This window comes from Chrysemys picta, chromosome 6, assembly GCF_011386835.1.
Source record: "Chrysemys picta bellii isolate R12L10 chromosome 6, ASM1138683v2, whole genome shotgun sequence".
Lineage (NCBI taxonomy): Eukaryota > Metazoa > Chordata > Testudines > Emydidae > Chrysemys > Chrysemys picta.
Genome location: NC_088796.1, coordinates 117,846,603 through 118,134,960, shown reverse-complemented (window position 1 = coordinate 118,134,960; position 288,358 = coordinate 117,846,603). Strand labels below are relative to the sequence as shown.

Here is a 288,358-nt window from a genome sequence, read left to right as displayed (position 1 = left end):
AATGGCCAGAGAAGGGCTGTGGGATTCTCTCCAGAAATGGTGCATTCTGACGGAATGAGCATTCCGCTGAGATTTCCCACTGGGTGCCCCTAATTGGTTTTATTTTCTGCTTTGGGCTGGGAACTGAACTCTGCTTGCACTCCTAGATCCCTCCAGATGTGATGCCTCCGGGTCATTGCTGAAGCAAATTGGCAGGGCCGTGTTGGGAAGCTTCCTTGGCTGCTGCCGGTGCTGTACTTGTTACAGGGGTAGGAAAGTTCAGGAGTCCAGCGCTGGCTTCTCTCACAAGCACTAGATGCAAGTCAGCAGCCCACCGTTTACCCAGAAATTCTGGGAAAATATTGGAAGAAATTTGAGGGGAACCAGAACCAAACCTCCGGCCTTCAGGGATTTGCTCCCAGATCTAAATGTCACATTTGGCCACTAATTTTATACAAGCGGCCAGATCCAAACACCCCCAGATGTGCTGGTGTTCGGAAAACACTGCCTGGCTCACAGGAAGAGCCCATCTGTAGATGAGATGTACACTGTCCCAGCAGATTCACAGAGACAGGATTGGGGCAAGTCCTGGCCCAGCAGCACACAGCCAGCACTGTGCGCCATGGAGGACTGTGGACTTTTCTCCTGGCACTGGAGCCACTCCTCAGCCACTAGTGCGTTATTAGGGTTGCAGTCGCTGCCGCTGTGCCCCTCTAACCCCACTTCCATCTGTCGGGCTGTCCAGTATGGCCAGGAAGTCACAGAGCCATTGGTCACATCCCCCTCCCTTCCCTGGCTCAGCCCCCTCTCACCCTAAACCGAACCCCTGCACTGGGAACACAGGGATCCTCTGTGGAGCAATCCGCTGCATAGACTTCTGGGATCCTGCCTCTCCCCTGTGCAGAGGAACCAGAACAGTGGCATGAAACCCAGGCACAGTGGGATGAAGGACAGTGTTTGCCTCTTAGCATTCGCATGGTGCTTTACATCTCCCGAGCACCATCCAATCAACTGACTCGCCCTCCTCTTCTGTCTTTTTAGACCCCTGACAGGAGTGAGAGGCTCTAGCTTCGCTCCATTGGCAGCAACAGCGCAACACCAGTGTAAAGCTGGAGTAAGGCCGTGCTGAATCACGCCCTCCATTTCCCAGGACATACTAGAAGGTTCGAGGGAAAGGGAGTCTCTTCGGGGGCTCTCTCATGTTATTAGCTACTCATTCTATGCTAATAGCTGGTGGGTCAAGCCTCTCATTAGACTCTGCCTGATTAAAACAGTTGCTGAGCAACAAATGAGCATGGCTGCAACACAGCACCTATCCACAGGGAGCCAATTAGAACAACAGTTGTGTGTGTGTGTGTATGGGGGGAATGCTTAATTCTCCATCATGTGACATTAGCCTGCTGTCTTCCTAGCAGGCATCACCAGATTCATCCTCCTCCCACGGGCAGTGATCCTCCCTGACAGGTCACAGAGAGCAGCTTTCAAGGCAGCGTCCGTATGTTTTTCACTGGAAAGACACTGAATCATCTGAACAAGTCCCGACACTGATTTTAACATAAGCCTACATCACTTGCTCGCTCAGTTGTTTATAATGCTGTGAAGATGTCTCTTTTGCTTTTCCTTGTATGGAAATCAGGAGCAACATCATCCCCCTGTGTGAAAGCAGAAGATGGCAAGAAAATCCCTAGTGTTTCAAAATACATTCTGCAGCTACCCTTGTCAGTGCTAGAGAAGCTGGAAATCCCTGACCCTGCATGGAAAGGGGAGATCGGGTGTCAGGGATCTTGATTAATAAAGGGTCAGTGAGCTGTGTAAACTAGATTTATACTTCTTTGCATCACTGAAGTGATGGGTGATTCTGCTCCCACCTGTTTGCAACTCATTTTGGGCCAGATTCTGATACGCCAAGTATGTTGAGTAGCCCCTCCCATCACAAGCAGGCCCCGTGAAGCTAATAGGGCTATTTGCAGAGTGAGAATAAGAATCAGAATAGGCCCATTGGCAAACCAGACTCCATCAGCATTTTAATTTCCACGGGATGACATGAGATAAAGCATTCTCCAAAGAATTCCCTGTTGAAATCCCCAGAGACCATTGTTTTCATCATCCCTGTGCTAGCAGTGCGGGTGAATCCATTTTCTTGAGTATTCACTGAACAGTCAAATCCTGTCCTCAGGCTTGTGCATACTGAAAAAGTGGAGCCCCAAACAAATATCCTGGCCTCCTCTGGGCAGACCTCAGTCCTAGCTATACTAGACAATTGCTGACAGTCCCACCAGCGAGTCTCTCAGCAGCAGCCCCGGCATGGACGCTTAGCCTGAAAAAGACATGTTTTGTTCCTGACCTCTGTGCAGTGGAGTACAGGAAACAGACCAGACAGGCAACCTAATCAGTAACTAGCGCACAGTGGGATAGTAGTGGAAAGACTCTCATCACCCCCTTTTATCTACATGTAAGGGGACTGTTGCCCCCTTACTAACATTCAGTGGGGGTGTTTGGGTTGCTAGCTCCCAGCACTAAAAGGGGAAGGGTCGATGGCAAATCAGGAGCCTGAGACTGACTGTCCCCGGGAACAATGGGGAGAGGCCAATGCTCCAGATCAGCCTGATTGACAGGGCGGGCAGGCTAATCAGAGAGTCAGGAGGCCGGGGGGGTCCCGTCCTCCGTGTGAACTGGAATGGCCTGAGACAGACAGAGTGGGGCCGAGCTAAGGAGAGAGCAGGGGCCCGAGCCGAGCTGCTGGGAGCAGAGCTGCAGCCCCAAAGCCAGAGCACAGCCCAGAGAGAGCAGAGCTGTAGCAACCAGAGCCAGAGGGGCCAGACAAGCAGCCAGGAAGCAGGTCAGAGCTGGGAGCAGAGTCACAGAAGCAGCCTGCAGAGCAGAGCTGTGCTGGGGGCAAAGTTGCAGCCACAGAGCCAGAGACGCAGCCCAGGGAGAGCAGATCCTGTGCTGGGAGCAGAGGTGCAGCCGCAGAGCCAGAGACGCAGCCCAGGGAGAGCAGATCCTGTGCTGGGAGCAGAGCTGCAGCCACAGAGCCAGAGACGCAGCCCAGGGAGAGCAGATCCTGTGCTGGGAGCAGAGCTGCAGCCACAGAGCCAGAGACGCAGCCCGGGGAGAGCAGATCCTGTGCTGGGAGCAGAGCTGCAGCCACAGAGCCAGGTGTGGTGAGCAAGTGGGGCCAGCCAAGGGGGAACCTGGGCAAAGGGCCCAGCACAGAAAGACACCCCCAGACAAGGGCCCTTGCAGGCCAGACCGGGAGGGGGACCTTAACCCTACGGGGGGCTGACGCTGGGAAGAAGGGTCCCACCACTCAAAGCCCGGAGGTGTGTGGCCACCACCATTGCAAGTGTCCAACCCGCAGCGTCGCTGCAGCACGGCCTAGGCCTGAGAAGGAGGCCTGGGACCTACAAGAAGCAGACTGTGACCTGCCCTGACATTCCAGAGACACTGGTTGTGATGTTCCCTGCCACAGAGCGGGGTGATGTGTTTTCCTTTAACCTTTCCCATTTTTCCTTGTTCTTTTCTTTAGATTAATTGTTAATTAAACAACTTGTATTTGCTTTAAATTGTATGGAATAATCAGTGGGTCAGGGAGGTGCCCAGTGTAAAGAGAGTACCCCGGAGTGGGGACACCCTAGCCCCTGTCCTAGGTGACCACAGCAGGGTTGGGGGTCGAGCCCCCCAGGAATCCTGGGCCCAGCCTTGTTGGGGTTACGAGGACTCAGCCAGACAGGAGAGTGGAAGGGGAGCCCTCAAGGGCAGGGAGGCCTCTGGGTAAAGGAAGTGGGAGCGGGGACTCAGATCCTTTCGCTTGCCCACCTCACCGGGGTAGTGCAGAAGTCAGGAAATTTCCCCACAATAGCGGGACCATTCCCCCGCTTACATAATTGGCGTCACGAACAGGATCCTATCCACAGGGTTCATCCCATTGGTTTTCTGGTTAAGTTCTAGTAGCATGGTCCGGGCCTAGTTGAGCACCCTACCATGGCTGGAATTGAAGAACTACGAACCCAGTTTGCTGAACTTCAGCGCAGATTATCAGACCAAGCAGAGGCATTACAGCAAGCTAGAACTGAACAGAGAGAAGCCTTATCGCTGGCCAAGGCAGTAATAGAGCAACAGACAGCAGAAGCTAAGAAACCCCCTACTATTTATGTCCCACGGGAGCGGAAGGTCACGGAGTTTGGTGGCTTCCCGACTAGACCAGGAGACATTACAGTAGAGGAGTGGGTCAAGTCTGTGAAGGCGGCTCTGCGTGTGCTAAGAGTACCTGAAGAAGATCATGTGGACTTCATAGAGGAGCACCTCAAGGGCCAGGCCAAGGCCACAGTAAAGTTCATGGCAGTGGCAGACAAAAAAAATGTGGAAAAGATATTTGAACTCCTCCTAGAAGTGTATGGGGACAAGGTACCTATTGGAACCCGACTAAAGGAGTTCTTTGAGAGAAAGCAGGAGCCCGGTGAAACTATCCGGGCATATGCATATGACCTCCAGGAGAAAATGAGCAAAGTGGAGCGGCGAGACCCTCAGCGAGTTCCAGACCCAGATACGGTTCTGAAAGAGCAGTTAGTGCTGGGGCTCCAGGATGATTCCCTCCGCCGTGAAATGAAAAGGAGGTTTAAGGAAGAGCCCAGTAAGAAGTTCCATGAACTCATGCAGGCTGCTATTATGTGGTCAGAAGAAGAGGAAGTTCCTGTGGCAGAGACAGCAAAGACTAACCCCCGTACACGAAGTGGCGGCCTTGTGAATGCAGCTGCTGGGGAAAAGGCCGTGCCCCAAACACAGCTAACATTGGAAAACTTGAGTGAAGCTGTCCAAAAACTGGCGGTCCAGCAGGGGGAGATGCTGAAAGTAATGACTGAGGTGATGAAAGGAAAACCTCCCACTAATATGCCAAGATATCCAAGGGCCCCAGGATCCCGAAGATCTCCACTGAAGGATGAGCTGGGAAGATACATTTGTTACACTTGTGAAAGGCCAGGACATACTAGCCGAGAATGTCCACTGAGAAGGAGAACAGAGTCCCAGGCACTCGAAACCAATGGGGCACCAGGAGCAAGTGGTCCCTCTACAGTAGAAGGCCAAGCAGTGGCAGAAGAATTCCTAGGCCTGTCCTTTGTGGAAAATCCCTCTGCATACAGTGTTGAGAGGAACATGGGCAGTGCCAGCATATCCAGCGATTTCTGTAAGCGAGCATTTGGAGATTGTCTAACTGCTGAAGTATGTATAGCAGGGGTGAAGACCAGATGTTTGTTAGATACTGGCTCAGAAGTCACCACCATTACTGAGTCGCATTTTCAAAAATATCTGAAGGACAAGGACCTGACCATGCACAGCACACGGTTTGTACGTCTAACAGCTGTTAATGGACTGGCAATCCCAGTGGTGGGGTGCCTTGAAGCAGACATAGAGTATATGGGCCAGACACTGCCAGGAAAATGCATCTTCATCCTGAAAGACAAAGCCTCAAAAGGGAGCCATATAGGAGAAGGAGTCCCAGGGATTCTAGGGATGAACATCATTAGTGAGCTGAAGGAGCTACTGCTGCCAGGAGAAGGAACCAGGAAGATGAACTGTCACGAGCACTCTATGAAGAATGCTGTGCTGAGTAAAGTACTGGCCCGAGAGGAGAGGCAGAGTCTTTCCCTGGGCCCCACAAGGCATATGGGAAATGGTAAAGTGGGCAGAGAACGGAAGACCATTATTCCTCCTTGGAGAGGGAAGATCCTTGACGAACACAGCTGTGTACCAGGAAATGAGCTGCAGGTGATGAAGGAGAAGGGAGGACGAGTTACCTTTCTTCAAGAAAGATGTAATGGGAGACTGCAAGTTCCAGTTCAAGCGGCACGTCAAGGGCTGATTCCTGCATATGTGGCTAACATAAGGGCGTTGCCAGAGAAGCATCAAGAAGTCTTTTCTAAGAATGAGATGACCAATTATGATGACCAGGTCAAAGGTCACCATGATAGGCTGAAGACAGCCTGGAAAGTTGCTCTCAGAACAACTAAAGACAGAGCCCAAAGTAGGAAAGGGACTTATGATAGCAAGTCCAGTGGGGCTCTCATCAGATCTGGTGACTGTGTACCACTTCGTAGCCGTAGACGCCGGAGATGTAATAAAATACAGGACAAATGGAAGCCAAATCCCCCCACTGTGATCACCCACAACAATCCCGAACTGCCAGTGTACGCTAACCAGCCTGAACGAGGAGGTCCTGGGATAGTAGTACATAGGGACCAGTTGAAACATTGCACTCTTAGTCCAGACAGGGACCATAGGAGGCGTAGATCAGTACGCCCTAAGGAGGCTGAAACCAATTGGGAAATGGTTCTAGTCCCACAAGCCGAATACAGAGGGGGACAGAGTGGGGCAAACCCAAACCCTAACAAGAATGGCCAAATCCTTCAAACTGACCCAGTATTACCCAAGGATAGGAAAATAAAAAATATGGGTAACGAACCGCCAGTCTTAAAAAGGTCCCAGAGGGCTAATAAGGGCGTACTTCCTGTTAAATTTAAAAATAATTATGTTATTGGTTCTATGTAATGTTTTAATAAATATTGTTATGTATGGTATTAAAAAGTAAATGTGAAATGTTAAATGCTAAATGTTCTTTTAATAATTGCTAATGGGTTGTTAATATACAATGATATGGGTATATGTTGTTACCATGGGGCCTGGATGTACCGATGTAAATATTGTAAATGTGGCAGTATTTTAGCAAGGGGGAATGTAAGGGGACTGTTGCCCCCTTACTAACATTCAGTGGGGGTGTTTGGGTTGCTAGCTCCCAGCACTAAAAGGGGAAGGGTCGATGGCAAATCAGGAGCCTGAGACTGACTGTCCCCGGGAACAATGGGGAGAGGCCAATGCTCCAGATCAGCCTGATTGACAGGGCGGGCAGGCTAATCAGAGAGTCAGGAGGCCGGGGGGGTCCCGTCCTCCGTGTGAACTGGAATGGCCTGAGACAGACAGAGTGGGGCCGAGCTAAGGAGAGAGCAGGGGCCCGAGCCGAGCTGCTGGGAGCAGAGCTGCAGCCCCAAAGCCAGAGCACAGCCCAGAGAGAGCAGAGCTGTAGCAACCAGAGCCAGAGGGGCCAGACAAGCAGCCAGGAAGCAGGTCAGAGCTGGGAGCAGAGTCACAGAAGCAGCCTGCAGAGCAGAGCTGTGCTGGGGGCAAAGTTGCAGCCACAGAGCCAGAGACGCAGCCCAGGGAGAGCAGATCCTGTGCTGGGAGCAGAGGTGCAGCCGCAGAGCCAGAGACGCAGCCCAGGGAGAGCAGATCCTGTGCTGGGAGCAGAGCTGCAGCCACAGAGCCAGAGACGCAGCCCAGGGAGAGCAGATCCTGTGCTGGGAGCAGAGCTGCAGCCACAGAGCCAGAGACGCAGCCCGGGGAGAGCAGATCCTGTGCTGGGAGCAGAGCTGCAGCCACAGAGCCAGGTGTGGTGAGCAAGTGGGGCCAGCCAAGGGGGAACCTGGGCAAAGGGCCCAGCACAGAAAGACACCCCCAGACAAGGGCCCTTGCAGGCCAGACCGGGAGGGGGACCTTAACCCTACGGGGGGCTGACGCTGGGAAGAAGGGTCCCACCACTCAAAGCCCGGAGGTGTGTGGCCACCACCATTGCAAGTGTCCAACCCGCAGCGTCGCTGCAGCACGGCCTAGGCCTGAGAAGGAGGCCTGGGACCTACAAGAAGCAGACTGTGACCTGCCCTGACATTCCAGAGACACTGGTTGTGATGTTCCCTGCCACAGAGCGGGGTGATGTGTTTTCCTTTAACCTTTCCCATTTTTCCTTGTTCTTTTCTTTAGATTAATTGTTAATTAAACAACTTGTATTTGCTTTAAATTGTATGGAATAATCAGTGGGTCAGGGAGGTGCCCAGTGTAAAGAAAGTACCCCGGAGTGGGAACACCCTAGCCCCTGTCCTAGGTGACCACAGCAGGGTTGGGGGTCGAGCCCCCCAGAAATCCTGGGCCCAGCCTTGTTGGGGTTACGAGGACTCAGCCAAACAGGAGAGTGGAAGGGGAGCCCTCAAGGGCAGGGAGGCCTCTGGGTAAAGGAAGTGGGAGCGGGGACTCAGATCCTTTCGCTTGCCCACCTCACCGGGGTAGTGCAGAAGTCAGGAAATTTCCCCACAATAGCGGGACCATTCCCCCGCTTACATACAGAACAAATACAGCACGGGCAGTGGCAGTGGCAGCTTCTAAACTCTGACTCACCGATGGCCCTCAGCCCTGAGCCTGAGAGATCACTTCTGGGGTTGGAGGGCAGAGCAGAGAAACAGAGAGGAGGGAGAAGCCCTATTAAATCATCCTGTCCATTTCCCTGGCAGTGCAGGACTCCTTTACAGGGAGGTATTGCAATATCCTACAGTAATGCCCTGCAGTGCACTATGGTCATCATGCATTGTTTAGAGGCCATCATTGGAGAAAATGAAGTAAAGGAAGAGTTGTTCACTCTAGTACATTTCCCAGTGTTTTGTTGAGACGAGTATTAAAAGACCAAAGTGACGGGGCTTCTATAATTGCCCTTGGTGGAGACTATTCAACAGTTCGATAGACCTCACTGTCCCATGGTTGTTCAATATAAGTTTTCCCCTAATCCCGCGCCATCAGTCTTTGGGCATGTCTACACAGCAGCCGAGTGGTGTGATTCCCAACTCCTGCAGACGCCAGCTCTCGTCGAGCTAGCCCCTAAACACAGTAGTGTGGCCATGGCGGCATGAGCAGCAGCTTGGGCTAGCTGCCTGAGTACTTGCCTAGGGTCTCCGCCAGGCTCAGACCTGGGGCAGCTAGCCCCTCCCGCTAGCCACCCCCAGTACACTAGTTTGAGTAGAGAGGGAATGTGTATGTCTACGTGAGCTTGGAATCACACCTCCCAACTGCTGTGTAGACATATCCCTCGTCCATTCCCTGTGTAGTTCCATCTCCGTGCTGAATCAGAGAGACAACAACGGTGCCAATGCAGTGATGGTCTTTGTGAAGGCTGGCAAGGAAAAGTTGGTCCAAGTGCAGAAAAAGCAGATTCACAAGGGCTCAAGCCACCTTTTCATGCACTGGCACAGTGATGTTTTTGTGCTTCACAGTTGCGATACTCCTGACACACAGCAGCAATGCAGCAGGGTTGGAGGCTCCTTTGTCTGCCCGCTGAGCCCCAACTAATATCACAGCTGCATGCTCATCTGGGAGGGTTTTGCAAGGTGCTCGCCTGCTCACTGGGAACTGGACTGAGACTCTCAGCTCCTTTCATGTAGGGCACCAGCACATGGGACTAAATATCAGTGACTGATCCCTTGGCTGAGATTTGAACTGGTGACCTGCATTCCTCTGTTTGTTTTCATCTCTCACAGGAGGGCAAGGTGCAAAAGAGTGAAGGGTTTTCTTTTCCAAGAGTTTATGCTTCTCAGTCCTCAGTCTCATAACTGTTTACATCATTGCTTTTTAAACATTACCACAGCTTGCAGCAAAACCACCAATGGGGCCTGATTTTGATTCATTAAGATGTTTCCACGCCAGGGTGTCACTTTAAGAGCTTTGCTAAAAGCCTGTTGTCTCTAATGGATGGAAACATTCTCCATCTAACTTTGTTGCTGATTTCCGGTATTAGACATTTTCACTGTAGGTTATTATGACCCCTTGGGTTCCTGGAGTCCTTAATGCACTTTCCAATTGTTCTAAGTGATAAGAGCGCTACACAGATAAAACTAAGAGATCGATACAAGTGAGGGCCAAGTTCTTGCAATCAAATCTGTGTGAGAGGCTCTCTGAACCAGTCTGTTGACTTCAGTGGGACTCTGCACAGGCACAGGGGTCTGCCTCTGCGGATCCTTTTGCAGAATCAGGGCATAGGATCAGAACAATTATATAGCACTGAAATGTAAATGTCACTAGAATAATATTACTGGCTAAGACTTCATTTTCTGCGTTCTTGGTAAGCTCTGGTTAATGAATCCTCACAGCACCACAGAGAGATAGGTAAGTATAATTGTCCCTGTTTGCCAGAGAGAGGGGGTCCATGTCCCAGCTGGAAGTAGAACTCAGGAGTTCATAGATTTTAAGGCCAAAAGGCACCATAATGATTATCTAGTCTGACCTCCTGCACAGCACAGGCCATACAATTCCACCCTGCATCAGGTCCACAACTTCCTGGCTCCCAGGTCTGCGCCTCATTCTCTCTCTCTCTCTTGCTCTCTCATTCAGTGCTATAAGCTACAGCGTGCAGAAGGGTGTGTGCAAAGGTGCACCGCTCCTGACGGCATTGTGTCTGCAGGAGGTGTAGTACCTCTCCTCGGGGGGTGCACACAGCAATGGCGGCTGCTTCTACACTCTTTTACCTTCTCACACCATCCCAGCTCCGCTGGTCCGGATAGCAGGTGGGAGGTTCTACCTTTGTCCCACGATCCCTTATGGGATTTCTAGCACGGCTGTAGGCCCTCGACTCCCCTAGTCCTTGCTTGCACCGCGGGAACACAAGGCCTGAGACTGTGCTTTTCCCCCATGCAGGGGCACAAGGGAAGTCAGGTTCATTCTGCACTCTTTCCCCATGTGTCACCCATGCAGAACTAGGCACAATCTAGCCCTAAGTGTTCAGAGGAAGAGAACTCCCCATGAATTCAGGTGGGAGACAGGTAACGCTGGTTCAAATTCAGAAATGGAGAGGACCCGGGAAGAGGGTGAGGATAGCAGCAGGTCTAGCCACACTGCCCAAGTGTGATGGGGCATATTTTGAAGGAGCTCCTATCTTTTTACTTCCAGAAATCAAGGCTGTGCCTTTTCTCCCTATAAAATTACTTGAAGGCTCAGAGCATGTGTTTTATGTCCAAAGGACAATATAGGTGTCCCCTCCCATGGATGTAGATCATATATCCAGAATGCAATGGAGTGGCGAGTGCCTTCCTTTCTAATTCAACACTGGCCCTTTCTGCAAAGAAAAGTCAAAGGGACACTCAATGGACTAGAGTTTCAGCCACACAGGTGTAAATCTTGAGTAACTCCATTGACCTCAATAGAGTTGTTCTGGATTTAAATCAGACTCTGACCTTGTGGGTTTTTTCCCATGCAATGTCAATTCCCGTACCCCATTCTGGGAGTGGCACAGGATGGCAATACTGTACTCACACGAATGACAGGATCGGTTGCTTTGCAAGGTCCGCACCATTTTGCCGAAAAGTCAACGACGACGAGTTTGGAGCCTGCGGCCTTCAAAAAATCATCAAATTCACTCTGAAATGAACACATTTGCGTGAAAAGGAAGAGCTGCTGCATAGGCAGTGGATAAAGTTTTAACAACCTGAAGATTGTTGGCAAATGCACGACAAACAAACTATTTGCTCTACTGGACTCTTCTAATGTTTAACGAGAGAACTACACTTCAGCCCTGATTAACTTTCATTTGTGTTAAATTAAACAGCACAAATATATAAATACGGGACGCATCACAACAACACACTCCATAAGATGGTCATGGTAATCATCATAGAAACTCCTTTGTTTTCACAGACCATGGTGCAATGATGCAAGCTCTGCTAATATCGATTGCAAACCATTATAAAAATTGGATGTTAAAAAGTCCCCCTCATAGCAATGACATCAGCGTTCCGATAGTAACTAGTACACTCCAAAGACGAAAAAGCAGAGGGAGACTGCAAAAGAGGAAAAAGATGAATGAAATAAGGCACATACAGCATGAAAATAAAAAGACATGATGGTCTTGTAAAGGCAAAATCATCTGGTGGCCATCTTGGATCCTCTTAAGGACAACTAGGCGTCCATCTTTGTGAGCCTTCTTGCTCCTTCCCCACCCTAGTTTGGCGCCCTTTTCCTGGTTTCGGCGGGAATAAGGGAGCTGTCAATCATATAATCTGCCCAGTGACTGGAAGTCTATATAAGACTGTGTTCTGATCAGATCGGGGCTGCCCGTCTAAGTGGCAAAGTGCAGAGCAGACAATCAAGGGTAGGCCATTCACCCCACATGGGTTATTCTGATTAGGGAATTTCTCACTTGCACACACTCACTACATCATCTAGGAGATTCGCATACTACACCCACGACGACGCAGGTAAAGGGTATAGGGAGGGTAGGACTCATCAGTTCACCTGAAGAAGCTTGATCATCCCTGCTTCGGGTCTCCATTTCTATCCAGGGGATCCGGTGACCTGCTGTGCTGCGCCAGACTAAGAGGGAAAAGGCCGCTAGAGATGGTAATGTGATCTTGTGAGTCTACTTGTACTGTTCCCTATTGTTACAGCCTGTCTTGTTGGTTATTTTGCCCTGTTTATTTTACCTTTGGGGTCCTTGCCATATTCTTCCCTTAAATAAAACCTCGTTGTACCTTGATTTGTGAAGTCTTTTATACAAACCTCCGGTGATAGATACGGGTAGGGGACGAACCTAGGACCAAAATATCTGGGCCACTTTTACTTTAGTCTCCTGTTTCGGTCAACAGTCTGGGGTATTGCCAAGCTTTCATTGCCACATGTCTGGGAAAATCTGTGTAACTCATTCACAGCTCTTCCCTGTATACATAATGTCATGGCAATAAAGGCTTTATAGGTTTCCATAACCTCAACCAAGGAAAGAACCATATTCTCTGCTAGGGCAAACTGGTGCACTTCCAAAGATTCCAACTCAGCTGTGCCAATTTACATTGGCAGAGAATTTGACTCCAAATCAATATGAATAACGACGCATTACATTTTGCATTTCCGAAGCACTATAGGAACATCAACTGATTCAGTCCCACAACACTCGCACAGTAAGATGAATCAAGCATTTTTATTCCCTGGAAATTTGGACAGAACATTTAAGTGCTTTGATGAAGATCATGCAACACATCAGTGGCAGAAATAGGATGAGAACCTAGAAGAGCCTTGTCCCGTGCCTCAAGCTGTTGGACCTTACTGCCTCCCAATTACCAGTGGTCACAAAAAGATCATTTATTAAAGGGCTGGGTCATACGCCCATTTAAGTTGGTGTTATTTGCCATGCAAACTACAAATGGACAAACAAAATGGGATTGAACAGCAATACGCAAGTAAAGGTTGTTTTGGGGGACTATCTGAATTAAAAACGGTTACTCACCTCTCGGAGCTGTTGTTCTTTGAGATGTGTTGGTCATGTCCATTCCAATTAGGTGTGCGCGTGCCGCGGGCACAGTCGTCGGAAAGTTTTTCCCCTAGCAGCACTCATCGGGTTGGCTGTGGAGCCCCCTGGAGTGGCGCCTTCATGGCGCTCAATATATGACCCTGCCGGCCCAGCGCCGCCTCAGTTCCTTCTTGCCAGTTACTCCGACAGAGGGGAAGGCGGGTGGGTTTGGAATGGACATGAGCAACACATCTCAAAGAACAACAGTTATGAGAGGTGAGTAACCGTTTTTTCTTCTTCTTCGCGTGATTGCTCATATAAATTCCAATTAGGTGACTCCCAAGCCTTACCTAGGCGGTGGGGTTGGAGTTATGGAATTGCTGATTGGAGCACTGCTCTGCCGAAAGCCCCATCATCTCGGGAGTGCTGGACGACAGTGTAGTGTGAAGTGAAGGTATGCACCGAGGACCAAGTTGCTGCCCTGCAGATTTCTTGGATTGGGTCCTGGGCCAAGAACACTGCTGACGAGGCCTGGGCCCTCGTGGAGTGTGCCGTAATAGCCGGGGCTGGTACTTTGGCCAGCTCATAGCATATGTGGATGCATGAAGTGATCTAGGAGGATATTCTTTGAGATGAGACCGGGAGGCCTTTTATCCGGTCTGCCACCGCTATGAACAACTGGTTCGATTTTCTGAACGGCTTAGTGAGCTCAATGTAGAAAGCTAGTGCTCGCCGAACACGGAGGGAGTGCAGCCTCTGCTCCCGGTTACTGGCATGAGACTTAGGGTAAAAGACGGGCAGGAAAATGTCCTGGCTGATGTGGAAGTGTGACACCACCTTGGGGAGAAAGGCTGGGTGCAGCCTGAGTTGTACCTTATCCTTGCGGAAAACAGTGTAAGGTGGGTCAGAGGTGAGGGCCTTTAGCTCAGACAGTAATGACCAGGAAAGCTACCTTCCAAGACAGATACAGGAGAGAACAAGTTGCCAGTGGTTCAAATGGGGACCCCATGAGCCCGGAGAGGATCAGGTTAAGGTCCCACTCAGGGACAGGCTGTCAGATCTGGGGATGCAGGCAGTCCAGACCTCTGAGGAAGTGACCAACCATAGGGTTGGTGAAGACGGATCAACCAGATGCTCCTGGGTGGAAGGCCAAGATAGCAACAAGTTTGAACCCCCCTGGAGGACGCCACCAGGCCTTGCTGTTTCAGGTGTAGGAGGTACTCCAAGATGAGAGGTATAGGTGCCTGGAGGGGGCGTGTACGATGCTGGTCACACCAGCTCGAGAATCTCTTCCACTTTGCCAGATACGTGGCTCTAGTAGAGGGCTTCCAGCGGCTGAGAAGGACCTCCCTTACATGTTCCGAGCACAGAAGTTCCATGGGGTTCAGCCATGAAGCTTCCAAGCTGTGAGGTGGAGGGACCGCAGGTCGGGGTGATGGAGACGACCATGGTCCTGAGTGAGTAAGTCAGGGAGGAGAGGTAACATAACCAGTGCATCCACCGACAGCTCCAGTAGTGTAGTGCACCAGTGCTGTTGAGGCCACGCTGGAGCTATCAGAATTACTTTTGCTCACTCCCTGCGGACCTTGAGCAGGACCTTGTGCACGAGAGGGAACAGGGGGAAGGCGTAGAGCAGATGACCTCTCCAGGGTAGCAGGAATGTGTCTGTGAGCGAGCCGGGCTGTGACCCTGGAAGGAGCAGAACGTTGGGCACTTCCTGTTGCGTCGGGTGGCAACTAGGTCGACCTGGGGAAATCCCCACCTTTGGAAAACGAGATGTATGACATCCGGCCGAATGGATCACTTGTGTGTGCAGAAGGACCTGCTGAGGTGGTCCACCAGCGTGTTCTCAACTCCTGGTAGATAGGATGCTTCCAGGTAAATGGAGAGGGCTGTGCAGAACTCCCACAGCCGGAGGGCTTCCCGACATAGGGGAGAGGAATGGGCTCCACCCTGCTTTTTGATGTAAAACATGGCGGTGGTGTTGTCCATTAGAACTGCTACACACTGGCCTTGTCGTTGGGCCTGGAAAGCCTGGCAGGCTAGGCACACCACCTTCAGCTCCTTGATGTTGATATGTAGGGAGATCTCATCCTGCAACCACAGGCCCTGTGTCTGGAGGTCCCCCAGATGCGCACCCCATCCCAGAGCCGATGCACCCGTAACCAGGGACAAGGAAGGTTGAGGGTTATGGAAGGGGACTCCTTCGCACACTTCTTGAGAGTTGAGCACCAGTGGAGGGATGTGAGGACTTGCCTCGGCACTGTGACCACTGAATTCAAGCTGTTACACTCTGGGCAGTAGGCCGAGACGACCCATGCCTGGAAAGGTCTAAGCCGGAGCGTGGCGTCCTGGGTCATGTAAGTGCAAGCAGCCATGTGGCCGAGGGGACTCAGGCACCCCCTTTCTGATGTGGTTGGGAATTGCTGGAGGCTTTGAATTACATCCGTGATGGCTTGGAATCGGGTCTCTTGTGCCTGAACCGAGTCTAACACTGTCTCAATGAATTCTATTCTTTGCGTCAGTTCCAAGGCCGACTTCCCCATGTTGAGGAGGAGACCCAGTCGCTCGAATGTGCACCTGACCAAACAGATTTGGGACTGCACCTTCCCCCTGGTGAGGCCCCTGAGCAGCCAGTCGTCGAGGTGGGGTATACTTGCACCTGCTGTCGATGGAGGAAAGGAGCCACTACTGACATGCATTTGGTGAACACTCGGGGGGCTGTTGAGAGGCTGAATGGTAGGGCAGTGAATTGGTAATGCTTGTGGTTGACCACGAAGCGTAGGAAGCGCCAGTGTACAGGATGAATTGATATAAGGAAGTACGCATCCTTCATGTTGAGGGCAGCATACCAGTCTCCCGGATCCAGGGAGAGGATAATGGTGACCAAGGAGACCATGTGGAACTTCAGCTTTACCATGAATTTGTTGAGTCTGCGCAGATCTAAAAGAGTCTGAGACCCCCCTTGACCTTGGGGATTAGGAAGTATCAGGAGTAGAATCCCTTACCCCTTAGCTCCTGAGGAACCTCGTCCACTGCTCCCATGGCGAGCAGCGCCTGCACCTCCTGGATAAGGAGTTGCTCATGAGAGGGGTCCCTGAAGAGGGAAGGGGGGTGGGAGGGTAGGAGCAGAACTCGAGAGAATATCCCACCTCCACCGTGCGGAGGACCCAGTGGTCCGAAGTTATTTGGGACCAAGCACGGTAGAAATGGGACAGACAATTAAAAAAAAAGAGGAAGGATCCAGAATCGAGGCTGGTGCACCGTCCTCGGGTGCCCCTTCAAAAGGCCTGCTTGGAACCTGATGATGGTTTAGTCGGGCCCTGACCCTGGCCAGAAGTGGGGTTGGAAGGCTTCCTTCTGCCATTCCTGCCCCTTCTCCTGTAGAAGTCCTGCCTTGGCTGAGGAGGGTAGGAGTGCTGCTGCTGTTGTTGGAGCTTGAAATGCTTACATTGGGTTGCTGGGGTGCGCATACCCAAGGTTTTCATAGTAGCCCTTGAGTCTTTTAGGCTATGTAGCCAAGAGTCAGTCTGCTCCGCAAACAGGCCCGCCCCATCAAAAGGCAGGTCCTGCATCGTCTGTTGAACCTCGGGTGAAAGGCCTGAGGCCTGCAGCCATGAGCTACGCCCCATGGCGATACCAGAGGACAAGGTACGCACCACCAAGTCTGCAGCATCCAGTGAGGCCTGTAAAGAGGTCTGTGCCACCACCTTGCCCTCGTCCTCTATCGCTCCAACTCCTCTCTGGACTCTGTTGGAACCAGCTCCTTGAATCTGAGCATCGAGTTCCAGGAGTTGAAGCTATACTGGCTCAGAGTAGCCTGCTGACTGGCACTCCTGAGTTGTAGCCCCCCCCGTCGAGTACACCTTACACCCAAACAAGTCCAGGCGCTTGGTGTCCTTGGACTTAGGTGCTGGGGCTTGCTGCCCCTGCCTCTCCTTCTCGTTCACTGCCACAACCACCAATGAACAAGGCTGCGGCTGCATGAAGAGGTATTCGTACCCCTTCGATGGGATGAAGTATTTCTTCTCAACACCCTTGGCGGTGTGAGGGATGGTGGCTGGGGTCTGCCAGATGGTCTTGGCATTGGCCTGTATGGTCTTAATGAGGGGCAGAGCCACCCTCAAAGGACCTTCCGGGACCAAGATGTCGACCATTGGGTCCTCCGACTCCACCACCTCCTTGACCTGCAGACTCATGTTGCACGCCACCCTGTGAAGGAGGTCCTGGTGGGCATGGCTGTCTATGGGGGGCAGTCCGGAGACAGAAGTGCCCACAACAGCCTTGTCTGGAGAGGAGGGCGAGGAGGCTAATGGGGGAACAGGGTCCTCCTGTCCCTCCTGCTTGTCAGGGACCTCCCGTCCTGTCTCGGTGGCTGGATCAGGTGGACCAGGGTCCTGCTCAGGAACTGGAGTTGGAGTTGGAGTTGGTTCTGTGGGGGGGCACGGGCACTGCACCACCTTGGCACCCCGAGGGGTTGGTGCGACTGGCAGAAGCCTCCGGCACCTGGGGTTCAGAGGTGGCCAATCAGGAGCCTTTAGATTGAGCACCCTGTGCTTGGTGGTACGCCCACGGGGTCCAAAATGGCCACTGCGCAAGCCCCGGCCCTGCCCCCATCTCAGAGCTTCCATGGCCTGACTGGTGCCAACCCCGCTCTGAGTAACTAGATCCCGCCTCTGAGTCCGAAGACCGGAATCGGTACCGCGAAGGCCAGGTCGGTGCCGAGCGGAGCTGATCTTGCGAGCATTGCCGCGCTGGGGAGCGCTGTCGTGATACTGGAGAGCGGTGCCGCGAGGCTGGAGAGTGGTGCCACGACTTGGAGCTGCGCGGGCTCGCTGAGAGGCACCGGGACCTGTCGCGCGACGGGGATCGATGCACGGATCGGCGTTGTGAGTGGGAGCACTGGCGCGACCTGGAGCCGTGCTGTGAGTATGACTGGTGCCATGATTGCGAGCGGTGCTGGGACTCCAAGCGGTGCCGAGGGACAGAGCATCGCCGGTTTGCCTTGAGACAGTGACACACGATGTGGTCCCAGAGGCTTGGTACGAAGGGTGGGTGACCTCGGCACTGTCATGGTGATGAGGTTCCTCGTGGCCTCAAAGGTGTCCGGGGTGGATGGCAGGTCCACCTCCTCGATGACCTGGGCCGGGGAGTCCAACGGCACCGGACTCGATGGTCCGCTTTGCGGGGCTGAAGTCGACGGTGCCGTCTCCGCAGACTTCGGTGCTGGGTGCTCCTCACGAGGACGCGCCCCATTGGCTGGCTCCAGAGGAGCGGGCCTCTGGGATGGAGAGTTGCTCCTCTCTTGCTTCCAGTGCTGCTTCTGTGCTGGGGAGCGGGAGCAGTGCCAGGACGATCGCGTCATTTTCGGCGCCGAGGAGCGTCGGTGCTGCGGATCTCTGCCAGAGTCCTTACGCGCTGCTGCTTCCTCCACTGTCGCCGGGGTGCTACGCACCAATGAACTTGGTGCCGGGTCTTGCCATGCCGGTGGAGGCTGAGGTCTAAAGTGCCGCCTCCATAAGGAGCTGCTTGAGGCAAAAGTCTTGCTCCTTTTTGGTTCTGGGGCGAAATCCCTTACAAATCCTGCACCGGTCGGCTTGGTGAGCCTCCCCCAGACACTTCAAACAAGTGTCGTGGGGGTCTTGACATGGGCTTGCTGCAGGACTTGCTGGGCTTGAACCCCTGGGACTTGGGCATGAGAGCCCCCCAAGAAAACGTGGTCGGGATGGAGGATAAACCCCCCAGCCCAACTGCTAACTACAGAGAATGCAAACAAACCAAACTAGAGAAATGTGGTAAAACTTGCAGAGCAAGATGCCACAGTTCCAACGACTGTCACTGGTGGTAAGAAAGAACTGAGGAGGCGCTGGGTCAGCAGGGTCATATATTGAGTGCCATGAAGGCGCCACTCCAGGGGGCTCCACAGCCAACCCAATGGGTTCTGCTAGGGGAAAAACTTTCCAACGACTCTGCACGTGGTGCGTGCACAACTAATTGGAATCGATATGAGCAATCACTCGAAGAAGGATCTGTAATTCTGCTTGGGCTGAAAGAAATTGTGACCTCTATTGGAAGTCCATTTAGTTTTGTTTAGAAAAAACACGTGGTGTTAAGCTGTTTCTTTCCATTTCACCTCTTTGGAATGTACTAATAAACTTGCAAGCCATTGGTTAATCCTCTATGAGCTCACAAAGGACCCTATAGGCAACTAATGGCTTGATCCAGCTACCATTAAAATGAATGGGAGTCTTTCCATTGCCTTAAATGGGAGTTGGCTCAAGTCATTAAGACACTACTTCTTATTTAAGGGCTCGCTTCAGCTCCCACTGAAACTGGCTAAAAAACTCCCATGGGCTAAGTGGGAGCAGGATTATACAATGCTTTGTTTGAAGGATGCCATATGAACATGCATGGGGGCTTTTGTTATATTTATTTTCTCAGTCCTCCTCTTTTTCAGGAGGACTTCTACTCCTCTCCATGAACCAGCTGCAGCCATACAGGTTAGATGCAGAATAAGCAACCTATCAGATTAGCTGTAGATATTCTATGTTATTATGGAGCTGTGTAAAGGTACATGATGTTTGACAAAGACATAGGGCCAAATTATGCTCTCATTTACTCTGGATTTACACAAGTATAACCCTATTGGAGTTATTCTGGATTTACATCAGTGCAACAAAGCAGAATATGTCTCATGTACCCAATTTGCTACAAACAGAGATGAAACAACAGCCTAGCAATTCAAACACAAATTGATTGGGGACATCGTTGGTGTGGAGATCAAACTGAGAACGGATCAGAAAAGAAATGGGTTTTGTGAGTGGTATCTTCCCGTAATTCCCGCAATGCTCTCCCACCAGTCCAGAGATTTGCAGTATAATCACCCAACACTGACCAGAAAATCAGGCTGACCTGTTGCCCTGAGGAGAAAGGTTTTGCCTGCTGAAAGCCATGGCTAAGTAGTGATATTTCTTTATTTGTTATGGGTTTTTTTAGCGCTAATGAAAGCTCTGGAGAATTTTGACCTTGAGACCACCACAATACCTCCCATCACTTGTCCCACATGGTTCAATTCTCTCTACTCCTATTCAACATTTAGACACAGCCCCTAGATCGGGATGGGCAAACTACAGCCCGTGGGCCGGATCCACCCCGCAAGCCGTTTTAAGCCAGCCAGTGAGCTCCCACTGGGGAGCGGGGTCTGGGGCTAGCTCAGCTCTGGTGCTCCATCCAGGGCGCAGGGTCGGGGGCCGCACCACGCGGCTCCCGGAAGCTGCGGCATGGCCCTGCTCCGGTTCCTACGTGCTCCAATGGCCCCCTCCAGGGCTCCAATGGGAGCTGCAGGGGCGGTGCCTGTGGATGGGGCAGTGTGCAGAGCCGCCTGGCCACGGCTCTGCATAGGCGCCAGAGAAGGGACATGCCGCTGCTTCCGGGAGCCGCTTGAGGTAAGCACTGCTCGGAGCCTGCACCCCTGAGCCTCGCCGCACGCCCCAGACCCCTGCCCCAGCCCTGATCCCCCTCCCACCCTCCAAACCCCTCAATCCCAGCCCGGAGCACCCTCCTGCACCCCAAACCCCTCATCCCTAGCCCCACCCCAGAGCCCACACCCCCAGCTGGAGCTTGCACCCCTTCCTGCACCCCAACCGCCTGCCCTGCCCATAGCCCCCCCGCACCCTGAACTCCTCATTTCTGGCTCCACCTCAGAGCCTGCACCCCCAACCAGAGCCCTCACCCCTCCTGCACCCCCACCCCAATTTTGTGAGCATTCATGGCCCGCCATACACTTTCTATTCCCAGATGTGGCCCTTGGGCCAAAAAGTTTGCCCAGCCCTGCTCGAGATGAACTGGTCAGATGACATAGACTCAAGTGCCAGCAATGTGCAGAGGACATGCAGCTCTACTTATTCTTCACCACATATGGTCATACCACTACCACCAAGATTGCCCAGTGCTTGGAGTAGATCAGCCCATGCATGAAGAACAGTGGGTTGAAGCTGAACCTGAGCAAGACACTGGTGGGCAGGGGAAAGCATTTTGAAGAGTTCACAGCTGCAATTCAGTCTCCTCTGGTTGAAGGCATACACTGAAAATTGGTCAAGTCAGTCTGAGTTTAGGGGCGCTGCTGGATTCCACGCTGATGCTAAGCTCTAACATAGTAGCATCCACTAGTAATGCCTTCTACTGCCCCCGTTTGGCGAGGAGACTCCGTAACATCATGGCACATGATGAGGTGACCTCAGTTATCCATGCCTTTGTCACCTTTCAGCAGGACTATAGCAGTGCAATACACCTGGGCATGAAGCCTTCAGTAGCTTAGGAAATGCCGACTAGTTCAGAACTACAATGCTTCTCCTCAGCAACACAGACCACCATGCGTACATCAAACCTGTCTTCTGCTTGCTACACCGGCTCCCCATAGAAGATAGAATCAAGTTCAAGTTCTTGGTCCTTATCTTCAAGGCACGCAATGGCTGGGGCCCAGTGTATCTAAAAGATTAACTAAAGCTCCAGGGTGAAGACCGTAGTCGTCAACTCTGTTCCTCTGGCCCAATGGAACTCACAACAATAAGAGTAAAGTTCATCCATGCAGGAGTTTGAGCTTTCTTAGGGGCTGGTCCTAGACTGTGGAGCGAACTCCCCTAGGAACTACGGGCCATCACAAACCTCACCACCTTCCGCTCCAAGTGCAAGGAGCACTTCTTCGACTTGCCCTCTCTAACATGAACTCATAGCAACATGTATATTAACCAGAAAACCAAAAAACCCTACGAAAACAAAACACTCTACTGCACACACAATTCTCCCCCTGGGGAGAGGATGAGATAACAGACCACATGTGAGAGTTGTTAGTCACAATGCTTGATGCCTGTCTGGGAGGCACTCAGTTACTACAGAGCATGGTATAAGAACCTATATAGAATAGAATAGAATAACCGTGCTTTCAGAGAACAGGCAGTACTTGTCCTTTATGCTACTTCAGCTATGTGCCTTGACCCAGAGGTGGAGTCCTTCCTCTCAGGACTGAAGGGTTATTTCTACTCTTCTCCTTTCTTGAGATTATCCACCCAGTGGTGGTTTGTGTGGGGTGGACACTTGTCCACTAGAAACTGAACTTAACCCACCCAAGATAGTGCTATTCCAGGGAAAAATAAATGGCCAGGCCAACTGCTGGTGGAAACTGGCATAGCTTCATAGAAGCAAATGGAGCAACACTGATTCACATCAGCTGAGGATCCGGCCCAAAGTGTTTTAAAAAGAAGTGCTTTCTACAGCACTTTGCCTTCCTCTTTAAGCCCTTAGGTACTTGCCTTATTTTGTATAGTCTGCAGCATAACGCATGGAAGTGCCTGGGAACCACCACAGAAAACACGCTTCAGGTTCCTGCTAGCATCTTCTCCCTTCCCTGCCCCACACAAGGTTGGGCAGCTCTGGCCATGATGCTAGGGAGGCTTTGTGACATAGTGAAATGAGTCATCTGAGCTAGGAACAATTTTTATTAACTTATTATTTCATTTCCCCAGGGGGAGGAGCAGGGATCTTATATTACTTGTTTCATCAGGGAGCGTTGTTTGCCTTCTGCCATGTTGATTGTTGTGTTGGGAACAGCTTTCCACTTCCCCAAGGCCCGTTCCTCTGTTTCCTTCAGATTCTCTTTAAAGCATTCTTCTGCCAGGAACCCTTCATTCTTTCCTTATTCTCCTCACTCTGCTTTCCTGTTGACCCACACCTTTGTCTTGTCTACACTAGAAGGCCTTTGGAGCAGAGAACATGTCTTTCTTATAGGGTTTGATTCTGATCTTACATGTGCTGGAGTGAAGCTAGAGCTTTTGAAAAAATTGCTGGGCTGCCCGGGCGAGGGAACCAGGAAGCTGCCGGGGAGAGGGGATCTGCCGCCAGCTGCTGCCCGCCCCACTGCTCCGCTCCCTCCAGCCCCCGGGAGAAGCGAGCAGCGCCCGCCCGCCCCCCCTTCCCCCGCGCCCGCCCCCCCTCACCGAGCCCCTCCGAGTGGGGGCGCAGCATGGCCTCTGCGTGGCCGGAGAAGCCGGGGGGGGGGGGCGCGGAGCGGCCAGAGGAAGAGCCAAGGGCGGGGGGGCGCCTTTTTTATGGTTGCTCCCATTGCACTGAGAAGCTGGCTACGCCACTGAGCACAAATATTTGGTAAGTAACAAGATAAAAAGAAAACATTAGACTCACATGGGGATGGGGGACGGGGAGAGAGAGAGAGAACAAGTCTTGTGGGTGGCCTCTACTGAGCATAGTATAATCATGGCTCAAACGTGGCGTCCCTGGACCTGCTCCAAAGGCCACTGAGTCAATGGAAAAACTTCCATTTACTTTACTGGAATTTAGATCAGGCTCTTGGTGTGCATAAAACTCCTATTGCCTTATGTGCTAGTTACATGTGTGAGGCAAGACCAGGCCCTGAGCTTGGTTTTGATGCTACAGGTGCCTTTTACTAAGCATTTCAATGGAACCAGAAAGGGACCTGAGCCAGTGCCAGAGATCATTTCTAATCAGTAGTGATACAATCTTCTAAAAGATCAGCTATCTGGATAACAGCCTATGCATTGCTTGCTTCCAGGCATCTCCTTTTCCCTGACTGGACAAACTTTATTTTCATCTAAATCTTTTCTTATGCTCCACCCAAACAATAGCTCAGTATCAATAGATGAAAAATGATGCTAGCTGATAAAAATGAGCCTGTATTAGTCACAGGGACAGAGCTGAACTGCAGAGATGTGAAGCCAGATCTTGCCCTCACTCACATCAGTTTTACGTGGTTGGAACTCCTCGGACCTCAGTGGAGTCACTCCTGACTTACCGAGAGCAAAGTCAACTCCATGTACATAGATAATGAGAGAGAATGCCATGTGTTTGTTTTCAAAGCTAGAACTTCTTGGACTCTCAGGGCTATGATGAATGTAAAGAGAGTAGAGCGAGGGACTTTTACATAGAAAACTCTTGGGCTAATTCTTCTCTTCACGCGTTCCCAACAAATTCAATGATAGCTACCCACAAACAGCCATGGGAAGAATTTGACCCTTAGAATTTACACTGGGCAATTCAGCTTGCTCCACAAAGGTTCCTCACCCCTGACTCACATCCACAATAAACCAAATAACCACTTCTCTAACTTCAGCTAATCTGAAACGGAAAGACACAGTCTCTCTCTGCAGGAAGCTTTGATTAGTACCAGATGTATTCGGGATCTAGCCAACTTAATCACCAACTAATTAAACTGTCTCAGATGGATCCATGTAGAATTCCTGGAACTTTCATTTCTGCCAGCAGGGACAGCCCAGGCCTACCAGGGTTTTTGGTAACAGTCTTTCTTGGTCACATTTATTAATTCACACAGTGAAATATACCAGAGATAAGCCTAGTGAAAAATGTGGAAATGAGCTTTCTCAAAGCTTGGGGCTGTTCAGATCTGCAGGTTCAGTTCAGATTTAATCTAATTATACATACGATCATGAATATAAGAATAATATGCTATATGTCTATGCTGCCCCCCCACCTCAAAGTTTCCACAAATATTCATTTGAATTTAAAATGAATTGGTTTCATGCCCCGTTTGTATTTAATTTCTCTAAATATTGAGGCAACAGAGTTCTACTCACACAAACAGAAGAGGCCAACAGGAGTTTCTGAGGAAGTGAAGGAGCTAGTCCCTAGATACAGATCTACTTACCCAGCTGTGATGGGCAGTGATAGACCAGTTATTGCAACCTACAAGGGATGTGTCATGATCTATTTCCTGCCCAAAGATATAGACTTCCCGTGAATGAGGTGCAAATTGACAGCTGTGTTGGAGAAAAGGTTTTAGATCTTGCAGGGCAGCTATCGATCCCGCATAGCATCAGAGAGACTGAAGAGTACTTGGACAGCCAGATTTGGGCAGCACCACCACAGATCCAGGCAGAGAAGGAACTGATTTCAAGGGAACAAAAGAGAATAGAAATCAGAGAAGGATTGGCAGTCTGTGACAGAGCAAAGAAAGAGAAGCAGGAGACATTCAACACACCAAAAGCAGAGGACATGGGACAGTCTGTGATGACCAGAGGAAGGGGGACCAGGAGAAATGCAATGCATGCAGAAGTACCTAATTGTTTTCAGGGACTCAGTGCAGTACCTGCAGAGGAAGTCTTGGGAGATTCAACTGGAAGGAAGGAATAGTGATCTCCACAAGACATACCTGGGGATGGATGATCAGCCCAAACCTGAAAAATGTCAACCATGTCTAAAAGAAGGCAACAGACCAGCCAGAGAAGACAGAGAATCATCATCAGGTACTTGATATTAAGAAGAATGAACAAAACCATTCTGCAGTGGACAAAAGGATAGCAACACAGTGTGCTGTCCTCCAGGAGTGAAGACAACACACATCACTGAAAGACCGGATGGAATTCCAAAGACTGCAGGGAGGGGTCCATTGCTAGCAATAAATATTGGCACAAATGTCACTGCCTCTGAAGAGATTGCACAACTCATCCAAAGCTTCAGGGATCTTGGAAAGGAGCTGAAGGAGAGGAAAGTTGGGGTGACCTTCTCAAAGATCTTTCCTGTCCTATGAGTCACAGAAGATAGAGAAGATACTGGAGGTAAACCAGAGAGTGATGTAGAGTGTTTTGGTGTCAGTGAACACTGGGCCACCTTATATAGGGAAAGGAGGGTTTATGAATTCAACCCCATCCATCTCTGTAGTAGAAGAACCAATCTTCTGAGTGATAGACTTGCTAGAGAAGTCAGGAGGGCTTTAAACTTTTAAACTAGCATCTAAAGGAGAGATTGCTAAGGGGGCAAATGCATACATATACTCAAACATAAAACTCAGACAGAAGGTAGCTTGAATATAAAGAATCAAGGCAAGATATGTAAGGAGAAGAAATTCTTCAATTGCCTTTATACCAATTCTAGAAGCCTGGGAAGTAAACAAAAGGAATTAGAAATGCATTTATGAAAATAAGTTTGATAAAACTGGTATTACTGAAAATCTTCTAGGATGATTCACATGAATGGAACGTTAAAATCACAGAATATGCCCTATTTAGGAAAGACAGAGTGTGCAGAAGGGGAGAGGGTAGCACAGTACATCTAAGGTACCATTACCTGTCTTAGAATTGCTGACACTTCAGAAGGACAAGACCTGGAATGCTTACGGATTAATGTGCTAACTGATAAATCACAAGATGGGGTACTGCTGGGACTCAGCTATAGACCACCAAATCAGACAAAAGACCAGGATGAGCAGCTCCTTACGCATCTAGCTTTAATGGGTAAAAAGTGAAATTGCATTACCCTGGGCATTTTAATCTGGGGATGTATGCTGGAGGTGTCATGCTGCCACCGGTGGAATTTCTAAAACTTCCTAACAGAAAAATTGCAATGAACTCAGGGTAATTCTATAATAAACTTCCTTTTGATGGACAAGGATGAATTGATCATTGACCTAAAATATGATGATTACCCAGGTGCAAGTGATCATAACCTGATTTCATTTGTTATGTGCAAACAGTTTATCAGCCTGACCAGTAACATAAATATTTGGTACTTTAAACAGGCCAGTTTCCTCATGCTGAAAAGAAGTCATGAACAAAACGGAGTGAATGGAAATATGTAGACATAAAAAGTCAATGCTAATTGGGAATTATTCAAAATGCTTTATTAGATTCCACCTCTCCTGCCCCCAAACTCACAATCATGTAAGAAGGAATCTTTATTTTAAAAAGCCATCCTGGTTAAGAGGGGAAGTGAAAGTAGCAATTAAAAACAATATATAAGAAATGGAAACATGGGGACATTGATAGGAAGTGCAGACAACTGATAAGGGAAGCTAAATACATTAATAAAAAAATCTATAGCTAGTAGGCATAAGGACAATAAGAAAGAATTATTTAAATATGCCAGGAACAAATTAATTCCTAACAATGGTATGGGTCTGATTCTAGATAAGGATGGTAAAATTGCCAATTGTGATTTAGAAATGACCGAAGTATTCACTACATACTTCTGTTCTCTATTTAGAAAGAAGCTGGATGATGTAATTCATATCTTAGAGAGATAAGGAAATATTTTCTATTCCAGCAGTAACATGGGAAGATGTTAAACAGCAACTACAGAAGTTAAGCAGGGATATATCAAGTCAGAAGACGGAGGTGATATTACCTCTGTCTACAGCATCAGTGTGACATTTCCTTCTGGAGTTGTCTGGACTGGTGATCTGTTAGGTCACTCCAATCCTTGACTCTGGGAGCCAGCCTTACGCCGCTCTGCTGTGAGAACCCCCACCCCTGGGCTGTTCACACACAGCCTCTGGCATGTAAGCTGCTCCCAGCTACTTGCAAGCGAATGACACTAGCCAATATCTCTGGTCCCAGATACAACCCTAGGAACCTCTGTCTTGCAGTGTCCAGTTATGCCCGCTGGATGCTGCAAGCTTATATGAGTTTGTCAATTTAACAACTAAACTGATATGGACCAGACTGGTTATCCCCAGGGGAGTCTCTGACACGCTTCAAACCAAATGCACTGCTTCAAGTAGAATAGATTTATTAACTAGATTTTAAGTGATTATAAGTCAAAGCATAACAAGTCAGATTTGGTCTAATGAAATAAAAGCAAAACACATTCTAAGCTGATCTTAACACTTTCAATGCCCTTACAAACTTAGATGCTTCTCACCACAGGCTGGCTGGTTGCTCTTCAGCCAGGCTCTCCGCTTTGATCAGCGCTTCAGTCGCTTGGTGGTGGTGTCTGTAGATGTAGCTGGAAGAGAGAGGAAGAGCATGGTAAATGTCTCTCCCTTTTATCATGTCCTTTCTTCCCTCTTGGCTTTGCCCCCCCTCCCCATCCCACCTTCAGAGTCAGGTGAGCATTACCTCATCGCAGTTCCAAACTGACCAAAGGAAGGGGGTGACTCCCTTGAGAGTCCAACAGATTCTTTGTTGCTGTCTAGGCCAGTGTCCTTTGTTCCTGTGAGGCTGGGCTGGGTTTGTCCCATACATGCCCTGATGAGGTGTGAACTGCCTCTCAGCTCTTGGAGAGTTTTTGCCTGGGCTTATTTTAAGCCATGAGGATACATTTTCAGCCTCATAAATGTATACATGAAATTATAACCTATAACCTTACTGTAACAACAATGCTCATGCATCATGAGTCTTCCGAAGACACCCAACATGACAAACTTTGCAATGGATACCACACAATCATTTTACAAGGATGAACATGAGGGTGATGCGTGTTCCCCAGAGGTACACAGCATCACAATCACTAAGCCCGTTACTGGAATGCTGAGTCCAATTTTGGTGTCCACACATCAGAAGCAATGTTGAAACATTGGAAAGGGTTCATAAAAGAGCTACAAGAATGACTTGAGGTCTGGAAAACATGACTGACTTACGAAGGATGATTTGAGGTTTGGAAAACATGAAAAAGTGAGAGACTTAAAAACTCAGTCCATTTAGTTTATCCAAGAGTAGGTTAAGAGGAGACTAGATCATGTTCTACAAGTACCTACATGGGGAAGAGATTTTTAATCTAGATAGCAGAAAAAGACACAATGAAATCCAATGGTTGGAAACTGAAGCTAGACAAATTCAGACTAGAAATAAGGTGCAATTTTTTAACAATGAGGGTAGTTAACCATTGGAATGACTAACCTAGAGACATGCTAAATTCTCTATCACTTGGAGTCTTTAAATGAAGACTGGATATCTTCTGAAAGATCTGCTGTAGCTCACATAGAAGTTACTGGAAATTAGCGAGTGATGTTCTGGGACCTATTATGACATTGCACTCCATATGCTTTATGAAAATATGCTTGGAATGTGAATATAATGTAACTGGAATATGCTTTATGCATACAAATCTTATAATCTACTGCATTTGTTCATCCTATTTGTATGTATGTATCATTCTTGTATCTAAAACTAGAAATATGAAGTTAACTCTGAGGTCCTATTGTAATTATGCAAAGTGTGGGCCATTAATGGTGGTTTAGAATCTTCATGGCACCCTTTAACTAGGATAATTGGCTGTATATGGTTTATTTACCTGCAAGCCTTCTTGTGGACATGGGGGCCAGCCTGTGGGTAATGAAAAATGAGGTCTTACAGTGACATGTGACCATGTCACCTGAACTGGAAACCATCTTTAGCCTGGTGCTTTTCCATTTAGAAGGAAGGGGGGGAACCCAGAGGGAGACAAAGGATTCCCGCCTTGTGCCAAAGCTATAAAAGGGGCTGGAACAGAACAAAGGGGGCTGCAGTCATGAGAAATCCCCCTTGTTACCACCTGAGCTGGAACTAACAAGGACTGTACCAGGGGAAAGGATTGGGCCCAGACTAAGAAGGAGTCTAGTCTGTGAAAGAAGTTTATTGGAACATCTCTGAGGGTGAGATTTACCTGTATTCAGTTTCTTAATGTATTAGGCTTAGACTTGCGTGTTTTTGCTTTATTTTACTTGGTGACTTACTTTGTTCTGTCTGTTATTACTTGAAACCACTTAAATCTTATGTTTTATACTTAATAAAATCACTTTTGTTTATTATTAAACCCAGAGTAAGTGATTAATACTTGGGGGAGCAAACAGCTGTGCATATCTCTCTATCAGTGTTATAGCGGGTGAACAATTTTTGAGTTTATCCTGTATAAGCTTTATACAGAGTAAAATGGATTTATTTGGGGTTTGGATCCCATTGGGAGCTGGGTATCTGGGTGCTGGAGACAGGAGTACCTGCTGAGTGGTTTTCAGTTAAAGCCTGCAGCTTTGGGGATGCGGTTCAGGCCCTGGGTCTGTGTTCAGGCTACCACAGAGTAGTGTGTTTGGCTCAATAAGGAAGGGTTCTGGAGTCCCAAGCTGGCAGGGAAAACAGGCTCAGAGGTCGTTTCAGCACATCAGGTGACAGTCTCAAGGGGGTCTCTGTGATCGAATCCATCACACCTATTTCATGCAGCAGGTCAGACTAGATGATTCTGGGCTGCAAATCTTTTAATCTATGGACCTGCTCATGGAAAGGAAATGTTAAACTCGTACACATGAGATAGTACATTTTACATGGGCTGAAATGCATTGTATTATTAGAGAGAGACACCTGGTGAACAAACCCTCTAAGCAGAGCCCTGACACAGGGACAATTCAGAGAAACAGGCCAGGAACTGATCATGCCTTTCACAGCCAGGTCTGCACATGCTCATGCAATTGCTGCATCAGTGGGTGTGGTGACAGGAATTCAATTACAGAGCAGGAAATACAATTGATGTATATAGGATGAGACACCGCTTATTAACAGAGATGGAGGGCAGGGCCCCTGAAGCCTCACCACTACAACCCTGACCCAAAAGGGAAGAGATTTATCCCCCAAGTTGGGCCCCCGCAAGGCTGCTCCATTGATCTGCAGAAATGGAAGAATGGGACAGGATCCGAAGAAGTCATCATCCGGGTCAGCAGATAGAGAGTTAATCTGTGGGCGCTTCCCACCTCTGTCAGTAGCCAGTCTCCTCAAGTCTGAGCACCCTCAGGATTAAGTTGGGCTGGCATGGAATCCCACCCAAAGGAGCAAATGGCAAACATTTTGCTTGCTTCTGCATTCAAGAAGGAAACGATTGGCCCTGTGGTAAGATGATGTCCCTGCCATTTCTAAAGCAGCGCGTAAAATCATATGACAGTTGTACAAATACTCTTTTAATGACCTAACTGCTTTTATCACGGCTTCAGCAATTACATTCATTACATTGAAAAGGTCTGCTGCATTGTACGTACTTGACTGAAATATTTATAACTGCACCCACTGATGGTGTAAAAGGCAAGGCTATGTTTCACAGAGGTGTCGAAGGGAACAAAAATACACTGCTTGGAAACTGGGACTTTTCCAGCTGACAATAGCAAGCTCATTGCTGTCATGCCCATCGCTAGAGCAGATGAAGGCACTGTAATCAGGTCTGTATTCTCAATGACAGTCGTCACCCCCTGGCTACATTGTGGCTGGCCCTGCCCTACCCTCAACCCTCATTGCACAACTGCAGAATCTAGGCTTTAATTTAAAAGCCAAACGATATTTCCAAACCTCATGGTTGTGGCGAAATGTGAACCGATGCAGTGATGTCCCCCCGAGTCTGCAAACAAAATAACTGAGAGACCTGCCCTGCTGGTCGTAATTCTAAAGCCTAATGAAGATGCTTTAAAAGGCAACTTTATTTCACCGCTGATCATGTTAGCAGGGCGAGATGTCGAAGGGGATGGGAGTGAAACCCACAGGAGGGAACTGAGAGTTGCTACAGGAATGGAAATATAGAGGGGAGAAAAGGAGGAAAATCACAAAGACAGGAAGGAGGAAGAAACAGAGAAAGCAGGATAATAAAGGAAGAAAAGCAAAGGGCAGTGATGGGCCTCAAGGGGAGAGGGCTTTCCCACAGACTGACAGTGGATGAGACAACAGCAAATAACAGCGTTGGGCCTAAATGGATTTGTAGAAGCTGAGCACCTGCAGCTCCTGAGGACTTTGGCTGGAGCTGTGGTCCTCAACATCACAAAATCAGACCCTTCCAAGTTAAATTATTACACACATTTGTGCAAATCTCCCACTGGAGATCTGCTCTGGGCTGAGAGGACTATGTACAGTTCAACCCACAGTTCACAGTTGAGCAGAATTTAGCCCCTTCCACAGAATGAGTTTGACACTCCTGTCCGATACAATCTGTATATTCCCAGCATAAAGCCCTCCTGAGAAGGCTGATGCACATGGCTAATGCAACATCCTCCCTCGGGAAGCTGTAGCTTATGCTGGCAGGCTGCAAGGACTAACACTGTTTTATGAATGGCAATATAATGGTTGATTTTAAGTAGAATTTGGCAGGGTGGGAAGGTGAATGGAATTTTGGACTTCAGTCAGTTCTGGGCACTAAGGAAGTAGGTGGCGTCATACATTGTTCCACATCAAGCTCCAAGTCTCAGGGGCAAGTAATTATTTTGACAGGTGAATAAAACCTCATTAGTCTGGAATTATCATCAGCAACGTGGTGAAGGGCAGGCGAGTTATTTCTGGGTACATTTTCATGACGATTTTTCCAAGACTGTGCTAAAATTGCATTGGATTGCAATGTCTCAACCCACCCCCCGTCCCCCGCCTATTTTCCCAGGAAAAACCGCCTGTGCTTTGTGCTGTAATAACAATTAGGCTGTGGTGATCCAGGAGCTCTGATCAGTCCTATCAGACTTAGCACATTTAACACACAAGCTACCCAAGTGGAGAACAAGGCCCCTGGTTGAACCTATATCATGTGTTTCTTCTTCGAGTGCTTGCTCATATCCATTCCATTAGGTGTGTGCGCGCCGCGTGCACGATCGTCGGAAGATTTTTACCCTAGCAACCCGGCGGGTCGGCTGTGGAGCCCCCTAGAGTGGCGCCTTCATGGCGCTGAATATATACCCCAGCCGACCCGGCGCCCCCTCAGTTCCTTCTTACCGCCCCTGACGGTCGTTGGAACTGTGGAGCGCTGCTTAGCTGTTCTCCACTCTCCCTAGCTTAGTTCGTTATTCGCAGTTATAGTTATAGTTATAGTCCTAGTGTTTATAGTTAAATAGTTCAATAGTTTTAAGAGTTGTCTAGTTGTTATAATAGTTCAGGGGATTAAGGGGGTCGTCTCCCCCTTTCTCCCCCGGCCGCGGGCCGGGCTCATGCCCAAAGCTCCCGGCTTCAAGCTGTGCGCCTCCTGCGCTAAGCCTATGCCCACGAGCGACCCGCACGATTCCTGTCTGAAGTGCCTGGGAGAGTCCCATCAAACAGATAAGTGCAAGATCTGTAAGGCCTTCAGACCAAGGACCAAGAAGGAGCGGGACTTTCGGCTCCGGCAACTCCTGATGGAGGCGGCACTTAGTCCGGACGCTCCATCTACAAGTCAGGCCCCGGCACCTAGCGCCTCGGTGCGCAGTGCCCCGGCGGCACCGGCCATGACGACCACGCGAGTGGCGTCAGATGAGCCTTCCCGGCACCGGACCTCGTCGGCACCGAAAGCACAGCAAGTGCCTCGGCGCCGGTCATTATCCCCAGGGCATAAGAAAGCCCATAAGACGGGGACCTCCGTGCCGAAGACGCTGGCTCCCCCAGTGCCGGGGGTAGAGCCGCGTACGCCGGTGGAGCACCGGAAACAGGTGCCTCCAGCACCGTCGACTCCGGCGCCGAGGCCGTTGAGTCCGGTGCAGACGGCGTCTCCACCGAGGCAGGCGGTGATACAGTGCCTCCCGTCGACGCCAGAGACCTTCGCGGCGGCGAGAGACTTAATAGCTCTCACGGAGCCGGCACCGCCTCAACCACCGGCACCGACGGCACCGTTGACTCGCCCGGTCCAGTCGAGGGGGAAACCTGCCTTGATGCGCCCTCCATCACAAGGGCTGGAACCTCGGCACCGATCCAGGTCCCGAAGCAGGTCCCCACGCCGCTCGCAGTCCCGGCACCGAATATCGTCTCGGCACCGGTCGTACTCGCGGCCAAGATCTTCTTCGCGGCGCCGCTCTACGTCTCGGCACCGCTATGATCGTCAGCACCGATCAACGTCGAGACGTAGTTCTCGGCACCGCTACGGTCGCCGCTCGACGTCGAGAGGCCGCTCCCGGTACCGGGCATACTCCAGGTCCTCGTCGAGGTCCAGATCCGACTCCCGGCACCGACGAGGTCATCGGCACCGGTCGCGGTCCCGGCACCGATCGCCGGCACCGCGTGGAGATAGATCATCTCCAGACCGGCACCGTGCGGCACCGCAGCCCACGGGAATCGTCTCGACGCTCTCGGCACCGCCATGGCCATCGAGATCGGGGTCTCGCTCCTCGGAGGACCTCTCGAGATCGGCATACCCCCCTCAAGGGCAAGCCGAGGAACAGGGCTTGGGCCATTGGCAGAACATAACAGAGGACCATTCTCATGGCCCTTCTCACTGGTCGTTTTGGACCCCGTGGGCGTACCATCAGGCGCAAGGGGCTCCAGTTGCTTCGACCTCTCGCTCCGGTCACTCTGTTAGAAGGGCCCCGGAGTCCACCATCTCTCGGCCTCCGCCAGGGGGCATGGAGGCTTCCGTGTCCGCACCACCTGACGCCCTGGACTCAAGCGCAGGTGATGCTCCGGCCCAGGAGCAGGGAGCCCAGGACCCTCCCTTGGATCCTGTCCCACCGGAGGCATCTTCCTCTTCCTCTCCGGATGAGGCAGTGGCGGGCACATCGTGCACAGGTCCACCTCCAATAGATCTTCGGGCTCACCAAGATCTTCTGCGTCGGATGGCCCGTAATATGGACCTGCAGGCGGAGGAGATAGTGGAGGTGCACGACCCCATCGTGAATATCCTCGGAGCGGATGCCCCATCGAGGGTGGCGTTACCCCTGATCCGCACGATACAAGCCAATGTATCTACGATATGGCAGACTCCTGCCTCTATCCCACCCACAGCGAGAGGGGTGGAAAGGAAATACTTTGTTCCGTCTAAAGACTACGGGTACTTGTATACCCACCCCCAGCCGTGTTCACTGGTGGTGGCATCAGTGAACGCAAGGGAGCGCCACGGTCAGCAGGCCGCAGCGCCCAAATCGAAGGAGGCTAAGCGCCTCGATTTATTCGGCCGTAAAGTTTACTCAGCCGGAGGGTTGCAACTTAGAGCGGCTAATCAACAGGCGCTCTTGAGCCGCTATAGCTTTAACTCCTGGAACTCTATGGGGAAGTTCAAGGAGTTGGTTCCCCAAGAGTCCAGGGAGGAGTTTGGAGCCCTGGTGGAGGAGGGTAAGAAGGTGGCTCGGACCTCCTTACAGGCCTCCTTAGACATAGCGGACTCTGCTGCGAGAACCCTGGCCTCAGGTATCGCTATGCGGAGGATCTCCTGGCTCCAGGTTTCGGGTCTGCCTCAGGAACTGCAGCAAACCCTGCAGGATCTGCCCTTTGAAGGACAAGGGCTGTTTTCAGAAAAGACGGACTCTCGCCTGCAGAGCCTCAAGGACTCCAGGACGATCATGCGTTCCTTGGGGATGCATGTTGTGGGCCCTCAGCGCAGGCCATTTAGACCGCAGCCTCAGCGCTTCTACCCCCCCCCGCCTCGTCAGAGACAGGACTCGACCCGGAGGCGAGGGCGAGGTGGTAGAAGAAGGTGGACCGGCCCTCAACCTGGTCAGAACCAGGGGCCACCTAGACCACCTTCAGGCCCCAGGCAGAACTTTTGAAGGTGCGGTCGAGGACGGCGCCCCAGTCATCCCACAGGATCCAGCCCCATCCTTTCGGGATCGCCTTTCCCATTTCCACCGGACCTGGTCCCTTATAACTTCGGACCGTTGGGTCCTTCGCACGGTGGACAGGGGATATGCTATCCAGTTTTCTTCAATCCCCCCCTCCTCCCCCCCTTCCCCGTCCCTCTTCAGGGACCCTTCTCACGAGCAACTTCTTATACAGGAAGTTTCCACGCTCCTTGCTATGGGGGCCATAGAGGAGGTTCCAGTGGAGTTAAGGGGCAGGGGATTCTATTCCCGTTACTTCCTCATTCCCAAGTCCCAAGGAGGTCTGCGACCCATCTTGGACTTGCGCGGACTCAACAAATTCGTAGTAAAGTTGAAGTTCCGCATGGTCTCTTTGGGGGCCATTATCCCTTCCCTCGATCCTGGAGACTGGTTCGCCGCCCTCGACATGAAAGATGCATACTTTCACTTCCTGCGGTTCGTGGTAAGCAAGGTGCACTACCAATTTGCAGTCCTTCCCTTTGGCCTATCCTCGGCCCCAAGGGTGTTCACGAAATGTATGGCTGTCGTGGCAGCGTACCTTCGTCGGCAAGGGATACAGGTGTTCCCGTACCTAGACGACTGGCTGGTACGCGGTCGCACCAAAGAACAAGTTCGAGATCACGTCCACATAATAGTGCACACATTCAACAAGTTGGGTATCCTACTCAACAAGGACAAATCCACTCTAGAACCTACCCAGAGAATAGAATTCATCGGCGCGGTTCTAGACTCCAGATGTGCACAAGCCATCCTGCCAGACAATCGCTTTTGCACCATCACGAGCCTCATTCAAGGACTCAAGGCCTTCCCAACTACCACGGTGAGGTCGTGCCTCACCCTGCTGGGTCACATGGCTTCCTGCACGTACGTAACCAGGCATGCCAGACTTCGGCTTCGCCCACTCCAGACCTGGGTGTCATCAAGATACCGCCCACATCGGGACAGCCTGAACATGGTGGTCACGGTCCCGAACTCGGTCCTGACCTCCCTCACATGGTGGCTAGACCACAAGGTGGTTTCCGAGGGGATGCCGTTTCACGCCCCACAACCCTCTCTACACCTGGTCACAGACGCTTCATCCCTGGGTTGGGGCGCCCATCTCAACGAACACCATACCCAGGGCCTGTGGACTGCACCCCAGATAGCCCTGCACATCAATGTTCGGGAACTGATGGCGGTGCGCCTGGCGTGCCAGGCATTTCTCAATCTCCTACGTGGCCGCTGTGTGTTAGTTCTCATCGACAACACCACCGCCATGTTTTACATCAACAAGCAAGGAGGAGCACGTTCGTCAATGCTATGCCAAGAGGCCATTCGCCTGTGGGACTTCTGCATCGCCCACTCAATCCATCTCACGGCATCGTTCCTCCCTGGAGTCCAGAACACTCTGGCGGACCGACTCAGCAGGTCCTTTCAAACACACGAGTGGTCTATCCGTCCGGACATCATACATTCCGTTTTCCAGAAGTGGGGGTTTCCCCAGATAGACCTGTTTGCATCTCGAGACAACAGGAAGTGCCACGTGTTCTGCTCCCTGCAAGGTCGAGCTCCGGGCTCCCTCTCGGACGCGTTTCTCCTTCCCTGGAAGGACCACCTGTTTTATGCCTTCCCTCCGTTTCCTCTGGTCCACAAGGTACTGCTCAAATTGCGCAGAGACCAGGCACAGGTGATTCTGATCGCCCCAGCGTGGCCGAGACAACATTGGTACACCACGCTGTTGGAGCTCTCGGTTCAGACACCGATCCCGCTTCCATTATGCCCGGACCTCATCTCTCAGGACCACGGCCGCCTGCGTCACCCCGACCTGCAATCACTCCACCTCACGGCGTGGCTGCTCCATGGTTCACCCAGGCAGAGCAGCAGTGCTCGCACTCTGTCCAACAGATTCTGCTGAGCAGTAGGAAGCCCTCAACACGGACCACATACTTGGCCAAGTGGAAGCGGTTCTCCTGTTGGTGCGAACAACGAGCCACGTCCCCGTTGCAGGCACCTATTCCTCTCATTTTGGAATATCTCCTCTCCCTAAAACAGCAAGGGTTGGCGATATCTTCAATTAGAGTTCACCTGGCCGCTATATCGGCCTTTCACCCAGGGGAACTCGCATCCTCGGTATTCTCTAACCCGATGGTCGTTAGATTCCTCAAGGGCTTAGACCGGACGTACCCACAACAACGTCAGCCCGTTCCGACGTGGGACCTCAACCTGGTTCTCTCCAAGCTCACAGGTCCTCCATTCGAGCCACTGGCCACCTGTTCACTTCTGTACCTGTCCTGGAAGACAGCCTTCCTCGTAGCCATCACCTCAGCAAGGCGCGTTTCTGAACTCAGGGCGCTTACATCCGAGCCCCCTTACACGGTTTTCCATAAGGATAAAGTGCAGCTTCGTCCACATCCTGCCTTTCTCCCTAAAGTGGTTTCTCCATTTCATATCAACCAGGATATATTTCTCCCGGTTTTTCACCCTAAACCACATGCTACTCGCCAGGATCAACGTTTGCATTCCCTGGACGTGCGAAGGGCCCTGGCCTTCTATATTGACCGCACAAAGCACTTTAGAAAGACGACGCAACTCTTCGTTGCAGTGGCCGACCGAATGAAAGGCTCACCGGTCTCCTCACAACGCCTATCCTCCTGGATTACGTCTTGCATCCGGACTTGCTACGACCTGGCAGGTGTCTCAGCACCACACCTCACCGCTCACTCCACGAGGGCCCAAGCTTCCTCGACGGCTTTCCTGGCGCAAGTTCCGATCCAGGACATCTGTAGAGCGGCGGTTTGGTCATCAGTCCACACGTTTACAGCTCACTATGCACTAGTGCAGCAGTCCAGGGACGATGCTGCCTTCGGATCAGCGGTTTTGCACACAGCAATGTCTCACTCCGACCCCACCACCTAAGTTGGGCTTGGGAGTCACCTAATGGAATGGATATGAGCAAGCACTCGAAGAAGAAAAGACGGTTACTCACCGTTGTAACTGTTGTTCTTCGAGATGTGTTGCTCATATCCATTCCAAACCCGCCCCCCGTCCCCACTGTCGGAGTAGCCGGCAAGAAGGAACTGAGGGGGCGCCGGGTCGGCTGGGGTATATATTCAGCGCCATGAAGGCGCCACTCTAGGGGGCTCCACAGCCGACCCGCCGGGTTGCTAGGGTAAAAATCTTCCGATGATCGTGCACGCGGCGCGCACACACCTAATGGAATGGATATGAGCAACACATCTCGAAGAACAACAGTTACAACGGTGAGTAACCGTCTTTTCCTCTTCGGCAGTTATTTAGTCTTATGCACATTTTTATACTTAAGAAAAGTACTTGGTGCCTATCTAATAGCACCTTTCATCCCTGGATCTCAAACTGCTTCACATGGTCTCCATTTAAACAGGCTCAGAAAGGTGAAGCATCCTCTCTTATTATTACTCACCATGTGTATGACTGTAGTGCCTGGGAGCCCCAATTGTGGACTATGGCCCCATGGTGCCAGGTGCTGCACAAACCCAGAACAAATCTGTCAGTGATACGGTTGAAACTAGAGTTGGGTGAATTCTGCAAAAGCATTCTGTGAATTTCTGATTTTTTTAAACGAATTTGGTTTGAGGCAGGCACATGCCTCCTTTTATGGTCACTTCTGAGCAATCTAGTTTTATTGCCATGAAGGTTTGCAGAAAGTGAACCTTGGAGTCCTGTGAATGAGTAGCCAGAGGAAATCAAATTGGAAATGCATATTGTGCCAGCATTGCAGCATCTCCCATCCAGTCAGAGCATATAAACAATGCCATGTGCTCTGTGTGACCCATCACAAGTAAACAACACAGCTTGTCTAGTGGATACTTGCAGATAATCAATCTGCAGGGCCACCCCAAAATTCACAGAATAATGTTGACCAACAAGTAAATCTCAGGAAACCCCAGTCTGCTCCTGGATATTCTGAGCGCAGAAAGAGAAGCTAAATTCATTGAAAAAAATGATTTGTTAGAAATTACTCACTCAGCTGCACCAGAAACGGTCATAGCAACAACTATATTCAAACGTGATTGTTGCTGGTAGGTTTCTCCCTGGTCAGTTTATGTTTGGCCCCAACATTGAACTTTCTTTTTTCCTTGTATATTAAGAGAACAGGGCTGAGATTTTCAGTTCACCTAGAGGATTTAGACTAACAATTCCCATTTAAATGATTGGGGTTTGGTATCTAATGCTCCTAGCCGGCTTTGAAAATCACAGCACACTTCTTTGTCTCTCCTGCAGGGGCAAATTTCCTCCCATTGTCACTGATGCAGTCCTTGGGCTTTGATTTCTTCCACACGAGGATCAAGAAGTGCTTCACAGGCATTCACAAATTAAATCAGACAGCATCCTTGTCAGACAGGGATAGACTATCCCCACTTACCCTGAGGGGCTGGGCACAGCGAGTCACACACTTGTTGCCTTCCAGCTGGGTGAGCGTAGTTCTCTGTATCTGAAACTGAATGCGAACACTGCACAGGCTCTGGTGTAGTCCCTCCACCCCCACCAGGGCTCAGGGCTCTGTGAGCACATCAAGCTTGTGCCCCCACATCTCTACTGGCTCCCAGTCAGCTTCCGCTACCAGTTTAAGGCCTTAGTGTTAATCTTCAAAGCAATTCATGGATCTACATGAAAGACGGAGAGTCAATCTATGGACCACTGACAGTCTGCTTCTCTGGGACAATGCAGGTCACAAAGCTGAGGATGAAACATGATTGTAGCTTGGAAATAAGTTATTGACTATTGCTTGGAAAAGAGCAATGCGAAAAGGGAGAATGCAATGGGTCTGGTGCAGTGCGATCATGGATGAATTGTCTCCATTGCTGAGAAAGGTAAGATGGAAGAGAATACAACATCCTATCAGCCATTCCATAGCTATTCTGAGCAATCACATATTAGTGTTGCTACACCCACAGTCTGGAATATTCCTCCCATTCCCTGCAACTTGGGGTCCAGATCCCCTTCTTACTCCTGATTCCTTTCTCTTCCTCCCCTTTTGTCTTTCTACCCACAATGCCCATAAACTCCTGTGTTCCTCTCTACCTCTGCTCCCTCCTTATAGGAGTGCTCAGTTGCTGTGCATAGGTAGATAGTCACATCAGTTCTTACCAGCTCTTACTCTCTGCTGGTATTTCCCCCACCTCCAGCCTAACTTCTGGAGGTTTCCCAGCTCCCCATCCAGGATTCCTGGCTAGAGGCAGGAGTCATAAAAGGCAATCAGAAGCGGTTCTCTAAATACATTAGCAGCAAGAGAAAGCCTAAGGAAAGCATAGGTCCTCTACCAAGGGGGAAAGGAGAGCTGGTGTCTGATGAACTCAAGAAAGTGTGAGGTGTTTAAAGCCTATTTTGCTACCGTCTTCGCTAAAAAGGTTAATAATGATGACCAGATACTCACCACAATATTAACAACAAGAGGGAAGGAACAGGTTAAAGAATTTAGATAAGTTAGATGTATTCAAGTTAGCAGGGCCTGATGAAATTCATCCTAGAGTATTTAAGGACCTAGCTAAAGCAATTTCAGACCGATTAGTGATTATCTTTGAGAACTCGTGGAGGACAGGAGAGGTTCCAGAAGACTGGAGAAGGGAAAATATAGTGCCTGTCTTTAAAAAGGGGAACAAGGAGGACCCAGGGAAGTATAGACCAATCAGCTTAACTTTGATACCTGGAGAGATACTGGAACAAATGATTAAACAATCAATTTGTGAGCATCTAGAGGATAATAGTGTTATAAGCGAATAGCCAGCATGGAGTTGTCAAAAACAAATCATGCCAAACCAACCTAATTTCCTTCTTTGACAGGGTTACTGGCCTAATGGATGGGGGGAGGGGGAGAAGCAGCAGTAGATGGGATATATCTTGATTTTAATAAGGCTTTTGACATACTTCCACATGATATTCTCATTACCAAATTAGGGAAATGTGGTCTAGATTAAATTACTATAAGGTGGGTGCAAACTGGTTGAAAGGTTGTACTCAAAGAGTATCCATCAATGGTTCACTGTCAAACTAGGAAGGGTGTAGCGACTGGGGTCCCACAGGAGTCAGTCTACTAGTCAATATTTTCATTAATGACTTGGATAAGGCAGTGGAAAGTATGCTTATAAAATGTATGGATGATACCACGCTGGGAGAGGCAGCAAGCATTTTGGAGGATGGGATTAGAATTCAAAATGCCCTTGACAAACTGGAGAAGTGGTCTGAAATCAACAAGATGAAATTTTAAAAAGGGCAAGTGCTTCATTTAGGAAGGAAAAATCAAATGCATAACTATAAAATGGGGAATAACTGGCTAGTTGGTAGTACTGCTGAAAAGGGTCTGGGGGTTATAGCAGATCACAAATTTAACATAAGTCAACATAGTGATGTAGATGTGAAAAAAGCTAATATGATCCTGGGGTGCATTAACATGAGCATTATATGTCAGAGACAGGAGGGAATTGTCCCACTCTACTCGGCACTGGTGAGACCTCAGCTGGAGAACTGTGTCCACAATTTAGGAAAGATGTGGACAAATTGGAGAGAGTCCAGATGAGAGCAACAAAAATGATAAAAGGCTTAGAAAACCTGACCTATGAGGAAAGGCTGAAAGAATTGAGCATGTTTAGTCTAGAGACGAGATGACAACATCTTCAAATATGTAAAAGGCATTATAAAGACGGAGACCAATTGTTCTATATGACCATCGACAGTAGGACAAGATGTAACTGGGTTAGTTTGCAGCAAGGGAGATTTATGCTGGTTATTAGGAAAAACTTTCCAACTATATGGATAGTAAAGCACTGGATAGGTTACCGAGGCAGGTTGTGTAATCCCCGCCATCAGAGGTTTTTAAGAACAGGTTAGACAACATCTGTTAGGGATGGTCTAGATGTACCTGCCTCAGTGTAGGCAGCTGGACTAGATGTCCTTTTGATGTCCCTTCCAGCCCGACATTTCTATGGTTCTATGAAACTGCCCCATTATACAAACACATTTCACAAGCCTTTCTTGAGCCCTGTGGAACCAAAGTGTATATTTAAGGCGTAAGAAAGAGAAGGCAGCATGTTTTGGGAGTGATTAGCTATAGAATGCCTCAGGCCTGGTGCATGTTCTCTTTTGTCCTTCCCATTTTATTTAGGGGTCAGCTGTATGCCAAGGAGAGATCCACTTTTGGTGTGAGTCATTCAAAAGAAATAGTTTCCCTGAATTGTCAGGATGTCACTTGAGCTATTGCTATAGACAGCACTAAATTCATCCACTGGCATTTCAATGGGAACTCGTATGTCTGAGAAACACACAGAAGACTCATTAGATGACTAATGAGCAATTAAGAAACTGTATTGATAGGGGAAAAAACCCTTTTAAAATAAAGTTTCTTGCTTTTTAATGCAAACAAGTAAATAAATAAATGCCCCCTCCCCCCAGAGCTGGATCCAATTGTGCGCCCACTGAAATCACTTGCAATCTTCCCTCCCCCCATTGATTCCAATAGGATGATTGGACCCTCTGTCATCATCTTACTTGCCACCCCCGGTGATCAAGGCTCAGGCAACAGTAGCGCATCAATGAAATAAAACTGCTGGTGAACAATATAGTGAAGCAGCCTGGGGAGATGGGGGAGTCTGGGGCCCTCTCTCTTTGGCAGAGACTGCCACCAGGGGAGCTGTCTGGGGACCTGCTTTTCCTACTGGCCTTGGAGATGACCCCAGCGAATGGAACATGCTGGTCTTCCCCCGCTCAGAGAGAGCACTGCCATAGATGAACAGGGCTCATCAGAGTCTATGCTCATCCATGTAAAAAATTCCGCAGACCGGTGCCCATTTATCTCTGAACATTTCTCTCATCTGCCCGTTTGTGAGCTGTTCCAGAAACAGATGGGCTTCTATTAATATGGCCTCAACAGACAGCGTGGGAGCAGTTTGTTGCCTATTGATGTAAATTGCTCTTTATTTTCTCGGGCAAAACAAGTCAAAACAAAGAAAGGTCAGGTCTGAGAATGTCCGCTCCCCTCTCTGGCATTGTCCTAGGATGTAGGGAGGAAGAGGAAAAAAAATTGAAATAGACTAAGGAGAAGGGAAAATATTGCATGGGACTTTTAAAGAGATGTGTGAGAATGTGATGGTGACAAAGCTTAGTTAGAAAAAAGCTAGGAGAGAGACAATGGGGAAGCGTTTTAAAGGCAGGCAAATCAATGGGTGTCACTGCCTGGAGGGGAGGGAGAAGGCAGCGCATAGAACCACAGTGAAAATGCTACTTGTACCCAGCAGCAAGAACCAGCAGAGGAGCATACACTGTCTCAACCCGCCCGCCCCGCCTATTTTCCCAGGGAAAACCACCTGTGCTTTGTGCTGTAATAACAATTAGGCTGCGGTGAGCCAGGAGCTCTGATCAGTGCTGTCAGACTTAGCACGTTTAAGCTATAGGGGAACGATTGAGCATGGTTCTCGGAAGAGTCAAAAGTCACTAGACAGTCTGATGAGGAAGGACGTTGGTTGGCTGAAGCCCTGGGACCCAGGCAAGCTAGTTGTATCACCTGCCTCTGCCACAGATGCCCTGAGACTTCAGGCTCATTTTGCTTCTTCGTCTGTAAAATGGGGAGACTAATTGTGATGGGTTCGGTCACAGAGACCCCCTTGGGACTGTCGCCTGATGTGCTGAGATTACCTTTGAGCATGTTTTCCATGCCAGCTTGGGACTCCAGAACTCTGTCTTGTTGAGCCAGACACGCTAGCCTGCTGCAACACAGACCCTAGGAGCCACGCCCCTAAAGCTGCAGACTTAACTGAAAACAGCTTAAGAAGTGCTCCTGTCTCCAGTACCCAGACACCCAGCTCCCAATGGTATCCAAACCTCAAATAAATCCGGTTTACTCTGTATAAAGCTTATGCAGGGTAAATTCATAAATTGTTCACCCGCTATAACCCCGGGTGCAGTTATAAATATTTCAGTCAAGTACGTACAATGCAGCAGACCTTTTAAATGTAATGAATGTAATTGCTGAAGCCGTGATAAAAGCAGTTAGGTCATTAAAAGAGTATTTGTACAACTGTCATATGATTTTACGTGCTGCTTTAGAAACGCCAGGGACATCATCTTACCACAGGGCCAATCGTTTCCTTCTTGAATGCAGAAGCAAGCAAGACGTTTGCCATTTGCTCCTTTGGGTGGGATTCCATGCCAGCCCAACTTAATCCTGAGGGTGCTCAGACTTGAGGAGACTGGCTACTGACAGAGGTGGGAAGCGCCCACAGATTAACTCTCCATCTGCTGACCTGGATGATGACTTCTTCGGATCCTGTCCCATTCTTCCATTTCTGCAGATCAATGGAGCAGCCTTGCGGGGGTCCAACTTGGGGGATAAATCTCTTCCCTTTTGGGTCAGGGTTGTAGTGGTGAGGCTTCAGGGGCCCTGCCCTCCATCTCTGTTAATAAGCGGTGTCTCATCCTATATACATCAATTGTATTTCCTGCTCTGTAATTTAATTCCTGTCACCACACCCACTGATGTAACAATTGCATGAGCATGTGCAGACCTGGCTGTGAAAGGCATGATCAGTTCCTGGCCTGTTTCTCTGAATTGTCCCTGTGCCAGGGCTCTGCTTAGAGGGTTTGTTCACCAGGTGTCTCTCTCTAATAATACAATGCATTTCAGCCCATGTAAAATGTACTATCTCATGTGTACGAGTTTAACATTTCCTTTCCATGAGCAGGTCCATAGATTAAAAGATTTGCAGCCCAGAATCATCTAGTCTGACCTGTTGCATGACATAGGTGTGATGGATTCGGTCACAGAGACCCCCTTGAGACTGTCGCCTGATGTGCTGAAACGACCTCTGAGCCTGTTTTCCCTGCCAGCTTGGGACTCCAGAACCCTTCCTTATTGAGCCAAACACACTACTCTGTGGTAGCCTGAACACAGACCCAGGGCCTGAACCGCGTCCCCAAAGCTGCAGGCTTTAACTGAAAACCACTCAGCAGGTACTCCTGTCTCCAGCACCCAGATACCCAGCTCCCAATGGGATCCAAACCCCAAATAAATCCATTTTACTCTGTATAAAGCTTATACAGGATAAACTCAAAAATTGTTCACCCGCTATAACACTGAGAAAGAGAGATGCACAGCTGTTTGCTCCCCCAGGTATTAATCACTTACTCTGGGTTTAATAATAAACAAAAGTGATTTTATTAAGTATAAAACATAAGATTTAAGTGGTTTCAAGTAATAACAGACAGAACAAAGTAAGTCACCAAGTAAAATAAAGCAAAAACACGCAAGTCTAAGCCTAATACATTAAGAAACTGAATACAGGTAAATCTCACCCTCAGAGATATTCCAATAAGCTTCTTTCACAGACTAGACTCCTTCTTAGTCTGGGCCCAATCCTTTCCCCTGGTACAGTCTTTGTTCCAGCTCAGGTGGTAACAAAGGGGATTCTCATGACTGCCACCCCTTTGTTCTGTTCCATCCCCTTTTATAGATTTGGCGCAAGGCGGGAATCCTTTGTCTCACTCTGGGTTCCCCCCTTCTTTCTAAATGGAAAAGCACCAGGTTAAAGATGGATTCCAGTTCAGGTGACATGATCACATGTCCTGTGAGACTTCATTACCCACTCGCTGGCACACAGGTATACAGGAAGTCTTACAAGTAAACAGAGCTATTTACAACCAATTGTCCTGGTTAACGGGAGCCATCAAGATTCCAAAGCACCATAAATGGCCACACTTTGCATAATTACAGTAGGACCTCAGAGTCATGCTTCATATTCCTAGTTTCAGATACAAGAATGATACATTCATACAAATAGGATGACCACACTCAGTAGATTATAAGCTTTGTAATAATACCTTACAAGAGACCTTTTGCATAAAGCATATTCCAGTTACATCATATCCACACTTATAAACATATTTTGAGTGCAATGTCACACTAATATTTCCCCGTCCCTCAGGTTGTGCGGCTAAACTCAGGGACGCTGAGACCCTCTGAGGGAAGGTGTTCTTGGGGGTTGAGGAATTGCTGTGGTCACTACTTTCCCTTCCTGTTAATAGAATGGTGTGTCTGTGCTCACACTGTCACACTAACGCCATACTGACGTGGGTAGGCAATGAATTCTGGGAAGTGGTGGCAGCTATTCCATAGGGCCTTGGCAGGAGACTGTGTGTCCAGAAGACATACACATGGGGCAACGCTCAGAGCACATGAAGCAATGCAGTCTGGGATGTCTACCTGAACAGCTCTACTACAAAGTTGTAGCGCTGGCTGGGTCACAGGACCGGCTCGTTGCTGGTATGTGGATTACTGTCTAAATTCTAGTTTGTCCAGCTAGGAGGCCAGCTGTTCCAGAATTCCCTTGTTTTATCACAGTATATGAACCCCACTGTTTTGCTGCAAAAAGCAAAAGGACTTTCGCTCCTTCCTCACAATGGAAGTTTTGCAGGTAAGGTCCTGGGGGAGAAAGGAATTGGGCAATGGGCTTTTGGGCCTGGATCCTGCTCCCACTGAAGTCAGAGGCAAAACTCCCCCTGACTTCAAAAGGTGCAGGAGCAGGGCCTCTAAGGAACGTTTGGCACAGGGCAGTGAGAAGGCAATTTGAAATCTCACCTCTTTGCTGCAGAGAGAGCAAAGCTCGATGGTGGACTGGCTTGGCAGGCTCCTGTGTGTTTTGTCTGTCTCTGCAGGCATCCCGGGGGAGCTGGGTATTTGAGACAGCTGCCATGGAGATTCAGGCTTCCCAGGTGCTGAGGAATTAAACAGAAGGTGACTGACTTAGACCTAGGGGTTGATGCAAGAGACTGTAACTCCACCTGAGCATCTCAGAGGGGACTTGGTTAAAATAGCAACAACCAAATAATAATAATACAGTGTCATTGTAAAATGAGAACAAGGATCCCAGCAGGGGTCCTCCCTGCGCCAGCCCCCGAAGCCCTGTGTCCAGCTAACGTGAACCCCTGTAGCACCAAGCCGCCAGCCTGTGGTGCAAAGCCAAGTCCCCACCTCTGCACAAGCACAGAGCTGGTTCAGCCAGAAATGAGGCCACATGCAAAGCCATCCGACTGGGCCCTGGCTGCAAGGCCCCCCGGGATTCAGTGAACAATCTTCTCTCCTTGCTCCAAGCTGTCCTCCATGCTAGATGGGGAAGGTCAGTCTAATGGCAGGCAGATGGGCCATAACAGGAAGTGTATGATGTGCCCCCGCCAGGGCGGTGATAAATGGGAAACTAGCTAGATTCTCTTTGGGGGCTCAACTGAGTATCAGCTCAGCTTGTCTTCCAAAGCACGTGGGAGAGACGCATGAGCATTCTACTTCACAGCAGCCCTTCAGCCTGTCCTGGGTAGGTTGGTGCCCTATGGATTTGGGGCAGGGGCGTAGCCAGATGGAGGGAAGAGGGGGAGCAAAAAAAAAAAAAGGGCACCACCCGCTGCGGTGCTTTTACTGACGGGGCAGCACTCCGGGTCTTCGGTGGCACCTCGGCGGCGAGACCTTCACTCGCTCTGCAGGTCTTCGCCGGCATTTCGGCGATGAAGCTTCCGTGCCGCCGAAGTCATCTGAAGCGAGTGAAGGTCCAGCCGCCGAAGTGCCGCCGAAGTGGGTGGCGCCTTTTTTTTCCCCCGCTCCCGGGTGAGTAAAATTAAAAAGGTGCCACTTGTGCTCAGTGGGGAAATGGCCGCTCTCCCGCTCCCCACTACGCTACTGATTTGGGGGACATGCCGCTGCACGGTTGGTGTATTGGCTCCATCAGCCCTGCACCAGGACAAATGAGCTGCACCCACCGTGAGAGCTTGAATGTAACCTTGCACCAGAATCATGCTATTGACGTCAGCGGGGTCAGTCTTGATCTATAAACTGACTTCAGTGAGCTCACATTTGGGCCCATGTTTGTTGGAAGCCAGTGGATCAGCAGCCAGTTTAATGGCACAACTCACGCTGTGCAACTTGTGGTCTCCCCCCTGCTGTCACATAGGACTGTAGCATTATAGCTAGAGATGAGTGGAGAAAGACAGGTTTGGATTGGGATCCCGATTAGGATTAGGTTTGGGGTCAGGGTTAGGGTCCAGATTCCAGGGCTCTGAAATCTCATAAGTTTGTCTCCGAAGATTTCATCCCCAAATGGTGGGAATCCTGCAGGATCAGCTGTTCTCGGGAGATTTCCACCAGCCATATATTAGAGAAAGCCTACGGTGCCCAGTGTAATTAGCTAGCAACTATAGGTGTGTTGTGTGACTAGGGGTTGTGCCCCAGGGGGTGCAGAGCAGCACTGCCCTAGTGACGGCTCCAAAAGTCATCATGCTACAGAGGCACTATTTCTCCCTGAACTCCCCGGTGCGTGGGGTAGCAGAGTACTTGGTGCATGCTCTTTGGATGGCCAGCTCCATAGACTTGTGCAGACAGGGTAGGGCGATGGTCTCATAGTTTCCTTGCACTTGGGTGAATGTGAGGACTATAGATGTGACTGGCATCCTTGGGGATGCACAAGAAAACTCCTGGTGTCCTTCCCTGTTTGTGCACTGGCCACTTACAACCTGGTGCACATTTTAGCAGGACATTTGCTAAGTGGGGAAAACCAGGGGGCATCTAATGAAGCTTGAGGCCGGGGGAGGGAGAATGCAACCAGCTTCTTCTAACGTGGGTGCCTAAAGTTAGGCAGCTCACTCCATATTTTGGACACCTAAATAAATGACAATGGTCAGAGGTGCTGAGCTTTAGGGAACCAGGTGTACAAATTTTGCCCCATGTCACCTGTATTTCGGATACTTAATGTGTGTTCTGTGTCTCAGGGGATTAAGTAAGAGGAAAAAAGGGCCTTTCACCTCCAGTCACTGCTTTGACTGTGGCACAGGGTGGTTGTGAATGAATGTTGTCACCATCTGAGTCTTCATGTGGCTAGGTGGGAGGAAGTGGGTTTAGTTTGACAAGAATATCTTCTCTGAAAAGGAGCGCACAAGACCTCTGACATAGGTCATTCCAGACAACACAGAACCTACCACAACAAACCTAGAAAGACAGCTGACTTTAAAGACTGGTTTCTCCAGCAGGTGTCTTCTCTAGCAGCGGTTACCAAGTTTCCTTGATTGTGATATTTCCCCTTAGGTTGCGGTAGCATCACCAAACCAGCACACAGTGTGGCCGACTCAGCGTGTCAAGGGAATGCTGAAGTGCGTAACATTTGGGCGTTGGTGGTGCCTTCTGTTGTTCCAACCAGTTTTCCGAGCAGGTTATTGCGTGTTTTGACCTTAGTTGCTGTCTTTGTAAGATTGTCATGATAAGTGAGAGTTCTATCCAATGTGATACCCAGATAGACCGGGTGTGAATCATGCTTTATTCACTGACCATTGAGAACTAAGTTCATGTAAGTGGAAGACACTTGACGACATGGTCTTACTTCCACTTGCTATCGGACACCACCGACAACTATAATCGACCATAGCCGCCATATCTGCATTCAGAACACTCTCAAGTGTGACAAAGGAGTGTGACTGGGTGCCGAGGCATAGGTCATCTGCATAAACAAACTTGTGAGACCCGGTATATGGTAGGTCATTCGAATATAAATTGAATAACTTTGTAGATAATAGTGCTCCTTGCGGGAGGCTGTTCTTCTGGTGCCTCCAAACACTTGTTCTATCACCAATATGCACACGGAAATGGCAATTTCTCAGAAACAGAGCCATTGCACATACTAACCAACTTGGCATAGTTCTAGAGAATTTCACCAAAAGGCCCGTGTGCCAAACCATATCGTATGCCGCGGTCGGGTCAAGGAAAATTGAACTAGTCTTCAAATTATATTGCAATCCATTTTCGATGGAAGTTGTAAGTGCAAGTACTTGATCACACTCAGCGAAAATCAGCTTGCTGGTGCCAGCATGCCTTCCACAGATGGTGAAATTCTTTGTGAAATCAGACGCTCCAGCACCTTAAATCAGATGCTTAGAAGTGAAATTGGTTTGTAGCTTGAAGGCAAGTGTGGGTCTTTCCCAGGTTTCAGCTGGCAATGACCTTTGCTTGGAGACAGATTCTATGCGGTCTGGATTCCCTCAGTACTCCGTGGAAAAACTGAATGAGCCATTCCTGAACACGAGGACCCAGATGTTTCATGAATTCCGGTGCAATTCTATCAGATCCGGGAGCTGTACCCATTTTTAAATCATTCAGCACTTCATCCAATTCCAGATTAGTGAATGGCTCCATTTTACTATTGGCTGGATTACTGCTCAGGAAACGCTGCCACTCCCTATGTACCTGTTGTTTGACAACGGCAGCAGGAGCTTTGGCAATCTTCAACAGATGACGGCCAATCTGATTTGGAGTAACTGCACATGGACGTTGAACCACACCTAGCTGACGAATTAAGGAAGCATTTGGGAGGAGAGGATTGAAAACTCCCACCTATGGCCACAGACTTTGAAGCTTTGCCCTGAGGCGGGGACCCTTTGTCTGGCTGATTACCTGTTACCGGAGTGACTCACATCATCACGAGAGTGCTTGCTCTATGGAATTGTGACCACAGGAAAACCCCTAGCTGGGGTTTGAAGGACTGTTCACCAGCCAGACCTCTGGGAAGCTTAGTCGTGTGTGTGTCGGTTCTTTTATTGTTTTCTCTGTAATGGTTTTACCGTAAGACTAAATGTGCTTGCTCAGAAAAGCCGTGTGTGAATCTAAAAGCCTGGGCAATCACACCGGTGTGTAACCGCTGAGGAGAAAGCAAAGGGCTGCTGGCCTGTTCAGGCAGTCTGACTCGCTAGGGAATAATACAGTGTGGGCAGGGAACTGTTCAGCCTGGAAAAACGCCTGTCAGGAGGGAGAGAGGGGCGGCGCTAGGAGCCTAGGGTGGATGCCCTTGCTAGACCATGCAGGGGGAATACAGGTGCAGTTGCTCTGAACTGTGACAAATGGAGTTTTTTCCTTCCTGTCCAATTATAGGGAACCTTGTTTATGTTCTCTATGCCCTGGGGATATAATGGTTGTGCAAGTAGCAATAAAGGAAATCAATCAAACCCATCAGCCGGAATGCAGATAACTAAGCACACGTGGGGCTGAGGCCAACTCCCTTAGAGGATGTCTCACAGCAAAGAAAACTCCACGGTGGGCCCATGCCAGCTGACTCGGGCTTGGGCTGCGAGGCTTTTTCACTGCTGTGGAGACTTCTGGGCTGGGGCTGGAATCCGGGCTTTGAGACCGCCCACCCCGCAGGGTCCTAGAGCCCAGGCTAAGCAGCCAGACTAGGTTGACAGAAGAATTACCTGGATTACCTACTCTGATGGCAGAGTCCCTCCTGTCAATGATCTACACTGAAGCGCTACAGCAACGCTTCAGCAGTACATGCGTCTGACGAAGTGGGCATTCACCCACGAAAGGTTATGCTCCAATACATCTGTTAGTCTTTAAGGTGCCACAGAACTCTTTGTTGCTTCTTACTGCAGCGGTAGCGCTGCTGTAACATTGTAAGTGTAGGTAAGCCCTAAAACTTTATGAAAATCACAAAGGTCTAAGCCAAAATCTCAGCTCTGAATGCCCACAGACTCTGGGACAGTTTGGACCCGGTTCTGGATCTGAATGTACTTATCAGAACCTTCCTGATGACAGGCCCCAAAGCAAAACACCCGCCTTTAAAAAGATGGCGCTGCCCAGAGTGACACCAATGGAGCCAGTCAAAACTCGGACTGTCCGTTTTGCGGGAAATGTCGCCATTTCATAATTTGTTCTTGTTCCGATTCAGAATGAAAACAGATTTTCAACAGTTCCCATGAAATAGAATAGCCAACAAAAACCGGTTACGCCCCTTCTCGTAATGGTTGTTCTTCGAGATGTGTTGTTCATGCCCATTCCAATCAGGTGCTTAGTATGTACCTCTACTCCTGACAGGTCATAATATGATGTAATCTAATAGTTGAAATAGTCCATTATTTTTAGGTTTATTTTAACTTTTAAAATCATTAAGGGGAGCTGCTACTTCGTATTGTTTGAAATGTCTTAACTCCCTTTTCAGATCAAACTCTCCTGTTCATGGTGCACTGGCCTGTTTTACAGGTTTAGCAATGGCTGCTGGTAAGCAGGTTTCCCTCCGGGCCTCTGGAGGAAATCCTCTGATGCTACCCTGTGCAGCGAGAACACCTCCATTCTCTGCTGCATGGGCTGTGCATGTCCCACTTCACCTCCACTTCCTATAGTGACAAGCGAACCCAACTGGTTTAGTGTCATCTCCTCCCCTGCAGAAGAAAAACCATCATCAGCACAGATGAAGCACAGGAAGATGTGCAGCAAATCCACACTTAATTCATTTGAAATCCTGCTTTTCTATCTCCGAAATGAAAGGCCTCTTGGCTCAGCCTCCCTCGGGCAGAGCACGGGCGCATTCCCACAATTATTGCACATGAATGGCAGGCGCTGGTTGGTGCCTCTTTAGGAATCAGTCAGGCATGCGTGTGACTGATACTGCACCCACTCACCCCAGGTGCTCTAGGAAGGCAAGATGGTCTCGTTATACTAGCACAGCTCTGTTATTGTGGTGGCTGTCATCCCGAGAGGCAGCAAGTGCAGAAAGATGCTGCAGTACAAGCACATTTCGAAGGCAACCATCTCAGCAGAATTCAGACCTGTTCCCACGGCTCATTTAGGAAGCTGCTGAAAACCCACCTGCCTGGGGAGACATTCTAACTGCAGTCACCAGGCTGCTTTGCCTGCAGTGCACGTTTGTCTAGTTTCTTTACTCTGCTTTTCACTTGGGAGCCCCTTGGGGCAAGGTGTGTGTAACGTGTTTGGTACTTTGCACAGCACTTTCCAGCTGCTCCTATACCTACAATACCAGAAAAATGATCTATAGAGCACTAATCACCATTGAAACGGACACTAAACTAGCATTTGAAACTCACTTGCATTCGTTCACTAGAGAAACCTAACTTACACTGTGTAGAGAAACTGCAGTTGCTGACAGGACGGTCTCGATGTAATATGCAAGCCTGGGGCTAGATTCTCAGCTAGGGTGAATCAGTGGAGTTGCACTAAAGTTACTGATTTACACCCACTGAGCATCTGGCCCACAGTATGTATTGATCAAGCACAGGCTCCATGCATGGTGCCGTATAAGCCAGAAAAAAACAAGCCACTCTGCTGTGCAATGTACATTCAGCAAAACCCTCATTGTGTAAAGATCCCAGGGGAACCTTTGTAAAATCTGGGGTTTGGGCAATCGGGGATCCCTCATTACAGAGCCACTCAGCAGAAAGGAATCACCTGGCAACCGCAGTTCTGAGAACAGCTGGGCTCCAGGGAGCCAAAGCTGAGCTCGGCAGGTCTCGGCCCTGTGTACAGAAGTGCGTGCGTGACTACGCTTACTCAGACTGGACTGCCTCTCCCATTCTAACCTCGCCCCTCATCCCCCCTTTTTAATGGCTTGCAACCTGCTCGGATTCATTTCTGGGGCCGACTCTTTCCCCCGGTGATTTCAGCCCAAAGGTGAATTGATCGGGAAAGTCGGAGCCCAGTCAGTTCAGCCATTTTTGACTTACTTTAAAGAAAAGGGAAGAACATCCCCCCCCACCCTTCACAATCAGAAATGGTGGCAAACCCAAGATCAGCCGACAACACTGTACTAGCAGTAAAGCTAAGAGCAGCCACGCCCTGGAGTAAGGGGGTTTGCAGACACCAGACGCCTGGGCACAAAGGCAGTGAGGCAGCATAAACTAACACGTCAGCAGTAGGGAGACGGCACCCAGCTCTACATCACCTTCACTCCAGGTCCATCTCCCCACGAGTCGAGTGCCGTGGTCAGATCAGCACGCGGTTGAAGAGCAGCTGGCTGAAACTGAACCCAGGACAGTGTGAGTTGATGCTGGCGGGGAGGAAGGAGCCGGTTGAAGAACTCCCCACTTGCATGGCATTGCCCTGCCCTGAGGGCGTAAAGCTGCCCTCACAGCAAACAGCCACCGCCACACAAAATGCCCTTTCCCACCGACGGCTGTGCCTGACACAATGTGATCTGGCCACGGCCATCCCTATATTCCTGCCCCTCCAGGTTGGTTATGGTAACACTCTGCACCTCAGATCTGGACAGCTAACCTTCAAAAAGCTCCCACTGGTCCGGACAGCAGCTCACTCATTCAGCAGCAGAAGCTCCACAGAGCGCGTCACCATGCGCTGCACTTTCATCGCTGGGTCACTTAGATCTGAGTCTTCGGCCCTCATCTTCACAGCCTGCCCACGAACGGCCCAGGTTACCTGAGGGACCACCCCCACCCCCACCCCCCGTGCCACTGTGACCTATCACAGTAGCTTTGTTCCACTTTCAGCGGGAAACTCAGGGGAGCAAAAGACAGAGCTTCCTTGGCTACTGGTGCACGACTGGGGAGCTGGTGTCTGGAGGGGACACAAAAGCCATCTCCTTCTGAATGGACGTGAAACCGACTGCAGTAACCCAGCCACCCCTCAAACCCAGATATTTAGAAACCAGCTCTCCCCCCCCACCAAATAAACCTCTCTACAGAAGCGGGGAGGAGAGAAGAAGCGCGGAAGAGATGACTAGAGATCATCTCGCTCTGGTGTTCACTTTAATGAACAGGTCAGGTGCTCAGAAACCACATGGATGGGTGCAGAGTGAGAACCTAGACAGGAAGGGCAGCTAACCGAGTAACATTCATCTCAGTTATTCTGCTCTGTAAAGCAGAGATTACAATGCAGAGGTCAGATAGGCGGCTACTGCCCACCAGTCCTTGAGGCTGCTGTGACACAGCACGGGAGGCAGTATGACCTCAGAAAGCCGGGGTTCTATTCCCAGCTTGGCTGCAGGTGACTTTGGACAAGTCATTTCCCAGCTCCCTTGCCTCAGTTTCCCCACCTGTAAAACAAGGACACATGATACTGGCCTTTGTCAAGTGTTTTGAGATCCCTGGATGGAAAGTGCTATATAAGACCTGTTATGTTCTTGCAACCACGAGTTACAGACACTTCGACATATTCAGCAGCCCTGTAAAATCAGAAGTACGGGCAGTATGCCGGAGCTCACACAATCTGCACGATCCTTTCTGTACATAAGGTGATATAAAATTCCAGGGCTGTTGATTAAGCAGCTCAGACCAGTGTTACATTCTCTAAAATCTAAACGGAAAACAAACCTATAGGAAACAGCTCCGGATTAAGGCACAAATGCTGTAATTCCATACCTGAGGAATCAGCTGCTGGAGTCATGTGATTACAGCCGCACCTCAGCTTTCATTTAAAAACAAGTAGGTGTTTATCCCTTGTGTTTGTGTAAGTGGGGGAATGGTCCCGCTATTGTGGGGAACTTTCCTGGCTTCTGCACTACCGCAGTGAAGTGGGCTAGCGAAAGGATCCGAGTCCTCGCTCCCACTTCCTTTACCCAGAGGCCTCCCTGCCCTTGAGGACTCCCCTTCCACTCTCCTGTCTGACAGAGTCCTCTTAAACCCCGACAAGGCTGGGCCCAGGATTCCTGGGGGGCTCGACCCCCAACCCTGCTGTGGTCACCCAGGACAGGGGCTAGGGTGTCCCCACTCCGGGGTACTCTCTCTGCACTGGGCACCTCCCTGACCCACTGATCATTTCATACAATTTAAAGCAAATACAAGTTGTTTAATTAACAATTAATTTTAAAAAAGAATAAGGAAAAATGGGAAAGGTTAAAGGAAACACATCACCCTGCTCTGTGGCAGGGAACATCACAAACAGTGTCTGGAACGTCAGGGCAGGTCACAGGCTGTTCCTTGTAGGTCCCAGGCTCCTTCTCAGGCCCTGGCTGTGCTGCAGAGACGCTGCGGGCTGGACACTTGCTCTGGCGGTGGCCACACACTCTCAGGCTGTAGGTGGCAGGACCCTTCTTCCCAGCGTCGCCCCCGCCCGGTCGGGGTTATGATCCCCCTCCGAGTCTGGCCTGCAAGGCCTCTTGGCTGAGGCGTCTCCCTGTGCTGGGCCCACTGCCCAGGGTCCCCCTCACTCTCCCCAGCTGCTCACCGCACCCAGCTCCGGACTGCTCCAGCCCCAGCTCCAGCTCCACTCAGCCTCAGCACGGCTGCTGCTGCTGCTGCTGCTCTGCCTCCAGCTCCCTGGGCTGCTTCTCTGGCCTCTCTGGCTCTGGTTACTACAGCTCTGCCCCCAGGACAGCTCTGCTCTCTCTGGGCTGTGCTCTGGCTTTGGGCTGCAGCTCTGCTCCCCAGCTCAGCTTGGGCCCCTGCTTAGGGTTACCATATTTCAACAATCAAAAAAGAGGACGGGAGGAGCCCCGCCCTAGCCCCTTCCACTCCCTCCCACTTCCTGCCCCCTCAGAACCCCCAACCCTCCCCCCCACGCCTTGTCTCCTGACTGCCCCCTCCTGGGACCCCTGCCCCTAACTGCCTCCCAGGACTCCACCCCCTACCTAAGCCTCCCTGCTCCTTGTCCCCTGACTGCCCCCTCCTGAGACCCTCCCCACATCCTAACTGGCCCCCTAGGACTCTACCCGCTACCTGTCCCCTGACTGCCCCAACCCTTATCCACACCCCCACCCCAACAGCCCCCCCCCGAACTCCTGACCCATCTAAACCCCTCTGCTCCCTGTCCCCTGACTGCTCCGATCCCTCTCCCCACTCCTGCCCCCAGACAACCCCCCCCCGAACTCCCAAACACCCCCTCGCTCCTTGTCCCCTGACTGCCCCCTCCTGAGACCCCTGCTCCTAACTGCCCTCCAGAACCCCACCCCCTACCTAAGCCTCCCTGTTCCTTGTCCCCTAACTGCCCTCTCCTGAGACCTCCCCACCTGTACCCTGACTGCCCAAAACCTTACACCCCCAACCCCCAGACAGCCCCCCCCAGAACTCCCAAACACCCCCCCGCTCCTTGTCCCCTGACTGCCCCATCCTGGGACCCCTGCTCCTAACTGCCCTCCAGAACCCCACCCCCTACCTAAGCCTCCCTGCCTCTTGTCCCCTGACTGCCCTCTCCTGAGACCTCCCCACCTGTACCCTGACTGCCCAAAACCTTACACCCCCAACCCCCAGACAGCCCCCCCCAGAACTCCTGACCCATCCAACCCTCCCCCCTGCTCCCTGTCTCTTGACTACCCCCCCACTCCCAGAACCTCCCTGCCGCTTCTCTGACCCCCGGCCCCCTTACTGTGCTGCAGAGCAGCGCGCTCGGCAGCGGGGGAGGGGAGCAGGGTCAGAGCTCCAGACTGCCGGAGGCCGAGGCGAACGGCCCGCGATCTGCGAATGCAGGGAGGGGTGGGGGAGAGAGAGGACGGGAGTGGTGTCAAGTTTCAGGGGAGAGGAGGGGGAAGTGAAGGAAGGGCTCTGGCTGCCGGAGCCTGTGCGAGTGGCACGATCCGGCCGGCTGCCCTGTAAGCCCCGCACGCTCTGCATGGGGGGAAGTCCGGACATTGACAAATTCCCCCCGGACGCTATTTTTAGCTCAAAAAAGCCGGACATGTCCGGGGCAATCCGGACGAATGGTAACCCTACCCCTGCTCTCTCCTTAGCTCGGCCCCACTCTGCCTGACTCAGGCCATTCCAGTTCACACGGAGGACGGGACCCCCTGGCCTCCTGACTCCCTGCCCGCTCTGTCAATCAGGCTGATCTGGAGCATTGGCCTCTCCCCATTGTTCCTGGGGACTGTCAGTCTCAGGCTCCTGATTTGCCATCGACCCTTCCCCTTTTAGTGCTGGGAGCTAGCCAACCAAAACACCCCCACTGAGTGTTAGTAAGGGGCAACAGTCCCCTTACATTTGCATGAGGCAAATTAATGGATGGTTCTCTCGAAGTCTACAGACAAGCTGAAACTCTGGCCCTGGGAGGGGTGACCTGCATCCCAGGCACCTCTAAGAGTGCTAACTCCCCCTCCTCTGGGGGCACCAGCAACACTACCTACCTCAGGACTCTGTCAGGAGAAGGAGAGTGCTTCAATCCCAGCGCCTGTGCAGATACACCCCAGCTGCTAGGGTAAGTCTGGGGGGTTCCCCTGGCTGCTACCCCTGCCATTCCAGGGGAGAGGGGAGCTTGCTGCTGCTCCTGGTGGAGTTGGAGGAGAAGATGGCCCCATGCTGCTTCCCCTGCCCTCACCACTCGAAGTGGGGGAGTGGGGGCAGACTGCCAAAACGTGGCTCTGATGGGACATAACATTATACACGGATTATATGAAAAGCAGTACGGGATCCTCCTTCAGGGACCCTGCTCCTGTTACTTTCAATGGCAGCAGGATCAGGCCCTCCCCTCTAGTGGCCCCCACTCTGTAAGAACACAAACAAGCAGATACTAGAGTTCAAATAGGGAACGGATTCAAGAACAGTGCCTGGACTGGGAAGAGAGAATTGCAATTGCTTTTGACACCCTGCTGTAAAAATTCAAAGGGCAGAAGGGTGAATCTAGGTGGGGCTGGTAACAGAAGGGGCAGTGCAGATGGCGCCTATAGCAGAAGGAAGAGGAGTAGGCAGATGCAAATGGCAATGGGTGTGTGTGTGTGTGGGGGGGAGGGGACGGGACACAGTCCTCTAAGCGAAATGGTGACCTTTCACTTTCAGTGTGGATATGGTCTCTCTCTGGAGGCTTTGGCCAATCCTCCCATTTAGTAAAAATACTTCACTCAGACACTCATTTCCATCTGCAGAGCTCCAACACTTCACAGAAGGAGGTTCGGCTCATTCTCCTGGTTTTACAGAGGGGGGTTGCAAAGAGATGAAGGAACCTGCCCCAATCACCCAGCCCTGGAATTCCAGGCTCTATCCGGGCTCTGCCTCCTTTAGATAAAAAAGCGAGAAAGCGAAAAAGATGCTGTGAAAGTGAGCAGACCCGGGAAGTTTAACAGCAAGGGTTGCCATAAACCTGCCGCAAACAAGTGCAATTGGTCTAAAAACCTGTGGAAAAGGCAAGAAATGTCTGGGGAAAGGGTTTGTATCTGTGTGTCATGCCACAGGGCAGAGTTTGTGTCATAAGGCCATGCTGCTGGGTGGAGTTTGAGAAAAAAACAGCATAGGGCATAATCCCCTTCCCCCCCTAAAAATCAGACTCCAGAGACAAGCAGAAAAAAACAACACAGGCCACAACTGCATGAAAACAGCCACCCAACGCCACCAAACAAGCCCAAAGTCCCCATAATAAGCTGACTTTCATCAAATCCAGTGCAATTTCTCATGTGACCTGCAACCAATGGTGTGGTTTGCAAAAAATCGTTGGCTGACCTGTTCTATACTTTCCTTGTATGGAACAGTGGTAACATCGGTTGTTGGGAATATCTTCTAGGATAGCATATCGTCCACAAGATACTGGGATTTTCAAGAGAGTCTAAAGGAGTTTGGCTCCCAGCTCCCCTTCAGTAGGGACCTGGATAGCTTTGAAAATCCCCTGAAGTGCCTCTGAAACCCTTACTGTCAGTGCACAAAGCCGGGAGCCCAGCAGAGCACTCGAGACAAATCCAGCTCGGTCACCGGTAGCAAAGAGCACATGTTGACTTTAATAGAGTTGCACTTGCTTACACACCAGGCCTGAGTTTGGCCCATTCGCTCTTCATACATCTCCAACCAGAGGAGAGGATTTTAAAAACACTGCTAATTGCACCTTCATCTAAAGAATGAAGTTTGGATGTCCTGGATTAGTCTTTCAGAATGAGTATTAATGATTCAATCATTGCACTGGAGTGGAGATCCGCTTCTCTTAACAACCCCAACTCCTACCTCAGGCCATGGAGAGCTGGGAGGAGACACAGGAAGCTGTTGTTAGGCACTAATGAAAGAGCGCAAAGTTGTATTTACAGGTACTAAATAGGGTGCAACTTTATTTACAGTGTAAAGTGCATCACACAGAAGTCATTTAATACACACAACAAGCAGTGACATAAATGACAATACAGTATTTGCAAAAAGATCCTTCCTCTGAGACTATATTATTGTAAAGAGCAAAATATCATTAACTAGAACAGCCTTTGTGCCTTGCCAGCAGCTCTGCTAATGACATGGTTTTTCCGGACTGGTCTTTGAGTCCTGTCTAACTGTTCATCCATGTGAACTTCCAGTGCTAGAGGCAGGCCATGCAGCTCCTCTTAAGCAGTCTCCTACAACACAAAGTGCCTCCATACACAACACTGTTCTACTCCAAAGAGAGCATCAGGGCGAGACAGAATCAGGGCATCACAAGGAGAGAAAGGGCACACACTATACAGACACAGTAGAAAAGATACGGTTTGGTTTTTGTAAAGAGACAAGAACAATATATATATAAATGTGTGTGTATATAAAAAGATAGCTCAGTTTTCTCCATCTACCCACTCCATCTCCTGTAGTTTCTGGGCGGTGTACTGCAAACAGGTCATATGGAACAAAAGGCCTCCAGTAACACTCTGTGTGGGACAGCTAAGGCCCTTTGTTTTCAGTCTTACGTGATTTTTACTGAAAGATTCTTGGGCTTTAAAAAAGCCATTTTTCAGTTTTTACTGATTTTCACCCAAATTTTGGACTCTCAAGAAACCCAATACATGACATTAGGTAGCTGTGTTTATGTTAATACTATGTTTGCCTAAGTGTACATGTTAGGCTGCCTGTTAAAATAAGGTAATGTAGGGGAAGATACACTCGTGTGCAGATGTGTGCTTATTAGAGTACAGTTCATGAAATTAACCACAGCATTAAACTGCTTTTACTTTTCTCTATTTGTTGCTTGTTTTCTATCCCCCCATCCCTCCATATTTACCCACACAATTGTGAAGTTAATTTGTTGCACTGATTTTTATCAGTTTTTAAACATTTGTAATAAACACTGCTAAATTCCCAGGAACATTTTATTTTAAACAAAATAAAAACGGAAAACGAAGAGTTTCGGTGATAGCAAAGAGAAAGGCAAATGAAATGCGTATTGATAAATGGTGGTGATTCATTCCCAAGGACAGTATTTATTGAGAGCATGCGTGCAACTATTTGGTGTAAACCTCTCCAAGACCTAAGTTGCTATGTGATTATTTCTTTGGGGGGAACTATAGTGTAGCACGTTATCATATTTTGATATTTTAGCAGTAATGATTAAATCAAAATTGTAAAGGAAACCCACTGTAGTGGAGTTGGGTGCCACAGTATAGTTGCCCTGTACTATCTCCGCTTGATAGGAGGAGAAGCTCCTTAACTTTTCTAATTGCTTTTGTTCAATTATAGCATGCTACAATCTGAATGGAAATCTCTATCAATTGGTTGCTGTGGTTGCAGGTTGAAGGCTGGAATTTAATTTGCTTTAGAACTGAGATAGGAAAAGAAGAATCCATTTTACAAAATTCCCTCCTTTTCTTCTCCAATCCACTTTTTTTTTTAAATTGGCAGTTGCTACCATTACAGAATCCACTTGTCATTTTTCTCTGCCTCTATAGTTGGCACCACAATAATCAGATGTTTTCCTTTCACTGGTGCCCACAGCAGTTGCACGTACATAATTAACTCCTCTTTGTTTTTGACTACATTTCCCTGGACGCGTTCATAAGGGATACCTAACTATAAAAGGGAAGGGTGGGGAACCATAGTGTGCACACAGAATGGTTTAAGAGTAAATAAAGCTCCATGAGATAAATTATTTCCTTCCTCTTCTTTCCTAATGTTGATACTAATTTTGCTTTATTATGTGAGCATTTTGAACCTAGCGAGCAGAGTGTTTGTAGAAAGGTGTGTCAGGTAAGGTTTCTAAGCCAAATTCTTGTACAGTAACTCCTTTCATACATCAGACGTTCACTCTGTAATGCTAATACCAAACACACTCCACTCCCCAAACATTCCTTTCACCCCCTGCTTTTACTTAGCAATAGGAGAGTATCAGTGTTTTGGATCCCTAGTGAAGGGCATTTTTAGGGCACTCGGGTGCATGTTTCTTATGATGCTAATATGTTCAGCAATAGGGGTGTCTGCGCGACAGACTTTACGTATGACTTGGAATAGCTCACTCCTATGTGGATTGTGCACTTTGTAGTTCTTGGTTGGCAAGGTGTATGTGTGTGTGTGTGTATGTGTGTGAGAGAGACTATTTTTTTGGTTCACTGATGGTTCTGCACACTACAAATATCACCTGTCAATTTCACCTGTTTCCATGGATATGGCTACCGGAGTTGTCTGGCTATTTCATTCTGAGCTACACAACATTCTCCCACCTAGTCTAAACTTGTGACTATTTCACCAGTAAATCTATGGTAAACTTAACACAAACACCCTCTCATTAAAACATTTTCAAAGAAAATTAATTCCTTATGGCAAAAATTATAGGGCTTGATTCTCCTCTTTCACCAGCCTGACACTGGTATAACTCCATTGTAGCAGAGTGCCAGGAGGTTTGAGATTGACTTCAGTCAAACTACACCTAATTCTCATAGGTGTAAGTGAGATCAGGTTCAAAGTATCATGGAATGTTTCACAGCTCAGTTTAGCCAACAGTAACTACTGTCTACCGTCTAACTGCTGAATTACAGTAAGGCTTTGGCAACTAGTACCCAGAATTGCAACATCCTGTTTACTCTTGGTTGGCAGTAAAATGTATTTTAATTAACCAGTTGTATTCAAGGAATGGCAAGGATCAAAATGTACACAAGCTATTTCCTTGCTGGACAGCAGAATTTGTACATTTGTGTGTGCGTAGCAGCATATATTTGTTATATTTTTGTATATGAAAAATACAGATGGTTTCTTTAAAAATGGAAAAGTATAGGAAAAATATATCACAAAGCAAAAACATTTTCAAGGGGGAAAAAAGCACTGGATTTGATTTACAATGAATTAGGTTTCAAGCCCCAGTGGCTATGCTGAAGAAATATTTTCTTAGTATAAAACAGTTCCTCTGCTGTTAAAAGGGATAGAATCCAGCCTTCCTTTTCCTGCATTAACAAACAAAACAAGATTAGTGTTCTATAATATACAGAATGAATCAGCAGGGTGAGGCATATCAAAATGAAAGCAGAAGTGATTAGAGCCAGCAGGACCGTCCGTGGACATTGTGGAGCCCTACGCAGTGCAGGGGACTTGCCCCAGGTGTGTGTGTGTGTGTGTGTGTGTGTGTGTGTGTGAATCCCCAGGTGTCCGTGGGGGGTGGGGAAGGCTGTGCCCAAGGTCTGTGGGGGGCAGGGCAGGAACAGGCTTGGGGGGAAACCACTCCCCAGCACGAGCTGGCAGAGCGGAGCAGGTTGGGGCCAGGTTGCTCCACTTCCTGCCACCCACTGATTGCAGGCTGAGTCTGACTCCGCACTCATGGGTGGCAGGAAGTGGAGTGACCCGGCCCCAGCACGCTCCGCTCTACTCCCCTGGCTCCCAGGCTTGGGGAGCAGGGGGGCCGGGGGGAACCACTCCCCAGCACTCACTAGCGGCCCGACCTCTGCTGCAGTCCCCTGGGCCATAGCTCAGGGGAAGGGGTGGAGTGGGGGCAGGACGGGGGCTGAGCTGGCCGGGAGTTAGGGCTGGCCGCTGGAGCAGCACGCAGCTGCGTAGGGCACCGGGAAATCTGGGGCAATTTGGTGCCCCAAATTTCCTGGTGAGCTACGCAGCTGCGTAGTTTGAGAGCCAAGTGGCTTCAGGGAGCATAGAAAAGATTGACACCTGGCACCATATTGGAAACAATGAAGGAAATCTAGTCCTGGATCCTGATATAAACCTCCAGTCATTCAAATCTCCTCTTAAAAGTCATTTCTTCCAGCTAGCCAACCACTACTAACCTTCTTTTCAGTGTTATCTACTCTGGCTTGTACGTGTCACTGTATCCTTTTAAAACTTAAAACAAGGTCCCGATCCTGCGGTGAGCTACAGATCCTTGAATCTGAATGGAGCTCACTGCAGGGCTGAGGCCAAAGTCTGAAGCTAACAAGATATGAAACAAACAAAACAAATCTCATTATTCTGGTTTTTTAACCTCCTTTGTCCAGGGTTATCAGTTGTGTTATGTCTAATTAAGCATCAACCCTTTAAGCTGTCTGCATGCAGAACCTCCACTGGAGTTGATGGAAGTACCCTGTACTGAGGTCTGGACCCTTAGACTGTAAGCTCACTGGGCCAGGGACCTGTCTTCTTCTGGGTATATAAAGTGCTGCACATATTTATAATCTTTGGTTAATAATAAAAACAGTTCAAACTGGTGACAGGAGAACCTCAAAAGGTTCGAAGTTCTGGTTCAGCTCAGATAAACTCCAAAAGGTTTGGTTGCTAAATCAAAACTTATCAAACCTCTTGGAATCTGCAAAAATCAAGCTGGAAATCTTATGAGAACTGGCTTTGTCATGGGAGTTCTGGCTTTTCTGTTCATGTCCTAGATGGGAATGTCACAGGAACAACCTCTCTTGAGGTTCTGAAAGACAGAACAAGAAGATGGTTCCAGTCCCAGAAAGCTTACAGTCTACGTGAAATAGGCATTAGAGCCAGCCCCATAAAACAAAAGGAGAATATCCAAACAGTGGCCTTTGCCAAATCCAGTGCAGTGAACAAACCATAGACTGTGAGTGGTGGTCTACAATCAACTTAGGCTTGAATAGAGACTGGGAATGGCTGAGCCATTACAAACATTGAATCTATCTCCCCATGTACGTATTCTCACACTTCTTATCAAACTGTCTGTACTGGGCTAGCTTGATTATCACTTCAAAAGTTTTTTTTTTCTCTTACTTAATTGGCCTCTCAGAGTTGGTAAGACAACTCCCACCTGTTCATGCTCTCTGTATGTGTATATATATCTCCTCGATATATGTTCCATTCTATGCCCGATGAAGTGGGCAGTAGCCCATGAAAGCTTATGCTCAAATAAATTTGTTAGTCTCTAAGGTGCCACAAGTACTCCTGTTCTTTTTATAAATACCTTGCAGAGGTAGAGGGCATGCTGCTTACATGCCTCAACGGACCTGCACCAAAAGATGTTCATCTGTACAGAGACTCCTTATTTAACTTTACCTTCCATTTAATTAGATCATTAGAGTCAGACACAAACCTGATGTGAAAGACGGTTTGCCAGCACTTACCTCGTGCAGTCATGTCCAGTCCATGATGAGGGGCAATGGCACCGATTTGGTCGTATACATTTCCCACCATTTAAGCAGGGAGACTGGCACACAGCTGCATTCAAATACACACATGTATACATATGTACTCCAGTAGGATTAGAATAGTTTTCATCTGGGAGATTAAGTTTTGAAAATCCATTTAGCCCTGTATGTATCATTCTGTTAGTCACAGAATGAGCCCAGTAAACCCCACCCAGCCGTTCTGAACCCAATAACCTGGTTCAGATAGAAGTACTACAGCTCTCAGGAGACTTGTGTGCCACAGGCAGAGAACAGGAGGGACCAAGGTGTTCTCAAAACCATAACATTAAAAAAAAAACCCTCAACCCTGAAAATGTGTTTGGATATGACCATTTGCTCTGGAAAGAATAAGCTGAGAAGTGGATCTTTGTTAAGTGTGAATCAACCCTCTTTGCTATTTTTGCTAGCTGCTGTGATATGCATAGCAGCAGGAAACATTCAATGAAATATTTTATGTTGACTTTAAAACATGCGTTACTGCTCCAAGCTCAGGCAAGCAAAGTGGAATGCAAATATAAGCAGTAGGAGGAGTTAACGTAGCACATCAAAGAGATCAATAGGAAAGAAGGCCTCATTTTCAGAGATGAAACATGGATGTTTGCTCGGAAGAAGAGACACAAACAATGCCCAGAACTGTGTGCAGAAAAGCAAAAACTCAACATGGTTGCAAGGGGGGAAATATACCAGATGAAAAGGAGAACATGATGACAAAAGAGCCACTTAAAAACTAACTTCTGAGGAGGAGTAATTCTCGATAAAGTAACAGCTGAACATGGAAACAGAGGAGAAGCAGAGAATGACGACAGCTTCCTGACAGAAACTTCACAGCCATGAGGAGTGCGTAAGTGAACTACACAGGGCACTTCAAGTCGTGAAGAAACACCAACCCCATTTGGTAGAGTCGGGACAGCATGAAGCAGCTGCAGTTACTCTGCTGTGTCAGCCAAATGGACATCAGGCAAACAGAGAGAAAAAGACAAAGCCCCAAGTCTTCCTGTCAACCCTGAGTCCATGAGACGAAGTGCGATATGATTACTAGGACAGACTAGAAGACACATTTAATGAGCTTCATAATGGAAGATGTTATAGCACAGGACAGTTGAAAAATGTAAAGTCGCTTAAGCAGATGATACAGTCTTGGTGAGGAAAAGCAAAACATAGCGAATGAGACAGCCGCTGTTGCCAATACTTAGGCACCGAGAATGCACCACTATCCAGAAACGGATTAAAAAATGGAGCCAGAGAAGACAGAAAGGGGAGCACTTAGCAGGAATCGGCAAAAGCAGCTGGTGTTACACTACCCCAATCCATTTAAAGGGAGGGATGGGGGGCAATACAGCACCAAAATTATGTCAGGTGGTTACAGAAACGGACCATTCTCTGCACATTAAATATAATTAATTACGTCACGCTGAAAACTACTTTAGATTCTTTAAAAAAAAATCCATGTAACTGTATTTAATTCTCTCTTTATCCATAGCACAGGTACAGTCAGGGCAGCAGTGGTACAAACCTCCCCACACCTGACCTCACGTCACCAATGTGCCTCAAAAAACTCCAACCTTCACAGACTGACTGAAAAGTGAGAGGCGAGTTCTGTATCTCCATAACTAATCTAATGTTGGCCTTTCTGCTGAAAATGCCAATGAGGATGCCAGTTTTGATGATGGATTTTGTGATGGGCAGACCTGTCCACTAGAAATAACATATGGGTTGCGGAACAACCATTAGGTGATAATAATTCTGGGTTATTTCCAATCTGGCATGGTTTCAAATGGCTTAAGAGAAATGCTGTGTATCCTGTCTCCAATCTCCTAGGTCATCCAGACATAACAGCAATAATTCCTATGGTGCTTTGTAAAATATCAGAGGGAACGTTACTGCATACTGTAGTACTCAAATCTCTTCAGAAAAGATTACATTTTTTTTACTCTTAGATTTGTTTAAAAATTTTACTTTCGCAACTTGATTTTCAGAAGAATGCTTAGGCCTGCGGCATATCACATGGCATCTCCCTCATATTTGCTGACCCGCTATATTTATTAATTAATGGCAAAACACTGACTCTGACTTACACCAGCGTAAATTAGAGTAATGCTACTGAAGTCAGTCCAATTAACTGGTGTAAAGAGCTATATGGGGGCAGAATCAGGCCCTATACTCAGTGCCACACTTAAGATTCCATTTAAAAACAGTTTATAAAGGGTAAATTCATGATTAATGCATCTTTTATTAAAGGGCTAGCTGGGTGTTATCAAGCCCAACAGGTTACTTATAACCTTTAGCTAATGATATTATAAACGTCTATAACACATTCTGCTCATGTCTGCAATGTGTTCATGACAGCTCTCATTTATTAAGCTTGGATTTGTAAATAGAACCTTAATATAAAGTGTGATCAACGTGGCTATAGAAACAGGGCCTGATTCTTCTTTCACTTACACCATTGGGTAACTCCACTCAAGTCTGTAATTCTAATTCACACCAGTGGGAGGGGATCGTCAGACCCGCAATTCTTTAAAGTATTTCAAACGTAGCAGTGCAGCTCAGTGAGTCCAAGGCATAGATTCCCCCCTTCCCTCCCCCGATCTATTTGGAGGTTTAAAAATAGGGCCACTACTCTGTCCTTTGGATTGTCTAAACTAGATACCATGGCTGGGATTCTGGCTAGCCCTGCATGGGCACAAGCGAGGAGAGAAGGTGCAGGCAATGCTTCCCTCCTCTTGCACACGCGCACAGGGCAGCCAGAATGGCAGCGCAGGGGAGAGTGAGCAAGACCTGAGCTGCTGCACTCTAGAAGTACTCCAGAAGGCAAAGCTGTGGATATGGTCTGGTCCCAATACCATCCAAGCACCTCATTAGTGGCACGAGCTGAGGGGAGCTCATGCTACAGCATTTTAAGGAGTTCAGTCATAGAGGCTTATGCATATTGCTCCTCTTGGAAGGACTCTGCCCTAAGCACCTAGCACACTGTTTGCATAATGCATAATAATTCTGTCTGCCTCTCTCCTCTGCCTTCCGAAGACAGAATGCCTCTGGCAACTGGTGTGTGGGTGCTGGACCTCTGCAGAGCACCGCTCACTAGCACAGCCAGAACACTGCTAAACATACCTTGCCCCACATACAGAACACGTAGTTAACACGGCTTACACTGAGAGCTAGGGATGGATGAAGGAATAAACAAACAATGAGCAATAAGTATTGAAGGTCTGAGCTCTCTACTGATGTACTGTACACAAGGCACAAACTGCATCACTTGAGTTTAGACTGTCTAACATACTAAGACGTCCATCTCTTTTCCCCCTGCCTCTTCTCCATGCCGTCAGCAGTCACCCACAAGTGACTACTGAAAACTAAGTAACATGAAGGTCTTTAAAGGACAGGTTCAAATTCTGCTCATATTTATTTGTGCTAGGTACCGTTTTCCTCACAAATTAACACGGGACAGTGGGATAAATCAAAGTGACAAACACAAATGCAAAGGTTGGTGTTCACACAAATGTCTCAGAGAAAAGAGATGTGGAACACCTGCAGTCCCACTGAAGTCAGTGTGAACTGCGGATGCTCAGCAACTCTTACGCTCCGGCAATAATTCAGACGCATGCTTTCTGCTCAGTCCTTGGTCGGGTGATATGGTAATATTCCTTTCCTTGGAAATGGGCAGTGGGAATCCTCTCTTCTATCTGCAGGTCCTTAACAGAAAGCTCCCTTGATAATGGGAGCAGGCTGCTTTGCAGACTAATCAAGAACAAGATTATTCTGAAAATGGCCTGCAGCAGTGGAGATCAAATCCTCCAGGAATATTAAATAATTTTTTTTTCTGAGCCAGTCAGTAGTTACCACAGAGCCCTGTGAAATGCCTCTATATTGCCTTGCTTGGTGCTGATAACAACAAACGCTGGAAAAGGAAACATAGGTGAGTAAAAGTAGTTTTACCCGTATGACAGCGCGATCCAGTCCACCCAGCTGGGCAATCACATTGGTAGGGGGCCACACAGCGACCTCCGTTCAGACAAGGCAGGATGCATATTGCTAAGAAAAAATAAAGGGAGAGGAAGGACAAAGAAGAAAAACATTAGCACCACGGAAGGAGAGAGGGACGTTGAGAAGAGCCGAACAAAACCTTTGTTCCACCAAAAGCTCAGCTCATTAATTGTTTTCTGCCCACTATCAGGAGTGTTGCGTGGGGTCTGTTTACAAGGAGAATAAAACTCATCCATAGGCAGCAAATCTGCATTTGGCCTAACAATGGGGAGTAAATAATTTCAGCTTCAAATACATCAGACCTATACTGGGCCTTTCTCATCCCGCCCCTACTGCAGCCTGCATTGGTGCACTGGGCATGAGAGGCTGAACATAGAGTCAAAGAAATGTAGGACTGGAAGGGACCTCAGTAGGTCATCCCATCCAGTCCCCTGCGCTGAGGCAGGACTAAGTAAAAAGCAACAGAGGGTCCTGTGGCACCTTTGAGACTAACAGAAGTACTGGGAGCATAAGCTTTCGTGGGTAAGAACCTCACTTCTTCAGATGCAAATAATGGAAATCTCCAGAGGCAGGTATATATCAGTGTGGAGATGACGAGGTTAGTTCAATCAGGGAGGGTGAGGTGCTCTGCTAGCAGTTGAGGTGTGAACACCAAGGGAGGAGAAACTGTTTCTGTAGTTGGATAGCCATTCACAGTCTTTGTTTAATCCTGATCTGATGGTGTCAAATTTGCAAATGAACTGGAGCTCAGCAGTTTCTCGTTGGAGTCTGGTCCTGAAGTTTTTTTGCTGTAAGATGGCTACCTTTACTTCTGCTATTGTGGCTCTAAGGGTATGTTGATTTGTTCCTGTGTTAGTGTAGGGAGTGTCCTGAGTAGATGGTGCAGTTTCTGGACCTACTGGACCTAACCAGATCAGCTACAGCATCACCGGCTCATTCACCTGCACGTCCACCAATGTTATATATGCCATCATATGCCAGCAATGCCCCTCTGCTATGTACATTGGCCAAACTGGACAGTCACTACGCAAGAGGATAAATGGACACAAGTCAGATATCAGGAATGGCAATATACAAAAACCTGTAGGAGAACACTTCAACCTCCCTGGCCACACAATAGCAGATGTAAAGGTAGCCATCTTACAGCAAAAAAACTTCAGGACCAGACTCCAACGAGAAACTGCTGAGCTCCAGTTCATTTGCAAATTTGACACCATCAGATCAGGATTAAACAAAGACTGTGAATGGCTATCCAACTACAGAAACAGTTTCTCCTCCCTTGGTGTTCACACCTCAACTGCTAGCAGAGCACCTCACCCTCCCTGATTGAACTAACCTCGTCATCTCCACACTGATATATACCTGCCTCTGGAGATTTCCATTACTTGCATCTGAAGAAGTGAGGTTCTTACCCACGAAAGCTTATGCTCCCAGTACTTCTGTTAGTCTCAAAGGTGCCACAGGACCCTCTGTTGCTTTTTACAGATTCAGACTAACACGGCTACCCCTCTGATGCAGGACTAAGTGTTATCTAGACCATCCCTGACAGGTGTTTGTCTAACCCAGGGGTGGGCAAACTTTTTGGCCCGAGGGCCACATCTCGGTATGGAAATTGTATGGAGGGCCGGCTGGGGCAGGGGATTGCGGTGCATGGACGGGGGTGAGGCTCCGGCTGGGGTTGCAGACTCTGGGGTGGGGCTGGGGATGAGGGGTTTGGGGTGCAGGAGGGTGCTCCAGGCTGGGATCCCGGCCAATGGGAGCTGCAGAGCCGGGGCTTGTGGTGGGGGCAGCGTGCAGAGTCCCCTGGCTGCCCCTGCTTCCGGAGCCGTGCGGAGACCCCGCTCCCCGGCTGGAGCACCGGAGCAGGGAAAGCTCCTAACCCAGCTCCCCGGCGGGAACTTGAGGGCTGGATTAAAAGGTCTGACGGGCCGGTTGCGGCCCGCGGGCCGTAGTTTGCCCACCCGTGGTCTAACCTGTTCTTAAAAACCTCCAGTGATGGGGATTCCACAGCCTCCCTAGGCCATTTATTCCAGGGCTTAACTGCCCTTACTGTTAGGAAGTTTTCCCTAATGCCTAGGGTGACCAGATGTCCTGATTTTATAGGGACAGTCCTGATTTTGGGGTCTTTTTCTCACATAGGCACCTATTACCCCCCACCTCCTGTCCCGATTTTTGACACTTGCTGTCTGGTCAGCCTACTAATGCCTAAGCTAAATCTCCCTTGTTGTAATTTAAGCCCATCGCTTCTTGTTCTGTCCTCAGTGGATAAGCTGAACAATTTATCATGCTTCTCTTTATGTACCTTTCACATACTTGGAGACTGTTATGTACAAGGGGAAGTGCAGAGAAAATGAGAGTGAAGGAGGAAGAGAAAAGGAGAAGGAAAAAACCAGAAGTAACAGTGGATACATGAGAACAACAGATAGAGAGTGCTTTATGGAAAAACCTTTTGGCGATCAAGAGACACTGTATCTGCACCTAGATACCATGGTGATAAGAAATAGACGATCGATCTATCATTGATCATCTGTCCATTATCTTTTGATAGATAGGTTGATAGAAAGATACTGTCTGATATTATATCTATATACATATATCTACCTCCATATGCAAGGGAAATTGTGGAAAATAATATGTACTTGTAACTACATACATATTAATAAAATATCCACAATACAAACTCCAAACCATAAAACAACCTGAAACCCCCCATTTGGTTCAAGGGGAGTATGCTCTGACAGCTGCCTGTGTGGTTTAAATCTCAGTTTGCTTGCTAATATCACAAGAGCAATATGAATGTTAGCAGAAGCAATTCAGGATGATGACTTTTAGCCAAAACTGGTTTAAAATGTTTGTTGCGGTTGTCCAAATAAGACACAGCAGTGAGATGTATTTTAATGACAAATAGTCTGAATCCTTGGAGTGTGCATTAAAAACCGGTCTGGATTCCCTGCACCCCTACTGTAAGCAAGTCTGCTGCTGTTGTGTTAACTTTTCACTCACACCACCAAGCACTTACTCACATGAGTAATCCCATTACAATCCTCACGCGAGTGCTCACCAAGAGGGATAAAGACCATAATCAGGCCCCAAAATAAAGTCCTGCTCTGCAGACCCCTTGAGTAGGAGAGCTCTGCAAAATGTCCCTGACAATTGGAATTTCTGTGTCCTAACTGGGTGAAGATTGAAACTCAGCAAACGCTGGTCAGAGATTTTATGAAAAGAAAGATTTAAGGCACATTTTAAGAGGTTCACAGGCGATGCATGTTTATGGGCACTGGAGGGGAAAGCTGATGGCAGAAGGACACGAGGCAGCAAAAGATCTTGGATGGACGATGGGGATTAAAAGGACTAGTGATCCTTTAAATTTAATTTAAAAGAGATTAGCAGAAGTTTGTGGAGAATGGACTACCATGCTTGCAAACCTCCACTAATGGAGATGCCACAAGAGAAGAAGAACTGGGTGAAACCCAGTGGGCTTGGCTGCTGTAAGGCTTCTCAGTTGGATCAGACGACGACCCCAGTGAAACTCTGTGGTGGGCACTTAATCAGAACACATTGAAATGAATAGGTCAAATTCAGTTATTCTTCAGCTTCGGTGGCATTTTCAACTGGGTTTCTTTCATCCCTGAAGAGGGAGCCACGTGCCCTATCTGGGGACTGAGAAGTCTGATCCCATGTCCTTTACTGCACAGCAGAGGCAAAGCCAAAAATAGGCACGAGAAGGAATGGGACTTCCATGCTGCCATTGGATTACTCTTTTGTTTATACTGTTAAATTAGGGTCCCTCCACATTTCTCAGGGCAGCAGAGCTAGTCTCAGGAGGCAGAGCCAGTCACACTATAAGCTTCCCCACCCCCCCAGCCCCGCCCCTTGAGTCAAATGCACCATGAAATATTAGGTGACTGAATCCTGTCAGAGTTTTGTAACCTCAGCTGAAGCCTGACCGTGAGAGGTTGCTCAGCACTGGCATCTGCTGCTGAAGCGGAGGGGAGGTGCAGGTACTCAGTACCAATCAAGATTAGGTCCTTATGTATTAATTATTGACTCTCTTTATATGGGAAACAATGCCACAAAATGAAGTAGGATGGTTTAAAACCCATTGTATGTGACTCTCCATTCAGTTACCGTCTTTGCATAAACAAGAGAGAGAGCGCATGTATGTGTAGGAACTCTAATGTAACTAGTCAGCTGTCCGTTCCTTTGAGTATACAGGGAGACGGGCTAGGAATTGGGATGGCAGATCAAAATGACCAGGAGCCTAACATTAGTCTTCCAAAGCTGAGGACTAGGCTAAGCGTTGTTGTTACCAGGAAGGTAAGGAAATCAGTTATGACGTTTCATCGATTTTGCAAGGTGCTGGGCACATTCACCTCACCCTGAACCTCTGGAGTAGGGGAAGTGTGTGTGTGAAGGAAGGGACACAGAGATTGCAAAAGAGAGACTATGTAAAGGCACTATTCAGCTGGAGTTTGTAACACCGAAGGCCAAACCATTTGTTTGCCAAATTTCTTCTCCTCACTTTCATGGAGCCAATTCGGTGTGGCACAGCCCAGGCCCAGACTTAGCAGCAGCAGCTGCAGGAAGGAAGTGGATTTAATAGATTGTTTTTAAACATGATGTACAGGCCACGACAAACAATATTAATACTTTAATCAAATTCAGCTTTGTTAACTGTAAAGGGATCTGCCATTCTTTTCCATGGGTCTCTACTCACATGCAACACTCCTAAGTACAGTGACAAGAATAGCTAGAGATGGTCCCAAGCAGCATGACTCAGATTGGGATTTCAAAACCCTGATGTCGGAGGACGTTTTCCCTGGTTCAGGTTCATCTCTGAGTACTAACTATAGAAGGAAATATTTGCCTTTCTATCTATCCAGATATCTCTATATTCATGGGCTCCAGAAGTGCAGTATAACCCACATTAATGTGTTTATCCTCACAACACCCCTGTGAGGTCAAGCCGTGCTATTATCCCCATTTTACAGATGGGGTACTGAGGCACAGAGAGACTAAGGCCCAGATTCACAAAGGTATTAGGCTTCCAACTTCTACTGATTTTAATGGAAGTTAGGAACCTAAATACTTTTGTGGATGTGGGCCTTAACGACTTTCCCAAGGTCACACAGGGCGTGTGTGGCAGATCCCAGATTCGAACCCAGCCCAGTCCAGCCCCTTACTCACAAAATGATCCTTTGTACCTAGAGGGGAAATCCAGCACCAGCTCCCATAGGCACAGAGCATGGCAGGCTGCAGAAAGTCAGGAGGGGCTGTGGGTGGGGAAGGTGCCAGAGGGACATCACTGTATTACCTGACCACTAACATCTAGCTATGCAAACTACTCGATACATTTTGTAAGTATATTAGTAAATAAAGATGTGCGCACAACCCATAGCATAAATCTCAGTCTTTTACTGCTGTAACTCTAGCTCTTCCCACAACACACCCACTACTCCTGGGGTTTACTGCTATCCCATACTGAGTCATGTTGAAATGAGCCTGTAAACCTCCTAGGGCAGTGGCCTGTCTGTTTTATGTGTCTGTATAGCACCATGCACTCTCTATGACCCTGTATAAATAATAATTATGGGCAAAGTTTTAAAATCCCTATGTAGCTTTTATTCAATATTGTATTTGGGCAAAACTCTCATAGAGTCGCTAGGAATTATGCCTCATTGAGGACTGAGTAACACAGGCACCAAATCCGTGGGTGCTCTGGGGCTGGAGCACCCACAGGGAAAAAATGGTGGGTGCTGAGCACCCACTGGCAGCCCCCTATCAGCCTCTCCCTCCCTCCCTGTGCCTCCTGCGATCAGCTGTTTTGTGGCTGCAAGAGGTTCTGGGGGAGGCGAAATGGGGTGGGAAGAGGTGGGGCAAGGTGGGGTGGGGATGGGGGAATGGGTGGAGTGGGGGGCAGGGCCTGGGGCAGAGCCGGGGATCGGATTGGAAAGTCAGCGCCTGTGCTGAGTAATGTGGCCTTGTAAGAGTCTCCATGGCCATTCGATACTTAGTCTCTCTGCTGAGACTGCCAACAAACATGACAATTAATGGTGCGGTTCCCGGTTACATCTAATCACAAACAGGGATTTCAGCTATAGCCAACCAATACTAGAACCGAACCAGAGTTCAAAAGGTGAAAGCCTGTTCAGATGCCCCAAGCTGTTTAGTCTCCAGGATGATGTGCAATTAAATTCCTAGGAACCGAAAAGTGTTTTTCTTAAAACAGGTCCAACTTTTAAGTCCTAAGCCAAACTTTTCCTCACAGGATGTGGACAAAACTGAGTGCGTTACAGATTTTTATCTACTTCACCTCTGCCAGGCACAGCTTCTGTGACTGACTGACTAAGGGAGACACTTGTCCATCTTTCTGACAGAAGGGAATGTGCCACACTGCACTTGCTGGGTAAGGGAGAGATTGGGGAATAACAACATTTGTGAGAAGGAAGGCATGGAAAATCCCATGTGTTTGCTAGCCTAGGCAGTGTGGCCAGGATATCCTGTTCAAGAGGAGTGGAGCAAAGAGAGGAGACGTGATTGACTTCTTTCTTTCAACCAGTGCCAGCTTTCCATTGCCTACTGCAGACATAAATAAAGGAGGCATAGCTCCACTGCCTCGTGTAGTCATTTACACCTAATTAAAATCAGAGCAAACTGGGTTTTTGCTGCAACCCAATCAGAATGGCAGAATTTTAAACCTATTTTTCACAGGTGTATATGACTACACCAGCTGCAAGATACTGAAGAATTAGGTCCAAAATTTCCTCCAGTGACAAGATGAACTTTCATGACCTAGGGGCTGATCTGGACAGGTGCTGGGCCCTCACAACTTCAAAGAACTCAGTTAGAGTTGTGGTTGCTAAGTAACTGTCAGTATATTAGGGCTTGTTTGCACGCAGACTTGCGTTGGTTTAATGTCATAACCAATGTAGTTAAACTGGTGCAAAAGGTTATGTGGACATACTTATTTTGGTTTGGACCAGGCATATTTCCCTTTACTAGGAAGGTTTAAATTAAACTGAAATAAGACCTTCTGGAACCAGAACCAGAGACTGTGCACATAGGGCTTTCCATTGGTTCAACTAAACCAGTGCACGTTTGTGTGTAGATCTGTCCTCCGGATCTACATTAGCACTATGCTGTTTTCTGTTTGGAACACTTTTATTCCACACGACCGAGCAAGATCATTTGGCTATTAGGAAGCACTATTTCACAGTGGTGAAGCACTGGAATGGGTTACCTAGGGAGATGGTGGAATCTCCATTCCTAGAGGTTTTTAAGGCCCAGCTTGACAAAGCCCTGGCTGGGATGATTTAGTTGGTGTTGGTCCTGCTTTGAGCAGGGGGTTGGACTAGATGACCTCCTGAGGTCTCTTCCAACCCTAATCTTCTATGATTCTATGTCCTCTGTTGCAGTCCATATCTAATTTGCTAAACAGAATAGGTTATGGCCTTTGCCATTTTGAAACTTTAAGTCAATAATTGTCCAGCACATCCATTGTGACATCCTGTAAATCCACATCTCTTATCTACTGCATATCTTCAAGCTACATTGTGAGATGATGTACATACGCTCTTCGCAGAGACGGCCCATCCAGCCTTCTGGACAGGAGCATGCGTTTGGTCGCTCACAGACTCCGCCGTTCTGACACGGGAATCGACAAATGGCTGGAAAATAATAACACAATCCAGTCAAGACATGGGTCAGTTAATATTCAGAAAGTGTTCTGCCCAGAGCTCTGCATCTTACCCAGTCCTTGTTATTAAGACAAATGAATTCAGCAAAACTCAAAGACAAGCTTTGCCTTGATTGCAGAGTATGTAGTGTGCTTGTGTGTGTATAATACTGCCCTCTAATGGATGACTTGCTCAAGTTATTAATGACTGCAATTATTTTAAATTATTATATTTATACTGAGGTGTTCAACCAACCAGCCTTGCAAAATTTTACTTGCTCAATTGTCTGGGTCAAATATGATTTTTGAAAGGTGAATAAAATATTTTTTTCTACTGTCATTATCATGGTAAGAATGGGCGAGTAATTTTTTTGCCGAAGCTGGTAATTTTTTTTGACAATTTTGCAAGATGTCTCTCACTTGAATTTTCCTTCTTGTTTCATAAAACAAAAACCAAATACTGTAGTTCCCCATCCCCTCACTCCTGTAAAAAAAATTAAGTCCAAGACATGGGGAAAGATAAAATCAAGTTTCCTTTCCTCAGTCTTGGCATAAAAACAAGGCAAAGCTGTCAGGTATAATCTACCTTCTGTCATTAAAATAAGAGAAAACAGAATAGCAGCATCAATGATTTATTGCATTAACACCACAAAAGACTGAAGAGTACTTTGTGATAATCTGTGGTAACACTGTACTATGTATCTGTTTATTTACAAACACCGCGGTTTGCAAAACTGTGGAACAAAGTAAATATAAGTCACTTAGACGGTAAGTTCTCCAGGGCAGAGACTGTTTTTATCATGTGTGTGAACAGTGCATACCATAGTGGGGCCCCAATCTTAGATCAAGGCCTCTGGGTATTACTACAATACAAATAAAGAATCACAAGACATTTTAATTAGTGGCAATTATAAACACACAATGAATTGTAAATGTCTCTCTTATTTAACAGTTATTAGGGCAAGTGAAATGTAGGTTTAGGGTTGAGAGAGCCCCAGATCTGGTTCATTAGTAGTCTAAATATGATGAACCTTAAAATACTTATAAGTTGCATGTTTGAACCAATCCAAAACTACCAGTGAAATAGCCACGTTTAACTAGATTTTGCTGCAAGTTTTACAGTTTCAATGTGAAATCATAGCTTGGATTCACAGGTGTGGAAACTAGGGGTGCTGCTGCACCCCCTGGCTTGAAGTGGTTTCTATTTTATGCAGGGTTTACAGTTTGGTTCAATGGCTCTCAGCACCCCCACTACACAAATTGTTCCAGCCCCCCTGTTTGGATTCCCCTGAAACTGGGCCGAAGGTTGTAAAGCTTTTGAGTCAAAGCCTGAACTGCCTGTTGCATTTCTGAAGAAACCTGAATCAGAGTTTTGCATAGTCTGGGATCTCGTAATACACAGCTGTAGTTCTAAGAAAGTGAACACCACCACAGTGATTCACCACTATGTGTATATTATTGTCAAATAATAGGCAACCTCGTTTTTCTGAATACTAGTTAAGTTATAGTACTATTACGAGGAAGCTTAAACAAAAGCCATTTAAAAGCTGGGGCAAAAATTTTTAAGGATTGTATCTTAAGTGTAAAGCTTCGAAACGGCTTGTGATCCAGACTTCGCCTGAGTGATGTCCCAGGTATATATCGTATGAGTAGATAAATAAAATCGGCTGACCTAAACAAGGCTGGCTTTATGCTACCAGGAGTCCCAAACTACCAGCAAGAGTTGGCTGTGAGATGTGTCCCTACTCTGCCACTGGAAAAAGAGATAAAGTTGGTCTGTGAAATACAGAGCTTGTTTGGTATGCATTGCCTCAGGTAAGCTCTGCAAATCAGGGCCACAAGTAGGTTTGCTTTTCTTGTTCCTGTGGCCAGCCCTGGTTGTGAAATTCTATATGAAGAATAAGACAGTATTATTCCTATGTGCACTTGTTATATATAGCTCCAGGGAATGAGAGACCGTGTGCCTATGGCCGTGGAGATCATTGAACAGTAGAGCAGGCAAGAGAAGAGAAAGGCAGTCTTGAGCTTCAGAGATGGGACTGGATGTTAGAAGACGTAACATCCTCTCCTCTCACACGGATGTAAATGAGGATTAACTCCATTGAAGTCAAAGGAGTTATACTGGTGTAAAGCTATGTAAATAAGAGGAGAACTGGGCTTCTGGCTTCTCTTCTCAGCTCTGCCACAGACTTTCCATGTGACCTTGAGCAAGCCACTTACCCTCTGTTTGCCTCAGATTTGACACCACGTAGTGTTTTTGTTAGCTGGCTGGGAACAAGCTGTTTGGCAGTAGCTCTGCACCCTGGGATGAGCCCAGTCCAAAAGTCTTGTGCAGAGGGGGCCAAATTCACTGCACAGCTTTTAAAAAAGAAACACAACGTTTCTCCATGCTACAACTCCGTATCCAGTCAGTGAAGCAGAATTAGTCAAATGATCTGTAACAATGCTATCTGGTGACTCCCAGTAATGTTATGATCTGTGAAACTGGGATAACAAATTGCAAAACCTGAGTTTTAGAAAGTGCACTGAAATCCTCTGATACAATCAGTATTACTTCTATTGCTAGGGCTACCATTTTGTCACAGAAATCACGGAATCTGTGACTACCCGAGACCTCTGTGACTTGAGCCCACCTGTGGTGGCTGAAAACTGCGGGGCCCCGAGCTACCAGCCACCACAGGCAGGGGAGGGAGTGCCCCGGGTGCTCTGGGAGCTCAGAGCCGCTGCAGGCAGCCGTGGGCAGCAGGGCGTCCATGAGCTCAGAGCTGCCACAGACAGTTGGGCGGGGCACCCGGGAGCTTGGAGCCGACACAGGCGGCTGGGGTGCCCGGGAGCTGCCGCGGGCGCCTGGGGTGTCCCACAACTCCAAGCCTGGCCCCCAGGGGTGATGTGGGGACTCCCACAGCTCCCCATTTTGTCATGCATATTTTTAGCAAAAGTCATGGATAGGGCACGGGCTTCCGTGAATTTTTCTTTGTTGCCCGTGCCCTGTCCGTGAATTTTACTAAAAGTATGTGTGACAAAATCTTAGCCTTAACTATTGCTAATCAAAAGTGATATGTAAGGGCAAAATTTTATAGGCTACAGAAAGTAAGAGATACTACAGTGACGAGCATGGTACAAGACCCAGAGTAGAATGGAACAGACTACAACTATAGCTCTCAACTACCTTTTTGAAAGAATTCCTTTGCTTTAGAGCCAAAGGAAGCTCTAAACCACACATTTTTGGTGTTCTCATTTTTTTCTTGCAAATTAGTTACATGGGAAATGCTGGAGAGAAAAACAAAAGATACAGATCACTGTTTTTTGCTCAGGAAATTCAGCCTATGTCCTTTAAAACGACGTGCCGTGCCCTACGGTTCTTCTTTTGGCTCTCACACTGGCTCTTTGTCCTACGTTTGGTGGTGGGCAGATCGTAAGCTCCATGGATACTGTCGCTGGTTTCCCAACTGGGAGCTTGAATATGATCTCACTCGCATTAGCTTATGCTGCTGTAACTTGACTGAGTTCAATGGAGTTACTCCAGATCTACACCAATGTCACGGAGATCGGAATCAGGAGTGTGATCTTTAACTAGATACAGTTCAGACAAGCGCAGCTGTGCTCGCCCAATTACTACACAGTCTGTATTTTTTAATTATAATATTCACATTAATTACTTTGTTTAGTTGGGTTAGACATTTCTTGCAGGCTTGGGACATTAATAACTAACCACTGGTGTCAAAAGCTACATGATTCATTATGCTGGTTGTTTTCATGTTGCTTCTGATGTAGATCACAAAGCCTTAGATACTGTGTAGGCCTTTTGTTAGGAAAATATTCAGCCTTGTTTATAAAGCAGTTCTAAAAGATCACTTTCACATATATCAGGGAAACATAGGCCTTTTCTCTCATGAATATCTTTGGTCCTTTTTATTCTTGTTTTAGGGGAAGGAGGCGGGAAATTATTAACATACTGCATTAATATCTAGAGTTGCCAGGTCTGGGATAGCGCTTTGTGCGTTAGTATATTAACCCCTTCATCTCCAAGGCCACCTCAAGCCACTGGTATTTGGAGAAGGGAGGGAAGGAAAGCTAAGAGGCTGGGGATTGCTAAACAGTGAGCAATAGAGATCCATGTTCTTCTGGAGCAGGACTTCTAGGCTTTAATTTTTTAAAATGTCGGAATGTATATGGTTTACATTATATTAGAACCATTAACATTTATAAATATAAGGCAAAATGAAAGCAGAATCATGGAACTAACAAACTGCGTGTCCGCCGGAATTGTTTAATAGCTGTTTTTGTTATATTACATCCCTTTCCTCATCCTTTGGCTTTCAATGAGACCGAGGCCGTGTCTACGCCACACAGCCATGGTGATGGAGCTGTGCCACTGTAGAACAGTAGGGTAGATGCTTTGTACATCCAGAGAAGGGGTTTCTCCGTTGTTGTAGTTAGTTCACCTCGCCGAGAGGCTGTAGCTAGGTCAACAGAAGACCTAGCTGCATCTACAGCAGGGATTAGGTTGACCTAACTACATCGCACAGGGTGTGAAATTTTTCACATCCCCGAGTGATGACATAGCTAGATTGATTTAATTTTTCAGGGTAGACGAGGTCTCTGGCTCCTCAGGCCAATGCCACTTTTGAAAATGCACTGTAGACTTCTAAGGCGCTGAGGCCTTTTTGAAAATGTTACCCATAGTGCTTATGACTATGAATAGTCCCAGCAACTTCAGTGAGACTAATTATGGGTAGTAAGTGCCATGAGACTCATCAAAAGCCTATTCAAGCCAATGCAAAGTGCCCTGTTGACTCGCAAGGGCCTCTGGATCAGGCTGCACATTTGGTAGTAGAATGCAGAATCAGGCCCTCGGGCTGTAAGCTCTTTTGTGGTAAGGACCTGCCTTATCAGACATCTCTAAAGCCTTAACACACTTGAGGGCTGTGTTTAAATAGCAAATGTTAAAGAGGAATGAAGAGTAATAACAACTTGCAGCGCTACACTATAATCAGGCTAGAACCCAAAGCTTTTATGACAGATCAACAGTCAGATGTTAACACCACAAACTTACCCAAAACACCTTTGCTAGTCGATGTCTAACTAATTCCAGAAACCTCACACAGAGATCACTTCTACATCCTCATGTCCACAATGAGTGTTAAAGTGATAGTGGGAAAAATTCTCAAAAATATTGAGAGTCTGTCTTTTAATAGGACTTGGGCTCCTAAGTCACGTAAAGCACCTTGGAAAAGTCACCTTCATCTTCACTTTGCTGCTGGGCCCTCCACTCTAGCAACTGTGATGGTGCTCCATTGCTATCACAAGGCAGCATTGTGATATACATGGAAGCCCAGGAGTGGCTTTTTAAATCTGTAAAGTGCTAAGAAGTCACAAACCTTTTAGATTTGGACCTTGTCAAAGTGCTCTATCTAGGGTGACCATGGCAAACCATTATTGGAGAGCAGGGCAACTTGACCTTTCAAGGGCCTTTACTCATAAGATTCACCATCATTGACAATAGTTTTTGTATTATATTAGTGACTAGAAGTCACAGCAGAAGTTGAGGCCCCATTGCTTTAGGCATTGTACAGAATCCCTGCCCCAAAGTGCTTGCAGTCAAAACAGAAAAGGGTGGGGAGGAAGATTTTATAGATGGGGAATTAAGTTACGTAAGGTCTCATAGGAAGAGCTGGAACTGAAGTCACGTCTCTGGTGTCCCAAACCACTACATTAGCAACAAAACCATTCTTCCCTCTGATGCAGGAGCGCTTGTGTAACCCACACACCTTCTGGGTGTGGTGTTCTGTCCCATCTAGTGGCACTGAAACCACGTATAGAGAGAGATATAAAATGAGTCTGCTCTACAGCCAAAGCTAACAGCCAGTTGGCTTTTAGCTCATGCAGTAGAGGCTCATGCACTAAGCTCCAGAGGTTCAATCCTGCTCCCCGATGATCAGGGTCTATTGGCATAGGCGGCGAGTTCCATATCCACGGGGTGCTCGGGCACCAGCAATATTCAGAGCCAGGAGCCCAGCTCCAGCAATACTTGGGGCTGGGTGACCCCCCCGCACCCGGCCCCAGCTGCAGCTCCCGCCCCACACCTTCCCTGAGTGTCCCCTGGCCCCGACTTGCTGCCCTCGCCCCCCCCCCCTCGCCTTTCACTGGCCCCCTGGGGCAGTGTCCCTGTCTCTTCCCTGTGCTGCCTCCCGGCAGCAACTGCTGCCACAGGGTCCTAGTGCCCCCCATCTCCACTGCCAGGGCAGACTGACTCTGAGACTGCCCTTCCCCCTCAGACCCTTCCCTTTTCCAATGGGACCCTCCAGCAGTACAGGGGACCCCCCCCTGCCCGCAGTCACCGTTCCTGCCCCATACTGGGCAAGGAGGCAGCCCCATCCCTCACCCCAAGTGAGACTACAGTCAGGGGCAACAGCAGGGGAGGAGGTGCACGCAGCACCCCCGGCACCCACCACGGGGGAGGCGAGGGAGATTCCTGGACCTGAGAGGGGCCCTAGGAGCACATGCAGTGACAGTGGTGGGGGTGAATGTGCTGCTGGGGGGGAAAGGAAAGGGGGGCTCCTTCCCCAGAGCTTGCTGCTGCCGGCAGGAAAAGGGCTGGGGGGAGTCCTCCTCTCTGTCCCCTGTCCCGGAGCAACCTGCCTGCACCCCAAACTCATCCCCAGCTCTGCCCCACCCCAGAGCCCACACCCCCAGTCAGAGCTTTCACCCCCCACTGCACCCTCAACCCTTTGCCCGAGCCCCTCCCACACTCCAAACCCCTCATCTGCAGCCACACCCCACAGCCCTCACCCCTGCACCCCATCCCTCTGCACCCCTTCCACCCCCAAACTCCCTCCCAGAGCTTTGGGCAGGTGGGGGGCGGAGTTTGGGGGGACGAAGTTTGGGCAGGTTCTGGGCACCACCAAAATTTCTACAAACATGCCACCCCTGTCTGTTGGCATTACAAGTGGGGGCTTGTCTGGGATTTCAACTGGGAAGTCTCCAAAGCTCAGGACGCACTTCCTCAGCGAAGGGAAGTATGTAACTCCTATAGCTCAGTGGTTTGAGCATTGGCCTAGCTAAACCCAGGGTTGTGAGCTCAATCCTTGAGGGGGCCATTTAGGGATCTAGGGCAAAAATCTGTCAGGGGCAGTACTTGGTCCTGCTGTGAAGGCAGGGGACTGGACTCAATGACCTTTCAAGGTCCCTTCCAGTCCTATTCTTCTATGATTCTATACCGCTACGTCATACTGTAGTAGTTTATCAGCGGCGGCTCAAAGCGCGTGCCTGGGGCGGCAACCCGCCAGGGGCGCCCTGCCGGTCCCTGCGAGGGTGGCAGTCAAGCTGCCTTCGGCGGCGTGCCTGCAGGAGGTCTGCGGATTTGGCGGCAATTCGGCGGCGGGTACGCCGAATCCGCAGGATCAGTGGACCTCCCGAAGGCAGCCTGCCTGCTGTGCTTGGGGCGGCAAAAAACCTAGAGCCGCCCCTGTAGTTTATATATACTTAGTGCTAGACATAAATACATACCCACACAAGCACAGTGATTGCCAATAAAGTATCAACATTTGCTAATAGCCACAATGCAGTTATTTCCTCTTCTAAATAAAGGGAAGAACCGTGCCATCTCACGTACCACTTTGTAATTATTTCTGGTAAAAGCTAGCTTTTTAATGGTGACGTACTTCTTAATGTATGTATGTTTTTATTGTATACACATATATATCTAACACACACACACACTTACTGACAAGAATTCCCACTGATAGCTCTGTGATCCTGAATGGACTATCCGGTCTTTATCTTCAAGATCACTTCTCCACCATTTAGGGACAGGTTTAAAAATAGAGAGGGAGCAAGAAACAGACACACACAGACTCTAGGTCTACATGCAAAATATGTGAGTTTGTGCACCCATGTATGCAAGATTAATCACTGCAACTGTTGTGCAAATGGGTGCATAGGTGTTTAAATACTAACTTTCATATATGCTACAATTAGGGTATATTTGCATGCAAATGCAGCTATGCAAATACATGCCCATTTGTCAATCAAATCTTGGGGATTTTTCTAAAATCCCCATCTAGTCCTTACAGTTCTGTACTTAAACTGGCCAACACAGATGCTGTGATGCTTCCTCCGTGCTCAGTGTGCATTACTTCAGTACAGCTGTATCAGTTTATCTCTGCACATCTTACTGCAGACAGTTGTTTTCAGCAACACGCAGAAGCTAAACAACAATGATGGAATAAGCACCAGTTGTATCAGCCACCTTCCTTTCCTGCAGTGCTCTGCCTTAATAGTAAAAAGCTAAATTTCTTTAAGTATCCGAATGTAACAGGCTGGTAGTATTTGTTTAGCACGTGTTGTTCCACCTGGGAAAGGATTAAGTGTATCCTGTAGATTCATAGTGGTAGGAAACTTGTTCCCCCTGCTAATTATAACTGATGTGTGACTGACTCTCTGGAGAGAGGGGATCTAGGGCAGGAGTTATCACAACACATTTTTTGGTGGTCTCAGAGTGCGGCTACCAACTCTTGCTGGTGGCCGCGCTGACAATTTTTCCTAAAATACGTAATTAATTTTAGGAAAAACAAATAAATATGCACCTAGACATGTCCAAATCATTGTAATTTATTTATGTAGGATTTTTTCAGATTCAGTAATAAAAATAATGTACAGTGGTCTCTATTCTTTAGTGGAACTAAACAGAACAGAAACATAAATAAGGTGCTTTGCATGTTCTTGTCTTTTTGTTGTTGTTTCTTTTGCTTTTTTTGGTTGCTTTTTAAAAAAAAAAACTTGCTAGCTAGTAAGTCTGCTGCTGTGAAAAGTGATATTTGTATGTTTGTTAATATCACTTTTCACAGCAGACTTACTTACTCAGCCCTGGCAAGCCCTGGGACAAATTAAGCCCTGGATGGGGAGGGAGGCAGTGGGGCCCAGAGAGGATGGTGGGGGTGATGAGCCTGGGGACAGAGCCTGGAACCAGAGCCTGGTACCGCGGGGATGGAATCTGAAGCCACCAAAGCCTGCTGCTCCAGCCCCCGGGAAAGTGTGGAATTCACCAGCTGCCTACACCTCCAGCAATTTGTATCTCCGGAGGGGTCACTGCTTCCCCCCCCATCACAGCTGAGGAGGCTGTGGCCGCAAGAAAAGGCCCTGGTGGCCGCATTTGAGAAACGCTGATCTAGGGTACGAGATATGCAGTCCTTGAAAGAGGAACCCCAGAAGCAGCCAAGGTTAGGGAGAAGGTTTAAGTTAGTCTATTTGTTTGTTTGTTTGGGTGTTTGTTTATTTTAAAGCAGAAAGGGCGTGAGTTTGTACTTTACGTGCAACGGGTTAAGTTGTGGCTACAGTGAAGTCATATGGGAATTTCTCCTTGTGTGTTTGTACAGCAGGTTAGGAAAAGCACCAGCACACAGTTAAAAAAACGACTCTTACCTTTGCAGGTAGGAGGTTTTGTCCAGGTTCCATTTTCTAAACACACAGTTCTCAGGGACCCCTCCAGCATGTACCCGCTGTAGCACGAGTAGGTGATCATGTCTCCATACTGATAAAAGGTACCACGGGCCAAGGCGTTTTCGATGTGAGCAGGGGGCCCACAAGAAATTTCTAAAGAAAAATGAGAAGAAGCCACAATGGGCTGATGAGCTGCAGCATCTGGGAACTTGTTGACAATACGGTACGTAATGTCCCTGTCTGGTTAGGGTGCGAGCCTGCAGGATGCTGAGTGCTGCCAAGAGGAGTGTGGGGAGGAAAGCTCTGCAGAGAGAGGCTTTTGCGTGGTGCAGAGAAATGCACACGGTGTCTAGCAATGAAAAGAGACCTCTGCACTAGCACCAAACTTAGTCCTGGTGAGAAGGGGGAAACTGGGCATGGTGGGGAACAGAGAAAGGGGGCGACCAGGAGATAGGGCTTCATTGTAGCAGACACAACATTGTGCAGAGCGAATCAAACAGCGAATGTGTATAATGTGCCTGGCAGCCAGTTTGAAGACATTCCCCCCACTCCCCTCCAACTGCCAGCCAGGGGCAATGGCTTACATACTGGTGCTTAAAGGTTGTAAGTAGAAGAGAGTGACATTAGGCCTTCTTGTTAGGGCTGCCCACCAACAGAGAAATAAGCCGGAGGGTTATAAGAACACGGGGCATCTCCCAGCCAGCTTCTCACAACGTCTGCCGTGAATTCAGTTTGTACACTTACTTTCACATTTAGCTCTCGCTGGTGTCCAAGTCTCGTCAGGGTTACAGGTCATTGCAGCTTGCCCTTTAAGTTGATAGCCCTCCCTGCACTTGATCGATACTTTCTGGCCGACATAAAATTCTGTCTCAGACAGGCGAGCATTCTCTGGGATTATGAAAGGCACAGGACAAGGATTTGCTGTTCAAGTGTTTGGGGGGGGGAGGGGAGAAAAAATATTTGTAAAGCATGTCTGCAAACTCTCTCCCTCTTTTCATCATCAAATTGCAAAACCAGCAGAATGAATGAATGGATTGATTGCTCCCCAGTTTCACCTTTAAACAGGTGTAAAACTGTGAGGCTTGAGGTCATGAAATAAAGATAACAGGCCTGATTCTCTTTTACACTAATGTTACTTTACACCACGTTCGGCTGAAACCAATGGCAAAGCTCCCCTTGACTTCAGTGGGCTCAGGATTTCCCCCTGGCAGTAGAAGCAGGTATTGAAGAGGATGTCAATGTAATTTACATTGCTTTAAGATCCCCCTGCACTGCTAGAGTAAAGTAAAGAGGTTTTCGTGTAAACGAGAAGCAGACCCTTTGGGTTCAGTTGGATTTACAGCGGCTTAGTGGCACCGGAACAGTGTAGAGAAGCGGCAGAGTGCCAGGAAATCTGTCCCTAAAGGTTCACACAGTGAAGAGTATTAATATTCAACAGAGTTTACAGGTCACCTATTGTTCCTGCACACTGTAATTTTGGGCTAAATTCCTGGCCTTCCTCATGGGAGCATTTCCATTGATTTCAATAGGACGAGTCGCGTGACAAATATGACAAGGATTCAGTACAACAGCAGAGGGGAAGCTGCTTCTATGAAGCTAAAGACACATTGGTCTCTTATTTAAAAAAATGAGATGATCCAGCTAGTGCAACGCAAGACAGATCTAAGATCAGTTACAGCCAAATAAGGTTATATGGGGGGCAGAGGGGCAGATTTCAATCCATTTAAAGCCCTTTTCCAAATAAAGTCACCTGCTGCTGAACAGTTTACTCTCTCAATTTCACAAACATCTGTAGGCAGATGTTATATTTAATGTGCCTCAGGACTATTCAGTTCTTCACCATGCACACAGGTGTCTCCCAACACCGCAGAATAGCGGAAGATTAAATTTCGCTATGTAAGGAAAGTTTCACTTAAGTTACAGAACTTCACTAAGTGAGGAAAAACTGGGATATGCAAATGTATTTGATTTTGAACTTGACCAATTCTGCTCAGTCACACCAGTATGAAGCTGGGTTAGCTCTATTGAAGCCAATGGATTTACTCTCAATTAACAATGGTTTAAACAAAGAGCAGAATTTGTCCTTTAATGCTTAGAAATCTTCCTTAAAGAGCAAACACTCACGTTTGCACAGCGGGATTGGGTGACTCCAGCTTCCAGTTCCCGTGCACTCTGCTATGGGTTCCCCTTCCAAGCTGTATCCTCTGTCACAGTAATATGCTGCTCTGCTGCCAACTGTGTTATTTTCATACAGTGCCTTCCCATTCGCCAAGGAAACCAGAGCTTCGCATCTGGTCTCTGCAAGGAAGTAAATTCATTCATTTAAACTATATTAGGCCCCCACTTTATTCTTTGATATAGTGATGCAGTGTTTATAATAGCAACCGGAGAACAATAAAACATAATACGTGTTAACAGAAAAATCAGTAGCGCCGGAAAGAAAATATAGTTGGGTTGTTGCTCTACTGATGGAGAAAGGGCAAATAGCCAGGCATGTTTTTAACAAGATCACAGAGAGTTTAACAAGGTTGGCCATGAGGCTTTGGACACCGGTTAGTTGAAGGGGATTGAGCTTCAGTGGTTCCTTTCTTTCCACGTAGAGAGATCCCAGAGAGTAATGTTCTGCCTCTGCAGCAGCTGGTACTCGCCACCATCAGACCGGATACTGGACTAGAGGTATCACTGGTCTGATGGGGTGTGACAATTCCTGTATTCCAAATTGCACAAAGCCAGAAGGAGAAGCAGTCAGATGATCTGGGCTGCACTGCCATCACTACTCAAATGACAGGCAGCCCTATGTTTTGTCTTCCAATTGATTCAGATGGTGCAGTTTCCTTGCTACCTGAGAGACTAGAGGAGCTAGAGGCTTGGACAAGAGCAAGTTGATGGGACCTTAAACCACATAAGACCGAGGTAATGCCAGCTGACAGGCAGGAGAGAGCACGTAGAGATGTGGATACAGTAATATCTACTCTGTTACTGAGGGGCCATGCCCACCCTTTGTCTTGCATTGTTCTTGCATTCTCAGATGGTGGGGGCAGAAACACCTCGTTCATCTGCATCTGGCTAGATGCCTTTGATCTTTTCTTTCTGATGTGGGTCATCCAGACCCCAGGCCAAATTATCACAATATGCTCCGCAACTCGCTACCCTTGAGATCTGTGTGATGGATGGTTGTTAATGCGGCATCTGAATATCTTTTCCACCTGCCAATGAGCTAAAGGTCCTACCTCCTGTGCCTCTGGATTACCTGCCTGCAGTGGGGCTGTGAAGTGATCTCTGGGCCCTGCCCCTTCACACGGAAGGGGGTCACTGGCATGCCCTGAAGGCGTACCCTCCAGGTGCTGCTGTTTCCCTGGCTCTGGGGAGAGCAGTCCCACACCTGTCTGAGTGGGACACCATCAGCCTTGGCAGCCAAGTGAAACTCGCAGTCCTGTTGGTGGCACTGACCCCTGGGGATTGTGCCGCTGGGTGTGGAAAGGCATCAAGGGGGTCAGTTAGCACAGCTGCCCTTGCTGCCTGGCTGCGCTGCTGACACCTCCCCCTCTCATCTCCTCTGCCCTGTGTACGCCAGGTGGCCTCTCTGTGCCGCTCCGCACCCACGTGAAGGGGTCAGATCCTCCCTAAATCTGTGTGAGAGGCTGGATGTAGAGAATTTCCACTTCACAGGCGGGGAGGGTGAATGAGGATGTCAACAGCAAATAATGAGAGTAAAGGGGGCTGTAAATGAAGGGTGCTAGGGCCCAGTACAGAGGACAAAGGGTATCTGTGTCAGGGGCAGGAACTGAATGAAAAGAAGTGTTGGGGCAAGAACTGAGCTCAAGGGTGCGTCTGTCATGAGAAGGCGCTAAGGACACAAAGGGGCCAGAAAACACAGAGGGGCTTTTCCGAGGAAAAGAGGAGCACGGAAAGGGGAAAGTTAATATTTAACGTTTAATGCACATTATAAAGTTTATAATGTACTTCTGTTTAATCTACTCCCATGTATGTTGATTTTGGCCAGTGTCATTGGAGGGGAAAACACTGGATGTGCATACATATTTGGGATCTTGTCAATTACTTGTTCTGCCTTTTTGTTGACAGCTCTGCCTCCTGGTTATAAACACAAACAATCCATGCTTAAAATGTATTCTGGTTTGGGGCAGGAATAACAGGACATATTTAAGCACCCTTTGAGTTGAGTAATTTGCAGAAGTGTGTGTGTGTGTGTGTGTGTGTGTGTGTGTGTGTGTGTGTGTGTGAGAGAGAGAGAGAGAAATTTGTTGTGACAATTATTTTGAAGTTCTTACTACGAGGTGCCAACCTGGCTAAAATAATAAAAAATAAATAATAATTAAAAATGGCTCTTCATATGGATTTTCTGAGCCACTGGGAGAAAAGGCATTTGTTCTCATTGTCCACAGTCTTTGTTAAAATGGTGAGTGCCCTTAGCTCTCATTGATGTTTATAAAGCTATTATGGTACCTTGCAGATTCAGACCCTAAAGGAATATCCTTTCTGTCTGATAAGCCTTCTGGTCTTAATAATAACTCTCCCCTCTAGGAACCATTTCCTGTAATACTTTTAGCTGATTGGATGCCAGTTAATAGTAATATAAAAAGAACTACTGCACTTCATTGCTCCATGGAAGAACATTTCCAGAAAGAGGTTTGATTCTCTGGCTGTAGGATATACATATTGGTATGCCAACAAGAACGATAATGATTGCTTTTCCTAGATCAATACGTACTGGGGCATAAAATTTAACAGTTACCTTCACATGATGGGAGGGGTTTACTCCAGGTCCCATTGGCAAGACATGTGATATTCTGGGGCCCAATGAGATGGTATCCAAACTTGCATACATAGGTAACGTTACTTCTGTAAGCACTTCCTGAGGCCACGGACACTGCATTTTCTATAGAGGGATGTGGCTCACAAGTTATCCCTAGAAGAGAAGTCTTTGAGTTTATAATCTTTACAGTATTTATACAAAGCTGTTTGTTTTTATTTCTTCTCTTTTGTACACTGTATCATGCCCTACTTCACAAAACGAGTTAAAGGAGGATGAAGGGGAGGAAACGGAGGCCGGAAAAGCAAGATATAAAGAAATGTGACTCAATGTCTCAGAGGGACAGAATCACAGATAGATGGGGCAGCATTAGAGACAGGCTCTCACTCCTCATTTTGTACAGAGATAAAGTGGAAAGGGGACCTAGAAATTAGCACACATTGCAGCAGCACAACGTGGAGATAGAGGAGTAAAAAGCGAGAGAGGAAGGCTGGACAGAATTCCTTGCAAAAGGCTATAACGCCCCTAGGATACATTTATGAAATGCACAAAGCAATGATATCTACTTTGTCCTCCACCCCAAAATAAGTCACACCTCACTGCTCTGACAGCAAAACAATCAGATTGCAGTGATTTGAGTTGCTCACACCAGCTGGGTCAGCACTGGCACCCTTACGACAAATCACTGCAGTGTGATAATTCAAGACCCATATTCCATGATACAATAAAATTCAGGCCAAGCTTTCCCATCATTTATCCCAGTGCAACCCCAAGTCATGCCATTTCAATATGCAACTGGGTGGAGAATTTGCTGCAGCATCTTGCAGACTAAAGCCTCCATCAGAGTCAAAGAGGAAATGCGAACTGTAACTGCTCACTTAGGCCTTGTCTGCACTGGCATTTTTCCTGATATTTCCCACCAATGCACTACTGCTGGTGCAGCTCCATTGGTGGGAGCGCTTGTGTAAACCACCAATGGCTTTTTACCCCTAGCCCTGCTCTAGAATGGCACTCATCTCGCTCTGATCTGTACTTACGCACGCACGAAGGGGCTGAGGGACTCCACCGCCTGTTAACGTGACAGATTCTTCGGCTGGGTCCCTGTAGTTCAAAGCCTCGATTACAGCTGTAGAGAACTTCATCCCCAAATAGGAACTCCTCCCCATGAACAGATCCGTTCTCTATCGATTCTGGTGGTCCACAGGAGATCCCTATACCACAGAAAATATGTTGTTTTAATCAGATGCCTTTACCAACTGCCTGTCTCAGTCACAACCCCTTCTCAATCTTCCGGAAGAGCAGTTAGAATGGAGGAAACGCAATTTTCATATATGCAGTACGTATGCAAATATTCCCAGATTATTCCATTCACTAGAAAAGACATCCTATAACAGCTAGCCCAGAATGCTGTCTGGGGCTTGCCACGCACCCCTAAAAACAAATCTGATGTAGGTTGGCTTTAGCCGAAGGCATTAGAAAATATCTTTACAGCCATATTAATGATGTTAAACTTGGAAAGGAAAACAAAAAGCAAAATCATGATTCAGGGTAAGTGTCTCAGGGTTGGTTTACACTTAAAAGTTATGTCAGTATAGCTACATCAGTCAGGGATGTGAAAAAACCCACCCCTTTGTCTAATATAGCTATGCCAACAAAACCCCCAGCATTGACACAGCTATGCTGATGGCAGAGTTGATGTAGCGAACACTGTTCGGGAGGTGATTTTCCTCCACTACCAGACAAACTCCTTCTGTTGGTGGATGCTGTGTCTAAATGTAGAAAAACATCCACCAATATTTATAATATATTTCACCTGGTATTTTATTATTGGTTAACCGTGCGATTAAAACCGTGATTAATCGCGACTAATTTTTTAAATCTAGTTAATTTGTTTTGCGCTAATCGCTTTGAGTTAACGGCGACTAATTGACAGCCCCATAGCTGCACTACGGTAGGTACAACTGCTATGCCGACACAGGCTCAGTAATGTAGACATAACCTTTGTAAATGAAAGACATTAAGTACCTAATTTTCAGACAGCTGAGCCCCCACCATTCCCATTGACTTCATGTGACTCGGAGGTCAGCAACAGCCCTGAATGTTGCCCTAAATGGTAAAAGTGTTTAAATTTGGGGCGTGCCCTTAAACGGAACAGTTTCTGGTTACGTTTAACCCAAGCTTTATCCAAGCACACTAGCCTTCCTATCTGTGATAGGATATCTTTTTCTTGGAGTTTTAGAAAGGGCCCTAGCCTGGTCGCACAGTTAAATAATAGGTACCCAAAGCTTCACTCAGTTAAACAGCAGAGAGGAGGTGTCAAAATATAACAACCAGGTCCCATCACCCAAACAAACCCTTTAAGGTGTCTCAGGTTGGGAACCCAAAAATTAAGGCACCAAAAATCACCCTTTGAAAAGCTTTGTCCAGAAGTGCTGTTTTCTTGGAGGAAAAAAAAAAAGTATGTGTTGCAGTTTATTTAATAACATTATCTTCAGATGATAGCAATTTTGCAAGATGTGTCATAATATTCACATTAAAGTTTTATGTGCAGTTTAAGTAATAGACAAAGCAAACTGAACATTAGTCCTTATCTGCCCTATAAAAATACTCCCAAGCCACACTAGACATACAACAAATTAATTTAGAACTCACTTCTGCACACTGGTGCTGCTCCACTCCATAGTTTGTTTCCTTGGCAGATATGTTCTGCATCACCCTATTAGACAAAAGGAAAAGGATCATGAAACAGCATAAAATCGTTAGGATTGTGTCATTACTCCACTGCAGGAGAAGAGAATCAAAGCTGCTCTCATTTTTTCATGACCAATCGTGACTCCTTTATTCTGCTATCCCTCTGTACATGTTCCCTCCTACAGAAATCCATGTACTGAGGGAGAGCAGAATGTTGGAACTAAGATCCACTAGCCGAACGTCAGAGCAGAATTCTGTCCTAAAACTTGCCTAACATCCGCGACAGATTTTGAGTTCAGAAAAGGACAGATGGAGAGAAAGGTTGCTTTAAAATCTTTGTGCTTTGATGCGACCCCTTGGATACTCTATGCTTGCACTAGTGTGTCATTGTCCTCAATGGGAAAAAATAAATGTGCCCAAAACCATGACATTCTCAGTCCTGGAGAGAGGAAGTTAGATCAGCTGATGTTGCATCAATAGCACCACCAACCACAAACTGGGTGAGAATGCAGGATTTAGGGTGGAATCAAATATAGTTCCCACAGAAAGAAGCAGTGAAATCCAATGAGAGGAGCATCCCATGCACGTTCCGGGGTTCAAACCTTGGTAGATGAGAAGGGGCAGCATGCACTTAGATTCCTGGGTTTCTTACTGTCACATCTAATAATTACAAAATACTACTTAGCACTTTTAAAGCACTTTTCATCTTCAAAGCACTTTACAAATGTTCACTAATTAACTCTCACAAGACCCCCTAGAGCCAGGTCAGAATCTCCATTGTACGGCTGGGGGAAACAGAGGCAGAGGATAAGTGTCTTTCTCAAATCCGTAGAGTGCGTCAACGTCAAAGACAAGATCAGGATTTAGTGTCTGACCTCTCACAGTCACATGCTCAGAGCAGTGGATCGTGTCCTGCTCTGTAGAGGTTATTTATGGTGAAAGAAACAAAACAGGAGAGTAAAATTGCCAAGTTGGTGGGCCTGAGTCTCTGCTCACATACACCTCATTTTACATCTGTGCTACTCTATTGACTCCAGTGGACTTTCTCCTGGTTTACATCAGTGCAGCTGTGATGAGAATCTGTCCCACAGTGTAGTCATTGCACCTGCTTCTCTCCCATTTTCACTCATATTTGTGTAAATCAGGAGTAACTCCATTGAAGTTGATGGAACCACACTGGTGTAAAACCAGAACATGTGAGGGGAAAATCAGACCCTGTGAGTTCAGTCAGTCACTAGGAACTTGGGGCATACTTCTATCAGCATAAATTGGGAGTGACTCCAGTGGAATTAATCCAGATTTGCATTTGTAACTGAGAGCAGATTTTGGCCCACACAGCTCTGGTTAGGGTCTTTAATAAAAAAGCACTGACCGAGATTGTGTCTGTAATTGTTTATAAGCATTCCAATGGTGTTTATCACTGTAGCAGCATTCCACAAACATTGACACAGTTAGCAGGCCAGCACTCATGTGAAGAAGGGAAATGGCAGCGGTGGAAACTGAAGAACAGAGAGGTCAAATGACTTGCCCGCGGCGACACAGGAAGTCAGTGGGAGAGCTAAAGTGAGAATCTAAATCTCTTGATTCCCAATCCTGTGGTCTTTGTGCTCTAAACACAGGGTTGGGAATCTAAGACCATTCTGCATTCTCCTTGCCAGCAGAGTCTCACCTGTTTCCAAGAAGGTTCAGATGGGTCCTCACTCCAATACTCATTTTGTAGTTCAGGAAAAATGGCCTAACTTACTCCTTTCAAAAGCAGCTGGGCAGAGGTGAGCTCTCAATTAAATAATACTTTATTTCTATCCCATCCCACTCACATGTTCTAGGCGATGTCTCTTGTCCTCTTGCCTACATATTGTAGTACACTCTAATAGTTACGAGCACTTCTTCAGGACAAGGCAATTAAACTGTCTCTTTGGTCCCAGGACATTAAGTCTAACTTCTAAGTTTGGGTTTTATTTCTTTCACTAGTTATGTCCATATGAAGAGCACCTATTACCAAGAGCAGGTGTTTACTTTAAAGTATGCTTGTACTTAGGGCATTAGGCCACGGCAGAGCATTTCAGAGGAGTGTAGGGGACTTCTGTTTTAACAGCAGGGAGACAAGACTCCACTAGGGGGCGTAGGTGAAATAATGTCTAGGAGCAGTACTATTTTTCATTTGGAAGAATTTTACACTGGGTTTCTTCTGTCTCTGACAGAGAGGTAGCCTCTGTCCTAAAATCAGTCCATTACTGCAGTTTGATCCAGCTACCACCATAAAATATGCCTTCAATATATACACATGTTGTTATTGCAGGGTTCCTTTTTTTTTGCTAGCCTCACAATATCTTGAACAGATTCACAAGATTCAGAGTGGTAGCCATGTTAGTCTGTATTAGCAAAAAGAACGAGGAGTCCTTGTGGCACCTTAGAGACTAACAAATTTATTTGAGCATAAGCTTTCATGGGCTAAAACCCACTTCATCGGATGAATGCAATGGAAAATACAGTAGGAAGATATATATACAAAGAGATCATGAAAAAATGGGTGTTGCCATACCAACTGTAACGAGAGTAATTAAGGTGAGCTTGTCTATCTTCTCCAGGTCAATGAGACTATTTACATCCTTGAAGTAAAACATGTGCATAAATATTTGCCTGGGGAAGGACCAGAATGTTCAGCACCTTGCAGGATTGAGTCCTAGCAGGCTGATTTAAATACTGTATTATTTTCATTATTCTTTTTTGCATTGCAGTAAAGCCTAGGACCAGGACCCCTCTGTGCTAGGCGCTGTACAAACACAGAGCAACGAAAAGGTCACTGCCTCACAAAGTTCACAATCTAAGTATTTTCTGTTTCAGAACTGTTCCCTACCTTACCATCCCTGTTCCTCACAATACCACCACAACACCTCCCAGGCTCAGTGCAGGATCTGACAAGGTTAAAAGGCCACTTTTCATAATTTATGGAAAAATCAGAAAGACGTAAGTTTTCTAACTTGTGATAGGTTATGACTTGCTATTATTTTCTCACTAACTGTTACTTTGTTAAGACAGTATGGGCTAATTATAAAAGCACAGGACAGAGCCAGAAGCACTGGACTGTGCTCCCTGCCCTGCCCCGAAGTAAATCTAAGCAAGCTGCTTCAACGTCTTTTTCCTTATCTGTAAAACCGAGATACTATTTATCTACATCCCAGGACTATCTGAGGCTGAGATCACTAATGTTTGTGAAGTGCTTTGAGATAGTCAGGTGGAAGGTACACTGAGGGAGCCATGGAGTCATAGCAGGAGTGCTGAACTGAGCTGGGGTTGAGGAATCTGGGAAATAAGTCTATGCTTACATTCAGTAGATCAAAGGGTGAGACAGTAACTCTCCGTTCTGGTTTCTCTTTGCAACGCTTTAATAGAATCCACTGATTTTAAAAAAAGAGCTGCATTTGCTAAGGGCCCAAACCACCTTCTCTTCTTACAAATCTCTTCCCTCCCTCCACCCACTTTTTGCATATGAATTGCTGACCTGTATTTTATATTTATCTGAATTGCAACCTGGTCAAGAAAGGGTAGTGGTCTTTTGTAGTGTTTTGTACAGCCCCATCTATATGTGCATCATTCTATAGGCAATAGCAACAGCAAGAAAAAGGCATAAATGTTCAGCAGAAGTTAATACATTCTACTAAACAAAGAGGATAAGCAAGAACAATAAAGATGATAATACAAGGGTTAATCTTAATAGTATTGGTACATATACTGTGGATTCAGTTGACTTACTTGTAATTCATAGCCAGCATTGCATTGATAAAGAACCGCATTCTTGTAGCTGTAACTAGCACCAAGCACAGTTCCATGTTCTGGGGTTTCTGGTTTCCCACAAGACACAGGAACACAGATATCATCAGAAAATGATGGCACCCAGCTGCCATTGTGCTAAAAAGCAAGAGAAATAACTATTAAATGAGAACATCAGAAAACATGTGGGAGAGAGCTTTACTAGTACAGAGATGGGCAATAATTCTCATTTATTATTATTTGCAGTAATGTAACATTCAGAGGCCCAACCTAGACTGGGGACCCATTGTGCGAGCTTTGCACACTCGCATAGAGGCACTTACAGAGAAAGGGCAGAAGGGGAAACAGAAGCTCAGAGAGGTGTGAAAAGAATTGCTCAAAGTCGCACAGCAGATCAGTGACCGAACCTGGAATAGAACCCAGCCTGTAGACTCCTAAGCCAATACTCTAACCCCTAGACAACAATGTTGCCTCTCCAATGTATCAGTCAACAGCTTCAGCTATGCATCCGAATACCCAAAGAACTGTTCAGCAAACAGAGGGGAGTAGAATTGTTTTTCTCACCCGTTTACATTTTTATGTTAAGTTTTTGTCTGTTGTGGGATGGAAAGCAGGAGCGAACGGACCCCTGCAAACTGACTCAACAGAAATACAAAAAATAGCACAAGCAGGGAGAGTTTATAAATTCTTCCAGTTTTAACTCTGGAAGGCCCTGATCTTACACACGCACATTCCCATGCTGAACTTGGCTCACGTGAGTGGTCTCCCTGTCTCTAATGGGTCTTCTCCCAAGCCTGAAGTTAAACAGATGGGTAGATACTTGCAGGATCGAGGCCTGAGGTATTATTGGCCACATAGCTGAAGAGGTTTGTTTTTTACAAATACAAGGCCTGAGGTTTTTAAAGGTGTCAAAGGATTAAGCTGAATGATCCCCATTAATTTCAGTGGGAGCTGAAACAGAATTAAGAGTTAAAACAGAATAAAGTGAGTGAAAAAGAACATTTAGTCACAGTTCAGTACTATGGTTAAGTAGTAAGAGGAGAGGACTGTTTCCCAAATCTGGAAGCCTGTGTTTTTTTCTTAAGGGAGGAGCAGGACCTGCTGTATATTTTACAGTGCATTAAACCTGTATTGTGTACAATCAGGAAGCAGGGCCACATTCTACCCACAGATGAGTGCACACCTCCAAGGATAGTGATCTGCACCTTTAAAAAAAGAAAAGGCCAATGCTCTTTACCTGGCATATAGATGTGCTTGCTCCTGACAAAGTGTAGCCTTCTGAGCATGATAAAGTGATGCTCTTATTCACAGTAAACTCATCACCAGAAATAATTACATTGGTTAGATTTGTGGGCACGGGACATTTTCTGAGGCAACAGGAAATGCTCTTAGGAAACCAGTGTCCGTCTTCCTGACAAGTGCATGTATCCATTTCTGTTTCCATCACATAGCCCTCCAGACATCTGCAATGCATCAGAATCATTGGTACACACGCGTACGATGTTCTAATCCTCAAGGTACAAAACCTACCATGTGGCTCAATTGTCAATGTTTGTTTCTTATGAGCAGCGCCTCTAGATTTCTGTATCAGTTTAGCAACCTGCTGTGAGAGGGTTGAGGCATTTTTGCTGTGTGTTTATAAATCTGGTGGCAGGAGTTTGAACTGAGTCCATCCCTGGCTGCGTCCCCCTGCTCCAGCAGCACAGAGTAAACAGGGTGGATTCATCACGCTGGTGATTCCTTGTGCCTAGGAGAATCCCCATGTGATGTAAAGACACAGTAGCAGCTCCTGTGGTTTGGGCAGAGAGGGTATGGCTGGGTGAAAGGGGTATGGTCACAGTGTTATGTTCTGGGGATTGCCAGTTGCTGGATCTGCCCCTGGGGGCTGTTGGCAACCTGAGGGCTGCTCTTGCTTGCACCAGGGATTGGACAAATCCCAGGCAGACCCCAAGACTGGGAGAAAGCAAAGGTAACTTAAAGACATATTTGCTTTGCCCCACACAATCCTGCATTGAGTGCAATTCAATTGGACTGGAGAATTTGGCCCTCCATGGGGTTTGTTTGTATGCACACAAACATACACACACCAGTTAAGTGTGCTGAAGTGAAAATCCATCCACCCAAACCCTTACAAGCAGGGAAGTCACCTGTTCAGGTACCTTCATTTACATGCTGTCCCTCCCACCCATCCCTCCCTCATTTTAGCCACTCTCACTGATAGAATCCACTCCTTGCTAATACAGTCACTTCAGCTTCATAGAAACACAGACACACACATACCTGGAAACTGTAACACAAATTCTTTACCACAACCTCAATAATATTAACGTATACTGTGCACTCTCCATGGCTTAAATGCATGACATGCTGTGAGTTTGTGGGTCAATTATGAGGCTGGAGTGAGGCAATACATGGCAGCGGGAGCCCCAAGAATGTGTGTCAACCTCCTCGTGAGGTCTGCTCCACAGCTTTTCTATGTATTTTATAGCCTCTCACAAATTGAATGTATTCATTTGCTTTAAAGGTCCTATGTTCATTCCTTTGACATTTCAGGGAGATGTAATTACAGCAGCCTTCTTACCTGTACTGGACTCTGCTTCCATAGGTGTGGGCCTCGCCGACAGCCACTGCATTAGGAACGGAAGGTGGGGGTCCACAGGACATCAGCTCGCAGCGAGGATACGGCTCACTCCAAACGCCCGTATCTGTACAAGTCAGCTCTGGCCTCCCTTGTATGACAAAGCCAGTTCTGCAGTTATATATTACAGTGTTCTCATCCACAGAGCTGCTTCCACTGATAAAGGCACTGGGGATTGTTGGTGGGGAGCCACATGAAATCCGTCCGCAGTGTGGAAAAGCAGAACTCCATTTGCCGGCTGCCTCACAGGAGAGTTCAGAAGGCCCTAGCAGTTTAAAGCCCTCCAGGCACTGAAATTGTGCACTTTTCCCGCAGCGGAAATCTTGCCCGATAACAACCCCGTTCTGAATCAGTGGCGTGGGGCATTCACAGGGGAGGCAAGAGGGGAGGCTCCCCCCCCATGAGCCGTTGGACAAACACTGCCGCAGTGGATTTCCACGTAACTCATAACCGGGAAAGCACACATACTGTGTGTATTCCCCATAACTGAAGCCTGAACTATTCAGGAAGCCATGAGAGATGTCTTCTGGGGGTCCGCAATTGACTGGCTCACAGGACGGAGCCTCTGTATCCCAGGTGCCATCAGCCTGACAGGTAAGTATGGATGCTCCATGCAATATGTAGCCTTCACTGCAGCGATACTGAACTTCCTTCCCAACGCCATATTCGGATCCAATAATTTCTCCATTGGGAAGAGGTAGTGGTACTGCGCACCTGACGGATTTACAAACTGGAGTGATTCCACTCCAGCTTCCATTTGCAAGGCAGACTCTACTCCTGTCCCCATGCAGCTGGAAACCTTCATTACAGCTGTAGTCCATGTGTTTCTGGAATGTGTATTCGTCTCCAGTCACGTGGCCATTTTCTAAAACTGGTGGTTGGCCACAAGAAACGGGGATGCAAATAGGCTCATTCCCATCCCATTTTTGGTTATCCTGGCATGTCCTCTTATCTGAGCCATTTAACTGGTACCCAGGATCACATTCATAATGGACCACACTCCTGTAAGTGTAGTTTTCTCCCTTTATGTTTCCATTCATGAGTTGGTTAGGTGTGGTACAGGATACCACCTGGCAATATGGAGCAGCATTACTCCACTGTCGGTTAGGCAAACACAGCCTTGTGTCAGAACCAATTAGCTTATACCCTGTTTTACAGGCATATTGCACTACGCTACCAAGTGTATTCTCGGTAAAATGTAAAAAGCCATTCTCTAGGGGTGAGAGTAAGTCACATTCTATTGATATGCAGACAGGGGCACTGCCATTCCACGTCCCATCCTCTTGGCAAGCTAGTATGGGATTTCCTAATAGCTCATAACCAGCGAAGCACGTGTACATAACTATGGTTCCATATAAAAAGTTTGTCAACTGTACTGCATTAGTTTCCTTCAAAGGACTTTTTATATCTTTCCAGCTACTAGCAACTAACGTGTCAGAAAGAGGAGGGCTCTCAGTAAGATGTATTCTTTCTTGGTCAAAATGTCCTCCTTCACTTCTAACCTGCACATATTCCCCGAAGTCAATATGGGGAGGCAGGCCACAGTCTGTTGGTAGGCATGCCGGAGTAAAGCTAGACCATCCCAACTCTTCACAAGTCTGCATGGCAAGACCAGCCAGCTGGAAACCTGGAAAGCAGCTATAGATGATCATAGCCCCATAGCTGTAATCTGCACCTTCCACAAAACCATTCTCGATGGGCCGAGGGGGATCACAGTTTATGGCTTTGCAAGACGGAACATCTGCGTCCCACTCTCCTGTCTCTAGGCAGCTCAGTACATTCAGCCCTTTGAGCTGGAATCCTCTGTCACATGAATACGTAACAGTCTGCCCATAATGAAAGTGTGTGTCTGAATATTTGCCATTCTGAATCTCCTTAGGTTCTGGGCATTCAACAGGCTTGCAAGCTGGCTTTCCACCGAGCCAATGACCATCTTCTCCACAGAGAATAGTTGTGTTCCCCAGTAATTCAAAGCCCGGTTTACAAGTGTACAGTGCTGTGCTGAGGTAAGTAAGACCCTGCACATCTACAATGCCATTCTGAATTTCTTCAGGCTGGGGGCATTCTACTGGAATACATTCTGGCAATGGAAAGCTCCAGGAGCCATCCGCTTGGCATCCAATTGTAGATTCTCCCTTCAGTAAAAACCCATCCATGCAGGTGTACGTCACGGTGCTACCAAAATGAAGAGATGATGCCACAGGGTCACCAAAGGGAATGTATGGAGGCCCATGGCACAGTACAACCTTGCAGACTGGAAAGGAATCATTCCACTGTTGTGACGGCAAACATTTCAGCACCGAGGAACCATGCAAGACATAGCCCTCTTTGCAGGAAAACTGTACAACACCTACTTGGTGAACTATCTCTTTCAAGACGAGCTGATTTTCAATCATTGGTGGTTCTGGGCACTTTGTTGGCACACACTTTTGGCTTTGCTTTTTGCTCCACTTCCCAGACTTCTGGCATGTCCAAGAGGCATCTCCCATCAGCTCATAGCCCTCATTGCAGAAAAACTCAACCTTGGATCCCACATCAAAGCTTTCTCCCTTTGCATATCCGTGCTGGATAGGAGGTGGTTTGCCACAACTGAGAGGAACACAAGAAGGTGGCGATTCACTATGCCACTGACGATTTGCTTGGCAGACTGATACTGAACTTCCAACTAGCTTGTAGCCAGCATTACATTGGTAGTACACTTCATTCTCAAAGAAACGGCCAGTCGTGCTCTGTAAAATGGGTGAGACAAATGGTAAGTAGAAGGTAAAAACTCTTGACCCTGGCAGATGAATTTTGATTTGATTCGTCTTTCTGTATCTAATTGCTAACCAGACACAAGGATTGATTGCAAAGAAATAAACGTTTGCACTAGCAATATAGGGGACAAGTTCTGCCTTGACTTGCACCCGCTGAGGTCAATAGAGTTGCACTGAATGAAACATTAAAAAGTTTTAAAGCTTAATGTTCAAAATTTAAAGCTAGAAAATGTTTTCCTGGACACACATGCAAAAAAAATCTGTATATGAAAAGGGAGAAGAGCAACAGAAGGCTGGAAGTAGGCAGAGGAGACCTCTGCAAATGACATGGCTCTTTAATTTAAAGCTTTATCCAGTGTACAGCAGTGGTTCTCAAACTTTTTTTCCCGCAGACCACTTGAAAATTGCCGAGGGTCTCGGCGGACCACTTAATGATCTTTCCAAATGTTGTTTGTACCGTTAGCTAACTATTGTAAAGCGCTTTGGATAAAATAATAACAATAATAAACACAGTTTGAGAACCTCTGCAGTATTGTACTTGCAATCTCAGGTGTTCTATCTCTACAGCAAAGAAAACTTTATAGGAACAATGCATACTTATCACGGTGGAAAACAGTATTCATGATAATATATAATAATAATTGAGCAAACTGAAATAAGAATGCACTAGTGAGGGAGTTTCATTTTTTCAGCTGATTTAACCACTCTCTATAACTGGCCTTCATAAGAGAAAGTAATTATAATAAGACGAGTTTGTTCCCTTAAGGAAGCAGTTAAAATGGTTCTAGGTACATTATGCGCTCTCAGCTTCTCCTAGTGGAACTGTCTTACCATTATCAACCTAATTACATGGGGGCCACTGTGTTACAACCCTAGTTCAGTGGTAAAAGGCAGTTTCATGTTTGGTTTCACTCTTAGAATCTTGATTTCTGAGATGCATCCTTCCCACTCTTCCTATAAGTTATTACTGCAGCCTCGAGAGAGGATGTTTGTTCCCCCTCCAGCCTCAATTCTAATTGAAGCTAGATCTTTAAAATAAAAAATAAATTTGATCTCGCCTCTCCCCCCATATCCCATGAAGTTTAACATGAAAACATTTCTTTGTACGTCGGAGTAGAACACCCATCCAGCAATAAGAGTAAAGCTACGTTCATTACACCTTTTAGCTCTGATGAGGTTATTGACTTCTAGCTTTTATTTATTTCAATTTAATTTGATAGGCCAAATTCTACCCTCAGCGGGAGCTGTGTGCGCATCCAAAAGGAAGGATTCATCCCAGAGTTATCTGTTTATTTCAAATCAGATGTTTCTGGTAGTAAGAACAAAAAGAGCAAGGTTTCTGAGCTAGCTGTAGCACCTGGGAGCAGTGGGAATTGGCCCACAGACTGGAGAGGACAAATATGTAGCGAGACATTAGGAAAACCAATTGGTAGAGTGTTCTTTTGAATGTCATAGGAACTCTGCGTCTCCTACATCAAATCCTTGTTCATAATAGGAAATTCTGTTAATAGGCTTGTGTTTTTGAAAAGCCTAATTCTGATACAAGGCCATCCCCATCATTCCTTTGCTTATCAGTTCTGCTTGCATCCTACTTCAACTTTAGTGGGCTAGCCGGTGGGAATCTTTAAGACACCTCAACTTTACCAGCGCAGCGAGCAGCTTAGAAAACCCTTATCATACCTCAATGACTCCGTTTTCAAGCTTGGGTGGTTCTCCACAAGACACCGGATGGCAGGTAGGTAGGTTACCACTCCAGTCTCCTGTGGCCTCACATGTCCTTTTCTTTTCTCCTTTGATATAGAACCCTTTGTTGCAGCTGTAAGCCACCACTGCTCCAAAACTGTAGTTGGCTCCACTCGCATAGCCATTTCTAATACTCGGTGGTTCCCCACAGCGAACCGGGATGCATTGGATAGTCAAAGGAGAAGGAGTCCACTGACCACCTCTGTTGCACTCAATCTTAGCAGACGTGTTTAGGACAAAACCTTCCATACACTTGAAGCTCACGGCTGAACCAGCAGGAAACTTTACTTTATTAACTGATTCCAGGATGGCGTACGACACTGTGGGCGGCCTCTCACAAAAATCAGCGATGCAGTGGGGCATCTTCATGCCAGCAGGAGGCACCCACTTCCCTTGAGCATTGCAAAACAGCTTGGAATTGTCCTCCAAGCTGTAGCCATCTGAGCAGTAGTAATAAGCTATATCACCAAACAACCGATGGGCGCTCTCTGGGGAAGCATGTTCCACATGGGGAGGTTCATCACAGGAAACCGCCAGGCACTGCTGGTGACTCATGCTCCACTCACCACTGGCTAAGCATTCTACGGTGTCAGGGCCAATTAATGTGTAGCTGTGGATCAGGAAAAGACCAACAACATATGGAGTTAGATTGATAACTGAAGGGTTAAGCCACCCCACATGCCCTGGAAAACTCTACAAGAAGAGCTTCCTAGAGCTGGGAAGGGTCCAGTTTAGACAATAGTCGCAACTCTAGTGTGACTGTTTACTGCTTAGATACTACACCAAGGGCTGCTATAGAAAAACCTATTATCTATGGAGAAATAGGTAGTCTGGCTATCCGGACACACAGCAAGACTTTACCTTTTGGTAAAGCTTTTCCACCACAATCAGAACCACATTTACGATAACAATCAACCTTCCCCACCAAATGGAAACAAACCAAAAACTTCTACCGAAAGCAGAGCTTCTTATAACTAGAGAAGGAAGAAGAGTTGAAGGCTCTATGAAATCCAGTGGGGTTCTTGCTATGCCAATCTAATTGACCTATGAAGTACTCAGATACTATGGAAATAGGTATCAGCACAAAATCCTAAGCTAGTTAGCTAAAAATATTGTTGTTAATGGGAATATTGTCATTTGGTAATGACTCTTCCATAAGAAACCACCAACATATATAACAAGAAATACTTTTAAAATTCAGTATGACATGTAATTTGTTTCTAATCTTTCACAAATACTGCAATTTTAACATGTAGTCAGTGGATAAAATTATATTTAGCTAATCAGTCTCTGGCATTTGATCATAAGCGGCACTTCATGCTGCCAATTGTCCCACTTAAACTGCAGTTGTTTAAACACAAAATGTGTTGTCTGTGAGTTTATTTAAAGTCTTACATTTTCTGTGGTGTGTTCAAACAAAAAGAGGATGAACAACAACCCACTGTGAAAGTCTCTGATGAGTCTTTGCAGCGGAGGGTTGGAAAGTGACTGTTTAGATTTTGTTGGCCACATCTGTAAAAGTACTTTGACTTGTCTGCAGTATTTATTTTCAGACACTGTTGGCTGGGATTCCAGGAAAAAAAAGCACATAGAAGTGCCAGTTTTTAATATGACCCATCATTATATTCATTATCATAGAGGTGACAGTTGTTTTCTCCAAATGCTTTTAAGCCGACCTGTTTAAAATACTTGTACCATAAATAACAAAGCATTTTAAGAAAAAGAAAATGAAGAATTTAATGTAATTATATCAGATACAATGTTGAAGATTTCAGCTTGGAAGGAGAATGATTATACATTTATTTTGTTCCTTTCATCAAGAAGGAGAACAAAATGCTCTATGAACTTAGACCCTGACCTTGCAAAGACTTAATGTGTGTGCTTAACTTTATGCACTGAGTAGCTCTAATGACTTCAACAGGACTACTCACAGTGTGTAAAATTAAGCACGTGCGAGAAAGTCTTTGCAGGACTTTGCAACCTCCTCTGGGATGAACTATGGCATATATTTAGAAATGCACAGAAATACTACACAGACAGAAAATGAAGAAGGACACTGCATAGCTGAAACTGCAGAGAGATGTTCATGAAGATGGAATGTAATTCACCCAAATTAGAATCTGGCCTTTACACCAGGATTAATATCCCTGCTCGCCAGTGGGAGGAAGGCTGTCCAGTGGTTAGGGCACAGCCAAGGATGTGGGAGACATGAGTACACTTCCCTACTCCACCATGGACTTCCTGTGCGACTTTGGACAAGTCACTTTGCATCTCTGAGCCTCAGTTCCCCATCTGTAAAATGGGGATAATAGCACTGCCCTGACTCCCAGGGGTGTCGTGAGGATAAACACAGTCAAAGGTTGTGAAGTGCTTAGCGATCTACTGATGAAATAGTCACTCTTTATTTTATTATTACTCTAGTGAAAAGAGCCATGGGATCCTTGATTTTACAATATGTCTCCTCTCAAATATGGCACTGCCAGCATCACACACTGTTTCAACAGTGACTAGAGGGAAAGGGGCTCCAATTGAATTACCAGTATTACTGCCTTCAGCAACTGGATTTCCCTGTAGCGCTCCCATTCAAGTCTGTATCCCACCTAACTCTAGCCGGCTTCTGCAACCTGACAAATGGGCTAGTATTGACACATACCAACTTTCCACTTCACAAAAACTGTCAATCACCTTTCATTTCCAGCTAGTTACAACCGAACCAAGAATTAATTAATGAGCATTGATAAAACAGCCATGTTCTTAAGAGCATGTGACCTCAAAGAATCGCATTAGGACCTAGCCTTACAGCGAGTGAGCTGCTGTGTGGCTTGACAATGTTTACTCATTGTGGGTTTTATTCTAATAGTGCTAATGTACATACCCTTCCTTACACGTATAAGTGACTGTGTTGCCAAAAGTAAAGTTATTCCCACTGATCACAGCATCTTTGATGGCAGGAGGGGATCCACAAGAGACAATTTTGCAGACTGGTGGTATGCTGTTCCAGTTAGCTGAAGCTTCACACACAAGTACTGGGGGACCCTGTAAGCTAAGAGAATTAAAGGTTATTATTAATGTGTAACTGCAGTTTGTATGGGGGTGGGGACAGAAGCCGGGAGCTCCTTCAAATACCTTCTAGCTGTAATCCTAGCCCCAGTGAAGTCATGGGGAAATTTGCCATTAACTTAATTGGGGCCAGGATTTTACCCTCTGTTCACAAAATACACGGCTAACCTTGTCAGAACAAAAACGAGGCGTACTTGTGGCACCTTAGAGACTAACAAATTTATTGGGGCATAAGCTTTCACGGGCTAAAACCCAATTCATCAGATGCATGGAATGGAAAATACAGTAGGAAGATATATATACATAGTACATGAAAAGATGGGAGTTGCCTTACCAATTCTAACGAGACAATTCAATTAAGGTGGGCTATCATCAACAGGAGGAAAAATCACTTTTATAGTGGTAATCAGGATGGCCCATTTCAAACAGTTGACAAGAAGGTGTGAGTAACAGTAGGGGGGAATTAGCATGGGAAATTAGTTCAGTTCTTGTAGTGACCCATCCACTCCCAGTCTTTATTCAGGCCTAATTTGATGGTGTCCAGTTTGCAAATTAATTCCAGTTCTATGTATGTATATATATCTTCCTACTGTATTTTCCATTCCATGCATCTGATGAAGTGGGTTTTAGCCCACGAAAGCTTATGCCCAAATAAATTTGTTAGTTTCTAAGGTGCCACAAGTACTCCTGGCTGTTTTTGCTGATACAGAGTAACACGGCTACAACTCTGAAATTTGTCAGAACAGCAGGTGATCAGAACTACTAGAGGAGAAAGCTGAGAATCTATTCTGGTCTGGATCGCTCTACTGACGCATATAAAACTCCCACTGAAGAAAATGGAAGTTCTGCCCACCTGTGGACTGCAAGTTTGGGCCATCAGTGTTTGAATTAGGTTATTTATTTATATACCACCACAATGTGCATCTGCAGAAATCTGAAACTTGATTCACCCAAAAGACTAAGGAACATGTTGATATTTAGATTATTTTTCAAAAAGCCATTCATTCCCTGTAGGATGTTAAAGGTTTTTGCTGGCTGAGGAAAGGCCTAAGATATTAAAAGTTAGCTGATCTTTTGGTTTCCTTAGCTATAGTAACACCAAGGGATATGCACAAAATGGCACAGTGTTATTCAGGCATAGTATAATTCTCCGGTGAAAGGCCATCTCCAGTGCTGAACCGTTGCACATAAGGTGTGTGGCACTGCCAAAGAGGTGGGCTCTGCTCAGGCTTGGAACATGCCGGTGTGAAAAAGAGCATGTGGGGTGGACGACAGAAGGGACTGGATCCGTGCTTGTACAGATGCCGTGACACCCAGCATAGGGGCGTGGTGTGGAGGGTCACTGGCTGGAGTGGTGACTACAAAAGGGGATGGTGGAGTTCATCTCCCAAACATCCAGGCTGGATGGCCACAAAAAGCTAAATTATTTAAGCTTTATGCAGGAATTAAAAAAATAAATCACCCATACTATACAAAAGAGCCTTCAAAATACATTGATGGAACTGGTATTTGTGAAACAACACTATATATTAACTGTAATTTTCATGTAATAGATTTCTATCTATAAAAGAAGCCATGATCTATATGATATATATTGTCTGGTTGGCCTAATTCTGCAGTCATAGACAAAGCTTCCATTTACTTTAGTAGGAATTATGCCCAAGTTAGGAGTGCACGATTGAGCCCGTACTGTAGCTATAGGGCCCGATTCTACCCTGCCTTGTAGTTTAAGTAGTCATTTACACCAATTGAAAGTGAGCACAAAGTATGTGTAAAAACACTACTAAATCAGAATCCTCCATTCACGTACTCCAGTGTTATCATTTCACACCTGTTTGCGCTCATTTGGACAGATGCGAATAATTGCACAAGATGAATGGCAGAGGAGAATTAGGCCCAGAGTATGTATCTATGTCAGTATAGGTGTGTGTTTGCAACAGATATAGATAATGTTAAGGATTTTTTAATTTGCACAGTAGGTAACATGATTAAAGCTATTTCTTTTAATGTAATGGGGTTTATTCATTTTTAATTGTCTGCTAAAAATCTGTTTACACCAGACTCAATCCACAAATGTAAAATGAAAACCCAAGCTTAAAATGAATCACTATTTTACGGATTTTATTCATTCATTAGAATGGCTAGAATGGTCACTTTAATTTACAGAAGACCATTTCTAGCTGGCATTTAAAGATCAATGCAAAGTAATAATAAAAATAATTTTGCATAAACATTAAAAGCTAATTAAGTGTACTGCAGCCTTTCAGGTGTAAAGAAGAACTTTTAAATATGGTTCTGATATTGGGTTAATTTCCATATGTTTGAAATGTGCTTTACAGCTTGGTGATAAAGAGAATGAATTAAACATTAATAAGATGACTGATGCTACATGAGCTTCCCACAAGCGTTGGCATTTTGTGTGAAACACAGAAAGTACCTCAAAGATGAAAAAAATCCTTAAATCTATTGTGTTCCTCTGACACTCTCTACATCAGACATGAATTAGCCATTCCAGCAAGTCTTTATGTTTCATCAGCATCTTCACAGCACTTAAGAGTGCCTGTGACTTGACTCAACAGCTTTTACCTGTATCCACTGTTACATGTATATGATGCAGTAGAAAGGTATGTCATGCCACTCAGTGTGTATTTTCCATTGTTTATGTCCTGTGGGCTCGGACATGTTACTATTTCACAGGCAGGAGGAGCATGATTCCAAGCACCACTAGCAAGGCATGATGTTTCCTTTTCACCCATCAGATTGTATCCTTTGTTACATCTGCATTAAAAGAAGAAAATCACTATAAAATACAGACATCTTGTTTTTATTGGATTCTCCCCAAGCATCCCTTTCCTCCCTCCCACCCATATATATTACTAAGTGCACAGGATTCGCTAAGGAAACGCTCCCTCATCCCAGTAAAAATCTATGTGATTCCTAGGGATCAAATTTTCAAAAGCACCTAAGTGATTTAGGAGCCCAAGTCCCATTTACAAAAGTGACTGAGACACTGAGGCACCTAAGTCCCATACGTTTCCAATGAGACTTAGGCTCTGAAGTGCTCAGCTCATTTTTCAAAATAGGACTTAGACTCCTAAGTCGCCTAGCCTCTTTTGAAACATTGATCCTAGGTCTGTTAGGTCTTGTAGGCTCATGCCTGAATAGAATGCAAAGGACAAAAACACAGAGGGACATTGTGGCTTCAGTCTTTAACTAGCCCCTATGTTGTGGATGTGTCCTCAAGTCCCTTCACCATCGTTCTGGCCAGTGGGTGGAAGGATGGAGTATAACTCCATATCCCAGGAGACAGTATGGATGGACTAGTATTTGAGCTAATGCTGAATATTTTATTCAGCGTTTGTAGAAATGCCAAAGAGATTTCACTAAAAAAAGCTGTTTCTCGGAGAAAATAGGAAAAATTTTCATGGGCCCAATTTGCCAAATTTTCACAAAAAATGTTGGTTTTGTACCCAGATTTGCAAAGCAAAAGGGACTATTCCACAGGCCTGGTTAGTATTTATGTGGTCTTTTACAGTGTGCACAGTGAACACCATTAAAAACATAACATTTCCTACTCTGCAGTGACTTCTGTGATATCCTGGCCATTCAAAGACCTCTTAAACTCTTCCTTGACATGATGCCTACAAAATACTTGGCAATCATTAGGCAGCTAGTGTGCTGAGACCACAGCCTACCATGCTGGCTAGTATTGTCTCACTGTTTCCTCTTGCTCTCCCATCTGTTTGTCTGTATCCACCTGTTGATTTTCGTCTTATACTTAGACAATAAGCACTTTGAGGTAGGGCCCTATTTTTGTTCTGTGTTTGTACTGCACCTAGAGCAATGAGGTCTAGGTCTGTGACTAGGGCTCACAGGTGCTACCTCAATACATATACAAATAATAATACAGGATGATACTGGGGTACCTGGGTTTCGGGGGTGATGAATGGGGAGAGATTAATAGGCCCACTATACAATACTAGCATTATTTCAAGGGCTTTGTTAATACACAGCCCACTATGTGGAATAAGTAAAACATTATATACTAACTACAGAATGATTGTCCAGATACAGTACTCCGCAATATTCATTTTCTACTCTGTGTATTAAAATAAATGCAACCTAGTATTGTATAAGTTGTGAACCCCAGGAAAGGATTAATGGCTGAGTTTTGGGGTGGATTCTGTTCATTGTTCCATTACTGTCCTCCACCTTTTGTGGAGTCAATTACTCTCTTATTAAATCCAGTTGTTGTTTTTCTCATTTGCTTCCAGATTCTGAGTACAGTACTGCTCCAAACACGACTCTCCTACCTGTACAGCACCTTCTTGCCATAAGTAAAATTTGAGCCCTCAATGGCACCATTTTCTGGAATAACTGGACTACCACAGGATACAGCTTTAAAGAGAGAACATCAAAAATAATTGTTTAGACAGCACAGGTCCAAGATGCAGACAAGAAAATTCCATTTTCTGTGGAAATGCCTACTAGGGCTGAATCCCATTGGCCTTACTCACACAAGTACTTGCAATGAGGACAGAGTAGGGACTTGCCTGAGTCAGGGAAGCAGGATTTGCTCTTCCAGGAGTAATTGATTTTGCTATAGCTTCATTAGTTAATTATTGGAAACATCTTGTTTGCTTTCATGTCATGCTTTTCTCCTAATTCATGAACAAGAAGCTGAGAGGACCTTTGTCATCCTAGGAAAAGATATCATCTAGGCAAGCAGATGCTTCATTGCCTAAAATAGAATCTTGCTACGTGCTACTGTCCAGAGCGTCTGCTTTTGCACACTAGTGCTTTGTGAAAGCAGGGTTACTGGCAATAGCATAGGCAGCAGTTTGGGGACCAATTCAGAAAAGCACTTTGTCTCTATTAAGCAAAATGCTTACACATGTGCGTAACTTCAAATGCATGCTCTGCCGAATAAGGATGGAACTAATCAGCTGCTTAAAGTTAATACATGCTTACATGCTTTGCTGAATTGGGGCCTTCGTGTCTATGAAACAGCTGGTTCTAGATAAATTATTTTTAAAAGGTAAATCTTTTTTGTTAAGGGGCATGATCACTTAACAATGACACTGCAAAACCAAACATGTTCCTTTACTTATTTTACTAATATCACAGTCTAGTATAACAGGTGAGAGAATTTTAGACTGTCTAATCTACTCGTCACTATTTATGCTCTTTGAGTTTTGTACATTTCTCAGCTTGGACAATGAAAATCAATGAAGTCGGTTTCACCTTTGTTTATAGTTCGTTTCATGCTGAGGATTACGGTGCTACAGTGTTTGGGGGTTAAAAGCACTGCAGGGGAATTATGATGTTGCACCCCATAATGCTTTATGAGAATATACTTATGAATGTATATATGACATAACTGGAATATGTTTTATGCTACATATGCCATGTAACATATCTCTGTAAAGGTTATGATCTGCTGAATCTACTCCTCCTATTTGTATGCAAGTATCATTTTTGTGTTCGAAGTTATGAATATTGGTGTGTACTTGCTTGATTTCTAAATCTCCTTAGTAAAGCATTTGGTCAGCTTCTTGAGAAAGGAATGTGCAAGTTAAATGCCCAATCAAGAAGCACTTAATGGACAATGGATCTTGGAAGGCTCCAATCCACATAAGAAGTCTACTTGAGGATGTTCAAGGCAGCATGTGAACCATGGCTGCTAACTGTAAGTTCTGAGTCATGCAGGGACATGTGACTTGCCCATGTGACTCCAAAACTCCATCTTGGAGCTGGACTTTGCATAGGAGAGAGGAGGTCTACAAGAAAAGGTCTATTTAAACCCCTGGAAGACCCCTCCATTTTGTCTTCAGCTGGCTCAAGAGATAGCCTCTCCATCCCCAAGGATACCTGAAAGAAACTGGAACCAAGGACAGTAACTACAGGGGGTGTGAGTGATTGCTGGACCCAGACTAGAAGGAGACTAGTCTGTAAAAGGAAGCTTACTGGAACACCTCTGAGGGTGAGGTTTTATCTGTATTCAGTTTTCTTACTGTATTAGACATAGACTTGCATGTTTTATTTTATTTTGTTTGGTAATTTACTTTTTTCTGCCTGTTACTACTTGGAACCACTTAAATCCTACTTTCTGTATTTAATAAAATTACTTTTTACTTATTAATTAACCCAGAGTATGTATTAATACCTGGGGGGGTGCAAACAGCTGTGCATATCTCTTTATCAGTGTTATAGAGGGAGAACAATTTATGAGTTTACCCTGTATAAGCTTTATACAGAGTAAAATCGATTTATTTGGGGTTTGGACCCCATTGGGAGTTGGACATCTGAGTGTTAAAGACAGGAACACTTCTTAAGCTGCTTTCAGTTTAAGCCTACAGCTGTTAGGGGACGTGGTTCAGACCAGGGTCTGGGTTTGCAGCAGGCTAGTGGGTCTGGCTCAAACCAGGCAGGGCACTGAAGTCCCAAGCTGCCAGGCAAGAAAGCAGGGGCAGACGTAGTGTTGGCACATCAGTTGGCAGCCCTCAAGGGGTTTTCTGTGATCCAACCCATCAGAGAAAGACAGCCGATTCCACTGGATTTTTTATTTTATTTTAAATTTTGCATCAAATTTAATTTGACAATATCCTTTTACAAAACAACATTTCAGAAAAAGTACCCAGCTCTTAGGGATTTGGAAGCATAGGGGGAATGGTACATAATATGACCATCACTGGCAGTTGGTTCAAGCACTTGGATATCCATTGGGAAACCTGGATATACAACGATGGCTGGATGAAGAAGGAGCTGGATCATATATTGGTCCAAAATCGTAGTACAGCAAGGTCATATTGGATTTACAGAGGTACAGAAGCTTTGGCAACTACTGACCATTATCTCCTGGTTGCTAAAATGGCAATTACCCCCCATTTCAACAAAAGAGCGAACTCGTTATGACACAGTAGGCACAAAGCATCTCTGAAAATTCAGCACTTGCATAACAAATTCAATGCATGTGGCGCTCTCCTGGATAATGTAGAATAAACTTGGACAGCCATAAGTACAGTCATCTGAGAAGCGTAGCTGTCATTCCAAAATGGAAATGCTATGAGTGATGCCACTGGCTATCTGATGAGACATTTCAAATTTTGCCAAAGAAATCTGAGGCCAGAGTGTGCCATGACAACACTGCATGTAAATGTTTACCAGTTATTTTTCAGGTGAGAGCAAAAGGGGACTGTGAAGCTTATTTTGAGAACTTGGCATGAGGGAATAAATTACAACCTGCATTCAAAGCTATTCAATAACTTTGATCCAAAATTGGACTTTGGGCGGAGTTTAGGCTGACAAATAAATCTGATAGTAAAACATGCTCAACCCAGGAAAAAGTCCTGCAAAGACAGAAAGAATACTCAGAAGAAACATGGAAAATTATAGACAAAAGAAGAAAACAAAAGGCTCTAGTACTACAACATGCGACTGAAGAAATAAAACACACCTACAGGAACCTTGACAAAGCAGTAAAGAAACAAAGCAAAAAAGATAAGTGAAATTGGATAGAAAGTAAGGCTAGTGAAGCTGAAGAAGCAGGGGAAAGAAACGACGTAAGAACAGTCTACACAATCCTGAAACAGTTAACAGGATACGGATCAAAATTCAGAAGTGTCCCAGTGAAAGGGAAACAAGGAGAAATTTTGAAAACACAGGAGGAACAAGAAAATAGATGGGTGGAACACTTCAAAGAAGTGCTAAACCAACCAGAACCAATTACAAGACTGGAATTTAACAATAATAAACCATTAGCTCTAGATATAGATGTATTGAGGTAAAAATTGAAGTAGTAAAAAAAGCATTGCAGAAGCTGAAAAACAACCAGGCACCTGGTTTGGATGGCATTCATCCTGAGATGCTTAAATATGGAGGCGAAGACGTGGAATCAGTCATCTATTTGCTGTGCAATAAAATATGGATGGAGGAGAAAGTGCCGGAAGAATGGAGCCTCGGTATCATAATCAAGTTACCAAAGAAAGGTGATCTAAACAATTGCTCAAATTGGAGGGGAGTAACACTTCTATCTGTCACAGGAAAAGTATTAGCAGCAGTCCTCCTTAACAGGATGAAAGGAAAGATGGATACCATCCTATGTGAACAACAATCTGGATTTAGACAAGGGAGATTGTGCACAGATGCTATTTTCACCCAGAGACGGATTATTGAGAACACAAGGCAAGCTTGCCATCAATTTTGTGGACTTTCAAAAGGCATTTGATACCGTAAACAGAGAAACAATGTGGAAAATTGTGGCACAATATGGAATTTCAACAAAATTAATCAATGTTATGAAGGCATTCTACGCCAACTCAAAATGCTGCATTAAAATGGAAAATGGATTGAGTAAGCCATTCAGCATCAAGACAGGCGTAAGGCAGGGGTGCGTCCTGTCTCCTTTTTTGTTTATGCTAGTCATCGACTATGGATTAAAACAATGTGACGGTGATACATATGGCCTAAAATGGAACAATTCCAGGCTACTTGATCTAGACTTTGCTGACGACGTCACTCTTATCAATGAAGATGCCAACTAACTACAAAAATACACAAACCAAGTAAAAAGTAATGGAGAAGATAGGTTTGAGATACAATGCAAAGAAATGTAAAGTCATGTTAATAGGGCCTACAGGGACAGAAATAAAAATTGAAGAGAAGGTGGACAATTTTACGTATCTTGGAAATACCATCAGCTAAGATGGTACCAATTCCGAGGAAATAAGAAGAATCAGAAAGGCAAACGCTGCATTTGGAAGACTCAAAAACATCTGGTGACTCAAAAACATCTCCCTCAAGACAAAACTGAACATGTACAAAGCAATTGTTATCGCCATCACAACATATAGCAGTGAGACATGGTAACTTGCCAAGAAAAATATGCAAAAGCTGGATACATTTCATCACAAATGTCTGAGAAGAATATTGAGAATAACATATAGAGATAGGAAGATGAATGAAGAAGTCAGAAAAATTACTGGACAAGGCACCCGCTCACAAATAATCTACAAAAGAAGACATCAGTGGCTGGGACATGTGCTGAGAATGGAAAAAGAACACTTACCAAATACTGCCCTTGAATGGAAGCCAGAAAACACAAGAGGAAAGAGAGGAAGACGGCGAATAATATGGAAACAAACAGTTCTGAATTACACCAAGCACCTCAACATGAAATGGGAAGATTTAGAGAGAAGGGCAGTTGACAGGCAAGGATGGCAAATGTGGGTAGCCCAATGTGCAGCAAAGCACAGGATGGACTAAGGTAAGGCACTTAACCATCCTGAAGCGACTTCATGGCTAGATCTGGATGTGTTAGTAGTAACATGTGGGTGTGTTAGTAGTAGATGCAAACCCTGACCCTGAAACCTGGGTAGATGTATCTACTATGGAAGAGGTCCACTCTGCCATAAAGAAACTGGGAAGTGGGCATGCTGCTGGACCTGATGGCATAACACCCGAACTCCTCAGGTGCACCACAGAGCCCATAAGTGTAGCATTATACCAATCTTTTGTCTGGGCTTTGATTACTGGGAAGATGCCAGCAGAGTGGATGGAAAGGATCATCCCCCCACTAGGGCAAGGCCCGTGCTGTCACTACACGCCAATAACTCTGCTTTCTGTTCCCAAAAAAGTTTTTACACTTGTCCTACTTGCCCAGTCCCAGCCTCTTCTTGTGAAATGCCATTGCCCCGAGCAATTGGGTTTCACTGCTGGACGATCTACAATGAACGCTATACTTGCTCTTCATCTTTTATCTGAGATCCATCGCAAATTCAATTGTCCTTTGACAGCAGCATATGTAGACCTAAAAGCAGCCTTCGATTCTGTTGATAGAGCTGCCCGGTGGAAGGCCCTAGTGGCATTCCTGATATCCCCCTGAAGTTAATTTAAGACCTACATAATGACTATGGCACATGGATGTGATGGGAGACCCATAGGTTCGACAGGTTTTACACTAGATCTGGGATGAAGCAGGGCTGTGTCCTCACCCCAGTCCTATTCTGCCGCGCAGCAGGTTGGCTCTTTGAACATGTCTCCGCAAATACCAGTGTAATTGCCGATTCAACTTCTTTTACCAACTTGGACTATGCAGATGATGTCACCCTCTTCGACCAGGATGCAGATGACCTTAAAGATGTACAAGAGAGCTTCCAGCTCAGTGCAGCTGCCCGTGGACTAAAGATTTCTTGGGTAAAAACAAAAATTCAGAGTATCGGCGCAAAAGTTGTGATACAAGACATCTGTGCTGCCAGACAAACACTGTAAGTAGTGGATGATTTCATCTATTGAGGCAGTAAAATTGTCATGGATTGATGGACATGCTAAGAAGAATCAGTTTAGTAGCCTCAGCCATGAAGGACCTGCATAGTGTCTGGAGCCAAAAGAAGGCGAAATTATATATAAAGTACGGATTTATCAAACCTCCATACTTCTGATCCTCTTATATGGATCTGAAACATGGATATTGCTTAAACAAGACATCCGGAGGATGGAGGTATTTCATATGCATTACCAGTGGCAACTACTGATAATAGTAATAATAATAATAGGGATGTATCACTGAGAACTGCCCTTGAGAGGACTGAAGTCATCATCAGTCACTGCCGGCTGGCACTTTTTGGACATATAGCCCACCGTGGAGATACAGTCTCTGCACATCAAGCCCTAGATCAGACTTGAGGTCAGCTGGGGACATTGGCCAGCCACAGACTAGTAGCAGCCACACAGTCTTCTGCAATGATCCTGGCTGCACTGGATTAGTAATAACCCCGGGGAGCTTTCAGACGCCTGGAATAAAACCATACAATGTGGCCATGAATATTCAACGCTATGGACGTTTGCGGTATAAGTGTATTGTTGTCGTTGTTAAGCAGAAAGTGACACATTGCTTCTGGGGACACCACCTGCCTTCAGTTCACCAAAAGTTTGATGAACTGGAGGTGAATAATTGGGACTGTGCCCTACAGATAAGCCTGATGTGAAGTGGTTTTTCTGGTGATCCATCCATCTCTACACAGAAAGCCATTCCGATTCCTTCTTTTCCTTCACTGTGCTGTAACACCAACTGTTGAATTTCCTTTTAGTAAACACACAGGAGCCCCCCAAGACAATACCTTCACAATATGGTATCAGGTGGCTCCATCCTCCAGACTGCAAACATGTGACTCTAGTTGCTCCTATCAACTGGAAACCCTCTTCGCAGGAGAAAGTAACTTCACTACCAACAGTGTAATTGTCACCATAAGAATGACCATGTTCTGGATTTCCCGGATTCTTGCATTTTACTGGTTCTGTGAAAGCAGACATACCATGAAGAGTGCGTACTAATAACAGGCAGTGCAGCATCACTAAACACGAGTGCTTACAAACAAGTTGAGTGACATTTGTCTGGGCATTTTGTGAAAATCAGACATAAAGGAACGGGGAAAAATATCTACCGTATATACTGGATCATAAGCCGGTTCATTTATAAGCCGACCTCCCCAAGATGGCTAAGTAAAAATGGAAAATTTTTATGACCCATTCATAAGCCGACCCTATAATTCAGGCGTCAGCAAACTCTGGCTCCTGGGCCATCAGGATAAGCCGCTGGCGGGCCGAGATGGTTTGTTTACCTCGCGTCTGAAGGCACGGAGGTAAACCTAAGTAAACAAAGTGTCCCAGCGCACCAGCTGCTTACCCTGACAGGCCGGGACAGCAACTGGTGGGGAAATTTTTTTGGGGGGAGAAGCTGGAGGTCAGGGGAGTGACTCCACGCCTAGCCCAGGACCCCCACACTCTCCCCATCCCGTCCCTTCCCACCTTATCTGGGGGGGGGGCCAGGGGAGGATGTCTCTGGCCTGGCTGGAGCTGCTCCAGCGGGCCAGACCGGGCGGCGTGGCCGCAGCATGTTCCAGTGGGCTGGGCCGGGCAGCACGGCCGCAGCGTGCTCCGGTGGTGCGGCCACAGCCTGCTCTGGGGGGCGGGGCCAAGCGGCACGGCTGCAGCCTGCCAGTCCTGGGGGAAGAGCAGCGTGGCCAGAAGTGGAGAGACTCTGGCCCTGCCTCTTCCCTTCTGTCTCTGCTGGCTGTGCTGCCTCTGTTGGGGGGAGGGGCTGTGTCCCACCTCTCCCTCTCTATACCTGTTCATAAGTCGACCCCCTTCCATGGTGCTTCCCTTTTTTACTAAGAAAATTCGGCTTATGAACGAGTATATACGGTATATGCATTTTTAAGAATCTCCTCAGCTTTTCTCTGTTCCTGATGTAATCTGGGTCCACTATAAGCTTGTGCAACTGAATTGATTTCAGTGCAGTTGAGCCTTCTTGCATTGGGACTTCTTGCATTAACCAGTTCCAAACTCATTTTTTCCCTCCACGGGAGACAGTGTGGTCCAGGCATATAGGGCACTGGACTGCGAGTCATGTCATTTCCAAATCTACCACTGCGCTGGCATTTGACCGTAGCAAGTTACTTAGGTCAAAATTTTCAAACTTCAGTGCCTAACGTTAGGCACCCCGATCCATATTTAGGCATCTACATTTTATGTATTTCTTTGTGCATTTGAAAGTGCAGGTCTACTTTGAAGCATGATGCTATAAAAATGGCAATGTGGGGATCTAAGTTTATGGTCTCGTGATTTCTAAAGTAAATGTGCTCAGGTTACAAGAAAGAATTTTTTTTTTTTTACCCGCTATCCCTTTACCACAAAGAGGCACTTCATCTACAAAGCGAGAGTAGGTCTCCTTTCCCATCCCCAGGTCGTTGAAAATTTGATCTCATTACCTGCACATTTTTTGCCATCGCCTGTATGAGGAGGGATGCAAGTACATACGTAGGACCCATTTGTATTTAGGCAAGAAGCATGCTCATCGCAATCTGATCCAACAGCACACTCATCGACATCTGCAAAAATAAATGTCCCGAGGGCAGTATTTGCAATGAACATTGTTTTCAATTTACATCACTCGAAATGTCTGGTAGAATCATTTAAAAAACCCACCATTAACTGAATCACTTCTCTGATGCATTGTAACAGTGGAAATAAACATAGAATAATAAAATGGAATATTTATACAAACAGTTAATTTAGCATAAAATAAAAGATTGCCAACATGAGGGGAAACTGGACACAGTCTGTTACTCCACACTCAGGGAATACTCCCACTGAGTCCAGGATATGTCCTATTATGCCAATTATTTTGTTTCCAGGAAGGCAAATGAATAGGTGTTTTAGTTCATACTTAGAGAGGGTGTACCCTAATGGTTTGGGCAAAAGGATAGGAGTGAGGACTGTCTCACCCTAAAATCTACTCTAATCCCTCTTTATGTCTCAGCTTTCTCATCTGTAAAATGGGATACATGAGTGCTTAGCTCACAAGGTACGCACTTTGACCATAAAACAGAGACAGTCCTTTCTGTGCTGAATAGACTCTTACTGCATTAGAAGCCTGCTAAGATGTTTGGAGCTGTCTGATATCGGAAAGGTTAAAATGAGGTAGAAATCTATAATTACTATTATTAATTATGTGAATTATGGGGGGGAAGGGATAGCTCAGTGGTTTGAGCATTGGCCTGCTAAACCCAGGGTTGTGAGCTCAATCCTTGAGGGGGCCATTTAGGGAACTGGGGTAAAAATCTGTCCAGGGATTGGTCCTGCTTTGAGCAGGGGGGTGGACTAGATGACCTTCTGAGATCCCTTCCAACCCTGATATTCTATGAATGATGATAGTGCCTAAGAACCTCTATCAAAGATCTAAGCCCCAGTATGCTAGGCGCTGTCACCAACAATCCAAAAAAAGAGACAGTCTCTGCCCCAGTTTGTTTCATTTCATATTCTAATCACTGGCTTTCTACTGTGGAGAAACATGCTTGGTATGTATACAAGTTACATATTGTAGGGAACGGTTCAAAACTATCTCACTGAAAAATCCCCAGCATCAGCGATTATTCCTTATATAAACCAGACCCTTTTGGGGCAGGAAAATTCTTCATTAAGAACTACTCAACAGAACAGTTGTTGCATGGGCTCCATAAATGCAAACACATTGCTATGGTTATTGTCAGCAAAGCATTTATCCAAGTCTCTGCAAACAATGCAGAGTGACGGGGCAACAAACAAACAAAAGTAAGGCTGTCTACTCTTTAGAAGTGTGTACTTATTCTCAACCATTTAACCAAACAATCCAATACAAACAATAATTCTAAACGGAAAAGGTTTTTCACATTGGTGCATGGCGACGAAAAATCCTAAGAGATAAAACATATGGGGAGTCTAATTCCCAACTGCCTTGCACGCACTGTAACCAACTTATACCTGTGTCAAGAGAGCTCAAAGTGGATATAAAATGCTATCAAATCAGAATGGTAGGGACTGCTCCTCCAACATGCTGCACCTTTTACACTACAGCAGTGGGCATGTAAATTTACACTACAGCAATGGGCATGTAAATCATTGCTATTCTGATCTTGTCACATTTTACAGCCACTTTAAACTGGTGTAAATGACTGCATAAGGTGCAGGGCAATGAGGAATCAGGCACGCTGGTTTCCCCCCCCAATGCACTCTCACTTTTCACCCGTGTAAATGACTACACAATGTGCCAGTCAGTGGAGATTCAGACCCCTGGCATGTAGTGCAAGGTCTTGGCTTCTAACATCCTATGACTTGGGTTCCGAGCCCTTCAGAAACCATGCAAGGCTTGGCAGGGCCCAGATATGGTGAACTTAGGACCTGTTATAAAATGGACCTGTTTTCACCGGCTTTTTCTGTGAGGGAGAGAATAGTGAGAGGGTAGAACAACAGATGGGGTGAGATCAGTTTGGAGATGGTAAAGGAGTCTGTTGGAGGCTGTGCTATGCAATGGAGGTCATGCATAAAGGGAGCTTATGTTGGACTGGAAGAGTTTTGGCTTTGCTTTTAACATGGACTTCATGTTCTTTGATGACTTAATGAGCCTAGTCTGTGAGATGAGCACTACAAACATTAAAATAAAATAAACACAATTCAAATGTAAACCACATGGGGCCCTATCTTGCAAGTCTTACCAATATCCATCTCCCAATGGAGTCAATGGGAGTTTTGGGAGAGGAAGAGGAGCAGGGTTTAGCCTGTAACATCAATAATACAGACACGATAAGTGACATATCTCACCAAGGCAAGACGGCGAGATGCCATTCCAGCTTCCATTGTCAGTGCAGAACATCCTTGAATCCCCCAACAAATAATAGCCATTATTGCACCGGTAGGTAACTGTGCTACCCGCAAAGAAGTCCTCAGCAGAATAAAATCCATTTTCTAAAGGTGGAGGCACTCCACAGCTGATTCCTACACACCACAGGCAAGGAGAGTAAAAACTTGTTAGCCGACCAGACACATTCCATGAACTACCTCTTGGCGCCAGTGCAGTTAGCACAAGATTCAACTCATGAAGAAATCTCAGAGCCAAATACATGCCTGGTGTAGCTCCACTGAAGTCAAAGAAGCTATATCGGGGATGACTTTGGCCCTTAAAATTTAGCTTTTACAGCTAGGATTTTCTAGTGAAGAAGAAATGCACAGTGAAGACTGTAGTGAAAGAGCCTCTGAGGATTAATACACTTTCTCTGCATATGAAAACATGTCTATGTGAATAGAATGTTCATAAAGGTGAAGGTCTGACAGCCCTAGAGACTGAAGTCCTCTGTTTGTCCACAGAAGAGGGCCAGGACCACCAGCAAAACGGCAAGTTTCTCCACACATCCCTAGTCAATGTCTCAACTCAGGTGCACAAGGGACATGTCTCAAAGTGAGAGGGAATCTCAGACTCTATGCCTGAGGGTGCCAACCAGGCTGCTAATCAGTTTCAGGTATGGGGATGTTTTTTCAATTCAATTCCCTACTCTGCCACAGACTGTGTGACCTTGGACAAGTCACTTAGGACCAGAGTGCAATGGGAGCTAAGTGCCTATAAATACCTTTAAAAATCTGGCCCATAAGTCTCTCTGTGGCTCAGTTCCCCGTCTGTAAAATGGGTATAGCAGCACTTCCCTACCTCACAGGGATATTGTGAGGATAAAAACACCACAGGTTGCGAGATGCTTGATATCATGATAACGGAGGCCATGTAACTACCACAGTCAGATAGAACTCTGTCAATTTCATGAATGATAATACCAAAGGATGAATGTCAGGGGAAGAGGACACAAGCCTTTGACAGCAGTAAGGAAGGAAAGACTCCCAGTGGATCAAGCTAATAGTAATAACCCAGCCCTCATAGAGCCTGATTCAAAGCTCACTGAAGTCAGTGGAAAGATCCTTATGGACTCCTATAGGCTTTGGATCAGGCCTATATTGCGCTTTTCATCCATAGATCTCTAAGTATTTTACAAAGAAAGGAAGTATAATTATCCCCATTTTACAGATGGAGAAATCGAGGTCACACAGTAAGTCAGTGACAGGGCTGGGAATCAAACCCACACTGCTGAGTACCAGTCCAATGCTCTATCTACTGCACCACATCACCTCCCCAAATACTATGAAATCAGATGTAGCAGGAGCAGAATTTTGCCACATGGCTGCCTCAGTCTCACCATTGCTGAAAAAAAAAAAAAGTCAGATACAGTTGATTTTTTAAGCTTTTTTCCAAATTTGCTTATGATCTAAGGGGCAAGATTTGGCAAACTGTGAGACGTTGGATAAATCATCAGGTCTGTGTTACATTCTCAGAAGTCTTTGTTTTAATTGCATCCAAACAGAAGCCAAGATTTCCTAAGCGTGGCTTGTGACTGATATAGCAGCCTGCAGATGCTATGCTAACACAATCTACTCACTTTCACAGCGGGGAAGAGGTCGAGTCCATTGTCCCAAATTTAGACAGTGCTGGACAGAGTTCCCCACTATTTGGAAGCCTGGATCACAGGAAAGGCTCACTTTTGACCCTGGCTTTAAATCGGTCGATGAGGCCTGCAGATGAGGTATGGATCCTTCTAAGGATTGGCAATCTGAGGACAAAACACACACACAACAGAGTTAGCCTTGAATCAAAACAAATGTATTTGTTATTTAAGTATCTGTGATACTGTAATATCTAGGAATGATATTAATGGAAAGTGTTATACTATAAAATGTATACATTCTTTCCAGATTCAAAGAGTTTCACTACATCAACATATATGAACTAAAAGATATTTCCAAGCAAAAGGAGGAAACAAAAAGGTACCATAATATATTCAAACTATCGTGAGCATGAATAAGTGGAAAAATCCTCCATTTGATCCAATATCATCAATCATCACTCTTTCAACATCTCAATACAGGAAGCCATAATTCTCTGTTTGAGATTCCAATGAACTTTTGTTATAAAACACTGGAATTTTAGGAATGAAGACTGAATGTTCCAACCATTAAATTATCAAAATAATTTATTCAAGGCTAGTAGGACAGGGGTCACAATATAGCACATTTAACCTTATAAAAAGTATTACTGTGTTATTACTCGGAACAAAAATACTTGTACGAGATAAAGTTCTAACCAGCACAAAACATGCTCCTGTAATCTATCTTCACTCTTCCAACAACTCCAGGCAGGAAATCCGGCCAGGCCAATACATTTCCTTTTTGCAGTTCTTCAGGACAGGAAGTAGCCAGGGATTTTACCTAAGGTTCAAAACACATGGTTAGACAGTTTGCTAACTACCAGACAGCTTTGTAAGAAAAGAACACCTCTCACATCTGCAGTACTGAATCTAGCATCTGATTCAAAGCACATTGAGTCAGTCAGAGTCTTTCCATGACTTTAGTTGGCTTTTTGAGCAAGCTCATAGGTATTCTGTTCTTCTTATTTGTCTGGATCACCTATTGTCACCAGTGCGATGGTGGAACACTGTAGCAATTTACTATGGATGGATCTGACAGAAGAGTATTGTCCTACAGGCGATGTAGGAAACATGCTAATTTAAACACCTCTATGTATGTCTATGTAGCAGAACAGTGTATTTACCCCACAGGTTAAAAACAGATGAGGGAAAAGAATCTGAGTAGATTCTCAAGTATTTGTAAAGGGAAACTTTTACCATTAGAAACAATGGAATATGAATTTTGAAGAGTGATGGTCCTGAAATAGTTTTATTTCTTGATACCTAATTTTAAGGACAGAAAACACAACATGAAACTTCAAAAAAAGACAATTCCTTGTTTCCAGGATACAAGTTTTCTGAATTCCTTAAATAAACCAGGCTGTGACTTTGCAAAACATGATAGGCTAGATTTTGCAGACACCACAGTTAATGGGAATTAACTAGAAATAGGATTGGGCCCCATTAGTGAGCACTGGATGTGAAATTGGGATGCATGAGGACAGGATAAAGGAACTGCTATGTTGTTAGATTAATGGATGGCTAGATAGCCCGAGTTGGATGAAAATTTTTTGATGGAATAGTTTTCCATACAAAAATGCAGTTTAGTCAAAATTGCAATCTTTTGTGGGAATATGTAAAATTTTCAATGTCAAATCATTTTGACTTTCTCATTTAATTTTGACAAGATTAAAAATATTTTGGTTTTTCTCCTTTTGAAACATTTTGTTTAGACTTTCAGATTCTATTAACATACTGATCTTATTACATGTATGATTACATTTTATATTATATTATGTTCACTATATTTAATATTTTACAATATATTATGTTCTGACAATATCAACACGTAACATTTTGAGAGTTCTGCATCAAAATTATGGGAAACTGCAGTATTTCTTTCTGATGTGGAATGAAAACTAATTTTGAAATGTCAGACTTTCCCATGGAAATGTCAGATTTTCCAGTTCCAAGCATTTGTACCTGAGGGCAGAAAAGTCATGTACCATAACTCAATCACACCATGAGACAATAACGAAATCATAACCAGAATGTATATCCAATAGATTAAACCTCGTTAATGAGAATCAGTCATTGTTTTTCTGAGGAGGATGTAGCCATGACAGTATTTTGAGACATATACTATAGTTATGACCATCAGGAAATATGGAACAGAGATATATATAGAAAGAATGCACAGATGGTGCACTTCAGCATTCCCACCATCACTCAGCAATGGGAACATGTGGTTCACGGTGTTAAGTTAAACAGCATAAAAAGGTTAGTAGTGGACTGCTTTTGATGGGAAGATTTGTTATGGAACAGCAATGGAATGCAAAAACCTTTACTCCTCACCATGTTAGAATTGCCACATCTGCAGTGGTGCATTGCAAACCTGAGCAAACTGCCTTTTGGCAGGAGACGGCAAGGTGGCTCCATTTGATAGTGTGATATCAGATTTTGACTGAATGGATATTTTGAAGACCTAGACACCACAATTGGGTGATACAAGGGGGAAATCACAATGCTTTCCTGCGCACAATGAAATGGAGGTCATCTGATTTGTGTCGAAAATTCTTTTTGCAAGTTTTGTTCTCTTCACTGATGGATTTCTGTTAATAACACACTAATACTATACATTTATTTTCTCCTCGCAGTTCAGTGGCCAAGTAGAAATATACAGCCCTGTGTCCAGGACCTGAGCCATGCATCCTTGTACAGTGTGGGAGAAGGATATATGTTGGTTTAATGGGGGTTTTCCTCAAGAGACATGGACACTCAAAAAAGTTAACATTTGCTGTTGTGACCTGTACATGCCTGGTAAATGTTGGATAGAGGATTGATTTATTTTCTGTGTCCTTTCCTTTCCATAAAATTGTAAATACAGGGCGTTAGTCACCAAGCAGAAGTGATCTGGGGCAAAAGCCCCGGTTGCACAGTATGCAGTCCCTGAGCTTAAGTGTTCAGTAGAAAAAAAATGTAGATAGGTTTGTGACCATGGGATGTCATGTTAGACATTCAGCAGTGACCCCAAACATGGTCCTAGTGCGCTGAGTGCATCATCTTGCAAGAGAGGCTAAAGTTCTGTTGGACACACAGAAAGATTTTTAACTCTCTTTAAAAGTGACGGTATTTATGGGCTTTTTAAAAAAAATACATAAAACCTGGGATGATTAGACAGTTGAGTGAAGAAAGTGGAAAGTAAGGTCTTGGAATCAGCCTTCACCGATTTCACTGTGGTTTGCAGGAAAAGAAATTAAAATAGTTCCTGGAATAGAGTCTAAAAGCCCTTATATAAGCTGTAAAGCCATAACTTCACTGCAAAGGCCCTATTCAGTATATTACAGCTCTCCCTAGCTGGCCTAAGACAGAAGCATTGCTCTCAGCCAAGAAGCTGTTTAAAGTGATAAATGCCCTACAGAAGACAAATGTGCAGTAAAAGAAGATTAAGGGCTTCCATCCCTCTATTATGAAGGGCAGAAGTACCCCTCTGAAGGAAAATGGTTGTTTAATTAAGAAAACATGTTGATAACTGAACTAGTGCATTCCATGGCTGTGCTGAAGAGCAACCCTAGTAATTCCCTGGTGCAAAAAGGAATGTTTTCTATGGCCACATGCAAAGTTGGATTAAAAATTGTGAAGAATAAGGAAGAGCAGCCCAAGGAGGAAAGCGTTAGTGTGGTTTAACCCCCTCTCTCATTGCACACAGCGATGGACTGGAAGGGGATCGGCCTGGTTAGGAGAATAGACATGCAAATCTGTGCGGAAGCTGTGGAATATTTCATGCTGGATGGGGAAAAAAAAAAGTCAGTGGCCTGCACGAAATGGGTGGTTGGTGTCTGTCCTGTTTCTGATGGATAAGTGTCCACGTCACAAACACATGTCACAGTTAGCATCTTGTTGGCACCCTCAGTGAGGAGGGCAGGTATTTAAACCACTCTTACTTCCCTTCCCGCTGCTTGGCCTGATCTACACTGAAGTATAAAAGATTGTACAACTGGATGGAGCTGGTGCACGGACCAGGCACCAGCAGCCTGACCTATTTTTACTGAAGCATCTTCAAAAAACTCTTTCCTGCAGTACGGGCTGCTGAAAAATGGTAATTACCAGGCTAGGGCACCAAACTGTTCTGGAACCATTTGGAATTTTGGGGGACATCGCCCTAGTGCAGATGCAAGGTAAGAAGATATTGGATGGGGAAGGGGAAGGGACCTTCCCACTCACTGACGTACAGAGAACTTCATTTTCCACTGCTGTCAGGTCAGCATCTTTTATGAGTGTTAACCTCACTCACAAACCAAACCAAAACAAAAAAACTCCAACCCAGACTACAGCAAAAATGAAAAATCATTGGGTTTGACCTGAAGAAGATGAACATGTCGATGGACAGCTAAGAGTACATCTAAAGATGTCTTAAAGAATTTATTTAGCCTCTCTTTTATTCAATTGGCAACTGTGGCAGAACACCGGCTTTGCCTCGGGGGAGAGGGGGTGTTCTGTGCTTCTAGGCGGTTAGGGTTTGCCTTAGAAGTTTGCTCTGACCCTCAATGTAGCCTCTCCCCCCTCCTAGAGGCCTGGGTTACAGCTTACTGAGCCACCTTCATCATCCGCCAGTCAACAGGTTTGGTGTAAGAACCCTCTTTAGTTCCGGTCTTCCTTCTCAGGGAGCATTTGTGTAGAGGTGTGGGGGGGAGGTCAGGGGGAACCCAGGCCTGCCCTCTTCTCTGGGTTCCAGCCCAGGGACCCTAACTGGCAACGGCAACAGATAGTTTTCCTATACTACTGGAGCTATGGCCCTTCCTGGGCTACTTCCCCAAACGGCCCCTCCTAGCACCCTCCTTGGTAGCTGACCATGCTTCTTCTCCCGGGTCTTTTACTGCCCACTGTCTTTCTCTCAGTCTTCCCACAACACACCTTCTTACCCCCAGCTCCTACCAGCCAGCCTCTCTGAAGGGGTTTCCTTTGAAACTAGTCCCAGCTGGTTCTAAATGGGCTTCAGGTGATCTGATTAGCCTGTTTCCCTTGATTGCTTCTAATCCATTCTTAATTGGTTCCAGGTGTCTTATGGAGTCTGCCTGACTTAATTGCTTCTAGCACCTTCCTGACTGCTCTGGGGTAGCCCCTGCCCTGGTCACTCAGGAAACAGAAAACTATTCATTCAGTGTCCAGTGTGTTTTCCTTCGACCAGACTCCTGCACCCAACCGGTCTGGGTCTGTCACACAACCTATTCTGTACATCGTTATTCCGTTCCGTTTCATAGAGGCTTGTAGGAAGAAAAGGCTTACCAAATAATCTCAGTGGGCTAAGGCTCTAGTGTATAAAATAACTTTGAAATAAACACAGACAATGAAGATGATTTACTATTTCAAGCTCTCATAACAAAAGAGGTAAAAAGTTTATGGGAAATGTACTTGGCAAGTTTTCCTGTTGTGGTCTACACATCTGTTTTTTAGCATTAAGACCATGGATTATGGGACATACCATAATTGAAGGGTAGGATTTTCAAAAGCACTTTTCATTGGCCTAACTCTGCTCCTGTTGAAGTCAGTGCGGGGGGGTTCTGCATTCCTGTCAACGGGACTGGAGTTAGGCCAGGGCTGAGAGGCTTTTGAAAATCCCACTTGAATGGCACAGCAGTGAAGACTTCGAGCACAGGAAATGAGCACTTCTTCAAACTCACATCCACATTATCGTGATGCACCAAAATCCCTGTGATTCAAGATGAGAATACAACCCTCGGCAACACACAAAGTGCAGAAAAGGCATAAGGTAAAGCAGACATGAACACACTGTCAGAACAGGGGCGGTCAGACACTGCATTGAAAGATTTATTTTTTTATCTCTTCTACCTTTAAATTTTATTATTATTTTTTAAAAAGCAAAATGGAGAAAATTAAAAAAAGTAAAATCAGATGAAGAGCAGGTACTTGTTTTCTTCTGAGAGGAAAAACAGCCAGAGATCTGTTCCTGTGAGTCCCAGCTCATGCTGAACATTGATCCTTAGACTTTACTTTCCAACAGCAGGATCTACATTTCTGAACCTCAGGGCTTAAAGTCAGGCACCTAAATCCGTATTTTTGGTACCTAAATAAAAGTGGCCTGATTGTCAGAGGTACTGAGCATTCACAGCTTCCATTCTATCTACGTACCTTGGGGTTTTCCATAGTGCCTAGCACTGTAGTTCTTTGACTTGGATCATCTGCCACTGAAGTTAATGGCAGTTTTGTCAATGACTTCAGCAGAAGCAGGATCAAGCCTTAGTGCTTCCCATGTAAATGAGACCTGCAGAGCAAGTTCTCTAGTAGATTTTATGGAGTTTCCTCCCTTCTCTGGTAGAGGGCTCTACTATGGTTACAATATATTTTGTGTATGTTTTCTCCTTCCCTTTCGCTCTTCCCCATTGAGTTAGTTATTGAGGAATGGCTCTGCCAAAATCTTCAATTTTAAGCTTACTCCATATACGTTGACATACAGCTATGCCCGATGAGATTCCCATTAACTTCAGTGGGAGTTGGATCATGCCCATTAGGCAAAAATGCATTAAAAACTAGTTTAAGTTTTCATTCATTTGCTCAGATTCCAAACTATTAAGTAAATATTCACCTCCTGTGGGGATAGGACATGGTCCCAGATGTTGAGCTGGCTAAGAGAGCCCACAAAAGATTCTGCTGGATTGAATCCTTCTCCTCTCTGGTCTTGCTCTTGTCCAAGTATTAGTGCGCCACCACCTAAACGCAAATTAAAATGAAAATGTTACGGCTCTGTACAGTGGTTGATGATGGTAAATACTTTATAGCAAAAACTGTCAAATACCCAAAGAACCCACAAAAATTGGTGAGACTACTCATGGACTAAGGTACTACCCAGCCTGAAGAAGGATGAAAGAATTCAGTTCTACATAAATGCTGAACACAGAAATAAACAAAACCTTCCAAGCCTTGACAAACTCCAAAAACCTAACAAGAGAAAAGAAACAGTAGCAGTGATCTTAAAATTTAAATTAACCTCTACTGGAAACTGGGGATTCTTTTAAGCAGTTGTTTAAGAAAGGCCTTTTCTTCTCAGAGATTACCTTTAAACAAGGCTTTACTGTGAATCATATTACAACACAATTCATAATGTAATTATGAATTATTAATTGGCATAGGATATTTCGCAGTAACAGTTGGTTAACTGTTGCTTTAAATGATCCCTTCTCAATGTTTCAAAACTATTCAAAGAGTTAAAATGCCATGTAGAAAAAAGGAATATTTGATTCCAAACAACTGAACCACATGTAAGACTTGATGGTAAACGCTGTAACGCCCCACACAAGTAAATTCTGTTTGATCTCATCTAATATTAGTACTAACATTGGAGACCCAGTTTGTGGGTGGCATCACGCAGGCATGCGAGTGAGGACAGAGGTGCCACATGCCTTTCTGGCTTGTGCCCAGGTTTCGGAGAGAGCCACAGTGTGGTTGGGAATGGACAGAGGGAGCACAGAAACCTGCAGGAGCTTCACCATTAAAAATAGAAACCATGTTTCTGAGAAGACTGTTCTAAAATGGTATATTCATTCTGCGGGCTATGAAGTTAAAAGATTTTAAATGACCAGTACTTTTCTCTGGAAAGCATGGACCTTCCACTGCTCTTCGGTTCTCCCATGCAATAACGTATTGCATGTTCTTTTAACGCTACAATGTGACAGTTGCTCTGAATGGAAAACACTCCAAATACTGTATGTCATGCAACTGGTTAAGTGTCTTTCATTTTCAAGCACGTAGTTAAGGGCTTGATCATCCTCCAGTTGCAGTCATGGGGGGTTCTGTCACTGATTTCAGCAGGGAAAGGGTTAAGTTCTAACAATAAATGAATCCTAATTTCTTCCTCATATCAAAGGAAACAATGAAAGAAGTGGACATAAAACAGGTCTGTCATTCATATTCTAGCAAATGTAAAAAACATGTCATATACTGTGAGGAAGAAATATTACTGAAACTAAACTCCAAAAATAGGCCTGAAAATTATGAGGAAAAAACCTCTAAGTACACGCTTCCAAACCAAAATCACTCCTGAGTTTAACACAGACATCCAGTTATGAGATCAATTCTCACTAAAACATTCTCTAGTCAATTTAGTCAATGCATTTCTTCTATGGGCAGGATTCGGCCATCCTTACGCAGCCGGTATGAGACCTTACTCCATGAATATTCCCATTGGTTGCAATGAGAGACTACTCATGGACTAAGGTACTACCCAGCCTGAAGAAGGATGAAAGAATTCAGTTCTACATAAATGCTGAACACAGAAATAAACAAAATCTTCCAAGCCTTGCAAGCCCTACAATAACAAGAGAAAAGAAACAGAGCCAAACAAACGTTAACAAGATATACCAGGGATTTTTGATCCTACAGATAGACCTCTGCCTCCATCAGACAACTTCCCGTCAATATACACATTCCAGGCTCCATTCATGCAGGTCCACGTGACTGCAATGTGATGCCAGTTGCCGTCATTCACAGAGGGACAATCTGTGATCCTCTCTTTCCCATTCACATAAAGAACCCAGCTGCAGAAAAAGCAGATACCAAGGCACATTCAATGACATGCAGAGGTTTAATAGATATAACATTCTCTTTCAAGAAAATAAAGTTTTCTTCCTGCTGGCTACTCCCTACATAGGAAAAGTAATTTACTGAAGGAGGTTAAGTTTCCCCAGCTCACACAGGAAATCCCTGCTGCCATATTTGTTCCCAAAGAGAAGACATGGGTCATCATGATCATACTCACAGACAGTGAAGTAAGGGGCAATTTCCACATGTTTAGCTCTGTAAATATTACCACAAAAAGGAGTTTCAGTCATGTTTTTCAGTGGATTCCTAAACTTGAGTTGTTCTTGGTATCTCGCAGACCATGGCCAGAGGGTCACAGCAATCAATATGCCTGCTGATAAGCTCCTTTTTTATGTAAATATTACATTAAATACATCTTTTTTATTCTGTGTAAAAAAAGACAGAAAGAAATATTCTGCCTTCTGAGCATCGCTACTTTGTTGCAGACACCAATGCCCCCAAAAGTGGTTTTGGAATTAATCACAGGGAAAAATCAGTAAGAAAGGGCAACTCCAGCTACACAGTTTTGATTCAGATTCAGCTATGAACTTCCCCAAAGACATGTATCATTGGAATTTGGTGTTTTAGTTCAGACTCCTCTCTATCAATTAAAATGCAGTTATAATCTAGGAAGAAAGATAATACTACTATTGATTGATTTACCCATTGTAATCTGTTAGCAGAAATGCATTGTCACTTCCATTCTCCACTGCATAAGAAATTGGAGTCCCATAATTAGTAGTGTCAGTTGATCTCATCCAGAATGCACAGGTGATATCACCAAGTGATGGGAGAATATTGTCAAGCATGACATAGCTATAGATACCAGACACTTCAAAATCCAGGTTAAAACCGGAGGACTGTTCTGCAACAAACAAGAACAATTTTCAGATCTACATTCGTGCAAATGTATCAACAAATTAAATGAAGCTTAATCAAATGCAATAAAACTAACCACAACCAGGCTAAAAGTATTTGCTTTCAACTGGACCGAACTAGAAATATTTTATTTCTAGCCTACAAGGTGTTCACATGGAGCCTTCAATACCTAGAAAAGATGCTGGGTTTAAGAAGCACAAAAAAAAAAAATCTTGTAATTTTCTGGTAGATAATGAACATGAACCTTTCACAACATTGGATGAGCCTTTTGGTCCTCTCTCATACAACTAATATGTCCATCTGGCCATCCTAAATCCAAAAGTGCCTGATAGGACCTGTGGATAAAATGGGACCAAATAGATGCATGGTTCTTTATGGAATTAAAAAGTATATTGTGCAGTTATGGAATAGAATTTGTGTCTTTCACGTTCAAGGTATTGCAAGGTGCTTTACAAAGAAATAAAATGCATGTTCTGTGCAAATGCAGCACCCATTATGCATTCAGTAGTAGTTCTCATAAAGCCCTGGACACTAGAAACTGTTCTACGGAGAGAGGAGATGATGCACAGATGACCAGCATGTCTACTGCCCCTTCCTAAAAATTGCCATTGGATCTTTAACTTCCATCTGAAGATCCACCACATAGGTATCAAAGGTTAATGTCTTGTCTAAAACAGAAATGTTATTGAGTCAAATTTGTCTCTGCTGTAGTCAAAGGAATCTCACCAGGTTGGAATTTGACCAGTTAACTTTAAGACTGTATAGTGGAAATCTTATGCCCTTTGTTACCACGATATCTGTGACTTTCAGATGCAAAGCATCATGAGTCGTATGTGAAGTACAAAGAGCTTAATAACTAGGACACGTGAAAGAAGCTGAAATTGAACTTCACAGGCCTATAGTGCACGGCAGAAAGGGTACTGTGCTTTTAAGCAAAGAAAAACATTATCAAAATAGTGTTTGCTAGCATGCAGGACGTTACTTTGTATTTACAGGCTACATTTGAAATTTATTATTAATATTATTTGTACTGCTGTAGCTTGCAACGGCTTTGCTCAGGATTGAAACCCCACCCTGCTAGCTGCTGTATAGAGAAGCCATATGGTATTAACTCAGCTGGCATCATTCTTGCCCAGAAGCTTTGTCAAGCCACCTTTTGCTGACACTGTGGTCCTGTGTACCTGTTTCACACCTGCTGCCTGTAAAGCCAGGGGGACATTTACAAATGTACGAGTTCAAGGCATCCACACAGGTAGCTTGGTTTAAACAGGGATTGGATCCACACTCATTGATGTTCACTTCACAGTGCAGGCCTGTGTACCCCGTCACACATTGACACCTGAGGATGAAAACAAAAAACATTCTTCTATTGTGGCCGCTTTTAAAGCTCAGACATCTGTAGGCTGGAGGCACTCTTTGTTTCCACGAGAGATCCAGTTACATTACAAAAAGCCAGAACATTAGAGAGGCACTCCAATAGTATGGACCCTTGAAATTCACGACGGGTCCTTTTCTGTAAAATGGACCAGAGCAGAACACCCATAAACACCAGAGAAGTTCTGATCTGGATCCAGAAACAAACTTTTTGGTCCAGGTTCATCTTGATGAAACATAAAAATAGAAGACAGGAAGGGCTGAGGTCCATCAATGCCCATATCTTCCCCCAGCCCAACAATCACAGGAAACTTGATCATGTGGGATACACAAATTGATGATCATTGTTCAACGCTGTAATAGGACGTAAAAAACGCCACGGGTCCCCTTCCCCCCTTCCCCATGCCAATACAGCCTGGGGGGAAACTGATTCAGGAAAATAGTACCCTGTAAGTTTCCTCACACTGTAAGGGTGGCAGCCCTAAGGCACTCTCACTTTCTACCCCTCCCCCGCCACATTCTCCTCACTATCTATCACACCTTTAACAAAAGCTAAAATAACACCATCACATTTTTTTTCTTTTTAAATATCCACCTTTCTCCCACACTGGGGTGCATGTTGAGACCAGTTGACAGATTAGCCCTATAGCTTTGCTAAAATCTTTGGGGAAACCCAGACACTGCAGCACATCTGGCTTTGCTTATTACAGGAAGTCCGTCAGCAGTTTTTCACCTGAAGTTGTTGATACCATCTTTGCATGTGGCTCCATTCTTACAGGGTCTGCTGAGACACTCATCAATGTTTTTTTCACACAAGACGCCAGTAAACCCAGGAAGGCACTTGCAGTGGAAACTCCTGATCCGATCCTCACAAATGCCCTTGTTTTGACATGGGTTTGAAAGGCATTCATTCACCTCCGTTTCACAGTGAGTGCCTGGGAAGAGAGAGACCAAAGCAAAGGTTTACATTCAATTTAAAAAGATTCAAAATCTGTTAGGAACAATCAGGAACCAATTTCCAGGATTCGGTGTCTCTGACAAATCCAGAAGACAATTAAAATTATACAGAATTCTTTGGGGAACGGCAAACAACAGATTAGCTGAGTGGCTGGCTTTTTTCCTCAGCATAAAGTATATTGCATTGATTGGATGCAACTGTAGAGGAGACGCAGGAATCAGCTTCACAGTTATAGAAATAAAACCCTCATTACACATTTGTCAACATTTTAAAAAACAAACTTTTTCTGGGAATGTACAGAAATGAGCGCTACCAACTTTGTTAGTAAGTTGGGCTCTTCAAATAAGAAGTATGTCTCATCTGTCAGTTTGTAAGTGGTAAAGTAACGATACTCAGGTTCCAATATGGGTTAAGGGCTGGATCTTTCATCACCAAAATTCCCATGAACCCATACATTCCCAGGAAGTTGTGTGTGTGAAGAGTGCAGGATGGGCCCCAAGCATATATTAAAAGCACACACACAATCAGAAGCTGAGACACCATTCTGAGTAAATGATGAGAGATACAGAGAAGAGAACGTATTGCTAAAATGGAAATGAGGTTGGAACCTTTTACTTTTTTAAGAAAACCATCCAGGAGTTTAGTTGTGCATCAAGTTTCAAGTTGTGAGATATGCAAAGTTGCAGAAACTGCGTAAGATTTAAAGTCAAAGCTTTGTGGCAATCTGGAAACCCAGGAAAAGAAAATCATTCCTTAACATGACACAAAGCAACAGAAAGTTGCAGAGCTAAATGGGATGGGAAGCAACTTCTAACAGAGATGGGGAGGCTTTGGCCCATGGATATGCTGCTATATAATAATAAATAAATAAATAATAAAAGTATTTAACACTTGTATATCAACTCAGAAGTATTTCATCAAGATGAATATCACTATTCTTTGCTCAAGCTCATACACAGTTGGGAACAGAAACCAGATCTCCTGATTCCCAGTCATGTGTTCGAAGCCACCAGACCATGACCTTCTCATCTAAATACTACACATGCCTAGATCAATGCACACCCATAGCAAATCTATGGAGATAATTTTGAATTACACTGTACTTCTTAGTGAGCATAAGGTAAAATTTTTCTGGTTAAAATAAATAAAAACAATCAATCAAGAAATACAGCTTACCTGTGAATCCTTCTGCACATGTGCAGTGATAAGCATTGATGTCATCAACACAAAGTGCTCCGTTCACACACGGGTTGGACCTGCATTCATTTATATCCTCCTCACACAGTAAACCTTCAAGCAATAATAGTTACAAGACATGATATACGCAGTATTTTAATACATACATGGTACGTATCCTGTAGTGATCGGTTTTGAAAGCCATAATGGCAAAATATTTCTCATAAAAGGTTATTGAGAGCAGGAGATAAATTCTTTCAAGGATGCCATTCAATGTGAACAGTTGCCCATCCATACACGTAGTTATTGAGACTTTGGAGGCAGTGGAGCTCAACGTTTAAAAAGCATTCAGCACCACCTGTATAATTTTAATTCATCTTGATTATAAAAAGCTTTTATAGGATAATGTGATATAGGGTAGGGACTGCTTAGGTGGAAAATACTAGGTCTTTTTATATCTGTGCATAGAAGGAGGATACCTATTTGATAATCAGCAATTTAATGATAAAATAAGTTAACACCTCGATTCAGCAAGGTACAAAAGCAGGTGCCAGACTTCAAGCATGTGAAAAGTGCTGTTGAGAGAGAAAGAGAGAGAGTGTGTGTGTGCATGTTTTCAATAATGTTCCTGTTCTAAGAAAAAAGATAAAAAAGTATCAATTAGGCATCCATTGAATTACTCACATGCTTGAAGTTAGGCAACTGAACAAGTGTCTTGCTGAATCAAGGCCTTACAATATTAGGTTTCATTAGCAGTTTTCCACAAAAGTGCCTCATTAATATCTCTTCACTGTTATTCCCTTTTTAGGAACAGAAGTGTTACACCACACACACACACACACACACACACACACACACACACACACACACACACACACACACACCTTGAATATTAATCCTTTTACTTCACAAAATATTCACCTACACCAAAGGTTTTCTCTGTCTAATAATAGGCCAGATTCACCCCTGTTATAATTCCATGGAAGTCACGGAAGAAATAAGCATAACCCTAACAGGTCCATTTTATTTATGCAACATGTAACTGACACCCTTACAAAGAGGAGTTATAAAGCAATGAAATCGCTTCTGTCACCTGTATAGCCTGGTTGGCACTGGCAAATGAACACCCCAATGCCATCTTTGCAAACTCCATTATTGAGGCAAGGGGTTGACTTGCACTCATCAATCTCCTTTTCACATTTTAAGCCTAAATTGAAAAACAAAGCAGGATCACAACTGAGAACACAGAAAGAAAGTATAATTAAATCACTCAGAAACACAGAGGGCATTACAGACTATTATCTTTGCTTTAAAAACACAGCAATTTACCAGAGACCTGTGACAATTGCTATCAGAAACGTACAGTGCAGATCACGCAATAATAAAATACACGCTGATCAGCTCCAGATCTTCAAACGTAGCACATTTCTACCTTTAAAAAAAAAATCATTGGGGAATATAACATACCCAGTTGCTTTGGAGCAACTGCAGAGCTCACAATGGATACATGCAAAGGCGAACCTAATGGGATTAATGGACTGCAGTGTGAGTTTCTCAGTCCTTGCTGATCACAGTTGTGGTCAAGGGGTGGGATTTTCAAATATATTCAGTCTTGGTCTGATGCTGCTCACATTAAAGTAAATGGGGATGTTACCATTAACGCCAATAGGAGACAATATAGGCCAGAGGTCAGCAACCTTTCAGAAGTGGTGTGCCGAGTCTTCATTTATTCACTCTAATTTAAGGTTTCACATGCCAGTCACACATTTTAACGTTTTTAGAAGGTCTCTTTCTAGAAGTCTATAATATATAACTAAACTATTGTTGTATGTAAAGTAAATAAGGTTTTTAAAATGTTTAAGGAGCTTCATTTAAAATTAAATGAAAATGCAGAGCCCCCCGGACCGGTGGCCCAGGCCCCGGGCAGTGTGAGTGCCACTGAAAATCAGCTCGTGTGCCGCCTTTGGCACGCATGCCATAGGTTGCCTACCCGGGGTATAGGCCAACATGAGCCTTTTGAAAATCTCTCTTAGAGAACAAACACTGAGATAAACCATACAACAACAAAGGGAACAGTTCTTCATTTTTTTTTTAAATATGAAGAATAATGAATAACCTGTGTCAGCAATAGTGATTTCCATTAATTATATTATCTGCTTTTTCTGCTGGGAGTTATAATTTCCCCTCAGAACAGAACTTTCTAACTACCTCACATGATGAAACAATGTCCCCCTTACATACACACACTTTACCTGTGTATCCAGGTGGGCACATGCAAATGTACCCACTTCCAAGTTGTTTGCATGTGCCATTATTATGGCATGGTTCCAGGAAACACTCATGAAAAACCTGTCACAGATGGGAACAGTACAGTTATCAAAGACGTGGAGATACAACTATGTGTATTACATAGACAAATATCTATTCCAAATCTAAACAGCAAACTACTTCACTGTACCTAGCAAACCTCTAACTCATGGTCATAACCTTTTAGCGCTCCATATGTCTGTGACACAAATTCTGTTTTTATTCATTGACTTGTTCATTACTCTTATGATTTTAGTTTCTTTATAGAGTATGTGTATCTTTTGTTTGTAATTGTGTAAAACAATCTCAACTCACAGTTTATAACATAAAATCTAAGTGATGTGCTGAACTGTGAGACTATTCATCAGCAGCAATTTTTCAGCAAGCTTCTACAGCAAGTGCCTTCTCTGAGGTCAATTTCCCCCTTAACCATTCTTTGCTCCATGGAGGAAGCAGCTAAACAGCTGAAGTTAATACTTGTAATGGGAGTTTTGGGTGCTCTATTTAAGAGTTACTAGATGTTTGCAGCTCTTTCTCTACAGAACCTAACAATGACTGACATGTAACAGCATTTAAAAAAAAATGTCTTTACCCCACAGTTCTCTAACATTTCTTTTTCATTCCGTTCCTCTCCACAGAGGTTGGTAATGTATCCCTGCCATTAGCCATCGGTAGTTACTGGGAGAGGTGAGTCAGGGCACACTGTGGACTGCATTAGGCCTACAGGCTGTATTTTAGCCACCCCTAATCTAAAAAATACAGAAATAAATACCCAAAGCTAGTGGCATGAAAGGGACTTTTTCAGATGTTAGCATTCTAGTTATTGTTATTTATTTGTACTTCGGTAGCAGGCCTCACTTCAGCAAATCACTCAAGCATGTGCTTAACTAAGTACATGAATGGTCCTATTGACTTAAATGGGAAAACTCCCATGCTTGCTGTATTGGGGCCTAAGTTTGTGGACTGCATGTATTATAAGCTAATAGTTCAGGTCTAATTTATCACTTACCAACTTTATTCATGTAATGTAGCTTCTCACAACCTGATTCTGAGACAGAACAACAATGGGGGCCTTTCATGCAAACCCACAGTCCTGGGAACAGTCTCCACTCATGTGAGTGGTCCCATGTATTTTGAGAGGGCTAATCAAAGGAGAAAGGATTTGCAGAATGGGTCATACCTGACCCATATCTGACATCTCTTCTTAAATTTATATAAATCAAAACAAATAAATGAAAATAAATACTTCGGAACCAGAACCTGGAAGCCAGAAGTAATCTCCTGGAAGACTAAAATGAAAAAGAGACCAAATAAAAGAGACACTGATCACCAGCATAGGAGCTACTGATCAGATGAGGGGCAGACCTGCCAACTGCAAGGAGTTGGGGGTTTTATGTTTTTTTTTTAATAAAAGTTTAGTGACATTTTTTATGACAGGCTAATGTTATCATGCTTCTAAATCTAAGACTGCCTTTGACTGGATCAAATCTCCTTCTCCCAAATACTACTGTTCTATTATTGTAGTAGAATTTTAAAATACAATATTTTAGTGAATCACTATTAAATTACCATTGAGTGGAAGAGATGATTAGAAAATGTGAATACAGTTTTTTTATTTCTGCTGCATAAGGCCGTTAATTAAGGACTTATATATATATATATATATATATATATATATATATATATATATATATATATATATATATATATATATATAAGCCAGCTATGGAGTTATAGGGCACAATGTTTGATCACTTTAATCAAATAAAGGTAGCCCCCATGGTAAATATAGCTGCCTAGTTTGGAAAGTAAACTCAGTATCACAATTATACTCTGGAAGGCATTAGCCATTTAATATTGGCATCAGATACTCTGTTGCTTCCATTAGAGCTAGCATCATTAAAAAAAAAAAATCTTGTCCTTGCCTGACTGCTGACTTTGTACTGCTTGCTGATATTTTCTGGAGAGACTGGTACCATTACACTCTCCTCGGCCGCTGTGAAAGTAGAGCCAAAACCTAAACAGGATTATTATGAAAGCAGCTGTTAATGCAGCTTGACAAGACCCTAATTGCATTGCATTGATGCATTTAAAAAATGCTATGAGGGAAGTGGATTTGTGGGAATAAATACCAAAACTTACAGTAAAAACACATTCAATTCCAAAACATGAACATCTATAATAAATGAAGAAAGGGTGGGGCACTGTGGTGAATTCACTCGTTAGACTTATTCCTCTCCAGTCCTGACTTAGAGCTTAGATGGTCACATAAATCACGTTAGTCCGTCTACCTCAAGGTAGTTTTTATAGGCCAAAGGCAAAACTCTCGTTGTTTCCAATAGGGTTACAATCTAGGCTCTGTTAGGGAACCTTAATCCATATCACACAATCATCCACAATTGGGTGTGACTGTCAGCTTCTGACAACTCAGAGATAACCCAGGAAAGGAATAACACGGGTGCTGCATTGGTAGAAATATGTGGCGAACATTGTGGAAGGAGAATGGTCTATTCTTCCTTTGAATGGACCCAATTTTCACTAAGGGCCAGATCCTGCTCCCCCTCAGTCACATTCTCTGGAGAAAATTAATCAACTTACTTGAACAGTCTGTGATGGATCTGGCACCAATGATCGTAGTTGTCCCATAAAAGGGACAAGATAAGCAATAGGACTTTCCTGGGTCTGGTTGATAGTAGTCCCGGGGGCAGGGGTAGCAAGGCATTAAACCAGAGCGAGAGAATTCCCCTGCTGGACAAGGTACTGCAAAGTGCAAAACAAACTCTAATGACTGCTGGCTCCTACTGCATGATCTTTTCCTCACCATCATAAGGCAGTTTTTGCCTTAGTCCTATAAGACTAAGCCAATAATCATGCGAATTTTGCAACCAAATGTGTGCTTATTTAAAGGGTCACTCAGTTTAACTACTACCCCAAATAAGCTCTTTATAAAACCAGAGAAATGTTTCCATGTAATCTTTGTTCCTACATAGACAGTTCTCAAATTCAACCAAACACCCCACACTGCAGTCCTTGCAATGCACAAACATATTTTCAACAAGGTCAACACCTAGAGACAGATTCTCTTCCCTGTCCCACTCTCACTGTGGACTGTTCTCCTCATGAGCCCTTGGGGTGCGACTGCCCCAAAGGGGCCTAGGCCAAGACAGAACCCATTGACGGTAGTTTACTTTTGAAAGCAGACTCAGTAAAAACTGAGTAAGGACCTCAGGATTTTGACTCACAAAATGACTGGCTATTGTCTGCATGATTGTTACAAAACATCTAGTAGTGTTTTCTATAAATAAAAAAGAAAACATTTTATTATTACATCGCCATCTGGATATCTGACACAGGGCTAGAATTCTGTGTGCATACAGCACAACCCCATCTCTGAAATCTTTCAGAAAAACAGGTGTTTGATATGCAGGAAAAAATTATGTACACTGCTGCTGGGTGACATAACTGCACTGCAGTCAGCCAGGAGCTGCAGGTAGCCTGAGGTCAGATAAATGGGGCTATCGTGGATGGTATTTAGCAACATTCAGGAATTTCACTGGCCTTGTCGTCACAAACCTCCACATGCTGAGATATCCACAGCTCCTCTTTTCACTGTTGACATGTTTTCTGGACAGGCGATGCAGTTCTTAGATCCAAATACAGGTTGATATGTGCCAAGAGGACATGACTCACAGGTTTCAAGACCATTAGGTGAGTACGTTCCCTGCTTGCACTGAGCTAAAGGGCAAAATAATATATAAAGATTAGGCATAAGGCTAAGCAATATCTAACATAAAGTATGTCTCCTGTCCCCTAAAAATAAAGGTAACACTTTATAATATATTGACAGGCAACCCTTGAAAGAAAGAGCTACCAGGACATTTGTAAACCAGAAGACAGTGCTCTGTGCAGTGTTAAGCAAAGTACAGACAGCACATAGCATCAATCCCCTCTCTAAATGCATTTAATTTATTCTGAGGTTGTTCATTAGTTTCATGGACACGTCTAAACCACAGGCTGTACAATGAAATGTGCAACGCACAGAATGAAGAAAATGCAATTCTGTGATGGCTGGTGGGCTGCAAATTACCGATAGTGTATTTGCAAGATATAAACTCGCTATAGTGTATTATATTCCAATCTGCTGCAGATTGTTTATTGTTAGCAATTCATATTTTAACTAACAAAGCCAATTCAACAACAGTAACTAGAAAATACCAATCGTTATTTCATATACAAGGTGCAAAGTGAGAGCTCTCTTGTGGCTTCGAGGCAGAACGGTGCAAGGTGGGACACAGAAATGACAGTGCCAAGAGGTATTATTGCTTGGGAGGTGTAGAGGATGTTGGCAGGGAGACGTGTACTAAGATGTAGCACTATGTATACACTTCCCTTTCAGTGTTGCAACATGCACTCTCTCAGCCTGTGAATATTAACTGGGGCAAAGAGGTCCCTGGCTCTCAACCTGTCGAGCTACACCACCTTTCAGGTGTCAAGCACTGCTGGCCCTAGCAGCCTGCTCCACTGACACTTAAGAGGTACAAGCAATGGCATTCTAGATATCTTCTCAATACCTTGGTATTCTCCCCTCCCCATATGTACCCTCACAGGAGCAAAAGCCATAGAGTAACACAACAATCCATTTAATTTTCTATGGTGCTATTCTAGTTACATTTTGCAATGCTCGGTAGTTTCAAGCATTAGAAGTCAACTTTAAAAGCGATTTTCTGAATGCTGAGCTCGCACCTTTACATTCAGAGATACTCCTGGAGTGGAGGTATTCGGTATAGCTACCGGATGGGCAACTTTTGCATTCCAGCTGCCCTTCCTCATCTTGATAGGATCCAGTCCAGCAGCTTTCACAAGTGCGGTGCTCCAGAGAATAATAGGTACCCAAAGGGCAGTTAACTGGGATTTCAGAGAAGCAAAAAATAAAACTCAGGTTAACCATGGAATACCTGACAATAAGCAGATGCTCTTCTTGGTATTTCAGGGCAACTCCATTTAGCCTAACTCGCTTTTTCTCAATCTTGGCTATGTGGATTCAGTGACATCTGTGCAACCTCACTGACATGACTGGGTTTGCATAGGGGGAACTGACTGGAACTTTGTAAACATTTGTATTCATGATGCATAGGAAGGAATGGACTGTCTCTTCCTGCCTGAGGGGAGAGCGGGTGATTCCCTGACTCCATCTCCGTCCTTAGAGGTTTTTAAGGCTTGGCTTGACAAAGCCCTGGCTGGGATGATTGAGTTGGGGTTGGTTCTGCTTTGAGTAGGGGGTTGGACTAGCTGACTTCCTGAGGTCTCTTCCAACCCTAATCTTCTATGATCCAGCTCACTCTCTCTCTCTCTCTCTCTCTCTCAGCTATGCTGGAATGGCAGGGCTAACCGTAGTAAAGGCTATGAAAAATCATTTTAATCAGCAGTGTGAATCAATGTGATCAAGTTCATACAGGGAGCAGAACTGTTAGGTAAGGCGTATTTTTACATAGCCATTTTTTGGAGCAGCCCACCCTTCAGAAAGCAGACTGCACAAAGCATTAGATAATAAATTGCTTTGGCAGGTCTCAGCTACCGCAATCCTGTGATGCCTGTGCCAATACCCCATTCCAAACAAATATCTCCCCCAAACTTTTTTTTTTTTTTTTTTTTTTTTTTAAATCACATATACAGGATATAAGGCCCAGGAGATACAGAGCTTTTGGCTTACCGCACATTCGCCCTCTCAGAACTGAACCTGGTCTGCAGAACAGAAAGGCTTTCTCAGTTTCCAGTGAGTTGCTGTCAGCTACAACCAGTTCTGAGGCAAACTGAAAAGAATACATGGGTTCCTTTTTGAGTGTCCTTTTCAGCCTGTTTGTGATCGTCTCTAGAGTTTTAAGAAGCCGCTGCTGGTTTTCTGATTCCACACTATCATTCCTTTCATTGGGCAACGGCACACTAGCTGGAATATAAAAAGAAATCACAGGCATACACAGTGTGTTACAGATTTTATTGCTATTCAGGCCGCAGTAGTCTATAAGAGTGGACCAAAAAAGCAGTGATCATTGTTACTATGGTCAATGGGAATTGACCACACAAACCCACGTTGTACCAAAATGTAAAGTGGGCAATATATAGTATATATAGTGCTGACCACACAAATATGCTACCCAAGAAATGAGCGAGTGAGAAAATGTGGCTATAAACTCAGTGAGAAGCCTGTAGCCTGCATTTCCTGCTGGCTTCATGAACTCCAGACAATGTAATATTTTGTCAAGAGTAAATTATAAAAAGGAGGAGCAGGAAAGGGAAGTTTTTCCTCACCAGTGATATTAAATATTAACTTAATTTTGTGATCTGTCATTGGAATGTTGAGTTTTTTGTGTCTCTTGACCCGGGAGGGCGCTGTTTTCACAGCGCCAGAGAGAGGCGTTTGTAGCTGTCCCTCCTGCACGATGTCAAGGAAGTCATCGTAGGAATAATCCAGACGGTTTGCTGCGCCCCAGCCACCGGGTCCTGCAACAAGAAGCAAAAGTGGTCGGAAGGGAGTTCTGTCTCCATGCTCATTCAGGCCTTTGGTTCATTCCCAAGAGTGCCAACAAGTGCCACCGCATAGTGGTTTCTGAGATGTGGGCATCTGTCCAGGAGGAACTAGACCCTCATACTCATTTCATGAAGGAGACTGAACAGCTGTGAGATTAACACATCTGGTCACTGCTGAACTGGGTCTCACTCATATAAATCCCCTAGTGGCAAAAGGCTCCACCTCCAATCCCCTTAGCTATCCAGTCCATATTAAGCATATTGGGTCAAATTTATACCTGGTGTTACACCCCTAAAGTTATAAATTGTACCATATATTCATTTGGCCTGGACTGTTTAAATAAGTGGTTCTGTACGTAATGTGTCTTTTTATAATGGTTGGAATTGAAGAACTTTTGCCTGTTCCATTCAGCATTTCTTTTTAGAAAAAAAACAGAAGTATAAATAATCTTTGCATATAACTGAGCATCGTTATTTAGATTATAAGTAACTAATGGCAAATTAACCCCAGAACCTTGGAATTACGTTCTGTGACTATTTCATAACTGAACTTTTAAACTATTGTCGCTAAAGAACATGAGCCAAATTCTGATCTCGGCTACACAGATGTAAAAGTGGAGAAATTCCAGAGACATCAGTGGAGATTTCATCGTTTCCTCCTAACGACCATCAGTCACTAACCAAGGCCCCAATCCTGCAGTCTTAAGCACACAGTTATCCTTACTTACTGCTAATATGTAAACTTGTGCACATATGTCAAGTTTGATTTAAATCAGTGACAAAAATGAAAGACTCCCCTCAGTTACATTAACAATTCCCAGAGTCACCCTGTCTCCTTCTTCAATGTTTTGGTTTCAAAATGTATGGTTTTTGAAAACCCGTTTTCTTTCAAGACTAGCCAAACAGTTTCATAGTTTTATTGTTCTTGCATAGTATGAGGCACCTTAGACATCTTTCCCCCAACATGTGCAGTGTATGAAACAGACAGGCTACTGTAATATTTTCTCAGATCTACTGTTTAACTGTTTAGTGTCTCAAGTGCTCTGTAATTATTTTCTTTAAATCTTCCACACAGCATGCTTAAATCTACAAGAGCTAAATGGACCCACCACATCATGGCTTAGCAGAGCTAAATGTATTTAAACCACATTAAACCTTTATGGCTAGCAAGCAACACAGTAATTAAATTACCAATTGCAAATCCATTTTCATAGTCATAATTATATTCTAGGCAATGTTTCTGTGGCAAATCCTCCAATCTGCAGTCAATGTCATCGACATCATTACAGAACGATGGGACCTGTAAATAGAAATAGACAAGCTGTTAAACAAACAGACTAACATATAATCTAATCTCAGGACAAAGTACCCAGTCTTGCCTGTTCTCTGACATCAGATTTCATCCTGCATAGCTATTACAATCAAACTGTTTAAATCTCCTGCGTTCAGGATTTCCTCTCACCTTTGTGGGAACTTGTGTAGTGTCAGAATTCTTGCAAGGATATATGCACAATAAGGAAAATCACTTGAGAGGAAGAATAGTTTTGTATTAAAGCACAACATTGAATGTTAGTGATCTAGATCCCAGTCCCAGCTCTAGCTCTGTGTGTCTTTGAGTAATTCATTTAACTTCGCTGGGCCTCTATTTTACAAAATAAGGATAATGGTACTTCCCAATGCCACCATGGTGTAGGTGCTTAACTCATTAATGTCTGTAAAGCTTTGTAAGATCCTCAGATGGAAGTGCTATAAAAGTGCAGAACTATTTGCTTTTAGGCCTGGTGATTTATTGTTCAAAAGATTCATTTCCCCACTGGAGTATGCTTTAAAGTACAATTCACTGTTTCACTTAAGTGGGTTTATAATATTATAGACAGAGATCTTACTGAAATACTGCTGAACATAGTAGGTTGCAGATGAAGAAAGCTTTCCTGTGAAACCAATGGAAATGTACAGTAATTTGATCCTACTGGGAGATTTTATTAGCCCTAAACAAAACTGCAAGTATCTCCTCAATAAAACCTTACAGCGAGAGTAGATTGTAACATGCTATACCATCACACTGTACAAAAGAAAATAGGCTATAAAATTAAAGAGGAAAATATTTTCTGCGCTGCAGTGAATTCACTATATCCATTTGGTATAATTTCATAGCAGGGTAATGGATGGGAGAAGAAGAATGGAGATGATGTGATGTATCTCCATAGTTTGCATGCAGTTTGAAGCCTGAACATTTGGACTGAATGTGGGTTGAGTGTGGAGGGGACGCCGAGGTAAAATCCACCTGCATTGTGAGGGCAGGTGTGAAGCTGCTCTGCTTTAACAGCTGTAGCCTTTTCATGCGAGTTGCATGGGTATTGTATCGGGCTAGGGCCAACAGAAAGACATAGAAGAGGCAAAGGCATCACTGCATAGCTGTTCCACCTGCATTCCCCTTGTGCAACTCCTAGCTGGTGCTTAAGCAGTGCAGAGAACTTTGCACAGAACTTCCCTGGCTAAGGGAGAATTGCCCCCTCAATGACGGGAGTGGTGACCACGCCGGAGATGAATGCAGGGGCAGCTGAGCTTTCTTCGATTTAACCCAGTTTGTTGCTTTTCAGGCTATCCTTCCTGCAGGAGGTGTCCAAGGAAGTGGCTTTTGTTAGCATTTACTTTCTCCCCCTCGCCTCTCACTAGGAGCTTATCCCTGTGGCTTGTGCGTTTGGAAGCTGGTGATTTATTTTTTTCCCCGTTGGATCACTGCTGGGATTCCAAGAGTCTTTGGAAATGGATTGGACATATTTAAATGGACTTTTGGATTTGCTTTCCCCAGCTTATTGCACTTTAATATAAATGCTTGGGCAGATCTTCAAGTGTTTTTCACCAGTAAAACTTATGTTCTTATGTTCAGTGTTCCAGGCTTGTCATTTTAGCTAATGTTTTTACTCGGCACTTTGGGCTCACGCACAGTTGATAATGTGCTATCGAAGAGGAGGAATGGAAGGAAAACCGGCCAGGATCTTCCACTGAAAGAAAATAAAGCTGAGCCAATAGGAGGGAACGACACAGATGTCGTCAATCAGAGAATGACTCTGAAGTCTTGCGTCTGTCCTGCACCATTCAGAGCGCGGCATAAGGTGACTACAGTGACTCAGAAGTCTTTGGGGTTTGTGAGCCAAATAAAATTGTCTGACAATGAGGGGTGCTGGGCTGGGGGGTTGATGATGCTTCTGTGGGGAGAAGATGCTTTTGTTGGTGGTGCTTTTCTCTTCTCCCCTCTGCGTTGTCCTCTACCCACACAGTCCTCAGTTCTGGGGCAGCGCTGGTTCAACAGGCAGGGAAGGAGATTCCAAAGCCCCTCGAAGTACTGCTTCTTCTGCCTGGAGCCACGCAATGGACAAGTGTGGGGAAGAAAGGGGCCAAGGATCTGCTCTGGGATGATGGACAGGAGTGTATAGAGCTGGGGTGGAGGCAGGAGACACAGAGGGACAAGGGAGCATGCTACTCCTTCGCATCCAGCATACCTGGGTCCTAGTGAATTTGCTGCTTCCTCAGATGGTACAGTGCAACTTACTTGCAACCCTCTCATAACCTGCTTCAAGACTGTGTCCCACTGGTTGTGAACTACTGGCCTGAGCACAGATCAGGACCCAACAGGTCACCAGGCCTGACAACAGTGTGCTCTGTGGCTTGAGCAGGTCACCCAGGCATTCAGCATACAAGTTCAAAGAAAGTTCAGCAGATAAATCTGTCTTTAGGTGGCCAGGTTTTCAAAGATGTTGAGTACTGGGAGCTCTTATTGATTATAATATCAGCGATCAGGATGCCACAGCTTGGAACAGAAGGCTAATAATTTAGGTACCGACTTCTGGATTTAGGTGCCTAAATTTAGGCCCCAGATTTAGGGTTACCATATTTCAGCAAGCAAAAAAGAGGATGGGAGGAGCCCCGCCCCTCCCACTTCCCACCCCCCTCAGAATTTCCAACCCTCCCCCCCGCTCCTTGTCCCCTGACTGCCCCCTCCTGGGACCCTCCCCCCCATCCTAACTGGCCCCCTAGGACCCTATCCCCTACCTGTACCCTGACTGCCCAAAATCTTATCCACCCCACCCCAGAAAGCCCTCCCCGAACTCCTGACCCCCCCGTCTCTTGACTGCCCCATCCAAAACCTCCCTGCCCCTTCTCCGACCCCCTGGCCCCCTTGTTGTTGGCCTTCGCCTAATGTCTCTGTGAGCTTGCTCAGGAACGGCCTGAGCCGTTGGTCCCGGCACGCTGGGCAGCAGGGGAGGAGGAGCGGGGGAGGAGCTCCAGACTGCCGGAGGTGATCTGCGAATGCAGGGAGTGATCTCTGCTGCAGGTGAAGCGGAGGAGGGGCTCTCTCTGGTTGTCGGAGCCCCATGTAAGTGGCACCATCTGGCCGGCTGCCCTGTTAGCTGCGCACGCTCTGCATGGGGGGGAAGTCCAGACATTTACAAATTCCCCCCGGACGCTATTTTTAGCTCAAAAATCCGGACGAATGGTAACCCTACCCAGATTTGAATTTTTTGCCATAGTCCCCGAATGTCAAGAAAAGTGCTATATTGGGGGTGCAGGGTGGGGTTTGCAAAAGCATCAAAGGGTGCATCAACACAGCCCATGGAAGCGAACCTCCCAGCCTGGGTCAACAGACGTGGGTTAGCGGGGCTAGCGCCCTAAAAATAGCTGTGCAGACAGCCCTTTGAAGTTGTGGCTTAGGCAGGAGTTCGGCTCTCAAGCCCACCCCCATCCCTACACTTCAGCGCCGAAGTGGCAATTTTAAAGCGCTATCTACCCAGCTATTTTCAGAGCCCCGCTGGCTTGCTCCTGCCTGCTGTGTAGACACTCTAAATGACTTAGGGGCACAAATCCCATTGTAAATCCATAGGATTTGGGCTCCTAAGGGCTCGTCTATACAAAAACACTTAGTATGCAGCAATCTGGGGGTGTAAACAGGAGTAGATCAATGCGCACAGTAGATCAAAGTGGAGCCTTTATAATGCAGCAGCAGGGTCCACACGGACACTTAGTGCGAGTAGATATATACTCAGGGTTCAAATAGACAAGCCCTAAGTCACAAAGCACTTTTGAAAATCTTACCACAACTCCAAGACAAAGACTACGGTTAACTCTCCGATTTATGGATGCAAACAACGGTACGAGGGTTTGCACAGCAATCCCTACAATAACAAACCAACGAACTTTGCCTATAATTGAGACATTTTATATTTTGAAATGGAATAGACTTCCCTTTCAAGTGTCTAAGGGATACAGTAAAAGAACAGTTAGGAAAAAAATGACAACATATTGGTAAAAAAAGGTTTATGAAAAATGAAAGAGTATTACTAACCTACCATTTTACCAAGCGCACTCTGAAAAGCCTCAGCAAAGCTTTTTAGAAGGTTGCTGTCATCACATCGCGTTGCTCTGTAGAACATCTCAAAAGACTTGAACCCATGATTTGCAAAACGATTTACTGAAAAGAGTTGGGGAAAGACCTTTTTATTGTTTGTGATTTTAGAGTAACAGTTTCAAAAGAATACTATGGACAGGATTATACTAAAATTATCTGAACTCAATGGGTTATCTTTAAATATAGGTCACAACAGAGGAATATAAGGACAAAAGAAAAAGCTGGTAAACTTGACTGTTACAATAAAATATATCCAACTACTTTCATCAGATAGAGCACAATGTGGCAACAACTGAAATCCATGGATAGTAATTACATTTCCAGTACACACACTGTATTGAACAATTTAGTGTAGAAGTTTCTAGCTATTAATTATCCATTGTTGACATGATTCAGCATTTTCCTAATGGAAAAGAATCTGTTAGTTTTATGGATTTTTTTTTAAACCATCAAACCTTTTAGCATGTATTTCTGAATACACCTGAGAGGGAGAAATTAATGCTTATTACTAATACAGCTTGGCTCCAAATGCAAAATTCTGATTCAGATTTCAAGCAACCCAAAACTCTGGGATATTCAGATCAAGGATTTTGGGTTGACCCATAATTAGAACACCCTGACTTGTGTTGATGTCTATGGGGACTACTTGTGTGAGAAAGGGAGTGTACAATCCATCACAAACATCGACTTCATTTGAAGTATCTGGATCTATAATCAGATTTGGATTTCATATGACATCAGAGTTTGGCGCTGTCCAAGCTGAGGTTTTGATTGGACACATCTCAAATTAGAAACTTCTGAAAAATACTGGTTGGATCACAATTTGGTTAAGATTAATTTTGTGAACTCATTTTTAATGCATTTTAATTTGCACAAATGCACTGGAATTTTGGCTGGATTGAGAGAGTCTGGCTTGCCATAGATCAAAAAAATTGTTGTAAACAGCATATTAAAGCTTCATTATCCATTCCTCCAGTTGTAACAACACTGGTAGTCTAGACCAGGGGTTCTCAAATTGTGGGTCGGGACCTCAAAGTGGGTCACAACCCCGTTTTAATGGGGTCACCTTGGTTGGTGTTAGACTTGTTAGGGCCCAGGGCTGAAGCCGAAGCCCAAGCCCCACCTCCTGGGGCCGAAGCCATAGGCACTGACTCCATGAGTACTCCGGGGCTGGAGCACCCACGGGGAAAAAATGGTGGGTGCTTAGCACCCACTGACAGCTCCACGGGTCAGCACCTCCCCCTCCCTGCCGTGCCTCCTGGCCACCGGCGGGCCCCATCAATCAGCGCCTCCCTTTCCCTCTCCACGCCTCCTGCTTGCTGTGAATAGCTGTTTCGCGGCATGCAGGAAGCTGGGAGGGAGGGAGGAGGAGCTAGGATGTGGCGCGCTCGGGGGAGAGGGCATAACTGGGCAGGAAGAGGTGGGGTGGGAGTGGAGTGGGGACAGGAAGAGGTGGGGCCTTGGGGGAAGGGGTGGAGTAAGGGCAGGGCCTGGGGCAGAGCCAGGGGTCGAGCATCCCTCTGCACTTTGAAAAATCAGCGCCTGTGGCCGAAGCTGAAACCCAAGGGTTTCAGGCCTGAGCAGCAGGGCTCAGGCTTCAGCTTCAGTCCTGGGCGGCGGAGCTCAGGTTACAGGCCCCCCCGCTTGGGGCTGAAGCCCTTGGGCTTGGGCTTGTCCCCTCTTTCCCCCCAAGGCGGTGGGGGCTTGGGTGGGCTCAGGCTTCGGTGCCCCCTCCTGGGGTCATGTGGTAATTTTTGTTGTCAGAAGGGGGTCACGGTGCAGTGAAGTTTGAGAACCGCTGCTCTAGACAAATTATTTCAACCTGCTTTTTTTTTTTCAACTAACATGCCATGCAGATTTTGTTTCCATTGCTATCTTGTAAACCCCAAAGACTCAAATTTATTATTATATTTTATCCAGTTTAGGAAACAATATATTGTAATCCTAAAACCCTTTTTGTACAAGGCTCTTAACAGTTCAGGAGAAGGGACAATAGAAAATTTATCATGTCGAACAGTTATAATTTCTAGTTATTGAATCACATTCCAAACTATAAATATTGTTGGAGACATTACAAGCTCATTTTAGAGCAGAAAAACAAAGGTTAATAATCAAATTAAACTCACAAGAGCAGTCAGGCCATTCAGTAGAATATGGTGGTTTCCAGATACCATCCTCATAGGCACAATAGTAGTTTTCAGTTGACGCTGCTGTAAAGTTATAACCATCCAGGCAGCGTAATGTGCAGTTAACACCTGCTTCGTCTTCTATGCATATAAAATCCCCATGCATTGGGGTAAAGGAAATTTCACAGGGAGAACCTGTGAAAAAATATATTCTGTTCACATAAGGATCGCTTTTAGAGTAATATAAACAAGTACACAGGAAACCCTGAGGGATAGGATTTTCAAAGCACTTGGTTTAATTCTGCTTCCCCTGAAATCAACAGGAGTATTATTATTGACTTCAATGGAAGGAAAATTAGGCAAATGTTAAGCACTTTTGAAAATCCCATCGTGGGAGTTTAAAATCCAGAAATGCAAAGGTTGAAAAAAAGATCAAGCACCAAAAGCCTGGAAATGCAAAACTGAAAGCCCTGTATGCTTTTGCTTAAAACTGGGGTCTCTCTTTAGAGCATGCTAAATTATTCATCTATTAACATAATACATAATATTAACTAGAACCTTTTACACAACCGTACACACAGTAAGTTACAGTACATTACATACAGTACCTGATTCTGATGTCAATCAGCCTTACACTGCTGGAATTCTATTGACTTTAGTGGAGTTACTCCTGATTTATGCTAGTGTATAAGTGATCAAAATCAGACCTATAATCTTCAGATTTGGGCAGATTTTTAAAGCCTCAGTAAAATATAATTAACAAGCCAAGTGTGAAGAAAATAGGTTTATAGTAGTTTTCAAATTGTTAGTGTTTGACGTTCAGTGGCCAAGAGTTTGAGATGATACTGAGCTGGAAATATCCAAGAGCTTGAAATAAAGCTAAATCAGAGAACAAGTGAAGTGAGCCTAATGTTCTAAACCCCAATATCTTTGAATCAATTAAAAAAAATGAATTAAGTTTCACTTTGAAGTCTCTCAATATTCATAATTTTGAAACAACCAAATTTGAATTATTCAAACTTGGCTTGTTCTGTAGATCTCACTGAGACTTAAAAATCATTCCAAATCTGAAGACTGTATGTACTCCTGTAACTTACTGTTTCTAAGGATAGACACAAAATTCCAGTTTATACAATATTAAATATTGTATTAATTAAATAATTTACCATGATGTAAAAGTGAGAACCAGTTTTAAGGCGTACGCAGAAGGGAGCCGAGTTAAAGTTGAATTTTCAACCGTAAATCTGCATTTGCTAACTTCTGAGTGATTGATTTTCCTAACTGATTGTTGGCCTGCTGGTTGGGGCTCTCTTTCTCCCCCCCTCCCGTTTTTTTTCCTCCATATAATACATACCCCCATACTTATGCACACATATACATGTGTAAACTCAATTATAAAGGCTAGAAAGTGTTCCGTTTCCTGTTAGGATATTAGCAGTTTATTAAAAAAAATCTGTCCAGAGAAATCTTCCATTCTGCTGAACAGAAAGTAGACTACATTTTAGGCTATGCTTTTTGTTGACAAATAATTGGACAACTGCCTGAAGTTTTGTTGGACTTCTGAGTAAAACCTTTAGTGGCTTTTATACCTATTTTGAATGTATGGAATACACTACTCTGTTACTCCAGAGTTTTGCCATATAACTCAATTGATTTTATTGATCGACCTGATTTCACTGGAGTTACACTGGTGTAAAACAGTGAGACTGGAATGCAAAAGTACATTGGTGCTGTATACATATGCACATTTATAACAATATTACACACACACTTGTTACTTACCAGTGAATTATTCATAGCACTGAACATTAAACTGACTGATGGTGACTGATATGTATAACTGCATTTTTACCAGTACTACATAATTTTGTGTCAATGGCCAGAAGACGATCAAATAACAAACCTTTGATGACAATGTGGATCTCACATGTCCTGTTATTTCCTGAGGGGTCTGTGGCAGTGTATTGAACTGTTGTCTCTCCTTTGAGGAAGAGATCTCCAGGTGAATGACTTTTAGTGATAGTCAGGGCCGCTCCTAGAATAGTTTAAAAAAAATCAATGAAAAGGGTTTTCTGGCCTAGTATATTGCAGCTGTCCCTACAGAGGCTGACTACACAATGGACAATTTAGACTTTTTAATTTTCTCGGTAACAGATGTGCTCAACCATGGTAAGCACTGAATCAAACCTGTTCAAACTGGTATGTTGCTAAAAAATGATATCCTAATCCCAGGGGTGCCTTGTAGGAACTGTATGGACCTAACCACTCTTCGGCTGTTTCGAATATACTTGAGCTGCATTAACTCACCTGAGTTGTCCGAGAACTGAGGTTCCTCCCATGTTGCTCTGTACTCGTTCTCCAGGACCTGAATTGGAGGTGGAGATCTGCATCTATCGATTACAGGGGATTCTACATCTAGAGAAGTTGAAGAGACAGCGTGAAATTTGATCACAGAACAATAGACAAGTCATGGGTCAAACTCAGAGGTGATGTGAAGGGTGTTTTAAGTTCCACATCTGCAAAACTGGATAAGTGGGTGTGTGTTTGAGAGTAAGCTGCTGTAATATATATGCCAAAAGAATGGAAGTGCAGGGTTAGAGCAGGAAAAGCATCAGAAGATAAATTAGGGAGAGTGGCTTTATTTTAAACTCTCTGGTTGGATGTCTTTCCTGCACAGTCCCACCCTTGGGCCGCCTTGTTGAGCAATGTAAACTATCTTACACCCACTAAATAATGTATAATTTACTCCTGCACAGTCCCACTCTTGGGCCGCCTTGTTGAGCAATGTAAACTATCTTACGCCCACTAAATAATGTATAATTTACTCCACTGTTTATTGTGCCTCTGAGGTTGGTCCATTGTCAGAAAAATTTACCAACAGTCTCCCGTTGACCAACCAGACTTTGGCTCAAGCTATGTAAACAGCCACTTAAGTTTCCTAAAGCAGTGGTTTTCAACCTGTGGATCACGGACACCAGGAGGTCTGCAGACCCCCATCTAAAATTTCCAAATGGGTCCATACCTCCATTTAAAATTTTTTAAGGGTCCGCAAATGAAAAAAGGTTGAAAACCCACTGTCCTAAAACAACTGAGCTATCCTTGATAGAACACAGATAGCCACCAATTCATAATACCTAATTCACTGAATTTATCCGAGTGCTGACTCTGACTGAGTTTAGTGACTAAAAATAACAGCAGACACCAAGGTATCAAGCCAAACACACACCAGAATGAGCGGATGCCATTCCAATAGAACGCTGGGCAAAATTCAGGAAGTGACATAAATATAATTTAAGTTAGACATCAAGGATGTGTCCCAGAGAATGGGTGTAAGTGGGAAAGCAGTGTAATTTATGCTGATTTGGCACTGAGCAAATATATGAAGCGAGTGTCATTCATATGTAGAAGTGGCAGGAGAGAGTGGGGTATCAGAAAAAGCAATGAACAGGAGGGTGTTATATAAACAGCCACCCTTTTACTCTGGCTTACTTTGAAGTATCCCTATCACAATGAAGACTAAATTCAGTCCAGGTCTAACAGGAACAATACCCCCCCACTAAAGTCAAGGGGAAAGGAGTTACATACACTTATGGAAGTCTGAATCTGGTCCCCAGAATAATAAACTGGTATAAGTAACACTTGCTTTGCATACAACTAAATGTCAAATTGGTACAAGTTGCACACATTTGCTAACCAACATGCACCGGATGTGTAACTTAAACTATCACCTTCATTATCATTGCTAAATATATCCCACCAAGTTTGAATTGCCTATGTATACTACTACCAAAGGGAACAAGAAATACATCAGCCAGATGGCTTGTTAAATGCGTAATTACAAATACAAGGGCCAGACTCTGCTGTCACAGGCTTTGTGGATTTCAGGTGTAACTCTGCTTGAAATTGGTGGAAAACTGGTGTGAGAGAAGAATTAGGCTCAACAGAGAACAACATTGCAGGTGCCATCACAACATGCCTCACCTCATATTTATTCATCAAAACCATCTCATGTTATGTACTTATTCAACAATTTATTTAAACTCATCAGCCAAGCCAAACTGCAGAAGGCAGAAAGTTGCCTTTCCCTTCATAAAGCTAAGATAGCGTCTCCCGCCACTGATAACCTCCCAGCTAACTCGACAGAGAAATATACCTTCTCGCCTCTATGCAGCAGCATCACTAGAACTAAGTGGACACTGCAAAAAAGGATTCAAGAACATTTGCTCAAAGACAAAAATTGCACATTGGCATCAACTGTATTCACCATCCATTTTATTTGCATTCTGTAAACTTTTCAAAGAGTGAATTTTTGTTCAAAAGACAATTCACTGAAAGAGAGAGCACGTCTCAAATACTTGGGCAAACAAATACTTGCATGATTTATCTCATTGGAAATATGTGGTCATCTTGAAAGCTCGTTGTGGGTTTGGGAGACATTCAGTCAGGAATTAAAAACAATGGTCTGTGAGTAAACACAACACGCATGCCACATAACTAACCCTAATGCCTGCTTATGTTTTGACAGATTAATGCGCTTTATTTACGAAATGTGGGGAAGCCCCAAATTAAGAACAAATGCTTTAGCTGCAGCCTGTCCAAATAGACAATCCAGCATTTGACAGCAATTACTATATTATGCAAATGATGGCCTCCATTCAGCCAGGCATTTATGTATGTGAATTCAACAGGACTATTCACATGCTTAAAATTAGGTGTGTACTTAAATGCCATGGTGAATCAGAGCCTCCTTCTGCACAAATGAAAGTTTTATCTTTGTCAGAATCCTTCCCAGGTACTGCTGAATAACACTTACCAATAACCTTGACACTGAATGTGCAGCTTGCCTGATTGTCGGACTTGTCCACTGCTAGGTAAGTGATCACAACTTCTCCAATGGGGAAAAGAGAAGGTGGTACAAAAGCTGGAGTAACGTGAATTGAGACCTTTTAGAGGAACAGACGTTTGTTATTTAAACACAAACATGGGTCAGTAATCACATATTTGTATTTTACAAAATGTGCATGTAATGTAATCCTTTGAAATTAAACCTCTACGTGTTTGGATGCATGTAGATTTGATTCTCATTTATACTAAGAATGCTTTATACCCTTTAGCAGTTTAGAAGAGCCATAAATTGTGCATAAATTACATTTACACCCTCTTACAGGCTTCTTCATATGGCCAAAATAATGGAAGGAACCTTAATATAAATGAGATTCAGGCCCACACGAATGTAAGCAGCTCAACTGGGAATCAAAGTTTTCACTGGCCAGAGTTGTAACTCAGAGAACATTCCTCTTTACAAAACAGTTTGGGGGGAAATTCTGCCATTGGATACACACGTAGACCTCCCATTGTTGTAATCATTGGGCTACACATTTAGCCCAATTGTGAGCTCAACTGTAAAAAGCACATGAAAGTTCATAAGTTGTTACAATAACCCCTAATAACAAATGTTGATGGGAAAAGGTACAAAAGGGTGACAAAAAGACTGAATTAGTCCCAACAAAAAGGCCTACTGATATAACTCAAGGACTATGCTAAGATCATGCTTGGTAAACAAGAAAAGCATGGAACCAGAAATCAGTGAACCAAAATTGGTGTGTCTGAAAGTAGGCCTAATTGGTGGACAAAATAATGAGGGGATGATCTATTTCTCCCACCATTCCCTTGAGGGGTCCTTAAAGAAAGAGACTTGGGGAGAAAAATTGGCTACTAGAGTGAGCTTCACCCTCATGGCAGCCACCCCCACCATCTCCATGAAGACCCCATGCCTTTGTCATCCTGATCCTGACCAGACTGGGCCAAAGAGAGGGACCCAGATGACATCACCACCTCCCCTGGCTCCAGCTGAATTCCACCAGGGATGAAACGGGATTAGACTTTAAGAACAGCTCCAGCCCAACTCAAATAACTTCTTCTCTTGTCCCCAAAAGGACAGTTATTACCGTCTTTGATACCATCTAAGTCAGTGATTCTCAACCAGGGGTATGGGTACCCATGGGGCTACGCAGAGGTCCTCCAGCAGGTACATCAACTCATCTAGATATTTGCCTAGTCTTACAACAGGCTACATAAAAAGCTCTAGTGAAGTCAGTACAAACTAAAATTTCATCTAGAGAATGACTTGCTTATACTGCTCTATATACTATACATGGAAATGTAAGTACAATATTTATATTTCAATTGATTTATTTGATAATTATATGGTAAAAATGAGAAAGTAAGCAATTTTTCAGTAATAGTGTGCTGTGACACTTTTGTATTTGTGTGTCTGTTTTTGTAAATAAGTACGGTAGTTTTCAAGTGAGGTGAAACTTGGGGGTACGCAAGACAAACCGGACTCCTGAAAAGAGTTCAGCAGTCTGGAAAGATTGAGAGCCACTGAATAAGAGACTGTCAGACTAAGGGGCGGGGCCGGCTCCAGGCACCAGCTCAGCAAGCAGGTGCTTGGAGCGGCCAAGGGGAAGGGGTGGCACGTTCGGCTGTTCCGCGGAAATTCGGCGGCGGCTCCCTCAGTCGCTCTCGGAAGGACATGGCGCCGAAGTGCCGCCGAAGTGCTGCCGATCACGATCACGGCTTTTTTTTTTTCTTTTTCCCCGCCACTTGGGGCGGCAAAAACCCTGGAGCCGGCCCTGCTAAGCGGTTTTTCCTTCTAAAAACGTTCTCCAGCAAAAGTGAACAAGGGATGTTTTTAAAACAAAAGCCTTACTTAATACTTTACATTTCAAATGCTTTAACTGTTTTTCCTTCTTTTCTTTACCTTTAATAAAAAAGTCAAAAGGATTTTAATGGTGTGTTTGCCATATTACTAAGCAGGCTGAAATCTCTGTTTACCAGTCTTGGATCTTGTTTAACTCTGTTTAACATTGGACAGTGATTCGATTATGTTAGCACCTTTGGCCTGGACAGTCCATCTAAATTAATACACCACCACCTACTTCAGTGGAAGTTGCTGGCCTGTATATGACTGTAGGGAGCCAGGGTGGCTTCCCTCCGAACCTGAGGGTAAAGTGCCTTTCCCTCAGCCTGAGTGGGCGGGGCCAGCCCAAGCTCGCTCCACCTCCCGGAAGGGGAGGGGCGGAACAGGAAGTATAAAGGGCGGGGCCCTTAGCTCAGTTAGGGCAGCACCAGGGAGGGAGGCAGACGCAGACCGCGGGCTGCTCCCTTCAGAGCCTGCTGCCACACCGGGGGAGGCCCTGGACCTGTGGAAACCTCACCTGGAGGACGGACTGGGGCTGCCAGGACTGCCTGCTGCCGAGTACCCAGAGGAACTGGAGGAGCCGGAGGGGGAGCGGGAGCTGCCAGCAGCCGAGTACCCAGAGGAGCTGGAGGAGCCTGAGCCTGAGGGGGAGCCGGAGCTGCCAGCAGCGGACTACCCCGACGCACTCACGGGACCAGAGGGATTCGGGCGAGCAATCGGGTAGGAAGTAGCCCAGGGACAGAGCTGCACAGTGGTGAGTCTATGTAGCGGGACGACCCCGCTGACCCAGTGGTAGGACCCTCGTTCTGCCACTGTCAGGGCCCTGGGCTGGAGCGCAGTGGTGTAGGGTGGGCCTGCGCTCCCCTACCCGGCAGAGCCACGCCGGGACCTTTGCCGGCGCTCCCCTGCCTGAGGGGCGCGCTACTGACCGTTGCCGGCGCTCCCCTGCCTGAGGGGCGCGCTACAGACCTTAGCCGGCGCTCCCCTGCCTGAGGGGCGCGCTACTGACCGTTGCCGGCGCTCCCCTGCCTGAGGGGCGCGCTACTGACCGTTGCCGGCGCTCCCCTGCCTGAGGGGCGCGCTACAGACCTTAGCCGGCGCTCCCCTGCCTGAGGGGCGCGCTACAGACCGTTGCCGGCGCTCCCCTGCCTGAGGGGCGCGCTACTGACCGTTGCCGGCGCTCCCCTGCCTGAGGGCCGCGCTACTGACCGTTGCCGGCGCTCCCCTGCCTGAGGGGCGCGCTACAGACCGTTGCCGGCGCTCCCCTGCCTGAGGGGCGCGCTACAGACCTTAGCCGGCGCTCCCCTGCCTGAGGGGCGCGCTACAGACCTTAGCCGGCGCTCCCCTGCCTGAGGGGCGCGCTACTGACCGTTGCCGGCGCTCCCCTGCCTGAGGGGCGCGCCACTGACCGTTGCCGGCGCTCCCCTGCCTGAGGGGCGCGCTACTGACCGTTGCCGGCGCTCCCCTGCCTGAGGGGCGCGCTACTGACCTTTGCCGGCGCTCCCCTGCCTGAGGGGCGCGCTACTGACCTTTGCCGGCGCTCCCCTGCCGGAGGGGCGCGCTACAGACTCTGGCTGGCGGCCGCCCCGCCGCTAATTCCCCGCTGACGGTGGCGTGACCCAGGCCGGCCAGTGACCTCGTAGCTCCCCACCGCCCCCTAGCGGGTAGGTGGGCCGACACCAATCACAATGACGCTTGATCATGGTAAAGAAATGGGATAGTATTAATTGTATAGTGCTGTGATGAGTTTTCACTTATCACAGTGGGCTCTTTTTAGCCTTTGAGTGTTATGAGTTGGTTTACTTCCTTGAGGAAGGACCCGATCTTATGGAAGGCAGAGTACTAAACTCCTTCATATTCTGAGCTCCTTTTTAAAGTGCTGTTCTGTATTTCATAAACAAGGAGCCATTCTTTCTTTTGACTGCATAAATGAACTGTACAGAACTGTATGCATATAAAAACACCGTACAGGGTATTCAGTAACCACATAAATCTAAAAGAGAAAATGCTGAATTCTGAAGATACTAGTTTACAACAGTTCTCTCTACTTCTTCTCACCAAGCAACAAGATATTCTAATGGCTTAGCGACATTTCAGAGCTCTAAAACAGCTACCTGAAAAGGGACTGCATCAAAATAAAATGTATATGTTTTAGCTATACCTCATCTCCAGAGTTATCCTTTGCTATTGGAACCTGCCAGCTAATATTAGCAGAGTTATGATGTTCCAGAGTCCTGGCCTCAATATTGTCTGGACAGCTGATTTGAGGAGCTTCAAAATCTAATCGAGAGAGAGAGAGAGGAAAAAAATCAATAATGGTTACTCAGCTGGCTTGCTGTGTGCATTGTTTATCAAGGTGACTAGTATCATCTCATTATTTTGCACCTGTTTGCTTTCTCCACCTCTTACCTATATTCTTACACTTTGATTGCAAGCTCTTCAGGGTGGGCACTGTCTCTTCATTATATTTTTGTACAGAGCCTAGCACAGTGGGTCATTGGATTCTAGGAGTTATCATACTACAAATAATACTAATAGAACGAGGGTTTGCTTTAACACTACAGTTGCCTTTTATTAAAACAACACATCGATTCATCGATGAGGAATGGCTACTTTATTCCCCTATTTCTTGACAACAAGTTATGAACTCATATCAAAAGTGATTGAGCTTTAATTACCCTAAAAATACACCATTTTTTATGTCATGGCACAAAAATTTGTTTTATGGGGATTCTGGTGGGAAGGTGGGAGAATCAAAATGACACCTACAGTTTTGCTTATAATCATTTGCAAAGTCAGTGTAATTCTATGTTTTTTGTTTATAAATACTTCATTTTCTCAAACAAAAGCACATTCCGTCCTAGAAGACAAGCATTCCCAAGAAGGACTATCGAAACCCAGCCGTTTGTTGTATTCACACAACTTTGGGGAACTCGGATTGGCAGCTTCATCAGGACAAATCTTCAGCAGGTATAAATTGCCATAACTTCTCTGAAGGCAATGGAGTCACATTGCTTCACACCAGCTAAGGATATGGCCCCAGGGGTCAGAAACCTTCGGCACGTGGCCCATCAGGGTAATCCACTGGTGGGCTGCAAGACATGTTGTTTACGTTGACTGTCTGCAGGCCCGGCCCCCCCACAGATCCCAGTGGCTGCGGTTCACCGTTCCCAGCCAATGGGAGCTGTAGGAAGCGGCGGCCAGCACGTCCCTGCGGCCCACGCTGCTTCCTACAGCCCCCATTGGCTGGGAATGGTGAACCACGGCCACTGGGAGCTGCGGTGGCTGTGCCTGCGGATGGTCAACGTAAACAACATGTCTTGTGGCCCGCTACTGGATTACCCTGATGGGCTGCGTACTGAAGGTTGCTGACCCCTGATCTGGCCTATTGTCATCAAGAGTTCTTTCACATGAACCCGAAAAATCAAGTGAAACTCCAGTAAATCCTGTTGAAACCTGACCATTTCATCACTAAATCAGTGACTCATCCCAGCTATTCCCCACTCAAAAATCTCCTATTCCCACCACAGGCCCCACCTTTTATTCCAATAGCTCTCAGGAGTTCCCTATTAGTGAGGAGCATTCTGGAGCGTCTCAGTCTAAGAATGAGGAAAACTACTTATAGACTCATAGACTTTAAGGTCAGAAGGGACCATTATGATCATCTAGTCTGACCTCCCGCATGATGCAGGCCACAAAGCCGTCCCAACCCCTTTCCCTTGACTCTGCTGTTGAAGTCCCCAAATCCTGTGGTTTAGAGACTTCAAGTAGCAGAGAATCCTCCAGCTAGCGACCCCTGCCCCATGCTGCGGAGGAAGGCGAAAAACCTCTAGGGACTCTGCCAATCTACCCTGGAGGAAAATTCCTTCCCGACCCCAAATATGGCGATCAGTAGAACCCCGAGCATGTAGGCAAGATTCTCCAGCCAGACCCTCATTGGCCATTGATACTATTTACCAGCGATGGCACGCTGTTCATTTGACTAAAATCATGTTATCCCATTAAACCATTCCCTCCATAAACTTATCTAGCTTAATCTTAAAGCCAGACAGGTCCTTCGCCCCCACCATTTCCCTCGGAAGGCTGTTCCAATATTTCACCCCTCTGACGGTCAGAAACCTTCGTCTAATTTCAAGCCTAAACTTCCCCACGGCCAGTTTATATCCATTCGTTCTCGTGTCCACATTAGTACTGAGCTGAAATACTTAAAACGGCAGCATTGAAACCAGAATATTCTCCATCCTGCTGATGTGGAATGCAAGGGGTGGGTTCTCTGCATCATCACGGAAGACATTTCATATGGATGCAGAGGCGGGTGGAAAACTAGCTCAGGGGCTGCCTCCACAATCTGAACCACCAAAAAAAAGTGGATGAGGAAATAGGTCAGCAGGCCATCCCTGAAGACATTAGAAGGGAAGGAGCAGTGCAGGTGTAACACTGACAGACCCCGGTCGTCAGCGGGCGGGATCGAACCTGGGACCGCTGGAGCTTAGTGCATGAGCCTCTACCGCATGAGCTAAAAGCCACATGGCCATTAGCTAAGGCTGTAGAGCAGACTTGTTAATCTCTCTCTAAGTGGTCTCGGTGCCACTACATGGGACAGGGCACCAAACCCAGGAGGCGTGGGGGTTACACAGGGTCTCCCGTGAGCTAATGTCCCAGGATATGTTATAGAGAATGTGCGCGTGTTGATGTGCATATGTTTGTGAGTGAGTGTGCATGCGTGAGGGAGATGGTGGGATTGCTATTGGAGGGAAATAATTCAGACCAGCGTAAGTCTTCTCTGAGGTTTGCCAAACCTTGGCATGTTTCACAGTATGAATTAATATGCCCCATAATTAGGTCCCCTCTAAAGAGAAGGTAGCCAGAGATAAGGGAGGCACGTTGGGAATAGGCTCATGGAGATGAGAGTAAGAGGTGGACAGAAATAATTTGGTATTCCAACTATTTATTATAATAACTTTTCATCTGAAAAACTCGCGCATCTTTATAAAAATGGCTTCAAATTCCTGTTCCCACTGAAGTCAATGACTAAACTCCAATGGAGTCCTGCGTGACAAGGATGGAGTCTATTAACTAGTTAAGCTCACAACATCCCTGAAAGATGGCTCACTTAACCTACCACTGAAAGGCAGCACCCTCTTGGCCAGAATTTGAAAAGTTGTTTAGTATTATTAACGGTACACAACAACATTATGTTAGGATAGGAGCATAGAAGAACATTATGCCAAACTGAAACTGCATGAGGCAACTTAAGCAGACAGAATGTAATTACCAAAGTAAAAATTTGATTAAAGTAAATGATTAACACCTCTCCTCTTACAACAAGTGCCATGGGAGCTTTTATGTCCACAGGTGTGTGAGACCTCAACTTTACATCTAATTAGAGCAAGAGAACAGTGCTTTCTAGCGCCATGCTGGGGCATGGTCTAGAACTGACTCCAAGGGAAGAGTGCTCTGACTGAATGGCTGCTCTGACTAATTTCTGCTGCTAAACAAAGGTTCCACATGTGACAAATGGCCTCCTCCAGTTTCAGAGAGTTTCTGTTTCACTAGCAATGGGTACAATCTGAGCTGCATGGCCAACAACAGTTAAGTCCCCAGTTACTCTCACAAAACCCAAAGCACTTTGTTATCCTGGCATGGAGCCTCTCCAAACACTGCGGCGGGATTATTTCATTACTGGAGTGCTCTTTGATAAATGGTCTCCAGTCTCACTAGGCAACGACAACAACGTTCACCTCTGAACCCTTTATGCCCGAGAGGCCTTAAACCAGCTAAAGAACTCACGCCTCTTATTACTTTGCTAGAGATATTTACATTTCAAACTATAACTCCGGTAATTAAAATTCCATGATGAAGACTGCATGAACAATAAATACAAGCCACTTTGCCTTCCTTTGAAGAAATTTTTCATAGCAAGCACACTCTTCGAAACAACTTCCAATTGTGTTTCACACCCCCAGGACCATGGACTTTCAGCTGTAGCAAGTTCCAGTTAAAAGTGAAGTTCTGAAGAAAGGCTAATAATAGGCAGTGAGCAAACAGATTATTTTGGATAAGTGAAGTATTTTGGCTACATAATACATATAAACAACAAAGAGAACTAAGCAGGGACATGTTTTCTTTGTATAAAATTCAACAGATTGCAACTGCCCTCATCTTCACTAGAGACGTTCAGCCTTCAGAGACTACTGATATCTCTTATTTTAGGGTTTTACACTGTTGCCCATCACAGTAGACCTTGGGTGCCTGGTCTCAATACACACGGCTTCATCTTGATCCAAACAGCCTTGTCACCTTGTGGTGTGATCCCATCAGATATTATAAGTAGGGCTGTCAATCAATTACAAAAATTAATCGCGCGATTTAATTGCATTGTTAAACAATAATAGAATACCATTTAGTTACATATTTTTGGATGTTTTCTACATTTTCAAATATATTGATTTCAATTACAACACAGAATAGAAAGTGTACAGTTTTGATTACAAGTATTTGCACTGTAAAAAAACCAAAAGAAATAGTATTTTTCAATTCACCTAATTCAAGTACTGTAGTGCAATCTCTTTATCGTGAAAGTTGAACTTACAAATCTAGAATTATGTACAAAAAAACTGCATCAAAAATAAAACAATGTAAAATTTTTGAGCCTGCAGGTCCACTCAGTCCTACTTCTTGGTCTGCCAATTGCTCAGACAAACAAGTTTGTTTACATTTGCAGGAGATAATGCTGCCTGCTTCTTGTTTGCAATGTCATCTGAAAGTGAAAACCGGCATTCTCATGGCACTGTTGTAGCCGGCATTGCAAGATATTTACGTGCCAGATGTGCTAAAGATTCATATTTCCCTTCATGCTTCAGCCACCATTCCAGGGAACATGCGTCCATGCTGATGACGGGTTCTGCTCGATAACAATCCAAAGCAGAGCGGACCGACGCATGTTCATTTTCATTATCTGAGTCAGATGCTACCAGCAGAAGGTTGATTTTAATTTTTTGGTGATTTGGGTTCTGTAGTTTCCGCATCAGAGTGTTCCTCTTTTAAGACTTCTAAAAGTATGCTCCGCACCTCGTCCCTCTCAGATTTTGGAAGGCACTTCAGATTCTTAAACATTGAGTCAAGTGCTGTAGCTGTCTTTAGAAATCTCACATTGGTACCTTCTTTGCATTTTATGAAATCTGCAGTGAAAGTGTTCTTAAAATGAATAACGTGCTGAGTCATCATGCGAGACTGAAATATATGGCAGAATGTGGGTAAAACAGAGCAGGGGCTGTACAATTCTCCCCCAAGGAGTTCAGTCACAAATTTAATTAATGCATTCTTTTTTTAATGAGTGTCATCAGCATGGAAGCATGTCTTCTGGAATAGTGGCCGAAGCATGAAGGGGCATGCAAATGTTTAGCATATCTGGCACGTAAATACCTTGCAATGCTAGCTACAAAAATGCCATTTAAACGCCTGTTCTCACTTTCTGGTGATACTGTAAATAAGAAGAGGGCAGCATTATCTCCTGTAAATGTAAACAAACCTGTTTGTCTTAGTGATTGGCTGAACAAGAAGCAGGTCTGAGTGGATTTGTAGGCTCTGAAGTTTTACATTGTTTTGTTTTTGAGTGCAGTTATGTAACAACAACAAAAATCTACATTTGTAAGTTGCACCTTCACGACAAAGAGATTGCACTACAATACCTGTATAAGATGAATTTAAAAATATTATTTCTTTTATCATTTTTACAGTGCAAATATTTGTAATAAAAATATTCACTTTGATTTCAATTACAACACAGAATACAATATATATGAAAATGTAGAAAAACATCCAAAATATTGAAGAAATTTCAATTAGTATTCTATTGTTTAACAGTGCGATTAAAACTGCGATTAATTGTGATTAATTTTTTAAATCGCGATTAATTTTTTTGAGTTAATCGTGTGAGGTAAATGCGATTAATTGACAGCCCTAATTATAAGTTATGCCTAGTCCATATTTGCATGGAAGAACTTCCAGGAGCATGGAGGTTGCTGCTGATTCAGTAGGTGGGACTCTACCCTCCAAGTCAATACTGAAACAACACACTAAGGATCATTATGCTGCTGGAGGTGCGGTGTTTAGGATAAGTAGTAATATCAGGGTTCTCACTACTTATGGCCATTAAACAACAGAAATCCTGTAGCACTTTCTGTAGTGATGTGCTTAGCAACTGTTATAACTCTTTTTTTTGTAATGTGCCTTTACATTTCTAAAGAGTCTACCTGCCTCTCTGCTGTTAGGCCCTCCATTCTGTTTCAGGTGCAGAATGTCACAGAGAAAAATGCCAGGCATTCAAACTGAAAGTATATTTGTGTATGAAAAAAAAAATCTAATATTTTCTGAAAGAGCTCGGTGTTCATGCCAGAGCCCTGGCCAAATTCATACTAATGTAATTACATTTTTACCATCTACACTTCCTGTGCAGCTTCAATTAATTACAGCATTCTTCGCTGTGTGCCCTAAAGTTTTGAGTAGTAAGCTGTTAAAAAGCGCTAGTGCCAGGGCCGCCCGGGGGGCGGGGGGGTGTAAATGGGGCAATTTGTCCCAGCCCCGGACCCCTCAGGGGCTCCGCGAGCCCTGGCCCGGCGGCGGTCCAGGTCTTCAGCGGCATTTCGGCAGCGGGGGGCCCTTCAGTGCTGCCGCAGACCCGGAGCGACTGAAGGGCCCCCCGCCGCCAAAATGCCGCCGAAGACCCGGACCGCCGCTAGGTGAGTACAAGCACCGCAGCTCCCCCGCTTTGCCCCAGATCCCCTGAATCCTCTGGGCGGCCTTGGCTAGTGCCTCACTCCAGAGGGTGCTCTGATATACTGGGATATAACACCTTCATATATCATGCATATTAGTATAAGTTTCCATAGCACTTAAGGAACCTTGAGATAAAAGGAACTATATAAACACATGCTATCCCATTGATATTTTTACTGTTATTATATTGTTTGGTTTCACTCTGGCCATCTCTAAAGCCTAGGTTTTTCTCCTCTTCATTCTTCACTTTATAATTTAACTTTTTCTCCCAGGCCTTAAAGTCACATAGTACCACGAACCCCAACAAAACAGGACACCTGGGATGGTCTCCAGAGGGCTGACTGATGGTGAGATGCATCATAAATGTACCTGAACAATCTTGCTGAACTAATAAATATTAAATTCTATTGTCAGGCAATAGCGGAAGCAGTACATTTTGAAGATCACTTTAATCAGGCTTTGCCTCAGGTTCAAACACATCTTTATCTGTCTCTCTGCAATCCCCTTCCCTCTGAACCCACATCTACTTGCAGTGGAAATTATTGTTCAGGTCTATACCTTTACATAGAGCCTTTTGGACATTTTCACTCCATCTCCCAGAAGGAGTGCATCTCAGTTCTTCTCTAACCCCAGACAAGGTGAATCCCCGGGGGCAGCTCAACTGGCACACTGTTCCAGATTTTGATGGTTCTTGTCCACAACTTGATGGATGTACTGTCACACTCTCAGGTTTCTGGAAGATGGGGCAATGCACCTCTACAGGAAATAAACATACAAATGTCAGCGGACACAGAAAATACACACATCCAAAGTTACCAGCAATTAAGAACCCCATAATAGGATGTAGAAAAGAATCTGAAACTTGTTCTAAAATTCACTGCAGCTCAGCCCCATTGGCGATCTCTACTAATAAGGTATTTTTCACTCAGCTTTTATGAAGGATAAAATGTTTCAGATAGCCTGGAAAATTCTGTTATATTTATTATCTTCCTTGTATTGAATGAGTTACATTGTGCTTTGAAGGCCAAACATTGATTTTACTACTGAGACTTCCCCCTGTGACAAGAATAGGTAAAACTCAGATTGGATTTTTATGGACATTTGAAATAGGTGCTGGAATTCAGGTGAGTTATTTTGGTTGCAGGAGTTCTCTTTCAGTAAATTACAACCATTGGCAATATCCTCATGAGACAAATCAGGTTTGGCTCCACCCCCTTGTATCAGGTCTGCTCCTTTTTCTTCAATTCACCATTTACCTTTTTTTTTTTTTTGCTGCTGGAATCACACCATAGTTTTGTACAAGAATCTATTAATTTCACCTGTTCCTATTTTGTTGTCTCATTCTCACAATACAGATATTGAAGTGTCATTATGAGCAGTTTGCTGCACACTAACTACAAAGAACCATTTCTACAATGCCATGAAATGAGAACTAAGAGGTACAACAACGTTACTAAAACAAAAAAGTCATTAAAATTTGTTTATTTCAGGTTTCATTACATGCTCAATCACTTTGTGTTTGTGAAATGGCTTGTAAGTGAACCTACATCCAGTTTCAAATTATTATAGGCTGATATCTGATTTTGTTCAAACCTAAAATATGAACCGGAACTCAGGGAACTATACATGGCAACCAAAGAACAATTGGCTGGTTTGCATATAAACGTAAAGTTCCAAGTTTAGCAAATGTTGACTATGGATTTGCAGGGACCAAAAATGTACCTTAATGTTATGAAATGTTCTGTGACTAGGGGAGGTCAAATATTTTCAAAATTGTGAAGAAAAAATTAATCAAAATTTGAAATTTCCAAAAATAAAATGGGGTGGGAGGAAGGAGGAAGGGAAATGACTACATTTTCACCAACACTTTATCCTGTTTTTCAACCAGCCATGTTTATTATTTCAGGCAGTTAATGCAATTTTTACTGTTGTCGTGTAGAGCTGGGCAAATACGGTAAAAGTTGGATACCGAATTTGTACAAGACATGTATTTTCAATAAATGTGCCTTGAAATATTAATATGCCTTCCAAAGCAAATCCTCAGGAATATGCTAAGTATTAAATGGAATGAATGTATAGCTCCAAGATTCATCACAGAGTTCAGCAACTTCTCATCTCCAAAGCTCTCCAGAAAAGAAGATGGAAATATCTGGGACATGTGTTAAGACATGTATGAAGCAAGAGTTTGCCATGGCAGGCGTGTCATTAGGTAGTTGGTCAAACATGTCAAAGGAGCTGACTGAAAGAATCCCTCTGTTGAACACTACTCAGAGAGGGAAAGCCTATGAGACTTCACATAGAGGATATGCAAAAAGCTTCCCAGGACAGATAGGGATGGTGGAGCCTTGTTCATTCCTTACGTGACGTTTGATGGTGTAGAAAGGATTCCGATTCAGAACAGTTAATATCTAGACAAAAAATGTCTTTGTCAAGTCCTTGAAAAGCTGTCAGTTCTACAAAACTTATTATAAAGAAAGAATCTAAGTATTATAAACATTTCCTGCCCTTGGAACTCTTGCTTTTGAAAAATTAAGATTAAAGTTTAAACTATTAATAACAATACTTCATATCTTGTTGTCATTTTGACAGTCTGCAGAGGCCTTGAGTGTATACACATTCATTTTAGACAGAATAATTGTCTTAAAACTTAAAACTATTTCCATTAGTAAAAATGGTGCTCATTTCTGGGCACCTCTTTATGGGACAGCTATTGACAAACTGGAGGGGGAGCAGCACCAAAAATAATCAGGGAATCAAAATTAAAAGAGCTAAATTATGAGCTGGTTGGATAAGTGACAATTTAGGGGAAGGAGCATAATGATGTAATGACAGGCACAAACACAAAGAGAAGAGGAACTGTGTAGGGTGGTACAAAGGGATATATAACTAGGAGTGAAGAGAAGAAATCGAGAAAAGGAAAATTAGGCTGAATACAAGGAAAAGTGGAATAGTCTTCTGAGGAAGTGGTGATAGTCCCAGCACTTAGGACAAACACTAGACTATATAAGGAGCAATCCTGTATTATTAGAGAAAAGGTCAGGATAGCCTAATAGATCTTTTTCATCTCTGACTCCTACAATTCTACAGGTCCTCTGCTCTCAGTGGGCCAGGTCCGCAGCTGGTATAAACGGTCTTGGCTCCATTGACTTCAGCTGAGCTACAGTGATTTACACAGGTTTAGGATCTGACCCAATAAGTCTGGATTTAAAAGGGTGTATATAGGAGCAGAATTTGGTCCCATCAATCTATGATTCTGTGAATGTATATAAATATAAAATAATTTAACTCCGGATGGGTCAGAATTTGATCTCAGTTACTCATGCCGATGGAAATACAGGGTACAAATCCAGCATATGAGAAAGCAAAATCTGTCCCATGTCTGTAAAACAGTGCATCACATGAAGCTGACTGAAACCAAATGAGTATAGTACACAGTTAATAAATTAACAGGTGAATTTTGATGGACAAAAAGAATACTGAACAGCAGGGCACTAATTGACCTCTCTCTCCTCTTCCTTTTATACATAAACCTTGAGGATGAAGATTGGCCAAAACACATTTAAAAAGTGGGCACACTAATTCTTTCAACACTAGATGGCATCAGTGCCCTTGGCATTAATGCCAACAAATTGTGTAATCCCGCAGTAATCATGGGCATTGTACAGAGCATTATAATATGAGGAGACTAACATTTCCTGATGTACACTAAATCTAAGATGTTGGCTATAAACCATTCTTCAGTGGAATACAAGAGGGAAAGAGATAAAAGAGTTTAGTGGTGGAGAAATATTAACTTTTGTTTTTGCAAGTTAGAAAAAAAAAGAAGTTTTCATGCCTATCAAATATTTTAATTTTAGACAACAGAATATAATGTAACATAATAATCCAAGACAATTCATTACAATAACATCTTCAATAAAAAGTTGCTTGAAATAAAAATACACGTAACACACACACACCCTTGTAGGAAAAAAAACCTACAGTATTTGGCAGGTAAAACTAATTGGGCCCTAACAACCCAGAATAACTGTTATAACATAGCATTAGTGAGGCCATTCCTGGAATGCTCGGTCCAGTTCTGGTGACCATACTTCCAAAAAGGATGTTGAAAATGTAAAAGGATTCAGAAAAGAGATGTAAGTATGACATGAAATTTGGAAAACATGTTTTCTAGCAAGAGAATTAGGAGAAAAATCTTTTTAATTTACCAAGAGAAGGTTAACAGATGACCTGATCACCGCCTACAAGCACCTATGCTGGGAAGTATTTCCAATAGTTAAGGCTACGATTTAGTCACCGGTATTTTTAGTAAAAGTCACAGACAGGTCACGGGCAATAAACAAAAATTCACGGCCTGTGACCTGTCCATGACTTATACTAAAAATACCTGTGATTAAATCTTGGGGGGGGGATAAGGGGTACTGGGGGAGGAGGCACCGGGGCCGCTGGAGCAGTGGTTGGTGTGGCTGTCCCCGGAGCCAGCTGCTTTGGGTGGCCCCTGGGCCTGTCGCACCCTCCCCTGAAGAAGTTGCGGAGGTTGTGGAATCCATGACTTCCACGATCACCGTGACAGACACGGAGCCCTACTGATAGTACATGCTTTTTCATCTAGCAGAAAAAAGCATAATGAGACCTAATGGCTGGAAGCTGCAGATAGTCAAATTCAGACTAGAAGTGAGGTGCACATTTTTAACAGTGAGAGTAATAATTTAGAACATCAGTAAGGGGAACAATTTTTTAAAATGTGCTATTAGGACTCTGGTTAGCATTTTCATGATCCTGCAATCATTCCATGAGTGGAATTTCACATCTGCTTTCCTTGCGTGGGGGATTTATACAAGTTATCTTTGTGTGCAGCCATGGCAGGAGTGAGCCCAGATGTTTCAGCTAATGCTTTTTGCAATGGGACAATCAAAGGAAACTCTTACACTGGATTTTTGGGACCAACAAGAACAAAGCCTTGCCATGGGTGACTCAGAAATCCAGCAAAAACTCTCATATAACCTGCTTGATTATGCAAAAGAGTCAAATAATATCAAACAGCATGAGGCGGCTTTTTGATATATAATGGAACTGAATTATAATCATTAAAAATTAAGAAATGACAGAGCAAAGTAGGTCCTCCAATAATAATCCTCCAATGGCATTTCAGGGCCCAGGCCTGCTCTGTTGAAGTTAAATAAAATGTTCCCATTGATCTGGGACCAAGATCGGGCTCCTAATGTACTTAGTGTAAATAATATCCAAAATTTATGAATTTATCTTCATGATGTTTTTAAAGCATGTATCTACACCGAGGGCTCAATGTTCAGCCTTGCCCTCCCAGGGTCCCCATTTTTGTCCCCATAGTTTTTGAATTACAAATAATTATGGGCATAATGTAGGTCATTTGGACACGTAGGTACAAAATTTACCGATGACATTAACTGCACCCACAATTTTCAGGAGCACCAAACAAGCCCAGCTTCTGAAAAGTCAGGCTTTATGTTCATGATTTCTGTATTTTCACTGGGTTTTAAAAATTATTATTATTATTATTATTAACATTTTCCAGCGAAGTCAGCACTCATGAAAATTGCTGGACTGGTAATCCTGGAGTCTAAAGTCCTCTACTTATTCACATAGCAAGTCCCGAGCAGGCACCAGCAGCGGACGGTTCCCCGCACTGCTCCACCAATGTGCTTCAAACGGGACCAGCAAGTTTCCCCTGAAGGAGTAAAAGCGTCCTCAGCCCTTTCAACCCTTGGCCTCTATGCTGGGAATTCCAACAAAGGAGGCAGCAGTTGCTTAAGCTTCCCCCATGCTGCCAGCATGCCTCAATCTTTAGCTGGAGGGAGCATCTCTAGCTCTGAGAGGGTAATTGAGTCTCCCCAGAGATACACCCTTGCCCTCTTCTGTGTGAGAGCCATGTCTACCAGGAACTCGACTGTGATCACTAATTCATTTCATACAGGTTATCAAACAGCCACAGGAGAGGAGCGACTTTTAGATATCACAGCTGGATTTCAACCAGCAATCTAGAGGTCATTTTCTTATCCCATTATCAATTCCTCCTCAAGACATGGTTCTATGTGAACAGACACGCAACGACCAAAAACATACCCACACACAGTGGCTCCTTTCCATCCCACTGAGAGTTTCCTTGACAGGTGAGTTGGGAGTTTCCTTCCAGTTCATAGCCCTCATCACAGGTCACAAAACACACTGTCTTGTATGAGGTATCACCTGACGAACAATTAATTCGTCCATTTTCAGGTGTGTGAAGTTTTGGACACGTTCGAACTGCAAATGGTAAAACAAGCATGTTACGTTTTCACCATAAAGAGAGGAACAACAGACAGTTTAAAGGTCACTTCTAAAACCCTTTGTCATTTAAATGGATACAGTGAAAATAACATTTTGGTAATCTGGGCTTATAAGTGGAGCCAATATTTTCAAAAGTGACCAGTGATTTTGGGTGCTTATGTTAAAACACCTTACAGGGGCCTGATTTTCACAAGGTGAGTGCTTACCCCTTTCTGAAAACCAGGCCTCTTTAAGACGTCACATTGGGAAATCTGGGTCCATATCTAGTCAATGAAGTTGAAGGAAGTGTAACTAAGAAGATTTGTTTAGTTAGCTCTTGGAGGAGTTACTGACTGATGCTGAATGAGAAGACAGTGTTAGTTTGGCTGAGTGTGCAGTTTGTTTTTTTAAATTGCTCAATTGCTAATGCTACATCTTGACACCAATTTCTTACATAACTAAAATCAACTCCAGAAGAACACGGAATTAAATGTAATCTCGTGCATCAGTCTTGTCTAACACATTAAGCAGTAGCACAACTGAACAGTACCAAAAAAAAAAAAAAAGGGGGTGAAGCTCTGCAATCTACTGTTTTTTTTAAGAGCTAGACCCTGCTTCCATGACTTCCATCAACTTGGATGGTGGAAGGTCAAGGCCTGAATGAGTCATGACTGTAGTGGCCTGGGTAACTTCTATATTGTGGTTAAGAATGTTGATTTTACCAAGTGACCCCCTGCCAATGTAGAAGTCAAACTACTAGCTTTCTTTCCAAATAAGTTCAAAGTTAAGCAAACTTGGCAGCTTTCTTTCCTTTTTCCAGTAGTCTATTGCACATATTGATGAGAAAACATGTGTGTATAATTGTACATATTGACCCAACAGACTACATGTCTTCCTAAAGATAGTAAGAGAACAAAGTTAATCAGTTATCAATCAAATGAAATCCAGCTGTACCAACAGCCAGGATTACAAGTCTCAAGCAATTACAAAAATTAGTTTCTTTCTGAGAGAGTTGGATATAAACAAATCAGGAAAAAAACTGCAAGATTTGTAGCAACTATTGACCAGAAAATAAGGAGTGGCAACACAGTTAGCTGCGTAACATCTAGGCATTATGACTGCCTTGTGTTCACTCAGGTCCAGAACACTGCCCCTCCTCCCCCAACCCCTCTGATTCACGTGTATGTACAGGTTTTTCTAGAATGAAAGAGATCAGGAAACTTACTCTAGACTAGAGTCACTAGACTCTTAATGAATTAAAGAAAGTGTTGCTCTTCAGACTAGTTTTCTATTATTCTTTACCTTAATTGCACTAAGTAAACATATTACAACTCTAATGCAAATCTGTCATGCAAAGAGAATAGGCTCCTATTTTCTACTATGGCCTTTAATGCCACAGCTGTGGTAGTGTATATAGTGGGCATTGCAAACTATCAGTCTTGGAGGCATTAGGGAGGCAGCTGGAATAAATCTGGAAGCACTGGAGAAATGCTCACCAGGTGACCACAGCTACATACCTTCACAGGTGGTAGCATGTGCCTCCTTGCACCCGTTATCAGGTCCTGCTCACCTGCTGGTGTGGAAGGAATGCATGGCCATTGTTCTGTTCCTTTCAGGGTGACGTGGCTATGACTCACCATCAGCAACACTGCTAACCTTGTGTTCCAGTGTGGAAGGACCAGAACAGTGGCTACCCCTCCCACTGATGTCCTAGATAGGAGGGAGGGAGCTCCCTTTGAAACATCATTCTGGGGAGCAGCAAAGCACAGGGATTTGCCATTCTGATCTTCTAGCCCTCACCCCTCTAAGGGGGCACACTTGGGAAGTGGAGACCTCTGTTTCCATTCCAGTGAGTATGAGCACGAGCATGCAAGATCTATTGGTCTCCTGGGCTATAGCCCACCTAACATTTGGACTTACTGCTCATACATATGCCAAAACACATGCTCCCTTCACCCCCCCACCCCCGAACACTAAGCTTTTGAATTAAATGGGATCCAGACAAAACCCCAAACCAAAACCCAGCCAACAAGATTTGACAAAACTTAAATAAACTTTCCCCCATCTCTACTCTCTCTCTCTCTCTCATACACACACAAAATGCTTAAAGGCCCAGAGCCCTGATCCCACATTTCTTGAGCATCCCATACTCTCACTGAAGTCAGAGGGAGTACTGGGTGTGTAGGCCATGCAGGATCTAGACTTCTCAAAGGCTAATGGATTACTCTTCACAACACCCCCGTGAGGTAGGGAAATACTATTAGCTACCTCGGCAGATGGGGAACTGAAGCATGGGCAAGTAACTTAGCCTCTGTAAGTTTACAGCAGGAATGTGCAGAAGAACCAGAAATAGAATCCAGATCTTCTAAACTGCAGCCTAGTGCCTTGACCACAAGACCATCCTCTTGACCTGAGGACTATCAGTCTGGCACTTTCCACAATCACTAAAAATTCCCATAAATGTGCATTAAAATATATTCTGTTGGCCTTTAGAATTTTGTTATAGTAAATGTTTCTGGATTAAATGGGTGTTTTGCAGTTGGACAGTATTTAGCTTAATTTTATATTAGCTGCTGCTAATTGCAGAAGGTGCGCTGATGGGTCTAAGCATCACTTATCACAGCCAGGACACATTTCAGCTAAGTAGCGCAAAAATGCCAAAACGTTGAATGTTTAATGTCAAAACCGAAAGCAGTGTGAAGGGATTAAAATCCTTTGGTGTCCTTTCATAATTGATGTGATAAAATACTGTTGGGATTAATGAGACAGCCCATAAACGGTGCCTTTGATCTTGCTCTCGTCTACAGCATGGTTTCTTGTATGGATGGAGAACAGCAGACACGGCATATGCTAAGGCTGGATTTTTTTTTTATGAGGCACTTCAACATGATGTGTTATGAGAGGGGAAAAAAAGACAGGATATCCTCTAGATGCTTCAAAGGAAATTAATACCACATGAAGATAACAGCTCAAAGCAGAGGGCTAACTTCTTTGGCTCCGTTAAAGCCAAATGCTTCATTAAAAGGAAAACGGTGAAGCCTTGCAGAAAAAATAAACCACCCCTCACCCAAAAACCGGAAGACAGAATAGCGTCTCCCCTAAAAGTGTCTGTGTGGGGGCTTAAGATTGTTCCACTTCTCTGTGTGGAGACTATAATCCTGTAGATCAGGGGTCGGCACCCTTTCAGAAGTGGTGTGCCGAGTCTTCATTTATTCACTATAATTTAAGGTTTTCTGTGCCAGTCATACATTTTAACGTTTTTAGATGATTAGAGTGAAAACTGATCAGTCCTTTCTTTATGCTCCAGTCCAGGGGCTCTCCAGCCTTTTCATTCTGAGGACTCCTTTGTACAAGAGACAGTCTCATGGAGACCTGCTCTCCCACTAGTCCAATCAGCCTACAGCTGGATTTTTAAACTATTTCACTCTGTAGCCTGCCTCGTGGAATGACATGGCCAAATCCCATGGATCTTGCTTCCCTGTCCCAAAGTACTAGCAACATATTTTTTCCATTGCAAGCTCTCACCCCTTCCAGGGTCACTAGAAGTTGCAGGGGGACAGTAAATTCAGCAACATTCAGCATTAGACTATGCAGCAATTTGTTATGCAAATTCAGGTGGGTTGCTATATAAGCATGTCTCAAACAGTGACTGTTCTCTGGCTCTGTCCATTCCCCTTGTCTCCACCACGCATCCTTTCCCTAAGTGTAACCTGACCTGCACACCAGCCAGTGCGTGACTGCAAGCTTCCTTTCTCCAAACGGGCTGTGAAAGGTGGAAGAGCAGCCTCAGTCTATAAGTGCCTGTAGGAGGTCAGAAAGGAATCCCACATCCTCTGTAGAATTGCACAACTGGTTAAGGAGTCCTGCATGTGCATTGGTGGAACTGGAAGGTGGATACCTTCCTCTGAAACATCATGTATTAGGCCACAGCCAGAGGCAAGATGGAATTGTGATCTGATCCACGAAAGCAACATTCAAATGTAATTATTAGCACTCCAGGAGGCCCTCTTTGGATAAATACTTTTTTTCAGCCCCTCTCCCTATTCCCAGTCATGCCATTTTCAATCACTCCTTCTGATTATCTCCTTTCCAGTTAATATATCCTCACTTTCAACCTCCAGGAAATAGTCATTGTCCAATGGAACCACATTCAAAACTCTTCTGAGATTATACATGTGGCCTGGAACTTTCCATTTTTTTTCGTTCACATGATAAACCCAAGGATCATAAATCAGAAATTTGGAAGCAATATTCTTTGTTGAAGTTTATGCCCTGGGGTTCCAATGCCAATGTGCATCTAATCCAACAGATGGATCCCTCATGGGTATTCTGAAACCCCCCATCCTGCAAATCCTTATTTACTAGCCATAATTTTATTTACAACCCTAATTTTATTCTGGTAGTTCCACTGGTGTCACGTGAGGAAAGTTAGTAATAGACAGAATAGGTGTGTACAAGAGGACAATGCGGAATGTTTACCAAGGTTTGGCTCTCTAGCAGGTGATACCACTCTGCATTTCTTATTGAAGGTTTTCTTCCTCCATTTTAGTAAACCAGAAGATAAAATATTCATCATGGGGTTTTCCTTTTGAATATTCCTTCATTTGGGGTTTACTCTAAGCCAGCAAAACCAACAAAACCAACAAACCTCAAACCATCATTAACAACAAAACAACTTGTGTCAAAAGCTTTTTCCAAAGAAATGGCTTTCATACCTCTGCACGTGGTCTCTGAACCAGACCAGAGGCCATTTGGCTGACACAGCCGGATGCTGCTTCCCACTAGGTCAAATCCTGCTTTACATCGGATTCCGCAGGCAGCGTTGAAGTAGTTGTTGCAGACGTTCTGGATAAAGTAACCATTTTCCGGGGGCTGCAGCTCAGGGCAGTGGACAACTAATTAATCATACAACAACAGGGTTAGAGATTCCAGAAGCATTATTTTCATTTCATTTCCGACTTGGTTAGTTTACGTCTTTAATTTGGCTGGTTTGATTTGTTAATTTATAGTATCTATGCTTTTGAGGGCATGCATATGAAACACTATAATAAACCCCACAGATGCTTGACTATCTCATTTCAGTGAAACAGTCCAAAAAGGGCTAAGATTACACTGTCTATGCGTCCTAATGTGCCTTTCCTCTCTATTCATGTTCTCTGTTTGGAAAGACTTACGTTCACAGGCATGTCCTGCAGTACGATACCCATCCTTGCAAACACAGTCCTTGATGGAGGTACTTCCAGGGGGAGAGGTGTGGTTGTCATCAGGACAAGAGATGCAAGTGCTGATTCCACCAGGTGAACCTTCAGGTTTATATGTTCCTGATGGGCAAGCTATCAAATAAAAAAGAAGACTTTTAGAAGAAGAAAAGGTGAGACTCCATCCTTTCTGAACGTTCACTGGACTACCAATTTTTCTAAGGATTTTTTAATGCACACTTCCTTTTTAGGGTATCTTGAGGTGTGAGGATGACCAAATTGCGTGTTTAATAGCTATGCTTTTGTTGCTCCCCTTCCTCCTCTATTTATACATCATTAATTCAAATTCAAAGCAGGACCTATGTATGTCTATAAAGTTATTAGTGTGTATAGGGTCTGAACCAAAGCCCACTGAACTCAGTGGAGGTCTTTCCATTGATTTCAGTGGGTTTTGGATCAATACCATAATTTACTTTCTACATAAGGAGCCTCACTCTGGTTTTACATTTGTGTAACTCCATTGACACTATGGAATTATTCCTGGATTATACTTGTAGAAATGAGATCAGAATCAAGCCCAAGGTTTCCAAAATATGCCAAAATTAGGATCAGGCTCAATAAATAAAAATTCTCGGCATACTGAATTTGCAGAATCCGGCATCTGACTTCACGATTTAGATGCTATGCTATATATAGGTGTGAATCATAGCACATAAAGCAATTAATCAAAACAATTACTCCCCAAAGCCTTTAAAGTAGTTTATACTCTACTCTAGAATTTTAACTGTGTGTGTGCGCAAATGTGCTTGAGAAATATTTAAGAGATGTTGTCAAGAGACAGAGAATAGACACAGAAAAGTATGGGCTAACAGAGGCAGAAACAGGAGAGGTAAGATAGTCCAATTATTAGGGCATTAGTCTGGGACTTTGGAGACCAGGATTTAATTCCTTAGTCTATCATAGACTACCTGTGTGACATTGGACAAGTCACTTAGTCTCTCTCTCTCTCTGTCTCAGTTTCTCAATCTGTAAAATGGGACAACAGCACTGCCCTACCTCACAAGGGTGTTGTGAGGATGAATACATTAAAGATTGTGAGGCACCCACACGCTATGGTAATTGGGGCCATAAGTACCTTAGACTGCATTCCCTCTAAGATGCTGATGCCTAAGAAATTACTTTCTGAGCTATGAGACTCATGAAAAGTTGCAACAAGCCTAAAGAAAGCTGAAGTTCAGACAGAAGTCTATTAGTTTAAATGCTTACCACTTATTATTCTGTTTAAACTTCTCTTACAGACTGTGGGCCAGATTCTCCATTGTCCTGCATTATGTGCAGTCATTACATCAGTGCAAAGTGGATACAAAACATACCAGTCTGATTTAGTAGTGTTTTACAGCCCCTTTGCACTGATGTAAACAGCTGCATAAAGTACAGGACAATGGCGAATCCGGCTCTGTAGCTTCCGCAGAACTGTGTCCAGAAAAATGTGTCCAATCTTAAAGTCTTTAAAATGTCTTTTGTTTCCAGCACCAAACATTTTCTAGCTTTTCCAAGTATTAGAGGTCTAATTCCTGAAGGTCTCAGATTGTGCCAATATCTTTTTTATTTTAACAGAATTGGACCAATTCTATACTTTGAGTGAGTTTAAAAGTTAATCCTTTGACATTTATCTTAAGACAAATAGATTTCTACTCTCCCCTGCCCCCCCGCCCAAAACACACACATGCCATCACCATCCAGTCAGCCATATCTGGTAAATTACGCATTGAAAAATATAGCTTAGAATATTTAGAGCTTTATTTTCTTGAACATGGTCGCTTCTTGAATATTTTCCACAGATCATATTTTTTCTTTCTCTCTTTGAAAGTTCGCAGCTTCAATTTCAAAGTAGGTGATAAAATGATTGAATGGTGCAAAATATTAAGTGATGTAATACAGTGTGTTGCAAGCTGGCTGGCTGGGTCTACGCTGTAGAATGGCTCTTTAAAATTCCAAATGAAAGCTCCTAAATAAGAAAGGAAGTAATTAAAGATCAAAACATTTTAGAAGGTCAATTTGCATCTTGCTAAGGGAAGACCGGAAGGCAAATTTACTCACAACTACAGCAGGAATTCTTTTTTAAGTGATTTTTAAGAAAACACTTGCAAAAATGCCATTTAATTACATCATATTTTTGCCGTCAGCCGCTTCTAGTTCCCTTGTGAGTTCATTAAAAGTAACATGCTCTTTTATGAGAGCATAAAAATGAGCAAGAAAGTGCCATCCACTCAGGGCCGTAGCAACAAAGAACGTGGCCCCCTCCGAACATATGTCCGGGCGGGGCCCCTTACAATGCAGAAACTGGAATGCGGTATTTATTTTGCCACTTTTAGGGGCCCCCTTCCTTGCAGGGCCCCCTCCGGTCGCAGGGTACGGAGGGCGCTTGCTACGCCTCTGCATCCACTCCATATTCAGGATCTTTATTGATATTGCATAGAAATAGTTTTAATAAACATTAAACTGGGTTTTCTCCTTAATGACAAAGGATATCTGCCCAGATTAAGCTTTTTAGAAAAATGAAATCTTTACCACTGAAAATGAACAACTGTGTAGTACAATTACCCACCACCGCTAAAGAGACTTCAATGAAATTGCCTTTACTGGAGTATTCATGGCATTGTCAACCTATTGTAAAGGAAATTGCACTACTTTGTGCAATAACAGCAGCAACACAACGATTCTCTTAATAGGCTTCCTGGCAGGTGTAAGTGAATAGTCCAATATCCAGATGATTTTCGTACTTTGGAGTTTTAACAGACCCACATTTTTAACAGTGAGAGAAGTTAACCATTGGAACAGAGCATGGAAGGATGTGGTGGCTTCTCCGTATGTGGGATTCTCTAAAGATTGAGATTGGAGGACTTTCTAAAAGATATGTGCTAGTCCAGTCAATGATGTGGTGGAACTAGACTCCATGCAGGATTCACTGGGTGAGGTTCTCTGGGCTGTATGCTACAGGAGGTCAGACCTGATGCTCATAATGGTCCTTTCTGGCCTTGAATCTATAAACAACATTCCAATCTGAATGTCTTTAAAAGGATCCTCCTCTTACAATCTCTGGGCAATCCCCTTTTATACTTTGGGAGGGGGGTTGTTCCAGTGACTGTTTTAGTCTTCTCTAATGTCTTCAGAAGGCGGTCATCTGCTCCTGAGCAGTTCAGGGGATGGCTTGTTAGCTGGCTCTCCCATCCAGTTTGTTTGAATGGCTGGCCATTATATCTCTCTGGACAGTGACCTCCAAGTTGGTGACCTGTCCTTTCCCTTAATCTCAGAGTAGCACACCCTCAAACACTTCTCCTGGACCCCTTACTGGTCCTTTCCATCCCCATTAAGCTGGAGATAAGATGTGAGAGCATGAGAGCATTGGGAAACCTGTTCTCCCATGATTCGGATGACGGTTTCCAGTCAGGCTAGGTATTGCTACTGTTGCTTCACCTCTGGGTTCAAACTGAATTGTGTTTTGTAGCTGGTAATTTCAGTTCAGTCCTTTGTGAAACTTCAAGTGCATCATCACGCAAACCAAAACACAGCCAGCAGTTCCTGCTCAGGTGAGTCATAAAGGCGTAAAAGAAAAAAAGCACGGTAGCCAAGTATTTTGGGGTGCCTTAGCAGAGATGTGTGGAAGAGCTTGCCTAGTGTCTGCTGGGAGCAAGTCTTGAGCCAGAGCTACCAGCGTTTGGTTTTCAGGACCTGTAAAAAAGGCGTCTTAACAAAAACAGTTCATTTGCAAAAAAATTCTGACTTTTCCTTCTAAAGGAAATTTGAAGGTTCAACCATCTTGTGTGAAGAGCTAGCAACTTGTATTTTAGAAAGAACCATTTCCTCAAAGCTAGGGTGAGTCAAAGCCATAAGCAAATAATGTTATTTGTTTGTAAAAAACGGCCAGGCACATGGCAAGTCTGGCTATTTTTAGCTGAGGTTTCCAAATAGAAATGGATTTTTGCCAGCACATTTGCAAGAGACTACTGACATTGTTAAGGGAGTTTCTTCCCATTGGAAAAGCTAATATCACCAAGTGTCCTTATGTCTTCTTTATAATTGAAACATTTTCTACTGTGACAGGGTCTATACCACTCATATCGTTCCAGATGCAGAAGTCTCACTACTATCAACAACATCAGGATACAAGCCTCAATCTTTACAAGTCTCACCTATAAAACCACACACCGAACACAAACTTCTCTTGGTCTTAAACAGCCACCAGTCTCTAGATGAAATAACTCCATCAGTAGGATTTACACTTCGTACACAAAAATCACCTCAGGCCTGAGCCCAACTGCAACAGGCTACACAGGAGCTTTTTTGGCAACTGGGGATGGCCAGACTGTCGTGGAGTTATGCTCGACCCATGATGCTGGCTCCATCACCCACTTGTTAAATTTTCAAACAAGCACCTCCGTGCTTTCTCCCATGCTGCTCCTCATGCTTGGGAGAAGCTCCATGTAAACATTCACAAAGCCTGTGGTCATTATAGTGCTTCAAAGCCCTCCTTAAAACTCCCCTCTGCCATGAGGCCTACAAAAAACCTGACATGGAACCAGGGAAGTGTATACTAGGGAAGTGTGTGGGAGGGTCCTCTCTTCCCTCTTCTTCCCATGACTGGGAGGAAGAAGATGCCTGTCAAGTGTCAGAAAAGCTTAAGGTGTATTCAGGCATTCAGAGTTAGGAGTACTGAACAGTGTTCCTCTAGCTCTGTAACTATCTAAGGATTCTGTTAATTCTGCAGCTGTCACCAACAGCAACTAGCATAGGTGAAATGATGAATATCTGCCAATTTGTGTACGTGTGTGTGTTTTGTGTGTTACTGCTGTTACATGTAACACTTACGTTTATGCTCTATGCCTCCACTCCACTCCTCTCAGCCTCCATCATAGAGTTTGTTGCCAGCAGAGTTGAGGGAAAGGGTATGTGACTGAAACACTTACTGTTATTTATATTATTGTAGTCCTAGGAGCCCCAGTCCTGGCCCAGGACCCCATCATGCTTGGTGCTGTGCAAAAAGACAGTCCCTGCCCCGGAGACCTTACAATCTAACTATAACACAAGAGATGGCATGTGGATACAAACAGACGGAGGAGTACAAGGAAACAATGAGACAATATTGGTCAGCATGCTAGGCTGTGTATGTGTGTACATGTGCGTGCATAGGCGCCGACTCCGTGGGTGCTCTGGGGCTGGAGCACCCACAGAAAAAAATTGGTGGGTACTCAGCATCCAACGGCAGCTTCCCGCCCTGCCCCGCCGGCTCTAGCTCACCTCCGCTCCGCCTCCTCCGCAAGCGCACCGCCACGTCCTGCTTCTCCCCCCTCCCTCCCAGTGCTTGCGCTGCGAAACAGCTGTTTCGCGGGGCAGGGAGGGGGGAAGGAGGGGGAACGTGGCACGCTGGGGGAAGAGGCGGGGCCGGGGCAGGGATTTGGGGAAAGGATCCAATAGGGGCAGGGAGGGGGTGGAGTTGGGGCGGGGACTTTGGGGAAGGGGTTTGAATGGGGCAGGGCCAGGGGCGGGGAAAGGGTGGAGTCGGGGCGGGGCCAATGGCGGGGGGGGGGGGCACGTGAGCATCCACCAGCACCGGAGAAAGTTGGCGCCTATGTGTGTGTGCATGTATGTATGTATGTATGTATTTAAACCCATCCTTAGAAATAACCTATTATTACAATAGCCATAGCACCATTACTGGGGAAAGAGTTATGGAAAAACATCAGCCAGACTTGTCTCTGCATTCTCCCCCTCACATACTCTTTCCTTGGATAAACAACTCCCACAAAGAAAGTCCCATATGCCTCTTATGTTCGTGAGTCCCCTACATCTTGCTGATGATATTCAAGTTCATAAATGGACTGCCTACTTTTATTCCACATCCATCTGTGGGTTTTTTCCTAGTAAAGAAATTTCTAGAAAGCAAATTTGACATATGATTGCTAGAAAGATGCATATAACAGACACTACAACACGTAAGTAGGCAGAAGTATAGGCTAAAACCCTGCCTGAACCTGAACTAGAAACACAGAAACCTAGTAAGGTCTGCAAAAATCAAAGGGAAGACTTTAATATCAATTATTCTGCTCTGGCTGCATTCAAAGATCTGTTATAAATACTAACTTAATATTTTAAATCATCCATCTGGAACAATTTAACACGGTCAAGTGCAAATATAAAACTACACAGATTTTACCTATTAAAAATAAAAAAAAGTGACAAATTAAAGCCAATTTGTAAAAGGTAACATTCCAGCAAATACTTCGTGCACAGGATAGTATGGGGATTTTAATGCACAAGACTATAGGGGAGAATATATCTTCTCTATGTATTAGCATCACAGCTTTTCATTTGCATATATGAATAAAAATTGTGGATGTGTAGTTTTGCTTTAAAAATTCAAATCTACTAAACTCCTGAGAGAGACAGGGCCTTATTTCCTTCTCAGTAACAGCAGTGTAATTCAGCAATTTCAGTGAGTTAGTCCCGATTTACTCCAGTGTAAGAGAGGAGAATCAGACTCAGTGATTAAAAGATTAATTTAATAGATTTCACATGGTTTAAAATGCATAATTTCTTCAGTTAACTAAATTATATTTTGTAAGTAATCCATATAACTAACTGTACTTTCCACATTTGATGCTAATAACGGATCAGATTAAAGGCTTATCTATTAGTGGGTTTGACAGCAATCTGCTTTGCACTATCCTATAGGAACTTACCATACTAATATACACTCATCTATCAAGAATGAACCTGAGCCATTTAGACACTGAAATGGGACCGCTCTGTACACATGATGTAGCTCCAACCATCTTTAGTTCTCAACTCCACTGGGCTGAGCTGAGAATCAGTGGGCAATGTAAAAACTCACTTCTGCCCATAGGGATGAAATCATTTTGATCATCGCGGGTCCAAATCTGCAACCTTAATCCTTGCTGGGACTCCCTTCGTTACACCTGTGCAATTCCACTACCTTCACCTGAGTTACTCCTGATTTACACCAATGTCAGTGAGAGCAGAATCAGGCCTATTGAGTACTACCTTTCTGCCATGAGTAGTATCATAAAACCAATGGGACTAAGAATTACTAATATTAATTTGTGACAGAAAATAATCATAAGAATTGCACCATCCAGCCTTATGTGAATAGTTAGTTTGCCGCCTCACCCCAAAATTTTCGTTGTGCCTTGGCAGTAGCAAATTAAAGGCAAAAACTTCTAGAACAATAAATCTCACTGTCACGCCATCTGGAGTGGTTCACGATCATGAGTGCCAACCTCAGGGCAGACTGCCAAAAAGCAGGGCAGAGACCCCAAACTGATTGTATGTTCTAGAATTAGATTTCACCAACCCAGTAACAAATGTGAACTCCTGAAGCACTATAACAGTCTTACCAGGGAGTCACAGACAGTCCCCTTGGGCTCTCCAGTCTATCTTGCCATCCAGACAAACTGGACTTAGTGATAGTTGGCTGCCATACACCGAAGATCATAAAAGATTTGGGTTGTTCCCAGTCTCAAGAGTCCAGTCACTTACCCCAGGTCAATTTGTACCTCAGATCTCACATCAAAGACAACACTTGTAGTCAAACCTATAGTAAAACTAACTAAAGATTTTAGGAAAAAGAAATGAGAGTTATTTAGAGGTTAAAGCGGGTAACATATACACACAAATGAGTTACAGTCTATGGTTTCAAAAGGTGACAGAGTTGTAGCAATCTGTCAGCAATGAATGCCTTTTAGGGCTAACCCAGGTTGACCCTTGTGATCTCTGCTTCTGTTTCCTAGCTCCAATTCTGTGAGAGTCAAAACAGCAAAAGAAAGAGAATATTTGTGTGTCCCTATTTTATCCCTCTTCTTCCAGCTTTCAAGCACATGGGATACATGTGCTTTCTTGTACATAGCACCTTCATGGGTGCGAGAGGGCCATTAACCAAGTCTTTATATCATAATATTCCACAAAGGCCCATTTAATTTTGATAGTTGTTCTTGATGGGCAGTGGACAATTCCCTTCCTGACAGGGGTCACAGGTTCAGAGCAGGCATTTTTGCAGTTATAAAGCAAAACTTATATATCACCTTATTGCACGGGATACAGGCATTCCAAGTAAGATTAATGCATGCAGCAACTTACAAGCATTCCATAGAGCCTAAACACCAAAACACATTCTTACAAGTCTAACATATATGTTGAACAATACTAGCATACCAGGTGAGCTGGTCTGGAATCAAGCTATTAATTTGTTAGTGCTCAGCTGACCCTTACAGCTTTGGCAAGATCTGGCACCTGGCCTGCCAGCATCACACTCATCATGCCTTCACTGCTAGTAAAAGTTGGCAAATATTGGCAGGCGTAGTCTTTTTAACTGCTCTGTTCTGAGGTCATTCACATTTTAAATGGTATTTGGACATTATGGTGGACCTGACTTCCTACTTTAAACGGAGAGATTGTACTATGTGGAACGCAAAACCTTCATGAGAAAAAGAATATTAATAAATGACAGTATATTATGATTTGCTAGCATTTCCATATTTACATTTGTATTCCTAGCTGTGAGAAAGTCTGGCTTGAGAATTTTATAAGCCAAATTCAGGCCCTCAGTAAGCTTAACACAGACAAGAACAAAAGCAATACAAATACGGGGCCTTACACATACTAGCAATGGTCCTATACACTTTATTTATGCCTGCCACACAAAATACTCTTGTCAGGGATATGAATCATTTGACCAGATGTGGAGCACCCAGGACAGTGGGCATGTGTGTTAAACGACATGTACCAAACTCCCTGACCCCAAGCCTTCCCCATGACTTCTGGTGAGGACATGGCTTTCAAGCGGCATAGCTTTTGTATTTCAGCTGTGTGCCCAGGGCACAGCCTGGGTGCATGAAAATTCGAGGAAATCCCTAATGTGAAGGCCTATCCCACAGGTCCTTGATGAATGAATGAATGAATGAATAACTATATAAATAAATAATCTGTAAGCCACTGCAGCCTGGCTCCCTAAAGGTGTAATGGATTAGCAGAGCCAGTGACACTGACAGGAGATTGGCTGTGCATATGTGCCTCAAGGAGCATTTCCTACATGGCTTCTCACACTTTGTCCCCCTGCTCTCCCTGCCCTTCCATTAGTCCTCATTTTTATATTTGCATTTATGGCTTCTGTTTTTTGTCTCCTAGAAGGCCGTTTGTAGGAATGGAATTATGTTGCATTAAGATCTGAAATATTATAATGTAAGAAAAAAATCCTCATCACATTTTGTAACCTACCTTTCTGCACAATGGAAAATATACAGTACTGTAAAGACATACCAGATAGGCGCATACTAGGATTACAAGAAATATGCAAGAAAGTGGATTTAGTTAAAGATTTGATATATAGGAGTTGCAGAAAGATTGCAAAGGAAAACGTCAAGAATCAAAAGAGCATTTATGTTAAGTTCTAGCATGTGCTGTAACTCTTCAATATTTCCCGTTATACCCAGCATGTGTTCTGCATTAATTTCAGACAGAAATGAATTTGCTCATCAGTCTGTCTTTTATCATTTTTTCTTGAAAGAACTCCTCATTCAGTATTATTATTAGTGACTTAAAAAGCCAGATGTATGTTACAGTCTTATTTATTATATTTACACATTACTTCCTAATAAGAGGCATGGGCTGAACTGAAACAGAAGTTTAGATAATTCCACACATAGAAGCGCCTATCAACCCTTCATGATACACAGACACCATACCAACTATCAACCGCAGCACTTTGAATAACCCCTCCACAGATCAAACTGGTTGTCATTTTTCTCAGTGCGGGTGAAATAGTAATAATCAACTTTCAGCATATTTAAATTGTTCATTAAAATACAGGTCAAGATACCCTCCCTACCACTCCCATGGTGAAAAGGGACTGGAGTGGGGCAGAATCCCCATCTGGTTCAGAGGCAGATAGGAAAGCTGTAGCCCACCAAATCCTGGTGTCCCAGGCATAAGGGGTGTGGGTGGAGCTCCTTGCTCTCCAGTGATTGTGGACTGGCAGAATGGGCCCAGAGAACATTAGAGCTGGTGTAAGTTAGAGCAACCTTAGGGTTGCTATAACCTGTACTAGGGATTGAACTAGCTTTTGGCTGCCCCTGGATTGAGGTGGTGGCATTAAGTCATATTTGGGCTGAGTGTAATTTGACTAGCATGAGGATCTGGTCCATGTATTTAGTTACAGTTAGTATTACTGAAAAGCAATAATCTTGCTGAAAAGTGACATCATTATTAATATTAACAATACAGGGAATACAGCCAAACCCATTTATATTTTGTATTACTACTAATTTAAAAATCAGAAGAGTGTTAATGTTTAAAAATGCAGTACATGACTTAAAAGTATAAATACTTTAATAATAAAAATACTTTGTGGAGATGTAGAACCTCTAATCAGGATGTAAAAGGGTTTTACAAACATTAAGACTCACAATGCCCCTGGGTGAGGAAAATAAATATTATTATAGCCATGTTATAGGTAGGTATTCTGAGGCACAGAGATGGTAAGTGACTGCCCACTACAGAGTCAGAAATGGAAAACAGAAATCCTGATTCCTGTTGTCACTCCTAGACAGCATAATCTTAAACAAAAAGTTTATCATTCAAAATGATCCTATGTCACTTTATTGTTGTGAAGAACAGTACTAAATACAAGTTGATACCAGCAAATATGTACATTTTACTTCACACAATATTCCACTTGAATACTTTAGTTGCTCACAAAAACAAAGGTGTATTCCAGCTGTTTTTTTGGAAATATACAGTAGGGAAGCACAAAGAAAGCATCAGAGACTGTTAGAAATATCCATATTTTGATATAATACAGTATTTGTGCACTTATGTTCAGTAATACAAGGAGGTAGCTACCACTGTGGCACACATTTAAAGCAAAAGTGAGTAAAGCGTGGCACTGAAGAAAAATTAGCCCTTATTTAAGGCCTAAACTAATAAATGGGGGCAAAATCCTGACCACAATGAAAATAATGACAAAATTCCCATTGAATTCAGCGGAGCCAGAATGTCGCCTCCGGACTTCATGGAGGTCTAACATGTGGGGATTAATATAAAGCACATCAGATCCTCAACTGGTGTATACGGGGAGAGCCTCATTGACTTTTATGCAGCAAAATCAATTTATACTAGCTGAGGATCAGGAATGTGCCATTTTCCCTATTCATACAGTAGATTGATTTCAATAGCTTCTCTTTGTGTCCTAATTCCATGGTTTCCCACACATTCTTATGGCATGGAAATTGTGCATAGCAAATTCTGAGCTTACCAAATGGTCACACTAGGAAATTACATTATTTTGGTGTGTAAAGTCATTGTTTTAGGTAAGTTCGGCTGTTCTGCCATGTAAAAAGCCTTTTCAAAAACAGGCATTTATGTTCAAATCCTTGCTTACTGTTTGATCCTTACTCAACAGTGGTGAACTGAAGCAATGCTGCATTTGCTTCAGATGTGTAGCTGTTTGAGAAGGTTTTTCTGGACATGAGTCTTTACATAATTACACACTTAAGTTTCTTAGTAAATCTTGCATCATCCATGGTATGACAGCACTTGGCACTAAGCACTGTAAATAATCCTGTTTTAAGTGCACTAGATCTATGGGCTGCTTCCTGGAATTTAAATATATAAACATGCAAAAGGAACATCTCTACGTCCCCTATGTGCACTCAGTTCCTACTTTACTATTCCTGTAGTAAAATAAAACGTTTGCTCTGTTATCCTGTCTGTTGTATATTTTTGTACCTTAAACAGATTCAATAAATACAAAACTTTCCATGTATTAACACTTACAAAAGGATAAATTGAGACAGGAAACCCAGTTCTTTTCAGGACTGATCTAACAGCTGTACAGTGCATCAACCAACTCTCCTTTTCTTTTTTCTTTAAGGAAAGTGCCCTGGGTTGGGAGTGAACAGGTAGGAAGGAGAGGGGGCGGCTGCAAAGGAGATGCAGATCAGAAACAGAGGAAACTCATGGAGTACCACTCATCACCAGCAACATGTGGCTTTTCCAGCTGTGCATCAAGAAATCTATCAATAAGTACGCTAACAAGGCAGCCTGAAAAATAACTACAAACCTACCAGTGGACAAATTCATCCCTGGAGTAACTCCATTGACTTTCAGTGAGTTAAACCAGAGATAAATTTGGTCAAAAATTCTTAATTGTGGATCAAGCTTAACCTCTGGATGGATGACAAACATCTCCCATTAACTTGCATTACCTTAGTGAAAGCCACATGAATACATATGAAAGCAGAATCTGGCCCTTTATTACATGCAACCAACCCCCTCTCTCCCCACCCCACAAAAAAAACCTTCTAACAAACCTGTGCTGACACTCAGGAAGGGGCAATGAAACACTGGCTCCATAAGCAACCCCAATCAGCTGTTAGTGGGATGCAGCAGAGAATCTGTCCCACAGTCTATAACCCTCACTGCGAACAGTATGGTCACCACCCCGCAAAGGCACCCCATCCACCTGCTCAGGAGAACCCGGATAATCTTTGGTGTTCAATTTTATACGTTGGGAACAAAAGTTTTATTTCAAGAGGGCAAGGCAAGGTATCATCTCCTGTGGGGTTTCCTACAATGCTATTGTTCTAGGATTAGATTTGGTTTCCAAAGTGTCCATCTGCCCCCGGGCTGCCCCTTCATTACTCTAGAATGCATTCTGAGAAACCTTGAAATTCAAGGGAGCTAAATTTAGGGTTCAAAGCATGTACCACAAACTCTCCCGTTAACCCAAATGAGGAAATTGGCATTGATGGCCACTTCACCAACGGCACAGAAGAGCCACAATAGCTTAGGGGATTCCTGATTCGGGGGTTTCCTGCTCCTTCCTCGGGCAAATGTTCCACTGACGTCAATGAGAATTTTGCATGAATAATAAATTGCAGCCCACCATTATTCCATTCCTTTGGGGTGTTTCTCCTCTCTGCATTCTCTGTGAATCCCATGGACAATAACAGAAGTTATGCACCACAAAAAGGAAAAAAAAAACAGACCCTCTTAGTTGGCAGATCAGAGACGCTCCAGCTGCTGAATCACCATTTGGGAATGTAACAACTTAAACTATTAGCAGGACAGTTAAGTCATTTCTGCCAGACCCTCAACAAACTACCACTCCAAATTAGCGCCAAACTTGGCCTCCCCGCAATGGCCATTATTTTTGTTTTATCACGTAGATATACTTTTCAACAATTATAACCCTATGAAGCAATATCTCCAAGCACTAGAGACCTACCACATGACTATGCAGATTGGGAACATATGCCATTATTTCCATGTTTATTTACTAAGCAGCTGAGGACAGGAGTCAGACAGTTTTTGGTTAACTCGAGAACACTGAGGCACACGCAGCAGGGTTAGGCCAGTAATTATAAAACAGAAGTGGTGCCTTTGCCAATTGTTTTGCACAATACTGTGAAACTCTTCTGTTTCGTTTGAAGTTTTTCTCTGTGTATAGTTCAATAAACGTCTGTAATCCTGATTTTAAAGCCTCCTCTAAATTTTCTGAATCTTTGCCATCCCCTGTGGATTATGGTGACTATATACCATGCTCGCCCTTGTCTGCTAGCTATGAAAAAATTCTGTGGAATCTAGTAGCACTGGGAGTTCTTTTTAAATGATCTGAATAATGCAGTTGCAAAAAAATTGAGGATTTTGTTTTATAAAGGGGTCTGGAGGAAGCAATGAAACCCATTACCCTCTGAACTAATGGTGGGTTTGTTAGAAAATATCTGTGAAAGGCCACCACTTCCTTAGCACCAAAAGAGGTTCTAGTTTCTAGTTTTGTTTGTCATTCTTGTTTTTTCTCAATTTTTTTTTTTGTAAAATATTTATCTAAGGAAGGATCTGGCTATCAGTGAAGCAACGTGAATTGCACAAAAACACAATGATTGACTGGGATTTGAACTCACTTTGCCTAGCCTTGTGACGTTCTACTAGTCTACATTACCTTCACCACAACAAGGCTTAATTAATTCAGACAAGTTTTAGACAGAACAAAGCAGGCTTGATACTTGGCCTGGCCAACCTACGCACCACAGAGAACCAGCAGAAGGTACACACACACAAAAGAGTAGCATGACCTTAGCACTCCCACAGCCCCGAGGACAGTATTGACCCCATGGGGTTGATTCACTAGTTAGAGATCATCAGGATATAGCAACACTCCAGTAATCCCGCCTCCCTAGCCACACCTTTGAGCCTCCTTCCTACGCTAGCTCTAAACCATGTTAAAATTCCCCCATAAGGTTGGAATTCTCACCAGGGTCATCACTGCCAGAGCCTGTGCACTAAAGATATCCCAATGCAATTTGTAATGTCCAGATTATTAAAACGCCCAACACAGATTTTAAAACGGAAATGAATAGATTGGTGCCTCAAAAAGCTAAGCAGCCAAGCAGAGGACAGTGAAGATTTTACAAGACTTTTTGAGGCTCGCTATCTCATGCTGTACATGGTGAAACGATACGCTGTCTCCCTTAACCTCAAACCTACCCTTTGGCTTCAAGGGGGATTTTGCCTATTTAAAGACTCCAGGATCAGGCACTCAGCAGGTCCTCTTTTCAAATGAGAGCTGTACATTTCTGGAGGCAGCAGGCTCATCACAGTTCTGCCTGCATCTGCCTGTCTGAATGACTGCCTCTTTATGAGGTCTTTCCCACAAATGAACCCATCGATGTCTACAGAGATGGAGATAATAAGGGTATGTCTACATCGCACACTCCTTAGAGTGGTGTGTAGAGTACACACATTACATGTCCCCCTAGCCTGGGTATAAATATCAGTGTAGACACTGCTTAGGAGACTAAAGACACGTCTGAACCCTGTGGTGTGTTCCCTACATGGCTCTCTACATGCCCAAGCAGTGCCTCCCCTGTCTACCTTCTATTGTTAGCAGTGTAGCTTCCTGCTGCTGGAGCCGGGTCCCTGCTGCAGCAGCTCCCCACTGACACATGTAGCTACACAACACAGTGTGGACACAGCCTGCCTTTCACTGCAGCGTGTCGCTACACATACACACTGGTGCAAGTGGTGTGCAGTGTAGACCTACCCTAAAGAGCGAGAACATTCTTGCATGGCCTGTAGCATACACTCTCTGAGCATCAGTCATGATTAAATGTCAGTGTAATGCCTTTACCAGTGCTTATAGTTATTCAGTCTTTGATTCCGGGCCAAAATGTCTGTTACTAAGAAACACTTTCTTCCAATTAATTAGGTTCATGAGGTAATTAATTAATGCTGTCCCAAAATTCCTTGTGTGCTGGAAGGGTGCCACTGTTATTTCTGAGCAGGATCCAAATATTTCTGCACCAAGTTTCTGCACTACTCTGGACCATACACTAGTAAAGGATGCAAGCAAAAGTTTGCTAAACTGCCTCAGAGACCTACAGGCAGATGAAGTGCCGTGTGTTGTGTCTCATTATATGACAGTAGACTGTAGAAGTTCTGTAAAAGTAGCAAGAATAAATCAATCTACAATATCATTAATGGGGAAACTTAAGAATTTATAGACTGTTTTGTTTAAGTAGAACATTAGCAGATAATACCTTTAATACTTGTGTATCCTTTGCCCTAACGTGCAAAAGGTTATTGGCAAGATTACAGCTTTAAACCACTACTTGTGTTGGGTGAATGGGTAATGAGAGATGATGTGCACCAACGAAGGACTCCACAACTCAGAACATTGCAGGAACAAACAACAGTGCCTGATAAATTTTCTAAAGGGTGTAAGGAGTACTCTCACCCCACAAGCTGGTGTGGAGAGGACAGGGGATGTTAATTTCTTTCCCACTGGGGCATAAGGACTTCCCCTCGAGGGGTCTGGAACCCCTTTAGCTCTTAAATTCCTGTGAAGAGGTAGGTAAGGTAATCCAGGCCCACCCACTCCACTGGGCACCAGCTCAGGATCCTTAACCCGGGCAGACAGAATCAACCCTCCACCAGTCCATGTGAGCTTAGCCTGAGCGGAGACTGCAAAATTTGACCCTCAAAGTGTTGTGAAAGTGAAAGGCTTGACCTTTGAGGTTAAAGAATTGGAGTATTTACATTTCAGTAGGTGCTATTATTATTTCCTTTGTTATGCAGGTCAGACCAGAGGATTATAATGGTTCCTTCTGGCATTAAAACTATGAAAGACAGCTGGAAATGCAGAAAAAGCCACTCACCTAATTTTCTCCAAGGACCCAGTTAAAATGTACCTAGCTTCCACAGTGTAGAATCATGGAGGTGATGGTTTTCCCCAGTTTCTGTCATAATGAACCATACCCCTCAACTGCCCCTCATTCTAGTACAATAAGGTATGTCACTCATTCTAGTCCTCATATTCCCCGTGTTCCACAAAAATCTGGTGTCCTCTCACTTCCATTCTTGAAAATTATTTACACCAGAAATACAGGTGCACACTAAAAGAATTAATCTCACAGCATTTTATGTTTCCAGCATGAAGAACTTTCGTGTGTCCCTTGTTTTGACTCTGGGCCTGGGTGGGTTGAGAGGTCTCGTTATTACAATGGATTTTAACAAAGAGAAGGTTCCAGAGTTACATAGGTTTGATGGGATAGAGTGAGGGGCAGTGGCTGGGAGAAGTAAATGTAGTAAGTGGACAGTTATGTTTTCCAGGAAGTATGTGGACAAATTGGAGAGTGTCCAGCGGAGGGTAACAAAAATGATTAGGGGGCTGGGGCACATGACTTATGAGAAGAGGCTGAGGGAACTGGGCTTGTTTAGTCTGCAGAAGAGAAGAGGGAGGGGGGATTTGATAGCAGCCTTCAACTACCTGAAGGGGCGTTCCAAAGAGGATGGAGGTCAGCTGTTCTCAGTGGTGGCAGATGACAGAACAAGGAGCAATGGTCTCAAGTTGCAGTGGGGGAGGTCTAGCTTGGATATTAGGAAACACTATTTCACAAGGAGGGTGATGAAGCACTGGAATGGGTTACCTAGGGAGGTGGTGGAATCTCCTTCCTTAGAGGTTTTTAAGGCCTGGCTTGACAAAGCCCTGGCTGGGGTGATTTAGTTGGGGTTGGTCCTGCTTTGAGCAGGGGGTTGGACTAGATGACCTCCTGAAGTTTCTTCCAACCCTAATATTCTATGATTCTATGAAGCTGGGCACTTCTACTCAGAAATTAAAAACAGAAGTCTTTAAAATATGATGGCAGTCCTATTAATTTAAACTACCCACATGCTGTGTGTGTAGGTGTTTCTATGTTCCACCCACAACTGTGATTTTTCTTGCTTTTATTTTTTTATTAGTGCTACTGAACATTTCTTTTTATATAGCATTTTGAGGCATCAATATACCTAAATCATGATAATGATTCAAATAAAGTTAAAAAAAAAAGTGCTCTGCTGTTATTGTCCACACAGACATGAACCTGAGAGGAAGTCTGGGGTATTGCCCTGACAATACAGATGGAAATACAATCCCCCAACCTCAAGGCAAGAGGGCTTTGTCTGGACTGGTGGGGACACAAGGATAGTAGCTCCTTAAAGACCCTCCCCCCACTGGGAATTGAGAGGGGATTAACCGGTAGGAGGGAATGGGAGATTTCATCTGAGCTGGTGGGCAGGCCAATGGGGCTCAGGGTAAGCCATTGGCCCCTGTGCACCTGAGAGAGGTTATATTAATCCCCTCCAACCTGAGACTCCGCTCGGGCCTGTCTTTCTTTCCGCGTGTCTGGGGCAATGTTACGCTGCTTGCTGCTTTGTACTGACCTAATCCCTCCAACAATCACCTATGCAAAAAATCAATTTGAAAAGGGAGACATCTGCAAAATTAACAGCCCAAATAACGAAGGAAAATCCTTGTTCTTTATCTTCTCACATTGTTGTTGCAGAAGCAAACTGCACACTAAATTAAGATGGAAATTTTGCATGTTTATCGTGGCATTTATAAGGGAACACCCTTTGCTTGAACTTTATGAGCCTTATAACCAATTTTTTTTAGTTATTCTCAGGAGGTTTCTTTTGAGTTTATGGAAAAATATGAGAATTGCCTGGTGGTGAAAACAATGAGCCAAACCCTTAGCTGCTGTAAGTAGCTGCAGCTCCATTTAAATCAATGGAGCTGCACCCATTTATGCCAGCTGGGGATTTCACCCAGTACCTCTAATCTCCACGCATGTTAACCAAACACTCTCTCCTTGTGGGTAAAGATTTCGCCTTTTGTTTTAAAGGTGACAAGTTCAAACTGTAATAAGGTTCTATACAGTTCAACAAAAAATATCTATGCAGTCTTATCTTTTCCTATTAATGGTAACATATATTCATTTATTTTTTTACCATTTTTACAGAGCAAAACCATTTCACATTTAATAAAAGTCGGGGGGGGGGGGGGAGAAGGGGAATACAGAACAGTTGTGTTTTAAACATTAAAGAAGCCAAGTGTTGCCGTGTACAATTAGAGAAAGAAGGGGAATGAGTCACTCATTTCAAAGGGCCTGATCCAAAGCCCATTAAAGTTAATAGAAAGATTCCTGCTGACTTCTAATCAGGCCTAATATCTCTATCATAACAATGCTATGGGCAAAAACGTGGCTCATTTGCTCTGCTAAAAATAAAGGTGGGGCACAGAATGGGGACCACAGCAGATGGACATAATATCCAATTTCTCTCTTTACATTCATGCAGGCCACGTACTAAGCTGTGTTTAAACTATCACGTTGCCAGTTTATGGCGTTAAATTCATTATCTGGTTCCAGAGATTGTTATTTTAGTGTGTCTAAAGAACTGAGTCTGGATACAAATTCGGTTTTGAAGATGAGGAGATCCGCATGTCCTTCTCTTCTGCATGGAGTCTGTGTGGCCAACCCCACCTCTGAGTTGTGGTAATCACATCACTAATAAAAAAAACCAAAACCTTCCTTTCCTTTTTAAATCTGTATTCATATAAAGCGTTAGTTTTGCTACAGTCTTCTTTTCACAACGTTTATGCGGCGAAGTCAGACCACGTGGGATTTATTTTGGCATAAGCAACGTTTCCCAGAAATCTGTCAAACCCTCCCTTTAACCACTACACATACAGTGCCATATTAACCTCTTTTGTATTATTGTGTAAATATAAGGAGGGAGGAATCGAGAGAAAATAAGCTTTCGTCAAGAACTCCCCATCTTCATGAAAGAAGTGACACATGTGTGGCTCATAATTCACTTCAATGCCAGGAACCATTTATAATGTATGCAAAATTATTACTGTAAAAGAGTACAAGATACCACTCATCTGACTTCATAATCTGAATCAGAGCCATTCCTACCATATCAAAGCACACGATAATGAAAAACATAACTAAGGCTCCCACACTGTTGCTTTAAACTAATATTTACTAGTAAATGATCTCCTGAAATGAAGAATTTACCAGCATATATTTGTTATTGCCAAAACAAAGGAATATTTCTAATATTTGCTACATTCCAGTAAACATGGTAGCATTCCACACCAGTTCAATGTGGCCTTTACTTTGCTTCCTAATTTGACAAGTAGCGTGAAACATTATTAAATGAGTTTCCAAAGGTAAATCAGGAAAAGTTGGGTTTATATAGGCAAGTGTTTCTTTAAAACAAAAATACCTCTGTATTTTTTAGCACAAGTCTAAAAAAACCCCAAACAAATATCATATAACTTTTATCTATACCCTTTTCAAACCAAAATGGCTATCACCTGATTATTTTCAAACATAACAGTAAAGATTATAAATATTTTTCTAATTCTCTTTTAAATTCCTAAAATTATGATTTTTAAATGGAAATTACCTTTCTATTATCTAAGCCGAATCCATGCATACCCTTGTCTGCATCATTTTTGAATTTTCCACACACGCCTCCCCATCAATTTATCAATGTCTCTGTGCTTAATCTTCAATTTCTTCATGACATCACATCTCCATTTACATTCTTTCTGCACTTTTAATTCATAATGCCATGTTCAAACCATTGTCTGGAAAAAGTCAGACAGTATAAAAACCAAAAAATGATGACAATGAACACTTGCACTGATGAAAAGCAGGCACGGATCCCCAGCTGGTTAGCTGGGGAAATCCTGCATCCCTCTCTCTTGTTTAGGTCAGTGTATTTCTCTCCTCTCTTTCGGTTACAGTTGGTCATTTTAATACAGTATATTCATCTATAAGCCACAGTGCACTATCCTAAAATATATAAACTGAAAAGCTAAAGAAAATAATCCATAGCATGATAAAATTCCACTACAGAGGAGCATTTTTAAATAAGTAAATGCACCCAGAATTTATCGCCAAGGATGCTGGGAAGTTAAATTCGCAGTTTGTAAAATACTATGTGATCCACAGAAGGCAGGTGTTAAATAAGTGCAAAGTACTATTAGCAGTAGTAGCACAGGTTTCACAACTGGCCAAAGTATCCTCCACCCAATCTATACTAGAACTACATTTTAGATCCAATTTTCTGACACAGGAGTCTTAATAGAACGTCAAAATCCTGTAACTGGTCACTCAGACTGGCATTTAAATGCATGAAAGGGCATATCTGAGCCAATTTGAGCATCCAAGTGTAGAATTTGGATGTCAAAGCACAGAATTTGAAGTAGAAATTTTCCAGCTCTTTTTGATTTATTAAATGGATTTACTGCATTTTTTGTTACCAAGAATTATAGCACAAGATAACACACCACCATTTGTAGCACCTATGCATTTAATATTTTTCCTAAACAGATGTTCCTCTTTCCATCTACCAATTCTTGGCCTCAACAGAAATTCTTTTTTACCGAGGTCCAAACTAGAGATGACCAAACCATTTGGACAAAACAGGAATCAAGTCTCACCTTTGCCCAACCAGCAAAATGAGCCAGAAATTTCACTGAGACGAAGGCAAAGTATCTTACAATCAGTTTCTCCATTCTCCCCTTCTTGCACCCCTTTCCTCACCCACTTTTTACTGGTGGGATCTCAGCCAGCTGCTGATGTGACTAACAAGAAAATCACACTGGAGAAGCAAGGCAAAATGCACGGCACACTTTGGAAGCCTCAACTCCCATGCACTCTGTGACTTCCCAAGCATACTGTGCACTGGACAGTGGCTGGCCCAGCCCCACCACTTGCTACTACTGCAAGTAGGAAAGTTACAGAACCTCTTCCTGAAAACTACAGCGGACAGAGAAAGGGCTACCCAGATTCCAAAGAAGAGCAGAATCCTCCCTACAGCAAAAGATGACAGAGTAGCTGTCCTAGCATTCTTTGGATAGCCTACTGGAATCTTGATTGGTATCAAGGTTCTTCCTGTCCTACTGAGGAAACAATTGCTAATAAGACATATACATTAAATTTCGTAAAAATCACCAGGAGCCCCACAACAAAAAAGTTCTTTTTTTATCTCCCCCTAGCCCCCACACGCACACACCAAGTTTTCCTTTGCATTTCTAAATTAGAGCCACCTTGAAAATCTCATAACAAAACTCAGCTGAGATCACCACATTTGGGTCCAAACCTTGAAAAAACAAGAGTTTTACCCACTGACAACACAAAGTTATAAGTCTGCTCAAGCTCACTCATGCTGGGCCCAGATGTGCTCAAAAAACTCTCACAAATCTTTCAACAGACTTGGTCTGGATTTCAAGCTTGAAATGAAGCCAAAATTTCCTGTGGTTTCGGGTTTCATTGCAAAGGCTTTGCACAGCTCTAATTAACACACTATTTGCTTGCAAAACTGATCTGTCATATATTTGGATTATAATTGCTTTGTTGCATCCCTGTCAGAAATACGTTAGAAGCCTAGACAGCTTCTTGAACTGTTCATCCAGATGGTACTATTAAAATTCAACACCGCTGTAATTATTCACATTCCATTCTCATGCAGCAAAGTAAAAAAAAATAATAATAAAAAAAATCATGTCTACATTTAACATATGCACTTAAATTAGCATTGTTATAAAACTTCTATTTACTAATTCATGCTTTACCAACCACACATCTTCTTCATGAACGGCGTGTGCTGTAAAAAATGAAATCCATATTTTTCAGTTAAAGAAACCATAGAAGGTACTTGTCTTATTGATGGAAGACGACGGTCATGTCATAGACAACAGGACAATGTTTAGGGGCATGATTAGATTTAACTGGTAAAGTGGCCACCTAGGGCACCATATTTCAGGTGGCATCATGTCTTTGAGAGGAGATCCAATCCATGAAGAGCTCAGATGCCAAAGAACTCTGCTTCCAAGAGCCTAACTTTAAAGAACATCATTGCAGGTGAAGGGAGGTTGTGAAGAAGATGCATTCCCTAACCTAGCAAGAAAGAGAGGCTGAAGCATATAAAGAGGTTATATTTTAGCATTCTGTGTGGCTTGGAATAGAATGAACTTTAATAGGCTATCTTAAAAATGATAGGATGGCAGCAACATCTTAGGTCTATCTCTGTACAATGGCAGAGTGTAAAGGCTTTTTTTTTTTTTTCTTTTTTCTGACTGGCAGCTGCTGTCTTTTTATCTGAGAGTCGACATAAGTTTGAAATGTGATAGGTGCACACAAGGGAAGAGGAAGGAAACGTAAGATATCTGCTTTGTTCATCTGGGGATGTTTGTGGGGTGGAAACCAAAATATTCTTCACTAGGGCTGCACAACACCAAGGGCCAGCCATGATATTAGCAGCTTCCTACGTATGTACATCTCCAAGTAGAATTTTGCACGCTGATATTTCTCTGAGAGTCTCTTTCTCCCATCATTCTGTCTCATATTTTACTTTCCATGGACTTCCTTTGTCACAGCTGTCATGGAAATCTCTGAATGTGTGTAATTCCTGTGTGGGCCATGACTCACTTAACTTTGTTTGTTTGTATAAAGCACAGAACACTCCGTCTGCTCCTCTTTATATGGCAAATCATTCACAATACTGGAGGAGGTTTAGGGCCAATTTCTGCTGTCTGATGTTGAGCATGTGGCTCTCATTTTATTTTATGGAGACTTTCTAGAGGACATTTTGGGGTAATTAGGGAAGTAAAGTACTGCTTTCATTGACTTTACATAATTATTTTGTTGCCTCAGATATAATGCTATAAACCATGTGTCTAACCACTGGCATAAATAGAGTAATTTTAATTAAAAAAGCACATTGTGACCAAAAGCACCCCTGTATTCACACCCTACACATTATTGTAATAATCTTTGTACAAAATAGGTCTTGTGAGGTATCTTTTGAAAACTAATAACTCACTGCTCAATAACATCATGGTGAAACATAGGTAGCAACATTATACGTAAAGTTATGAAATCCCCCTATGATGCTGTTAGCTAGGGTTACCATATTTTGTGCCTCCAAAAGGAGGACACTCCATGGGGCCCCGGCCCCACCCCCAGCCCCGCCCATGCCCCCCCCGCCCCAACTCCGCCCCTTCCCCAAAGTCTCCGCCCCCTCCCCTGCTTCCCGCGAACATTTGATTCGCGGGAAGCCTGAAGCAGGTAAGGGGGGCGTGGGGGGAGGAGGCGCGGCCCAGTCTGCCTCCCCCGGTGTCTCCAGCCTGGGTCGGCTCGGGCCCTGGGGTGCCGGCCCCAGGCCCGGCCCCCGGCCGAGCACCCCCGACCCGCCCAGCACTGCCGGTCCCCGGCCCATCCGAGCACCCCCGGCCCGCCCAGCACTGCCGGTCCCCGTCCCGTCCCCGCTCCGCCGGCCCGGCCCCCAAGCCCCCGGCCCGTCCCCCGAGCCCCCGGCCCGGCACCGCTCCGCCGTCCCGTCCCGATTTTCCTGGACATGTCTGGCTTTTTGGGATTTCCCCCCGGACGGGGATTTGGAGCCCAAAAAGCCGGACATGTCCGGGAAAATCCGGACGTATGGTAACCCTACTGTTAGCACATGTTCAAAACCACTCAGCCCTGCCTACGCAAATGTTGTTAAACAGGTCTATCCTATCCAGAGAAATGTGGGTTTACCTCAATTTACAGGTAAGTAGTAAACAGGTCCTGAAGACAGCAAGGGGAATAAATGAGAGGAGACAAAGCAAATTTGCATTTCAGCAAACACAGGTGGGAAGAAAGAGCATAGAGACTCTATCACCACCAGACTCCATGTCACCTCCTTTACAGTTTGAATAATCTTTGCTTTGAAGGGGTAATCTTCAGAAGAATCCACTTTCAAGGTTCACTGGACTATAAAAGAAAGGGGGCAGAGAACCCCAAGTTCTCTCTCTTGCTCTTTCACCTAAGATAACAAATGCACCAGCAGCCTCTGGGAAAGATCCTGACCAAGGAAAGGGTCAGTCACCATCTTGCTGGAAGACTGCAGATGAGAAAGGCCATCTTGAACAAAAGCCTGGAACTAAAACTTGGTAGATTAAGTTTTAGACTTTTAAATGCATGCTTTCACTTTTATTTACTTGTAACCATTTCTAACTTTCTCTCTTACACTTGAACTCACTTAAAATCCCATCTTCTTTTGTTAATAAACTTGTTTTATTTTCTAATATAAACCAATCCAATGCTGTGTTTAGACTGAACTATTCGGTGACTCCAGTCAGGGCCGGCTCTCCAGTCGGCGCCACCCGCCGCCCTCCCTCCCCCACCACAGCGCAGCAGGGGAGGGCGCCGAGCCCGGCCACGGGCCGCAATCCCCAAACGGCCGGAGCATCGGGGGAAGGGCGGCGAGCCCGCCGCGGCTCCGCTCTCCCTGGCGGCCAGAACGCCGGGGGGAGGGCGGAGAGCCCCCGGCGGCCAGAGCACTGGGAGGAGGGCGGCGAGCCCACCGCAGCTCTCCGCTCTCCCCGACCGGCTGGAGCGCCGGGGGGAGGGCGGCGAGCCCAGTCGCGGCCCCGCTCTCGGGCCGGAGCGCCCCACCGCGCCGCCCCCCCTCCAGGTGCTGCCCCAAGCACATGCTTGGTGGGCTGGTGCCTGGAGCCGCCCCTGACTCCAGTCAAAGTAGCAAGCTGTCGAATATTGACTCTTTACAGGAACAACAAAACTTTAATATCTGAACTTTCCAAGAGAAGGGTGGGCAGCGCAGAACACACATTTTTGGGATAATCTGGGACTGGGAGTGTGTGTGGGGTCCTGCTGCAAGTAGTAAGCAAGGCAGGTGGAAGCCAGAGTGTGACTGATGTATTGCTGACAGGCTGCTGAGGTCAGAACTGCTAAACCAGGGCTGCAGCTATACAGATACTGAGCATGCGGCCTGCAGGCTGGGAGGCTGTTTGTGAGCAGCCCAAGTTGGGAACTACATCAGCAAACCTTGGAGAGGCACCCAAGGTTGTGACACAGCCCGTCACAGGTAGTGACACAGCCCGTCACTGGTCTGGATTGCACCCCGGAATGTGACATATATATACATTAGAGGAGGAGAACAATTTCCTATCTTGATGAAAACTCTATGTGCAAGTCATATCCTGTGAATTAAAGATGATCTACAATGGTATCCACAAGCTTAAAAAATTGAAAACTAAAGGCAGCACAATTAATCACAGTCCATCATCAAGTCCCACCAAAGCAAACTTGTCAGCAGCATTCCCACGCGTTATACCATGAAAAAGAGCTAGCACAGAGTCTGGAAATTCCTCGTGCTTTACAAAACCATACTTATGCTCACCAGGGGAAAGTTCAATAAAAAACACTGGAATCTACTTCGGAAAACAAGATTTCAAAATACGTTTTTCTTTTAAGGAATACACGTGACTTTTTGTCTCTCTCTCTTTCCTAAGAGGCAATACAACACTTCAGCAGATTAAGTTATATTTGCAAGAATAGGCCAATTCTATCCAAAAATAGAAGTGTGCAACTTTCATTAACTTTGCCAGATGATGCACAGCAGATGGCAGAACTTGGCACTTCACTGGCATTGCATATAATACAGGATATCTCGTGAAACTTTGATTTAACAGATGATTGCTGATGTGCTATTGAAATAACACTTTGTTCTGCAGTTGCCAAATGCACACTTAAAGAAGTTATGGTTTATACTGTTTTTGTTCAGGGGCACGTTCATGCTAGAGCAGACCCTTTTCAACGGAAGAGGCAAAGTGCAGGATCTGGTGATAGTTCTGTAATGATTGGTCAACTGGAAAATTTGTTTGATTTCTGCAGTAGTTAATAAAAAACAATATACTGAGAGGTATAAGTGTTGAATACGTTTGCCATATTTTGCCATAGGAATGCTCCTTCTTGCAAGCTGAACCCGAAGAAATCAGATATAAAAACCCAGCTTTTTCAATTGAGTTAGGATTGAGAATATATGTCACTTAAAATAACTGGTAGAATGAAATATTCATGAAAGCAAAGAAATTTGAAGTTAAAGTGTGACATGCTCAGCTTCCTGCAGCTCCCGTTGGCTGGGAACGGCGAACCGCGGCCACTGGGAGCTGTGGGGGGGCCGTGCCTGCGGACAGTCAACGTAAACACAATGTCTCGCAGCCTGCCAGCAGATTACCCTGATGGGCTGCGTGCCGAAGGTTGCCGACTCCTGTGTTAGACCTTACTCATCCTTCTCACAGAGATCTGAGAAGATACCCTCCATGCTTAGGTTCCAGATCTATCTGTGTCCTTTTCACTCTACCCTTTGAGCAAATAGAGGCCTGACAACAGTTACAATGGATAGCGAACAACCACATAACCTTAATTTAAAAAACAAACATTATGAAACATCATGAAAGGCCATAACGTTGTTGTAATTCATATACTCAGCAGAGCAGGCTTACATTTCATGAGGCAGCTGGTGAAAATTTTGATTATACATGTGAGAGCTTGGAGACAGAATTAAGATTGATACAAATCAATATTAACTTTATCTTACATTTCTTTTTCTGGTGATATTTCATTATAACTATTTCTCTTAACTAGCTTATAAACTAAATAGAAAAAAGTTAAGAAGTGTTTTGATTATTGTGACATTTCTCTCCCATAAAAGTTAATGCAATTGGACACAACTTGTATATCCTTTTTACAAGCATATTTTCCCTTCACTTATTGTAATCATTACATTACGTTAAAAAAGCACTTCCTTAGATGATCTTTTGATTGCAAGAAAACTTTACATTGAATTCGGTTTTGTTTCTAAAAAGGGATTTCATAATGACAAAATGGCTGATATCCATCTAACCATATTTTTATAATAGCTCTTATCACTGTAGCATCCAGTACTTCCCAGGATTGAAAGCCAATTCCACAAAAGACCAGTGCAATCATTTTCCTCCTTATTTCCCTTTAAGCAGGTCAGGCTATATATGTGAAAAATAAGTAATAAATGAATGTCTACTGTGAAGCTGTATATTGCATCTGACTATTTCACCTTTGTTCATGGACAATGCTATATGAAATCCAGGAATTCAAAAATACTGCCTTCATGTTTCTGCTATAAGATACAATAAATGTCTCTATTTCAGTCAGAGGATTGTCTTTCTATCAGCACTACTAAGGGGCAGTTCACAAAAATAGTCACACAAAAGTCTTATTGAGATGTGATACGTTTCTGCTTAGCAACTGGAATTTTTTCTTCTCTGGCAAGTGAAAGCCAATTTGGGAGAATCCAAGAGTATTCAGTCTATCATGAGTTTAATGTAAGAACCGTTTGCATTAAGATTAATCTACAAGGGCCTGATTCAAAACCTACTAAGTCAATGGGAGTTTTTCCATTGACTTTGCATCAGACTCATAGGCCACATCTACACTACCAGTCAGATCAGCGGGTAGTAATCGATCTATCGGTAGACGCGATAAATCGATCCCTGAATCGACGCCCATACTCCACCTCGGCAGGAGGAGTAAATGGAGTCGACGGGGAATCAGGTAAGTCGAACTAAGATACTTCGACTTCAGCTCCACGAATAGCGTAGCTGAAATTGCGTATCTTAGATCAATCCCCCCCCCAGTGTAGACCAGCTCATAGTCATAGATCTGCATGCAGAACAGCATATGACTTCGTGTGATCTGAAGTAGATTTATATTTAGGCTATGTAGATAAATTGGGGAATCTGAAAAATGGAGACTGACCTGTGCATTCATGCTGTAGTCCTTTACCGTAGTACCCTTTTTCACAGATACATTCAAACTGCCCTGTGTGAGTGCCACATTTGCAGCTTGCCATGATGTCACAGCAGTTCTCATTTGCCTCACAGAGATATGAACAGTGGGATATATCTTCTTGAATGTAACTGCCAGAGGGCAGATCTGCAATACAAATCAATTAAAAAGGCCACAATAGTTAATAATTAGTGAAATGTCGCCGAAAACTTTATAGTTCCAATATTCACTTGTGGGGATGACGATGTGAAGCAAAACTTCAGTTCTTTGAAATGTATGTCTCAAATCCTGAAGTTCTTAACTGAGGAAAAATGCTCACTGAAGTATATGAAGTAAAAATCCCGAGAACTCTGTTTTTCTCTGACAAGTCTTTACTCAGTTTCTTTTTAGTTCTTACTAAGGCAAAACTATCATTGGCCTCAATGCAAGAATTAAAAGGAAAACAAGGGCCCAAATTAGGTTCCACCAAAATCACAGGAATGAATTTGACTTTGATGACCCTATGAGATCAGTCTGTCACTGAATATGTAACTGTTAAAAATAGGTAGATTCTCCGCCTCCACAAAAAAAGATCTAATTAAACATCCTTCAAAAGAGAAAAAAACACCATGCACCAAAAGAATTTGGTGGTAGATATGCACCATACAGGGTGACCAGATGTCTCAATTGTATAGGGACAATCCCGATTTTTGGGTCTTTTTCTTATATAGGCTCCTATTACCCCCCACCCCCGTCCCGATTTTTCACATTTGCTGTCTGGTCACCCTAGTACCATATTCATGTTAAATCAGAAGGTTTACTTAAATCAAAACTACATAAATACTCATGGATAGATTCTTAGTTGATGTGCAGTTGCATAGCTCCGTTCAAGCGAGTGTAGATACATTTATTTAAACCAGATGAAGATCCAGCCCTATATTCTTAACAGCTACTCTTATCCTCCTTTTTTTGTTCAGTGGCAATTCTTCATAAAGGTGAACATCAGAAACCAGTTCCATTTTATAGAATTTTTATACCTAAAGAAACGTCACATTTACATTTATGAGAGGTATTTTTATGAATTTTTGAAATATTCTAAATATGTGTTATTTGCCCACAGTGTATAAAGGCTTTTATTAATACTGAGACGAATTCTGAAGTCCTTCCTAGGGCCTGTCTGCATCTTTAGGTGCCTAAATACCTTTGAAAACTGGCCCAAAGTTCTTATTTAGGCAAAATCTCCATTGGGCCAAACCCTGACATTCTTACCCAGTTCTTACTCAGGTAAAATGAAGCCTTGAAACTGGTGCAAAGGGCAAATGTACATGCACATCAAAGAGAAGAATTTGGCCCAATCTGTTGACTTTGAAAGATCTACTATTTACCTTAATTCCTGAAATCTGTTGGTTTCTGTTGAATGTAATACACATGAATGCAAGAAAAATACTGAAGAAAAGAGACAACACCTATATGAAACATTTCACAAGGCCTTACAGTAACTCCTCGCTTAACGTTGTAGTTATGTTCCTGAAAAATGCGACTTTAAGAAAAACGATGTTAAGCGAATCTAATTTCCCCATAAGAATTAATGTAAATGGGGGGGGGTTAGGTTCCAGGGAAATTTTTTTCACCAGACCAAAAACTATATATTATATAGATATTCACACACTATACGTTTTAAACAAACAATTTAATACTGTTCATAGCTATGATGATTGTGAAGCTTGGTTGAGGTGGTGAAGTTAGAGGGTGGAAGAGTGAGGGATATTTCCTAGGGAATGCCTTGCTGCTAAATGATGAACTAGCACTCGGCTGAGCCCTCAAGGGTTAACACATTGTTGTTAATGTAGCCTCTCACACAAGGCAGCATGAACACGAGGGAGGAGCGACAGCATAGCAGACAGAGACACATACCTTATGTGTGGGAGAGAGAGAGATGCACACTGCCCCTTTAAGTAAGCTGACCCACTCTTAAGTGCATTGTCTTTTTAAGTGAATCAGGAAGTTGAGACAGCAGCTGCTGCCCCAAGCTCTCTCTGTCTCTCTCCCTCCACGTCCCCTCCCTGCCCTATATGGAAAAGGGGTAAGCGGGGTGCAGGAGCGGGGGGAGGGGGACACCCTGACATTAGCCTCCCCCTTCCCCCCCCCCCCCTGCACAGCAAGCAGGAGTTTCTGGGAGCAGCTCCAAGGCAGAGGGCAGGAGCAGCACATGGCAATGGGGGGAGGGACAGCTGAACTGCCGATTGCTAGCCTGCTGGGCGGCTGCTGCACAGGGAACTTAGGGGAGCGGGGAGCTGATAGGGGAAGCTGATAGGGAGGCTGCCAGTCCACCCTGGTTCCAAGCCTCCACCAGCTAGCTCCAACGGGCTGCTCCTTCCTGCAAGCAGTGGACAAAGCAGGCGGCTGCCAAACAACATTAGAAGGGAGCATTGCGCAACTTTAAATGAGCACGTTCCCTAATTGATCAGCAACGTAACAACAAAACAACGTTAACCAGGACAACTTTAAGTGAGGAGTTACTATATTTCCAGCCAGCCCTATGCTCTCTATAGCATCTGAAATGATACTTCCAGGATTACTAAATGTAATACCTTCATGAAGAGCTCTGCGAGCTAAAGCCTCAAACTCTGCAAAGCTGTGAAGCAGGTAACAGTGTTCCTCCTTTGGATGGGAAGCCATGTCATTCAGTTCTCGGATGTTGCCCTGCCATATTCCAAATGTGAAGATCTCTACTCCAAATTCTACACGCAGGGATGCTGCGATGGGTCTAGGATCACCTCCATTGGAATATCCATCAGTAATGAGAAATATCACCTTTGTAGCATTTTCACGGGAGTGTTGCAGTATTTGCTGAAATAAGAGTATAAAACAGTACATCTCAGGCAAAGGGTTAGCAGTGGCTGACCTGCACGTAGTACTTTCTTCCATGGTGCATCTCCTTTTATTTGGCTTGTTTTCTGACTTAATCCAGTTTTGCTGGACCACCCAGTACTAACACAAGAAGATCAACAATCTTTAATCAGAGACTGGTTATCAAGCCAAATATTGACTCATTTTTATATGCTCAGACTCCTGGCATGATACAGATATTGTGAATATGTGACACTGGGCAAATGAGCCACTTTTCACAGCGATGAACAAAATCATCTGCTCTGGCAGAGGGCAAAAAGAAAAAGAAAATTCAAACACACAGTTCTTATGGTGGTGAGAAGACCTTCATTAGTGTTTCATCAACTCTGACTAGGTAACAAGTAGGATGGATAGTACACTGTAGATGCAACTTAAGACACACTGAGCCAGATTCTCAGATGGTGTAAACTAGGAAAGTGGCAACGGAGTTATGGTGAATTACAGCAGCTGAAGATCTGGCCCTTGTCCTTTGCAGTTTATCATAGTGGGCCACATGTTTCACAACTGAAATCATTGTCCAGAACAAAACCGTTTACCTGATCCCTTTAACACAGTAGTGGGCAATGGCCTGTCAGGGTAATGTGCTGGGGGGCCGCGAGACAGTTTGTTTACATTGACCGTTCACAGGCACGGCTGCTCGCAGTTCCCAGTGGCTGCGGTTCGCTGTTCCCGGCCAATGAGAGCTGCGGGAAGCGGCGGCCAGCCTGCCCCGCTTCCCACAGCTCCCATTGACCGCGGCCACTGGGAGCTGCGGGTGGCCGTGCTTGTGAACGCTCAATGTAAACAAACTGCCTCGCGGCCCCCCAGCGGATTAGCCTGACGGACTGTGTGCGGCCTGAGGGCCGCAGGTTGCCCACCACTGCTTTAACTGCAGGTGGGAGTGTAACCAGATACCATAATGCAAATGTGTCACAAATGGTGGGCAAACATCTTTTACCATATGGACAGTTACAATCCTCACCAACACTTTGAAGGGTTTGAAATAGAAACACACACACATACACAGAGCTTACTTATACACCAACACTGCAGTTGTGTGAAAAATTTCAGAAACTATGATTGGTTAAAATGTTAAAACCTGATATCCTGGTATAGGCCAGGAGCCTTTAGAATTCCATTTAGGTAGCAGAAAATTTCTGCCCGACAGACATCAATGCCAACATAATGGCAGATTAATGGGCTCTCTAAGTCAATGTGGCCTGGGAGCTCAGACTAGAATCATGGCTCACCAGCCACTAATCAAAAATGACTGACCCAAAGTCTGTGCCATTGGTGTTGTTCTACTTTCGGAGTCCAAGGAGGCTTGCAGAGCCTTCTCTAACAGGACAAATTTCAGCCTTGCCTCCCTAGCTCTCTGGGTATGCTTGGAGAAAAAGCGACATTGCCTCAGGACACATCCTACTCCAATATGCAGTGGGCACCAAGAGCATCCATCATTAATGGTCATCAAAGCATCACACAAGGGTCAGGTATTAAATCCTAATGACTCAACTTCTGTCACGACTGTAGTACTCCTGCTCAGGGTATGGATGTCAAGATTAACTAAAATTTGTCTGATCTATGCTTTTTTTTTTTTTTTGCTAATGGCTGTAAAAAGAGAACTACATCAACTATACTAAATTATATAGAATGTTGTCAATATATACAAAGCCAAGGAAATAACAGAGTGCACAGAGTAAGCAGGCACTGCAGAGGTTCTGTCCTGTTGCCATGGGTGCTAAAAAGGAACTCAGAAGCACCGGAGTCCATTCCACCCTTTATGGCCTTGATTGGCAGGGCCAATAGGGTACCTAGGACACAGGCTCAGCCCATTGGACACAGCTGGCTCAAAGATTCTGATCTCATGTGCACAGAGCGCACATGCATCAAGAGCGGAATCTGTGTGGCCAACCACTCAGACAATAATTTAAGGTCCCAAGTCTATAGCTTCGAGGCAGCAATCTGTGCTACCATTCAGGATTCCTAGCCACAAACTGTAACTCTTTGGACTGACACCAGGATAATGCATTAACATGTTTGGTGTACTACAATGTAGGTAACATCTGCTATTTGGGCAGGAGTAGCATGAAAGACAGAGCTGAGTCCTGTCCTCTCCTCTGGGAAATGCTACCATGAAGCAGAATCTGTCACAAAGGCCTTATTTTCCTCACCCACATTAAAAGGAAGGAACACAATTCCTGTATTGACTAAGGGCCGGATAGTGCAGTCCTTTCTCAAGGAAGACTCCAACTGGAGTTAGTGACAATTCTGACTGAGTTAGGACTGTGGGACTGACTGAGTCCTAAACACTGGAGCGTGCTAAACATACTCACCCGGTCTTACACTAAATATTCTGAATCTTTCAACTACAATATTGAGACATGTTCTCTGTCCATAGGTATGACATCCAATTGCTTAAGTACTCTGCGAAACATCTGTCATTTAATGTTCAGAATATATTTTGCAATACATTTTGAAGAGTAGATGTATAGTATATGCATAATCTTGCAAATTAGTGCTTTAAATCTATCCATTTGCAATCTGCTTGATTGGAATCTGTATAAAACTTTTGCCAGGCAAAATATCTGCAAACAAAAAGCAAAGAACACGTGCACCATAATGTTTGGGGATGAGATACCGTCTTATCTGAACCACGAGCATTCCTTCTCGGGATATGACTCCAATGGGTTACTGTACCACCCCTAAAACACTTTTCATAGAATCATAGAAGATTAGGGTTGGAAGAGACCTCAGGAGGTGATCCAGTCCAACCCCCTGCTCAAAGCAGGACCAACACCAACTAAATCATCCCAGCCAGGGCTTGGTCAAGCCGATCTTTAAAAAGCTCTAAGGATGGCGATTCCAACCCCCAGCTCCCTAGGTAACCCATTCCAATCACTTCCTTCAGTCTGCTGGCAATGCTCCTATTAATGCAGCCCAATATGCCATTAGCCTTCTTGGCAACAAGGGCACACTGTTGACTCATATCCAGCTTCTCGTCCACTGTAATCCCCATGTCCTTTTCTGCAGAACTGCCGCTTAGCCAGTCGGCCCCCAGCCTGTAGCAGTGCATTGGATTCTTCCGTCCTAAGTGCAGGACTCTGCACTTGTCCTTGTTGAACCTCATCAGATTTCTTTTAGCCCAATCCTCCAATTTGTCCAGGTCACTCTGAACCCTATCCCTACCCTCCAGCATATCTACCTCTCCCACCAGTTTTGTGTCATCCGCGAACTTGCTGAGAGTGCTAACCATCCCATCATCCAGATCATTAATGAAGATGTTAAACAAAACCGGCCCCAGGACAGACCCCTGGGGCACTCCGCTTGTTACCGGCTGCCAACTAGACATCGAGCCATTGATCACTACTCATTGAGCCCAACGATCTAGCCAGCTTTCTATCCACCTTATAGTCCATTCATCCAATCCATACTTTTTTAACTTGCTGGCAAGAATACTGAGGAAGACCGTATCAAAAGCTTTGCTAAAATCAAGGTATATCTCGTCCACCACGTTCCCCATATCCACAGCGCCAATTGTCTTATCATAGAAGTCAATCAGGTTGGTCAGGCATGATTTGCCCCTGGTGAATGCATGTTGACTGTTCCTGATCACTTTCCTCTCCTCCAAGTGCTTCAAAATGGATTCCTTTAGGACCTGCTCCATGATTTTTCCGGGGTCTGAGGTGAGGCTGACCGGTCTGTGGTTCCCTGGATTCTCCATATTCCCTTTTTTAAAGATGGGCACTATATTTGCCTTTTCCAATTGATCAGGACCCCCCCCCCCCGTCCCCCCGATCGCCACGAGTTTTCAAAGATAACGGCCAATGTCTCTGCAATCACATCAACCAACTCCCTCAGCACCCTCGGATGCAATAGATCCGTACCCCCCTGGACTTGTGCATGTCCAGCTTTTCTAAATAGTCCTTAACCTGTTCTTTCACCACTGAGGGCTGCTCACCTCCTCCCCATACTGTGTTGACCTGTGCAACAGTCTGAGAGCTGACCTTTGTCTGTGAAGACCGAGGCAAAAAAAGCATGGAGTACTTCAGCTTTTTCCATAACTGTCACTAGGTTGTCTCCCCCATTCAGTAAGGGTCTCACACTTTCCCTGACCTTCTTCTTGTTGCCAACATACCTGTAGAAACCCTTCTTGTTACCTTCACATCCCTTGCTAGCTGCAACTCCTTTACTGGAATGGTTCAGGGAAACTGTACTTGGAAGTGTCCAAGGGGGCAATCCTCAAAATTACAATTTTTTTTAAGTGTGTAAAAATAAAAACTTTACTTCTACAATTACCGCTAAAGCTACTGTTTTAAATGTCACTGCATCATCCAATGAATGTGAACCTGCTAGTTCACCTGCTAGCTATACTGCTGTCAACACACCGATGTCAAAGCTAACAAGTAGTAGTAATACCCAGTGTAGGAGATGACATTAGTGAGAGTTTTCCCTGAGCAAAGACTGCAGGATCAGGCCTTATATCAGTTACACATATATCACAGACTGATTGAGGGTGCAAGTGTACTGGTCATTACCTCTTACAGGGCCTAATCCAAAACTCATTAAAATCAGTAGAAAGCCTCTGATTGACTGCGGTGGGGTTTGGAGCAGGTCCATGTTGAATTATGTTTTGTGAAGCATTATGGCATGATTATGCCTGCTTTTGGAATTCATAAATCCGAGATCACAAATTAATTACCATGGTAGAAGCACATCATATTTTTTATCTATCTATAGCTATATCTATATATACACACACCTCTACCCCGTTATAACGCCACCCGATATAACACGAATTCAGATATAACGCGGTAAAGCAGCGCTCCGGGGGGGGCGGGACTGCACGCTCCGGCGGATCAAATCAAGTTCGATATAACGCGGTTTCACTGATAACGTGGTAAGATTTTTTGGCTCCCGAGGACAGCGTTATATTGAGGTAGAGGTGTGTGTGTGTGTGTGTATATATATATATATATATATGCATTAAATAAACATGCCTGTAGCATTTTAGTGTCACAAAGAAAATCTAAAATCTTTTTTTTTTTTATCTTGAAGGAAAGTGGGCATCATGGCCACCTGCTGTCACAGCACATTTAACGGAAACCTAGAAAACACTCAGTTAGTTACACAATATCATTCCCCAAAATCTCCCTTTAAAATTATTATACCCTGATCTAGCACTTATTGATCAAGAATTAATCTCCAAAAATGATTTTCTGGATAAAGAGCATTTCATTAAAAGGAAAGTGACACCAATCGTATGTCAGCCTTACAAACAGCTGCTTCAGACCAGAGATCATGAAATTACCTGGTGTACATTCAAAACATGCAGGCAACAGTGGAACCTGCCAAAGAGACAATCAGACAGCTAAACGTTGCTCCTAGAAAAAAAAAATTAATAGCTTGGCCCTTAAGCCTTGCAGCTGTAATCTTAGATATAGAATCCTGTTGTATAAGGAAGAGGACTAAAAGAACAAAACGGAGAGACATTAAGCGTTTGAGCAAAGAAAGCAGACACAAGTCTATTTTTAAATTATATGCCTATGGTAGACACTCCAATTGGTTGCTTTGCCTCTTTTTATGAACATGGCACTAAATACAGGCTACTTGAAGGAATGCTTGATATTCTAGTGCAGGTCTACAACTGTTGGATGTTTTCTGGTAAATTTCACCCTAATCTATGGTCACTGATGGAGCTGAGGCCAAATGGATTACATTTTTCCTCACACACATTTGTCACACATTTTTCATCAGTTTTATTTAATGAAAATCTGTATCACCTTCCTCTCCCCGCAGCCCTCCCAGAAAACTCTTGTAAAAGCCACTTTTGTTCTAAACATTTCAACCTTAATTTACATAAGAAGAATGACTCAAACCCTGCCCCTCACCCTATAAACATTTATGTCCAAGTAACTTTATTCATGTCACTAGTCCCCCTTAACTCAATGGAGTTACCCACACGCGTAAAGTTAAGCACAAGTATTTTTCAGGATGAGGTCTTGAGTTTTTATGGACTGAGCATAAGAACCCATGAGTTATACTGGAGATTTGGATAGGACCTATTTCTCAGAGGCACTGAAAACACACAGCTGCCCTGGACTTCATACTCAGCATTTCTGAAAATTAGGCCCTGAATGACTTGTTTAATTGAAAATGTGGTCCATATCATAATTACAGAAAAGTAATTTTAATAAGTGACCAACCGAAAATACAATTAAATGGTCACAATGCTGGTTAATTATTGTAGAGGATCAGTAGTAAGCTTTTCTCTTTACCCTTCTTTCAGGTTTTAAGCACTGATTGGAGGCTTTAGACTGTTTCAACACACAATCCTTTTACTCCTACGACAAAATTCAACATTCTTTTCCCATTAGCAAAAAGTTATTACCATCTGCAGTGTATTCAGTCTCAGTTGAGTGTGTACAAGTATCTGGCAGACTAGCCATCTCCCCTGTGCCAGGAATAGCCTTCAGAATTATAAAAATGTAGTCTTGTGTAACAAAGTTAGTACACAAAATCCAGCTCTAGAAATTCAGCAGTTAGGACAGAGAATTCTTATAAGAATTCCAGGGCTAGTTGCCTTTCTATGCTTTTAATATTAATTTAGGGTTTGTGAAAGGTATGGGATTGGCAGTATCTAAGACTGAAGACTTCGTATCCACTGAACAGGTACAGCACAGGAACGGCTGTTATCATTTGCCTTGCCTCTGGAGTGAGAGAGTAGCTCAGTGTCTGTGCCTGTTCAATATTTGGCCTTTGGAGAGGCTGCCAACTAAAATGCCATTTGTGATAAAGACACCTGTCCATGAGGAACTGAACTGAGCTGGACTAATTCAGCTCAGATAATCATCAGATAACATCTCTCAGGCCCTGGCATTCCGGGATGGAGTCATGCTAGCAGAGTGGTTGTCCTTAAAAAGGTTCAGTGTTATCTTAGATGCCAAAATAATGTTACCCCAGCATTTCCAGTATTCCCTTATGCCAACATTTACAGGACTCCTTAAAGGGAGTGTAGGGAATACCTAGGAAATACTGAGCTACAACTATCAGCTGTAGTAACTGTGAAGTGTTTTAGAGAGCCAGGGCTGGCTCCAGGGTTTTGGCCGCCCCAAGCAGCCAAAAAAAAAAAAAAAAGCCGCGATTGCGATCTGCAGCGGCAATTCGGCGGGAGGTCCTTTTCTCCCAGCGGGAGAGAGGGACCGTCCGCCAAATTGCCGCCGAATACCTGGACGTGCCGCCCCTCTCCGGAGCGGCCGCCCCAAGCACCTGCTTGCCAGGCTGGTGCCTGGAGCCGGCCCTGTAGAGAGCGATTGCTATAACTTCTTTGCATTTCATTACCAACCCACAGAGCCGTTTGTCCTTTCTGTATCAACAGCTTGTTTATGTTTATCTAGTTTGTAACCTGTGAGCAACAGGAAGATACACAAACCCTTGGCCTAATTCAGAGTAGTCTCAAAATCCCTATCATGAGGTCAATTGAGACATTAATGTCACTGCCCTGTGTGTGTGTGTGGTGATGGTGGTGGTGGTGGGGGGGAAGGGTAGCCTAACCTTTCTGTGACTCAGCTACTCATCCTGGAATTAGGAATAATACTTCTGAACCTCACAAGATGGTCAGGAACCTCAAATGATGTTTGTTAAAGTGCTCTGAGGCTGTTAGATGGAAGAGGCAATAAAAGTTCAAAGTATTATCACCTGATTTACCCCTTCTTTTTTTGGTTCACTCACTTGTTTTGGCTGTTACATTGAGATGCATCCTCTACTCTTTTAGGGTTTTCCCATTCAAAAGAGGAGCTATTGTTGATAGCTAGTGGTTCTGACCTTTGGTTGAAATTTTGCTTTAAGACCTGAGACAGACTGCTGCTCTTCACACATGTGGATAGGAATGGTGGGAATACATGAAATCAGGCAAGTCTGTTTTATTTTGGTTTTTCTCAAGATTTTTTCCCTGCATTATCCAGGGAGAGATTTACTCTAATGAATACCATTCCTTTCCAATACGTAATTGCAGACACACTGCTTCTTTTCCACATTTCCACAATGAGAGCTGCATGCACAAAATTAAGGACGTTACATTGCCCTAATTGCCCATAGATTAGAACATCAGTGCCATAAGAAATGGGCTCTTGCTACTACATAAAAGCCAAGCATGACTATTATTTTCAGAGTGGGACAGGCTAATCCTGTTGCAGTGTTCTATTACAATGATGTTATTTCAGTTCAACCAAATCACTTATGTAGATTTAATCAATTGATCGGACACCTGTTGTTACAGTAATTCTGAATGACTGAATTTTCAGAAGTACGTGCTTACCATGTGCAGCCAAAATGGGTCCCTACACATGCACTGTCTTTCATCATTCTGCTTTCTTCCATGTCATCTCATCTCCCTGTCTTCATTCAAATCTCTTCTTAAAACACACTTCTGAACTGTTTTCAGCTTGTAATCATATTTAGGGCTGGAAAGAAATATTGCCCCAGGTAAGATTGGCAGAGACCCTGGAGGGTTTTCGCCTTCCCCTGTAGCATGGGGCACAGGTCACTTGCTGGGTTGAACTAGAGTAAATGGTGGATTCTCTGTAACGTGAAGTCTTGAGATCAAGATTTGAAGACTTCAGTAACGCAGCCAGAGCTTATGGGTCTGTTACAAGAGTGGGTCCTGTGGCCTGCGGTGTGCAGGAGGTCAGACTATATGAACACGAGGGTCCCTTCTGGCCTTAAACTCTATGAGAATGTTACTGGCTCACTGGACAGACCAAATGGGATGGATCAAACTAGAAAGGACCTCTGTACTACACATGAAAAGTGAACTTCGGGCAACTAGATGGCTAATTTCCAATACCCTCAACAAGATGTCTAGTGTATTAAAATCTTTGGCAATATTCCAGAAACCCAAACACACATTTTAGGTGTGATATTTATTGTAATGATCTCTCATTTTCAAATGCTGGAAGTTCAGATAGCACTCCTTATCCCGGCAGTGCAAAGCAGGTGGAAAATCAGCTTAGCCAGGCAAGTCTGAGCCCGAACATTATTTTTAGCCCTGTAGCATGAGCAACCGGTCAATTGACCAGGGCGCTGAGACCTGCTGCCATGTGGGGGTTTTTACTATGCACATGTACCCATAGACACTCAACTCAGTTTGCCTGGTCTACGAGTATATCTGCACTGCAACCAGGGGATGTGACTGCAGCATGCATAGGAATATCTGAGATCACTTAATTTAGCAAGCTTGGGTACCGATAGTAGTGAAACCACAACAATACAGCCTTCAGTGTAGACTGTTCCAGCCCACCTGGGGCCCTGGTTACTTACTCTGGCAGCTAGCCTGCACTGAAAACTGGGCTGCTACAGCTTCAGTGCTCCTGGTATCTGAGCTAGTTAGATTACAGTTAGCTCAGATGTCTCTACATGTGTTATAATCACAACCCAGACTGCAGCGTAGACGTAGCTGGCATGTCAACATTAGAGCTAAAAGGTGTAAATTCCAGCTGGAGGAGACATACCCATTCTAGCTCTGATTGAGCTAGTGTTCTAAAAATAGAAGTGTAGCCGCAGTAGCGTGAATGGCGGGAGAAGCTAGCCGCCCCAAGTACAATCCCAACCAGGACCATAGGTACATATTCAGGACAGTTAGCAGCTTATGGTACCACGGCTACACTGCTGTTTTTATGGAGTAGCTGAATCAGACCTAGCGTGAGCAAGTCTCCTCGAACTGGAATTTACATCTTCCAGCTCCAGTGCAGACATGCCCTAGGAGAGGGCCAGGCAATGTGAGCCAAGCACCTATCAGCTTCAAGTTTTGCATGTGCCGAAGGGAAAGCTTCTGAGCATTTGGCTGGCCCTGCAACGTATGTGAAGTGTGTGGGAGGGCAGCTGCTGAATTTGCATATTTGTTGTATTATGCAAATTTTGGCATTTTAAGTTATTCACAAACCAAAAGGAACTTTAAAAAAAATGGATGATGCTAAATACTTGATTTTTCTTCTTCTGAATAAAATGTGTATGATAGATATAGAATATCAGGGCAATAACACACTGACTCCTAATGAACGGGTGTCCACATGACACAGTCTGGCCTCACAAAGGATGCTGAATAGCTCACTTGTTGCTAGTCTCAGCAGGAAGGTTAAAGATCTGAATTGACATGAAGCCTGAATTACCCTTTCACTCCTAGAGTTGGCCCCTCCATGGCAGTATTTAGATCATTAATGAATAGTGTGGAGAGGTGTGAGCTGCCGCTGACCACGCTGTACTTATTTTGTGAATAGATACCACAGAGAACGTCAGTATCCAGGGCTCTCAATCACAGCACTAAATTAACTTCAGGGGTGGTTGTATTCTGAAAAGTGACTCTGTAATAGTGGCACTATGGGCACATTGTAGGGTTCCTTGCGTATTGTCTCTTAAGGATTCCATATAAAATTTGCTCAGTTTTAAAAAGGTACATATTTGTTTACTTGTAAACTGCCAGCCCTGCAATCTCAACCTGGGATCTTAGAGTTAAGCTGGGTTCTCTCCAACTTTTTCTATCACAACCATCATAAGACATTCTACTAGCCAAGTGAGGCCCACAGTGAGACCTGTGCAGCCTTCAGAGAGTTTGCACAGTTGTAACCGATGGGAGATTTTAGTGAACATCCTGTTGATGATGCACAAGATGGAAAAGAATCCGCTGCTCATTCTACATTAGCTATGTCAATTCTGCAGGAATAAAAATGAGATTACTCATCTGTTGTCAATAAAGTCCACAAATATGACTCTAAATGCACACAGGGAGTAGATCTGATGAATCAGAGTGCGCCATTTTTTACGTAGTCAATTTTCAGAGCAGAACTGCATTTTAAAAATATAATACAAAATATCTGAAACTAAACTGGAAAAGAATTATCTTTAAAATGTGCTGAAATTGAAATCTGATTATCAAGGATAGCCCAATGGATAATAATTCTGCACTCTGTAAGTTTATGCTTTTGACATCAAGAAGAAACAAAAGCAACATAACTTATTTAAACAAACACTAAATAAGCATTAAAATAGTTTACTCTAATAAATGTGCTTACATTCTTTTGTAAACCACTGTTTGTCATGTTTGTTAATTGGGTAACAACAGAACACTGAATTTGACATACTGGCTTGTTATACACTATCAAGATCAGATTAGAAGATAAAAGCCATTAAAAAAAAAAAGAAAAAGACCAGATGCATTTAGAAATAGATAGGGTGTGTTGTCTAATTCTGCAGATTTTGGGCCAGATCTTCAACTGGTGCAAAGCTGCATATCGCCGTTGAAGTCAAGGGAGGTATGCTGATTGACCACAGCTGAGGATCTGACCTTTTTTAGTTTAATAATTAGTAGCATAAAATACATCTAAATAACTCCCTTAACTATTGTTGTACAATGCCCCTTGTAATAGTTTGACCTGCCTTTTAAAGTCTATCTTTATATTAACTCTTACTTTAACTCAGCAAGAGTGCACAGCTATAGTTCTTTCTTCCATTTTAGACAGTAATTAATTGCACTTTCATGTGAAGAGAAAAAAAAACACACCTGTGGCTATCACTATTTTTAGTGAATGATTTCTCAAGAGGCTACTGCCAGTTAGTCTTTCAATTAATCCATAACTTCAGAGTGTTTTATCTGTAATGATTAATTGCTCACACTATTTTCTATAAATAAATCTTTGCAGCGTAACTTCAAAACAAACAAAAATGATCACAAATTGTTCACTGCTTAAAACTGACAAAAAGGAAGCACTCTTTCCTTGAGCGTCAGCGCTCCCTTCACCGCATGTGGTTAGCTTCCATTAACGTTTCTATGTATGCACAATGAGAAGAAAATACACCTCTGACACTTTCACATGGTTAACATGTTCACATGTCAGGAGCGGTTTAATTTTTCATGAGTGATGTACCCGAGTATTCGGAGTCTAATATTTAAACTGTATCTTTAGATTTATTCATCTAAATTTGGGTTATTGAGAGTCAGGAAGGTTGTGTTGTCTAGAAAATGTTTTAAGATTTAGAAACTATATTTTCGTAAAATAGATTATCAGAGTATGGAATGTGGTTACATCAACACAACTTGAAACATATCTCAATAAAAAAACAAAAACTAAATACTATCAAAGATGACTGTCAAAAGCTAAGTTTGAAAAATCCTAAATACGGCAGTCTAAACCATCTTTTTCTTCAGATTTTACACTATCATTTAAAACATAAAAGAAGTTTCTAGCCCATCCAGTTGCAAAGAACACCTTCTGAAAGTGAAGTGAATGTAACATGATGGTGTTATCTGTCTGCAGTCACTGTCAGCTTCAGTACCTTCCTCTCTGGATGCCCAAAGTGTTATCAAGTGAAATCAACAAGACTTTGGTTATTTCTATCACAGACTAGATTCACCTCAGTTTCACATGGTGACTGCTTGACAAAGTAGCATCAAGAGGCTCTTGGGCCCTTTCAGCATCTAGAGGGTATGGCTCTTCAAATGTACCAAATCCCTGCTAGATAAGTGCTGATATGAAATAGACTCAGGCTCAAAGACTTTAAGGCCAGAAGGGACCATCATGATCATGTCGTCTGATCTCCTGCACATGACAGGCCACTGACCCTCACTCGCCCACTCTTGTAACAGACCCAGAATCTCCGGCTGAGTTACTGACATCCTCAAATCACGATTTAAAGACTTCAAGTTACAGAGACCCACCATTTAAACACTAGTTTAAACCTGAAAGTGACCCGTGACCCACGCTGCAGAGGAAGGTGAAAACCCTCCAGGGTCTCTGCCAATCTGACCCGGGGGAAAATTCCTTCCCGACCCCAAATATGGCAATCAGTTAGACGCTGAGCACGTGGGCAAGACCCACCAGCCAGAGACCTGGGAAATAAGGAACAGGATCCATGAACAGCACTTTAATGGAAATCCCAGCAACTGAGGATGATGATAGGGGCTGAACTTCTCACCAGGGCTTTGTCCCAGGACCTCACTGGTGGCTCATGCTGATACACCTCTTTCATATTTCCATATGTCTAGAAGGTTGAGTCCTCCATCTGCGAGGTTTCTTACGTCCTGGTAAACATGCAGGAGGATAGCACTGCAGAGAGACAACAACTCTGCAGTAACCCTCTTCCAAAGATCCCTCCACAGATAGTGCTAAAGAGCGGAAGAGAACCCTTTCACTTTTTGTATGAGGAAGAGTCAGCATCTGCGGCTGCAGCATTACACAACATACAGTATATTAAAAGGTGCAACACTCCTTACAGGGGATTCTAAAGCAATGCTTCAGTTACTGTACTCGTTGGTGTTAGTGACAATTATGTCATGCCATGGTTCATTTATCTTCTAATCTAAAGTATTTACACATAATACCACACACGACTTGTAACTATTACTCGGAGCCTGGAATGGTTTACCTGGGACTCATTAATTATTTCCAGGGCTCTTGGTTCTATTTGTTTAATATACTCTGCAAATTGGAAAAGAAAATGAGGATTCTGGATTTCATTTTTATTCAACTTATTGGGAACAGAAGAAATGGGGCCAACAAGTGGAAAAAAAGAAAGACAAAAAAAATCATAGCTATAAGAAAAAGCAGTTAAAAATAGATGACAGGAGCACAATAGTTCAGAGGAAGAAAAGAAAGCTGCTTGTTACACTGATGTGTATTTTGCTAAGTTCACTTCAACAGTGGTATTCTAAACATAGTAAAGTCTTCTTTTTCAAGTTCCTAGAAAGGAGAGTATTCCCAAAGTTGTAATTTGTCTGACAGAAAGAAGACGTACAATACAGGACCTCAGCGCAGTACTTCCTTTTTTAACTGAGAGAGGGGAAGCTACTAATTCAGTGAAATGTAGTAATGTCATTCCTTCTCAATACACTGCCAGAACATGAAGTGATACTTCCCAACTTATCAAATCCTAATAAAGAAAACGTAGGTGACAGCAATACTATTGTGCCCATGGAATACATTATTTAGCTGTGCTTGTATAACGAAATCATCTATGTCTAACCTTGCTTGTTTTTAAAAGTCGATTTAGTCAGGATTACACGTCAAGGAAAACGTACTACATGATTTCTATGGAGTTGTAACGTACTTAAATTTTGTTTATAACACAATTACTTCAAGATTAATTCTTTAAACTTTTAAGAAAATTCTCATGATATTGAGCCTATAACAGCTTAATTCCACAACCACAGAATTACCGTGTGGATTTCTTTTTAAAGTGTGATTTCCATATACAACACTAAGGCACACTAGAAAGTGAACATCATATTCTATTATCAAATATGGGGAGCAGGAGGAGGGAATAATTTAACCTGTCAGTCCTGAGCCCCACACTGGGTCAAATCCTTATTCATTTCCTATTAAAGCAAAATTCCTACTGAAATCACTAATGATCTATTTAGATAATCTGTCAAAAACTCAGGTACAGGAAATAGAGAAGCTATTAAGTCTTACCTACTCTTCAATAATTAAAATGTTTACCTACATACAGTATATAAATATGTTTTGCTTTGTGTATCTAGACAGATATAGGAATAGGATAAATTCTTCAGAGCATCCAAGTCCCATTTTCAAAAATTACTTAGACAACTTAGACACTTCGCATACTTCTACACTGCAAAACAAATAAAAACACACTGTGGCAGTTGTATGGGTGGATGTCCGGTAGGTGTGAGCCTGGTGGCTGTGTGCACGGGTGTGCACCCAGTAGGTGGGTGCCCGGTGAGGTAGGAGGGTCTCAGATTTCGGGAACCAGCCCAAGAGGGAATGTCCATACAGCTATTTTTCACTCTGTAGAGTGAGTCAGTTGACTCGGACTCTGAGAGTCACTGCTCGGTGGGATTTTTTTTCCCAGTATAGATGTATCCTTAGATGCTTAAGTCACCTCCTAAATGGGACTTAGAAGCCTAAGGTGCTCAGTTAGGTGCTTTTGAAAATTTTACTCATGATGTGTACTTCAACATAACAGAAAATCAGATAGATGTATGTGTAAATGTTAATACACATATGTAGATATATGTAATTATGGATATTATTTACACAGTATACTGTATTATTTATGTTGCAGTAGTGTCTATGAGCCCCAGTGATGGTCCAGAGCCCCTTACACAAATGAATGCATATGCTTCAAATCAATGAGTTTATACACACAGAGACATCCATACTTGTGGAAACCACATAGTAATTAGTCCTAAATGAGTTCAGAATTACTGTCATTGTGGGTATATATATCACCCATACTCACTCGTGTGTGCACGCAGATGGGAAATCCTAGCCCTACTGAAGTCCATAAGAGTTTTGCCATTCACTTTAGTGGGTCAAAGATTTCATCCATAACATTTTAGATAGTTTACAAACATGACGTGTTATATGAACAAATTCTATTTTACATAAGAATAAATGAGTTCTATGTATAACAACACATGAACAGCATCTAGTGAGGAAGAAAACATTTACCTATGTTAAGTGATGGTAGATTTCGTAGATTTCTTAGGGTGTGGATGTGCATAATGTACTGTATTTGTGTATACTGTATACAACCTCCAATGAGTTTATATTGAATATACTGTCTGCAGTGTGTACAGGTGTGTACACATTGAAGGTGGGTATGCCCAGAAGATATGTGCCCAGGTGGGTGGATATAGGTGTGTCTAGTGGGGGTGCACACAGGTAGGTGTGTGCCTGGTGGGTGTGCGTGCACAGGTGAGTGGGTGCCCGCTGGCTGTGTGCTCAGGGGGTGGGTGCCCGGTAGGTGTGTGCTCGCTGGCTGTGTGCTCAGGGGGTGGGTGCCCAGTAGGTGTGTGCCCAGTGGCTGTGCGCCCAGGGGGTGGGTGTCTGGTAGGTGTGTGCTCGCTGGCTGTGTGCTCAGGGGGTGGGTGCCCGGTAGGTGTGTGCCCGGGGGCTGTGCGCCCAGGGGGTGGGTGCCCGGTAGGTGTGTGCCCGGTAGGTATGTGCCCAGTGGCTGTGCGCTCAGGGGGTGGGTGCCCGGTAGGTGTGTGCCCGCTGGCTGTGCGCCCAGGGGGTGGGTGCCTGGTAGGTGTGTGCCCGCTGGCTGTGCGCCCAGGGGGTGGGTGCCTGGTAGGTGTGTGCCCGCTGGCTGTGCGCCCGGGGGTGTGTGCCCAGTAGGTGGGTGCCCGCTGGCTGTGTGCCTGGAGGTGGGTGCCTGGTGGGTGGGTGCCTGGTGGGTGCCCACTGGCTGTGTGCCCGGAGGTGGGTGCCTGGTGTGAGCCCGTGGGTGTATGCCCGGTAGGTGGGTGCCCGCTGGCTGTGCGCTCAGGGGGGGGGTGTCCACTAGTTGTGTGCCCGCTGGCTGTGCGCTCAGGGGGTGGTTGCCCGGTAGGTGTGTGCTTGGTGGCTGTGCGCTCAGGGGGTGGGTGCCCGGTAGGTGTGTGCCCGCTGGCTGTGTGCTCAGGGGGTGTGTGCCCGCTGGCTGTGCGCCTGGGGGGGTGTGCCCAGTAGGTGTGCGCCCGCTGGCTGTGTGCTCAGGGGGTGGGTGCCCGGTAGGTGTGTGCCCGGTGGCTGTGCGCTCAGGGGGTGGGTGCCTGGCAGGTGTGTGCCCGCTGTCTGTGTGCTCAGGGGGTGGGTGCCCGGTGTGTGCCCGGGGGCTGTGCACTCAGGGGGTGGGTGCCCGGTAGGTGTGTGCCCAGTGGCTGTGCGCCCAGAAGATGGGTGCCCAGTAGATGTGCGCCCAGGGGATGGGTGCCCGGTAGGTGTGTGCCCGCTGGCTGTGTGCTCAGGGGGTGGGTGCCTGGTAGGTGTGTGCCCGCTGGCTGTGTGCTCAGGGGGTGTGTGTCTGCTGGCTGTGCCCCCAGTGGCTGTGCGCCCAGGGGGTGGGTGCCCGGTAGGTGTGTGCCCGCTGGCTGTGTGCTCAGGGTGTGTGTGTCTGCTGGCTGTGCCCCCAGTGGCTGTGCGCTCAGGGGGTGGGTGCCTGGTAGGTGTGTGCCCGGTGGCTGTGTGCCCAAGGGGTGTGTGCCCGCTGGCTGTGCGCCCAGGGGATGGGTGCCCAGTAGGTGTGTGCCCAGGGGCTGGGCGCTCAGGGGGTGTGTGCCCAAGGGGTGGGTGCCCGGTCCCTTACCGCCGCCTGCTGGAAGGCGCCCTTGGTGTAGGTGCCGCCGCCGCGGTAGGCGATGGCCGGGATCTCGCGGCTGAGCAGCGCGCACTTGTGCTGGCGCGCCCGGCGCTGGGAGATGTAGTCCACGCGCGGCACCACGTTGCTCTTGGAGGAGAAGGTGACGATGGCCACGCGCGTGGCGGCCGGCACCACGGGGAAGTCGGAGAGCAGCTTCTTGACGAAGCGCAGCTCGCTGAGGAAGTTGGCGGGCCCCACGCTCGAGGACTCGTCCACCAGGAAGACCAGCTCCAGCCTCCCGCTGCGCTCCCGCAGCCGCCGCACCTGGCGCTTGAAGGAGCGGCCCAGCCTCTCCACCTTGGCGGCCGTGGTGTCCGGCGGCGGCGGCGGCTGCAGGGCCACCCGCGAGGCGGCCAGGGCGAGGGCGGTGAAGTTGAGCGGGGGCTGCGGAGCGCCCGCCCAGCCCAGCGCCAGGCCCCCCCAGCAGCAGAGAGCCAGCAGGGGCCACATGGTCCGGGCCCCCGCCCCGGGCAGAGCGCAGCCGGCGGGGACTCCGCGCTCGGCTCCGGGCGCCGCGCCCTGGCCGGGGATCAGCTCCCGGCGCTCTGCCCCATTCACAGCAGGACGCGCGGCAGTCCCGGTCTCTGGCACTCGCGGCTGCAAAGGGACGGGTCGCCGTCGGTGCTCGCTCGCTGCCTCTCGCCGCCTACTGCGGGGTGGAAGGGAAGGGGGCAGGCGAGATCAGCGGCTCTTCTCCCGGCTCTCCCCTCCCCTGGGCTCCAGTTGCTGCTGACTGGATTCCAGGGCACCAGAGCCCCCAGCGCGCTCAGCCTGTCCGCATTCCCAAAGCAAACGCAGCGGCACCGAGAGCCCTGATTGATCCCATATGTCTGGCGTGCAGCGGCGCAGGCAGGCGCTGGGGGATGAATCCGGATACCAGCAGTGCCACGCTCATTGGAAACACGGTGTGGAGAAATGACGCCCAGCTCGGGGGAGAGGAGGGAACAAGTTTCAGGCCCCCTTAACGCCTTCCCCTTTAGAGGCATGAGCACTACTGTTGTCACCCGAAAATGTTTTGTTGTGAAAGATGGATGGTTGGCCACTGGACTTGAACCTATACCGCCTAAATCCAGTTCCTGGCTCTGTTACAGCTACCCTGTGAACTTGAGCAAGTCATTTAAAGCTGTCTGTGACTCAGTTTCCCCATCAATACTATGGAAATAAATACTCCATTAATGGTTGTGGGGTCCCCAGCTACTAGGGAGTATGGGACCATATACATACCTAGACAGACATATCTTTAGAACATCATCTTAACCTATTTGAAGTGAAAAAGATTCCCATGGGGTAAGTAAGAAGCCAATAACAGATTGTAGGGGTTCTGCAGCTTTTCTAGTCTGTGGACCAGTTTGTTAGAGAGAGATACTCCCCTGAAAGAGTATTGTCCTTTCCTACATCCAATGAGCTTCCATAGATTGGTGGAATCTTGTATTGGTTCACATGGTTCATTTATTTAGTCTCCTTTTCACTTTCCACTAGGTGCAATTAAATATGAGCATGCACCTGGTGCATTTACAACTCAACTCCCTCATTTAATTTTAGTCATTATCAACTGCAATATTCTAATGGCAATATTGTCCCTTCACTGGTGGTGCTACTGATGGGAAATTGATGGCACTGGTGCTCTCTTGAGACTGGATCAGGACAAATTATTTTGTAAATAGGAAGGGAGACTGCACTGACAGAGGTTATCACTGGATTAGAAAAACTTTTTAGAATGAAAGTGCCGCATAGATGCAAATATCTGTTATTCTTTCATTCATACAGTATTTTTCAACCTAAAATGCTTCACAAACACACAGTTTGTACATACAACCACTTTAACACTGAAATACAACCACCTCTGTAACAGCTACCAGACAGACATTTGCCACACAGCATGCTATATACCAAGTGTTGGCTTCCAGCAGTGTTCATTGACTTGCTTTAGCAGGCAGAGGTCCGCACCTCGTCAAAACCCACAATGGGCACTAAAGACTTGTCTATACAGTGTGGTTAATCTGCAGCTTTTTGCGTTAATCCACTTTTAAAAGACTTATCTACACACAACAAAATTCATGGTAGTGCACCAACTCTGCATTTATCACAAACTATAGCATTCTCTTTCAAAGTGAACTAACTTTGCTGCAAAGCGAGTTAGTCTGTTCTATCATTTGTGTGTATACAATGCTGCTGCAAACTACTTTGGCAGTCTTCCAGTAGCTCCCCCACCCCCCACCCCAACTGCTTTGCAGGAGACTGTTACTGACCTGTCTGTTTACCTGTGTGCCCTCCCCTACTCAGAGGTCAAGTTGACTGAATATCCCCCTCCCCCGTTTATAAACAGGCACACAGCCTCATTTTGTCCATTCACTCCTGGATTCGAGTTTATTACAATAGCTGTACTAATACTCCAGAAGTCCTACCAAGTGCCTCAAACAGCCACTTGGAGTCCTGCTGAGAACCTGGATCTTATCACCATCTGGAGAGAAGCATTAGTGTGGGAAGCTCTTGGTGTGAGCCCCTGGAATACAGACCTTTTGTGGACATTGCTAGACAGATGTCTGCTCGGGGCTGTGACGGGGATGCTGAACAGTGCTGGATAAAGAGCAAACAGCTCAGGAGCATCTACGTTACAGTAAGGGACAACCGGGGAAAAAAAATCCCTGAGGGGGACACCTAATTGCTGCATCTTTCAAGGAGCTGGACAGGATTTTACACAACCACATGACCACCCAACCCAGGCACTTGTGGCTGCCTTCCCCACTCAAGGATGAGCAGCACGGATGAGTACAAGGAGGCCAGTGAAGAGAGCGCCCCAGAAGGCCAGGATCTCTTTGAGAGTCCGGCCCCTGATGGTGGCGAAGTAGAAGGCAAGTTTGATTCCTGCCCTGCAGCAACCAACCACAATTCCCAGACCAGGACAGAGGAGGCCGATCCTATAGAGCAGCGGTTCTCAAACGTTAGCAACCTGAGGACCCCCATTTTTATTTAATTTTTTTCATGGACCCCCCAGTCCCCCACTCAGCCCCAGGCCCTGCTGAGAGGGAGGGAGAGAAGTTGATCAGGGGAGCCCGTGGACCTGCTGGAGTACCCTTGCAGACCCCAGTTTGAGAAACGCTACGATAGAGGATACCTCAACATATAAGGTTTTTACATTTTTATTATACTGCTTTGATAGCTTCTGTACTGGGTGCCCCACAGCCATTGGAGGCAGATTGAACTAGAAGCCTTTTTGAGGTCCCTGACTCCACCCATCAGCCCATGCTGTCTGTTCCCATTTCACCCCTTGCCATACACCTTTCCAAGATGGCAGGACTTCAGCAGGACGGTTGGCCTCCATCTCATGCTAACATCTGGACTACTAACAGTTTTCAGACCCTCAAGAGGGAAGGCAAATGCCCATGTACCTATTTTCCTTTCATCTTCCCTCAGCTACCAAGCCTGTAGCGGTGCATGGGATTCTTCTGTCCTAAATGCAGGATTCTGCACTTGTCCTTGTTGAACCTCATCAGATTTTTTTTGGCCCAATCCTCCAATTTGTCTAAGTCACTCTGAACCCTATCCCTACCCTCCAGCATATCTCTCTCTCCCCTCAGCTTAGTGTCCCCCCACCCCCATCTGCGAATTTGCTGAGGCTACAATCCATCCCATCATCCAAATCATTAATAAAGATGTTGAATAAAACTGGCCCCAGGACCGATCCCTGGGGTACTCCTCGTGATACCAGCTGCCAACTAGACATTGAGCCGATGATCATTACCGATTGAGCCCAACGATCTAGCCAGCTTTCTATCCACCTTATAGTCCATTCATCCAATCCATACTTTTTTAACTTGCTGGCAAGAATACCGAGGGAGACCATATCAAAAGCTTTGCTAAAGTCAAGATATATCACAGTCACTGCTTTCCCCATATCCACAGAGCCAGTTAGCTCATCATAGAAGGCAATCAGGTTGGTCAGGCATGACTTGCCCTTGGCAAATCCATGTTGACTGTTCCTGATCACCTTCCACTTTGTTGCTGCCTAGGCCAGTGTCTTTTGTTCCTGTCAGGCTGGTCTGGGTTTGTCCCAGACATGTCCTGATGAGGTGTGAACTGCCCCTCTGCTTCTGGAGAGTTTTTGCTTGGGCTTACTTTAAGCCATGAAGACACATTTTCACCATCAGAACTATATACATGAAATTACAACCTATAACATTACTATAACAACAAGGATGAACATGGGGGAGCAGGGTGTTTCCCCGAGGTACAGAACATCACGTTAGCATTCTGACTTTACACGTAAAGCCATAGAGAGTACAGCGCTCCTATAAATGCCCTGTAACATACATTCTTGCAGATGGTAACACTGTGCTTCAGGCAATCATTGCAGATCTCTATCTATCTTTCTTTGCGATTTAAATATGTCTGCAGAGGAGATACAGCAAAATCTAATGCTGAGAAATTGTTCAGTTTTTGTTTGAAGATTATGAGGAATTGCTGCCTGGTCTTATTCACTGGCATAGCTGGTAACTCCCTTCTACTCCTGCAATACTGGGGGGACCATCTTGGTGAAGAACGTCACAGTTTTCAGAGTGGTAGCTCTGTTAGTCTGTATCAGCAAAAACAGCAAGGAGTCCTCGTGGCACCTTAGAGACTAACATTTATTTGGACATAAGCTTTCGTGGGCTAGAACCCACTTCATCAGATGCACGAAGTGGAAAATACAGGAGCAGGTATAAATACATGAAAGGATGGGAGTTGCCTTACCAAGTGTGAGGTCAGTCTAACAAGACAATTCACTTAACAGCAGGATACCAAGGGAGGAAAGATCACTTTTGAAGTGGTAATGAGAGTGGTCCATTTCAGACAGTTGACAAGAAGATGTGAGTAACAGTAGGGGGAAATTAGTATTGGGGAAAATAGGTGTATCGCAGTGTCTCTCGCTGGTTTGCCCTTTGCTTTTTGAATAAGGCTGTTCTGTGACTCCTAGTCATCAATCTCAGTGTATCGTCATCCAGAGTTAGGACAGTCTAAAAGGAATTACTACCTAGATTTCCCCCAATTAACTCTGCTAACCCCTCCAACACCATATAAGTATCTCCAAGGGATAGCAAAACTTCAAAGCCAGACTGGGAATGTAATTCCCAACCCTATCTCCACCCCCAACCTCCCAGGCACAACAGCAAAGCCACACAGCAGATATTGCACAGACAAAACTCCCAATGCACACACCACTTATCTCAAAGCTTTCCCAAGACTGGGAAGAATCTCAGTGAGGTAAAGCCAAAAATGCATGTAAGGGAAAAAAAAAAAAAAGCTATCAGCCTCCCAAGAACATGAATAACAGTTTGTTATTTTTTATATACCCCTACAGCACCTGCACTGGCCAGACCCTCAACGACAGGGCCCTTATCAATGGCCAAGTGGCTGCCAAACCTGAGGGAGAGAAAACAGAAGATTTGTGATTAAATGTTTGGGGTCAAAGGCCCCAACCCCCCTCCAAAATACGGAGAGCTGGAGCCCATCTGAGGGCAGAGGGAAATCTGACGAGCTCTCTGTGGAGATCATTGCAGTGGCAAAGGACAGTGTGGCAGTTGCCAGGGAAAGCATTACCATGGCCAAAGGTAGTATGGAAAAAGACCGGGAGATGCAGAGGCAACTCCTGGAGGCAATACAAAGCCAAAATGTCCGGTAGCAGCACATCCTACTATTAGGGCAGCAGCCAGCCATGTTATGCAGCCCGTAGGCTACTGGGAACAACTCTTCCTCTTCCCTGCTGTACTCCCGGATGCCATTCCCCTCCCAGAGCCCAGCTCAGGGCACTGAGAACAGTGGTACCTGGGACCACAGCTCTTTTGAGCCCTCTATTGCTCCTGGTATCTTTCACAGTCTCAGCACTAAGTGCCAGAATGCCCACGAACCAGAAGAGGCAGAGCAGAGACAAGACATACCTCGCCTGACTTTAAGGCCCCCCTGCCCCTTGCATGGTGGCCTGCACTGTCGCACTTTGCTGTTTTGTTTCACTGCTGGTTTAATGGAAGAGTTTTTGTAGGCTTGGTCTACACTATGAGTTTAATTTGAATTTAGCAGCGTTACATCGAATTAACTCTGCACCCGTCCACACAACAAAGCCATTTATTTCGAAATAAAGGGCTCTTAAAATCGATTTCTGTACTCCTCCCCGACGAGTGGAGTAGCGCCGAAATCGATATTGTCATTTCAAATTAGGGTTAGTGTGGCCGCAATTCAATGGTATTGGCCTCCGGGAGCTATTCCACAGTGCATCATTGTGACCGCTCTGGACAGCAATATGAACTCGGATGCATTGGCCAGGTAGACAGGAAAAGCCCCGCGAACATCTGAATTTCATTTCCTGTTTGCACAGCACAGGAGAGCACAGGTGACCACAGAGAGCTCATCGGCACAGGTAACCATGCAGGCTGATAATCGAAAAAGAGCACCAGCATGGAACGTACGGGAGGTACTGGATCTGATCGCTATATGGGGAGAGGATTCAGTGCTAGCAGAACTTCATTCGAAAAGACAAAATGCCAAAACTTTTGAAAAAATCTCCAAGGGCATGATGGAGAGAGGCCACAATAGGGACTCAGAACAGTGCTGCTTGAAAGTCAAGGAGCTCAGACAAGCCTATCAGAAAACAAAGGAGACAAACGGTCACTCCGGGTCAGAGTCGCAGACATGCCGCTTCTACGCTGAGCTGCATGCAATTCTGGGGGGGGCCGCCACCACTACCCCACCTCTGACCGTGGATTCCGAGGCAGGGGGGAATCTCATCAGCCACCCCTGAGGATTCTGCAGACTGGGAAGAGGAGGATGACAAGCTTGCGGAGAGCACACAGCACTCTGTTCTCCCCCACAGTCAGGATCTTTTTCTCAGCCTGACTGAAGTACCCTCCCAACCCTCCCAGGCCAGTACCCAAGACCATGACCCCATGGAAGGGACCTCAGGTGAGTTTACCTTTTAAAATATAAAACATGGTTTAAAAGCAAGCGTTTTTTAATGATTAATTTGCCCTGAGGACTTGGGATGCATTCGTGGCCAGTACAGCTACTGGAAAAGTCTGTTAACGTGTCTGGGGATGGAGCAGAAATCCTCCAGGGACATCTCCATGAAGCTCTCCTGGAGGTACTCCAAAAGCCTTTGCAGAAGGTTTCTGGGCAGTGCAGCCTTATTCCGTCCTCCATGTTAGGACACTTGACCATGCCATGCTAGTAGCAGGTAATCTGGTATCATTGCATGACAAAGCCTGGCAGCATATGGTCCCGGTGTTTGCTGGCATTCAAGCAACATCCGTTCTTTATCTCGCTGTGTAATCCTCAGGAGAGTGATATCGCTCATGGTAACCTGGTTGAAATACGGGAATTTAATTAAGGGGACAGAAGTGGCCCTTCCTACTGGGCTGTTTGCCTGTGGCTGAAAAGAAATCCTTCCCTGTAGTAAGCCAAGCGGGGAGGGGCGGGATTGGCGCTAAGCTTTTCACGTGTGGCTAGCAGGGATCTTCCCTGATACCAGCCACGCGGTGGGGGAAGAGGGATAAAGCGATCATCCCAGAGAATTGGATTGGGGGAGGAGGGAGTTAGTTTGTTTTCTGCTGCTGAAGGTTAACAGGAAAACCGCAGCACTCAACAGGCTTTGCTTGGTATGTGGGAAAGGAGGATGCAGAAGCCGAAAGACAATGGCTTACCATGGCCGCATGCAAGCCGAATTCTGTTGCCCGCACCTGCATTTGTGATCTCTAGCAGCAAAGCCACAGGCACTCAATATTAAGAGGCAAAATGCAACCTTGCACAGAAATTACATGTGCTATGTAATGTGAATAGTGTTGTTCACCGTGAAAGAGTATAAGCATTGTTCTGTAAAATGTATCTTTTTAAAAAATTCTCTCCTTTTTCCCCCTCCCTCCCTCCAGGATCTGCAAATTTTTCAAGTCTCCCTCCTCTGTCCCGAAAGCTATCTCAGATAAGGCGTCGGAAAAAGAGGACGCGAGACGAGATGTTCGCGGAAATTTTGGAATCCACCCGCAATGAAAGAGCTCATCTGAATGAGTGGAAGGACACGGTTTCAAAGTATAGGAAAGATGCCAGTGAACGTGAGGACAGGAGGGCCCAACGTGAGGACATGAGGGCCCAACGTGAGGAGAGGAGAGACGCTCGAGATGAGAGGTGGTGGCAGGAAGATCAGAGGAGGCAGGATGCAACGCTGGGGCTGCTACGTGAGCAAACAGACATGCTCCGGCATCTGGTGGAGCTTCAGGAATGGCAGCAGGATCACAGACTGGCGCTACAGCCCCTGTATAACCCCCCTCCCCATGTTCCATAGCCTCCTCGCCCAGACGTGTAAGAACGCGGGGGGGGGGGGGGAGGGAGGGAGGTTCCGTACACCCTCCCATTCCACCCCAGTGGACAGCCCAAGCAAAAGGCTGTCATTATTTTAACCTTTTTTTAGTGGCCTTTTCCTTCCCTCCGATCCTCCTCCCAAACCCCACCCGGGCTACCTTGTCAGTTCTCTCCCTCTTTTTATAATCAATTAATAAAGAAACATGATTTTTAAATGATAGTGACTATTTCCTTTGAAAGCAAGTTGTGATCGAAGGGGGAGGGTGGGTTGCCTACAGAGAATGAGTCAATAAAGAGGGCGGGTTTTCATCAATGAGAAACAAACAGAACTTTCACACGGTAGCCTGGCCAGTCATGAAACTGGTTTTCAAAGCTTCTCTGATGCACAGCGCTTCCTGTTGTGCTCTTCTAATCGCCCTAGTGTCTAGCTGCGCGTAATCAGCAGCCAGGCGATTTGCCTCAGCCTCCCACCCCGCCATAAACGTCTCCCCCTTATTCTCACAGAGATTGTGGAGCACACAGCAAGCAGCAATAACAATGGGGATATTGATTTGGCTGAGGTCTGAGCGAGTCAGTAAAGTGCACCAGCGACCTTTTAAATGGCCCAATGGACATTCCACCACCATTCTGCACTTGCTCAGCCTGTAGTTGAACAGCTCCTGACTCCTGTCCAGGCTGCCTGTGTATGGCTTCATGAGCCATGGCATTAAGGGGTAGGCTGGGTCCCCAAGGATAACTATAGGCATTTCAACATCCCCAACGGTTATTTTCTGGTCCGGGAAGTAAGTCCCTTGCTGCAGCCGTTTAAACAGAGTAGTGTTCCTGAAGATGCGAGCGTCATGAACCCTTCCTGGCCAGCCCACGTTGATGTTGGTGAAACGTCCCCTCTGATCCACCAGTGCTTGCAGCACCATTGAAAAGTACCCCTTGCAGTTTATGTACTGGGTACCCCGGTGCTCCGGTGCCAAGATAGTGATATGGGTTCCATCTATCGCCCCACCACAGTTAGGGAATCCCATTGCAGCAAAGACATCCACTATGGCCTGCACATTTCCCAGAGTCACTACCTTTCGTAGCAGCAGCTCAATGATTGCTTTGGCTATTTACATGACAGCAGCCCCCACAGTAGATTTGCCCACTCCAAATTGATTCCCGACTGACCGGTAGTTGTCTGGCATTGCAAGCTTCCACAGGGCTATCGCCACTCGCTTCTCAACTGTGAGGGCTGCTCTCATCCTGGTATTCTGGCGCTTCAGGGCAGGGGAAAGCAAGTCACAAAGTTCCATGCAAGTGCCCTTACGCATGCGAAAGTTTCGCAGCCACTGGGAATCGTCCCACACCTGCAACACTATGCGGTCACACCAGTCTGTGCTTGTTTCCCGGGCCCAGAATCGGCATTCCATGGATAGAACCTGCCCCATCAACAACATGATCTCCAAAGCGCCGGGACCCGCGGTTTGAGAGAATTCTGTGTCCGTGTCCATGTCCTCATCACTCTCGTCACCGCGCTGCCGTCGCCGCCTCCTCCTCGCCTCGTTTTTCTGGTCCTGGTTCAGCATAAACTGCACGATAATGCGCGAGGTGTTTACAATGTTCATGACTGCTGTCTTTAGCTGAGCGGGCTCCATGCTTGCCGTGGTATGGCGTCTGCTGTTTTCACCCAGGAAAAAAGGCGTGAAACGGTTGTCTGCCATTGCTTTCATGGAGGAAAGGGTTAGGCTGTACCCAGAACCACCTGCGACAATGTTTTTTGCCCCATCAGGCACTGGGATCTCAACCCAGAATTCCAATGGGCGGGGGAGACTGCGGGAACTATGGGATAGCTATGGGATAACTACCCACAGTGCAACGCTCTGGAAATCGACGCTAGCCCCAGTAAATGGACGCACACCGCCAAATTAATGTGCTTAGTGTGGTCGCATACATTCGACTTTATACAATCTGTTTCCAAAATTCTAATTCTGTAAATTCGGATTAATCCCATAGTGTAGACATACCCGTAGTTAGAGAGTAGATTATTTTAAATATGTTGTTTCATAACTAAAAGCCATTTTTTCATTTTCATTTCAGTTGAAGGGTTTTTCTGCTTTTTACATCATAGATTGTTTAAGAATAAAAGCCTTTAAAAGGGTCATAAGGAGTTGACAATTTTTAACAGAAAATATTTACATTTGATCTAATTCAGAAGGTTTTACAAACACACATAGGCAAAGACAAGATGCAGTAGGGACTGCCACAACGTTGCACTTCCACCACCGATTAAAGAACACTGAACAGCACAAAAAACTTCCCCATCTCCTCTCCATGGGTTAACAGCTGCATGTACAGCTGCCCAATTTCAGACCCGAGACTCAGAATAGGCATCCCTGACAACCTTGACCCAGCTGTTTGCATTTTGTATTGGACACCTTGTGGGCTGCTCAAACCGCTGAGCGGGTCTCTGCACCTCAGTCTTCCACCCATCACTAAAACTCGCTCTCTTTCTCTCTTAAATATTGTGCAGAACATGACATGCTGCTATAACCTTTGGGGTGTCTTTTTCTGCTCATTCCAACCTATTCCACAAACAATCCATCTCCCTTTCAACCAGCCACATGCACACTCCACTGTCATTTTGCAGCTGTGGAAGCAGTAGACAGACAGTTTCTTCCTTCTGTTCAAGAGGACTGTGAATGGCTTCATTAATCAGGGAAGCAGAGGTTGAGCCAGGTCCTCCAGGATAACTGGAGCAATGGCTACACCATTAATATCCGGTGTTCCTGGGGGCAAACAGTCCTTTCTCCGTTAATTCAAACGGAGATCAGTTCCAAACAATCCTAGCATGATGGACCCTTTCAGACCACCAGCATTTATGTCCATAAACCTGCCATGGTGGTCTACAAACTGTTGGAGCACCATGGAGAAACATCCCTTTCTGTTTATGAATTATGAACCCTGGTGTTGGGGAGGGAGGAACTGAATAGCAAGCACACAAGTCCCATCGGTTGCCCCAGTACAGTAGGGGAATCCCATGCATGCAAAGCCATCCATCACTTCCTCAGAATTACTAAACTTTAAAACCCGGTGCAACGGTACCTTTTCCACGGCATCCCATGCCTGCATGCCAATGGCTCAATGGTCGGTCGATCTCATGCCAAATCTGCACTGGTTTCCCAAGCCCAGAAGTGGCACTGCATACTGTGAAAGCTGCTCCGGCAACCAATCCTCTACTATCAGTTACTTGGAGTTCTCCTCTTCTTCCCTCTCTGTATTCTGGTTCCCCCACTGCTAGAGGAGCTGCTGTTGCTGCCAAGCCATCTACGCAATGGTGCAGCAGGCAAAGTCCCAAACCGAAACCACCCAGCTCTCAGAGCTCAAATATAGCCCAAGCAGCCCCTGCATGTTCGAGGTTGCCAGTATAGTGGCGCTGAACATTGCTGGGTCCATGCTGTCCGACAGCAATTCAAAAATGGCCCTAGCCTGCCCCAAAAGGATATACTGGATGGAAACAGATAATCGTGATTTTGTAAAAAATGTGAACTAGCCTGGCTTCCACTGTGTGTCTCCATGATGTTCAGCCAGAAAAATCCCAGAACTCACACTGCTCAGCAGTGAAGCAAAGGAGCATGGGATACTGTGAGAACGCCACACCCTCAGTTCACATCAAGTGATGCTCATCGACAAAAGGCACACCAACCCCTGTGCATGCTATTACTGCGGCTTGCATAATGCGCATTATTGGATATGTAGAAAAAAGCTGTGGGTTAACCCCTCAACTCCCTAAGGCCCTGATTCAACAAAGCACATTTATGCACCGTACTTAAAGTACTGTACTTAACTCTCTTAAGTGCTTTGCTGAATAGGGATGGACATAAACCACATGCTTAAAAGTGCTTTGCTGAATCGGGTTTTATTGCTGAAATTCTCAGAGGCCAAAGACTGGATGGCAAAGGAGAGCAAGTTTCATTCTGACTCTGTGGGAGATAGTCCTTCCAGATCAGGCTTGAAGCACACTGGTAGACCACGGCACCTGTTCTCTGTGGATGGAGAGGGCTCCACTTCCAGGACTGTAACTTTCAAATTTGTTTTTAAATAAATGCTAAAATTTTAGCATCTGACATAAGTACCAAATATGTTAGATGCATTTGGAGAAGCATGAAATTCACGTAAAAACGTATCGTCTCCCTCAGGTAACAGGATTGTTGCACGTATTTGTTTTGGAAGCAAAGCAAAGTGGAACCCACTGGTCAGCGTGTGTTACAAATCCTCCTTTGTGCTGCTCCACAGAAGATAGGAGTTATGGGCCCCGACTAGGGAGGTTTGACTCTTTAGCTCGTGTTTTTAGCTCTGCGGGTCCCCTGTTCAATTCTCAGTGCTATGTCTCCACTGCACACCAGTGGCAGCAGTCTGTAGGGCATGTGCAGCTACATGCACCGTGAAAAGCAGCCTGCAGCCACACGTAGTTACATGCCTCAGTGAAAGGCTCTGGCAGAGCCTCCGCCAAAGCCTTTCCCCACTGCCAGAATCTTTCACTGTGGTGGGGAAAAGTTCCAGTAGCAGGGAGCTGCCAGAACCTTTCCCCACTGCCTCAGTCTTTCCCTGTGGCAGGCAGCAGTACATGACACACTAAAAGTAGCAGCCATTGCTTGGGTATGTAGGGGTGCCATATAGCAGGGCCGCCCAGAGGATTCAGGGGGCCTGGGGCAAAGCAATTTTGGTGGCCCCTTCCATAAAAAAAAGTTGCAATACTATAGAATACTATATTCTCGTGGGGGCCTGGGGCAAACTGCCCCACTTGCCCCCCCTCTGGGCAGCCCTGCCATATAGGGTCCAAACCCTACGTGTCCAGGTGTAGCTCTACTCGCCTAAGCAGTACCTCACCAGCTACACTTGTATTTATACCCATGCTAGGGAGCCATGCAGTGTATATAATCTACACACTGCTGTAGGGAGTGTGCAGTTTAGACGTACCCAATGTGTTGGCCAAGAGGATGGCAGTCAGCAAAGCAACACCGACAAAAGGAGGATAGGGAGGGGTCAGGCAAATAGAAATACTTTCAGAGTTACTTTTGACAAACTTTTCTTCAAAAATGCAGGACCCAAGGGAGATGGCAGGCCAGATCTTGATCCCAATGAAGAAAGTGGGAGTTTCCCCCCTTATTTCAAGGGGAGCAGGATCAGGTACAGAATGTTAAAATAATGGAAACAAACATTTTTTTATCAGAGGGGTAGCCGTGTTAGTCTGGATCTGTAAAAAGCGACAAAGAGTCCTGTGGCACCTTATAGACTAACAGACGTATTCGAGCATAAGCTTTTGTGGGTGAATACCCGCTTCACAGATGCATGTAGTAGAAGTTTCCAGGGGCAGGTATAAATATGCAGGCAAGAATCAATCTAGAGATAACGAGGTTAGTTCAGTCAGGGAGGATGAGGCCCTCTTCTAGCAGTTGAGGTGTGAACACCAAGGGAGGAGAAACTGCTTTTGTAGTTGGCTAGCCATTCACAGTCTTTGTTTAATCCTGAGCTGATGGTGTCAAATTTGCAAATGAAAATTAGAATAAAACTGGCAAGTTGCCACTACCTCCCCCTTTCTTATTCACAATTAATACACACAACATATTCCTCAGATGATAATGAGGTCAAAACTTGGACACAACTTCTCAAACAAAATAATTCAAAAACAATTTCTAGAATCCTTTATTCTGGACCTTGCTAGCGAGAGAACTAGAACTAGGTCCCAGCATGGGACCAGCACTGCCCTCAGACTGTGCTGCCACCTCCCTAGAGTTCTGAACTACTCTGAGATTAAATCAATTCACACTACAGGACAAACTAATCTCTCCCACACAGGATAGGTCTACACTGCAATCAGGGGGTGTCTTCTTCTTTCGTATGGCTGGTGTAGAGGAGCAACTACAATTTCACCTGATGTTGATCGAGCCAACTGGCTACATCAGGAGTAGCAGAATTTATTGCAGTAATGCCTCCTTCATATTCATACATTGGGCAGTAGGTAGTGATATGCTCGATGGTCTGTCGTGGGGAACCACGGCGGCACACTGGGGAATCCTTGATTTTCCATTTGTGTATTAGATATCCATATCTACCATGGTTGGTTTGAATTCGGTTCAGAGTTCACCAAGATGACCATGGAAGGTCAGACCCAGGAACCTTCTGCATGGGATCTGGCACAAGCTGCTTAAGTCTTGTTTAGCCCAATCTGCTTTCCAAACCTCCTTCTGGAGTGGAAGATGCAGCCTTCACTGTTAAGTGAGAATTCACAACAAATGCCATCAACTTGGCGACCAAACATCGCTCTGCGATCTCCTGGTCATCAGAGTAGCAACTCAACACATCGGGTGATGTGACTGCAGCACACACATGTACCTGAGCTTGCTAAAAATAACATGCAAGCTGTAGAAGCATGGGCTGGCTGCTCAAGTTCAAGCCTGCTCGGGACCCTGGGGACATAGTCAAGCAATTGGCCCATGCCAGGCTAGCTCAGGTATGCCTGCACATGCTGCAATCAGACCTCCCAATCGCAGTGTAGACATATCCACAGTTATATGCTATAGGTCTGGTCCTCCCATTCTCCTGTCTGTAGGTAGCCTGATATGCCAGGTACAATGTAAACTCCTATGTAGCCTGTGAAAGAGTTGCTGTCTCAGATAGCTGTCGGAAGTTGTGAAGACCTAGGACAGGAACATAAACGGTGTTTGATTCCATGTCCGTTTGTCAGCAGTGTTGCACACATTTAAAATCAAGCTAAAAGTTTGTTTTGTTTTTGTTTAATAGGAAAGTTGGAAAATTATTGTAAAGAAACTAGTACCTCTCAAGGCAGGAGACTTGTCAATTTGACCCCTTTATTTTGTGTGTCTTCTCTCTCCCTCCATTTCTGTCTGAATTTACACTTGTTTGAAAGATGTGCAGTTATCATTTGTACAGCCTGAAGTGTCTCCTTTTCATGCACAATTAACTATAGCTAAATAACATTAAGATTTCAACAAAAACAAGGGTCTGGAAATTCAAACCTGAGATTGAACATATGGCCCAGCTCTGCAGGGCATACTCACAAAATTCCCATTCTTATCAAATGGGAGTTTTGCCAGAGTAAGGACTTCATGTGAACCTTTTTTTTAAAAAAAGAGGAGCTGTATTCATTCAGGACCAAGTTTCCATTTGGTGGAAATGGGTGAAGCCAATGAAGCCATGTCAATTTACACTATCTGAGGATCTAGTCTTTGATTATGAATCCAAAGTTTGTACTTATATTCCTCTAGCTATACCACTGAAAGAGTAACCTCTCTTTATACACACACAAAACACCTTGTATATGTTACTACCACTCATATATAGTCAATGAATATGGTGATTTCCCCTCTATGGCCTTGTTTAAACCTATTTGTATCATTGGCATCTGAAGAATGTCATTATGCTCTTTATCTTTCCTTATGATCCTGATTTTTCAGGATTCATGAACCTATTTTTATCCCTTCTCATTAGAACACAGGGAATTAGGGGTATTACAGCCAGGAAAGCAAATAAACAATTTTGATATTAACCAGTACGTCTTCAGAAGATAACATAATTGCTGCAAAGCTAAACAGCTATTAATGTCAAGAGCATCTCCTATCTAAAACCTCATGCATTCCTTTGAAAATTTCAGACAATTGTGAAACGAACAGTAACCTATATAAAAGTTAAGGAAAAAATAATCCAGAATCAATATGGTGTATAATTTGACTGTATTCAGTATATCAAATGCTTTCCTCATACACATGGAAATAAATCAAGAGTCTTTGCATTGAATGCAGTGGAGTTACATAGATATTAAATTAGTTTGGAAAATTGGGTCTACAGGTTCCCGTGTTTTTGAAGCATTTACACTATTGTTTCACAAAGCAGTGCTACCTAAATATATCATGATACTCACCCAAGCCAGTCACTGTTTGAGGCACTGTGAGCAAAACAGCTTTTGAGGAACTACATTTTCATTTTGGGTCCAGCCCTGTTCTCACTGAAATCCATCAGAGTTTAGCCACTGATTTCCATGGGAGTAGGAACAGGCCTATAAAGCAGATTTAGTTTGAGTATTTACACAAGTGCTATGACACCGAGGTGTTAGGTCACATAGCATATGCCTGATTTATGTAATTTACCTAGAACCTATTGTACTTAATAATATGTAAGAATATTATTGGGGTTATACAACGCCATCTGAGTATAACAAGATACAATACCATCTATGAAGAATTCTGAAGACAAAGCTCATTGATTGCAGTGGGTGTCTTTCCACTGACTTCAAATGGGCTTTTGATCAGGCCCACATAAACTATAAGAATGAAGTTTAAGCGTATGCCTGTACTAGCAGAACCCCAAGATTGAGACAGAGCCTCAAACAATGTAGAGTGATTGTATGTTATTTACTATAACAAATGATTTGTAAAATCTACTCAAATTTTGGGAGTGGGAAGAAAGTGGAGTTATTATTATGATTGGTATTAGCAGTGATAGCATTGCAGTAAAGTTTGGGCGCCCCAGTCATGGACCAGACCCCATTGTACTGAACACAGAACAGAGAAACCATTGCCCTGTGTCTTCATCCCCACTCTCTCATCATCCTTCCCACCCATTTGCAGTTTGACTTTTTTTCCTTTCAGCTACACACATTTATAATACACACATTACATATAAATACGACTCTGCCATTTTTTGGACACTCGTGGTGAACCCTGACATCAGTATTGAATTATTAGAATGTGCATGCACCTATTCTAGAAGCTTGTTGCAGACTCCCAGATATCAGAGGGACAGAAAATCTACTAGTAAGTTCAAATCAGAAAAAACCCAAACTATGTTTAATTTATACCAAGCAACTTTGAATTTAACTTCAAGGTATTTTGGTAGGATGGCATCACCGTACATTAAGCAGAAGATACATCAAAGTAGTAACATACAGCGTTAACTGCTGCTACTCTAACACCTTATTGAAAGTCAATATAAACAAATATATTGTGAAAGAATAACAGGTTTAAATCATTCATCTTCATGAGTGAGAACAAAGGTTTATTTCATCTTGATTTAAACTATGCATCACAATCAGACCAGTTTATAAACTAAAGGTTTTGTATATTTTTCTAAGTTTTGTTTCATCTCTTTGAAAAATTACTTAACAAGGAATATTTTTTCTTCTGTGCTGCTGCTATTGCTGTGACTGCATTGTTTGTTTTGTGTACGTGCATGTGCCAGGACCTGAGTCTTTGTCCACCACACTTTCTGGTTGAGATGTTCGCCTGGCCAATCGTATAATGGCATTGCCCTGGTGGATTTCAGAAGCAATTATTTATCTTTACATTTGGAACCAGGCTGGCTGCAATCGAGCACCCCTCATGGCCAGGGGAGCTTCTGCAGTGCCCTGCCCCTGTCTTCCCTTCTTCAGGTTCCTTCAACAGATTCCACACAGTCTCTCTGCCAACCACAGCCCTTCTTGGGGTCTGGGTTTTTTATTAAATTAACAGAGTTCTCAAAGTACTCACAAAAACAATCTTCCATCCACACTGCAGCTGAGCTGAGCAGAGCACAGCCCCTCCCTCCCTGAGGGGCCATCCCTTTTCCCAGGACTCACTGCAGCTTCACTCTGCAGTCCCTTTCTGGATCTGCCTTCATAGAATCATAGAATATCAGGGTTGGAAGGGACCTCAGGAGGTCATCTAGTCCAGCCCCCTGCTCAAAGCAGGACCAATCCCCAACTAAATCATCCCAGCCAGGGCTTCGTCAGGCCTGGCCTTAAAAACCTCTAAGGAAGGAGATTCCACCACCTCCCTAGGGAACCCATTCCAGTGCTTCACCACCTTCTTAAGGGGTGAACTCCCTCTGACTATTTATAGCCCAGGAGCAGCCCCACCCCCGTAACTGGCTGAACTCGGAGCATCTGAACCAGGTGTGGCTCTTCCTGAAATGAAGGAACATACTTAAGTCCCTTTTACTTCAGTTGGAAGTAATAACATATGAGCCTAAAGTTAAGCATGTTCTTAAATATTTTGCTGAATTGGAGCCTGGCAGTATACGCTCTTTGCCATTAGTCTCTAGCATAGTCTCATCTTTCAGCAGAAACATGTCCTCTTACCTCTCTGCACTGGGCCAGATGGGCAGCTCAGGAATCAGCTGCTTCTGGGGAAATCTCTGTTGACAAGGCATGAAGGAAATAAACAAATACCAAGGAAGTTAAAAATATGTATAGCAAACCAGGCACAATTCACACTCCTCGACCTGTTTCTGCAAGTCTTTCCTTTCCCAGACTGACTTTCCCCATGTCACTTGTTTGGTTCCCTGGAAAATGTTATTAGCCTGCCCTGCACTTGGTGGGATAGCAGCCTGTCATATTTCTATGGGTAAATCCTATTGCCTCACCTAGGAGAATTTATCACAACTTCTCTGATCAGGAACTCACTGGGCTTCCTGCCTCTAATACTGTAGATCATTAGATCCATAACATTACATAATTGAAACAAACGTATAGGAATAGGAACAGAAAATACTACACATGTGCAATGTAGCAAAGATGGTGTAGCTTCAGGACCTTTCAACTTTTGTGTGCTTAATTTCTTAACATTAACATTACATTCACATACCTTTTTTGTGTTTAAATGTACCTGGTCTTTAAAGAAAAAGAAAAAAAGGAAAGAAAGATAAATTTTGCTCTGAGTCATCTTTAAAAGCACAGTTTACCAATTAGGTGGCCTTGAAACAGAATGAGAGGCATTCTACTGTATTGTAGATTTTCTTAAACTTTCTATACATGCTTTTATAAATACAAACACCATATATCCTTTTTTCCATGTTGCTTCTTCCATGAGGACTAGAACCATGTACATCTTAAAATGACAGCTTCAGGATTTTGTTTATTAATTTTTGAGTTAGAGAGAGACAAAAAGCTGGGAAGAAGTTATATATAATGTGTGTGCGCACCCTTTTCTCCCCTCACTTTTCTCTCTTAAGGAAAGCCTCCCTATTCAGGAGGGGCACTAAAACATACGCTTAAATTTAAGCAGATGATGAAGTTCTTTCTTGAATCAGGGCCTAATTCAGTGACAGTTGAGCATATTTATCATGAACTTTCAGAAAAGGTCACCCCAAGAATGGAAAATTTCATCCCCTAAGCAACTTTCTGTGCAGCTGAAAAATGGAGGTTATAATGGAAACTGCGTTTCAACCCTAATAAAAGCATTCAGTAATACACTGTAATACAGTAATGTGCCCTGGAACAAAGTTTTGATTTGATGGTTAATTGTGTAATTTTTTTAAAGTCATGAAAACAAGAAGTTTTTATCAGCTGCAGTCTGTACAAAGTACGGAGCAGCAGCCATTTAAAATAAAAAGATTATCTCAAAATAAACACCTGACTATAGTGCAAGCTTTATTATTTCTTTCCTCATGTTTCCTTTATTTTTCTTTCATTCAATGCTTTTATTTTGTCCTCCCTGTTCACCAGTGGGAAAACTGAAGGCAACAGAGCTTAAGCAGACTGTGTACTAACTTACAAAGTTAGGTCAGAGAACAGCACATGTAGAAGGTTAAACCTTGGAGGGAAGGTGGTTTGAGGGAGATTTCCACAAAAGAAAGAGTGGGAAAATAATGAATAAAAGACACCTGATGAAATCTTGGGAAACAGATGAGGAACAATGGAAACAGTAACCTGCTGGGCTTGGGGTTTAGCATCTTACTACAGAAAATAAGAGTAGCGAAAACTTCAGTTTTAAGTGCTAGCTTCTGCCAACCTTATTTGTGTTGAATAGTACCATTTTTGTGAGCTTTTCTACTGAAATCAATGGGACCAATCACAAATAAGGGTGGCAGAATAAGAACCCGTGTATCTATAAAAACAAGTATTGGAGCATTCGAAAAATAGGTTTACACATTTTTTCTCTTGCAGATTCATCTGCGGGTCTCACAGGATAAAGTCCTCTCCACAGCACACCACAGGAGTAAATAGCCCGTGTACAACGGACTGGAATCGTTTCCTCTACAGCCTCAGTAGACCCATGACCACTACACCCACCTACCTTCCAGGTAGAAGAATGGCACAGTCACCAGTTCATTGGCTAGACTCTCGAGAAGTGATTGTGAGGCAATCAGCATGGAACCACGCGGTGTCATTTTTCAGGGTGGTGCCACACTTTAAAGGAGTCTAAAAAAAGGTGAAGATGTACAGTGCGAATGGCACTTGTGAAACAAGTAGTAATACTACCTGTAAGTCACAGGCAGTTAGGAGAGAGAAGTGGAATTTCCCAAGTGCGGAGGCAATAAATGCAATAGAAAAGGCCTCCTTGTAAGCTTAGCCAGACTAGACTAATTACCAATAAAATACATGACTTCAGTTATCTGAACGAATGAATGGGATGCATGTAATTTATCAGGATAAATGGGATTCTGATGTGCATCATGTAAATCTACATTTGGATAAAGGGGGCTTTGGATAGAAGGGGTTATGTACAGACAATGTGATCTAATGGATAGAGCACCGGCCTTTCTTATACGTGGCTCAGTCAGTAAGATGCTATGTGATCTTGTCAAATTACTTCACTTCACTGTGCCCCTGTTTCTCCTTCAGCCCTGTGTCTGTCTTGTCTACGTGGACTGTAAGCTTTCTGGGACAGGGATGGTCTCTTATTGTGCATTTTTACAGTATTTAGTACAAGGGCCCTAAATCTTTAGGTGCTACTCTCATACATATAATAATCCTAATACACATAAAAATCCTAAATACTCATGAGGCCTGATGGAAAGAGTCACTGAGCTATGTATGAAGGTCCACTCAGTGTTTTTTCTACATAAAGTTGATCACTTTCACCACATATCACTAGAAAGTTTAGAAAAATTTAAGTTGCACATACTACAATAGACAATTCTATGGGACAATCATGTCAGTAAGGAAATGGAGGCCAGCTAAAGATCTGGCCCAGTTTGAGTATGTGTGGACACAGACACAACACATACTTATATCGTTCATCATATATACAAAGAGGCACATACATCCTGTGAATATGCACACACATGCCGTATACAGAGCAGCATGTGTTTCTGGAAAGTTTTATGGATTTGATCTTCTCACATGATTGTCCCATCTGATGGTCTATTACTGTGTATGCAATATACATTTTTTCTAAACTTTCTAGCTGTGTGATTAGTTTTATTTAGGAAAAATGCTGTATGGACCTTAATCCATAGCCCACTGAAGACAGTAGGTGTCTTTCCACTGACTCCAATGGCTTTTGGATCAGGCCCTATGTGAAAAGGAATGTTAAGGATCAATTGAAGTCAGTGGAGCTCCATCAGCTCACACCAGCTGAAAATCTGATGCATTGTGTTTATAAAGTAAAAGTGCTATAGTAAAGAACAAAATTGTCAGACACATAGATGAACATAATTTGTTGGGGAAGAGTTAACGTGGTTTTTGTAAAGGAAAATCACGCCTCACCAAATTACTAGAATTCTTTGAGGGGATCAACAAGTACGTGGATAAGGGGGATCCAGTGGATATAGTGTACTAAGATTTTCAGACAGCCTTTGTGATAAAGAAAGGGGAGGGTAGCTCCCTTATATGGGCACCCGGCCAGCCAGTAGCTGTAAAATCCCTTAGTAGCTGTTCTCTAATTGTTCTACCTGTAAAGGGTTAAAAAGTCTCACTGCTATGCATAGGTAAAAGGAAGTGAATGGGCACCTGGCCAAAAGAGCTAATGGGAAAGCTAGAACTTTTAAAAATTGAAAAAAGACTCCCCTTTTGTCTGTCTGTTGTTGTTCTTGGGGAGAGGTGGACAGAGCAGCAGCTATGCTGTAAGAAGCTTGGGCCAGGTATGAAAAATTATCATTATTATACCTAGAAACTACTCATTTAAAACCCCAGAGATGTAAGTAGATCAGGAAATGTCTAGGAAGATGTGATTAGGTGTATCCCTTTTATTTCTTTATGGCTTGTGGATTCCTCTGTATTAACCCCAGGTGCTTTTGTTTTGCTTGTAACCTTTAACTTGGACCTCAAGAAAGCTCTTTTTCAAATTATGTTGCTCTTTTAAAATCTAGCAATAGCCTGAGTTCCCAGATGTATTTTCTTTTTTTTTTTTAAATAAAATTTACCTTTAAGAACAGAATTGGATTTTTGTGTCTTAAGAGGTTTGTGCACATGTTGTTTAATTAGCTGGTGGCAACAGCTGATTTTCTTTCTTTTTTTCTTTTCTTTCTCAGCTCTTCTGGTGTGTGTGTGTGTGTGTGTGTGTGTGTGTGTGTGTGTGTGTGTGTGTGTGTGTGTGTGTGTGTGAGAGAGAGAGAGAGAGAGAGAGAGAGACAGAGCTTGAGGGTATCCCACAGGAAGGAATTCCCAAGGGCACTTTCCTGAGCTCTCAAAGGAGTTCTGCACTTGGGTGGTGGCAAAATCTACCAAGCCAAGGTCAGAGAAAAGCTGTAACCTTGGGAGTTAATATAAGCCTGAAGTGGCCAGTATTAATTTTTAGAATCCTTGCCGGCCCCCACCTTCTGCACTCAAAGTGCCAGAGTGGTGGGGAACTAGCCTTGACAGCCATTGACAAGGTCCCTCATCAAAGGATCTTAAGCAAAATAAGCTGTCATGGGATAAGACGGAAGCTCCTCTCATGGATTGGGAACTGGTTAAAAGATAGGAAACAAAGGGTAGGAACAAATGATCAGTTTTCAGAATGCAGAGAAATAAATAGTGGTGTCCCCCAGGGGTCTGTACTGGGACCAGTCCTATTCAACATATTCATAAATGATCTGGGAAAAGGGGTAACATTTGCAGTGGTGGCAAAATTTGCAGATGATACAAAACTACTCAAGATAGTTAAGTCCCAGGAATACTGCAAAGAGCTACAAAAGGATCTCTCAAAACTGGGTGACGGGCAACAAAACGGCAGATGAAATTCAATGTTGATAAATGCAAGGTAATGCACATTGGAAAACATAATCCCGACTATAAATCTGAAATGATGGGATCTAAATTAGCTGTTACCACTCAAGAAAGAGATCTTGGAGTCATTGTGAATAGTTCTCTGAAAACATCCACTCAATGTGAAGCGGCAGTCAAAAAAGCAAAGAGAATGTTGGGAATCATTAAGAAAGGGATAGATAATACGACAAAAAAATATCATATTGCCTCTATATAAATCCATGATATGCCCACAGCTTGAATACTGCGTGCAGATGTGGTTGCCCCATCTCAAAAAAGATCTATTGGAATTGGAAAAGGTTCAGAAAAGGGCAACCAAAATGATTAGGGGTACGGAACGGCTTCCGTATGAGGAGAGATTAATAAAACTGGGACTTTTTAGCTTAGAAAAGTGATGACTAAGGGGGGATATGATTGAGGTCCATAAAATCATGACTGGTGTGGAGAAAGTAAATAAGGAAGTGTTATTTATTCCTTCTCATAACAGAAGAACTAGGAGTCACCAAATGAAATTAATAAGCAGCAGGTTTAAAACAAACAAAAGGAAGTATTTCTTCACACAACGCACAGTGTGGAGCTCTTTGCCAGAGGATGTTGTGAAAGCCAAAACTGTAACAGGGTTCAAAAAAGAACTATACAAATTCATGGAGTTTAGGTCCATCAATGGCTATTAGCCAGGATGGGCAGGGATGGTGTCCCTAGCCTCTGTTTGCCAGAAGCTGGGAATGCGTGACAGGGAATGGATAGTTTGATGTTTACCTGTTCCATTCATTCCCTCTGGGGCACCTGGCATTGATCACTCTGGAAGACAGGATACTGGGCTAGATGGACCTTTGGTCTGACCCAGTATGGCCATTCTTATGTTCTTATGAAAACAAGTTACAGTGGGAAGGATATCCAATCAAAAGAAACCACCCAAATTTAAAAAATAGCATGTGTTGTTAAAAAAAAAACATATCTTGCATGAAAGAAGCCATATGGAGAACTTCAAAACACAACTAATTCTGTATGATATCTTGTGTGTGTAGAGCCCATTAATCCATTTGGTATTTAGTACATTATTAGGGTCAATTGCAATCAAGTAAATAATCCACACATCCCTTTCCCCCCTGTACAAGCTAAATGCATTCAAATCCAACAGAAGAAATATGCACTGGGAGGTATAAGCCATCAGGCCAGCTTATACTTCAGCATGTTTTATGCACTAATCTTTTAGAGCTGGATGGAACTTTTTGACAAAGTGTAATTTCATCAACATTTCATGCTGTTTCCTGTAAACTGAAAATTTGTGTGGAACTGTAACTGTTTGGACAAAGTTTTCATCAGGAAGGCTTCTGTTGTGTAGGCCTCTCTGGTCACTTCTGATCTGGGAGAGACCTCTGAATTGAAACCCTGAGCTTTTTGATCTGAAAACAGACATTCCATCACAATTCCATTTTGTAAAAATGCTTGAAAGGTTTTGTTTTCATTCCGCATTGGAACAAAAACAAAGATTGAAACCTCAAAAGCTGTTGCAAAATAGAACGGTCGTCTTCCAGCCTGCTCTATTAATTTTGCATTCCAAATATATTATTTACACAATGCCAGGCACAAAAGAGTCTCCCTACACCAACTGGAGTCTGTCTGCTTCTGCAATATAAATGTTGAGGTACCTTTAGGAAAAAATTACTATATTAAAAGTATGTTATTTACGTTGCAAAGTCAAGCATTCAAAAGTTGGGAAATGCCTAGTTATGGTTATTCATGCAACTTTAATTCTGCCTCTTCTGAGTTCATCCTGTACACTGAATAAGGCAGGGTGCCTCAGGACAGAAAAAAAGAGTATGTGACCGTGTAATTAGAGACTCTGTCCCAATGCATGCATACAAGGGGGCCGAATTAGGTAAATTGAGCAAATGACACGTGTTCCACATAATACAAGCAGTTGCTGAAGCTGCAAATTCTTTAATGGAACAGCTACTATCATTAAACTTTCCAAACATGTTTGTAGATGGAAGTTTACTTGTTTGATGAGCAAATCAGCATCAAGAGGATTACTGGTCTCTTGGCTTCATGCTGTTCTTCTCTGACATTGTTTATACATTGCTTGACAATGTATAAGGCTTCATTCGAATGAAGGTTTGGCTTTACGTGGGTGTTCAGGGGACTTTTAAGTAAGTTGAAGCTAAGGGTGAAGTACAGTGTTTCATTTAGAGCCGAGCGCTGGCCCCATAGGCATTTTGCTATTTACTTCAAAGGCATCAGGCTCTGGGCTGTAGCAGGTAGGGAGCAGAAATTTCTCATGATTTTATTGTTTATTTATTTTGATTGCTATATATTAAAAACGTGCCTATCAGGTTCAACATGCCCCAACAGGTTCTTAAAATAAAGTCCATGAAAAGAAAACCCAAACAGAAGAAGAGAAAGTCAGGGTGGAATGCTCTCATATTCATCACAGTTCCATTAACCCATTCATCTTGTAAGGCTAGCTGCAGGTATTGCATAGTAGCATGAATGTAGGGCCCAGCATCTCAACGGGCATAAAATTTGACACAGCTGTATTGGAGACAAGGAGAGCTATCAACAGCTCCCAGTGACTTCAAAAGACCTGTGCCAACACACACTGGCTGAGACTCGGGTCCATACTTCAAACCTGAGTCACTACATGCTAAACTGGATAGTGCACACAAAAAAACTAGGATTTTCATAGTGGTACCATTGCAAGTTATTTGCAGCAGAAATACTGAAGCTTGAAGCCAAGGTTACAGAAAAGTTGTTTATGTTAAAAGAAATGAAACCCACATCATTACGAGCTTCCTGCATGATTATTTTCCTTGAATTCCTCATTTTCATTTTGGTCTCACACTGTGGCTCATCCCCGGTTGGGTTCAAAGGTAAAATAGTGCCTGTGGAAGTTGACCCAGTTCTTGCAGTGCTTGTTTCTTTTATTTTGGTGTCACTGTGGTGTCTCAGAGGGTCTTCTTTTTCCCCGCCTAATTCGGAGAATGTCCCAAGAGTCCACCAACTCCAAGGAAGCAACCCAGAACATTGCATGGATCTGTTTATTATTCTGGGATGTGCATTTAGCCTCAGTTGCAGGGTGATCTCCCCCATCTCTAGCAATCAGAGGCAGCCTTCCTCTGAGATGGATTAATTGATGAGTAGGACTCTCTCTCACAAGATTCTTGGACAGAACACAGGACAAGGTGAAGGATTCATAGTCAAATTTAGAAGTCCAAACACTATTTATTAGCAGCACCAACGCTGAATTTCAGAAGCTGAAGAACTTACAACTTTATATAGCATCACTAGCGTTCATAGTACAAAAGGGTGCAGCTACCTTTTAACAGATGGCCAAAACTCACGAACTGGACTTCAAATGGGATTGGCTGGAACAGGGGTGGCCAATCTGTGGCTCTGGAGCCGCATGCGGCTCTTCAGAAGACAACATGCGGCTCCTGCTAGGAGCCAACTCTGGGGGAAAAAATGGTGGGTGCTCAGCACCCACCAGCAGCCCTATCAGGCCCCCCCCCCAGTGCCTCCTGCCCGCTGTGATCAGCTGTTTTGCAGCATTCAGGAGGCTCTGCGGGGGAAGGCCGGAGGAGTGAGGACGTGGCGTGCAGCCCCTCTCCCCCCAGCACCTCCCGCCCGCTGCAATCAGCTGTTTCGCAGCTTTGGGGAGGCTCTAGGGGGGAGAAGAGAGGACACGGTGCACAGCCTCCCCCAGCACCACCTCCTCCCTCCCGGTGCCTCCCACCTGCCGCAATCAGCTGTTTTGCAACGTGCAGGAGGCTCGGGGAGTGGCGGGGGGAGAGAAGCGAGGACACGGCTCACTCGGGGGAGGGGGTGGGAAGAGGCGGGGCGGAGATGCAGGTGGGGACTTGGGGAAAGGGGTCAGGGCCTGGGACAGAGCCAGGTGTCCAGCACCCCTGGGCCGGCACCAGTGTCTCCTTGAATAAAGCACACGGTGTGGAAATTTTTAATTAGAATTTTTCTTACAACATCTAACAATGGGATTCATGTGCAAACAGAAAAGAAAATACACAGATGAAAATCGAGGCTTTTAACAGGAGTGGGAGAATAAGTACTTTTTCGTTGAACATAAATGATCAGGCCATGTGTCTTCTTTGCCAGACATGTGTCTCTCAGTTCAAATCTTCAAACTTGCAGCGTCATTTCACTCCTAGCCATGCACATATGGATCAAGAATTCCCACAAGGTTCTGAACTCTGCACTTTACAACTGAAAACTTTGAAAAAACAAACAGATGTAGAAGCCCAGTTCTTCACCCGATTTGCCAACCGATCGCAGACTATAATGTTAGCCTCCTATTATGTGGCCAGGCACACAGCCTGTGTGAAAAAGCCCTAGTCTGAAGGAGAGCCTATAAAAACATGCCTCACTGATGTGATTTCAATCCTGTCACCAGAGAATGAGAATCTACAGAAGAAAATTTCTGGCCTGCAGCTTTCACGCCACGCAATAGAATGCAGAATCTCCGACCTGAACAGTGACATTGAATCACAACTGCACTCACAATTTCAGCAGTGTGAGTATTTGAGCATCGCTTTGGATGAGTTGTGCCATGCACAGGATAAACCTTATTATCGGTATTTGTCCGCACTGTGTCAGACGACTGTGTTGTAAGGGAAGAACTCTTCAATATCGTGTCACTAAAGGACGGAACTCGTGGATGAGATCTAAAGGAGACGTTGGTGTTGGTAGCTGCGAAAAGCCACTTGCCTTTACAGAAGCTCACTGCCTTTGCAACAGATGGGGCTTTGTCCATGTGGGGATCTGCGAATGGATTAGTAGGGCTTTGTAAGTCTGACAAGAGCTTTCCCGAATTTTGGACATTTCCCTGTATTATTCATCGGGAGCAACTGGTATCTAAAAATCTCAAATTTGATCACGTCATGGAACCTGTCTTGCACATTGTGAATTTCATCCGCTCAAATGCACTCAATCACAGACAATTTCAAAATCTAATTGAAGAACAGGATGAAGAGGACTTCCCTGCCGATTTGCCATTTTGCTGCTCAAGTCGATGGCTCTCGAGAGGTAAAGTTATTTTCCATTTTTTCGAGCACCTGGAACCGGTAAAATTTTTTATGGAGGAGACGCACAGAATACACCCCGAGCTTACAGATCCTGGATGGGTTCTAGACTTGGCATTTCTTGCAGACGTACTGCTGCATTTGGATAAACTAAACGTGGACTTACAAGGAAAATTCTGGTTGCTGTCTGATCTAGTGCAAGGCGTATTTGCATTCATGAACAAACTGCAGTTGTTTCACAGACAAATGCTTGAGAGAGAGCTGACACACTTTCCCTCAATGTCACAACTTCAAGCCAGATCAAAAGAAGATGCAGCAGAACCCCTAAAATGGAGCACAACTAGATATGTGGGCGTGATTAAAGCTCTTAAGGACAGTTTTGAGGAAAGATTCCAAGATTTGCAGCAGAAAAGAGCTCAAATCAGAATTCTGATTAACCCTTTTAGTGCTGAAGCCGATTGTCTGAAGCCCCCTTTAGTCACTGCTGAACCAACATCTCAGATGGAAATAATAGAACTTTTGGAAGATGACAGATTTAAATCGTTCAGAAGACAGAGGGGACCCTTACTTTCTGGAAATCTGTATCAAAGGATAAATTCCCCAACATCAAAGGTGCAGCCCTAAAATTAATCTCGATGTTTGCCTCGACCTATCTTTGTGAGTCTTTTCTCAACACTCGAAAGTGAAATCCAAGCACCGATCCGTTTTGACAGACAGACACTTAAGAGAACTGCTGCATGTGAGCACAACCGAACACAAACCAAACTTCAAGGGAATTGTTGAAAGCAAAGATTACCAGAAGTCCCACTAAGTAAAAGATTAAGTTGTTATTATCGTTAACTATACATTATAAATGTATAATAAATATACATTATCAACTTATATAATGATTACCTGTGCGTGCATATATATAATCATTACATATTACTGTGGTTCTTTGGCAAGGTACATTGGTAAATTCTGGCTTCTTCTCAGGCTCAGGTTGGCCACCCCTGGGTTGGAACATATATTATTGACAATGTTCTTGAATGGTTGCCGAAAAAAATGAGCTCATCACCCACAAAAAGATATAAAGCTGAACAACTCAGCCTGATTCCCATCTCAGTGTTGTGCATCATAAGCAACTCCACGGACGTCAGCCCCTGATGTGACAAACACAGAAGACGCATAAATGAGAACAGTCAGGCCCCATTATGCATTATATGTAATAGAATGTGGTGGTTGAAGAGTTGAGTGACAGAGTGGTACCAGGAAGCTAACAACCAACAAGTTCCTCACATAAAAATAAAACCTTTAGGCCGCCACACAGTTATATATTTTATTTATGGCAATTTTTTTGAGAAAAAGGTTATTACATAACTTTTTAAAAAGTGTCTTGCTGTGAATCACTAGAGCCTGACATCCCAGTGTTTCAGTGACTTCAAGCAGTTCAGGGCTTTGACGAGTTAGAGGGGTTTTTTTGGGTAGTGATGGACTAGCAGGTTGAGTGCAAGTGAGGAGCTTAAAGCTGAAAAAATAAAAACCAAACGCAGCTGATTCTAGAGTGTCGGAAATAAAGCAATTGATTCCCTGATAATCCACATGTCTGTTGAGTATCACTGTTTACAGCTTTGGTATTATGTTGATGTTATGTCTACTTGTTGCGGAGGGAGGTTCATATCTTTATCACTACATCCAACAGCATCATGTTGATGGTTTAAATCTTTCCATGGCCCTCAGATAACGCAAGGTTTTGGAGCACTTGGCAGAGCAGTGCTCCAATTTTTGTCTCGGAGGAAGAAACCGTTTCTCCAGCAGGAGATAATCTGTGATAAGCTTTATCCAGCTGGTCACCATGGGAGTCATGTGCTTTGTGCAGCCCAGCAGGGTGCACTTACATGACAGAGTCAGCAAGAACAAGAGGCAAAAGATGTCGGAGGTCTGAACTTCTGTGTTTCCCAGATGTCCCAAGAGAAGCAGGGCAGACAGAAATCTCTCTCAAAAAGGTTTGTTTAAACATTTGCAATTGCTGAACTGGAACCTCTGAGTTATGGGCAGGCCCAGAGAGCGCGCTGGGGAGATGAACAGCCCAAGAACAATTTACCGAGAGCAGAAGAGACTGGGAGACATCAGATGTAAAGGCTTCAGAGAAAGAAACAGGAACAAACAAGCAACACCCCCCACCATCCTCCCCAAAAAAACGAAGAAGACCGAAACTAAAAACCAATCTCTCTGTATGAGCAAAGTACTGAGCCTGAGTGAAACTATGGCATACAAGTTCCTGGTAATTATTTGAAATAGTTGTCAGCCTTGCAGTGACATTTCTAGCTCTTTTTCCCGCCTCCCCCCCTTTTAATGAGCTCTGTGTACCAGTCTTATTGATTTCAAAACTACATAACCTCTCCTTCAAATCCTTTAAGTGAGTTCCCAGTCAAAAATATTTACCCAAACTGAAAAGTGAATACAAGCTCCTCCAAGAAATAAATCTTAATATAGGCCCTGATCCAGAAAAGCCTTTAAGCATATGCTTAATTTTTAACACATAGGTAGTCTGGCTGAAGTCAGCTGGACAACTCGTGGGCTTAAAGTTAAGCACGTGCTTTAATGCCTACCTGAATCAGAGCCGTAATATTTGACTTAGATGCTGAAAGTAAGATTTCTCACTACGTTTTCCGTAAGAATGTCCATACTGGGTCAGATCAAAGGTCCATCTAGCCCAGTATCCTGTCTTCTGACAGTGGCCAATGCCAGGTCCCCCAGAAGGAACGAACAGAACAGGTAATCATCAAGTGATCCATTCTCTGTTGCTCATTCCCAGCTTCTGGTAAATAGAAGCTAGGGACACTATCCCTGCCCATCCTGGCTAATAGCCATTGAAATAGCCATATTCTCTCTAGGTCTTCAAAGTGCTTAATGTCAGGCAATCTGAAAAGTTATTTTTCCCCAAAGTTATAGCCAGTTATGCCGGCTGGCCATGCTTTGTCTGTAAATGCAGCCTCAAATCCTTAGCGGTGCTGAGATTTGGAAAAAGAGGGCAAAGTTATGATATTTTTAAACTTGTGTCTAGATTTTCCATTTTTGGATATGAATAGGCAAGCCAGAGCCATTGAATTCGACTTGGTGGAACCAGTTCATAGGTGACAGGTAAGGATATGCAAGTGACATGTTGGTAAGAGGGTGTGAATCTAATGAAGACCAGTTGAGTGTAAGTTAATGTAACTTGCACGCTGACATGGCTGGAAGAAGCTACACTATCTTTGACTGTCTTAGAGCCATTTAAAATCATCTCTGATGGTGGCATTATATGTTGTTCATTCCCACAATTTACTACCTCCTTTAACTTATCCGTCAAACCTTTAATTTTCATTTCTGCCTTTTAGTCCATGTTCACTCATTGCTGTTCTCTTCCCCAAGGGAAAGTCTAAGTTACATTCTTTTTCAACCCAAGGCGTGAGGGTGGGAGTGAAGTAATCAATCACATCCTTCCGATGCAGTGACAGGTCACATTTCTGCTGTTTGTGACACAGCTGCATTAGATTAATTATCCCATTTTTCTATTATTTCAAGGAGTTAATGCGAGGACATTGTTCTACTCAGAGAGGGCACAGTATGAATCTAATAGTATGGAGCATAAGCCAGCTTTCAAAAGCAGATTTCATTGCCATCTCTGCCCTCCCTCACACACACACACACACGCCTACACTGGTCCTGTACCCATACTTCACAACTGTGTTGTTTCTCAAGTCTTTCTTTTTATATGTTGACAGCAGCAGCTTTGAAGATCAGGCCACTTGTATTTAGGTGCTCAACAGCCGGCACTCAGATTTGAAAAGTATAGCATTAAACCCTGTATTTTATTAGTATTAATTATATAGCGCACAATGACAACTATAGCATTGCAACACAGGTAAGAGTAGCCAAATAACTGGATCTTAGAAAAACAAAACTTTTATAGTCCTCTTGTTTGTACTTGTCCCAAGAACACTCAGCTCATAAAAAGCATTTGGATCCCAACTTAGCTTCTTCATTGTATCTAGTTTTACAGCTGGTCTTAACTGAAGCATGAAGAGGTCAAGTGACTTGCTCCAGGTCTCAATGAATCAGTGGTTTAGCTGGACTGGCCAGCCAGGATCTTCATCCCTTCTGCTTCTTTTGCGCTAGTCACTAGACCACGCATCCTCTTACATAAATTACTTTCAGCTTTTGAAAATCCCACCCTAAGTGTTGGCTTAACTGCTCCTGTTGAGGTCACAGGCAGTTTTAGGCCAATGGAGAGAACTTTTGGAAACCACACACTAATGTATATCCATATTTAACACTGTATCAAATGTTTTGAGGGATGATATTTAAAGAGAAAAATTAGAAACTGGACTGAGGTATTTCATGAGAGTCAGATGTTTGATGGAATAATGTTATAGGATCAGGCCCTTAGAACGTAGCTAGAAAGGCAGAAGCAGTATTAGTGGGGTGGTTTTGTCTGTTTTGTTTAATTTTACCTTTGTCAGATCAAAGTTCTCCATTTATCGTAACTAAGCGGGTGGTCTCAGGGCCTAAATTAGGAGAGATTGTAAAAAAGTGTGTCAAGGAGGAGAAACATTGCTATGCAACACTGACCCAGTATTATAGTGAACAAATGAATCCAAAAAAACAAATGCGCTTCACAAACAACCCAAAAGGCTGAAATTTGTTTTTCTAGATTGTCTAGAATGACTAGGATTGTACATATCTGCAAGACTCAGGGTTTGTTCACCTATACCCCAATCTGGCATGCATGTCAACATATATTTAACTTTGCTCACTTGATAAGCTTCATTGACTTCAATAGGACTTATTACGTATGCAAAGTTAACCATGCCCCTTACATGTTTGCAGGATTGGGAGTCAAGCAGAAAAGTGGACTAGATTCACTAATCAGAGCTGAAGGATTTGCCCTGCTAAAAGAATGGGAGCAGTGCAGCAATTTGCAAGTGAGAACACAATATAAAAGTGTGCAGAAAGAAAACAGCGAGGGACTGTGTGGCAGGGGCTGGGCTAGTCAAAAGTCGAATGTTGGGTATTCAGAAGAGCTGAAGAGGTCTCTTTCTCTGGGAAACTGGGGAGAGCAGAGCAATCCAAGTGAGACAACCAAGGCACACAGCTGGGTTTCCGCAGCGGGGTGGGGAGAAAGGAGTAAATTTCAGAAATGATGCCCAAAGAGAAGAAGCGTAGATGTGGGGACAGAAGGAAAATGCAGTGTGGCATATTGAGGACTGTACTGGAATTGCAAGCGATCGCTTTAGGAATGGGTGGGCATATCAGGGGTGGGCAGGTTCCTGATTCTGTTTGCAGGTGAGGGCTCTGCAGCAAAGCATGTGATTAGACTCTGTCTGGAAAGAGCCATCAGAAAGCAAAGTGGGATGAGTTGTACCTCCTTCCTTCTCTGTCTCTCTGTATTTGGGTTCTTGTGTGTTAGTGTTCTGAAGCCTAAGAAATCAAGTAGTGTTATATTGCTTTTTATCTAATTTTTCTGTGTGTATGCTGTGAGCCTAACAGAGAAACTCTGATGAGGATGGGACTACAAGCTGAGAAGAAAAAAAAACAAAAAAAAGAGTAGGTTACTCACCTTGTGCAATGACTGAGGTTCTTTGAGATGGTTGTCCCTGTGGGTGCTCCACTTTAGGTGACTGTTTAGAAGTGTCCCTCTGTGGAAGAAGGGGTTCTGAGTTAATTCTGGACAGAAGAGAGGACCATATGTCCCAGTCTTGCATCAGATGCTGAGACCTGACCAGTGATGTAGTGTTGAATGAATGTATGTGGTGATGTCCAAGTAGCCGTGTTGCATATGTCAGTAATAGGCACGTTGTGTACGAAGGCAAATGAGGTGACTACAGATTTTGTGGAGTGTGTTCAGATCCATGAGGGGGGTTGCAGGCCATGTTGTCGGTAACAGAGCTGGGTGCAAACTAAAATCCATCTGGAAAGTCTCTGTTTAGAGATGGTTTGCCTTTAGACTGTTCCATGGTGGAGAGGAACAATTTAAGAGTTTTCCTGAACAATTTGGTCCATTCGAGATAAAAGGCTAGCGCCCTTCTGACGTCTAGTGTGTGGAAAATTGTTTGTCGGTCCTTGTGAGGTTTAGGGAAGAACATGGGAAGATGGATAGGCTGGTTGATGTGGATGGAAGAAGGGACCTTAGGCAAAAATTTGGGGTGAGGTCTGAGAGTGACCTTATTTTTGAGCAAAACTGTATAGGGGGTCCAGCCATAAGAGCACCAATTTCTCCCAAGCATCTCGCAGATGTGATAGCAACTAGGAAAGCCACTTTCATGGAAAGATGTAGAAAGGAACATGTGGCCAGATGTTCGAATGGTGCAGTTGTGAGAGATCGAAGCACTAAAGTCAGGTCCCACGGTGGCATTGGGACTCTGGGTAGAGATTGTGCACTACCTGGAGGAACCTTTGGTAATTGGATGAGCAAAGACCAAAATGCCATCCACTTTGTCGTGGAATGTTGTAATGGCGGCCAGATGCACCTGCAGTAAACTCATTGAAAGGCTGGATTTCTTAAGGTAGAGCATGTAGTCCAGGAACACTGCTATAGTTGAGATGGTGGTGTCGATTTGTTTGTTTAGGCACCACACATGGAATCTCTTCCATTTATGTAGGTACATAGCCTGTGTAGTGGGCCTCCTGCTGTTTAGCAGGATGTCTTTAACGTCATCAGAGCAAGTTATCTCCTCACCCTGGAACCATCGAGGAGCCAGGCTGTGAGGTGGGATGACTCAAGCTTTGGATGCAGAGTCTGGCCTGTGTCTTGAGTGAGGAGATTTGGAAAAAGCGGGAGGAGATGCGGCGGGCATGATGGCATCTGTTTCAGGTATGGGTACCTGGTTTGTCTGGGCCATGCTGGTGCTATCAGGATGACTTTGGCTTGATCGATTCTGATCTTGTGCAGGACCCTGGACAGCAATGGGGTGGGAGAAAAGGCTTAAAGGAGGGGTGCATCACCTCTGGATCCCAATCTGAGACCTGCTCTGGAGCAAAAGGTCTATAGCAGGGAAACTCCATCGGTGGAATATGCTCTGGATCATGCAGGTATTGAGTTCTCACTAGTGATAGTTAGAGAACCTCCAGCTTAGGGCATCAGTCGTGACATTCTGAGACCCCAGTACACATGTGGCTGATATGGTGATGTATACAGCATGTCCATAGTTTTATGGCCTCCATGCATAGGGAGTGTGACCTCGATCCTCCCTGTTTGCTTATGTGGAACATTCAGGCTACATTTTTGGTCATGATCCGTATGTTTTTATCTTTGATCAGAGGCATGAAATGCGCATAGGCGTTGCGAACTGCGCGTAGTTCCAGTACTTTGACGTGGAGGGTTGATTTGGAAGGATACCATCTTCCCAGTACTTTGAGGTTGCCTGGGTGGGCCACCCACCCCAGTAAAGAGGTGTCCGTTGTGATTATCAATTTGGGAGGAGGTTGAAGGAAGGGGAAACCTGCGCAGACGTTGTATGGGTGAGTCCACAATTGTAGTTAGTCCTTGACCTTCATTGGCATGCTTAGAAGTTGTGCTTGTGTGGTGTGAACACCGACTTGAGCCAACCCTGCAAGCTGTGCATGTGCAGCCTGGCATGTTTCACCACATATGTGGTTGCCGTCATGTGACCTAGTAGTTGGAGACAGGTCCTGGCAGATATCCTGGGGCTGGGCACCAAGGTATTGATGAGGTTCATTAGAACGGTAAATCTCTGAGGAGGTAATAAGAACAGGAGTACTTGTGGCACCTTAGAGACTAACAAATTTATTAGAGCATAAGCTTTCGTGGACTACAGCCCACTTCTTCGGATGCATATAGAATGGAACATATATTGAGGAGATATATATACACACATACAGAGAGCATAAACAGGTGGGAGTTGTCTTACCAACTCTGAGAGGCCAATTAATTAAGAGAAAAAAAAAAAACTTTTGAAGTGATAATCAAGCTAGCCCAGTACAGACAGTTTGATAATAAGTGTGAGAGTACTTACAAGGGGAGATAGAGATGCTCTCTGTATGTGTGTGTATATATATATATATATATATATATATATATCCTCAATATATGTTCCATTCTATATGCATCCGAAGAAGTGGGCTGTAGTCCACGAAAGCTTATGCTCTAATAAATTTGTTAGTCTCTAAGGTGCCACAAGTACTCCTGTTCTTCTTTTTGCGGATACAGACTAACACGGCTGTTACTCTGAAACCCGAGGAGGTAATGATGCTGTTGCTTCTAGAGAATCTAGGTGCACGCTGATGAAGTCCAGTTTCTGGACTGGTGTTAATGTGGACTTTTGGAGGTGTATTTGTAGACCTAGACTGGTGAAAAGCAATGTAGTCTGTTGCATGACTGCGACGGCTTCTTCCCAATATGAGCCTTGATTAGACAGTTGTCTAAGTAGGGGTATATCATGACCCCATGCTTGAAAAGGTGGGCCGCCGCTGCCACAGCAAGAACTTTAGAAAATACGCAGGGGGCTGAGGAAAGGCCAAAAGATAGTATTGTATATTGGAAATGATCCTGTCCCAGTACGAATCAAAAATTTCCTGTGCATTGGGCGTATGGTAATGTGAAAATATGCATCTTGCAGGTCGAGGGCTGCAAACCAATCCCCTGTTCCAGTGCTGGAATGATTGTGGCTAACGTAATCATCCTGAATCATTGCGTTCTGAAGAATTTGTTTAACTTCCTGAGATCGAGGATGGGTCTCCATCCTCCAGATTTCTTCTGTGTTAAAAAAATAACAAGAATAGAAACCCTTCCCTCTGTGATGTACCAAAACTGGCTCTAGTGCTCCCAGGTGTAGGAGATGCTTCACGTCCTGCCCATGTACATTGGCCAAACCAGACAGTCTCTACGTAAAAGGATAAATGGACACAAATCGGACATCAGGAATGGTAACATACAAAAGCCAGTAGGAGAACACTTCAATCTCCCTGGACATTCAATAACAGATTTACAAGTAGCCATCCTTCAACAACAAAAAATTTCAAAGAACAAACTTCAAAGAGAAACTGCAGAGCTACAATTCATTTGCAAACTTAACACCATCAATTTGGGCTTGAATAGGGGATTGGGAATGGCTGGCTCACTACAAAAGCAATTTTTCGTCTCTTGGTATTGACACTTCCTCATCAATTATTGGGAGTGGACCACATCCACCCTGACTGAATTGGCCTTGTCAACACTGGTTCTCCACTTGTAGGGCAACTCCCTTCTCTTCATGTGCCAATATATATTTATGCCTGTATCTGTAATTTTCACTCCATGCATTTGACGAAATGGGTTTTTTACCCACGAAAGCTTATGCCCAAATAAATCTGTTAGTCTTTAAGGTGCCATTGGACTCCACGTTGTTTTCGTGGATACAGACTAACACGGCTATCCCTCTGATATTTGAGGGAAAACAACATCACTTAAGGGGACGAAATAAAGGATTTTTTTTTAAGGGGGAGAAAAAGAAGAAAAAGTAAAAGGGCTCACTCAGCTAACCTACCTATTCTAAACTACATGACTAATCTAGCTAAACTAATTCTGAGGTAAACAGGCGAGCACACTGCTGGAGCTCCGACCTGGACCAAGGGCGGTAGAATGGGAACTGGAGGGCAGGGTGGCCGTGCAGGGCTAGTCAACTGCTGACACAGGCGTGAGACGGGGAGAGGGCATGCACAATTTGACCAGGTACTGCTGTCAAAATTCTCCGACTAGCGGTGCAGGGCGCATAATCACCTAACGTGGAGCATCCACAGGGACACTCCTCGAAGAACAGGTTGCTCCATAAGGCAGGGAGGCACAACTCACCCCACCTTGCTTTAAGCCTGCTCTTTCCAGCCTGACTCTGGTAATTGCACGCTTTGCCACAGAGCCCCCCGGCCTGCAAAAAGGATCAGAAGCTGTACCCCCCTTCCCAACACTCTTAAAGTGACAGCTTGAAATTCCAACAGAGTCCTCAGTACTCCATAAGGAATATTGCTCTAAAAGATAAAAGCACTAGTGATACAAAGCTAGTAAGAGCTCTGCAGTCAGAGGGGAATAAAAAGGACTGGGAAATACAGAGATGCAGGTTTCTAAAGCAGAACCAATGACACACTTGATGCTGGAGGAAACCAGAGAGACATCCTCTACAACTCTGGATGCTAGGAAGCTGCTTGGGGAAATGGCTAGTACCATCATCTGGGCAGAGACCCTGCTTAAGTTTTCAGGGGCAGGAGGAGGAGGGTGAGCAGCATCGTAGTCTGAGAATTGCAGGCCCAACGAAATTGGGCAGCTCCCCTCTTCCCTGAAAATCATTTCTTTACTATAAATAGTTCTCTCCAAGGTTGTGTGTGTGTGGATGGCAGATTCTTTAGAGAGCATGAGCGTCCCATGGCCACTGCCCCACCCATCATCCCAGCCATGATCTCACATCCCCTCCGACAGCCTTAGCACTAAGTGAATTTGTACGTGTGGTTAACATTGAAATCAAAGTCTGTCTCTGATCTCATGGGTGAGTGAACACTTACTAAGCTTTAAAAATCAAATTATTTCCCTTTCCAAATCCCACTGTCTCCCGTTTCTCTTTATTTTAGCTGCCACCCCCTTGCATCTGTCTAGCCCAGTCTCCCCCAACTCTTTTGCCCATCCTCTGCTCCTCTTTGCCTTTCCCCGCTCCCAAACAACCTTAACGAGGACGCTCTTGACACCTACCCAGCAGGATTTTAAAGGCTTGTTTTCCACTAAAAAAATCTAGGGTATGTCTTCACTGCAGAGCTAGCCTGGGCTAGCCTAGCCTGCATAGAGCATCTTCACTGCAAAGCCCTCCCTGTGCCAGACCTGTGTCCTCAGTGATACTCCATTAGCCCACATGTTAGGACAGGTGGGATATCCCATGGTTCTTGGCAGTGTATTAAACTGGGTTGGTCTCTGAATTCATTTACAGAGCGCTCTCCTGCTCTCTCCCTCCTCCTTCTCCTAGCATGGAGTTGCCATCTGTGGCAGTGACATGAGAACAAGACTTTTTGTAAATATCTCCCCAATGGAGTTACTCATTCTTGGATATGTCTACGCTGCAAAACCAACCAAGAAAAAAACCCCAGTGGCAGCAAATGTCAGAGCCCCTGTGAACTGACTGGGGCTCATGCTACGGAGCTGAAAATAGTAGTGTAGCTATTCCCACTGCGGGGGGTGGGGGGAGAGAGAGAGAGGGAGGGGGAACAGGCTTTGAAACCCAGTGAAGGAAGAGGGTCTCAGAGCCTGAGCTTTCCCCCCACCCTGCTGAGACCAAGGCTCTGAGACTGACTGTGGCTTTTGGGGGGTGGGAGGGCAGCATAGATATGCCCATTAATGCAGACAGTTCTGAAGATCATAGGAAACAACATTTGGCAGCAAGAACTTTTAATGAGAATGTCATGAAAGAATTCAGTCTGCCAGCCACAGAGTAATTTGTAGCGCACCCAGCTGACTCCTGTCTCTTTCCTGGCCACTAAACATAAAGGTGTCATTATGGGTTTTATTGTTGTCGCACCACAGTCTTACCAGAAGGCTGGTGTCAGTTTCTGGCCAACTGGCAGCATAGAACGATTTCTTGGGCAGCATCTTTGTTCAAATGGTGTGGAAGTGCAGCAAAAACAGCAGAAGGGAGGAGGTAGGCTAGAAAGTACAGCCCAGCAAGAAATGTGGGATAAGTTTGAAGGACTAACAGGACTTTGGCTTGATAAGCCTGAAGGAAACCCAGGCTCAAGCCTATACCCTCAACCCTGCCAGCTAACCCAGGCTCAGAGCACCCTCAAGCCAGGGTTGGAGGGTTTTTTTTGTGTGATCAGGGGGGGTTGGGGTAATACTTCTGCAGTAATGCCCAACCCCTAGTCTGTTCCTGCTGGCAGTTATGGGCTCCTCTACCTTATATGGCTGCAGCATCACCTAGTGAATGCTATCCAATTATTTGTGTGGTCCCTATCGCTGTGCTATCCAAGTGCCTCAGACATTCATGAATTCATCCTCACAACATTCCTGTGGGGCAGGGAACTATTCTTCCCTTTTCTGATAGGGGAGGAAGCTGGAGCAGACTAAGGGCACACAGGAAGTGTGACACAGCCAGGAATCAATCCCAGACCTCACAAGACCCAATCCAGTGTTGGCACTGCAAGACCATCTTTCCATCTCTCCTAAAGTTGCTCCTCTCCTCGCATACACTGCTTCTTCAGACTCGGAGCCTGTCAAATCAGCAGTAAAGGTGGGGTCAGCACCCAATGCTCTCCGGAGCACGATTTGAGAATGGCTGCTAGAAAAGAAACCAAACAAAAGTCACTGCTTGGAGGGGACTCATTACTGGCTCTGTGGTGAAGAGATTTTTGGGCTTCTTTAATGTTCTGACTCTGCAGGAGGATGGAAAAGTGTCCAGATGTACAGAAAGAATCTGTAGAAAGATTAAAAGAATGTTACCGCAGGTAGCTTTGCCCTAGTTTGGGAAGCAGTGAGGCTCCATGGTTGCTGAAGCAACTGTGCCTCAGTGCAGAAGGGTCTGTGTCTATCTATTTATGGATCAACTATTGCTGGGATATCTAGAGGTTGAGAGCTTGGGAATTGGGAGACCTGGATTCAATTTCCTGCTACACACCGATTTTCTGTGTATCCTCTTTGTGCCGGAGTTTCCCCATCTTTAAAATAGGGATTTAGCACTCCCCTACCTCACAGGAATGTTGTGAGGATAAATATGTTAAAACTTGTGAGGCATTCAAATATTTATATAGCCCCAGTTACCACAGTAACTAAGATAGGTAGATGGATTACCTGTATGTGCATGTGTGTACCATGACCAATGCCTCTGGAAACTGATCTGGCTTTCTGGGAAGTTCTACATCTCTTTCCTATACTCCACAGCCTTGCACATTGAACAATGTGAGTACAAAATGGCTGTAAAATGCCAAGATTGCAACCTTTTACCTCCCACTTTGCACAGAGGTGACTCCAAAATACATGGCAGTGGAGAATCATACCCAGATATTTTCTTCATTTTATATTCAAAGCTTTGGCACCCACAGAAAATCAAATAGATTAACAACAATTGCTACAGCAAATATGGTAATATATGCCATCAGGTAGATGATCCAGCAGTTTGAACTCTGAAATGCAGGGCCTGTCCCAAACACTAGCGAGATGTTTGAAGAGCTAAAGGTTGTGCTGATAGGGGGACTGAAAAAACTATCTTAACAGGAATTTTGAATGAGTAAAGACTCAAAGGTCATTTATTGATTCAAGAGACCAATATCTCCTATGAAGCATTAGAGTCCATTTCCTCCCCCTAAGGACATCTGAATTGGACCTATCATGTTTAGGCACAATAAAAGCTGCCGCAACTGACCAATGTGAATGAGAACCTGATTCTTGCTACCCTCCAGTGGTGCTTTGGTATAACTGCAGAAGTTTCCTTTGGAAAATGAGCACATGAACAACAAACTGTTGGCACTCATAAGAAAGCCCAAAATAAGCACAAGCACACTCTTATAAGCACTTTCCAACTACGGTCATTCTCTTAAAATACATATCATTGCAAGCCAGAAGCACATTTCACTGTGAGGTTTTTCCCCCTCAGTCTTCATGGAGTTACCCCTCTATATCCAGTGAAGAACTGTTCATTTTAAGCACACTGCATTCTGGGATTGTTCAAAAGTAAGGGGGCAAACCTTGGTTACGCTCTGCAGGTGTCCAACACTCAATGTGCAGTGGAAATGCCGCTTTCTGCTGCATCAAGACCAAGCAGCAGAGAGCTTCCACTAGGTAGACTCAACACCCTGTGTGTGCTACAGATCCCCCACAGATAATGGATGCAAGTGAGTCGGGGTCATGAAAATGGGTTGGCTAGTGGGTATTTGGGCAGCATAACTCCCCTGTAATTATTATATTTCACTTGTACTGAAGTAGTGCCCTGAGGTTCCAGTCAGTGACAGGGCCCCACTTTGGTTGGCACTGTAGATTGTGCCCCAAAGAGTTTGCAAGCTTATCTGAAACAAGATGCAGCAGGAATCAGTGTGACAACAGGAGAAGAGGAGATGGTAATCAACCAAGTTGTCACATAGGAAAGCAACATGCATAACTAGATGGCTCTGAGTCATTTCAAAAGGTACATGAACCAATGTCACCTACTTCTCACTGCTCCTCAGTCTGGCCATCATTAGGTGGTTGACCACTTGCACCAGAAACGACGTTTGATGGAGTGGCTTTATAGAGGAGCTTTGGGGTGGCATCCCCAGAAAGTGGAAGTGTGTGTGGAAACAGCTGTGGAAAAAGCAGACAAGTGTGTATTCAAGGTTAGCAGCACTGATAGAGCTGAGAATTTAGGGCATGATGCAGTAAGCGACATGGGTAGATAAGTAGGGAAGGGCATAGTTGTCAGGAGCCTTGAAGGGAAGGACACGAGGCCGAATCTGACTGTGTCCACCTCACAGATGCCCTGGCCTTCCCTATCCTCCCCAGAGCACAGCCCTTGACTATACACCATGTATTATCAAAACGTACAAAGGAAACAAGCTGAAAACTAGAGAAGTCAGAGGTGGTTATGGTAAGCTTAGCAGCCAAGAGCTATTCAATCAGCAACATAGTCTGAATATCTCAGTCTAAGAAATTTCAACAACCAACTCCCATTAAAATTAATGGGGCCTGAGCCACCAAATCCTGTATGAGGCTTTGAAAAAAATCTCAGCTGTAAGTGACAACCTTTATCTGTCAGCTTGCGTCACTCAGGTGACAGGTAAACAGTTATTCGTGTTTATCTGCTCTAGGCATTTTGTTTCTAAAGGGTAGCTGGAGAGGGAAGATATCAACATGTATCACAACTAACACTAAACCCTGATGGCTTGTTTAAGTGCTGTGCTGGTCTGTTGTGTAAGAGCTAATGGATTTTTAAAATCCATGTTAGTAAGAGAAAAGAGAAACTCATTTATATGCAACACTGTTATCTATTGTTGAAACACCTAGGGCTCATCTTATAAAAAGTAGTGCAGCTTTAACTGTACCCATGTAGTGAAGCAGCAAAAAGTCCCCTATTGTGGAGAGACAAGATGGGTGAGGTAATATCTTTTATTTTAACATTTTAATGACTAAAAGAGTCAGTGCGGACAGCGCTCCAATAAAAGATATTACCTCACCCGCCTTGTCTCTCTAATATCCTGGAACAACCCTATTGTGGATGCAGTCACACCAGTATCAGAGTGCTCATAGCTTATTCCACATAATGAACACCAGTATAACTATGTCTACAGTAGGGCTTTTACCACTATAACTTTGTCAGGAAAAACAACACACAAAAATAAGCCAAACCAAACCCACACATCCTAACTAAGGATTGTCTACACTGTACTTTCACTGTTAAAACTTTTGTCGCTGAGGGGTGTGGAAACACCCCCACCCGAACGACAAACATTTTAACGACTAAAAGAGCCGGTGCGGACAGCGCTCCATTGGCAGGAGCTGTTCTTCCGTCGATGAAGCTACTGCCCCTCGTAGGGGCTGGTTTTATTTTGTTGCTGGAGAGCTCTCTCCCGGCAACAAAGAGCGACTACACTGCGCGCCTTACAATGGAGCGGCTACAGCGGCACAGCTGCGCCATTGTAAGGTGAGATGTGTAGACACAGCCTAATACAGTTATGCCAGAAAACTTATGTGTAGACCAGCCCTTAGGCCTTGTCTTCACTAGGAGAGGAAAGAAAAAAAGGTGCATCTTTAACTCCAGTTAGCTAACTTAAGGTAAAATCCTAGCAAAGACAAGGTAATTTTCACATGTTAACATGGTTCCCTATAGTCTCTACCTCAAACTGCTTTGTCTTCACTAGGCTTTCTGCCTTGAATTAGTTAACTCGAGTTAAGAGCACACTTTTTCCTCTTAGTGAAGGCCCAACCTCTAAGATTTAAGAATGAGGGGCCAGATTTTCACTTCATTTACACTGGTGTAAATCCAGGATACCTACATTGTCTTAAGTGGACCTATTCTGGATTTACACTGGTGTAACAGAGGTCAGCATCTGGCCAGAGAAGTACAAGCTCAAGTCACCGAAGCTGTCGATACTCCACATAAGCATGCTAGTAGGCTTGAAAAACCAAACCCCAAGAACCCTACATTGAATAGCTAATGCATTCCTATATTAAAATACCCCTCCTTCCTCCTTAAAGAACTACCGGTCTTAGCCCATGCGATATGGAATGTTGCAAGTCATGAGTCTAAGAACAGAAAAAAGGTTTAGTCTGTATGCCCATTCACATGGTGTGGTTTTAAGAGAGAAGATAAACACATTTCCCTGCAATGTGCAAAAATAATCTAGACTGGGCTTTTCAAAGGAAAATAAGGGAGTTAGGCTCCCAACTCCCAAAGGCTTCTTTGGCAATTCCATCCTTTGCTGTAAGTTAGAGGCTGGATCCAGCAAAGCATTTAAGTATGTGCTTAACTGACTCATATGGGCCTATTCACAAGCGGGTGCTTAACTTTAAGCATCAGTGTTTTGGTGGATTGGGGCCTCAGTAAATAATTTGTAGTCTTGGTGTAAGCTTTGTACCACTTAGTGAATCCATTGCTGCAATGAACTTGTTTGACTCGGGGGTGTTCTCTATGTTAATCTCTCTCAGGCTGCATACCTCATTCTGGTAAGATAAGAGTTTTATTTATTAGGTCATCTCTTGTTTTGTTCACACTATAAATATTGTTGAGTGACAAATGTCAATTTTCTTCATTCTTTACTGAAAGACTGCCTGGTAACTTGGAGAGCAGCTAGAGAGACTTTACAAGCTATCATTACTATGGCAATTCAAAGTGCTAATGTACCGGCAACGGGTCGTGTACATCCAAAGCATGAGTCACTTGTTGCTACCAATAAGCGTGCTCTGAAGGGGAGTTGGTGATGGGAAGGAGTAGCAGTGTTACTATAATTGCGTTACAACTTGTTGCAATGTTCAGCGAATTAGCATTTGCACAGAGTGTATTAATTCATAAAATGATAACAATGACTTTAGGCCATATTCACAGTATGGTTGTAACAATGACTGAAAACAGTTACAAGCCAGTTTTAGCACCGTATTCAGCTGTGCACAGAAGTGCGTGCGCTCAAATCCTGCATTCCTTGCGTGTCCATAATTGCCATTGATGGCAGTGGAAGTTTAGGGTGGGCAAGGAATGTATGTCTTACAATGGTGGTAAGAAACTGCTCTAGATTTGCTAAGGGGTAGGCTGTAACATGGTTTCTGGAGGAGTGATGGTTCAGAAAAAGAAAATACTAGTCTGTCTATACTGGATAAGATTTTCCAACTTAGGTGCCTAAATAAATGACCTGACTTTCAAAAGCATTAAGCAGCTCTCACCGAAATCACTGGTTGCTGTTCAGTGCGTTAGAAAATCAGGTCACTTTTCAAGCACCTAAATCAGAAGTTTGGAGCCTAACTTGTGGCACCCAGTTTGAATTTTTTTTTTTTAAAATGAAGAAACAAGTTGCTTTCAAAGAGAACAGTGCTATAGGATTTCTATCCTGATTCTCCTTGCTCTTTAGAGAGTCAATCTAAAGCCCACTGAAGCTGATGGGAACATTTCCATTTACTTTGATAGGCTTTAGATCAAGCCCTAATTTTGTGCTACCTAAAATATTTGAGAGACTTCGTTTCACCTTTGCATGAACTTTGTGGTTTCAAACAAAGCAAAGACAGTAATTTATTGTAGCTATACTCCATGAAGATAAGATGCTACAGTGAAAGGAATGATTATAGGCTATATTACTGAGTGGGAAGAGAGTTCAGAATCCCAAAGCCCACTTTCGAAGTCTGAAAGGGTCAAATTTGGCAGCATATCCTCGATGCAGCATTACCAATCCTCTCCCCACAATGTTTCTTACAGCCAGAGCTGTTGACAGCAGCATTTGAAGTTTGCCTGCATTGCTTCCACCCCTCTCAGCACATCTCGTCGTCTGCTCCCCATCATCCAGATCAAAAGAGCCCACCCAATGAGGCCATCTGAGCTGTGGGTGGCCTGGTGACCTGCCAATCCCTCCCATGTGTGGGCACTGCTCTGCAGTAACTAGATGGGAGTAAGAACACAGGAGGGGCTGACATGTCTCTAAGTGTGTCAAGCTGCAATATATTATAAATGCCGGGTGTGAACCGAGTAATTTTTTCCCCTTCTATTTTCTGACAGAACCCCCTCTCCAATGGCTACCCATATCTCCTCTCCAGTTGTGTGTGTTCTTGTGTAACTCTAGAAACCTGTAGCTTCTTGCTTAACTATTTCTTTTTTGAAGTTTTAGTCCTGAGCTTCATTTTGCTACAAGACACAGACTGATCTGTGAGCAAGATCTCAGCTAAATATATTGAGTATTATGAAGTTGCTAGGTAAAGCAGGTCTGAAAAAATCTGGATGGAACTATTTTCTGGCAGAAAAGGGACAGTCTATTGAAATTAACATGCTTCTCGAAATTGGTCAGTTTCTCAGAAATTCAATTTTGGAGAAAGAAAGAAAAAAAAAGTCCTGACAATGACAAAGTCTCCTGTGTTGATATTTTCAGAATGAAAAATGTTTCAATTTTTCATTTGGAAGTGATGTTTCATTTTGAATGGTTTTTATTTTGTAATATAGTATAATAGAATAAAAAAGTTAAAAAACAAAACAATTTGAGTTTTCCATCTGGGAGAATTCTAAAATGTTCAGGTTTTGTTCCAATCTGAAATGAAGTCAAATCTTTAAAATCCCCAACTCCCTTTGCAAAGTGAATTTCCATCCTCTGCTTAGCTCTACTACCAGGCCTGTTTTATCATATTCTGTGGAAATGCTTTTGTGGTATGAACATGCCTTTCTAGACGACATGCTTAAGTCAGACAAGTTACTGAGGTCAATACAAGGGTAACTGGTGAAGTTTTGTGGCCTGTGTTATACAGGTGGTCAGACTAGATGATCCTAAATGGTCCCCTCGGGCCTTAAAAATCTAGAGACTATCTTTTGAGCAGTGAACAAAGTATTTCAAACCAATTAATCTCTTCAACTCAAAGCTCTATTTTCCTGGAATAACACGAGACACTGGAAGGCTTATACAATTATAGTTTCTTACTATTCAAAATTATGTTGTCTTCTACATCTGGGATACTGGCCTTGTTTAAGAAAAAATATTTCTTCAGTAAAGTTTCATATGCAACCAGAAGATGTCAGTGTTGACACAAACAACAGTGCTGGAGCTTTTAAAAACAGAGCAGATGACACACTAAGACATTTAGCCATACCTTAGAACAGGGGTTCTCAAACTGGGGGTTGGGACCCCTCAGGGGGCCACAAGGTTATTACATGGGGGGGGGGGGTCGCGAGCTGTCAGCCTCCACTCCAAACCCTGCTTTGCCTCCAGCATTTATAATGGTGTTAAATATATTAAAAAAGTGTTTTTAATTTATAAGGGGGGTCGCACTCAGAGGCTTGCTGTGTGAAAGGGGTCACCAGTACAAACGTTTGAGAACCCCTGCCTTAGAGGCTAATACATTGGATGACATCACATGTTACATGACATAGCAAGGAAAAGTTTGCTGAAGAATTAAAATAATTCAGTGTTTGCTGGGGAAAACACTGGGAGGACTCCTGCATCTGTGTTTTACTCTATGAATAAGGCCAAAATTACTGCTGCATTTTCCAAATAAACAATCAGTTCAGTATTAGAGCAAACATCCATTCAAATGACTGTATGAAAATATTTATGACAAGCCAAAAGACAGACTGCATAATGATGAGATCTGATGCTTTTCACTTCTAGGTCCCTGGCTCTGATCTGGCCTAAGTTTTATGACTGAAAGTTGTTAGCATTTGACAGCGGATTTGTGGCCTTCCTGCGTTAGTGATCTCAGTTCTCTTGCTAGTGGACTGATGTCCCCAGCACATAAACCAGCTCAAGAACTGGCATCTTCATGGACAGTGTCAGCAATGATGCCAAGATGTTAATGGAGAATGAACTGTTCTCTTACCCCTAGAGATTGCCCCTTGAGGTCAGGGTACAGGCACGCTGATGGGGCAGTTTGGGAAACTTGCACAGGCTGTAAAAAGCTACAAAGAGTCCTGTGGCACCTTATAGACTAACAGACGTATTGGAGCACAAGCTTTCGTGCATGCATCTGACGAAGTGGGTATTCACCCACAAAAGCGTAGGCTACAATATGTCTGTTAGTCTCTAAGGTGCCACAGGACTCTTTGTAGCTTTTTACAGATCCAGACTAATACGGCTACCCCTCTGATACTTGCACAGACTGTATTCTATTTTTCAAAGTTGTCAATTCAGCAAATCTCACAAGTGCAAGCAGATTTGGTAGTGATCAGAACAAGTTAGGCAGCCAAGGCTTGGTCCTGCTCCTATTCCAGTGTATGGGCAATTTCCCATTAACTTGTATGGGGTAGGATCAACCCCCAGAAAACTTTTCCTACTCAATTCAATAAGCACTTATTGTTTGGAATGCAAGCAAGCATCCAGGTTGGAGCCAGAGTGAAGTCATTAGAAAGGAAGGCTTCAGGAATTCTCTAGGACTCAAGTGTTTGGAATTCCTTGCTTGTATCTTTATTAATGAGAAACTTCCTGTGGGTCTGGCAGAGGCAGGAAGCACAGTATGTAGTTTATGTTCCTTGGTGCATTTCTTTAGGGCTAAACACTGCCTTTAGAGGCATGTACTTGCAATTCACAGACAAGTTATAGTCAAAATCATATATAGATTGAGGACAGAATTTGGCTCTTATGTATATAAGCACATCCACCTGAGCAGGTACTTACATGGCCTCTACCACTGGACTGTTTGAGTGCATACACATGTGTCCACATGCCAAGGCATATGAAATATCCATTGTGTCAAGTATCAGGGGGTAGCCATGTTAGTCTGTATCTACAAAAACAACAAGGAGTCTGGTGGCACCTTAAAGACTAACAGATTTATTTGGGCATAAGCTTTCGTGAGTAAAAACCTCACTTCTGCATCCGAAGAAGTGAAATATCCATTGGATCAGCTTTGGTTTCTTCCTTTATTTTTATATAATAATATGTAAATAAAATATAAACATTGGTCAAAATTGTGGCATTCAATACTTCAAATATACTCAGCTAAAGGCTTATGAAAAACATGCTATTTTCAAGTCTACTTTTGATGGTTAGCATCTGATTGACCAGATCTGTATCTTATAAATATTGCCTGTGGTCCCACCATGTGCTAGTGGCCAATGTAACTGCCGTGGGATGTACATTGACAGTGGGATCATGGAACTGTTCTCCTGGCTAGGGAAAGTGGGATGCACACTGCTCCACGTGAGTTTTTGTTTTTCTAGACAATCACAATCATTGTTTTATTGGTGATATCTAAGAGCAGCAATGAACCTGAACCAAAACCCCAGACCCAAACATCCTCAGTCTTCAGGGAAGCTCAGACAGGGTCCTGAAGTTGGTAGCTATCATCTTTGCAGTGGGCCAAACCATAAACCCAGCTGCAAACACCCTCAAACATTCAGTGTTTGGGCCCATCTCTGCTGAAATTGCTTCATCTGGTAATAAGAAAGTTTTACTGTCCTACCCAACTCAATATTGTTAAGAGTGCAGTACATTAAAGAGTCTTAGCTGTTTGTATTACGGCTGTGCTTAATTAAAGCCAGACTTTCAAAGATAGATATGTAGAATGGTGTCACTTTAACAGTGTTGTGAGAGGGTATTGAATGGGTTAGGAAGAAATTACTTACAGAATATGCATCAGGCTCCTATGAAGCCATTCGCACATGGTCACACAGTAGGGTCTAATTTCAAGAGCTAAAATTTCCCCTAAAAATGCAGAGGGGTATAACTCATTGTCATTTCCTCTACCCAGGCGCTTCAGCAGTGTGCTACATCCTGGCATGATGCATTTGCACGTTAAGTTGTGGTCTGAGCAATGAAAAAAAGCTTCTGGCTTATTTACTCTTCTCAGATGCACTCCAGCCCCCCTTCCCCGGGTTTAAATAGTTTGAAGCCAGTCTGAAGGGATCAGATGAGCCAGTGCACAGAGGACCCAGTCCTGTTCCCTTAAAATCCATGACAAGACTCCCATTGACTTCAAAGGAGAAGGACCGGGCTCTGATGCAGCAGAGATGTCCTCCTGGTGCCAGGGCCACCCAGAGGATTCAGGGGGCCTGGGGCAAAGCGGGGGAGCGGACATAAAAAAAGGCGCCACCTGCTGTGGTGCTTGTACTCACCGGGCGGCGTGCCGAGTCTGCGGCGGCGGGTCCTTCACTCGCTCCGCGTCTTCGGCAGCACTGAAGGGCCCGCTGCCGAAGTGCCGTCGAAGACCTGGACTGCCGCCAGGTGAGTAGCCAGGGAAGGAATTCTTGGCCGGAGCAGGGCCTGGGGCAAATTGCCTCACTTGCCCCCCCCTCGGGGCGGCCCTGCATGGTACAAGTTAGATTTTCGTACGTTTGGGTAGATTCCCTTACATTCAGTAAGGCGTCCTTTGACCCAACTACTAGAGCTTGCTGACTTTTTTTAAAATTAAAAAAAAAGTTGAAAATGGCCTTTTTAAAAAATGAAACATTTCACACACAAAAAATTGACTTTCAAAGAGGATGTGTTTGTGTGACTCAAAAAATTTACAGAAATTTCCATCAAAAAATTTTACAAACATCAAAATACACCTCTACCTCGATATAACGCAGCCCGATATAACACGAATTCGGATATAATGCGGTAAAGCAGTGCTCGGGAGGGGCGGGGCTGCGCACTCTGGCGGATCAAAGCAAGTTCAATATAACACAGTTTCACCTATAACGCGGTACGATTTTTTGGCTCCCAAGGACAGCGTTATATCGAGGTAGAGGTGTAATCATCAACTTTGTGTTTACCAAAATCCCAGGTTTCAGTAAATGAAACATTTTGATAATTATTTCAATCATGGTTTGGCAGGTCTTATCTAAAGAAATTGATTTCATAAGTGGAAAATGAGCCCATCGCAAGCCATGCAAAATGGGAACAGCTTTGAAATCTCTCTCATATATATAAAAAGCTTGTGATTAGCACTGCTAGTTATCCCTGTTGTGAAAGAGCGTGAAAAGTAGTCTCACAAGCCAGGGCAGGAAATTGTCAGAAGATATACGTTAGATTTGGGGCTGGCTGACTTTAATATGCACCACTGAAAAATGCAGATCTCTGAGCTGTTTTAGGATTAACAGTGGTACCACCAACTGTCTGTAGCTGGAATGTATGGATTTTTGGATGTATCGCATGATGGGTTGGGTTCATTCACAGCCATGATGGAAAAAAAAAATAAAAAAAAAAAATCACAATTTGAGCAACAAGTGAGGGCAAAAAATACAACAGGCCAAATTCTGCCTTCATCTTAAGGGGACTTGCAGGTGTAAAAAATGAAAGCAGATTTTCAGATGAAGAGTGTTAAGTAGAGGCTAGGGCTAGAAGTACATGGTGGTAGTTTAAGAGTAAAAACCCTTAAAAGAACATTCTAGTTTATATTTATTGGAAAAAACCCATTACATAACTAAGAAATCCATTTTTTACAAGACACTCACACATTGAGTGGGTTAACTGAACTTCCAACCTTAATGCTGCTCCTTCAGCAATGCCAGAGAAAGTAGTAATAATACCTAGCTCTCATACAGTACTTTTCATGAGCCAATCTCAAAGCACTTTACAAAGGAGGTATCATTTTCCCCACTTTGCAGATAGAGAAACTGAGGCACAGAGCAGCAGAGCGACTTGCCCACAGTCACCCAGCTGGCCAGTGGCATAGCTGGGAATAGAACCCAGATCACCCGAGTCCTGTGATATAACCACTAGGCCACACTGTCAAACTACCTTATCTAAAAAGCAGCAGTTTCATCTGTTCACTAATCATACACCCAAGAGTTTTCTTTTACTTACAGAAAGAAATTCATCCCTGCGCAGAGGACCAGCACAAGATTTATGCATTATGAAGTCCTCAAAATAGTGCTTAATGGAACTCACAAAGGCCTTTTGATAGCATTGTGCAGAGATGAATTTCACTACAAGCACTATACCTCTTCCAAAGCCGACTCAAGTCTATGGAAATCTTTCCATTGACTGCAATGGGCTTTGGATCAGGCCCTCAATTTGTATATTTCTGTTTCATTCCCTTAGCACACTAATTTGCATTACACTGTACATCCAAATAGGTTGGACACAGGAAAGGCATATAGGAGAATTTTCAAATGTGATTCTGGCTTATTACGCTGCAGACACTTGAGGAGATAAATGTAAAAAAAGAAAAACTGGATTATATTAAGAAAAAAAGACCTACAGCAAGGACACAAATTAATTTCCATCCGGTCACTATGACTCACGAGACAGCGTGCTGGCAACATTGCACAGAAAAAGGCCATTGAAGTAGTAGTAATTATTTCCATTGCTAATGGTTCTGGCTCAACAACGTTTACAGGTTTTGTTAAGTTGCCGTAAAACAAACACTGCAGGGAAATAAACATGGCTAGTTTACCAATATAAGCAGACCCTTCTCTGTTTAGAAAACAAAATGGATTTTTTCCCCTATCTTTGCACGTGAGATGTCAGGATGTCCAGTGAAGAAAGTCAGAATTATACCAGACTTTCAAATCAATTTGCAAAAAATTCTTGCTGTGGTACATGCAAACTTATTATTCCAGCAGCACCTCATTCCGACCTGGAATATCGAATCGCAGTGACACTCGGGTTTGGCTTAGCTGCCCCTAGCAGCCAGGTGCCACCCTTCCAACTTGGGTTCCAGTGTGCTAGGCACTGTAAAAGACAGTCCTTTCCATTTAGTCCTTCATTTAGAAAACAAGACTTACAGAAAACAAAAGGCTTTTTAAAAATGGATCAGAACCTCATGTGGTATAAATCAACATAATGCCACCAAAATTAATTATACCAGCTGAAGATCAGCCCCTTTATTTTCCTATGAGATGCAATATTGTCTAGTGGTTAGAGTTGGGGACCAGGGGCACAAAGAGAATTGGGTGCCTAAGCACCTAATTATATTTTACAGTCCAATACTCAAAAGTGCACCACTGCTAGTGATACTGTACTTCACCAAGGAAGGTTCTCTCCTACCCCTGGGAAGAACATCTTTTTCCAATCAGAATGCTGATGGATTTTTGTGTAGTTTCAAACCAGAGCATTTATAATAATTCAGTGAGTCAATTAAAACAGGACATATCCTGACAGAGAGATTGTCCCAGACAAAACTGATTTTTGATGAAGTTTTACAATGGTAACGATTAATTACAGTAATTCAGCTGTATAGCAAAAACCTTAGATGCTACATGGAATTGATAAGCTTGTTGACAACACAAACCATACGATTAAAACACTTTTTTTAAAACACCTTCCAGATTGATCAATAACTTAGGGCTTGTAACAGAGTGAACCACTACACGACCCCTTGTGGCATCACAATTCTCATTAGGCGAGAGTCACCTGCCCACAGGTGCTCACTTGCTTTTTCTGTCAGCCCTCCACCCCTTCAAGGGTCACAATTGTCCAAACTAAGAGTCCAAAGATGTCTTTAATAGAAAACAAATTCTTCCACCCTCTCTGGGGCTCTTCCTCAGCCTGCCTTTGGCTTAGCCTACAGTCCCCTTGCTAGGCTTCAGAACCCTTACAGTGGGCTTGTAGGCCCCCTTCCTTGGGGCGGGTAGAGGAACCCAGTCCCACCCTCAACTCTAGGCTCTGGCCTAGAGCCCTACACCAAGCAGCTAGCCCTACTCCTTTACTTTGGCTTTGTTTTTCCAAGGGCACTTGCTACCTCTCCTTATATTCCCAGCCCTTTGGTCTTCCAGTAACTTTCCTGCTTATTCAGGATCTCTCCTAGGCCTCCCTGCCTAGAGAATTTTCCCACCTGCCAACTCTATCTCCTTCCCAGCTGGGCTTTATCACCACTTTGGCCTGACTCTCTCTGGGGAAGTGCCTGGTTCCCCTCAGGTGGGGCTCATTCCATAAGCAGGGTGGCCCATGGGGGAAAGCCACTCTGTTACAGGGCCATGCGGTGACATTACAATCTGCCCTCTATACAGGGCAAGGTGTGGGCATACTGCCCTAGGAGCGGAGCAGAGAATAAAATGTGACTGAGAGTCACAATTAAATTTCCTGGTTCCTCCTAGCTCCAAGTGAAAAGTAATGCGCTATTGGTCTATACCGGTAGCAGGTTAGCTCCCCCCCACCCCCAAACCAGCTCAGCTGTGCTGGCCAGTGCAGTGAATGGGGGGAAAGGGGGGGAAGGAAGGGTTGAAGAGCCAATGCCCCACTCATTACCCTCCCATTCTGTGCTCTCCTTCATAGGGAAGTGTACTGGCACGGTCTCAGGGGCTGCTTCCCACTCGGTAGTCTTGTGTTCACAGCAAAGTTAACTTGAGTGTTGTCCTTAACTAGAGTCATGTCCAACAAAAGCCTTTAACTCAAGTGTGGCAGTGCTTTTCGCTCACGTTGGCTGGCCCGTCAGGGGGTCTAGGCTACAGCTTGAGTTAGTACAACTCCTCAGCTGCTAACGCGGCCACTTGCAACATTAAAATGGAGTTAGCCTGTGTCCATGCTACTAGTCCTCCAGTGCCTTCCTGCCTTCCCCCATGTCCCCAGAAAGGACAGGCAAGGTCTCCCACAATTCACTGGGAGAGAATTCATACAGTCGCTCAGCTCAGCGCAGTGCAAAGAGCCATAGGCTTGGCCTCCAGACATCTAAGTGTCAGACAGGAATGAGTGCAGTGTGGACACCGCAGCTTGAGTTCATTTCACAGTGTAGCTGCTCTCACTCGAGTTAACTCTACAGTGAAGATATACCCTGTTCTGTGACTCACTGTTGCTATCCCACACAATGGAGTAAGGGAGCACCTCCGCTGGGCAGCGTTGTATGGCCAGGTCACAATCCTGACCCTAATAATATTTATAGATACAGATAAAGTTGTGTTTGTATTATTTCCTTATAGGCACTTCTCTGGCACTTGTGCAATAGTATCTCAGCACCTCTCTAGACCTAATCTCTATCTAATTCGTTAGACATATACCCAGCTAGAAACACCGCAAGCACAGAGCTCTGCAAAATGAATATGACCATAATGTGTTTGGCTTTGCTGAGATCTCAGAGAAAATGAGAAAAAAAATATTTCAATGCTGCATTAAAAAGGAAAAAGGATGAGATCATCATTCTAAGAGTCTTGCCAAAGGTGAAGTCAGCAACAATTGCTGAAGCCTTTACAGGAATGGAAACCAGCTATCAGAAGTCAATGCAAAAACTTGAGTTATGCAACCATGACTAATACTTCAGATGAAGTTTAAGAATAAAGCAGGGGGGCAGAAGGGGTTTAGTAGGGGTTCATGGGCACAATTGCACCCACAGCGGCTCCTGTTCTGTGGGGCCCAGCTCTCTGCTCCAGGCCCTGAGATCTGGTGCAAGGGGTTGCAGTGCCACTCAGGTTTGGTCCAGTCACCCCTCTGTCATGATAGAGGAGTGGCCGGGCCAAACTTGGGAGGTGCTGTGACCCTGCGCATCAGGTCATAAAGCCTGGAGCTGAGCCCACACCTGTGGGACAGGAGCCGCCACTGCGGGGTGAGTGTGTGGCAAGCTTGCTCTCCATTTTCCCCCTCCCCCGGGGTGGCCTCCCCTTCCACAGGCTGGGATTAGGGTTTTGGTACTGGGGCACAGGGTGCTGCTGCAGGTGGGGTGGCAGCAGCTAAGTGCACCCATTGGATCAGGAAGCCACATCCGTCCCTGGATTAAAGACGTGGCCTGCAGAGCCAACTCCAACTGCCTGTCCCTGTGAAGGGCCTTCAGTCAGAGAAGAGATGTTCATTGCCTTTTTGAGGGCACAAGGGAAACATTTTGCAGTATCTCTGTCCGTTGTTAGGGTGGGGGAGATTTATATACTGTATCCTGGCCTTTTCTGGACATGTTTCTGAATGAGGTTGCTGGGGGAAAGCAGATGCTGTATATGCAGCAGTGGGAGGATTTTTCTGCAATCCAACCAGCATGACTAGTGTTCTCACCTTCTTTTGCCCTTATACAATGCCCCTGCCTCCCGTCAACCCCTCTCGGCTTGCCTTTATGTTTTCGATACAATATGCCTTGTACTTCTCCAATGTATTGACCTGGATTCACTCTCTCATCTGCCTCGGGTGCCAACCCTGCCCATCTCTCTGCAAGCTGCAATTCCATTGTCTGAAGCACAGTTATATCTGTGATGAAAAAGCAGAGCCTCCATGGGATAATCTGATATATTCTCTGATGGATCATTCCAGATGTGTGTGAAAATGTCTCACGTCACAATAAAGCCAGTGAAGTAGCTTCTGTGCTGCACTCTGTCGACTCTCACTTACTATCACCATAAGGTTACATTTCAAAACAAAGCCATGAGGGCTGCAGTATTTTGTGGCATGTACCAGCGGCACTCATGTCAGCAAAGTGAAAGACACACCACAGAATTCTGACCATCACAATGCACATTTTGTATGTGCAGTTACCATTTTGTTGTGTTCTCTTCTTACAGGGTGTTCTAAAACCATTAAATAAAGTCAAGGCTATTTTTAGCTCATATTAGTAATTTGAAATCAGTCAGACTTGGATTAAATCATAAATGAAGATTATCCATATTAGACACCCCAGAAAGTGATAAACTATAGATAAATATATATTGTTGCTGTGTACACCAAAAATGCCTCTGGGGCTTTTTAGTATATAAGATTTTTATGTCCCTTAGTAGGATTTCTTTTCTTTAGGTCTCTGAATATTTTTCTAATCTTTTAGGCAAGTTTCTCTAATATTTAGCCTGAAAATCCCCATTGCTCTTCAATATAGGATTCCTAATTGTCTGTGAACTAGTCAATTTGAACCACAAAAGTATTCAAAATCATTTTAGGATTGAGTTTGAACTGAAACCAGAAGAGGCTTGCCTGCATTTCTGTCCATGATGCAGGCATTTGTTTCAGGAGTCCGAGGTGCACTATATTTTGCATGCACAAAAACTTGCACACAGAAAAGCGTTCCCAAAACTTTTGGGATTGATCCAGAGCCCACCAAGGTGAATGGGAGTTTTTGCATTGACTTCTTTGGGGCTTTGGATTAGGACCTTAGAGACCACTCTTGAATAAGTGACCCTTTCGGGCATTTTATCACTCAACTGTTGCTTTATTTTTAAAACACATTTTCACACATGTAATAACTGAAAGCTGTGGAACCAATCTATCTGACTATATGGAGATCTTGGAGTCCTACTGGCAAATTTAAAACCAGTCAGCCATCCCAAAGAAATCTGTAAATGCAAAAGCATCGTAAGAGCTTCCAGATGGTGACTGCATTTCAATTTTTGTAGTTTTCTCCTTCCTCTTTGCTCAAGATCTAAATGGGAGACAGGGTCAGAGATGTGAAAAAAGTGCCTAAGGAAACTATTTCGGTGCATCCCTTTTCTTTTTCAAAGCAGCGAGGTTTATACCATGTTCTGGGCTTTTCTTTTCACATTTTATTTGCTGTGGATTTGATTGTGTGATATTGTGTGCCATTGTGGTTCTTTGTGTGCCATTAATAATACATTACATCTTAGAAGGCCAAACTACAGTACAAACTATAGGCACAGCATCACTGAAATGCAGCTACCTCTGGAGTGGAGGGTGACAATGAACTCTTGCACCGCCTACTGCGCAATAGGGAAATTTTGGGCAAGAACACTGGGGCAAACACTCTGTTTTAGCGGATGGATGTTCCCTCTCAGTTACTGTTGCTTTGGGTCTTGGGCCATACGGTCCATAAATTAACATGCCACTGCTTGTGTTACTATGCATGTCTGTGTTGTTAAATTACACAGCACAGAGACATACATTGATATACTCCAGGGTTTGAATGTCAAAACCAGTCAGATTTGCTTGACCGTATCACTTATGCTATGTACTCTATCCATTTAGTACTAACACAGAGGTGGGGAAACTACGGCCCACGGGCCACATCCGGCCCGCAGGACCGTCCTGCCTGGCCCTTGAGCTCCCGGCCAGGGAGGCTACCCCCGGCCCCTTCCCCACTGTGCCCCCTCCCCCACAGCCTCAGCGTGTCACGCCACCAGCACTCTGGCCCGCTGCTCCTCCCGGGCAGCGTAGGTGGTGTGGCTGGCTCCAGCTGGGCAGCGAGCTCCTGCTGCTCTGAGCAGCGTGGTAAGGGGGGCGGCGGCAGGGTGTGTATGTGTTGGATAAGGGGCAAGGGGTTCCGGGGGGCAGTCAGGGGACAGGGAGCGGGGGGTGTGTGGATAGGGGGTGAGGTATCAGGGGGCATTTAGGGGCAGGGGTCCTGGGAGGGGGCGGTCAGGGGACAAGGAGCAATGGGGATTGGATAGGGGGTGGGATCCCGGGATGTGGTTAGGGGCAGGGGTGTGGATAGGGGTCGGGGCAGTCAGGGAACGGGGGGGAGGTTCCAGGGGGCGGTTAGGGGTGGGGGGAGTCCCAGGAGGGAGCAGTCAGGGGACAAGGAGCAGGGGGGAATTGGATGGGTCAGGAGTTCTGAGGGGGCAGTCAGCGGGTGGGATGTAGGAGGGGGTTGGATGGGGGCGAGGGCCAGGCTGTTTGGGGAGGCACAGCCTTTCCTACCCGGCCCGCCATACAGTTTCGCATTGCCGATGTGGCCCTCGGGCCAAAAAGGTTGCCCATCCCTGAGCTAACAGGTCTACTTGCAGCAAAACCTATGGAACATCCACACAAACAAACAAACAAAACAAACAAACAAAACAAACAAACAACTCGTGCACTTTAATCAAATCGTGCCAAATGATTTGATCCACTGACTCATACAACTTTGTAGATTAAAAATTAAACAGCCTTACATGGACTTTAAATCTACATTAGGAAACCTCTTGGCTGTAATTGTAGAAAAGTCAAATTACAGTTCTAAGACCCTAATTTAGCAATTTATTCCAGCTCCACTGCCTTTCAAACCACATCTTTATTACATGAAAAGAGTAGGTATCGCCAACTTCCTCTGACCATTTTACCAGGAGGAATAGGACTGAGAAACAGCTAATTCTTTTCACACAGGGCACTGGACAGACAATATGTAGTAATGGCTTCTGGTGACTACTAATCTGGGCTGGATTAGAATGCGTGGAGTGATGACAAAAGATAGTGTAACATCCTCCCAAACT

At 44.7% G+C, this 288,358-nt stretch overlaps 2 protein-coding genes and 1 long non-coding RNA gene across 3 annotated transcripts in view; all 3 read right to left on the bottom strand.

Moving 5' to 3' along the window:
• The window catches only part of LOC122173759 (thioredoxin-like), an 18,896-nt gene extending 7,467 nt beyond the window's left edge, over positions 1 to 11,429 (bottom strand). The window contains exon 1 of the mRNA XM_042850741.2: positions 11,098 to 11,429. Within this exon, the coding sequence (XP_042706675.1) occupies positions 11,098 to 11,244 (147 nt within the window). The 5' untranslated portion in view covers positions 11,245 to 11,429. The remainder of the gene's footprint in view (positions 1 to 11,097) is intronic.
• A 48,580-nt stretch (positions 11,430 to 60,009) lies between these two features.
• On the bottom strand, positions 60,010 to 229,634 carry SVEP1 (sushi, von Willebrand factor type A, EGF and pentraxin domain containing 1). Its single transcript, XM_065549724.1, has 50 exons — positions 228,906 to 229,634; positions 211,529 to 211,787; positions 208,929 to 209,105; positions 180,916 to 181,074; positions 180,457 to 180,636; positions 175,559 to 175,738; positions 170,015 to 170,212; positions 162,840 to 162,958; positions 158,789 to 158,918; positions 156,283 to 156,390; positions 155,879 to 156,010; positions 153,976 to 154,170; positions 151,791 to 151,912; positions 147,634 to 147,742; positions 146,224 to 146,415; positions 145,628 to 145,861; positions 144,661 to 144,822; positions 143,491 to 143,652; positions 142,516 to 142,677; positions 141,843 to 141,934; positions 139,863 to 139,959; positions 138,704 to 138,817; positions 137,611 to 137,724; positions 136,210 to 136,411; positions 135,284 to 135,441; positions 133,887 to 134,088; positions 133,005 to 133,180; positions 131,233 to 131,357; positions 125,307 to 125,430; positions 124,605 to 124,775; positions 122,947 to 123,120; positions 120,579 to 120,698; positions 118,929 to 119,105; positions 112,125 to 112,209; positions 110,398 to 110,589; positions 107,627 to 107,794; positions 104,689 to 105,361; positions 100,196 to 102,981; positions 98,852 to 99,077; positions 97,597 to 97,752; positions 93,805 to 93,868; positions 92,190 to 92,363; positions 91,135 to 91,308; positions 88,506 to 88,679; positions 87,126 to 87,302; positions 86,364 to 86,534; positions 76,837 to 76,932; positions 69,218 to 69,313; positions 65,219 to 65,312; positions 60,010 to 63,097 (listed from the first exon to the last, which is right to left on the bottom strand). The coding sequence occupies exons 1-50, from the start codon at positions 229,407 to 229,409 to the stop codon at positions 63,067 to 63,069; spliced, it is 11,067 nt and encodes a 3,688-aa protein (XP_065405796.1). The 5' UTR covers positions 229,410 to 229,634; the 3' UTR covers positions 60,010 to 63,066.
• A 17,632-nt stretch (positions 229,635 to 247,266) lies between these two features.
• On the bottom strand, positions 247,267 to 271,512 carry LOC135972286 (uncharacterized). Its single transcript, XR_010588715.1, has 3 exons — positions 271,384 to 271,512; positions 262,834 to 266,116; positions 247,267 to 247,442 (listed from the first exon to the last, which is right to left on the bottom strand). It is a non-coding gene; the product is annotated as an uncharacterized LOC135972286 (long non-coding RNA).
• Between the last annotated feature and the right edge of the window lie 16,846 nt (positions 271,513 to 288,358).

Coding starts and splice junctions, on each gene's coding strand:
- SVEP1 (XM_065549724.1), bottom strand. CDS start 229,409: ATGTGGCCCCTGCTGGCTCTCTGCTGCTGGGGGGGCCTGGCGCTGGGC. Junction 143,653..144,660: donor GAGTATCTCTGAATGTAAAG/GTGCGAGCTCAG, acceptor TTTGCCCTTTAG/CTCAGTGCAAGCAGGGAACG. Junction 65,313..69,217: donor TGGATCGCGCTGTCATACGG/GTAAAACTACTT, acceptor ATTTGAATGCAG/CTGTGTGCCAGTCTCCCTGC.